The sequence below is a fragment of the Panthera pardus genome, unplaced genomic scaffold (assembly GCF_024362965.1).
Source record: "Panthera pardus isolate Hobbes unplaced genomic scaffold, ASM2436296v1 HiC_scaffold_25, whole genome shotgun sequence".
Classification (NCBI taxonomy): Eukaryota; Metazoa; Chordata; class Mammalia; order Carnivora; family Felidae; genus Panthera; species Panthera pardus.
In genome coordinates this window covers 12730173-13017120 of record NW_026526821.1, presented here as the reverse complement: position 1 = coordinate 13017120, position 286948 = coordinate 12730173, and the positions used below count along the sequence as shown (strand labels likewise).

The 286948-nt window shown below is 52.9% G+C and overlaps 1 protein-coding gene and 1 long non-coding RNA gene across 2 annotated transcripts; one reads left to right on the top strand and one right to left on the bottom strand.

Annotated features, from left to right (window-relative positions):
* The first annotated feature begins 54417 nt into the window (after positions 1–54417).
* Positions 54418–54895, top strand: LOC109272311 (uncharacterized). Its single transcript, XR_002082401.2, has 2 exons — positions 54418–54515; positions 54710–54895. It is a non-coding gene; the product is annotated as an uncharacterized LOC109272311 (long non-coding RNA).
* A 779-nt stretch (positions 54896–55674) lies between these two features.
* On the bottom strand, positions 55675–240595 carry PREX1 (phosphatidylinositol-3,4,5-trisphosphate dependent Rac exchange factor 1). Its single transcript, XM_019458211.2, has 40 exons — positions 240263–240595; positions 159968–160039; positions 155000–155122; positions 148150–148254; positions 142570–142671; positions 133232–133393; positions 126493–126626; positions 119473–119591; positions 118285–118434; positions 116055–116202; positions 107516–107616; positions 106300–106403; positions 106051–106100; positions 104404–104479; positions 95398–95470; positions 90458–90600; positions 88745–88837; positions 87073–87221; positions 85278–85363; positions 83568–83704; positions 82771–82864; positions 79897–80084; positions 79483–79641; positions 78612–78822; positions 77907–78183; positions 75292–75498; positions 73947–74035; positions 72578–72660; positions 72368–72458; positions 69966–70094; positions 68241–68282; positions 66975–67195; positions 64437–64536; positions 62760–62903; positions 62547–62661; positions 60758–60824; positions 59275–59447; positions 57741–57843; positions 57451–57518; positions 55675–56592 (listed from the first exon to the last, which is right to left on the bottom strand). Exons 1-40 carry the CDS (start codon positions 240473–240475, stop codon positions 56550–56552), a joined length of 4944 nt encoding a protein of 1647 aa, XP_019313756.2. The 5' UTR covers positions 240476–240595; the 3' UTR covers positions 55675–56549.
* Positions 240596–286948: the final 46353 nt, after the last annotated feature.

Here is a 286948-nt window from a genome sequence, read left to right as displayed (position 1 = left end):
AGTTGTCAATGGCCTTCCTCAGCGGCTCACAGTCAGGGTCCGCAGGGTCACTTGACCCACCTTAGCATCCGCAGGAGGGGATTTTTTTGGCTAAAAGTTTGCAAAAGCTACTAGTAAACAGAAGTTCAGGAGTGGTTCCCACTCTGGTGAAAATTGGATCACCCACAAAGCTGTTTGTGGCCTGCTCCAGATAGAGATGGCCACTGCACAGAAGATACCCAACCTCTGAATGCAGTGGATCTATTTCAGAGAACAGGGAGCTCTGACGGACTGGGATTCTCAGTACCTTGGAGTCCTGACTGTTTGAATGTGAGTAGAGATTTATACAGCTGCAAAGAGTAAATAATTAATAACGGCTAAAGCCAGTGCCTCCCAAACTTTAATGTGCATGCAAATCCCCTGGGTTCCTTGTTAAACAGCAGCTATGAAATCATTAGGTCTAGGACGATAGCTATAACAACCTCCCAGGTGAAGCCCATGCTTTGGGTCCAGGGACCACACTTTGAGTACCAAGCAATCGCTTGGGACGCTTTAAAAACCCACCAGTGCCTGAGTACTATCCTCAGCAATTTCTGACTTAATTGCTGTGGAGTATGGCATTGGCATATTTTAAATCTCCCCAAGTGCTTCTCATGTTCAGCCAAGATTGAGAACCACAGGCTTAAGAAGAGAGACAGTTCATTACCTCACATAATAATAAATGCAGCAAGGGACATTCCTGGGACTGGAATTACAATGATGTAATTAAGGAGCCAGAATCTTTCCATCCTTCTGCTCAAACATCCCCATTAGACCATAATGCCTAATGGTCTCAAGCCAGCTGCATGGTTCCAGCCATTACATCCTCATCTGGGGCAGAAAGAAATGTCAGGACTCTATACTGTCTCTGTCTTAAGCAAGTATCAGAGTACTTCCTAGAACCTAGCTGCCAGCCCCATCCACATCCCCTTTAGATGTTGCCTTATGTCTCTTCGGCCCATTGTGGGTTATACATAGGGTTGCCAGATTTAGCAAATAAACATATAGGCTGTCTGGAATTTAAAACTAGGACATACGCTAAAAAAATTATTCGCTGTTTATTTCAAATTCAAATTTAACTGACCCCAGTGATACACCCACACATAAACCAATCACAGACAAAGGGAAACAGAGCTCTCACACCTAGTTTAGCCTTCAGCCCCCACACTGACCCATCCCTGTATCCTTTTCTCAGCCTGAGTCCCTCTCTCTAATTGGTCAGATCTGGGTCACATGACTGTCTCTGAGCCAAATGCTGGGCTAGAGGAATGGAAAGCGCTGATTGGTTTAGCCTGGGTCACATGTTCCACTTTACCGACAACTTTTCTAAGGAGAGTAAGGGAGAAGCAGTGCCCCCAAAGCGCCATCACCCAAAGAAGGTTGTACTAGCCATGGCTTTTTTTTTTTATTCTGATGCTCTGCTATCTGGGACCTTGCTGACGCTGGAGGGCCTGCCCCTCCCGGGCTAGCCAGTTCCTAGAGATGTGTTTCAAACACATACAGCCAATCCAGAGCGCACACCCCACCACCTCCTTTTTCAGGCTCTCACCCTCCTGGCCCCCATCCACCTGCCCTAACCACCCGGAGGCAAGGTGTACCAGACAACCAGGGACAGACTCTCCACCCCAGAACCCGGGGAGATCACTCAAACTAGCCAGTCCCCAGCCTGCTTGCCCCACTCTTTTCCCTCCTTTCGAGGTCACAATAAAGATTCTTGCCACAGATCCCCCTCTGCCTCTGCCTCTGCCTCTGTCCCTCCAGGCACTCCCACTACCCCCCCCCCCCCGCCTCCACTCCCCCAGCTACGTGCAGACACCCTGTGCCTTCTGTCCTGTTGGTCTTGCTATACCTCACATTATCTCTTCATACACTACCCTTGAAAACAGAGGGAAAAAAATTTTTTTTCTCATTTAATAAACATAGCTGAACACGTACTGGAGTTCAAATATATTTATCAAAGGCACGATGTTAGGGTTGCACATTCAGCCATGCACAAAGCCCACACGATGCTTTCGAGAGATCCTAATGTGGTAAGATAAATAAACATATAAAACATGTGTCGTGTCAGATAGTGGTAAGTGCTGACAAGGAGGATGGGGGTGGGCAGGGGTGGGAGGAAGGCTACAATTTTGAATCAAGTGGCCACAGAGGGCCTTGCTGAGGAGGGAACTGAAGACGATGAAGGAGGGAGCTGGGCAGACAACTGGGGGAAGAGCAGTGCAGACCCAGGGAACAGCAAGTGCAAAGGCCCTGTGGCCAGCCAGGATTCTAACTGGCTCCTCCTGCTGCTGGGTCAAGAAAAGGACTTCAAGGAAGGAAGGTGACAGTGGTCGTCCAGGCAGGAACCTGCTATTGCCAATGCCTGCTTCCCTGCCCGGTACATATTTGGCCATCAACAAATACTTGTAAAATGAAGGGAGACATGGTGGCGGGGCTCGCTCACCTCCCTGGAAGGGTCCCTGCCTCTGTTGCAGGGTCTCTGGCCCCAGCACGTGGGGCATCTCCACACTCCCCTCCCACTGTAGCAATTTCCTTTCTTACACCTTCATAGAAGCTTCCATGTCAGACCAGCCCACTTGCTCTGTCTTTGACCACTTTTTCCCGCTGCCAAATCCCTTTGCTCCTCGTGTCAGGTTTGGGAATCCTCAGGGCCCTCTGAGCTTTTCCAGCTGGGCCTGAACGAGGTCTCGGGGGTTCCTCCGCAGGGTGGTGTGCAGGGCCCGGCCTCATTGGTCACCGAGAGGCCATTTCTCTCTGCAGATCCACAGAAGTAGCCAGAAGCAAGAGTGATGTGTCTGAACACTCCACACTCACTAGGTAGTTACAGAGACAGCTTCCTGGGCTGGAGGCTGTTGCCAAGACCCACGAGAAGAAGCATGGGGAAGAGAAGACCCCATGAGATGGGGGGTGGGGCCGAGGGGGTGGTCTGCACTACAAACAGAATATCAGGTTGCCTATATCCTGGAGACGTTCTTGGCTCGGCCACTTTAAATCTTTTACTAGAGGGGCATCTGGGTGGCTCAGTCGACTAAGCGTCCAACTTCGGCTCAGGTCATGATCTCACGGTTCATGAGTTCGAGCCCCGCGTCGGGCTCTGGGCTGACAGCTCGGAGCCTGGAGCCTGCTTCCGATTCTGCCTCTCCTTCTCTCCCTCTGCCCCTCCCCCAAACTCTCTCTCTCTCTCTCGAAAATGAATAAACATTAAAAAAAAATTATTTTTTAATCTTTTGCTAGAAAGAAAAACCCGAAACTAGGTGAAAGGGAGCGGACACCCTCCTGTCATCTTTCCCCCACATTTTATTTTGAAAAACTTTTAAACGCATTTTACAAGGAGCGCTCTACACCCCACCACCTAAATTCCACCACTAACGCTTTGCTGTAATTGCTTCCTACTTTATCTAGATGTCCCACGGCCATTCCACGATTCCCTCAGCACCTGGAGAGAATACTGGCCCTCGGCCAGAAGGCGGAGCTGGAAGATTCCCTCGGAAGCCGACTCCTCGAGGGCTCCGTTTGACAGAACATTTCTCTCCTGTTTCTCTCCAGCCGCTGCTCACCCACTAGGAAACCCGGAGAGGGGAACCCAGCTGGCAGGTCGCTAATGTCTGCGAACGTTCTCAGAGGACCAGCTCGGGGGCCAGGGCGCCAGGGACGGGGGGTCACAGTCTCCCTGGCTCCATCCAGCCTGGCCCGGGGCACCAGACGTGGGCTGCAGACCCCAGCCCTCCCTAACCTGGGCATCGGAGACCCCAGAGCTGGAAGGGCCTTTGAAGGTCCCAGACCCATTTTTGTATCTGTTTTTGGCACAAGAGGCTACAGAGGCAGAAGGCTCCCAGGGAAGCTGAGCACTTCTGCGCACACCCCCGGCTGCGTCTACCCGGACGTACAGCGCTCCCCACGCCAGAAGAAGGCTTGGATTCACATCCGCGTGGGCTGGTAAGCGGACGTAGGCCCAGACGCGGGAACTGTGGTCGGATTCGCAAGGGTGAGACTCTCCCTCCTTTCTCTCACGTAAAATTGTTCTCAGATCCCCCCAAAGCCTTCCAAAGAGATGTTAAGACCGAATCATTTCTTCCCGACGAATATCCTCTGAAGACTTCTTTTGCCAGGCGGTATTCCAGGGCCTGGATCTGCAGCCGCGAATACGGCAGACACGATCCCTCCTCTCCGAGGGTGGAGGAGACAGAGAGTCGTGTTAGAAAAATGAACGCGTGCCATCATTTCGAAGACACAAAAGTGCTAAGGAGGAAATGAAGAGAGGGGGTTACGTCAGACGGTGATGGGCGGGGGTGGAGGGGCGGTGCAGGGGGGGAGTCTGGGGAGATTGAACCAGGCCGCAGTGAGGAGTTTAGACCTTATTCTAAACGAACAAAAATGGTCTAGAGGCTTAAAAAGGTGGGAGACATGACCCGACCTAGGCCCCCCCAGGATCTCTGGCTACCTGTGAGGAAAACATCATAGGCGGCGGGAAGGCAGAAGCAGAGACCCCACGTAAGAAGCAGCATCATTTCCACGCAGGAGCTAATGAAGTCTGGGCCAGGCTGTGCAGGGCGGGTGGCAACAAGTGGTCAGACTCCACCTTCTGTATTCGGGGGATTAGCCAAGAAGAGAGCAAGGGCTGCACCTGTCTTTTAACCTTGAACCACCAGGTTGGTGGACTGAGCACCAGCTCCTCTCTCTTGGGAGCAACGAGCACTCAGCGTAGGACCCACGGCTCAAATAGGCTGAATACGAGGCTCTGATTGTATTTTTGCTTCACTGACTCCTGATGAAAACCAACAGAACATCCCGGTATAAGAAAGTGGGGTGAGGGGCACCTGGGTGGCTCAGTCCGTTGAGCGTCCAGCTTTGGCTCCGGTCGTGATCTCACCGTCTGTGGGTTCCGGCCCCGCGTCGGGCTCTGTGCTGACGGCTCGGAGCCTGGAGCCTGAGTCTGTGTCTCTCTCTCTCTCTGCCCCTCCCCTACTCACGCTCTGTCTCTCTGTCTCTGAAAACTGAATAAACCTTAAAAAAGAAAGGAAAGAAAGAAAGAAAGAAAGCAAGCAAGCGGGTGGGAACATCAGGGAGGACAGAGGGAAGCCTTAAAATATACGTACGTGCTTCCCTCCATTATAAAGATGCGAAGACTGAGGCACAAAGAGGTTAAGAAACTTGCTCTCCGTGCTACAGCCGGTAAGTAGGAAAGTCAGCATTTGAACCCAGACTCCGTGCTCTTAGCCACCGCACTATTTAACCGGTGTCCTGGCAGAGGATCCTGAGTTGTTCCTGAAATGTTATTTTTCCCTGCTATAGACACCCGTCTGTGCACCCTCGAGCGAGCATTTTTGAAGATGAATTCAAGGGGTAGATGCAGCGGGTTTGGGGTCCCTCGTGATCTGTGACACCTGCCAGCCCCACCCAACAGCCCTGCACTCGTAGATCAGTGCCTCGAAGTCTTTCCTTCTGTGAAGGAGCAGGCGACCCTCCCCAGTGGCTGAACTGGCATTGGGAGGTGGCTGGGCACCTTGCAGGAGTGGAGGATGGGAAGGGAGGCCGAGTCTTCGGAACCTCTAAATCCAGCCAGGTCAGTGATGCTCATCCCCGGAACCCAACATATGATCCCATAGGCGCTGCGGCCGGCAGGCGGACGGGGCTCCTGAAAACCGTACCCCCTCTTCTCTGCTCGTCTCTGTGGTGCTTCTGACATGTCTCTGGGCTGAAGATTTCTTGGCTAATCCCAGGCTTCCTTCCAGTCCCAGGGTGGAGAGTGCCCGTCCATCCTGATTAGAATCAGTGCCAGACACAACCAGAGGAGGGTCTCATCCTGCTCCATATTTGCAAGGTTGAGGTCTGGGGATTTTATACCATGAACGTCTTTGCCTTTCCCTCCATGAGATGGGCGTGCCTCCTTAAATTGTCACTTGGAAATATCAAAAGCCCAGAGGAACCGGTCCTATGAACTTATGGGTCAATAAGTAGCCTAAATTGTAAGCAAATTGGCAAATAAATTAGGAAAATTCCTATGTATGGGTGATGCTCAAAGACCTTTAGGCTTCTTTCATCAGGAGACTAAGAAGCAGGAGAAAAACGTGGAAGCTGAGACCTTGTTCGCGTGGTGTCCTTTGGTCAGGGAGACGTCACAGCCACGGACCCTGGCCGGGTGTTACTGGCTTAATCGAATGCAGACAAGCCTTGGGTGAGTCTTTTTGGGTGCAGGACTCTGCCAGGCCTTGGGGACACCCAGGTGAGTATGGCCTTCACCTTTAGGAGTGAACTGTCCAGCCCAGGGTCCCCGAACATCAGCTATCCACCTATAACCTCAGGACTTTGCGACATCTGAGGACAAAAGAGTGATTGCTACACTATGCCCACACTCCTGGAGCCCAGGGGGTGTCTGTACAGGCAGGGGTGTGTCTGTGACCAGGAGAAGCAAGAGTCCCTCAGGAGAGCAGGACACAGACTGCTCGGGGACTCCTGGCTCAGGTCACATCTTACTCTGCCTCGGGCAATTGTATGACCTGGGACAAGACATTCTCCATCTTGGGCCTCAGCTTCAGCATCCATGCAGTCAGGAGTGTGGACCAAGGAATCACAAAGGCCGGTGTCCCCTGCCACCATAGCAGGGGGCCCAGCATCCGAGAGATAATAGCCTATGAAGTCGGTCACATTACGGAAAGCCCGTCCAGGTCAGAAAGGCGGTGCAGATGTGTCCCGAGAATGCACCCGTCTTCCTAGCACAGACAGGGAGGTCCGCCTGTGCAGGCAGGTGAATCCTGGTCTCCGAGAACACACTCCAGAGTCCGAGCCCACAGTGACCAAAGGGCTGCTCTGCCTCCATCGGTCAGGTCACTTCCAGAGCGAGGGACCCAGGGGCATTCCTGGGTTTGGGTCCGCTTTTCTCAGGACTGCCTCCACTCAGCCGAGGTGAACAAAGACAGGGAGCCACTGTTTGCTCTGGGAGCAGGAGGAAGGACAGAGAGAGAAAACATAGCTTCCTAGCGTGTGCATGCCCCAGGACTCTCTCAAGAGATCGCGACACCCAGCGTCTCGAAAGTTCGGGTGTCTCGGAGCAGGTCACGAGGCGTTTGGGGGGACGCCTCCCTCAGACTTGAGGAGCTTCCGCAGCTTGGAGGGAAGAGGCTTTCTGGCCTGGCTCGCTGTGCTCTGATGGCCTCTTCTGGAGAAACTGACATATCACCGCTTGAATCCTTCTCCCTTTGGCTCCCCAGCAGTTAGAATTTTCTGTTACAAGGAGCAGAAATCCAAAGCAAGTGAGATTGTGCAAAGACAAGGGAAAGTTTGTCTCACTAAAATCGGAAGTTCAGATGTGGCTTCAGGTGTGGTTGGATCCAGGAGCTCAAAGCTGCATCTCCTGAATCTCTGTCTGTCTGAGCTCAGTGTTCCTCTTCGTGGCTTCACACTCAGACCAACTGCCTGTGTGGTGGCACCTGTACAGCACGCCATCCCGCAAGAATGATGGTTACACGTTCTCATTATGGCGGGAAAACCCCCACTGGGCCTGGCATTGTCTTCAAGCGAGTCGGGAACATAAGAGCGGAAATCTGGCCTGCGAGCTGTCATGTTCAGTATTCACCTACAGGGAGGAGTGAGTCCTTTCCCAGGTGTCTCAAGCAGAACATTCCAAACTATGCCATATATAGTGTCCTTTTCAGGAGGCCCAGACATCTTGGTTATTATCCAGACCTGCTTGTTTTCAGGCATTTTTTCTTTCTTTCCCTCCCCTAGTGATCTTAATTATGTGAGTGATATAATTATAATTTTTTTCGTTTTTTTTTAAGTTTAGTTATTTATTTTGAGAGAGAGAGAGAGCAGGAGAGGGGCAGAGGGAGAGAGAGAGAGAGCATCCCAAGGAGGGACTCTTAACATTGCGGAGCCTGATGTGGAGCTCGAACACACGAACCGTGAGATCATGACCTGAGCCAAAATCAAGAGTCGGACGCTCAACCAACTAAGCCATCAGGTGCCCCTATAATTGTAATTTGAAAAATTCAAAGAAGGCAAAGCAAAAGTAGCCCTCACTCCCCACCCACTTCTCAAACGTGTCACCGTGGGCCAGTATAATATTCAATGTGATGTGTGTAATGCTCTAAGAACACACACACACACACACACACACACACACACACACACGGGATGGGGGGTGGGGGAAGGAGAGAAGAAAAATAAAGAAGAGGGAGGGAGGCAGAGAGCAACAGGGTGCTCTCTCAGATGGCATGACCAGGAGGGCCTCTTGGAGGAGGTAACCACTACAGAAATGAAATAAGAAAATGAGCCAGATAAACACTTGAGGGAAGGGCAGTTCTGGCAGAGGGAAGGGCAGTCCCAGCAAGTGCAAAGGCCCTGAGGCAGGAGCTTTTTCTTTTCTTTTCCTTTCTTGTCTTTTCTTTTCTTTCTTTCTTTTTTTTTTTTTTTTTGTGAGCTCTATGCCCAACATGGGGCTTGAACTCATGACAAGATCAAGAATCACACGCTCCACCGACTGAGCCAGCCAGGTGCCCTGCAGGAGCTTTTTCACTGTGTTTGCAGAACAGCACAGAGAGCCGTGTGGCTAGAGCAAAGTGGGTGAAGCAGGAGAATGGTAGGGGCTGGTTGAAGGGACGATGGGGGTCAGACCACGTAAGGCCTTGTGGGTCATGGTGAAGACTTTGGCTTTGATGCCGAGCAGCGGAAGTCACTGGAGGAGTTTTGAATAATGAAATATGATGATCTGATTTGATGTGTTGGAAAGACCACTCTTCCTGCTGAATGGAGAGCACAGGGTAGGGGCCAAGGTGGACAGGAAGACGAGTTAGGGGTTTCACACGACAGTCCAGGTGAGAAATGGCAGCATTGAGACAGAGCTGGAAGTCGGGGGCCTGGGTTTACAGACTCCAACTTTATTCTTCTCACTGTCCCAACGTACCCCACTCTACCTTTCCAGAAAGTTCCTGCCATCCCATAATCTATTGCTTTGTGTACTTGAAAGACATCACCACATGACTTTTCTATCAGGCACGTGCTCCCGTGTCACCTAAATCAGGGTTCACAGGAAGGAGCTGGTCTGGAGGGGGCGCTGTACATATCTGCTACCCAGGGGAAGCAAGTCTCTGGACTTAGCCATCAAGCCTTAGCCATCAAAATATCTAGCAAATGCCAAGTCCCATTAGGAGGCAGTTGTTTGGACCCAGTCCTTTCGAATACTGAGTTAGTTCAGCATTTCAAAAAGTAGGTGACCTGTAGTGACACTAGATAATTTCACATGTCATGTCTGTAAACGTGACATATTTTTAAGGCAGGTATTTATTATAATGTATATTAGGAAAACCTAGAAAGCCTGGAGACGAGCTCCGTGATTTCACAGCCATAACTGCACGAACGAAGCTGAATTTGAAAAAGTGAGTCCGTTTACAGAAGACGATTGATTAGGAGCGCAGGCGGGGCACGGAGGTGGCCCCAGCGACCGTCGTGAGGGGGTGTGTGAATGGGTGACGCTTGGGACACGCTGAGAATCTGGCAGGTGGGCGATTTGGGCCCGGGGTTTCAAGTCCTATCTGGGGGTGAGGGAGGGGGAGGGGGTGGGCCCTCCCTCCCCAGCCCATCGGAGTCACAGAGAAAGGTGTCAGGGTGACCTCACCCCTGGCCCCGCACGGAGGGAACATTCGGTCATGGAAAGAAATTGGGTCTGTTCTTTTTCCCTACATTACAGGCTAATGTTGGAGAAAACAAATTTTGGTTGGCAGACCTGGCTTCATCTAACCTGTTGAAAACTGGCCTCTTTGGCCCCTTCGTGGCTTGTCTGTCAGGCTCTTGCCTCCCACCCGAGCTGTCTGCCTGCATCAGGGCTGGGCTGCAGAAGGAGTTTAGATCATATGTTTTTGTATAAAAGACGCTGATTTATAGAGCCTCTTCATTATGGTGGTTTTAATGAAGCAGGTTACTGTCCCCAAGGGGAGGCTTAACATAGAGTGCTGTTTATGTGTAGATGCCGCAGCCATTTTAAAGGATTGTTAAAATTGTACTTTAATAGCGAGTTGACATAAATCTTTGGCTGCCTTGTTTGGGCAGCGATGAGTGCATCTAACAAGGCAATGGGCACAGGAGCTCACGGGCAAAAGCACCCAACGGCTAATTGCCTCTGAACTTAGCAGGTTGGAAACATAAGCACTCAAGACCCTGGTCTGTTCGCCCAGCAAAAATAAGAAACGGTTCTGCAGGCCGCCTGCTTTTTTGCCAACACAGCACTTGGAGCCGCTGACTGCAGCAAGTGAATTATTCACCAGGTGGAAGCTTCCCCTGCATTCAGAGAGAAGGGTCTGGCAGGCCTGGGGGGCAGCCAGCTTTTGCGCCTTTTTGCTTCAAAGGCGGTCTCTGGAGACCCGGAGAGGACGCCTTCTCCTTACAAGTGCCTCACCATGGCTTGTGAAGAGCGGGCGAAGGCTTGGTCCTGCCCGGAGTGGCCTGGATTCCTGGGTTCAACAAATAGTTCTTGAGCACCTACCTAGGGCGTGGGACACTGGGCTTGATGGAGTCACTAAGGGGTTTTTAGTGGTGAGAGAACATGGACCGAATAACCCCCCCCCCCCCCCGGGCTGCAGGGTGGTCCCGGGAAGGGAGAGGGGAGAGTGGACACGGCGAGGTGGGGCCGGGGGTTGTGAGTGACGCCTCCCCCAAGGAGAAGGTACCGCTCAGGTCACTTTTGCTGAGCCCCGCCCCATGGGGGAGGCGTGGTTCTAAGCCACCCCCTTAACCCTCACAACCCAAGAGGTGCAGAGCATTACTAGTCCCATTTTATAGGCAAGGAAACGGAATCAGTCACATAGAGGTTGAGTTCATTCAATCCGGTGAGTAAATGGCACAGTTGAAATTTAAACCACAGTCCGTTGAACTTCATAGCCTCTGTTTTAATCACTCTGCCATCTTGCCTCTCCTCCAAGGAGCTGCGGTGGCTAAAAACCAGATCCTGAGCCCTAAAATTCAATACTCGGGACCCTGGCCCGGCTTTGCCAGTCCTGGATGACAGAAAGGAGACAGGAGCTGGTTGCTAAGCAACCTGCGCGTTGTCAATCCTGAGCGGAGCCCGCTCAGTGGAGGCCCGGCTTATCACGTGACGGAGACCCGACCAATCAGAGTGCCCCATTCCCCTGACTGCGCTGATTGGCTCAAGATGTGACCCAAGTTGCTGCAGAGGCAGTGGGACCTGAGACTTCCCAGTGATGGTGGAAGAGTTGTCCTCCACCTGCCGAGTGGCTGAGCTAGGAGGATATTAGTCCGGAGCTGCTAGGGGTCCTGCTGTCCTCAGGGGAAGGTCTGCCTTAGAGCAAAGCCACTATGGAGGTAAAAAGAGTCGAGACTGCATTCTCAGCTTCGGGATTAACCTAAATTTTATGTGAGCCAAGACGGTCCCTTTGTGCCGAAGCCAGTTGAAGTTGGTTTCGCCATCACTTGTAACCAAAAGTGTCACGACAGATACTGTAGGGCAAGGGTTAGTGCTCCCATTTGACAGATGATAAAACTGAGGCTCCGGGCCAAAGACAAGGAAAGGGAAGGATCTAATAGTTATCACTTACCACTTACAGTTAACTGTCCCGTTGCTTTTTTTTTTTTAAGGTGATTAAGTGGGTTGCAAGCCCTAATGTGCCACTAACTCACAGAGAGACTGCAAAGCACATTGTTCCAAGCCTCCGTGTACCCATCCAAGCAATGACTAAGGATCCCAAGGATGTTCCTTGTGGTATTAATAAAGCTCTGCTACAGAAAGTTTCCATAATCAATAGGTTCCAGAAAAGTTGCACCGGCTAGCTTTTTCTTTGGAACGTTAGCATGGCAAAGGTTTTGGAAATCCCAGCAGCCAAGACATAATGTGTGTTCGACCCAGCATTTCCAGGTGTATGAGTTTGATTCCGAATGCATCAAAGGTGTTAAAACATGAGCAGAAAGAAAGAAAAAGACACCCAACGAGTAAAATCCTGCTTTGACATGTCAACAACTGTCACGAGGACCGAAAATTTGACTCAACGTTGGAAAAAAGCTCATTTGGATTCCCTCAAAGGCTGAATAAGTGGGAAGTCATCCAGGCTGCAGCATGTAAGCTGCAGGTTAGACAAAGAGAAGAAATGTCCTACAATCCAAGTCCTGGACATGGAATCAGCTCTTGACGGGGAGATGTCCACCTGCGATAATCCAAGGACTAGAGGAACTTCCCTTGAAACAGAAGGCAGAAAATAAATTTAGACATTTCCTGTTTGGACGGCATAACGCAGAGCACAAAGAGGTGACCTAAAGAAGCCCGTTAATAGTGACTTCCCATTTCTGTCCCTTCCAGTTCTCTGAGGTTTCTCTGTACCATTTCCAGAGTGACTAACCCCAGGCTGGATGGCCAGTGCTCCCAGGGGCAACCCTTTCCTTTGATCCTGGCTGTGCTCCACCGTGTATGAATTTGAACTTTCTACTGCTGGCTGACCTGTGGTTGTGTCTCCAGACAGACCTCATACCAGCAACGGCACAGCCTCTGTCCCTCCCAGCAAATGGCAGCTCTCAGGAGACATGGAGGGGGGAGCGTCAATAAGGAGACCACAGGTTAAGGGACGGTAAGGGCCCCGAGACTGACATCAGAGGGAAGCTGTCCCCAGGCCTGCCGACTTAAGTACGGCCCCACGGCCAGCTAGAGAGTCACCTGACAGGAGCAATGGCTTCAGAAGAGAAACTCGGCCCTTGCCAACCTCTGCGCTTTGCCAAATGGGGGCTGGGGGACAGAAGTTTTTAATTTTGACGAAGTCCGATTTATCTTTCCTTTACTGTCGGCAGTGCATCGGGTGGGCCTGAGGAATATTTGCTTTTCCCAAGATCTTTCACCCCCGTTTTCTTCTAGATGTTTTAGACTTTACGTTTAAGTACATGATTCATTTGAAGTTAATGTTTACGTGGCATCAGTCAGGGGTTGAAGTTCATTTTCCCCCATATAAATATTCATTGACTTCTAAACCATTTGTCAAAAAGGCTTTCTTTTCTTCACTGAATTACTTGGGCACCTCTGTTGAACATCGGTTGAATCTGGATGAGTGATGTGTTTTTGGAGTCTCTCTTCTGTTCCACTGATTTAGGTATTTTTCCTTAAGGCCCTACCACCCCAGCTGGACTTCTATAGCTTGTAGTAAGTCTTGACATCAGTTAGCGTGAGTCTTCCAACTATGTTGTTTAAAATTTTGTTGACTATTCCAGATGCTTTGTATTTTCATGTAATTTTGTGTGTGTGTGTGTGTTCCTTTATTTATTTTGAGAGAGACAGAGAGCGCATGAGTGGAAGAGGGACAGAAGGAGAGAGAGGAAATTTTAAACAGGCTCCATGCCCAACACAAAGTCCAACATGCGGCCCTATTTCACAACCGTGAGATCATGACCTGAGCCAAAATCAAGAGTCAGATGCTTAACCAACTGAGCCGCTCAGACGCCCCTCGTGTAATCTTACGATCAGCTCATCAATTTCTAAAAATGCCTGCTGGAATTCTGATTGGGATTGCATTCAATCTCTAGATCAGTTTAGAGAGAACTACCGTCTTAATGATAATAGTGAGGGGGCTTTTTAAGGTTTTTTTTCTATTCATGTAGGTAATCTCTACACCCAATGTGGGGCTCAAATTCACGACCCCAAGACCAAGATCAAGGGTCGCATGCTGTCCCAACTGAGCCAACCAGGTGCCCCAAAGATTGAGTCTTTTATTCTAGGAACCTGGTGTATCTTTCCATTTATTTCAGAGTTTAATGTCTATCAGCAATGTTTTGTAGCCTTTAGAATACAAATCCTGAGAATGTTTTGTTAAATAAATCCCTAAGTATTTTGAAGTTTTTTTATGCTATTGTAAATGGCATTTTAAAATTTCATTTCCCAATTGTTCAGTGCTAGTATACAGAATTTAAATTGATGTTTTCTATTGATTTCAAGCCTGCAATTTTTCTAACTCTCTTATTACTTCCTGTCAGTTATTTTGTTGATTCTTTAGGACAAATGTCTCTTTTATCCAATCGTGGTCCCCTCCCCAGAAGTAACCATTGTTTTTTAAAAATTTTTTTCATGTTTTTTTTTTATTTATTTTTGAGACAGAGAGAGACAGAGCATGAGCAAGGGAGGGGCAGAGAGAGAGGGAGACACAGAATCCGAAGCAGGCTCCAGGCTGAGCTGTCAGCACAGAGCCCAATGAGGGGCTCGAACTCATGGACCGTGAGATCATGACCTGAGCCAAAGTCAGACGCTTAACCGACTGAGCCACCCAGGTGCCCCAGAAGTAACCATTGTTAAGTGCGTCTTTCTAGATCCTTTTTTTATATATTCTCCCCACGTGCATACGAGCCCACTAAAAAGGCATAATATTGGATCCTATTTCATGAAAATATTATCAAATTGGGTTGTCATTATGCAACTTGCTTTCATTCTTCAACTTACTTTCACCCAATACCATCTCTTGAAGATTTTTCTAAGACACTAATAAAGACCCACATATTTTGTTAAATCACTGGACAGTGTTTTCTAGTTAGGAGAAAATATGGTAGATAGATAGATAGATATAGGTAGAGATAGAGAGAGATAGAGAGAGATGATATAGATTCTGCCGTCTTCTGCTGAAGGACATTCAGGTCAATTCCAGTGTTTTACTATTAGGAGCACTGCCTCAAGGAGCATTCTCAGACATATCTCCTTGCCCGCATGGGTAAAATTGTCCCCAGGACAAACTGTGACTAAGGGTTGATCAACTGGATCATGAGACACATACACCTGACAGCTTCAGAGATGACAAGCCGTCTCTGCCCAGGCTCTTGGGGAAACGCAGACCTGCAGGGCACCGTGTTGAGTCCCCGAAGGAGGGGCCTCTGCTGGGGGGGAGGAGGGCTGTGATTGTGCTCGCACGCACCTTTGGGGACGAGGTATGACTCTGCACGCGGACGTGATGGAGGGGGGTTGCAGCGTCCCCTCTAGAGCTCTAAGGGAAGCGGACGTCCTCCTGGCAGCCTCCCTCCTCTTCCTCGAACACTCCCCCCTCCTCCCCCACCCCTCCCCCCCCCCCCCCCCCCCCCCCGGCTCTCCTCCCCCTGCTGTGTGGACGCAGGTCCTCAGTCAGGGGGGAGGAAGCAGCCTGACGGATGAGTGTGCATTCAGTGCTGCTCACTCGTGGTTTCCAAGCTGGGGGACGCGGCGCTGGGGGGGGGGGGGGGGGGTGTCAGCAGCCCCGGGGACATGCGAGGGTGGGCAGAAGGGCTTCCTGGAGTGGCTCCTACTTCACAGATTGCTTTTCGGGGTGCACATATGAGGCTGCCCTGTCGGGACAAGGGCTGCCGTTCTGGAGAGAGGCCTCCACCCGGGAGCCAGGGCCTCCTGCAGACTTCACTGCTGCCGTGGATGCAAAACACTGGAGACACCACGCCCTCAGGAGCTGCGGGTGAAGCCCGTGCTCAAAACCCTTCTCTGGCCATTTCAGCTCCCTGGCCTTGGCTGAGGCACGTCCCGCCTCCCAGACTCGCTGTCCTGCTCTGGGACGAGGAACCACAGGAGCATCCGTGAGTTCTGTCTCTGCGCGTCCACCCCTGTCCACCTTACATCTCCCACCGTGGACACAGCCTCCTTCACCCTGAGCCATGGCGGGGACTGAGCAGCACTGACCCCAACCCCCAACATCAGCGGTGACCTCGAGACCCAGGTGTGGCCAAGCCCACCTTCCATCCTCCTGGGTGCTCTGGTTGGCTATGGGATGGACATGTGACCCCAAATGGGCCAATGAGAGCCTGTCCTGGGGCTTTGGGTGGATCTGGTGGGGAAAGATTCTGTGCAGGGGTTGGGGGGGTGGGGGTCGAGGGACGTGGCTGCGGGGCTGGTGGGGGGGGAAGCCCGGAGCTGCTGGCCGTCTTCTCGGTCACCCCCATGGACACAACCTGCTAGAGGGTGAACCGAACCCACGGGAAAGCAGAGCCCGGGAGGGAGAGGCTCTACGTCATGACTAAGTTGTTGGAGTCTCTGGATCCAGCTGGGTCGGTCGCCCAACGCCCCTGACTTTCAGTTACATGAGCTACTACATTTCCCTTTTCACTTAAGTCTGTGCGAATTGAGTTTCTGTCGCTTGCAACCGGAAGAATCCCAATTCACGGAGCCCACGGTTTGCCCCCGGGGCCTCCAAGTGGTGGAACCAGGCAGACCGCGGAAGGGGGGCTGCTCCAGGAAGGCTGCGTCCTCGCTCTCCGGGGACCAGGCATGCTGAGGGGGTTTTCCAGGTGGGGCAGGGCTGCGCTGCGTCCCCTCTTCCTCCCCCAGGATGGCCTCGGGGCTCGGCACCCCGCTCACGGTTCCTCTCTCCGAGGCTCGCACGGGTCCTGCCCAGTTGGCTCAGCCAGGCCCAGGCAGGTGGCCCTGGACAAGGAGAGTGAGCAGCTTCCTGAAGAGCATAGAATCTGAGCAGGATGAGAGAAGAGAGATACACAGGACATGTACCACCCTTGAAAAATCGAGTATGTGCATTTATCCAGTGTCAGTCCCCGCACCACCCTGGCCTGGATCACGAGCTCCCTGAGGGAGGGGGGGGCTGTACGGCCACTTCGCCACCAGCAGGGGGCATTGTCTCTCAGGATCTAAGTCAGATTAGGCCCCTCCTCTGCTCAAAGGTTACAGAGGCCCCACCTAACTGAAAGCAAAAGCTGAAGTCCTCCAGATGGCCCTCAAGGCCCAGGTCCCACCCAGCTGCCCCAAGCGACCTCTTACCTCCGGGCCTTTGCACCTCCTTTTCCTTCCCCTGGAAATGCTCTTTTCGAAGGCTGCCACCCGATCCCCCTCTTTCAATTTTTATTCCAACATCGTCTTGGCAGTGAGGCCGTCCCCGGCCACCCGATCCGACATGATGCACCTCGTCCTCCCGTCCTGCTTTGTTTCCTCCACAGCCCCATTGTCTTGATTGGCGCCTCACCGCGGCGTTGATGTTTGTTTTGTCCCTTCCCCCAGACAAGGCCGTAAGTTCCACGATGGAAGTGATCTCAGTCCGCCGTCTCCACCGCACAGCACGCGGCAGAGTGGGCACTTCATAAAAATATGTTAAAGGAGTGGCTGAATCCTCCCTTCTGGGCACAGGGCCCCGATTGTCCTTTGGGAAACCTCTGTCCTCCACGTGAACCTCTGTTCATTTGCTGAGGGGAGTGAACCCCATACCCAACTCCATTTGGCACACGATCCAGACCGGGATCGGTATGTATGCGGGACCACTGACGAGGTCCTGGGCAGGCCGTACCTGCACAGGGGGCTGAAATTGTGCCCACCAAGCCCTCGTCCTGGCATGGGGCTGCCTCTCCAAGAGCAACGGGCACCTGTTGTAACCAACATCAGGGCACCTCAGGGAGCAGCCCTGGCCGTGAGCAAACCCCGTCACCTCGGTCCCAGCGTGTGGGTCAGAGATGGCCACATGAACAGCTTGGGCCAGTGAGCCAAGCGGTCCTGAAACATGTGGCACAGGTACCACCATCCCTCCAGGATTGCTGTGCAGGCAGGTGACATCTAGCCCCCCGCCCCCCCAACCCAAGAGGGTAGAGGAACAGAGCAGTGCTGAAATATTGAGGGGAAAAAAAACTGGCTGAAGCCCCTGGATCCCGCCCTACCTGAGGCCTTCCTCGCCCTTGGGACTTTGCGGTTCTAGGAGCCCATCCGTACAGCCCCCCTCCGCTGAAGTCTGTTGGAGTTGGGTTTTCTGTCACCGACAGCTGCGGGACCCCCATCGGACCTGGGAGGTCGCGTAGTAACCCCCTGCAAGGCCGCTGTATACAGCTAGATGAGACCCTGTCCCCGAAAAGCACTTTGTCGTCCGTAAACACGGTATGGCAACAAAGGGCTGGAGGAGGTCTGGCGGGCCCCTCACCATCCTTCCTCTCCCTCACTCCCCCAGGAGTCCTCCCAGGGCAGCCTCTGCCCCCTCTGCCCACGAGGTGGCAGCTCCTCACCGCCCCTCTCTTCCAAGTAATTTTCTTCTTTCCCATTCTGTCATCTGGAAAGACAGCAAATGCAGGCACTTAATCTTCCTCCTCCAACCCAATTGATGTGAAAGCACGCAGTGCTGGTGAGTGGCAGCAACGGCGAGGCGTTTATATCAACTGGCAAAAATAAACACGAGCTTTGCGCAAGCTCCCAATGGACAGCGCCCTTATTAGAGGCACGAAGCCCAGCAGGGCGGCCCGGGGATTAAGACCACCACCCCCTGCCCCCGGAACCTCTTGGAGGAAGTAGGGATGCGTGAGCACCGCTACAATTGTATCTCAGACCTTCTCTTTCCCACGAGGTCCCAAGGGAACCTTGGGCAAAGCCGGGCAAAGCCTCACTGTTCCCACATTTCAGCTCAGCCAACCTGGAAGACCAAGTCTACCTCCTGTGTCCTCCTTCCACTCACTCTTCTCTACCACCACTGCCTCCTCGGGCCCCATCACACACCGTGGTTCCCCTAGATCCTTGCGACAGCCTCCCGCTGGGCTCCCAGTTTCCACGTGGCCCCCTGCGATCCAGACCCACATTCACTCAACACACACTGCAGTCAAAGGAGCTTTAGAAAGGCAAATCAGATCGTGTCCGACCCTGCTCCAGAAACTTCGATGGCTCCCCATTGCTCTTAGCATGAAATCTGAACTCCCTGTCATGGGCTCTGAGTCCCGCGTGGTCTGGTTACCTCTCAGACCCGTCTCCCCCTCACTCTCCCCCTAGCTCACTCCGCTACAGCCACAAGGACCTCCTCCCTGCTCTTCCAGCTTGCCAAAATCATTCCTGCCCCAGGCCCTTTGCACTTGCCGTTTTCCACGTCTTTTCCTGTTGGTCCTCTTTTAACTTCCATGTCTCAGCTCCAAGGTGACTCTCCCCCCACCCCAGCCAGGCTGTCACTGCTGTTTACCCTCTTCATGTCCATTCATTCTACAAACCTCTGCTAAACACAGGCCCTGGGGATACAGCAATAAACAAGACAGATAAGTCTCCTGCCTAATGGAAGCTATATTCTAGTTAGGGACAGTGGAGGGGGTGGGTAGAAAAACAGCCAACAAGGTAAAGACAGAGAAAAGACCTCAAGTGATGATAAGTGCTATGAGAAAAACGGGGATGGAAAGGGAGTGAGGCTCTAACTGGAAACCGGTGGTCGGAGGGGGCTTCATGGAGAAAGCCACACTTGAGCAAAGACCTAAGGGAGGTGAGGGAGGAAGCCACGTGAGTGTCTGGAAGAAAGTCTTCCAGACAGAGGGAACAGCGAGTGCAAAGGCCCTGGGGCAGGAATGTGGGTGGCGCATTTGAGGAGCACTTTTGAGGAGCAGCGAGGAGGCCAGTGTGCCTGGGGCAGAGTGAATAAGGGAACAGTAGGGGAAACGAGGCGGGGGAGGGGGTAGATCACATAGAACCACAGAGGCTGTGGCCAGGACTCCGGCTTTGGCTCTGAGTGAGGTGGGAGCGGAGATTTAAATGACATCCCTCGGTGAGAGTGGTTTCGAATCTACCCACATGGCCCAGGCGAGCGCTGGATCAGGAACAACGACTGTCCACGGAGCGGGGTCACCGAGGAGGGCTGGTATTCACTCATTCATTCACTCCGGGTTTCATCCATTCATTCGTTCCAGACCCAGCGGAGGCTCTGAATCCAGAAGGTTCCATCTCTGGCTCCACCATTTCCTTGCTGGGAGAGGAAAGGACCTGAACCTCTCTGGGCCTCGGTTTTCTCACCTCCACAGTGGGGTCCAACAGTACGAAACAGCCAGGACACGTGGGCTGCTGGACGCGGGGCCCCGCACAGAGCAAGCCCTCCGCGAGTCCGAGCCTCCTCTCCACCTCCCTTCCTTCCTTCTCTCCTTTCTTCTCATTAGACTGGAAGCTCTCTGAGGCCCTTGACGGTTGTCTGTTATGTTCACCGTCCTATCCCCAGGGCCCAGGACTTTGCTTAGCACAGAGTGACTGATGCATAAATAGTTATCGAATGGGTGAATCCCCCAAGTCCTGGGCAGACAGAAACACCTTGTCAGGGTCAGAGCTGACTGAAGAGGAGACTGGGGGGCGCCTGGGTGGCTCAGTCGGTTAAGCGTCCGACTTCAGCTCAGGTCACGATCTCGCGGCCCGTGAGTTCGAGCCCCGCATCAGGCTCTGGGCTGACGGCTCAGAGCCTGGAGCCTGCTTCTGATTCTGTGTCTCCCTCTCTCTCTGCCCCTTCCCCGTTCATGCTCTGTCTCTCTCTGTCTCAAAAATAAATAAAACGTTAAAAAAAAAAAAAAAAAAAAAAGAGGAGACTGGGGTAAATGCCACAGTCCAGAAACGCAGATCAAAGATGGGGCAGCAGGTAGGTCTACGGGGAACTGGGTCACCCAGCAGAAGGTGACAGGTGTCACCCGACCTTGTTCTACATTCTAAGAGGGCAAACAAATGGGCCTTAGATAAATGTTTGATGTCTGTTCTAGGTCCTGTGCAAGTTGTATGTCGTCCATGGCCCAGAGAACCTTGTATTTTAAAGTGCTATATGTACATGTGCTAGTACGTTGGGGTCTGTTGTGTCATCCATATGTTTTATTGGGGCGCTGGGTGGCCCGGTCCGTTAAGCATCCAGCTTCGGCTCAGGTCATGAATTCATAATCTGTGAGTTCGAGCCCCGTGTCAGGATCTGTGCTGACAGCTCAGAGCCTGTTTCAGATTCTGTGTCTCCCTCTCTCTCTGCCCCTCCCCCACTCATTCATTTTCTCTCTCTCTCTCTGTCTCTCTGTCTCTCAAAAATAAATAAACATTTAAAAAGAGAGAGAGAGAGAGAGATGTTTTATTAAGTCCCAGTGCATAGGTTCATTGTTTATCTGTTGGTGGGTGGAGCAGGGGGTCCCTGCCTGGGGATTCAGCAGAGCCTGGGGTGATGGGGGTGCTACCTCGTGTAGCCAACAATGAAGGCTTCTGGCTGAATGAGCGCATACGACACGCCAGGCCCAGTGTCAGACCATCACGTCTGTGATTTCATTGACTCATCAGAAGCCCATTTCAGGGGAATCGTATTATTATTTCCACTTTACAGATGATGGAACTGAAGGGCAGAGGAGTCCGGCATTTTCCCCGAGGTCACCCAGCTCTTAACCGGCAGAATTGGGGCTTAAACCCAGGTCCCACCCCGACTTATCCAAAGCTAGGGCAATCACCTCGTCCCGGTTTGCCCAGGACTGCCCCAGTTTGAAATCTGCAGGTCCCGTTCTGGAAACCCCTGGAGCTTCAGACCAACCAGGGCTATTGGTCATCCTATCCAGAGCCCGTGCTTTGGCCCGCCACAGTTATATGTCCTCTTTTAGGAAAGCGTAGAGGTGAGGGTTTTCCTGGAGGTATCTACTCAAGAATCTCGGAAAGAGAAGGCAAAACGCGGGAGGAGTGGGAACTAGCCAGATTTCATTACAATTTAGAATTTTTAAATTCTAAAATAACTATAGACTCATAGGAAGCCGCAAATAATATTAGAGCCCTATGTACCCTTCACCCATCTTTCCCCATGGTGACATTTCATACAGCCGTAATTCCATATCAGGGCCAGGAAATTGACCTTGAGACAATACTGTTAACTAGACCCCAGACCTTATTCAGATTCGGCATTATTTACACGCACTCGCGCGTGTGTGTGTGTGCGTGTGTATGAGGAGTGTGTGTGTCACATGCACGTACGTGCATCTAGTCCTATGCAATTTTATCCTATGTGTAGGTTCATGTAACCCCCCCCCCCCCCCAGGCTTCAAGACAGAGGACTGTCCCAGCACCACAAAGGAACTGCCTTGTGCTGCCCTGGATACTTACACCCACTCCGTTCCCAGACCCACCCCCGTCCCCACCGCCTGGCAACCACTGATCTATTCTCCATCTTTATAGTTTTGTCATTTCGAGAAGGGGATATAAGAGAATCACACGGATTCCTTTTCGTTCAGCATAGTGCCCACTGGGGTTGCTCGCACATATCGATAATTCACTCCATTTTATTGCTGAGTCGTGATCCATGGTGTGGATGTACTTGAGTCTAACTTTTCACTCGTGAAGGGCATCTGGGTTCTTTTTCCTTGAATTTCTAAGCTCCAGCAGAGGTGACGGAGAATCTCTTTAAGCCGACTGAGAGGGCGCCAAGTGCCAAGATGGGAAATCAGGACTCGATCGTGCCCACACTGTGCCAGGAGATCAGGGTCTATATGAAGGGGAAGTTGGAGCATGGGGAGCTGTATATTCAGTTATAAATCACAGAAGCCCAAAGCAAGAGGGGTAAAGTCTTGACTCATGGAAACGAAGAGTCCAAGGATAGTACTGCTTCAGGCCAGGCTGGATCCAGGGGGAGTCTGATGACACCATCAGCTCTCTTCTCCTCTCCTCCTCACTTCTTCCTCCTGCTCCTTATTCTTCCTCCTCTCTCTTTCTCCCCTCCTCTTCCTCCTCCTGGCCCTCCTCCTCCCACCCCTGGCTCTATTTTCCTATTGACTGTCCCCCCAGGCCTGCTTTGAGTAGCACCACAGGAAGCTCCCAGCCTCCCTCATACCAGTCCAGCAATCTCAAGGAAGGGAAGTGCTTCTTTCCAGCAGGTTCCAGGAGCTCCTTAACCAGTCACCGAGGCTGGGGGAATGCGCTGCTCTCACTGGCCTCCCCTGGAGCCAGAGTAGGGTCAGCCTGGGAGTGGGGAGGAGAGAGCCTCCAAAGGAAACCTGGGTCACTGTCACCAGAAGACAGAGGAGGGTTGGATTCGTGACGGGCACTACACCAGGTGACCCCTGCAGGGGACTGCTCTGCCCGGAGTTCGGGGTGGGCTGCAGGGGGGAGGTCAGCAGTCGTCCCAGGTGAGTGGAGAGATGAACAAATCAGGGCCAACTTCTCAATTAGGTACAGCGGGAGCAGTGCCCAGGGCTCATGATGCTTTTAGGAGCTAAAAAAATTTTTAATTCCTTTGAAAATCATGAAGTAAAAAACGAATATAACCCATCCTGGGATAATATCCATCTTTGTACCAACAGAGTCATAAACACAATCTTTGTTTGTTTATAAAGAAGGGGCCCAGGAAGATTGGCACAGTACGACTAGGTGCTTGCTTGGACAAGGTAGACAAAGGTGGGCAATTAGGAACGTTCCCGAATTTGGATCCTGGCATCTAAAGGAATGGTTTTGGTCATATTAAGGAAGTGAAGTGAGGAAGAATGAAGTCTATACAGGGCTAAGGTTACCGGTTCTGGGGCTGAGTCCTGGATCAACCTTGGGCAAGGCTCTTTACTCCTCCAACAAGAATTGCCATCTTCTGTGAGTTCTCATGGGGATTAAATGAGACACAGTAGGTGCTTCGCAAAGGAGTCAGCATACAGTAGGTGCCGGATAAATGGGATCAAAGTCTTAGTTTGGGGGAAACCTCAGAATAGAATTTGAGAGACACGTTGGGACCAGAACTGAGATGACACTTGAAACTGAGAGCCAAGAGGGGCTGCCCCAGAAGAGAAGAGCAGGAGACATCATCCTGGGACGTGCTGACATTAGGGGCCAGGAGAAGGGAACAGTCAGCAGAGGTGGTGACAGAAGAAGAAGGCTGGGGCCTTGGAAGCCAAGGGAGTAATGGGCATCAGGAAATTAGAGGTCATGACCAGGGTTGGATCCTGCAAAACAATCCAGAATAAGTGGTAGGGAGAGTATTTTGGAAAAAAGGATGTAATGGATATCTGTGGTTTTGTCCTTTATGTTAATTATTCATTCATTCAACCAATTCCCTGGGCTCATTGGCTGTGTGTTGATCTCAAGGTCACTCAGGCAGTTTCTGCTGTAGAATCATTCTGGAACACTGCTGGCTCCCACCTGTTCTGAGTCTATTTCTCACTTCTCTGATCATCTGGGCATCCTTTTTCTGCACCCAATAAATTCCCAATTGTCTCAGTTAGCCAGATTCAGTCTCTCCTGCTGGAAACCAAATGGATAGCTCACACACTTGGTCCACGTGTTTGAATGAGGACGACTCCCACACCCTGCTCCACAGTGGGCTTGTGACCTAAGCCGGTCCTTCAGCCAGCACGAGTGGTCACACTTTAATCCAATGAGAGTCAGTCCGGGGTATTGCTGGAACGCTCACAAAGGAAAAAGTATGTTTCCACTGGGTTTGCTGAGCTAGAGGGATAGTAGGCTAGAGTTCCATCTAGTGAGGGAAGAGCCCTCCAGGGAATGAAGTCAACATCAAAGAATCAGGGAGGACAGATGAAGACAAATGCTTTACAGATATATCCTGGATCCAGCCCCTCCTGAAACCCCTGGGCTTACCCTTTGCTGTGCCAATAACTTCCCATTTGGGCTTAAGTCACTTTGAATCGGGATTACATCCTCTGTAATCAAAAAGCTTCTATTTGGTACAAAGACTACAACACTACAGTGAATGCCAATCTCCATTTTCCTTCATGGACAAAAGGAGTCACAGACCAATATTGTAGCTAAATGTGAGAACAAAGCACACAGTAGGTCCTTCATCTGTGTTACCCACCTCCGATCGCCCAGGAGCTTGCCAGAAAGAAGAAGAAAAGGAGAACCCACAGGCAATTTTTTCAAATCAACATTCCAAGGAGTTTTACATCCCCCTGCTTGCTAAACTCACACCTTTCTATGTCAGCTTTTTATCACTGTCTTGAGCCACCCAAGTTATTCCAAAATAGACACCCTAAATTCTAAGAAGACAAGCAAAGCTAGTGTTAATGAAATGTTTAATGCTTGTTACAGCTCATATGTTAGTTTTACGTCCAATTTATGGTCCTGAAGAGGTGCATTTATAACGTATGATGTGTATGTTTTTATTACATCGGAGGACCCACATATAATCAACATGGACTGTGGATTTATGGCCACCTTTATAAGACTTGGAGTATAATTTCATTACTTTTAAATATTTACAGAGGTTCAAAGTTGTAGCTTTGCTTTTACGGAGTATTTTGACATAACACGGTCCTGTCTGTGACTTGTTAAGCAAAGCCCTGGGTGAGGAACAACCCCAAGAACCTTGGGCCTTTGGGGGCTGTGAGCAGTGTTCTGACCACGTGGGAGGAGACAGGACAACAAGTGGAAATAAACCCCCAGGGAGCAGGCGGTGGGCGCTGATCGGGGCTCAGAGAAGACCTGTCCCGTGAACCAGGCTCCGCAGAGGAGCAGCGGGGAGGAGGCCGGACTGGCAGGGGACATTACCCATGTGACAACTGCCATTGTGGAAATCCCCCTTCCCACCAAAAATGCTGTGGTTGGTGTCCCCAAGCTCTCAGAAAGTCAGATTTTGTTCTGTCGTTTCTTCCAGACGTCTTCCCCAGACACTGTGGAGAGATGAGAAGGACAGAGCATAAATCCACAGAGGGTTGATTGTCCTCTGCCCAGAGGAGGGAGAGTCTAAATAAATTTCTTCTGGTTCGGTGATCGTCAGCAGGGCCTGCAGGCGGGCCCTGACTACGGACAGAAATCAGTATGTGGCTCCTCTGTGATGTCGTCAGACAGAATGGATCCTCTTAACGGTTTCCAGTGAGGAACTGGAGTGTGTGTGTGTGTGTGTGTGTGTGTGTGTGTGATTTAGCAATTGCTTCAGCTACAAGTGACAGTAAATCTGTTTTAAAAGTGCCTTAGGCAAAACACAAGATTATTTCTCTCTCTGGTAAAGAAAGCCCAGCAGGAAGCAGCCAGGGCTGATGGGAACGCTTCACTCTGATCAAGGATTCAGACTCATTCTAACTTAAATCATTTTGTCAATCACAACACATTTCATGAGGCTTTCAACTCGGGATCCAAGATGGCTGCTTGAGCTCCAGCCATCACACCCACATTTCTGTCAGTAGTGAGGAGGGAGGTACAGAAACATGTTTTCCTCTTCCTTTAAGACACTTTCCAGAAATCACACTCATTCCATTGACAATGACTTCATTACATGGCCGAATCTAAATGTAAGGGATGCTGAGAACTGTAGTCATTGTTTGGGGCAGCTATGTGACAGCTAAATTCTCTCTTCCTTAAGAAGGAAGGAGAAAGCCATACCGAAGGAACAGTTCAACAATCTCTTCCATACTGCGCGTGAGTGTTTGCAGGCGAGGAGGCCCCAGGGTGTATGGTGTGGACGTGTGTGAATATGGCCTTCCCTGGGTTTGCACCAGTGCTCATCATCAGTTATGAAGCGCCCATGCCATAAATACTGTTGAATAAATGAATGAATGAATGAATGAATGAGTACAGCCATGTATGTCTACAGAGATGTGCATATGTATGTGAACAGACAGAGATATAAGCTTGAGTGAGTATGCTCATGTACACATGTGTATTTACTATTATTTATTCAGCTACTATTTATTGAGCACCTACTATGCCTGGGACTGTGCTCCACACTTGGTGAATCAGCAAGTCAACACCGCAGGCAGGTTGATGCCTTCGTGAAATTACAGTCCAATGGAAGACATGGACAAATCCAAGTATACAAATAACCGATAAAATGATGTTATAAGAACATTAGCGTGATGAAGAAAATAAGCAGTATGGTCTTTTAAGGATCAGTGGGGAAAACACGTTCTGCTGGGAAAGCACCGTCCCGTCACAGCTCACCTCTGTGTCCCGCCCCTGCCCTGAGCGTCCGTTAAAACTGGCCATGGCACAGTGAGACTCAACCCATGGCGGGACGGCGGGCCTGGGTCCTCCCCGCAGGGCCACCGAGGCAGGGGCACCAGCTCAGGGCCCGGCCCTGCCCCACAGGAAGGAGACCCGCTGCACGGGGAGGGCAGCAGGCCCCCCCTCCACTTGAATCCCGGGCTCAGACCCCAGCTCCATGCTTGCCAGCCGTGGACCCGGGGGAGTCACCTCCCCTCCCTGGGACTCAGTCTCCCCATCTGTAAAATGAGGCTTTATCGTCAGTGCCAGAGCTCTTCCTGGCAAGCCAGAGAGTCTGCTGCCGCTGGTTTGAGCAGAGAAAGAAGTGGGTTCAACAGCCCACCTGGGGGCAACCCAGCCTTCTGGAATCTTCTTCCCACTCTTGTCCTGAGGAAAGGCCGGGGGGAGATACGGGCAGATCTGGGTTTCAGTACCAAACACACCTGAGTGCGTGATCACCCTCTGCCACTCACTGGCTGTGCCACCCAGGGCACAGTGTGCTGCTCTGTGAAATGGGGATGATGTTAAGAGAGTCAATGTGTGTAAAAAAGCTGAGGACGTGGCAGGGACTTAAAAACAGCGGTATGTCCTGATCCCTCCCTCCTTTCAGGCATAACCACGAAATGCACCTCCTGGTCCACGTCAGGGCTCAGTAATAGGTCACTATTGCCACTATCACCATCACCACCATCATCATCACCATCACCATCTCCATCATCACCATCATCACCATCATCGGTTGCAGAAATGCACGACCGACCAGCTGAACTGGGGAGGTCTGGGGCACTGACCAGACGCACGTTATGTGAAGGAGCCCAAGACCCCGTGGAGGTCAGGGTGGGCTTCCTGGAAGAGGCAGAACTAAAGTGACACCTGAAGTTCACGGGGGACTGGGTTAGATAAGGAATGATGGAGATCACATCTACACAGCTGCTGCTCAGTGATGTGCTCACGGGGGGCCGGTCGGTCCCAGGCGCTTGAGGTGCACCAGCTGGTTGTTACCACGCCGTTTACTGATGAGCTGAGTACCAGAGACGTTAGTAATTCACTCAAGGTCACACAGCAATGAAGTGGCAAAGCAGGGCTTGCAACCCAGGCGGCTGGGTTCTAGAATGCATCCTCTAGACCACTACCTCATGCGGTCTCCATAACTTTATTTTTTTAATGTTTGTTTATTTTTTTGAGAGAGAGAAACAGAGAGAAAGTGAGCAGGGGAGGGGGGGAGAGAGAGAGAATCCCAAGCAGGCTCTGCGCTGTCAACACAGAGCCTGACGTGAGGCTTGAACTCACAAACCGTGAGGTCATGATCTGAGCTGAAATCAAGAGTCGGCCACTTAAGCAACTGAGCCACGCAGGCGCCCCTCCATAACTCTGTGAGATGACAATCACAGTCATAAGATCGGCTCACATGTACCGAGGATTCACGTCCCAGGCACTTTACACGCATCTCCCCATTTTGTCCTTTAGCAATTGCGCTCCAAGGTTCGAGGTTGGGACTACAGACATTCCTTTTTAAGGATGGGAAAACTGAGGCTCAGAGAATGGAGTGGCCTCCGTTTCACTATACGGTCCACAGTGTGGCTGAGTCAAAACCCAGAGACTCATGGGTGAGGCGGCGGGGGGCGGGTGGGGTGTAAGTGAATGAAATAGGCCACGTGTAGGACAACAGGGAGGAGTAGGGAGTGTGGCAAAGTGGGGACCACCAGCTACCTGCGGAGGGGCAGCCCCTGCTCACTTCCCGTGATCTTTGCCAGTGTGACTATATGTTCCCAGAGCTTCCGCTGACTCAAGACAAGTTGGATACGACATTTTTTTTAGTCTCCTAATTTCAAAATTTTGATCGCAACTTTAGTTTTTCAAAACACTGGGTGGCTCATCTCTTGAACCAAGTCAAACATATCTGGGAGAGACAGTCCGTGGCCCAGCAGTTAATGACCTCTGAACTGTGCCCTACACCCTCAAGAAAGGCGCCCCAGCATAGCCGTGTGGGCAAGGGCAGGCAGATAGAAATGAGTCTCCCTCCTGCCTGAAATGGGAGGGGACAGGAGGGTGACACTGATGGAAATCTGGGGGGGGGGGGGGGGGCGGGGACCAGAACTCACAGATGACCCATCCAGATTGTGGATTCCACATTCCCTGTTGGGAGGGATCGGGCACAGGAATTCTCAGCATGGGTGGTTTTGCCCCCAGAAGTGTTTGAGAACTGTGGAGACATTTTTGATCCTCGAAGTAACTGGGGACCCCACTGACAAGCAGTGGAGGAGGCCGGGATGCCAGATATCACGCCCCCAGCATGTAAAAGGGTCCCGCACAACCAAAGCCTTATCCAGGCCAGCCGGGCCTCCCACACCCTCCAGGCATTCATGGAGCCAGACTCTCACTCAGCGGGGATCTCAGTTTGGTCCTCTCAGAAGCAGACCCTGAGTGAAGGATTCGAGGGCCAGTGACTTGTTTGGGGCAGGGCCCCAGGAACACTAGAGTGTTGGAGGGGGGAGGGAGGGAAGGGAGGGCAGGAGACACTGGATATGTCACTGAGCATGTTACCTCCGGGGGTGCCTGGAGTTCAGACCGCTGGGCCCTGGGAAAACAGTACGGGACCAGCGCCAGTCGTGTCCCCATGTGCCCATGGCATCCCTACATGCCCTCAGTGTCCCCACGTGCTGGGAGTGTCCCCTCGAGCCCTGCGGCTCCTGGAGCATTGGCTCCCCGCCCACTCCTTCACGGATTGGAGCTGCCCCCCAGTGCCTGAGTTCCACATGCGCACCAGCTCCGGGGACAGAGAAAGCCTGAGGCTGACAGGTGCCGGGCCTGTGCCCTGGAAAGGAAGGGGCACAGGTACGATAGTATGACCTCAACTGCTTCTCGCTTTATCTTCTGCCTGTGATTTGAAGACTGGCTGGATTTTCTGGAAAGCATCTGTCATTGATGCTGAGGGAACACCATCCATCATGCAGGCTCTCATGGTGTCAGGTCCCCCACGGAGGACGAGTGTCAGTCTGCATTTGTCACCATCATGGTCACCGTCCTCCTGCACCGATGGCCGAACATGACAGCTTCATCCCATGGCAGTCACGCTCAAAGGTCCACATGGGGGAAACACTTCATCAGCTGGTGGAAACTTGACCTCAGCCAATTTGGGGCTGAGCCTTCCCCTTTCCGGAGGATTTGCCGATAGTCCAGGTGACAGGGGACCAACTCTCTGAGACATCCGCCCTTCAGCTTAGATCCTGAGTGTTGGCTCGAGTGGTTGCCATGGAGATGCTCCTTGTGCCTGTCCCTCCTGGTCTATTATTAAGCTCTCGCCTTGGCGCCTGGAGCACAGAGAAATCGCCCCACATCTCCGGCACTAGGATGGACGGTGCTCCCTGCCGTCCTCCGAGACTTGACTGCGCAGGGCAGAGGTTGCAGATGCCTGAGGGGGCAGGCGAGCGGATGGGCGATGAGGGCGCCTAGGAGGGCATTTGCCCCGTGTATAGGGCTGGGTGCTCCCCAGCCCTGCCAGCTGTCGTGTAAGGGAGGCCAGGCCCCCCGTGCGGCTTACGCTTCTGATTTTGAATGATGCCGCCAGGGTTTGGGATGTGAAATAAATTGTAATTTTTTTTAATACAGGCATAAATACAATTTTAAAATGCAGCACATAAAGGCAAGAATAAAAGGCATACGGATTGGGAGAAAAAAAAAAAAAACTTCCCTTATTTGCACTCATCTGATTGCTCCTATAGATAATCCCGAGGAATGCACACCAAATAAACCTTCTAGAAGTTACTAGTGAGGGTGGCAAGGTCAGCACAGGAAAATTAGTCATATTTTATATGACAGGAATGTACAGTAGGAAAAACTATTTTAAATGCCTTTGAAAAAACTCTCCAAAAAATGGAATACTTTGGTATAAATCTAATAAAATTTGAAATTACCAAACGCTGATGAAAGAAATCAGAGAAAACTTAAATAAATCAAAGGACACACCAGGCTTGGGGCACCTGGGTGGCTCAGTCAGTTGAGCATCTGACTTCGGCTCGGGTCATGATCTCACGGTTTGAGGGTTCGAGCCCCGCGTCGGGCTCTGTGCTGACAGCCCGGGGCCTGGAGCCCGCTTCCGATTCTGTGTGTGTGTCTCATGCTGCCTCTCTCTCTGTGTCAAAACTAAATATTAAAAATTTTTTTAAAAAGACACACCAGGCTCATGGACTGCAAGACTTAACATAGTAAAGATGTCCACTCTCCTCAAATTTATTTAGAGACTTAACATGATATCAGTCAAAATACCAGAAAAAAATTTAAGAAATAGATTAGCTCACTGTAAAGTGTAAAGACAAAAGCAAAGGAACTCGAATAGCTAAAACAATTTTGAAAAAGAACAAGGTTTGAAGAGTAGCTACCTCATTTTTTTAATGTTTATTTATTTTGAGAGAGAGAGAGAGAGAGTGCACAAGCAGGGGAGGGGCAGAGAGAGAGGGAGAGAGAGAATCCCAAGCAGGTCCGCACTGGCAGCACAGAGCCCCATGTGGGGCTCGAACTCACGAACCCGAGACCATGACCTGAGCCCAAATCAGGAGTTGGGTGCTTAACTGACTGAGCCACCCAGGCAGGTGCCCCAATCACTAAGAATAACTATGAGGCCATAGCAATCACGGCAGTGTGGCATTGATCAGGAATGGACACTTACATGAGTGAAAAAGAACAGAGAGTCCAGAGCACGTGCACCCAGAGCCAACCGATTTTGCACGAAGAACAAAACAAGTCAGAGCAGAACAAAGACTACACCCAACAAGGGATGCCGGGACAGCTGGTCACGGCCACGAAAAAGCAAAATGCACTCTAAGCTTCACCTCGCAGCTTGTATGAAAATTAACTCAAAATGGATCGAAACGTAAAACAGGAAACTAAAAACTCCGTCACTTGCAGCCGAATGGTGTCTTGGAATAAGAAGCGACGTTGAGGCAGAGACCAGAGCGGGACGGATTTCCTGCCCACCCAACTGGGGTGACAAAGGTTCAGCGCCCAGACTGGCTGATGCTCACGCTTGCAGAACTGGGCGTCGCTGAGGGTGGGGACAGGGTCTGTTTCCTCCCTGGGGCCCCAGCACCCAGCATAGCCCCAGCCTGGGGTGAACATACGCCACCCTGGGTGGCACTTGCGGGGGAGGGCTGCACCCCCCCCCCGGCCCCCCAAGGCAGAAGCTGGGGCACCCCCCCCCCGCCCCCCCCAGCAGCCTGGGGAGCCACAGCTGCCGGCTAATTCCTCAGCCGCAGTCATGTGTCCGCCCAGACCCCACTGTCCCCTGACCTTTGGGGGCTCAAGTGTCACCGGTGCCTGGCCACAGAGGGAGGGAGAGGGAGGGCAGAGTGAGAAAGAGAAGACGAGCACACAGAAGATGCTCGGGGGCCTAGAAAGGGCCCTCCCTCGGCCACTGCCAGGGCCCCGGCTGAGCATCCGGGCGTCACATCCGGCCCTCAGGTGTGCGAGTGGGGCGGAGGGGGTTCAAGGACAGCACTCGGGAGGAAGTGGCCCCTGCCCTGTGGTCCTGCCCTCGCTCGCCCGCAGATCCTGGGACCCTCCCGCTGGCACCGCCCCAGCCCCTGCCAGAGCCGCTAGCGGAGACCCGCGTCCCCCCGGCACGTCCAGGAAGCCAGGTCCCCCATGTCCCTGCCTGTCACAGCCCTGTCTTGAGAGCCCAGTTCCGGGAACCGGTCCCCTGCCAGGAAGCTCCAGCTGACAGAGTATTGATCAGCCTGCGGGTCGATGGGGGCCTTGACCTGCCCGGACTTCCTGCAAGCCCTTGGTGAACCTCAGCTCGATGAGCCCCTCGTCCCGAGGTCCAGCAGAGCATCCTGGGAGCTTCCACAGGGAGCAGGTGGGCCGGGGCCCATGGCGGGGAGGGGGGCCTGGGGAAGTCGAGACCCGGATTCTGCTCTGCCAGCATCTTGGTCGCAAAAGTTGGCGTTCCTACCACTTTCCTTTCCTTCTTTTTCTTAAAGTTGCTGGAGAGAGCTGGGCGAGGGGCAGAGGGAGACAGAGAGAATCCTAACCGGGCTCGACCCTCGTCGCAGAGCCCAACGGATGCCTCAATCCCATGACACTAGGATCATGACCTGAGCCGAAATCAAGCCAGAAGCTCAGCCAGCCGAGCCACCCAGGCGCCCCGGCATTCTTACTTTTCAATCCTTATTTTACGAAATTAATAGGGGCTGCGGCTTACGCTCTGTGATGCACAAACGCCGGAGGCGGGGGCACAGTTACGCCTTGTCCTGGATCTCATGCTGCTGAGGCTGCGGCCCACTGCGGGGTCGCCTCCCTCTGCCCACCAGCGGACACCCACCTCTGCCTGGCGGAGCCACGTGTCCAGCCCAGGGGACCCCAAGGGCCTCAGCCAGTGACGGGATCCACCCCTTGTCTGCCATTGGTGGGCAGTGACCACACCTGACCAATGGGTGTAGGGGGCGTGGCCTGGGGTAACCACCCCGCCCCCACCCCGCCCCTCCCGCTCAGGTCCCTCCTGTCCTGGGACTCCCCCACCCTAGCCCCCTCCCCGGCTCCCATCTCGCTCAGGGTAGAAGCGAACCCCTCACTTGGGCCCGGGGGCGCCGCAGGAATGACCTCGCCCCCCAGACTCCTCTCTGCCCACCCCTGCAGCCCCCCCGACTCTCCAGGGGGTGTTCCCCGGGCCTTTGTCCTGGCTCTGCCCTCTGCCAGGGCCCCCGGCCCCACCCCCACACCCCAGGCCTCTGCTCACAGGCCACCCTCCCCAGGGGTCCCCTCCAGCCGCCCTGCTGACATAGCACAGCTTCCCCGGACATACTCATTCTCCCTGAGATGTATCCCAGTCCAACACTGTGTTGTGTGTGTGACCATTTACTGGATCAGAGTCTGTCTCCTGCCCCTGAAATATAAACTCCAAGACGACAGGATTTTAAGGCTTGTCTCCCCCCAACGGCTGTACAAGGGCTTCTGACACTTAGCAAGCGGTCAGTAGATAATTGTCGAATAAGTGAATGGAAGACAACAGAGAGGGGAGCAGGATGACGGCCGCCTGGCTAACACTCCAAGGAGCCTGTTATGTGCAGTCTCCCCCCCCCCGCCCAAGGCTCTACATCCATTCATTCATTTACTATCTCACCCAGACAAGTCTTTACTGAGCACCTACTGTGTGCCAGCAACTGTCACTGGTTCTAGGAGTACAGCAATGAGCAAAACATCAAAAATCCCTTTTTTCAAGGACTCTAAATTTTCACGGGGGAAGCCAGACAAAGAGCAAGAGGGAGAAGCAGAAACACACGACCTGTGCAATGGTGCTACGTGCCAGGAAGGGATGGGTCCTGGCTGGGTGGAGACTTCAGGCCAGGTGGCCAGGGACGGCCTCGCTCACAAGCGACATAGGAGTCCAGACCTCCAGGAGCTTGTGGCCTCCTCCCAACAACTCAGTGAAAGACAGAGACCATGGTCATCCCTATTTTCCATGTGTGGGCAGTGACGCTCAGAGGGGTTCAGTAACTTGCCTGGGGCCACACAGCTGCTGAACGGTAGAGCCAGCTCCCAGCTCCGCGGTCGTACGTAAACTGCTCCTCCCTGTCTCTCCCAGACCCCTGCGGGTGCTCTGGGTCTGGGGCTGTCCTGGGCTGAGCCTTCCCTTGTCCACCCAGCTCTGGGCTGCTGTGGCATCTACCAAGGAAGGAGCTCTCATGCTTCCTCGTGGGGCCTTCTCTCCCTCCAACCTCGTGATTTTCTAACAAGCAGGAGGAAAGATGTCATATAGCATGGGTAGAAGTCATTTCAATATTAATTCTGGAACCCCATTTTCAGTGGATAATTAAATTACTTCTTAATTACAAACAGAATATCCGTGCATTCCCTCTGAGTGAGCGCGGGCGGGTGTACAAGGGAGAAAAATGAAGACAGCTCGGCAGAAATGGCCAGGCGGGCGTTTCCCTTCCGTTCCCCATTCCCCACACCCCAGAATCCAGATGGGCTGCCCCGCTGGGGCCAGGGAGAACCTTCCCTCCTTTCCTTTCTTACCTCTGGGTCCAGGTGACTCTCCCGCCCGTCACCAAGCAAACCCCCGCGAGCGCCCCAGCCGGTTTTGCCCCACGGGGGCAGCACGTTGTGTCCCCAACAGCCCGCCTCCTCCCCAACCCCTAAAACTGCTCCAAAAGGGGGCACACCAAGTTTCCACTAAAACAAGAAAAAGGAATCACTCTGAGGTCAGCACCGGGAGTTGGGCTGCAGAGAGGCATCTGCAGTGAGAGGGCCTGTGTCCCCCCACAGAGCCCACGTCTGTACACAACGACCACAGGCTTTTCTCCTCTTGGAGGCGTGGGGCTGCAGGGACACTGCCAGAGGACTCTGGGCCTGTGTCCTTCTGTTCCCTGCCTGGAAGAGCCTCCCTGCCTGGCTCATCCTGAGCCGCCCCTGGTTCGAATGTCCAGGTGTCCGGCCCAGGAGAGTCGTCCCAGGGGGGCGACCCCCTGGCTGCCGAACAGGCGTGGCCTGGGGACCGGCCCCCACACTCTGGCCTCCCCGTGACTGAGGCAGGCTGGCCTGGCTGGCAGACCTGGGAGCCAGACGGAGCCGGTTCAGACCCCGGCTCCGCAGCCGGCAGCGAGAAGGGCTGGGCACGGGCTGCACCGAACGGCCTGGCCCTGGGCAGGGAGGGGGACACGTGAGCCCGACTGAGCCCAGAACCGCGTCGGAGGGGATGGCCACAGATGGTGACGGAGCCCGCGACAGCCCCGCCCTTCAGAGCCCGCCCTCCGCGCGAGCCCTTCTGCGAGGCCTTCTTCTCCTTGACCCTCCGCCCCGGCCGGCCTCTCCACCCTCGTCTTGGGACGCCCGGCTCTCAACACGGCGCGCCTCCAGGAGCAGATGGCAGCTGCCTGGCCCCACGTCACGTCCCGCCTGCCTTTCGCATGAAAATGGGGGAGAGACAGCCAGACAGATGTCCACCAGGCTGGCCTGTCCGGGCAGCGTGGACTCCGGGCCACGTCCACGTCGGACAGACAGCCCCTGGACAAACAGCCTCCGGTCGGTGCCCCCCCGGTGCCTCGGTCCCCCCGGAGCCCCGTCCATCCTCTGTCCATAAAAGTCACATCTGCTCTCTCCCTCCCCCACAAGGACTGGATCACGGAGCCGGCCGGACCAGTGGCCCGGCGAGCGGGAGCAGGGCCTCCGTTTAAAGTGACACCCGGCCCCCCAGCCCGTGGTGGAGAGCAGAGGCGGGTGTTGCCTCAGGAACAAGAAGAAACAGCCCGAAGGAAGCGACTCCCCCCCTTCCCCGCGCAGGGCACAGGCCTCCGCCTCTGTGCCCTCACGGAGACCCTGGGGCAGCAGAGAAGGGGGCAGTCGCCCCGCTGTGCATTTGTTCATTCGACAAATGCTAGGGGGCTCCCGCTAAGCATGCAGAGACGACAAAAGTCTCCACCCCCAGGTATTTAGAGAATTAATTCAAATTAATCCTGGGAGCTCCTGGCATGGCCTGGCTCAGGGGGAGGGCCACTAATGTGTCCTCTCAAATGTGGTCTCTCCTAGAAGGTCATCGGATCTCCCTGCCCACCTTCTGTATCTTGTCACTCTCTTTTGTCTCCCAATCGCTCTCTAACATTACCTTACTAATTTGTTGATTTGCTTACTCTCTATTTTCCCACCAGAATGCCAGCCCCAGGAGAGCAGGGACCTTGCCCGTTGGGTCTAATGCTGGATTTCCAGAATCTAGAGAGCAGCAAGTCCTGGCCCACAGTCAGGCTACCAGATAATGTGTTGAATGAATGAATAGATCAGGTAGATGAAGGAATGGATGGATGAACAGGCCTTGTATGACCTTGGCCCTGCTCCTGGTCTGGACCCATCGCCCACCATTCTCCCCCTCCCTCACGACTGCCCAGTGACCCTTGGTCATCCTGCTTCTGGCACACTTCCCCAGATGTATGTCCCGTCTCACCCCTCACCTCCTGCAGGTGTGTGTATAAACGTCACTATCTCGGGCCCTCTCTGACCACCTTGTCTAAAACTGCAAACCACCCCCGCCTCCTGGCATTTCTTACCCCACCCCCACCCCCACCCCCACTTTGGCTTTCTTTTCTCCATAACACTTAGCATTGTCTCTTACAGTAATAACTCCTCCATTTCATTTATTGTCTCTCACTTCCCACCAGAACATCAGCTTCAAGAGGGCAGGGATTTTTGTCTGTTTTATTGGCTGATCTACCCTGTGCTCTTAGGACAGTGAGTTCCTGGCACATAGTATGGTCAGAAATACTTGCCGAATGAGTGAGTGAACTGGAGGTCAAAGGAGCTAGGGTAAGGGGGGCTGGGGTAAGCAGAAAGGACTTCCCGGAAGAGGGGGCTTGACTTGGGACTTATGGGATTAGGAGAGGCATAACATTGGTGGGAGAAAATTCCAGGTAGCATAAAGGATTCAAAACCAAATGCAGCTTCCCAGGGTCTGGAGCCGGAACATCACAGGTACCCTCTTACTTTTTGTTCCCCCCGCAAATACTCAGATCTTATGCTGTCTGACAACGGTTCTTTGAAAATTTATTCAATGTTTTATTCATCCTTAAATTCTTTAAACCTGCAAATCAAACAGTCACTGGGTGCTTTGCTAACCACAGGTTCCAGGCTCCTGTGTTGCAAATAATCCTGCTCTTTTGCATACCAAGCAGACTTCTCTCTGTCCCGGGAAAATGAATTTCTCCCGGTGATCAGTGCTCTAATTGCATCCACAGGCAGAGCAAACATCTCTCCCCGATTTGCATTATGCAAAACCTTAATCTCCACAAGTTTCTAAAGCACCGTGAGTGATTCACAGCCTTCTGACACCAGAAATGCATTGCTTGACCTAGCAGTCCATATAAGTTAGATTTAAGGGGTGGGGGGGGGGGGGATAAAGGATACTATAAACTTTTGGGGGATAATCACCCCTGAGTGTAGATGCCCCATAAATTTCCTTCTTAGAAAAAAAGGAAAAAAAAAGAAATGGGGCAACTGGCCACACACGTATTGCTGGGTTTATGTCCTTCATTCCATTATCAAAATGAAGACGGCAGTGGACTTCTGTCTCAAGCAAACTCCTATGCCATCAAGCTGTCTGGCCCCTAGAAGGTGAGGCAGGAAAACAAGGTGCTCAGCGTTGTAGCGAGAGCACGGTATGAGAGATCTTTGAAGCCCAGCTGTTCACAGTCATTGCTGTGTGACAGCAGTCAGGCTACTTAACCCCTCTGGGCTTTAGTCTTCTGACCTGTCACTGAGAGTAATAAAACCCAACAAACCAGATGGCTGAGGACTAAGTTCAGTTCTGGATGGAGTCTTTGTTGGGCCCATTCTGTGTGCCAGGCCCCGGCCTGTGCTCTGGGGAAACAGTGGAGACCTAGAAGGAAAGGCCCCAGACCTCGGGTGTTTAGAGACAACAGACAGGTGCAGGAACCTGGGTAAGCTCAGACAAGGATAAGACTTGTGAAGCGAGTGAAACAGGGTCTGTGACAGGGACTAGGGAGAGAGTGGGAGAGTCACATCTGCCAGATAACACAGTAGACCTGACTGTGACAGTGAGTGTGGGTGAAAACAGCCCTCTCACAGCTGGCACGAGTGGGTAGAGCCAGAATCATCGATCCATGTAGGTCTGGCCACCAGCAGCCGCCAGCCATGGGCATGCTGCGTTCTGTCGCTGGGCATGAGGACTGGATGCAGCCGCATACATTCATTAGTAATAATAGTAATAGTATTACTATTATTGCTATTTTTGATCATTACCTTTTGCAGGTGAGGAAACAGAGCCTTACCACAGAATCTACAATCGTCTATTTGATACGCACCCTGTCTTCCGTCTAAATTCATTTGCCCGCAGTTGAAGAGGAAAGAAATGCCTCGCTCCCTTTACCAGTCCTTAAACTATTGTCTCTCGGCTGAAAACACCTGCCTCTGTGCTGCCTTGCGAACCTGGGGCAATCTTTGCAAACCACGGTTCAGGGCTTTGCCAATAGGGGGCGCTAGAGGGAGACATCAAGACTGGAGGAGAAGAAAGGGCTTGCTCTTCCCTTCAGCCCCTGTTTTGTTTCTTCTTCCTGTTGGTTTTACTGTTCCTATCAGTGTCACCTTAGCGCCTTCAGACAGAGCAGCATCAACCGGCCAGCGCAGGATGATTTTCAGCCCCACAGTTTTTCAGTCCTGCAAGGTCGCTCTCCCAAGCTTCTGTTTTAATAATTATAACCTAATTCCCCAGTCCCAGGGGGTAGCTGATTCCTGTAGCTGCCACCTCTGTGAACCTTAGTGCAGGAGTCTCAAATGGTTTCTTCAAGGGCCACGTAGAAGATACTTTAGGCTTGCAGGCTGTATGCTCTCTGTTTCAGCTACTCAGCTCAGCCCTTGTAGTGTGAAAGCAGCCACAGTCAACGTGTGGACAAATGGGCCTGGCTGTTGTGCCAATAAAACTTTATTTACAAAGGCAGATAGCCTACCCGTGAGCAGCAATTTGTTCCTCCCTGCCTTAGAGTTCTCTCTTTGCATTTCAATTCCTCAATACTTAGTTAACAAGTACATATATGTGTGTGTATATATATATACACACACACACACACATATACATATATATACACATATATATGTATATGTGTGTGTATATATGTATATGTGTGTGTGTGTATATATATATATATATATACACACACACAGTGTGTGTGGTGTGTATATATATATATATATATATATATATATATACACACCACACACACACACACACACACACACACTATTTTTATTGTTAAAATAAATGTCATGATTTCTGGCTCCTGACCAGACTCTTATACAGAAATTGGAATCAAGATTAGGATTCACATTTGACTTACTAAACGAAGCATTTGATGTACTTGCTACGTTTTGTCCATGGAGTCCAAACAGCAAAATGTCAACCCCATAATGGACCATTGTGATGCTTGGTACAATGACAAGGCGTTCAAGAATCTCTGAAGACTATATGGTGGCAAAAAGCAGGAGCGTTGGCATAGACTTGAGGCAAGACTATGGAATGTGTGGTGTCGGCTCTGAGCCGTAACAGCAAGCTGCTTCTTAACAGCCCTTGTAGATTGGTCTAGAGCAAATAAAGCATCTGCCAGGTCAGTAGCTGTGTTATGAGGTGTCAGGGGGTTGTTGACATGCTTAATCAAAGAGAATTTGTCTGGAACAGCAGCTACAATTGAAGTCACCACCTGATGAGGTTTATAGTAATCCATGGTCATTGTCCAAGCACCATCTGCCCCCATAGAGGCCAGACCGGCAAGTTAAATGGAGATGTCAAGGGCTTCCCCGCCCCCACATCTTTCAAGTCTTCACGGGGGGCACTAATCCCTACAATTCACCAAAAATGCTATCCTTTGGAAAAAAGTTTACTCCAGGGTTTTACTTGGGTCTTCCCTCTCTCATGGATTTTACGCCATGAGTCCATCCAGTTGCCAAGGAGCTTGGGATCTGCAGACCTACTGGGTCCACTGTGATTTGAACTTGAGTCACAACTCCACTTATTACCTGATCTATGTTTTTGAAAAATTAGATAAGAGGCCATTGCTCTTCATTTCGGTAGTTTCTGGCCACCAGGTCTTTTTTATCCCCCCATTACATAAATCAAGTAACATTTTGGTACGCTGCCCATCTATTTCATCTCTAAGGACACCACGATGAATAAACCATGCAAAAGATTACCTGGGACATTCTGATTACCACTTCTTTTCTTCTGGCCAATGTGGTAAGTACGCCCACCTTGCCTGAGGGGGATTAGATGCTGTCACTTATCCTCACCCTCACTGATGGCTGCCATCTGGTATCTCCCTCTGGCATCTCCACCATTATACGTGGCCCACTGAGAACAGCCACACGGAGATTTTCAAGGATGCGGGGCTTCCTCACTAATATATGCCTCCATGCCTCCGTGAACGGAGTGTCTGCCAGACCTTGAGGGCACGTAGGGGTTAGGAGGCATGGTTGTCCGTATCATTCATGACAAAGTCCCTCCAACACCCCATCTCCCTAATCCTTTGGATTTCTTCCCTTGTATTGTACAGGGAGCATTCTGTCATCCCAACCCAGTCAAATAAGGGCCACCACTGAGATCAAGGATGCTGAGCGACCTCCAGCTTCTTGAGCTGACCACAAAATTCAGAATCTCCGAGAAGTGCCCCCATATTTATAAATGTACTTTGATTCAACGTTATATGCTGTTCTCTCTGGTCTAAAACTCTTACAAAATCTATCCCTGCACACAGCCCCCAGGTTTCTGCCAACGGAAATCAGCAACATCCCCGAATCACTTTGGAGTACATGCTATTTCCTCCCGGTCGGACTTTGTGCTTGTCCTTTGGAACATGCTGACACCTGACCCTAGTTTAATAGCAACAGGAGTGATTAAGGTGGGGCTTGAGGCGAATAGGTAGCTCCTTGCCAGGAAACCTTGTAATGACCTTGTAGGGAGGCCCGGGAGGGATGCTGTTTCTACCTGGTTCTACTTAGTTCCTGTTCCTTTTTTTCTATGTCTGTGTGATTTCTGGTGCCCACTATGAGGGCAGGCACTTAGTAGGTACACAACAAATATTTTTGGATGGATTCATAAAAACATTTCAAGGGTAAGGGCCAGGCATTTGACCTTCTGTTTCATTTTTTAATTTGTAATAAAGTGGCTATCAAAATGTAGCTTTTTCCTCTAGTTAAACCTCACCTGATCAGAAGCCCCAACTGTCCAGCTCCTCCGAAGTCCTCCCTGGTTAATCCAGGCCTCCCCTAAAAGGCAGGCTCAGATCTGATGCTTCCCAAACCCTCATATCTGGGAGCATGATTCTTGGTGTCTAATGGACGCTTCTGTGAACATTAGCTGGATGGCTGAATGAACGAAGGTAGGGGACTGCCTTCAGAGGCCTCTTCCAGAACCATCTGTCTCAGTTGGGCATCGATCACACCTCACCCACCCTCTGTATTCTTCAGATTGTGCTCAAAGAGATACACCAATCTTCCATTCCCACCAGCAAATTCTTTCCTGGATGGAAATTGATGCGGTTCTATGACCAGCACCTGGCAGGCCATGTGTAGTGGGTTTCTGGGTCTCAGGGCTAAATGCAAATTCAGCCCTGCCTCAGTGGCCCTCTTGGCACCTTCATTCCTCTCTGTGGAGCTCTTTCCCGGATACCCACCGTGACTCAGTGGCAGCGAAAGGGCAACTGCATGGGCAAGCAGACATCGTGCGTGCCAAGCCAACGGCCACTTCTGGCCTCCACTCAGTTCAATTCTGATGTGGCTCAGGTCCCAGGAAGCCACAAGTTTCAGAACTCAGGCTCTCTTCCCTCCCCAGGATGTGCATCATGATGGATTAGGGGCAGTGGTTCTCAATTCTGGCAGACCCAATGACCTCTCCAAGGAAGAAATGTACTTAATAACCTCTCTACCGCCCTGAAATGGAAGTCATGAATAATTAACCTATAATATCACACGTACTCAAAAAGCCATTATAATGCTCTGAAGTGGATTATAAAAAAGAAATAAAAGGAAAATAATTTGTAATAAAATAAATCACATTTCACTATGTAAATGAGCAGGCACAGACACGTGAGGAGACATGATGAATAGTTAGGAGTTTGGGTGTAAGAGAAGTAAGGTCGGGAGGGCAAAACAATGAAAGAGACACTTGAATGTCAATAGTGTATCCAGTATACATTAAAATCTTGTAAAACTATTTTGTTTTGATATAAAGTGTGACATAGGTTCTATGATTAGGCTATGTTCTTCACATTATTGATTAAAATGGCTTTTCACACATGTGGATGACATTTGTCTCATTTAGACTGCCCTGCACGTTGTAGGACACTCAGTATTCCTGGCCCCACCCTGTAAAGGCCTGAAATGTTACGGATCATTGAGACAAACCAACCACCCCCCCCCCCCCCCATTTCCAACATGGCCCCAGGGAGCAGACCTCTCTGGCGGCCAATCATGATCAGTACGTTTCCTCTGCCAGCAACTGGTCTAGGAATAAGTCTGGGATGCAATTTTGGCTAAAGTTAACACGAAAAAAAAACATGCAGGGAGCTTCTGGGAAAGGCTTCCAGGGTTTTATAAAGAGGCAATAGAAAGAAACATATTTTTTTCTCTTTCTGCCTCGGGGCATTGTTGCCTGAGGATGTGTTACCTGAGCTGTGGAACCTTCCTGCAACAATCAGGGAGAAAGCCAATGAGGGGAAGACAGCACAGCAGGAAGCTGGAAGGAACCAGGTCCTTGATAAGCCGCAGCTGCTGAGCCGGCCAAACCCAGAGTGGCCCAGGGTACCCTCCAGATTCCTTGGCTTATGAAGTAACAAGATGTCCTTATTATTTAGGTCCATTTTGGGGAGTTTTCTGTTTTTTGAAGCCAAAAATATACCATCTGTGACAGGTCGGGACATTTTTGTTCATTACCAGAATCCCTTCTGCTTGGTGAGCAAAAACTTAGAAATTTCCGAAACATCAGAACTACATTCACGTCATCCAAACCTGGCGCTCCTGTGAGGTGTGGGTTATGATCCCCATTTACAGATAGGAACACTGAGGCCGAGGAGGAGGAGGATGCCTTGACCAGCGTCAGACACACGGCTGAGCTGGGAGAGGCCCTGGTCCTGGGCTGAGTCCCCCTGCAGAGCTCCCCCTGCCCCCCCCCATCGCTGCATCCCGGAGGCCTTCTCAATTCTCTGACCCCATGGCTCTCCCGGGCCTGCAAGCCCCACATAGCCACACCCCCTCATGCCATCATTTTACATTCTCATTATTGGGGTAACTTCCTCGGATTAAAAACCTGAGCTTCTCGACATTCCTTATTAAATATGTATATCTCATCTTGAAAGAACTAATACATATTCATTAACACAAATAAGTTCTTCATTAGTTCTCAGATGTGGCAGCCTTTGAAAGATACGGGACATAGGACAGGTGGGGCTTGAACTGAGTCTGCTCATGGTACCAGGATGAGCTCCACCCGTTCGTCTACACTCGTGCGCACGGTGAACACTGGCACATGCATCCACGTGCCACACGCCCTGCGGGGCCTGGACTCACGGCCCTGGGCTCGCCACAGTCCCTGCCTCCATGGAGCTGGCTTCCTCGAGAGGAGACAATCATCACACGAGCGAGAGGGTCGGAGGTCTGATGAACCCCACGAAGGAAACAGTAGGGCGTCACGGAACAGGAAGCGACTTCACAGGAGACAGGCGATCAGGGAGGCTTCCGGGCGGAGGAACTGAGACCAGCTAAAGGCACGGGCCCCCCTCCCACGGCAACGAGGGCCTCCGAGAAGGGCCCCTGGAGCCCCGGGGAGCCTGGCGTGAGGACCGGGTGGCCACAGGTCGGGGGGGAGCCGGGTAATAAGGACGAGACACGAGGCCAGAGCCGAACCCCCCATCTACACTTCCGAGGGCACTTGAGATGTGGGTGCACCGTCAGAGCTGGCCGGAGCACGGGGTAGCCCAGAGCCGGGCCGACCCATCTGTGCCCTGGAATTTTCTGGGCCCGAGCCGGCATTCCCTCCAGAGTTCACTGAGCAGGACTTCCACATCGTCCGCGCGGGCTCCTCGGTCAGGGGAGCCTGTGTTTGTTTAACCACCGCCCTGAGAGCAGGGGCAGTGAGGGGGAGATCGTGCGAGCTTGGGAGGCAGGAGAGTCTCTCACCCACGTACACGTGCGTGCATCCACACATCACACACACAGGCTCACACACCTTTTCATGCACTTACACACATACACAAATACGTCCGTACACACACATACACATCACAGACACACATATATGCGTCCATATACACACATATACACACGCACATACTCGCATCCACATACACACTCGTATACACATATACACACGTACACACACAGCACACACAACCCACGAGCGAGACTATCACGTAAGAAGTGCTGTCATCACAGGCCCTCGGCTCTTTGGGACCTGAGATGTAGACAGAGGCCCGGTTCCCGCAGAGGCAAACAGATCCCCCTTGGGCGTCCCCAGGAGTTGGTCACACGGAAGGGACCGCCCCCGGAAGGAGATCCCAGGGAGAGTCAGCTACAGGCCCGACAGTCTCCCGGGGTTTGCCGGCTCCCGGGGGGCGGGGACAAGCGTGACCCGGCCTCCCGCCACGTGCTCCTTCCAAAGCGCAGGGTCCACCGTCCACGCGGACTGGGTTCCCGGCGACCCTCTGGAAGTCGAGGGAGGACCCCCCCTGCGGGCACCCGCGGAGGCAAGTCCGGGTCCCCGGGGGCTGGGGGCCACGTGACCCGTTCCTGCCAACGGGCTGTGCGCACAGTGACTGCCCATCCCCCGGGGCCGGACCCCCGACCGCCCCTGCCAGGCCCCCTGGCCGAGCTCCCTTCTTCGGGCCCAGGCCCTGGTGACGCAGGGGCGGGGCTGCTCCGTCACCTGGGTCGCAAGGGAGGAGCCCCCCCTCCCCCCCCCCACCCCACCCCCAGCCCAGCTCCCGGCCGCCCCTCCGGGCACCTGCCCTTCGAGCAAGAAGCCCGCCTTCCCGGGAGGCTGCTCGCGGGGCAGCACGACCCAGCCTGTCCCCACTGCGCGTCGGCGTGTTCAGACCCATGCGCCCCCGGAGAGGACCGCCCCGTTCCCTGAGGCCGCCCGGGTGCCAGGCGCTGCGCTCCTCCGTGTCAAGAACGTGCCCTCTGTGATGAACGTGCGCGTGGTCACGGCTGTCCTCCATCAACGGGAGCGAACGGTAGTTACAGCTGGCCTTCCCCGCGCACTTCAAATGCGGCGGGCATTTGCTAAGCACCTAAGGTAACGTCTTTGAGCCTCACCGTTACCCTGGGCGGGAAGCGTTGCTGTCTATTCCCACTTGACAGATGAGGACGCCGAGGCTCAGAGTGGCCACGCACGTCCCTGGGCCCACACAGCCGGTAAATGGCAGAGCTGGCCTTTGAACCAAGGCCCAGCTGACTCCTGATTTGGGGTTCATGCTGCCGTCCCCCTGGGGCGCTGGTGGTGACCCCGAGGGCTGGAGCAGGATGAGCGGGGCAGGTGGCCGGGCTGAGATTCCCCAGGCAGAGGCTCTGGGTGGTTGGCGAAACCCTTGGCCCGCTTTGCATGCAGCCCTGCGGTGCTCAGGCCTTCCTGCCCACGCCTCTCTGTCTGATATGGACCCTCTTTGGAGTAAACCGCATTGATTCTGCCTAATTAGCTCCTCAAATGAAATCGCCAGTTATTTTGGGAGCAGCATCCTCACAAATGAACGTTTCCCTGGAGCATTCAGGTGGAAAATGCAGATAAACACGCCGCTTTGTAAAATAAATGGCCGCGATTGGTCCCCAGAGCCCGGGCTATCGCGGGCCCTGGGCCTCACTTTCACAAAAGGCCTGAATCTTGGCCTTCTGGAGTTCTCTCCAAACGGGGCCCCTCCAGAGCGGAAGAGAAACCCCGGGCTGTGCGCCCGAGCGGCCACGGCAGCGTCCCGAGCAGCCCTGCGGCCCGGCAGAGGGCTCCCCTGCGCTCGGGCGTCGGGCCCCGGCCCCGCCCTGTGAGGAACGCGCTGCCGGGAGCCCCTGCTACCGACGGGGACACTGAGGCACGGGCCCGTCGCTTGGAGGCCGGGAAGTCCGGCCACGGGTGTCGTGCACTTGGTCGCGAGGCCCCGTGCGTTGCCTCCACCACCCCTCCGTGCCCGTCCTCAGGTGTGAGTGCACCCGGAATTGGCACGTTGCTTTTAAATCCACGCGACTCTTGGGTTCTGAGCGGCGCGCTGGTCAAGTATCGGTCCACGTCAGCCGTTCAGCCAGCGCGTGATCTTGGTGACCCTGTGTTCTCCAGTTTTGGGTATCCCCCCCCCCCCCCCCACCGCCTGAGGGGGAAGCCTCGGGGGCTCCCGTCTCTGGCTGACCCGGCCCTCGGCACAAGCATCTCCCATTCCACAGGCAGCTGGCAGGACTGAAGGCTGGGAGTGAGGACCTGGGACCAGGTGTCATGTACTCAAATCCCGGCTCCGATGCCCCTACGTCACGTGACCCTGGGGGACCTCCAATGGGAAGGTGGTGAATACGGTGCCACTCGTAGGGCTGTTGTAGGAGTCAGTGAAGTGACGTGTTCATGTGAACACTGGGCCCGGCACATAGTAGGTGTTCAGTTAACAGTATACATCGTATGGACTCTTCAGTCCCAGATGGGCACTGGGATCCCTCTCATCTGTCAGTTGGGACGAGGGAGGCTAGGTTTCCTTTCATGCCCGTGAGGCAGGGTCACACAGGCTGGCCCTCCACCGTCAAGTTGGACCCAGTCGCAACAGAGGAGGCTTGTGTGGGTGATGGTGCCAGATGTTCCTGGCCCCTTTCTGTAGCCGAGTCTCTGCAAACAGGACCCAAGTCTGGCTCGGCTGCTGACACAGACCTGGCAGACCGTCCTGGGCCCCCCCCCAGGCAATAGTGCCCGGGACCCCCCAGCCAGCTCCCTGACAGCAGGTGCCGCGACGGGCTGAGGGAGCTCTGCCACCCTCACCCACGCCCCTCCCCCCTCCTGACGGGCTGCTCCCCAGCAGCCTGTGGCTCCACTGTCCTCCAATGTTAGCCACACGCCACGGAGACCGGCCCCACCTGCCAGGCCATTCCCGTGTTCTTTTCCAAAGAGCTGTGTGAATAAAGGCCAGAAAAGAGAGCAGCAAGTCCGTGCAGCCCCTGTGAGGCTGCCCTCCTCCAGCCTCGTAGACTGCAGTGTTCCTGTCCCTGGAACAGCTCACTGCCCCCTCCATGGCCATGGTGTCTGAAAAGCCCCCACTTGTCGCCTCCACAGCTCTAGGGGGCTCTGGTGAAGCACAGATAGGTAACTAGGGGAGTGTCTCCCCATTACCCATTGGCTTCTGTGGCACTGTGAGGCACGTGTCCCTCAGCAGGGAGCAGGGCCAGGGGATGGTTAGGTTTTGATTGGAGAGAGGGTGAATGGGCAGGAAGGATCTGGAAAGATCTGGAGGCTGGGCCCAGGGCAGCAGGGAGCGGCTGCATGGGGTGGGGGGTGGCAGGATGCTGGGGCAGCCCTGCACCGGGAACCTGGGCCTGGAAAGTGCCGGAAGGGAAAGAGCAGGGAAAATAGAAGGACAACACGGCAGTGCCCGCCCCACATGCTGGGCCGAGGCTGGCAAAGGCCTGCCCAGGAGGGGGCTGACCTAGGGGACTGGACCTTCTGCTGAAGCCCCCAGAACTTCGGAAAGTCAAAAGAACTGAATGCCGACTGCAGGGGAGGGGGGTGAGAGCAGGGAGACCAGCGAGAACACCAGAATATTCTAGGCAAAAGATGATGGTTTGGATCCAGCTGGCAGCACTAGCTGTAGAGAGAAGTATCCAAGTGGCCAATATCCAAAGCAGGAAGGAACGAGGCATGGGGAGAAAAGAAACGTTCCTCCTGAGCCCTCTCATTTTGGGGAGCAAAGATTTTCCCAGAGTCCCCCCTGAGGTGCAGGGCCCTTGCACCTCATTTCTCAGAAGTGGGTCAACATCTACCAATCACAGGATTGCCCCAAGGGGCAGGATCCCGTGACAGGCTCACAGCCTCAAGAAAACCACCTTCATAATTTGTGGGGACCAGCGCAAAGTAAAAATGTAGAGCCCCTTGGTCAAAAATTATTTAGAATTTCAAAACTGCAACAGCAGAGCCTTTAGCCAATCATGGGACCCTTCTGAGCACTGTGTGACTACAATGGGTCCCACGCGTCCCCGTGAAGGCAGCCCTGTCCTCGCGATTCACCCCCTTGGCTGAGCATGGGGCCACCCAGACAGACTGCAGGAGGGAGGGTGCAGGTGGTGGGGAGAGACCCTGGTGTGGGCACCATCAGAGAGGCGGCTGTCTCCACAGACTAGACAGAAATATAATTGTATATCATGGTAATACTACACGTTTCACGAAACACAATAGGAACAATGCCACATATTCTAGAAATAAAATGTTACAATACCACTTTCACTCTGGAGAGCCCTCTCAGATTCTTTTCAAAAGTGCTCAAATGGGCAGGCCTGGTGGGGGCCTCGAGCTGTAATTGCCGTTTTGCAGATGAGAAAACTCTCCTTCGCTCAAAACCCGCCAGTGGCTTCCTGATTCTAGACATGAAGTGCAAAGCCTTCCAGTCACCTATGTGCCCTGGGCCCTGCCCACTCTGATGTCACACCCTCCCTAGCACTTTCTACCTCTGGGCCTTGCGCCTGCTGTTTCTGCTGCCCGGAATCAGTTATGCCAAGGTCTCTCCTCCTTGGGTCTCCACTCAAGGGTCTGCCCCAGAGAGGCTTTCCCTGACCATTTATTAAACTAGCTCGCACATCTGTCCCTGACCTCCTACCTGCTGGATTTATCTTATTGGCATTCACACCATATGACACACAATGTGTTTATTGGCTTTTTGTCCCCGTCTCTTCCAGCAGAAAATAAACTCCACAAGCACTTTGCTGATGTGACTCTGGGCCTAGAACAGGGCCTGGCACCTAGTAGGGCCTTCATAAATATTTAATAAAGGATGCCGGTGAGGGAATGGGTTACTGAGCAGACCCTGAATCCCATGGGTTTCTGCAGACGCCTTGTGTGCCAGAATGCCAGGTGAAGACACATTCTGGATAGGTGGCTTTGCATCATCAGCTGCGTCCTCCTGCCAAGTCGGACCCAGCACCCAGTGACGCAGATCCAGCCCGATGGAAGAACATCCTCGTGGGGAAGCCCCACCCTGCAGGGGACCTGAGGCCTGGGTGAAACCGAGGGACTCCAGGAAAGTAGGTCCGGACCAGAACTATCACACCCAAGGAAGGAACAGAGACATAATCGTGGACTTTCCAAACCCTGAAGGTTAAATTAGCGTAAATACCTCGTGAGGGGGCGGCTGTCTCTTGATCCAAATGGCCATTCATTCAGTGGTCCATCCAACCAGAGTCAGCGAGTCCTCATCGAGCACCTAGGGTGCTACACTTCTTCCTCCTGTGCTAGGAAGTGGGGATACAGTCGTGAGCAAGGCAGGCTCGGCCCCCACAGAACCTGCGGTCTGCTTGGAGTAGGCCAACAAAACGTGAGCTAAGAAATGCAGACGTAAACTGGATAAAGACTGGATCTTTGGCAGAAGGAAAGAGCACGCTCTGCTAGAGTCAATAAGGGATGGTCAATCCGGAGGGCCTCTTGGAGGCCGTGGCATTCCAACTGAGGCCTGAGTAACGGGGAGGGGCCACCCGTGGGAGTGGCAGACGGCAAGATACTTCCAGTCGGGAAACCGCAGCGGGTGCAAAGTTCCGGAGGTGGGAACGAGGACCGAGATCAGAGCCGGAGGAGCAGAAAGGAGGCCTTGGTGGTTGAAGGGCAGCAAGCCAGAGAGGCAGGGTCCGGGAGGGACTGGAAGGGCCGGGGCTCCCTCAGCGCTGGCCGTTCTGCCCGCCCAGGAGGCCGCAGAGGTGTTCACGCAAGTGGGGAGTTGGGGTCCGACGCGCTCGGTTCTGACTCCAAGTCTTTGTGACCTCAGACAGGTCACTGAACGCTTTCAGACTGTTTTCTCGTCTGTCAAATGGGACTAATAACTCTGTCTTCTCCCAGGCTCCATGAGAGTCGTGAGGATTAGTGGTCAGAATCCTCAGCAGCAGGGATGTGCTGTCCCCCCTGCTGCACCCCTCATTCCCTGATTCTGTCCACTAAAGCCAACTGGTAGTGACTGGACATCTCCAGGAAATGTTAAGAATCTACCGCGACAGGACTCCGATCGCTAAATTCCGCAGCTAACGAGCACCGACAGCACATACTGACCGAGCGCTGTATTAACACGCCCAGGACGGCACCGGGCACAGAGTGGGCGCTCAAGATGTGGCTGCTGGTGGTGTTTGTGGTGGTCCCAACCCCACAGCGGGCACCTTCCTGCCAGACCTCCGGCGGGCTTCCTCTCCCTCCGCCCTGGCGACAGGCACATCCTTCGGGACCCAGGAGGCCACTCTGTCGTGAAAAGGCCTTTCCCACCACATCCCGGTGAACGGGAGTCGCTAACACTTGAGGTGAACAAGAATCCGGGCCCTTGCAGTGCAAGAGACAGGAGAGTGAACGATCCTCTCCGCCAGGTGGTGGTAAGTGCTCAGGAGGAAAATAAAACAGGGTGAGGGGAGACAGGGTGACAGGAAAGAATGCGGGATGATGTGACGTTTGAGCAGACGCGAGGAAAATGAGGGAGCAAAGCATGAGGCCATCTGGGGGAAGAGTGCTCCAGCCATGGGGACATGTGCAAAGACCCTGAGGGAGCACCGGAGGGAGCACCCAAGGCAAGAAGGCCGCAGAGCTCCCTTCTGCTTTCCCAGGACAGCCCGCAGGCCTTTCCTTAGTAAGGGGACCTCTTCAACCCTTCCCCTCCCCCAGCCCCATGTCTGCCAGGTTCTGGGATCAGAGTCAGATTCTCCCATGGTGCACCTGGCCAGCGAGTCCATGAAATCCAGTGGCCACTGTGTTTCCACTTGCTAAATGTAACGCTGCTACCATGGCCCTGAAACTGATCAGGGATCAGTATTTCCGAGCTGTGTGACCATGGGTGAGTCACTTGAAACTAACTAACTGAGCCCATGTCCTCCTCTGTCAAGAGGAGCTTAGCAGTACCTACCTTGAAGGGCGGGTAAGAGGGTTACACCCGATGATGCCTTTATAAAAGCCGACCGGCCGAGAGTCCAAAAGACACTAAGTGCTCAGTCCTGGACACTGCCGTTAATCCACAGAAGTCTGGGAAGGCCAGGCTGGTCAGAGGACAAATCCCTTTTTGAAGAAATGAGTTGTACACCCTCACATCGTAGGTGGGGGAACTGAGGCACAGAGAAGGACAGCTTGGGCTCTGTTGCCCTACAGCCCTCTCCTGACCCTCCAGGAGATGTTACTAAGTGCCCAGAGAAGTCCATTTGGGATAGACCTTCTGACTCACCTCCCCACAAAGCCCCCAAACCCCAGAGCCCTTCAACGGAGCCTCCAGGGGCTCTGGGAGGCTCAGCCAGGACAATCTGGCCCACAGCGCCACCTGGTGGTCAGCGCTTCCAGGCCGGGGTGGGGCGCCCGTTTAGTAATTGGCGGGTTCCTGGTCACAGCCCTCATGAGCACCTCATTTTACAGTTTGCAAGGGTCTTTCACATCCTCATACATCCAGTTGCAAGGGACGAAAGAAGGGAGAGAAGGAAACGCACAAAAGAAAAATAAAAAGGAAAGAATATAGAGTCTAGCTCACAGACGTATGTCGTGGGACAAAGAAAAAACAGAAAATCTAGGTAAGAAAGAAAATGGAGGCGAAAGAGACAAAAATAATCAAGAAGGAGAAATAAAGAAAAATGGAAAAAGAAAAAGATAAAATATCCACACCAAGTCAAGCCAAACCCAGGCCAGATGGCAGGGGACAGTGCCCATCAACCAGACAGTCCCAGCCCGGGCCTCAAGGCTGCCTCTCTCCCAAATGTGGGCACCCAACAGCCAGCATTTGGGCTGGAAGCTGGTAGGCAGGACCTGCCAGGACAAGAGCCCAGGTGAACCGGAACCTCCCGTCACTACACAGTCTCTGGCGCCACCTGCTGGAAGGACGGAGCACCACATTCATCCCCTGGATGTTAAATTTGGCAACCCTGGACCCTGTTGGTTCTCCTGGTCAACAACACAGCCAGGTGGGTAAACCTCTCCATTTCTCAGAGAAGGAAACTGAGGTCCCAAGAGAGGCGGTGACCTCTCAGGAGACGGCACTCAGCAAGTCCAGAACGCTTCCAGGTCCGGGGGGCAGGTGAGGGTATCCGACTTCAAAGGTCTCAGCCCAGATCCTCATGGCCCTCCACAATCCAGCCCAGCCCCAGAACAAAGCCAGGCGCAGAGCATGCGGTCATAGGCACGTGGTTCTCGGCTCGGATAGTCATGATCCTTCTTTTATTTTCGCCATGGTTCACCGATGCCCAGCACTGGGCTGGACACTGGGCACACAGCAGACAGGAGGGGATATGGCTCCTGTTCTCAAGGTGCTCCTACTGGCGGGAAAGGAGGATGGCAAACACCTAAGCAGTTACATTTAGATAAAACCATAAAGTGGCCAACACACCCCATCCCACCTTTGGCTTCCTGAGTGGCTGGCCCCTGACACCATCCACATCAAGGAGCCATATCTGGGCTCCATTGGACAGTTGGAAGAAACTTCCAGAGAGATTCTGGAAGTCCAGCTGGGAGGTTCAAGAGATTGATCAGCTGCAGGGTTTTGCCCGCCCCTTGATGTGCCATCGACCAGCCCAGCAACCCCAGTCACCAGGTCCTCCTTCAGCCGACATCGCCGTGGTGACTCCAGAGCTGAGGATCCGACAGTTAAGAGGCAGCAAGTCCTGCCCGGAGCCAAGGAGGTCAGGTAAAGGAATGTGCCGGGTCAGGTGGGGCTGCGAGGGACGAGAGAGCTGGCGTCTTGCCCGAAGGAGGTGGCCCTCCTCAGCCACAGCTGACACGTGGCATGGCAGAAATGTGGGCCAGTGGGACCAGAACGTCTCAATTTTCAAAAGGAACAAAAAAACCCACAGAATTTGGAAGTGAAATCTGCCACTTCTGGAAGGTCTTGTTCAAAATTATGAAAACATCATGTCTGGGAAAACAAAACCAAAACCCACACCTGTTTCCAAGTTTCAGCCCCTATAAAATGCCCCCTTGCACCTATTCCTTCCATTTTGTGCTGTGAAAAAAAAGGCCTTCCTGAGACCAAAGCAGGTCCTGGGCTTTACACCCCCCCTCCCCCCCCAGTTTGCAGACAAAGCTGGATGGGACTTGGTTAAGGCCACAGAGACCCTACCTCTCAGCTCCAAACCAAAGCTGCCTCTGCCTATCACTACCTGACAATTCCCTTTTCTCATTCCTGGTACCCAGGGTGCAGAACAGGCAGAAATTGGCTGCTTCCTATACAAAGCGCCTGCCTGAAGGAAGCCATTAAATCCTCCTCGTTGACCCCAAATATAGACGGAGGCAACAGCTCTCCCCTCAAAGGGTTTTTCGCTGGATCTAAACACTGGCCTCAAATAATTCCAAATAATCAGTCCGTCGCTGTGCCTAAAATCCTATCGGGATTCATTCCCAACTATTACAGTATGGAGTCTTTTGAAACCTGTCATTGAAAGACACAGGGATCTCTCTCTGGGAAAGACCCAGTCTGGGCCTTGAGAGCATAAGCTCTGAAACGGGTTAGCTTGGAAGGAGTAGACGCTAAAAGAGAAGGCACGCTGGTCTGAAATGACAGAACTGGGTGTGGGCATCGTGGTTCAGGGGGTTCGCAAGGGCAGCTGGCTTCAGGGAGGGTACCTTAAGGGAGCCTTTCATAGATGTCAGTGTTTTCCAAAGTGTGGGAAAGGAGGAAAAGGCAGTAAGGAGGGAAGAGGGAACCATAAGAAGGAGCAGAGGGGAAGGGAAGGAAGAAAGGAGGGAGGGAGGGAGGGAGGGAGGGAGGGAGGGAGAGGGAGGCAGGCATAGGACAAGCCTGGGAAACAGGTCTGCAGCTCAAATCCGGCCCAGGGGTTGAGATTTCTCTGGATGGGCAGACGGGAGCCAGGAAGCTTCATAAGGATGGGCAGGGCACGAGCAGGTGCCATGAACCAGTCACAGCCCGAGACCCAGACAGGTCCACGTGTGCATGCGCAGAGTCTGTGCTGGCATCTATTCTGATTGGCCCGTTTGCGGCAGCCTGGATCCCGATTGGCCGAGAACCAGCCTCTGTGTTGCGTGGACCTCCGACCCCACCCCAGATCCCAGATCCCAGATCCCAGATCCCAGATCCCAGATCCCAGATCTGAGACCGCAATGGGCCTCGCAGGCTGCAGCAGAGGGCAGCTCGGTAGCATCCCTCGCGGGAACCCTGACATGACACAGAGAAGGCAAGGAATGCCTGGGAAAATTGCCACATTTTCCACCATCGCAGCGAAATGGAGCTCGGAATGGAAAATAAAGGTGAACTCAATATAAAAACCCCTATTGCCCCGGCACGGCTGAGGCACAGACCTACTATGCACTCTTGGGTAGCCCTCACCACTCTTCCCCTGCAAGAGAAAACATGTATTGTCCCCGTGTTAGAGGAGGAAATGGGTTCAGGGGGTAACGTCACTGTTGCGTGGGGGGGGGGGGGGGGGAGTCTCTGGCTCAAGGACTCCGACAGGATCGATGGGAACCGTCCCCAGTATGGTCTTCAAAGCACGAGCTCATTCCGCCCGCGACGCTGGCCACCCCGCCCTGCCCCTCACCACCAGAGTCAGCCCCAAAGGAACCCTCCACAGATCAAGATCTTTGTATTATAAACTGACTTTTAATAATAATAAAAAAATCTATCATGACTTTAATGAGAAGATCTGTACATTTTAAAGTAAACCAGTGCACAACGCCCTTGCCCTCAGGGGCCCCTCTCCATTTCCCACCAGGGGGCTAAAGCCGGTCTTCATTTGTGTCCCTGCCACCTGGGTCCAGCAACAAGCCCACGTCTTGCCATCTCGGCCACAGTGGCAAGTGATGGAGGGTGGTCCCTGGAGGCCCAGGGGGCCAAGATGCTGGTGGGGCTTCAAGTCTCAGGGGCAGTGGGCAACCCAGACCTGATCTCACCCACCACACAAGGGTGGAGAATAGATATCCCCTCCCTTCTACCTCGGCTGGGGTTTCTCCCTGCTGGCACACACAAGCTAGAGGGGACAAACTGCTGAGGAGGTCCCAGTGTGGGTCCCTGTGCCCAGGAGGCGGGCAGGGTGACTTCCTGTCTCTCTGGCTGGCTGAGAAATCCCAAGTGCCCTGCTCTGAGCTAACATCAAAAAATAATAATAATAATAAGTTACAGAAGCCACCACCCAGCGTTTCCCAGGGGCCCTCCTACCTGCAGGACAGACACCTGTGCGGGACAGCATCTCAAGTGGGTGCTTCAACCCCCTCCCACCCCCAGCCCTGGTCCACCTGCCTCTCAAACCCTCACAGCCAGGCCGAAAGAGAGCAGAGTAATTCAAGCTAATATTGACCGGCTGCTGGAGAATTGAGGTGGGGGGGGGGGGGAGGGGGGGGAAGGGATCCTAGCCAACACCTGTGAGTGATACCTTAAGACCCTAATATTAAAAAAGATGAAATACTGACATTTGTTGGATTTTCAATAATTTAGTTTTCTCTTTTAGTAGAAGTGGGAAAAGTCATCAACACTACCTTATGTTGGTCCCCTGTTAGACAATATACCTTTCTTTGAGATTTAAAATGTCAAATATATAATTACACAACCCAGAAAAAAAAAAAACCTTGACGACACCAACAACATAAAAACCCCAAAACAAACCATAGAGAGTTCACGCCATATAAATACAGTCGGAGCAAATCTCGCGCCCAGGACTGGTGGCTCGAGTTCCAATGGCGGTGATGTCAGAAGCTGGTGTGGCTCTGGAGTATCCTCTTGGTGACAGGTGGTGTGCCCTGTCCCTCTGTCTTTCCTGGCAGAGGCCCGGCTTCTCCCAGTCCACCGAGCAGGTTAGTACAGGGTTAGGGGTGAACTGGCAGCTAAGGTGAGGAGGAGGAGGAGACACCGTGTGCCCGCCTGGAATGTGGACTTAGAAGGAAACCAGGGGGTTTCAAAAGTGCAGGTTGAACCATCCTGAGGGAGCTGGGTGCGCAGGCCTCCAGCTACAGCACCCGTGACATCCCCCCCTCCGTGTCCCGGGGACTTGTGGGCAGGAGCCCAGGTCCTGGCTGCACCCGTCAGTGAGCTCCGTGGGTCCCCGGCACCCCCCTCGGGCTTCGGGCACAAGCGTGGAGAATGTGCCGGCCCAGGGCCGACCGGCCGGCTCATCGGAGAGCGGGGGGCTCCGCTTGTCCACACAGGAGGTGAAGACGCAGGCTGACGGATCCTGGAGCAGGAAGGAGCGTCGCAGCCGGCTCTGCAGAAGGCCGGCGCGGCCCCCTGTGGCTTCCCAAAGCCCAGCTCCGGGGGGGACGCAGCCGAGCACCCGGCACCTGTCTGCACGTTCAGAGGTCTCCGTCCACCGGAGGCTGGCAGAGGCGGTAAAGCCTGGCGGAGACGGGTGAGGAGCCCCATGAGCAATGGCCCGGCCGCCCATTCTTTTTGAGCACGTAATCCGCGCCCAAGGAACACAGCTCGACGGGTATAAAAAGATGCGGGGTGAAAACCCTCCACGCTGCTCGTGCTCCCCCCCCCCCCCCCCGCTGTCTGGCCCCCTCCGGACCGGCAACGAGTTTGCAGACACAGACGCGTCTGCACACGTGTGTTTGGGGGTGAGGATACGTGTGTGCGCGTCCGTGCACACGGCGGGAGCTTTCCCACGCTGGTGGTGGCAAACTAGCCACAGCGCTCCGCCCTTGGGAGTTTTTTCACAGATGGGGGGACCCTCTGCGGCACCACGCGGGCGGCCCCCCGGGTTCCTTCGTGTCTGCACCGCCAAGGGCCTGGGCTTCACCCTCAAGTAAGAGGGAGGCCACTCGTGGGTCAGATCTGCTGTGGGGAGAATGATGGCAGGGGGACCGGACCGGAGGCCGCTGTGGTGACCCAGGCAGGACAGAGAGGCAAGGCAGCACGGTGGTCAGGAGCTCGGCCCCTAGGCCTCCGCTGCCAGGGCGCAGGGTCCCAGCTCCGCCATTTGCTAGCTGTATGACCTCGGACGAGAGACTTAACCTCTCTGTGCCTCAGTTCCCCCAGCTGCCGGCTGGAGAGAATGCTCACAAGGTTGTTGTTTGGTAAAGAAATAAGAACGCTGCCTGCAGTGGTATTTGTCACCCCCCCAAAGTGCGTCCCCATAAACGAGCAGTGGGGCCCCGCATGAACACCATGGGGGCTTCCCGGGGTGAGGCCAGGAGTTCGGCCAAGCCCGGTCCTGGCCTCCCAGAGGGTTTGGGGGGAGCAGCCACTCACCGTGGTGCACCCTGGGGCATCTGATCCTTGACTCGGAGGTTTTTGGCCAGAATCTCCACCCTGGGTCCCTGGGAAGAAAGAAGGAGGCTTGGGACCTGCCTCGACACAGAGTTCAGGGAGGAAGTGTGTGGGTGCAGGTGGGGTGGGGTAAGGGGAGTAACGGGAGGCCCCAGAAGCTGAGATCCGGGGCCCCGCCAGATGGGGAGAAGGTCCAGGTCTGGGGCCCTTCATGCCACCATGCCCTCAGCCCACGAGACCCCGAGAGTCCCTGGAGGGTGGGGCCACCTCACCTGCTTCCGCATGATGTCTGTGGCCTGCATGATGCACTTGGGCAACAGCCCGTGGCTCCGTGCCAAGATGGCCGCCTGCTCCAGGGAGACACTCAGGGTGCTCCTGCAGGGGAGGGGCGGGAGGGGCCGTCGCTGCCGGGCAGGCCTCATGCCCTGCTCTCTTGCCCTGAGAACTGCCCCACGTGCCCCCAGAAAACTGCTGGACTTGCTCCTTCCTCCTCAGGCGTCTTCTCCCTGAGAGGCCCCCCCAACCCCCCCCGTCCCCTCCCCCATCCACCCCCCCAACACCCGCCCGTCTTTCCCCCCGACAGCCAGCACTCCCGCACACAGTAGGCGTTTTCCTGCTTTACTAAGGCGTCAGCTTCCTTTCGCCTGTTTTGTTCTCTGACACTCCCAACGGCCAGCTCAGAAGAGGACCTTGGTGAATAAACACTTGTTGGGGGAAACAACTGAAGTGATTCCCTTAATCGCTTGGCCTCCCAACTTGTCGACAGGACGTATCCGTTCATCTCTCACGTCTGTTCTGAACAAGTCTAGAACGTGGGCACTGCAGCCAGACCCCCTGCACTCAAAGCTCAGCCACATAATCACTCTGTGGCCTTCAGCAGGTAAGCTGCCTTCTCCAGACCGGCTTCCTCAACCGCGAGACAGGGGCAGACCAGTATCGAGGTACTATTGACCTTCGGACCGGGGGACGTGGGGGGCTGTCCTGCCTCTGACCACTAGACGCCAACAGTGCCCTCCTCGCATCGGGACACGGTGCCAGGTGTCCCCTGGGGGGCAAAACCGCCCTCGACTGAGAACCCCTGGAAGAGGCCATATCACACCAGCTTGCTACAAAGAGGAAATGAGTTAATCCATTGACAACGGTGCTGCCCAGTACACAGCAAGCACTCGCGACGAGCATTTATTGAGCACCTGCTGTGTGCCAGGTGCTGCTCAGTGCCAGGCTAGGGCAGAGAAGCGAGACAAGTTCCTGCCCTCACAGAGCCGGCCGACACTGGGGGGGGGTGACTGGGCGTAAACTGGCACATAAGCCAAGCTCCCAGCGTGTGGGATGGTGGTGGGGCTGCTGAGGGGAGGAGGAGGGGAAGGGGGGTGGGGGGGCAGAGGGTGCGGTTTTAAACTGGGAGGTCAGGGAGTGTCTCAGAGAAGGTGACTCCCACCCCTGGGGACAAGGAGCAGGGACAACGGGCAGAAAGTGGGGGAGTGTCCACGAGGCACGGAGGCCAGCTCCGCCCCAGCGAAGACCAGCGCGTTAATGGCGAACGGATGGTCAGGCAGAACCACCCTGCACAGGTGCTCATTCACACCGAGCACAGAGAACCAGAGCAGGGCACCTAGGACCACGCAGCCCTGCAGTCCCGCTGCCCAGACTGAGGCTGAGAGGGAGGGCCAAGGCTGTGGCTGGGCCCAACAGGCAGGAACAGAACCAGGATTCAGCCCCCCGGCCGCCTGCCTCCTCGCTCCCGGAAGCCCGTCCAGCACCCACCCCCACCCCCGGCCCCCCAACTCCAGGGTCACAGCAGCTCACCTCTGCATGCCTGTGCCACACATGGCGATCTGGCAAGCGCCCAGGCGGTAGCAGAGCTCCGAGGAGATGGGGATGAGGCCAGCGCCCAGGCTCCCACTGGCACCAGGTTTAGGGTGGACGAAGGACTTCATGAGGCGGCAGAGCTCATCCAGGGCATTGATGGGGCGTATCAGCTGTGAGGCACACACACACACACACACACACACACACACACACACACACACCCCAGGGCATTGAGAGGAGGCCCCCACCAGCCTTGCTCCCCATCATTTCCCTCTTGCCCGGCTCTGTTATTGGAGCTGTCCTCCCGGCTCACCTCTCCAGGGGTTACAGCCCGTTTAACCTTCCATGACTCCTGCTCAAGGACCATCTGTGGCTCCCCATTGCCCCGCAAGCTGGTATTCAGTGTTTACACTACATTTCCAGCCTAGCCTTCCTACCTAATTCTTTCCACCTGCCCCAGTGTGCCCCTAACTAAGCCGGAAAGAAGTGCCCTCTCCTGTCCTCTCCCAACAGAGCCTTCCTGGGAAGGACCTTCCCTCCATCACCTGCGCAGGCACAAAATGGTGGTTTGCCAGTTCTCTCTGTGTCATCTTAATATTCTGCCAGCCAGACCACGAACTCCCAGAGGGCCGTGCCCACCAACTTCTCCGGGAGCCCCCAGCCTCCAGTCCCGAGGCCAGTACCCCAAAAGTGCCGTCAAATTCGAGGTCTGCCTGCGCCTGGGACGTGGGCAGAAGGCCTGGAGCACACGCCCTCGGAAGGGCAACTGTGACACGTGGGAATGTGGGCCGCACACAGCCAGATCTCTCCATTTCTCAAGAAAAGCTAGAAGCCTCCATTTCACTGGAAAGCTTTTGATTTTGAAGTGCTGGCAATAGGGGCGCCTGGGTGGCTCAATCGGTTAAGCGTCCGACTTCAGCTCAGGTCATGATCTCACGGTTCGTGGGTTCAAGCCCCGTGTTGGGCTCTGGGCTGACAGCTCAGAGAGCCTGGAGCCTGCCTCAGATTCTGTGTCTCCCTGTCTCTCTGCCCCTCCCCTGCTCATGCTCTGTCTCTCTCTCTCTCTCTCTCTCTGTCTCAAAAATAAATAAACATTAAAAAAAAATTTTAAATGCTGGCAACAAATTTCAATCAAACAAAAAGACCACCACACGGCCACATCTGGTGGGGGCGGCTGCTGCAGAGACATGCTTGGGTAAACAAGGGAGAGAAGACAGGCACAGGTGCACCCATGCCAGCAGGGGGAGAAACATCTAAGGAATTCCGAGGTGGGTGGGGAGGAAGCTGGAACTCCTAGAACAGGGAAGGAGTTCTCCCGGGAGGGATATCCCTGGAGGGGGGACTACAGAGGCCTCAGGGGCTTCTCTGCCAGGATTCGTGCTGGGCTGGGACCCCGGGCCCCATCTGCTGCACCTTGACCCTGACAGCAGCCCGCAGCCCGGCCCAAGCTCCGCAGCAGGGTGAGGGAAGGGGGGCACACCTGGTCTATCTTCACCGCCGTCGTGCTGGCATCCGTAGGCAGGTTAGACCGTTCCAGGTAAAATGCCCTGAGAGAGAAAGATGGGGGTGGCGGTGAGGGCGGGGCCCCTACCCTACTGCGGCCGCTGCCCCTCTGTTCCCCCAAAGACTCACACTGGGAGCGCCTTGCACGGTTCTCGCCGTCCGGCCACCTGCTCCTCCAGCAGTGGGGGGTGGGGACAACAGGGGCCTCCTGCATACTCCGCCCCCCCGCCCCCCGACAGGCACTCCTCAAATGCCACCTCTCCCTGCCTGCTGTCACAATCAGCACCCTGCCTCCCTACCGTCTATCCCCTTGTCCTACTGAGTCTCTCCTCTGAGCACTTCTCATCACTTAGCACATTACAGTGCTCTTCGTTTACTGGTATATTGCCCCTCTCGCCCTCTAGAAACAGGGCTCAGCCAAGTTTTTTCTGTGATGGGTCAGAACAGTAAGTGTTTCAGGCTGTGTGGACCAGACTGTCTCCATCAAGATGCTGCTCAGATCTGCTGCTGTAGCCCAGAAGCAGCCACGGACAGTACAGATGCAAAGGAACGCGGCTGTGTGCTAATAAAACTTTATTGACAACGCAGGGCAACTGCTGCTCTAGAATCTGTGCTCCGTGAAGAACAGGATTTGTTTGGCCACTGCTGTCTCCTGAGGAGGCATCCAGAACAGAGCCTGGCCCACAAAAGCTCTCGATTAACACGTGCTGAATAAAGGAAGGGATGGATATGGGAATGCTCTTGGAGGCAATGTTTCAAATATTCAACAAATGGGGGCGCCTGGGTGGCTCAGTCGTTGGCGTGTCCAACTTGGGCTCAGGTCATGATCTCACAGTTAAGTGGGTTTGAGTCCCGAGTCAGGCTCTGTGCTGACAGCTCGGAGCCTAGAGCCTGCTTCAGATTCTGTGTCTCCCTCTCTCTCTGTCCCTCCTGTGCTTGCACACGCACTCTTTCTCTCTCTCTCAAAAATAAACATTACAAAATATATATATATATATATATATATATTCAACAAACGGCACAAGACGGACTGATGGCATTGACCAATCCAAAGAGACACCAGTTGTAATAATACAGCTGGATGTTTTCCCTGAACAAGCAAACGAAAGCGTCACTCTCCCATCTCCAGATGGTGAAGCTGGGCCCCGAGACAGTAAATCCCGATCTCCTGATTTTCAATCTACCTTCTCCACAGGGGAAGAAGGTGAGGCAGAATTAGGAAGGAGCCGGGCCGGAGGGGTGGTGGTGAGAGCTGCCTCCCTGGGCCGGAAGCTTCCTTCTGGCAGATGTGGCCCCTGCTCTCCTCTTCTCTCTGGGGGTTTCTTTTGAGCAGGACCAAGGCCCTGGGGCTCACCCTCCTTCCTCCCAGACTCAAGAAGGCCAGGACCCCTGTTCCAACTCCCACCCCACACAGAACGGAATACACAGCTCCTCTCAATTGGAAGAATCTGCTTTGAAGGGAAACAGACCCAGTTCAAAGCTCAGCTCAGCCACTGTCTACCAGTGCAACCTTGAGCAAGCTGGGTATGCTCTCGGGGCCTCAGTCTCCTCATCTGTGAAGTGGCTAGAGTGGCCTCCTGTGACTTCTGGGAGAATCTGCACAGCCCGTGTACACAGAGGGCCTAGCAGACAGCAGGTGCTTAAGAAAGGGTGTTTTGTGCGCTCCCACACTGGGGACCCGCCCGGTGCCTTACGTGCTAATGCCTGCCCTGCCACGGCAGTGCCCAGACTCCTGTCCCCAGCACGCAGCCCAGGCAGATACCTACCTGAGCTTACGGTAATACTGCTGAACCTTCTCCAGGGACTGGGCGTTGATCTCCTGCTGCAAATCTTCCACAGCCTGGCTGCCTGGAGGGGGTGGCCCCTCCACATTCTCCAGAGCTATGAAGGAAAAAGCAGAAGAGCAGGTGGCCGGGTCCCGGCGTGCTCAGAGGCCTCGGCTCCCCCCGCCGGGCCCCACCCGGCACCCCACAACTCACCCTTCGTGAACAGCACGGTGTGCAGCCTCAGGCTGCCTCCGCCCTCCAAGCGGGAGGGCAGCTTGGAGAAATGGTAGCTGTCGAGGAAGAAGACGACCTTCAGCGCCTGCCGGCTGCCCTCGATGTGGTGGAAGACGTTGGTGTCTGTGGGAGGGCACAGTGGGACAGGGCGGCTCACTCCCTGGGCCTGGGGGGAGCCCCGCTCTACTTTCGCCGGGCAGAATGGCGTCCCTGCACGTCCCCACTCTTACCACCTCCACGGAGTAGCCTCGGAATCTCCTGGCTCCCACCTTCAGGGAGGCATCCTGGGACCTCCCTGCCTGCCGGCCCTAGAGCACTGGTCAGCCCTCCCTGCCCTCCCTCCAGCGCTGGCCTCGGACAGCCCCGCCCTCCCGCACACAGGAGAGGAGCCTCTTTCTGCCTCCTTCCGCAGGTCCTGGTTTCCACCGCTTCGTTCTTAGACCTGGCGCGGGTTCTGCCCCCCTGGGGAGCGGCCAGGCCCCCGGAGCTTCACCGCACTCCTTGTACCCCTGACCTGGGAGCCCAGGGCCTCTACCTGGCAAGACCTACCCTCGAACAGGACCTGCATCTTATTTACACCCATAAGGAAGAGTTTATGGCAGGAGTGGCAAAATTATGGCATTCACACCCCATCCTGCAAAAATCACTAACCAGTCAACAGTTGCCCCTGAGCCCAACTCTGCCTGTGGACAGGCAGCCACTGCCAGTCAATTCCAGTTGGTACCTCAGAAGACACTTGCTGTCCATCTAGACTCCGGTCTGTGCATTTTGAACAGGATGACATCAGCCCCAAGGAGGTGGAAATTGATTCATGGATGGATGGATGGATGGATGGATGGATGGATGGATGGATGGGTGTGTGGACAAATAGATGGATGGGTGGGTGGGTAGATGGGTGGATTGGGTAGATGGATGGATGGATTGGATGAATGGGTGGATGGATGGGCTGGCTGGCTGGTTGGGTGTGTGAGTGGACAGACAGATGGGAGGATGGGATGGATGGATGGATATGGGTGAATGGATGGATTGGGTGGATGGATGCATGGATTCATCGATGGGTGAATGGATGGATCCACGGATGGGTGGTGGATGGGATGGATGGAAGGATGGATGGATAGGATTGATGGATGGGGGGATGGGATGGATGGATGGGTGGATATGGATGGACAGATGGATAAATTGAATTGATGGATGGGTAAACAGATAAATGGGTGAATGGATTGGATGGATGGATGGATGGATGGATGGATGGATGGATGGATGGGTGGATGGATGGATGGATGGATGTGCAGGTGAAAGAGTAGGTGGGAAGGAGGGAGGGAGAAAGTCAGGGAAAAAATTATGGTATAAACCCTTACGAAATCTTAAGAAGTCTTCACTCCAAAGAAGTATCTCTAGGGCAGAATTTTAATAAGAATTGGGTATTGGCTGTTATTCCGAGAACTGTTGGAGATGACTGGGTTTATACAAAACGAAACCCCTCTTTCCATACATGCCCCAAGGTTCGGCTTTGGGACTCATGTTGGGAGCAAGAGGTTTGAAAGTCCAGATCCGGTTTAACCTTGGGCAGCTGCCCTGGTAGCAGGGTGGCCCCAGAGCAGTCACCTCCATCCCAGAACCCCAACTCTCATAGTAGGGACGTTATGAATCACTCACTGGCCACGTAGTTCTCATCCATCTGTTTAAAGGAAAAGGTGACATTGTCCAGCTCTGACAGGGTCACCCAGATGTCCTCCAGCATGGTCCGTTCCTCCTTCTGTAGAAGGGAGACAGGGTGGAGGGGTCTCAGATGCCACCCCTATCCTGAGATTTCACTTCGAGATTCTGTGATTCAACTCTAGTCAACACACCAGGCTGCGTGCCTACCAGGCACAGGGTCCTGCGCTGGGCTGTCCAGGGCTGGACGTGAAATTGCGTTTGCTCTAGGCTTATCCTGTACCTCCCGTGGTCAGAACCCATCTACGTTCTAATGTGCACCGATCCATCTTAGCCATTTCAAGCGTAACACGCCCAACAAAAGTCCCCATTTTCCTGCCCACCTTCCTCCAACAGGCCCACTTTGGCGAAGCACACCAGCATTGGCCCAGGGGACCAAGCCCCCAACCTTTAAGGACTTCTCAACATCTCTCTCCCCTCACCCTACACAGATCACCAAGCCCCCACCAGCTCAGCCACCAGAACACTCTGCTGGCCCACCCACCGCCCCCCACCCCCCCAATGCCCCCAGTACAAGGACAACACCAACCTCTTTGCAGGTCTCCTTCTGCCACCCTCGCCCCCCAGCACAGGGCATGGATAACCTGGAGAGGCGGGGAGAGCCTCTGAACCCTCTCTCTACTCCCCGAATAGTCCCAAGCCCTACAGACGTGGCCAGCCTGATCTCCCAAACCATACCCAGCCTGCTCAGAGCCTTGGCACATGCTGTTCCCTCTGCCCAGAACACTTCCTCAGACCACCCAGCCCACCACTGTCTCGGTACCCAGGTCTCGGCTCAAACATCCCCTCCCTAGAGAAGCTGGCTCTGACCCCTGAACCCAAAGAAACCCAGTCGCTTCCACAACTTCTGTAGAACTCTCCTCCTTTCCATCTCCCTTCAGTTAGCTTCAGACCCGCAGTACCCAGCCCAGAGCCTGGCACATCATGGTGACTGATGAATTAATGCACTGGGCCCCATGTCCTCATCTGAGAAGAGGAAAGTGAGGGCTGGCTGTCCCAGCTGCCTTTCGGTCCCGCCAGGGGTGCTTTCGGGAACCAAATGTGAGTAGATCTCAGGCCAGGCAGACATTTGCATGCAACACTGGCCAGCAGAGGGCGCGCCTTGGCCACACTTTCCAGCCCAGCCTGGGACAATGCCCAGAGCTGGGCTCAGAGCTGCAGAGGTGGGGGGGGGAGGGGGTGGGGAGCTCAGCCGAGGGCACATGGCGAGGAGAAGCAAACAGCACAGAGCAAGTGCCACTGCGGGCCGCATTGCTGGGGGTGTCAACTCCGGACACCGGCACCCCCAAAGGCTGAGAACTTGGCTCTGCCTCCTTGGGGCTGATTCCGAGCCCTGGCAGTGGACAGACAGGGGAGTCAGGGACAAAAGGGAAGATGCAAAGAAAGCAGGGTGCCCTAGGGGTTAACCGGGCTCAGAGTCAGACTCCCAGAGTTCAAACCTGACTCCCTGGACCTCGGCGTTCTCATCCTTGAGATGCGGATGGTAAAGGCCCCACCTCAGGGCTACCGCAAGGATTAAAGGAGATGCTGTCTGCACCAGGAGATCTCACCCGACTGTTCCAAAAGCAGGCTCTCCGACCTCCCCGTTTCCATTCTTGCCCTTCCATAGTCTCATCCCCACCCAGCAGCATGGGCGATTCATTAAGCGTAGACGTCAGACCCGGGTCCGTCCTCTGCTCAAAACCCTCCCGGGGCTCACAGCCACCCAGGAACAGCCAAAGCCCCTACCACAGCCTGGAAGACCCTGCACAGTCTGTCGCAGTTAATTCTCAGGACCCCCCTCCCCCACCCTCCCCCGGTTCCCTCTGCTCCAGCCATACTGGGCACCCTGTTCCTCAGACACTGCACGCAAGCTCTTGCCTCAGGGCCTTTGCACCTCCTGTTCTTCGCTGCCTGGAAGCTTCCTCCCCATATCCTCATGGCTCACTCCCCCGCCTCCTTCGATTCTTAGTCAGAGGTCACTTTGTCAGTGAGGGCTTCACTGGCCACCTTCCTGCCCCCTTCCGTGTTTTTCTCCTTAGCCTTTATCATCACACGCAGAGGTGGCGCTGCTGACATTTAGGGCCAGGTTATCTGTTGGGGAGGGGCATCCTAAGCACTGTAGAAGGTTTAGCATCATCCCCAAGCCCGGACGCCGGAAGTACCCACCTCTTCCCTCAGTTCTGACAACCTAAAATACCTCCAGACGTCACCAAGTGTCTCCCAGGAGGTACACTTGCCCTGGTTAATTGAGGACCACTGGTCCCTATCGTTCATCTCACTTAGTTACGTCTGCCCCTCCCCCACCAGGATTTAAGATTCTCGACTACAAGGGCACGGTTTTGTTCGCTGCTGGATGCCCAGCGCCCGTAACGGTGGCACACAGTAGGGGCCCAATGAGTGCCGAACGCACGGCGAGGTGCGCGAGAGCCCGGGGCAGCAAGCGAGAGCTCTCCTGTACCAAGTTCCGGAAGGCGCCGCCTCGCCCCCCTCACTCACCACGGCAGCCGGCGACAGCAGGGACTGGCAGTGCAGCAGGACTCCGGTGGCCGCCACCTGCTCCAGCCACTTGCGGCTGGCGTCCCGGCTGCTCTCCTCGTACTCGCCGTTGTTGTTGTAGCGGTAGCTGAGGGCCGCCAGCAGCTGCTCAGAGAAGGTGCACACGGCGGCCACCAGGGCCTGGCAGAAGACGGCGTCCCTGCGCAGCTGCAAATCCGTGTCTGGGGAGAGGGCAGGGCAGGGGCCCCGCTGGGCTGGGCGCTCCCGGGCCATCAGCAGGCTCCCGTCCCAAGGCCCGGGGGCCCAGAACCGACCCCCCCGCCAGCGCCCCCCTCGGGGCCCAGCCTGCCAGAAGTTAATTAATCCCGGCAAAAAACGCCAACGTCACAGAACCCAGTTCTCTGAAGAGCAGGCCAACTGGCCAAAAAACTCAATTAGCTCAATGATCCATCCACCTGTCTCTTCAAAAAAAAAAAAAAAAACACAACTTTTTCTTAAGGCTTTCCCAAAACCCTTACCCCGCGTGTTGGGGATTTCTCTGCCCTGAGAACGACAGTGACACCAAGCATTGCCACCAAGAGCCATGTTTCAAGAAAGGCAGTTGAGCATGTTCTCTGTTTCTGAGCAGAACGCCTTCTTCCTTCCCCCCGCCCCCCACCCTGCCCCCGCTCTGGACATGGTTGGCAGAACTGGCCAGTTTTGATCAACCAGTTGTGCGGGATCCCAAACTTCTGGAAAAGACCCTTTTTGATCACTGGCTTCTGCCAACTGGGTTTCAGTGACCAATTTTTACCTAGACCCCATTGTAGCTGCCCTTTGGCTGAGACTTTCTGGAAAGAAGGGAGGGACAGAGAACACCTCCAACCGGTCCGCCCCCCCAACCAGCCCCCTCCTCCTCCCCACTGTCTGCCGGGTAGGGACTCCCAGGCTGGGGCTGAGGGCGCTACGGACAAGGAGCCTCCCTACTCATCACCCTCCATCCCATGTCCTCATCCAGATCCATCCAGGCCCGGGATATGGCCAGAGACAGGGCTCCCGGCTCCAGGGCCCTGAGGCTTGTCGCCTGGGCGCAAGAAGACGTGAGGTCTCCGTGGTTCTGAGAGGCGCTAGGGGCCACGAAGTTGCTTTTCCCCCGTGCAGGCCCTGACGACCATGGGAAAGCCAACACGGGCCGGCAGAAGAGGCCTCCCTGCGCCAAGGGCAAGATCACTCCTGCCAGGACGGCCTCTCCCGGACACGCAGACGTCGCCCCTCCAAAGCCCTCACCTGTGCACTTCAGCAAGGCCAGGAGCAGCTGGTTTTTCCCATCTGGAAGGAGAGGGCAGAGCAAGGACGGGCTGAGAGGAGTCGGCAGAAGGGCCCTCCCCACAGCCCCGGTGCTCGGACTCTCTGCGGTAAAGCCCTGGGTGCTAAAGAAGCTTGTGTCGAATGGATTCCAGAAACCCCAGACACCCAGGGGACGGAACCCCAACCGGCAGCTGCACCTGTCTACACGTGCCCACCAGAAAGAGGCCGAAACCAGCCCCTCCAACTTGTGGGCCCAGCCCAGGAGCCTGGGACACGCACATGGGCACACAACTCACATGTGTGCCTACACACAGGTGCCTCCTTGGCCACTTAGGCACATTTAGGGCCCTGCACGTGCCCGGACAAAGCTCAGGCCTTCCAGAGACAGAAATAACGTCATCCTCTCTTTCCTTCAGAAAGAGGCTCTCAGGCCCAGAGGGGGCTTACAAGAAAAACCAGAAAGGCCTTCAGAGTTGGCCTCTTAAGATCCCTTCTGTCCTGGGGCACCCGGGTGGCTCAGTCAGTGAAGCGTCCGACTCGGTTTCGGCTCAGGTCACGATCTCACAGTTTTGTGAGTTCAAGTCCCACGTCTACACTAGCAGCTCAGAGCCTGCTTGGGATTCTCTCTCTCTCCCCCTCTCGCTCTGCCCCTCCCCCACTCATGAGGTCTCTGTCTCTCTCAAAATAAGTAAATAAAAACGTTAAAAAAAAAAAAAAGAAGAAGAAGAAAGGTACTTTCTGTCCTGGAGAGGCCCAGGGCACCTGGCTGGTGTGGTGAGAACAGCAGCAGCCACAGAGACATTCATCCCCTGGGGACTCACCGTGCACCTTATCTGTAGTGACACTTAATTCTCAAGACAACACGTGAGGGAGGAGGCACCATGAGCCCATTTTACATGTGAAGGCACTGAGGCACAGAGAAGTCTAAGACTGTGCCGAGACCACAGAGCCCCGAGTGGAGAGCTGGGATTCGGCCATCCCGCTCCAGTGTCCACGCTGCTAACCGATTACAGTTGGGAAAACAGGCCAGCTCGGGGCCAACGCCAACTTCCAACTCAGAGGCTGCTGTTCCTGGGGGTGGTGGCCCTGAGGCCTAACACCTCCCGCCGTCCTGGGGTCCCTCCAATCCAGGAGGCCCAGGCTGAAACGCTGCCGAGGGCCAGAGAGGTGAGGTCCGACGCGTGAGGCAGACACCAGGCCGCAGGGAGTGTGGTGAATGACCCCCTGCGCCCCTCATCTCTAGCCGTGCGTGACTGTGGGACTGCAGGCCTTGACTGCCAGATCTTCTGATGGTGCAAGAGGGAATTCTAGACTTTCATGTGAGATCTCAGATTATGAATGCTGGCAGTAAATTCACATTTTTTAACGCTGTAGCATCTAAACCTACCTGTGGGCCCCTAGCTTGTGACCTCAATAACAAATAAAAGGAAGCCACGCTTTTGGAGGCCGAGAAGAAAACCAGTTCAGCCTTCTCGGCCTCCTAACTGTGCAAGGAAGCCTGGGGCACCCAGGACCCGCAGCTCCCGGGTCAAGTGCGCACGAGGCCCAGTGCCAGGATACTCAGCCGAGAAAGGGGCACCCACTCTTCTCGTTCCCCTGGGCATGGACAGACATGGGACACGGAGACCGACTCACTCCTGACCTTTCTGCGTTCACCACGTTCACAACTGAAGGCCACAAAACAACTTTCCCCACCCAACCAACCTTCCACATATCTCTGAATGTTGTCCACCAGGGTCTTGATGGAGTTGGGGAGGTTCCAGGGGTCCTCCTGGATGCTGATCTGGATCAAGCTCCGGCCGCGAATTGTACACTCTTCTTTCTGTTTGAACTCTGGGGCACGAAAGGGACAGAGGTAGCATTGAAGAACGATGGCACAAAGGCCTCCGTCCCGTCACCAGATTCCAAAGCTCAGAATCCTAAGTCAAGGATGCCGGCAGGACCCTTGGGAATTAACTGGTCCACGGAAGGCAAATCCATGGTGAGTGTGCTACGATTCATAGTGAGTGCTGCACTCGTGGCAGACATCACTAATCCACCTCAGCACTTCTTCCTGCTCATCTGAGCCTGCAGCTCCTCACAGCTGTCACCAATCCAATACAGACATTACAAATCGATCACTGCATCCTTTTCTCCCAAGCCTGGACATAGACACAGAACAATTCTCAGGTACAGGCTCCTTGCAGCCACAGCCAGTCGAGCTGGCACACGAGTTATAACCTGGTCTACCCTTTTCCATACAGAGAGAGGGAAGCCCTCACAGACTGACTTGCCTGGAGTCCCACAGCTGGGTAACGACAGAGATGGGATTTGAACCCGGCCCCAGCAGGGCTATTCAAAGGCCGGGCCTCTGTCCCTTGGCCTCTTCCCTGCTATGAAGTCTCAGATTTCTTGAGATCTTAGTGGTTTCTCTCAATGTGACATTTCTGCTTTTTGAGGCTCATCCCCTGGGAGAGGTGATCATGAGGCAGAAGGAGGGGCAGGGGAGCTAGGGCACTGCCTCACCGCTTCCTACTCTTACTTAGGAGCAACGTCTGCTTCTTTTCCTATGTCCTGCACTCAACCAGGAGCTCCTTCAGGTCAGGGGCACTGTCACATTCATCTCAGGGTCTCGAGCATCCAACGCAAGGTCTGGCACAAGCTGGTTCTTGGGAATTAGCTAGTGGACGCATGGATGGATGGATGGATGGATGGATGGATGGATGGTGAGTAGGGGAGCGGACATGTAGATGAGTGGCTGGCTGGCTAGACAAACGAATGGACAGTGGGTGGGTGGGTATATAGACGAGTGGGTAAGTAGGTACAGAGATGGATGGGTAGGTGAGTAAACAGGAGGAGAGGCTGATGTGAGGACATAAATGTCGAGTCCTTTTCTCTCAATCGTTTCAAGAATAAACTGCCAATTTGGTGCTGGTAAATCCTCACCACTCCTTCAACTCACCGACCCCTCTCACGGAAGAACAAAGAGCTGTGGGCAGGCCTCAGTGACTAATGACAGTTTAATCACATTTTTGGTTGGTGCTTCCATTGGGTTTAGCATTATGGTAATCACTACTTTATGGCATGTTATACTGGTTTTCCACACATAGAGTTTAGGTAAGTTCCTTAAAAATTAAATTAAAAAAAATTTTTTTTTAATGTTTTTATTTATTTTTGAGACAGAGAGAGACAGGGCATGAGCAGGGGAGGGGCAGAGAGAGAGGGAGACACGGAATCCGAAGCAGGCTCCAGGCTCTGAGCTGTCAGCACAGAGCCCGACGCGGGGCTCGAACTCATGGACTGTGAGATCATGACCTGAGCCGAAGTCGGACGCTTAACTGACTGAGCCACCCAGGTGCCCCCAAAATTAAATTTTTAAAAGGGAAATACTTGGGATGCCTGGGTGGCTCAGTAGGTTAAGCACCCGACTCATGATTCCGGCTCAGGTCATGATCTCAGGGTTCGTGAGTTCGAACCCACACCGGGCTCTGTGCCGACAGCACGGATCCTGCTTGCGATTCTCTCCCCCCGTCTGTCCCTCCCCTGCACACTCTCGGTCTCAAAAATAAACAAACATTTTAAAAAATAAATAAAAGGGAAATACTTTTCCAAAAAATGCATGTCAATAATAATAAAGACAGTATGGTGTTTAAACTTGTGAACGTGTAGGTAGGATCTGTGAGCACGGTCTAAGATGATGCAGGTGGGGACTGGGTGCGTGAAGCATGGCAAACTGCACCAGTCCTTCCTCTCATGTTACGAATGGGCAGGTGGAGGCCCAGAGAGGCTCAGGGACCAGCCCAGGGGTCCGCAAACTTTTTCTGCCAAGAGCCAGAAAGGAACCGTTTCAGGCTTTGCGAGGCATACGGCCTCTGTTACACACAGTCTCTGTCTTTATTTTTACAACTCTTCGTTAAAAACAAAACAAAAAGTCATGCGCAGCTCACAAAAACAAAGCAGGCTGTGGTGGATGTGGCCCAGGGGCTGAGCCTGCTGAAGGTTCAGAGCCAGGGGGCAGGAGAGGGACGAAGCGGGGACTCTGACCCAGGTGTCCCGCCCCCGCAGCACGTGGTCTCCCTGTTCGGTGCCAGACACCCTTCCCAGCCCAGGGGCTCCTCTCTGCTCACCTTGCAGGCTGTGGTCCATGGGGAAATGCTTGGTCTCTTCAAAAGCTCTGCTCATGACTGGCCCCTTGAGGAGTGTGTGGATGGAGTCCACCTGGGAGGCAGGAAGTTCCGGGTCAGTCTGGCCCCTGCCCCAGCTCCTGGCTTATCTGTCCTCACTAGGGGTGATGGGAGGAACCCAAGGTCAGGCCAGGGGTGGGACAAAGGTCCTACCTGGTTAAAGAGATGCTCCAGACAACCGTGAAGCTTGTCCTGCTTGTCTGACGGGATCCGCATGTCACAGGGCAGCTCGTCTCCTGGAAGAAGGAAGAAGCCGTGGCCGTCAACCATTCCCGCCCCATCCACACCTTTCCAACCGCTTTCCCAAGAAGGCGGTATAGCAGCAGAGCTCCAAAACCCAAGGCGGGTTTGGAGTCTGATAGACTCAGATCCTGGCTGTGTGGCACTGGGCAACTCACTTGACCTCTCTGAGCCTCAGTTTCTTCATCTGCAAAACAGACAATAGCAACTCAAGTATCAGTATCACACAACGGCAACAAGCCACTGCTGTTATTCTGTTCTGCAGAGAAGGAGACAGGGGGCCAGACCAAAGGAAGTGGATCCCAAGTCCCCAGATTCATCCCCCGGCTGCTTCAGTTAAACCAGCTGCCACATGCAAGCTCCCGCCTAAAACCTCCCCAGGGACACTTTCTGCGGCTAAACATCTCATGTGATGAAACATTTATCTCAAGTTCAGCAATATCGTCAAATTTACTTGAGCTTCTTTTCTTTCTTCTTCTGTTAAGCTGAAGTGTAATTAAAATTAAACTTTTGTGCATAGACCAGCTCTGGAAGAGCACAGAAGACAGCAGGGACAGTGGGAGACTGGGAACCAGGGGCCGGGTGACAAGGACGGGAGAGAGCCTTGTCATCACCCACCCTCTGGTGCCTTCTGAAACAGGAACCAGATGGGTGTGTGACCTGTTCACAAAATAAAAATCGTGAGGGCTAAGATGAACTAAAATAAAAACGACCTTCAGTCTTTCAGCAAAAGCTCTGAGTACAGTCTCATCTAACCTATAAACTATTATTTATGTGTGTGTGTCCATCCGGCCATCCATCCACCTGTCCATGTGTGAAGAAATACGTGCTCACTGATGATCTCCAAATACCATTGATGGTCACTTCTGGGGGGCGGGGGGGGGGGTGCCTCTAACTTACTTCCATGAACTTCTTTTGATGAACTTTTGTGGGTCATTTGAAAGGTTGGTTTGAGCATGTGTCATTTCTATGGAGACCATCAGGTCCCCCTACTTGAGTGACCTCAGAGCGGCCATCATAATCTGTCACTGCATCATGAATGCTTCATGCGTTCTGTGTCTGTGACATTCATGGAGAACGTCTGCTCCAGGGGCACTAGGGTCTTTGTCTTTCCATTCACTGTGGATGTCCCAGAACCCAATAGGTGCTCAATAAACAGACGCTGGCTAAGGGAACGGAAGGAAATACACTACCACGCTATGCAAAATAATATGAAATCTAATAAAATAAAACGAAACAAAATCCCGGCGGAGAGATCGCTCCCCTGGAGCACTGCACTCACCAGACCCCATCTCGTCACTGCCCAGGTAGGAGCTGTTACTTCTCACGCTGGTGTAGGACAGGACAGAGTCCCGGTTGCTGTTACATTCACTGCAGAGGAGCAGAGAGGAAGGGCGGAGTCACCCTCCAGACCACACCTTCTGGTCCCAGCTCCCCGAACCCACTTGCCAGAGTGTAAACAAAACCCTGGGCCCCTCGACCACCGGTGCCAGAGCCGGGGGAAGACCGTTCTGGTGGGTTTTCCGTGTCTGACGGTGGGGAAACACGTGTAGGCCCCAGCACAAAAACATAGCAACAGCAGGAGGACGGGGAATCGTGTCCATCTGTATGCCACGTCTGTCACTCCTCCCGTGGGACAGCCTTGTCCCTGGACACCCCTGCAGGTGCCACACCTGGCCCACGCAGCTCCACGTCCCCTCCCCAGCCCGGCTACAACCTCGCGAGGGCGGAGAGAATCCCAGGAGCTCAGAAGATACCGGGAAATGAAAAAACCACAGTCCTGAATTCTTTCCTTCACCTGTTTGACAACTAAAGGAACAAACCAGAGGACCCAAAAACGTAAGAATGAAAATCCTGGACAACGGACATGAGGCTCCAGGGACACAAAGTGCCCAGTTAGGCAGAAACACAACCAGTGGATCCCTGGAGACGGAAAGAATATGAACGAGGACGGAGGCGAAGGGTTTTCTGGGGAAATCCCACCGGTTCTGTGTCTTCTGAAGCACCTCTAAGATTCCACTTTCCTCGCAACGGCCAATCGTTACACAACCTTTCACTGGAGACCACAGTGCTCATTCGCACGAGGTAAGAAATTCCATTTTCCCGCTGTACGGCTTATGATAGGAAACTAAGTTTGCAGTCTTACTTAATTAACCCTCTAATTAGGACTTCGCTGATCTGGTTATAAGTAACTTCACCAGTAGAAAAACCATTCGGATTCTCTCAGAGTTAGGAGGGGGGAAAAAAAAAAAAACAACTAGTATCTCCCTCCTTGGATCAAGTAAAAATAAACGGTGTTTATTGCAGAAACCATATGTCTCACGTTGAGTTTTAAAACACACCGCAGACTTTGACGTTTTCTTTGCCCACATTTTGTCAACAAGCGCAGAGCAGAACGGAGGCAGAACAGGTGGACGGAGACCCCGGGGGGCCAGGCCCTGAGACGCTGGCCTCGGGGAGGAGAGCCAAAAGGGGTGTCAGGGATGGCCCCCCCCAGAACCGAACGGGTGAGAACCGTGCCCTCTCCCACCGCTTCCTGGCCAATGTCCCGCCGATTCCGACTTCCCACGGATCAGTGCACATCACACCCCACGCGGTCCCCCCACGATGCCCACGGCTGTCCCCACCTGTAGGAGTCGCGGTAGCTCATGGTGTCATGGCCTGAGTCCTCCTGATCTTCCTCAGACACCTTGAAGCAAACCTTCTTGATGCCCCCGTGGTCGGCCCTGTCCATCTCGCTCTCCTCGCTGACCAGCGGGGGGGATGAGGCCTCCTCAGCTACAGGGGGATCACAAGAGCCCCTGGAGGGGGGCTCTGTGATGGTGGACAGCAACCTGTTGGGGCGGAGGATGTAAGCCTAAGGGCGCAGGCCCACGGCCTCACCTGCCTCCACGGAGGCCCCAGGTAAGGCCCTGACCCCTGGCCTCACCTTTGACCCTAAGCACAGACAGCCATCAACTGCTCCCCACCCCTTCCCTGAAAATCTCGCCAGTAACTCTGCAGATACACATCCACTGCCCTGCCTGCAGGGGGCGTGAGATACGGCGGGCGGGGGGCGGTCTTTATTTTCCATGGGGAAGCCAGAGAAGGCTCAAGAGCCCAGAACAGGACTGGGAAACTGAGCATGAAAGGCCCAGAGAGCCAACCTCTTCGACTCAACTCTGCTGCTTTGGTGGGAAAGCGCCACAGACGAGACGCAAACAAATGGGTACGGCTGCATTCCAATAAAACTTTATTCAAAAAAACGAGCAGTGGGGCGCCTGGTGGTTCAGTCGGTGAAGCGTCTAATGTTGGCTCAGCTCGTGATCTCGTGCTCGTGAGTCCGAGCACCACACTGGGCTCTGTGCTGACAGCTCGGAGCCTGGAGCCTGCCTCAAGATTCCCTCTCTCTCTCAAAACTAAATCAACATTTAAATGAATAAATAAATAAATAAATAAATAAATAAATAACAAGGAGTGGGCTGGGCTAGATTTGGCCCACAGGCCATAGTCTGTCAGTCTCTGGCACAGAATATAATGGCTAAGAGTATACAGTTTTAAATCAGGCTCCAGGACCATTTCCTAGCTCAGAGACCTAAGGCGACTATTTCACCTGTCTGAGACTCAATTTCCTCATCTGTAGAATGGAGTAATGTCAGTATCTATGTGCTAGGCTGCTGTAAAGATTAAGGGACTTAAAATATGTAACATGCTTAGAAAAGCCTCTGGCACCTTACAAGTGATCATTAAACCCTGGCTGATATAATCCTACTCCAAGTCAATTAAGGCCAGTATTATGAATAGCCCCATGTTACAGGTGAGGAAACCGAGGTTCAGAGAGGTTAAGTGACTAAGTCACACGGCTATTAAGTGACGGGGCCAGGATTCAAACCCGTGCCCCCTATCTCCAGACCCTACGCTCTTTTTCCTTTATCATGGACGATTTCCAACATACACAAAAGCCGGAGGAACAGTACGATAAACCCAGGTACCCAGCGGCTAGCCATGACAATGGCAACTCAGGGGCCACCTTTGTTTCCTCAGTCTTTCCCACGGCTTTTGCTTTCGCTGGAGTATTTAAAGTAAATCTAAGGTGTCATATAATTTCCCCCATAAATACTTCCATATGCGTCTCTAACACAGAAGGACTTTCTTTTAAAGCAACGTTCTCAACTACCCCCCACCCCTCGGAAACATGTAACAATTTGGCATACTTCCTGAAGGGCAAACATTTAGCAATGTCCAGAAACATTTCTATTTGTCACAAGTGAAGTGGGGGACAAGGGTGGGGGCACTATTGGCCTCCAATGCGTACAGAGCAGAGATGCCCCTAAATATTTTACAGCACACGGAACAGCCCCACGAAAAGAATAATCTGGCCCGAGATGTGAACAGTGTCAAGGCTGAGAAACCCTTTTCTAAGCACAACCAGACTATCATCGAACCTAACAGAATTTCTAATTCCTTAACACCATCTAGTACCATCCACATTCAAATGTCCCCAATAGCGTCTCTTCACAGGTGGTGTGCTAAAAACAGAATCCCGACCGGGTCCAGACGCTGTCTGGCTGACGTGTGTCTCAAGTCTCTCCTCCTCTTCCTCCCTGTACCCGCTCCCCCCCACCGCCACCATTTATGTGTTAAAGACACTGGGTCACTTGTCTAGAATCACCCACCCTATGGATCTGGCCACCCGCATCTCCAAAACACCACCCCACCATCCTCTATCCCCCACGTCCTGTCACTGAGTAGTGAGATCTAGATGTCGATGGGACGACAGTGCATTTCCATGGGGTGTCCTGGGGCATTAACGCCAGAAGAGGCGCCTCCAGCTATCTCTCTTTCTGCCGTGTCAAAAGTATAAAGTTCCCCCAAAGCCTTTCTCCAAATAGTGCCAGCCTCTACTAACGACTGCTGCCCACATCCATTATTTTATTAGAGCAGCGGCTCTCAATGGCGGGGCGGGGCGGGGGGGACCAAGGCGGCAACTGGTGGGGCAGAAGTCCAGGCCACACAGGGTGGGTAGGGAGGTCTGCCCCCCAAGGGGCATTTGGCAACGTCTGAGAACACGTTTGGTTGTCACAGCCGTGAAACAGGCGTGCCGTGAGCATCTTCGTGAACAGAGACCAGGGGCATTGCCGAATAGCCTGTAACGTCCCCCACCGCCCCCCGCTACGGTTCTCTCGCCCACAACGTCGATGCTGCTGAGCCGGCGAACCCTGACTCCAGGCTCCCTGCCCTCTTCCCTCGGGGCCGGGCTCACCTGTTGATCTGGGTGACATACTGCTTCATTTCCTTCAGTGCTACGTCCAGTTTGGTAAAGAGCTGCAGGTACGCATCCTGGGTCTCCCGGTCCTCCTGCTTCAGTAAGAAGCTCAGGCCCCGGTCCTCCTGGACCGGGGTTCCGTCGGCTGGCCCGAAGCCGCTGTCGTTGAGAACCTGGTGTTGGGGGTCCCCATCCACAGCAGGCAGGCACTTCCAGGATGGGGCAGCCATGGTGGTGATACAGTGTTGGGTGTAGGACATGGGGTTCAGGTGGCCTACGGTGGAGGGAGGGAGGGCTCACTTGGAAAGAGCCTCCAGGCACCCGTAAACCCCTCTGACAGAGACACACAAACCTATTTCAAGAATCCCAATGAGGGAGAAAAATTTCCTGCTAAATATTCCTTTAATCCATCAGATCACTTGGAGAAGAAAGTTTCAGTTTGGTGCTAATATGCTTTTAAGTACCAGGATACTTTTCCTGACTGGAATTACAGACGTGATGGCTGGTACTCCAGCAGCTACTTTATAACATAAGGCATCCTTCAGGATGGAAACCACATGTACAGATGGTGGGGTAGAAGGAACTTGGGTCCCTGATGACTGTGGAGCCACCATCGCAGTCCCAGACTGCTGGCCTCCAGACGGGTTTCTGTTTATGTGTCTATAGATCTGAACACAACCCCTAACAGAGACGTGAGGTTACCTTGCTCTGGGTCAAGGCCGATGAGGGAGGGTTTACGACCAAAACGGATACTGAAGGACCTGCCAACTGAGGGAGTGGTCTTGGGGTAGGACACTTCCATGAGGTTGACATGGCAATTGGTGGGGCAGAAGTCCAGGCCACACAGTGGATGGGGTTCCAGGGGAGCCTGCTTGAAGGGTGGGCTGACCCTGTTCTTCAGCTGGGCTGCAAACTGAGAAAGGTGGGGGGTACAGGGTCATGATTCAGGGGCCTGGGAATTCCGGCCCACCCCCAGCACCCACTCGATCCTAGCCCGGCCCAGACATTCAGAAACTGGACAAAACGCCAACAGCTTCAAGTGGAAAAGCAGATTCCCTTACACTGCCTTTCACTGCATCCAGATGTCAAGGAAGGTGTGGAGAAATCTGAGGCCTTCGCATACCTACCCACATTCATTCCTTCATTTTAGCTGCCCTGAGCTACCCTTGAGGAACCATCTCCCCCCAGTCCACAGTCTGTGAGGGGCAGATAAGGCTTCCCGTCCCTGAAGTGGTTGGTACAGGGGTAGACAAGGGACCCAAGCCAAGCCAGTAAGAGTTCCCATCGAGTTCCTTTTCTACTGGGGTGGCTGAGGTGAGAGCTCCTGGGGACCGTTTTGCCACCACGCGAGAAGGGCCTGCCCCGAGGGTGAAGCCAACACGGGAAAGTAAAGGCACGAGGAGAGAGGCCACACTCTTGTGACGGTGCGGTATCTGTCTGAGCGCCGGGAAACAACCTTGCCTGAAATTCACCTCCGGCCTTTTCAGCGAGTAACAGAAACCGATAGATGCTCCTGTTCGCTTAGTCTGAGCTGGGTTACAGCCCAGGCTGAGACCCTGCGGGGCGCAGGTACCTCCTGGTAGCAGGCGATCCTCTGGCCGATGCTCTCCAGCTTGGTGTCACAGATGTTGCGGAACTCGTAGTGGGACATGGTCTTAATGTTGCTCAGGGCCACGAGCCGCCCGCAGTTCTGCACAAAGACACTGTCATCTTCAGCGAAGGCCTTGAGGATCTGCACAAACACGAACCACTGAGCACTCAGCGTGCAAGCACTTGCCTTGTCATAGCCCTGGGAGACGGAGTCTTTTACTCGCCCACTTTGCAGACGAGTAAGCTAACTCAAGAGGGAAGAACCACTCTCCTAAGTCCCACAGCTACCAGGCGGGGGAGCAGAGACGACAATGCGGGGCCCCAGGCGAACTTGGAGGAAAGGGGAATGAGGCGCTCCGCCCCGCCCCCCGGGGCAGGGCAGCGCGCCCAGCGAGACCTTGGCAGTGAGCCCGAAGCAGCCGCGGGGCTCCACGATCTTCTCCAGCACGTGGCACTTGATGCCTGCAGTGCTCACGTACTCATACACCACGCCATGCTCCAGGTATCCGTTATCCACCGTCAGGCTGACCACAGGGCTGTCCTCATGCAGGCTCAGCTGGGGACCCAGGGACAGCAGGGGGAAGGCTGGAAGCCAAAGGGACCGGTGACCCTGAGGAGGGGGAACCACCCCCAGCCAGCCCTCCCCCGACCCCGCACCACAAACGTTTGTCATCGTCGGACACACGGGACGATGAAGCCCGAGCTGCTGCTCTGCTCACTCTCGCCAGCCTGCTGCCGTTCACCCCTTGTCCTAGGAACCCGCCTTTGTGCCCCACTCCCAGTCTACGTGGCTCAGGAGAGGGAAGCCCTAACCACACCCTTCCTCCCACGCACAGGCCTGGGCGATCAGCGATTCAACGTCCCCTACTCGTAAGGGTTGGTTCAGGAATGAGCATGTGACCCAAGCTAGGCCAATGAAAGTCAAATCTGGGACTTTGGTCGGATCTACAAAGAGAAGGGAACATCCTCTTTTTCGACTGGATTCCAAGCTGCCAGAACCATCGCACGCAGAAAACAGCAAGTAAAAGAGAAACCAACACAGAGGGAGCGCAGCTGAGAACTGGACAAAAACAGAGAGACTGTTCATGAGACTGTACGTAAAACTGGATCGAGCCGGACCTGAAGCTTCCTTGACCCTACTCCCTTCTCAGTTTGCTGAGCCAATGTTTTTGGGTAGACCGGTTTCAGTCCTGATTGACGTGGGCCCGGAGAGTCTAAGTGATTCTTCAGAGGCCACACAGTTAGGTAGTGACATATCTAGACAAGGAAGCAGGCACAAATGGACAGGACTGCTTTCCTTTCCACCCGCTCCAAAGAGCACCTCTCAACACATGTGTCTTACCCCCTCACACTCGTATTATGGCACCGCCCGTCAGTTTTTCTGTCCCCCGTCTGTTTCCCCTCGTGTCAGCACCACGAGGACAGAAACCCGGCCCACCTTGCTCACTCGTGTGTCCCCAGCTCCCAGAACCGGGTATGGCATGTAGCAGGTGCTCCTGCTTGTTGAAAAGGAGAGGAGACATGGTCAGCTCCCCTCGGCACGCGTTGCCGTCATTATCAGGGATCCCCCACACGCTGGGGAAGAAAGCCCACAGCCCTTTCCTCTCAGAGGGCATACACCGGGCTGGGAGCTGCCAGCTGGCCTCTCCTCCCTCCCCGTCAGCCTGTCCCCTCTAGGATCCCTCTGCCAGGCTGTGTGTGCTTCAGCAGTAGGGGGATGGCTCCCCGAACGACCCCATAAACCCTGGTTCTTTGTTGTCCCTGAAGGTACCAGCAGGGAGCCCACAGCCGTCAGACACAGAGGCATCCAAACCCCCTACTCTTCCCACAGCCTCTGCCCCCAGCCCAGCAGAAGTACAGGGCAGAGTCCAAAGAAGCAACTTGAGAGAATGCGTTATTATTCAAACTAAATATTCGTAGGGTGCCTACTATGTGCCAGGCACAGTTCTAGGCTCGGAGGATACGGCAAGGCAGAAAATAAACAAAACCCCTGCCCTCGTGGATCTTCTGCTCTCTAGTAGTGAAAACACCAGACACCCCCTGAGGAGGTGACATGTGAGCCGAGTTGAGAGAGGTGAAGAGCATGAGGTAAGAAGTACCTCTGGAGGAGAGCATTCTATAGCCAGGGAGAACCACAAGTGCAAAGGCCCTGGGGCAGGAGTACATTTGGTATTTAAGAGCAAGAAGCTGGCATGAATGGAGTAGAGAGGGCAAGAGGCAAAGTGCCAAGAGGCCCAGCTGGAAGGCCAGGCTGGAGCTGGAGGAAGAACTTGATCTTTGGAAGGAGCCTCTGGAAGGTTCTGTTCTGTTTTTTGAGAAGAGCCCGCAGGAGGAGAAGTAAGGGAGGACAGGGAGAAGAGCAAGCAGGCTACTGCGGGAGTCCTGGTGAGAAACCATGGTGGCTTATGCCCGGCAGCGATGGAGACAGTCGGAAGCAGTCAGATTCTCGATGCATGAAGAAGGTAGGGCAACAAATCAAGGCGGAGGGAGGGAGGAGAAAGAAAAGAGTCAGGGCGTACTCCAAAGTTTGGGGCCTTAGAATCTGGAAGGCTGGGGTAGGACGCTTAGGGGAGAACCAGGCTTCAGGGGAAGGGTGGCCCATGCTAAGGGCACAGTGCCTGATGGGCATCCCAGGGACAGCTGGCAGAAAGACAGGTCTGGAGTCCAGGGCTGAGGCTGGGCTAGAGAGATAAAGATGGGAACCTGGGGCAGACAGAATACTGGCCCCTGAAAGATGCCCGTGTCCTAACCCCCGGAGCCCGGAGGTATGCTGTTACATGGCAAGGGGGGCCACGGCTGCAGATGGAATTAAGTTTGCTAAACAACTGACTTTACCATAAGGCAAAATCCAGATGATCCCCTGTGACCACAAGGCCCCTAAGTGGATATGGAGGCAGAAAAGTCAGAATTACAGAGAGGGCAGAGTGAGGGGGACTCAGACCAACATCGCCGGCTCTGAAGATAGAGGAAAGGACCACGTGCCAAGGCTTGCAGGCAGCTTCTAGAAACTGAAAGAGGCGAGTAAATGAATTCCCCCGCCCAGAGCCCCAGAAAGGAACACAGCTCTGCTGACACCTGACAGATGGCCCGGCGAGACTCACTTTGGACCTCTGGCCTCCAGTAACTGAAATGACAAACGCATGTTCTAAGCCACAGGTTTGTGGTACTTTGTGAAAGCTGCAATCAGAATGTGATACGAGCCAATGGCACCAGAAGAGGACCGGTCGGTCCCCTCCGGGGTCTCTACCACACTGCCCGCCCGTCCCGTTACCTGAGTCGGGCTGGGGGTCCTCGCCGGGGGCCTCCTGGCTGTCTCGGGCCTCCTGGGCATCCTCGTGGGTGTGATAGACCCACTGGTACAGACCCTGCCAGGAGAGCAGAGTAAGAGGGAGGCCACGACACCAGGAGCCCAAGGAGGAAGGGACGGGGCGAAGGGCAAACCATTCCCCGACTCCAAAGCCCAGGCTTCTAGACTGCCGGTGACGTCACCTGTGGAAAGTCCTCTAAGACTTTGCTCTGTAACCTTCCTGAGGGGAGCTCCACTCATGCTCGACCCCCACCCTCTAGAGTCTGTGCTCCCTACAGAAGCCAGGGGAGGAGGGAGCCTTTGAAAATGTAGGTCAGACCCATGGGAGCAGAAACCTTGTCTCTCCTGCAGCCCCAGGGCCTACAAACATGCCAGGCACATCGTGCGGTCAATACACCCTTACTGGATGAACCAGTGAATGAACACCCTCCCCGGGACCCCGGCCTCCAACCCAACTATAGCATCAACTTTTCCCATCAACTCTTTGCCCAACATGCCTATGCAGTGAGAAGAGAGGGTCTGATCACACCCATGGGTGGAAACCGAGACCCCGAGTTGTCAGGGCCCAGCCCCCCGGGTTCAGGGAGACAGAGCAGGCACAGGGCCCACACCCAGGTCAGCCTTGCAAGGCAGGCAGCCCCCTCCCCCACCCAAAACGCTGTGGTGCCTTCAGGCCTCTCCCCACAGAAGGCAGGAGGCCCGCAGCCCCCGACCCCGCTGAGCAGGGCTTCCCTGATCCCCTTGGCTGCTGGATGCCTCACCAGAGCCTCTTCCCCGCGGCCCCGGAACGCCTGGAAGTGCTCCAGGACCTCCAGCGCACTGTCGTTCAGCACGTTGTTGCCGTTGACCTTCAGGATGCACTGGCCGGCACAGAGCCCTGCGGCCGCAGCCTCGGAGCCTAAGGGGACAGGAGTGTTTGTGGCACACCCTAGGCGGAGAGAGCCCGGGGCGGCGGCAGGCAAGGGCAAGTGACCCGAGGAACACCGTCCCCCACCCCGCCCACCACCCCAACCCCCCAAACACATCCCCAGACATTCCAGCCCCGGCCCTCCACCCTAGAGCCACTCTCCAACCCAGTCCAGGAGGCAGGACAGGGACCGGCACTCCCGTTTCGCAGAAGAAACTGAGGCTCAGAGAAGTAGCAGCTAGCCCAAGCTCACACGGCAAGGAAGGCTGGATTGGAACCCAGGTACGTTTCCCTCAGAGCTTCATCTCCTTCAGAATCCCTCTATGACCTGTGATACTATGACGGGATCAGCCCCATTGCGCAGACAGGAAACAAAAGGCTCAGAGAGGCAGAGTCACTTTCTCAAGGTCCCTTGGCTAGGAGAAGCCAGGATTCGAACCCAGGTTTACCAGACTTCAAGGGCATGTTTTCTCGGCTATACCCATGACTCCCAAACTACAGCTCTCGGCCCCCAGGGTTTTGTGTGGTTAATAAGAAGAGTCTTGCGCCCGGGTGGCTCAGCTGGTTGAGCATCCGACTTCAGCTCAGGTCATGATCTCAGTTTGTGGGTTCGAACCCTGCGTCAGGTTCTGTGCTGAGAGCTCAGAGCCTGGAGTCTGCTTTGGATTCTGTGTCTCCCTTGCTGCTCCTTCCCTACTCATGCTCTGTCTCTCTCTGTCTCTCAAAAAGTAAAATAAAAACGTTAAAAAAAAAATAAAAGTGGAGTCCTTAGGTGCAAAAAGGGTTAGGAGTCCAGAACCTCAGACCTATCTGGTTTCATCTCCAAGAGAGAGCAACCCCTTAAACTGCATGTAAGGAGAAGGCAACGTGAAGCAGGGGTCTCTAACTGTCAGCCCACGGGCTGGATCTGGTCACAGGGGTCTCTAACTGGGCTGGGTCTGGCTACAGGTGTCTCTAATTGGGCTAGATTTGGCCACAGGGGTCTCTAACTGTTGGCCCACGGGCTGGATCTGGCCACAGAAGTGTGGCCAAACTTCACATTTCTGGCTTCCCTTAAAAACTCAAGTCTGGCAAGAATGGCCCCACATTCCTCCATGGCAATAATGAGCCTGAGCTGAGGAAAAACTGCCCCCTTTTAAAGTGAGCATGTCTCGGGGCACCTGGGTGGCTCAGTCGGTTAAGCGTCCGACTTCGGCTCAGGTCATGATCTCACAGCTCATGAGTTTGAGCCCCGCGTCGGGCTCTGTGCTGACAGCTCAGGACCCTGTTTCGGATTCTGTGTCCCCCTCTCTCCCTGACCCTCCTCCGCTCATGCTCTGCCTCTCTCCGTCTCAAAAATAAATATAGTGAGCATTTCTGTCTTCACCTTGCCACAGTCCCCCCCCCACCCCACCCCCATTGCCTATGCCTTCCTCTCAGTTAGTTATCCACCTGTGCCCCCCTGAACCCCATGCCGTAAGTGCTGGTGAGGCACAGGCCTCGTGGTAACGGTTTGGAGGCCTCAATTCCTGCCACACACACAGACCAGGCCCCCAAAGCCCCCTTCTCTGTCTGTGAGGCTCACCTCTGCCCACGGCATAGACATACGGCGGGGCGGCTCCACGGATCTGGAAGCACAGAGCCTCTGGGTGGTCGGGAACTTTGATGATCCTGCACCAGGCAGCAGCAGCCATAAGGAAAAGCAGTATTACTCCCAACAGCCCAGGGGACCACGCTGGGAGACCTCTGCCTCCCAGACTTTTGGGAAATCCAGCCCAAAGTAGTAGCAATGCCAGGCTGTCAGCAACCGAAGATAAAGAAAAACCTCACTGAACCACAGCCCGTGTCTCCAGGGTCTCCGGTTCCTCAGAACCACCTGGCCCGCCCTTAGAGATTCAATCCACGCACAGAAATTCCAGAGCGCCCTCCTACACCTTCTCTGTCACTCTCTCAGTGAGAGGAGGCTTCTCGGTGGTGATCAGACCAGCACCACAGGCAGCGAATATTTTGTTCAGCAGATGGGAGGGTGAGAAGGGACCCAGAAGATCTTGGTGCCGACTCTAGAAAAATGCCCACACGTGTCCCCTAGGGAACAGTTTGAAAGGCCAGGTCTTGGCCATTCCGCAGGTGGAACATCAGAGAAGAGCGAGTGGCACCTGCCCAGGGCTGCACGAGGGATGACATTAATCCAGCGGCTTCGAGGCAGCTGTCTGCTTCTCCGTCAAGGGCATGTCTCCAACAATGGGCCTCAGGATCCTCCTCCCATCCCCCACCCCACACCACCTGCCGGAGAAAAAACCATCTAGGGAGCCGGTTCTCAAACCCCAGGCATTTCCAGAACTTTAAGCAGGCACGTTCCCCTGGGTGATTTCTGCCACTTTCACATACCAAACTATCAATCATTTTCCCTAAACTGGCTTGCCTTCTCACTGAAATAATCTTATTTAAAACTTTCCATCACTCCCGTCAATAGGAAACCGGGAGCATTTGCCTTAAATAGAAGAGAGAAATGAAAACCAAGAGCACAATTTTTAAAATAGAAAATGCTTCTCCCTGCACCTATATCTGGCATCCAACCACTGCCACGCTGGGCCGGGCTGGGCCATCAGCCTCCTTGCCTCTGCCCTGCTTCCGCCTTTACCGCTGACCATCTAGTCTCCACCTCCAGAACCTATGTCCCGTCATGCCTTGCCTCTGCTCAGAACCTTCCAGTGGCTCCTTGGTCCTTACCATGGGCACAAGGTCCTACAAGGCCTGGCTTCCACGGTCTGGTGGATCTCACCACCCACCCCTCCCTCCCACTCACTCTGCTCCACCCCATCAGCTTCTTCGCTGCTCCTCAAAGACACAAGCCACAGTTCCACCGCAGGACCTTGGCACTGGCTATCTCCTCTGCCCGGAACCCTCCTCCTCCAGAAGTTCTCTTGACTCCCTCCCTTACCTCCTCGGGTCTGCCCTCAGCTCACGGTGGCATCTCTCTGACCACCACCTTCCACACAGCCGTCGCCTTTCCCAGCTGTATAGACTGGCCCAAACTTACTACCACCTGGTTCAGGAGGTCTCTCGCTTTTCTTTTGTTTGGTCGTCTGTCTCCTGCTCCACCCTCCAACTAGACTGAGACCTACGAAGGGTATTAACGTGTCCATCTAGACATGGCTGGAGCCCCAGAGCCTGAAACGCCACTCGGTACACAGTGGGCGCTCGAGAACATCTGTTGGACGGATTAAAGCAGCAACGTCGTGAGACACGCCTGTGGAATGAGCCCCATCCTCGGGGAACCAGGACGGCTCACCCCCCTCCACCGCCACCCCTGGCAGGCAGTCAGTGCCCCAGCCTCAGAGGGAGACTGGCCCCGCACACCCCACCGCGAGGACACTCACTCTTTGGCCTTGGTGGCCACCAGGAGGCGCAGCGGGCGGCGGGAGCAGAAAGACTGGTTGAGGATGGACTCCACCTCGGCAAAGGGCCTCAGGAACACCAGGTCCTCGTTGATGGAGTAGATCTTCCGCCCCACCTGCAGGCCGGCCATCTAGGCGGGGGGAGACACCCACACCAGGTCACCAGCCTCCTCCCCGGCCAAGGAACCCTGACTGCGTGCGGGCAGCACAGAGCCAGGCCCGGGGACCCAGCGGGACCCGACTGAGCCCACCGGGGCAGCCCCGCTCCCCGCTGTGGCAAGCAGGTCGGCGGCCGGTGAGACGAGGTCCCGGCCAACGAGCTCTGAAGGGAAGGCTGCCGCAGGCACCACAGGAAAGACATCTTTCCTTGAGGAGAAACCGCGGTGGCCGGTCCCCTGCTTCCCACCTGCCGTGTGGGGACACAGGGCATCGAACTGGGGCAGCCACCCACCCTGTGCCGGGAAACTCAGAGGTGTTGACCCCGAACCAAGACCCCCAGTCACCTCCTTCTAACCGTTACGTCAGGGCTCCCTGTAACCAGAAACGCTCCCCAGGGGTTCAAGGACACAAGCGCAGCGCCTGGGTGACACGTGCCTCTCCCCACCCACCTCCACACGCCCCGGAACGGCTCAGGGGACGGGGGCCGAATCCCTGGCCTGCCAGACTCTCTCCCCTCCCTCCTCTACATGTCGCGGACATGGCAGAGCCACCGACGTGCCCTGGGCAAGCCACTGATCGTTAGTTTGTCCATCATCACAGCTGACGCGGAAAACTACCTGATTCAGAAAGCTGCTCTTCTCGTGCACCTCTGCACAAGGCCATGATGGGAGCTGGGGGCGTGCATGCTAGGGATCGGAAGGAGGGAGGGAGAATGGGTAGGTGGATGAGTGGGTGGATGGATGGATGGATGGATGGGAAGGAGGAGGGAGAATGGGTAGGTGGGTGAGTGGGTGGATGGATGGATGGATGGGAAGGAGGAGGGAGAATGGGTAGGTGGGTGAGTGGGTGGATGGATGGACGGATGGATGGGAAGGAGGAGGGAGAATGGGTAGGTGGGTGAGTGGATGGATGGATGGATGGATGGACGGATGGATGGGAAGGAGGGAGGGAGAATGGGTGGGTGGATGGATGGATGGATGGATGGACGGACGGATGGATGGACGGATGGATGGGAAGGAGGGAGGGAGAATGGGTGGGTGCGTGGGTGGGTGGATGGATGGATGAATGGATGGGAACGAGGGAGGGAGAATGGGTAGGTGGATGCATGGATGGACAGATGGATGGGAAGGAGGGAGGGAGAATGGGTGGGTGGGTGGATGGATGGATGGATGGATGGATGGGAAGGAGGGAGGGAGAATGGGTAGGTAGATGGATGGATGGACAGATGGATGGATGGGAAGGAGGGAGTGAGAACGGGTGGGTGGGTGGGTGGGTGGATGGATGGGAGGGAGGAAGAAAGACAGATGGGTAGATGTATGGGTGGGAAGGAGGGAGGGAGGGAGAATGGGTAGGTGGATGGATGGATGGAGCAGGGGGCTCTATCGCGGCTCCCCCAGAGACCGCAGGTAAGCCCGCCCCGGACTCAGTTTCCCCACACAGCAATGAGCAAGGAGGAAGCATCGACACGGCAGGTGGCCCCTCTGAGAAGCCTCACCTCAGCCAGCGAGCCCCTCTGGACCGACTTCACCACCACGGCCTTGTTCTTCTCCTCGATGTCAAAGCCGTAATCTTCCTCCTGGGGCAGGATCTGAGGGCCCAAGGCGAGAGAGACCCAGTGAGGCAGTGGGGGGAGGAGGGGGCTTGCAGCCAGCCCTGCCGTGGCCCCAAGACCAAGGCCCCAGGACCGTGATCCTGCCGGCTCCTTGTGCCCCAGATCTACACGGAGTAGGGGTGCACGGCAGGACAAAGCTATGAACAGCACCCAGTACATGGCAGGTGCCCAACACGTATCTGTCAAGTGAAGACACCATCTGGCTCCCACGTCAGGCTGCTGCATATGTTTTTACTTTTCACTGCCTGGCGCCCCTGTCTCCTCCCAACCTGCAGACCGAGTCCCCTCAGTTATACACCGCCGTCTCCCCATCTGCTGGCAGACTGACATGCTCGGTAAAAATCTGCTGGCTTAACGAATAAAACAGATCCAAAGTTGTCCAGCCACTGAGGACCTGGGGACAGGCCAGGAGTTTAGGGAGGAGCAGTCCCATTGCAGGACGGCAGGAGGTTCGGGAGGTTCGAGGATTCGGTGGTGGTGCGGATGCAGAGAAACGCATTTGTGTGTTCAACAAATACTTGCTGAGCTGCTGCCTATGACATGACCAAGGTACGTTACCGGGCACTAGAAACAGTGTTGAACAAGACAGTTCCTGCCCTGCTGCAGCCGACTGTCTAGTGGGGAAGAAAGACTACAAACAAGTAAGCAAAGAAATACAGAATGCGATGCAGACGGTGTGTGCAGTCTGAATGAAAATAAAGCACTTAAAGTGATAAAAACGTGGCATGGCGGGGGGGAGGGGGCGGAGGAGAGGCTATCTGAGCTGAGACCTGAATGAAATGAGGGACAGAACTTTATGAAGAGTGGAAAAAGTGTTCCAGGCAGAGGGCACAGCATGTGCAAAGGCCCTGAATCAGGCCCACAGGACTAGAGCATAAGAAAGGAGATCAGAGGGAGGGGAGAACACAGGAGATGAAGCTGGAAAGGCAGAGAGAGTCTTGTGAACTGTGAGGAGAGAGTGTGATGGGGAGCACTGGCAGGCTTTATGGTGGGAGAAACGGGAGTTCCCATATTTATGGGGCCCCTGTAAGTACGAAAGGAGAGAAGTTAGGACTTCTCTCTTGTATTAGGCAGACTTCAGCCCCATCTCTGGCTGTGGCAGGAGACCTAATCTGCTGAGCACCTCTCTTGATTGCCTCCTGTGGACCAAGCATGAAGACAGAGGCCGCTAGTTATCAACAGGCAAAAAAGCAGGATTTGGTGGGCGAGGCTGGTGAAAGATCTGAATAGGCTGATAAACGTCCTCCCTCAACTACCAGGATATTTACAGCAAATGCACATGGACAGGGCACCAGCCCAGAAGACCTAAGGCCTCGGATGAGCCATTTCAGGAGGCCAACCTCTCTGCACAATGCTAAGCTGGGACGTGGGGTGGGCAAGGGAATAAGGAAGGAAAAGAAAGGGAGCCAGCAAGCCCAAACTCTTTCTAAAGAAGGTCGTCTTGGCCAGAGAAGTGTCACCAGCCACCACCAAGAATCCCCACATTGGGTGCTCAGAGTTGAGCCCAACTTCTCTAGCCATAATCGGAAGGTCACCCGGCTCCCAGTCTGCAGCCGGGTCTGGGAAGGCTGATGCACACTTGGGCTCTCCTCCTACCAGCAGGCGCTTGGCCAGAATGTTCTCCACCAGCTTGAAGTCATTGCGCAGCTGTTTGTTCTTGCTGCTGGTTCCCTCCATCTCCTCGTCTGCGTGGAAGCGGAAATACTGGGACTCGTCCTTGAACTCACTCTTCTCCAGCACTGCAAACCCACAGACACACAGCACATGGTCAGGCTCACAAGGGAAGGTTTCAGCAACACTTGCCAACTGGCCACTGCGGGCTGGAACCAACCCTTGGGCAAGTTTTCTTTGGCTAGCACAGTGTTTCATTCAACAGAAGCATGTGCCAACACTAACGTATTAGGATATTTCACATAATAGTCTTGCTTTCTGACTTCTCTTGAAAAATCTGAACTTGTCCCATCTGCTGTGAAGACAATATTACAAAGCCATAGTAACAAAAATAGCGTGGAATTATAGCTGAAACAGATAAAGAACCAGCGGAAGAAAACAGAAATCACATAAGAGGATCATGTGTTCATGGAAACTTAGTATATGATAATGATGATCACGTGGAGTATTCCACAGATGATATAGGGGAAAAACTGACTCACAGGGAAAAATAAAAGCAGATCCCTACCTCACACCATATACAACAAAAAACTCCTGATGGATTAAAGACCTAAAAATAAGAACAAGAAAACTAAAGCTCACCAAACAAAATGTAAAATATCTTTGTCCTAGGGTAGAAAGAGTTCACACACAAGACCTCCCAAAAAAGCAATATAATAAAATTAAGAACTTCGGTTCAATAACAAGACCATAGGCAAATGACAGATTCAAAAGTAACATAATGTCTAAAACCAAAAAGGAATAAATATCTACAATATAAAAGAAACCACCAAATCAACCAGAGAAAGCTGTAAAACATAGATAAAAATGGGAAAAGAATATGAACAGGCAACTACCAGATGGGGAAACCCAAGCGGGCAGCAAGTAGATGAAAAGGAGTCCAGCCTCACTAACAATCAGAAACAGACCACGATGAGACATTTTAGACTGCAGATTAGCAAACCCTAAAGGCCAAATGTGGCCCGCTATCTCTTTTTATAAATAAAGTTTTATTGGGACACAACCACATCCATTCATTTACGTATGTTATAGGGCTGCTTTTATGTCACAGTGACAGAGCTGAATAACTGCAAAAGGCTGTATGGCCTACAAAGCCTAAAATTTATACTATCCGGCCTATGCAGAAGAAGTTTCCCGATCTCTGCTCTAAAAGACAGAAAATGAATAAAAACAACTGGTAACAACCAGCATGGGATCTGATCCCTGTGGGTTACAGTTGAACTAAGTTACCAGGGCCAGGCACACTTGGATTCATTTACTCCCGGGACAAGGAAGGATCTGCTGCACTCCTCTTACAGGTGGGGGCACTAAGGCCCAGAGAAGGTAACTAAACTGCCCAAGGTCACACAGCAGGTAGGCTCCCCCTTTTCACCACACTGCCCAGCCTGCCCTTTCAGAAAGGGGGAGATCCAGGCTCGGTCTGGTGAAAGCAATTGTCCGAAGTCAGCAGGCCCCCGGAAGAAGGAAAACCGGCTGCCTGAGCTTCACGATGTCCCCGCCATCCCTGAAGGCAGAGGCTGTGTCCCGATTTGGTGGCTACGTGAAAAGCAGCAGAAGGCAATCCTTTCCTTCTCCCTCTTTCCCAGGACATCTAGCTGTTTGTGTCTTTCTCCGGCCACCCCTATTACCTCTTTGGAGAAAGCAGACACACAAATTGCTGCTTTGCCCAGAGCCGGGGGGTAGCCAGGCCCCGGGGGGCCGGCTGGCTTCACCTCCACTGTAAACACGAAGCGGAAAGACTCTGGGAGGTAGGAGGAAGAAGCGTGTTGTGTCTTGGGAGAAATGTTTGGGGAAACAGCTGGAATCTCAGAGTCCAGGAGCTCAGCCAGGTGAGGTCCCCCACTCGCAGATCCAGGTTTCGGTCAAGGCCTCTGGCCGGGTTCGAACCCCTGCTCGGCCCCTGCCCAACTTCACGTCCCCTTAGCCTCTGTGAACCTCTGCTTCCTCATCTATGGGCATCATAACACCACCAGCTTCCAGGGAGTGGGGAATTAGGTGGTGAGCCTCAGTTTCCCTGTATGTGCCTAAGTGAAAGGCTGGACCATCAGCCTCTCAGGGCCCTCCCTGAGGACACCTCAGGGCCCGGGAGCTCAGGGCAGACGCCTCGGGAGGCGCCACATGGGCTGTACCTACACCCTCCGCTCTGCACCCTAACCTGCATTTTGCAGCAGCCACAGCCCTAGGATCTGGCCCCTTCCTATTTTAGCTCATTTCTGAGTTCGTGGCAGGGAACAGGGGAGCAGGGGCCACGCCCTGCAATTTCTCTCCCTGAGGGTGTTGGCATTGCCTGGGAGTCACCCCCCGCAGAATGTCCTCGGCCAGCGGCCTTCCCAGAATAGCAGCTGGGGTGGACCCCTAATTACTCTCACCCACAAATGAGAGGTTCTGCCCAGCTGATTGGTGGGAAGGACGGAGCTGTCAGAGGGCGCCGCGGGGAACAGAGCGGCTTCTGGGAATGAGGGACCTTGGTGACAGGAGCCGATGGACGGGAATGACCCTGGCTGGGCCCAACCTGCCCAGCTCAGCCGGGGAAACAGGCAGCTGGGAGTGTGTCCTAACCCCTAACTGCACAGAGCCATGGGCATGTTGAGCTCAGAGGAGGAGGGGACGACAAGGCCTCCAGGGGAAAGCTGGGGAAACTGAGGCACAGAGAAGGCCAGAGGTTTATTGGGAGTCAGCTGAGTCAGGGCTGGAACCAGGCCTGCTGGCTACAAGACAGGGGAGGCACCTGACGACCTGCCGTCCCACTGGCACATTTCTCATCCTGCCGAAGGGACAGCAAATCCAGCAGCTAGACCAGGAGTGGAAAACTGTGGCCCACTGCCTGTTTCTCTAAATAAAGTTTACTGGCACATAGCCACGCCCACTTAGTTAAGTATTACCTGTAGCTGCTTTAATGCTACACTAGCTGTTAACAGAGGCTCCACGGCCTGCAAAGCCTGAAATATTTACTGTCTGGTCCTTTGCACAGAGAGTTCTCTGACCTCTGAGTTAGAGCATAAAGCAGAAGCTGGAAGGAGGAATGGACAGAAGACCCACCCGAGGCTCACCCCTCCAACTGCAGCGGGCCGCAAGCCACATCATCCCTCCCCTGGAGTATCAGAGTCGCTTGGGCACTGGCCTCTCTCCTTCCGCCCTCAACCCCGCGGGCGCTCTCCACCGCCCTGCAGAGGGATCAAGCACGTGCCTCCCCTGCTCAGAACCCTGCCAGGACTGCCACTGCACTGGAGTCAGAGTCAAAGTGCTCCTCACATGCCCGTGCTGTTCCAGAACACGGACTCCTGTCATTGTTTGATTCACGCACCCGCACCTGCTCATGCACACTAGGCTGTGATCCTAGCAAGGTGCCTGCACCAGCTGGAAAACAGCAGCATGAACAAAACCCAGGGAAGAGGGGAATATTAGTCTAACAGGGAGAGAACAGCCCCATGAAGAAGAGTGAATGAGCTAAGCACCCAGCGAGGAAGGAGAGGAGCCATCCAGGCGGGATGTCTGGGGAAGCCTGGGGAGGTGTGAACCCAGCAGAAACACTGAGTAAGTTGGGGGCTGGGGGGATGAGGCAGGTCGGGCACCCCAGGCAAGGGAAACTGTGAGAGCCAAAGCCACAGGGAGAGTTCTAGAAGTGGGGGTTCTTTGGTGGGAGTTAAAAGTCTACCTGTCCTCCTGAGAGCGTAGGAGCCTCAGGGCTCCCCCGGGGCCAGGAGGAGGGAAGGTCACAGACCCCAGTGGCTGAGCGTGTGGCCTGTAAACCCCGTCCACCTCGGTTCCAATCCCAGCTCTGACTTGCTATGTGACCTTGAGCAAGATTCTTAACTGTCTGGGCTTCCATTTCCTCACTTATAAATAGGGACGATACTAATACCAACATCAAAGGATCATTACAGGATTAGACTAATTAATACATGGGGAGTGCTCAGAAGGAGGCCAGGCACACGAAGTATTAACTTCTGTTTAAATTTGAAATGGAGTCAACAGGACCAATCCCTCCCTCCTTCTCCCCACCTTCCCACCTCAGGATCATCTCAGGACTGCCCGCCCCTCTCCCCGCTTTACGTGCTTCTCCTGTGGAAAGAACAGTGACTTACCTAAGGGGTCAGGCCAGGAAGAGGGGTGCAAATGTCCCGGCTCAGCTCCCTTCCCCTCACACACACTTACAACCTGCCTGTCCTCTGTCCCCACAGACCCCCGTCCTCTCCTCCCCGTGGAAGCCCGTGGGCCAGGCCTGAACGATCCGGCCTCACTGCCCACCCGGAGGCCGCATCCCTTCTAGGAGAGCATAGGAAGCCCACAGTTTTGACCTCAGATCCAATCCATTTTCCAGTCAAGCATTACCAGCCAACCACCCTGGTCCCTACTGAAGCCCTGAGGTGATCTCTCAATCAGGGCAGAAGTGGGAGGGGGAAGGAGGGGGCTTCCTGAGACACCCCAAACCCCCGGCAGCCTCCAGGCCCACACCCAGCATCCAGCCTGGGCTCACCGTGGGCAGGCTGGACAGTCTCCAGCCCACCATGTGCTCTCTCTGGACCTCAGCTCCCCACCCTTCCATAAAACACACCAGGGACCAGAGTCCCTACTAGGTTTTCTATCCCAGGACACACACCCCAGGGGACACCCAGGTGGCTCAGTCGGCTGAGCATCCAACTCTTGGTTTCAGCTCAGGTCACGATCTCAGGGTCGTGGGATCCAGCCCCACATCAGGCTCTGCACCGACAGCATGGAGCCTGCTTGAGATTCTCTCTCTCTCTCCCTCTGCCCCTCTCCCCCCGCCCTCTCTCTCCCTCTGAAATTAAAAAGAAAAAAAAAATCATTTAGCAGGGCAGACCCCCGCCCCCAGGAGGCCGGGCTGAAGGGAGGGGACAGATTACCGTGGTGCATGAAGCCGTTGTTACACAGGCCCACACCGAGCGTCACCGCCTCCTCGCGCGTCTGGCAATCACCCTGGAGCGGAACGAGAAGGGAGGGTGTTAGGTGAACCTTCACTTGAGGGGCTGAGCGAGGCTGCTGAGAAGCCCAACACCACCCTCAGAACGCAGGCTGTACAAGGGCAGGGACTCGTGTCTGTTTTCTGTAAGGGAGCATCACCCAAACAAGTTCGTGGCTACTGTTAATAGTGAAACAAGAAAATTCAGAGTAGCTGGGATAAATACATTGTGTCTTGTGCCACAAACACCACAAGGGAGAGACGGAGATCTCGCGTGTGGCAGACCCTGTCGGTTGCCTAGCAGCAACCCTCTCCCCAACCCCACACTAGTACCGAAACCCTCACGACCGAAGCCGGCCACGCGGCCGTGAACACCCTTGCTCCCCTGCAGCTAGACGTGGCCAGTGAGACAGAAGCAGAGGCTGTTGGTAGAAAGCTCTGGCAAAAACCCTCGGTCCCTGGCCTTCCATTTTCTTCTTCCTGCTTGGAACAAAGAGGGGACGGCTGGAGCTCCTGCAGTCCTCCTAGGCCACAATAGGACTTGGAGGACCAAAACACGCCAAGCATGGCAGGGCAGGAAGAAACACAGAGTGTGGTCCCCAAAGGTCTCGTGAGGCCACCCTGGCAGCTCCAGACCACCCGGCTCTGGGCTCCTCTCACAGCAAAGGAAAATAAACCGCTAGTTTGTATCAGCCTCTGTAGCCGGGATCGACACTAGCCCCAAAGCCCCGTTCCTAACTGAACCAGCTGCAGCCAGGGAGACACCAGGGGATTCTGGAAAATACCTCCCTCCCTGATAAAAGGGAACCATCCCTCCCGTGCCCGGGACACAGTCACGAGAGGGAGCAACGCGTAGGGCTACGGAGCCGACCCGTGGACACTGCTGAGGACGGCGGAACGAAGGACGGAAGGTTCCCGGCAGGTGGCATGGCTGCTACGAGGCACGGTTATCTGCTCGGGCCACCGTCCGGCTGGGTTGTCTGTTCTTGCAAATGAAAACGCTCCTGACTGGCACAGTCCAAGTCTGACTCATCTCAGGGCTTTCCCAAGGAGGGGACGTCCAAGCCCAAATAAGCAGGAACAGACTGTGGCCTCGTGGGCACCACCTCGGGGGCCAACTCTCCCATGTGGAACATCGTCTTGCTGGGACAGCCCCACGAGGTCTTGCACCCACCCCCCCACCACCACCCCCCGCCGACCCAGGCCAGATCGAGGACACAGCGTCCGTGCAAAGCGAGAGTGATGCTCCCACCGGCCGCAGGAACATGACCCGTAGGCGGAGGAGCCCAAGGAGAGGGAACAGCTGGTGTGGAGTCTTCCCAAGAGCTGTGCCCCGAAGACGGTGCCCGCCGCTCCTGCTCCCTAGAAGCCGGGGACTTCCGGGTGTCAGTTCTTTCTAAGGCCGGCTCCCAGGTCTCCCCCGGACTTTGTGGATGCTCTTTAACCTTCTAAGAGGCCCCTCTCCTCCCGCCCCGGCCCCGTCCTGGAGTTCGCCAGAATCTGTTTCTGGTTCTCGCAAAGCAAACAATCCCGGTTCGTCAGGCGAATCGTGAGTTGTGTGGCCCGTGGGGACAAGGGAAGGGGCAAGCGGTTGGGTGACGGGCAGAGAAAACAGCACGGACGAAGGTCCAGAGGCGGGATGAAGCTTGTAGCACAAAAGGCAGCCTGGCCAACAGGGAGGGGGTGCGTGAGGTCAGCTGCATCAGGGCAAAGACATGTTGCGTTCCCTGCCGAATCCTAAGTGCTCAGGGAAGTAAGGCCTGGCATACAGGAGGCGCTCGATAAATGTTCAGTGATTGAAGAGAGGTGCTGTCAGCAGGAGCCAAATCACGCAGAGGCCTGTAGCCAGGTCAGTGAGCTTCAACTACGTTCAGATGGCCACAGGACCCGACCACCTCTCACTTCAACGACTTCTAAAGTAAGAAGCTGTTTCGAGAGATGCTCGCCTCCACAGTCCCCTACGCCCTCCACCAGCAGCTGAGGGGCCAGCGAGGGAGTCTCCCAGCCCAAGGAGAAATGAGTGCCAGAGGCTGCGGCTCAGACTCAGAGCCCAGGGCCCGGGGGAGGCACTGGCCTCCGTGTTTCAGTGCACGGGCTGCCCTGGACCGGCTGGAGGAAGAGAAATCTCTCCTGTGGGGACCGCAGGCCTGCGGCTGGGGAGGGCCGTGTGCACAGAGCCCGGCCAAGGGAGGTGGGCATCCCCGAGGGAGGCTGTATCCGGAGCAGCCGCCCCCCTGGCTGTGAGGGGCCAGCAGGGGAGGCCCAGCCGGGGCCCAGGTGGCAAGCAGGCCCAGATCTGCAGCCTGGGCGGCCCCGGCAGGCGTCTGGAGCCCACCTGGCTTTCCGAAGCGCTCACAATCTGGGCTCCCAGCCCATCCCTGCCCCCTTCCCACAGGGCCCTGGGGTGACACACAGGGAGGTTCCTAAAGCTAGAACAACAGCAGGATTCTGACGCCAACCCCCCCGGACACCTGAAAAGAAAGCCCCTTACCCCACATGCCGCCAACTGTGGGAAAACCTCAAGTCGCCGCTTTCTCCCCTCCCAGAGGAAGGCGCAGGCACACACAGGCCTGGGCCACTGCACCGCCATGCCGCCCTCGTCTCCCCCACCTGCCCACTAGCCCCCGTGCTGGGGCTCCAGCGACACTGGCCTCCCCGCTAGTCCTTCACAAACTACACGTGCCCCCACCCCAGGGCCTTTGCACTGGCTCCGTCCGCCCCCCGGCATGCCCTGCCCCGGCTTTTTAGGTCTCAGCGCCCCAGTCATCTCCTCAGAGTGGTCGTCCTGTTCCTCAGAGGACCCCCTAAAGTAGTTCCCCACCCTCCACCACCCATTCTCTCAACAAATATTCATCCTGTTACACGCTCATGACCTTGTAGCACACCTGTGCTGCACCTGTCACCATGGGAAACAAACATCCCTTCAGGGCACTGCTCTCGGGGGAGAGTCAGCACCCACTGTCCCCTGTCCTTGGGCTTCTCCAAATAAGTGAACGTGGTTTAAGGTCTGTCTCTCACTAGAACGTCAGCTACACGTGAGAGCAACAGTGCTCGTCAGGGCTGCCCATCTCCCCCACGGCACCTAGCACTTAGTGGGCCACAAGCAATCTCTATCGAAAGGAAGGGGAGGGGAGGGGAGGGAAGGGAGGGAAGGGAGGGGGGAGAGGGAGGGGCGGGGGAGGGGCGGGGAGGGGCGGGGAGGGGCGGGGCGGGGAGGGAAAGGAAAGGAAAGGAAAGGAAAGGAAAGGAAAGGAAAGGAAAGGAAAGGAAAGGAAAGGAAAGACATGGAAACTGATCCCGAACTCCCCTCCACCTGCCTCAGTTTCTGTATCTCTAAAATGGGGGGAAACAGTAGTGTCCGCACCTCACAGAGTTCTTATAAGAATTAAATGAGATGCTTCATGTGACACTCAGGACCCAACACCCGGCATGCAGGGGGCAGTTGATAAACGTTAGCTATTCTTGCTCGGTGATCTCCCATCGGAGAGCCACCTGCGATGAAGGGGGCAGAGCAGGGCCGGGAGAAGGGACGCTGGGCGCAACTTACACAGGGCTTCGGAAGGCTCCTTGCCCGTGAACCGTGAAACCCCATGACAATGCCCGAGGATGCTTCTCACTGACCCACAGCGTGCCAGGCACTGCACGGTCTCACTCCATCTTGACTGTCAACCCAGAGGCAATCACTGTTGTCATGAATCCCATTTAACAGATGAAGAGATTGAGGCACGGCCGGGCTTGTACTTGTCCTAGGTTACACCATGAGAAAGAAATCTTCTCAGAGCTGGACCCTCCCCCCGCCGTCACGTTACAGATAAGAAAACTGAGGCTCTAAGAGGACAAGTTAGTAGTTGCCCAGGGTTGTGGCCAGGGGCTCCTGTCACGTCCCCATCTATGCTTTTTTTTCCCCTCTGCCGGTACCTCGAGCCACCGGCCTGGCCCCTTTCCCCTCCCTGCTGAAAACCCTACACCATCAGCACTCACCATCTGCCTGATTGTGGGGGTGAATGTGGCGGGCGCTCCATGGAACACACTTGTGCCCTCCTGCACCTGGCTCCTGGCCCTTCTGCCCTAGCCCACTGACCCCCTTCCCTCCACCTGACGGCCGCAGCCCGGGGCATCCTCGAGCCCAGGCAGCAGAGACCGAAAACCATGCAGCAGAGAGGTGCAGAGTACAAGATCTGGACCTGCTTTCCCAGGTTTACCTCCCTACGTGGCCCTGGCCGTGACCACGGGAAGCTTCACTTCGTCACTGGCATTTTTTAATTCTCAGATTTGCCCTCGGTTTTCCAAGGCCTCTGCCACCCCTGGGCGGTGCTCCCAGCACAGACTGCCCAGTATACACTATAATCAATACAGAAGCCTATTCCTACCATTATTTTCATTATTACCTATTATCTAGTATCAAGGCATCATAACAGCCACACACACACACACACACACACACAATTCTATAAGAGTGATACACTTCTGTGTGTCCTGGGGCAAGTTACATAGCTTAAGCCTCAGTTTCCTCATCAGTAAAATGGGAATAATAACTGTTTTCTCAGGCTGTTCTGAGGATTAAATGAGATAATGCCCAGAGATGATTGGAACGGACACAGGGCCCAGCTTGTCTACTGAAGGGCTAATAACCCCCTTACCTTCAGACTTCAAAGAACTGACTTGTCCCAGCAGTGGGTAGGGGGCCCCTCTCCCAGCCCCAAAGAATGAATTCTGAGGAATTCTAAGCCACTCTCACCAATCCCTGTCCTCCTCCCCAGGGAATGGTTTAGGGGTACACATAGGTCCCATCTGGCCAAAGAGACCTAAGAGGAAGACGATGGGGGAGAGCTGGGGACTGGGGGAAGTGTCCTCAAACAAACAGTGTGAGAACCCTCTCCCCAACTGCTCCTGCCGCCTGCCTTTGGCCGCAGGTCTACACAGATGTGATGCCTGGAGCTATGGCAGCCATCGTAGGATTAGGGGGCAACTGGCAAGAAGACAGGAAAACAGAAAGACAGGAGGAGCCTGAGTGCAAATGGCATTTCGAGCTCTAGGACCGTGAACCCGGGACGCCTCATTCTGTGAGAGGAAAAGGTGTTTACTGTCTACATCAGAGTTCCTATTATATGCAGTCAAAAGCTTTTCTGGCTGATCCAATAGGTTGCCATGAACATTTTGTTTCAAGGAGCAGAATGATCTAAAAGTTCGAAATGAAGATGTGTTCAAAGCAAAATTACCCTCCTGAGCTACACAATTACGGGTTTCCTCCTTGAATTTCCTGCAAAGGTACAAGGTAGGAATAACTCTTGAAATCAAGGCTCGCGGTAACTAGTCCTCAAGGTCACATCCTTATCACCAACCTCTCCCCCACAGCCACCCACACACATGCCCTCCTGCCCCTTTCCCGAGGCCACATGCCCGCTGCCTTTCAGTCGGCCTCCTGCGTCAGCTCTGTGTCCCCAGACCAGGCCGAGCCACGGGAGGTCTGCTGAAGTAGACAGACACGTTTACGGTCAACTGAGACCCTCATTCCAACATCCTTCTCCTGCCTCCACGTCCAACAAGACGCTGGTTGGGGGGCGGGGTGGGGGGGCGTGAAGGTCCCCAGGACCAACTAGCAATGACTCAGGCTACTCCAGGGCACCTTGGGCCAGGACCACGGCCTCTCTGACAGCACTGGCCGTGAGCACAACCTCCCCGTGCCTGATGCCAAGCTGGTCCTTCTCCAGGCCAGAGTGCTCTGGGATGCCGTCCTGAGCCTCCCCCGCTCGGCCTAGGACCTGGGGGTCTGGGAGACTCCTCTCTGTCTCTCGCCTCCTGCACCCCATCCACCCATCGGCAAACTCTCTTAGGTCTACTTCCAAAAACTCTAGAATCTGATGTCTCCCACCTTTCCCGCGGCCACCCAGCTCTCAGCCACCCTGTCCCCCGCCTGGAGTCCTGAAGCCGCCTTCTCCCCAGGCTCCCTTCTGCCGGCCTCGGCCCCCTCACGGCCCATGCTCCACAGAGGGATCTTACCCCCGCCAAAGTCAGTGCTATCCCTTCTGTGCTCAGAGCCCGAAGTGGTGGGAACCCTCCCAGAGCCCTCCCCAGCACCCCCCGTGCCTTCCGTCCACGCCCCCCACCGCCCTCAGACACACCAAGCTCACCCCGCTTGGAGCCTCCGAGCTGCTGTCCTCCCCAGAAGGCTCCACCCCCAGGCGTCCCCCTGGCTTGTTCCCCACCCCCCTCAGGTCTCTGTTCAAATGTCCCTACTCAACACAGCCTTCTAGGTCCACCACGAAAACTGTACTGCCCCCACCCATGTGAAGAGTAAATGCCCCCCACCACGGCCCCCACACACTCTACCCCCCAGCCCCCAGCTGACACAGATGTATTTTATTCTCGTTTTATTGATCAACTGTCTGCCCTAGCCCTCACCAGAATTTGAGACCCATGAGGCCAGCGACTTTTGTCTATCGCTGCTGTGTCCCCAGAACCCAAACCGGTGCCTGGCACCCAGTAGGTGCTCAAAAGAGAAAAGAGATGAACTAATGAGCACTCTCGTTGAATTTCTCTACACCCTCTCCTGACTTCTCATTTTAAATCCTGCCAAAGCGGACAAGGGACAGAGTAACTGCAGTGCAGAGGCCAGCTGAGCGCCTGGCATGCCAGGTCGGCCCCTTCATCCACCTGCCCCCGCTGGGAAGTCCTGTGGGCACCCCAAAGGCGGCGCCTTCCCTCTCCAGAGAACGCTCCGTTTTCCCAGGCACGCAGGGGTTCCTCTGCCTGATTCGCATCACTGCACATGGTGCTTCCAGCCACCGACGTGCCGGAGCCCCAGGACGCATCCCTGCTTCTCATCCTACCCCTCATCAGTGCGTCCTGCGCGCCCCATCTCCAGACGTTTCTCAGACCCGCTGACCTGTCACCATCTCGGTGACCCGCCTCCCTCCCAACCCGGGCCTGGGCTCCGCCGCTCAGGGCAAAGTCCACATCATGCTTGGAAACCAACACTCAGCCGTGGGCCCCCGTGGAGCTCGGGAAACAGGAGGGCCCAGAAACGGCCAAGGCGGTGAGAAGCGGCTGTTTCAGAGAACCCGAACCCAGGCGGGTCTGCAAGCAAAGGGCTTAAACCACAAAAGAAACCGCCCCGGTGGGGGCCCCACGGACCTGCCCGTCCCCCTCCCCTCCTCGCTGGCTGTTTCCTGATCTTATCGTTCCTGCGCCCCCAAATCCCTCCGCAATTTCCTCAGCCTTCCACACCGCACGTAATTTGGAGCCTCCTTGAATCCCCTGTGCAGGAGAGGAGTAGTGATAGTAAGAGTCACATTTACTGAGCAGTTAACTCTGGGCCAGGGGCCATTCTAAGCGCTTGACATGATTAACTCACTGAATCCTCAAAATTACCTGAAGCGGGAGGTACTGTTTTTTGCTTCACTTTACAGGTGTGGAGAGTGAGGCGCAGAGAGGCGAAGAGCCTTGTCCGAGACCACTCAGCGAGGCAGACGCCAAGCTGGCATCTTCCCCAGGTCCGTCTGGCTCTAACTGAAGCACGTGCCGGTCTCGCGGGGTCCCGAGGGAGGGGAGTGTGACACAAGGGTGAGGTGCCCTGCCCTCTCCAGATGTGCAAAACCGAATTCAGATCCAGGGCTGTTTCACGACCTCCCGGGTCTTAGAGTCCCACACCACGGCGAACATGTTAAAACGCACCCACCTCCTGCATTAAATATGCCGTTCTGGCCTGAAAACATTTTTTCAAGGATTTTTCCTAAACTCGCTTTTGAGGTTATTTGGGGCCAAGAAACATTTACTTTACAGACTGGCTACGATCTCCAGGCAATCATCAGGGATTGTGTGACATGAGAAAATCCCGCCAGCACATTATTTCCAAATGCAATGAGGTTTTTCCGAATGCTAAATTTAACAATTAGGGAGGCTGACAGAGAGCTGCGCTCTGTACGCGTTTAAACATTTATCCGTTTTGATTTCACACTTGTCTCCTCATCTTCAGAGCCAACGCGTTCTGTCTCCACAGATCCCAAGTGAACATTCCCGCGAGCTCCCTGAAAAGTTAGCAGGACCGAGGTCCGACAAGCGGGGTCAGGCAGGCGCATCCCAGTCCCAGCTCTGCCGCGACCTTGAACCAAGTGCTTGGCCTCCCCGGGGCCTAGTTCCCCCGTCTGTACGTGGGCTGGAAGACCCAAGGGGAAAGTGCACACAGCCCGGCCAGAGCCTGGCCCAGAGGGAGCGCCCCTGTCCCTGCAAGAGCCAGAAGGCACAGGAGGCGGCCAGAAGGAAGTGTCTGTGGCAGCTCGGTGGGGCCAACGCCTCTGGGAAGTTGAGGGACGCTGCTGTGTGGATTCTCCAAGCCTCTGCCCAGCCCCCGCCCGCCTGGGAACTTGTGTCAAAGGAGCAACTCGGCAGGTTCCACATGGAGGCTCCGATTTGGTGCTTCAGCAGGAGACCAGCCTGCCCCAGCTCACCCGGGACGGTCCCGCACAGCAGAATGGAATATTGTTCGGCCCTTGCGAAGGAAGGAGATGCCGAGGCGGCGAGCCCGAGGGCGTTACGCACAGTGCGATAGGTCAGCGGCGGGAGGTGGAAGGCTGTGTGATGCCAACCACACGGGGCACGAGGTGCCACCTCCCAGAGAAAGCAGAAGTGTGCCTGCCGGGGGCTGCGGGGAGTGGGGCGCTGCTGTTAACCGGGGGACAGAGTTTCATTTCTGCAGGATGAAAAGAGCTCAGGAGGGGGAGGGGGTGACGGTGCAGCGAGGTCAGTGGACTTCACGTCACGCGTCGTGCACCGAAACACGGTTAAGATCGCAAGCGTTACGCGGATTTTTACCAAGAGTGAAAAATATTGGAAATTTGTTTAAAAAAAAAAAAAAAAAAAGCCCCAAAACCTGAGAGACCCATATCCCGGTCAGCCCCCCAGTCCCGGGCAGAGCGAGAAGGCTGCTCGCACAGGCCGGGGGGCCTCTCACCTGAGCCAGCAGCCAGTCGACCAGCTTGCTCCCCGGCAGCACCGACTTGTACGTCTTCAGGTGGTAATCGCGGTCTCTGCGGGGGGAGGAAGGGCACGTGAGCAGATGGGGGCAGGGCGGCGGGCACAGAGGTGGGCATCAGGTTGCCCGGTTCTCTCCCAAAGCAAATGCTCTGACCTGTGTGGCATCTAAATTCCTGCCGAGTCCTGGAACCAAGGGCTGCGCTAACCTTGCAGTCAGACCGGTGATTTCTCAGACTTCAAAGCTGGCAGACCGGAGCTCATGTGGCCAGCCATGCTGAGGCTGATGAGAGTCTGGCTGGGGAGTTTCTCTCGGACTTTTAGGAACTGGGGAGCCCAGCAGGCCACACGCACAGTAAGTGCTGGCCCCGCCCCTTCCTTCTCTGGGGGCTGATGGACGGAGCGGGGGCTTGTGCTGGCCGAGGCTGGGCCAAGGAGGCAGGGGCAGGTCTACAGAGGCAAGCGGTTCCCAGGGCCTGACCCCCAAAGAGGCCAGCAAATGCTGGATCTTCTTTGCTCCTCTAAGAGCAGACAAGAGCCGTCAGGACAGGGGGCAGAGGAATCTGCAGCTGGGGAAGAGCCAGGTCACCCTCTCTGTCCCTTCATCCATAACCATAAGCCTCACAATAAAGAAAATAACCAATGGCTGGCACTTATACGGCCCTCACTATGTGCAGCCACCATTCAAGTTTAATCCTTGTAGCAACTCAAGGGGTGTGAGCCGTTCTTATGCCCATTTCACAGAGGGCAAAATCAGAGGCCAAAGAGGTTAATTACCTTTCAATATTCACTTGACGCACATTTACAGAGTGTTACTTTGCCCCTGACCTGCACTCTCCAATATGCAGCCACTTGCCAACCAATGCATATTAAATCAAACTTAAAATTATATTCCTCCACCTAAAGGGTTTGAAAGCCACATGGGACTCACGGCCACAGTATTGGACAGCGCAGACCTAGAGCACGGCTATCTTTGTGGAAAGGGCTACAGGACAGCACTGCTCTAGGCGCTGGTCTGGGGACACAGCAGTGAGCAAACTCCCTGCCCTTGGTGAATTTACAATCCAGTGGGGAAGAAAGCAAACTGATAAAATGAATAACATAATACGTCAACTACTAACGAGTTTCAAGAAGAAAACCAACGTGAAGTCAGGAGGACAGTGCATGCCAGAGATGCTTTAGAAAGAAAGGTGGGCAGGGAAGGCCCCTCCGATTTGGACACCTTGGAAGGAAGTGAGGAAGTCGATATGCAAATAGGTAAGGGAAGAGCATTCCAGGCAAAGGGAACAGCAAGTGCAAAGGCTGAGGTGAATCTATTATCCCCATTCCACAGAGGAGAAAGTTGAGGCACCGAAAGGTTAAGGACCTCCGCCCAAAGTCACACAACTGAAAACTAGCAGCTGAGATTCAAACTCACTCCAGAACTGACACCCTTCGCCACCACCCTGCAGCGTCTCCCACAAATTGACTCACTTAACCCTAAGGACGAATGTATAGGGTAGATGCAATTATTAGCCCTATTTGATGGAGAAGGAGACTGACGCTCAGAGAGGTTAAGTTATCAGCCCAAAGGCACGGAGCTCAGAAGAGGCAGACGTGCCACTGGGGTTTGGAGAGAGTAACTTACTTGATCACGGGGGCGTAGAGGCTGTGAAGGCGGCAGTAAAGCCTCACACCCTGAAAGAGAAAAGGGGGGTGGGGGGGTCTGGGATCAGGCCACATCCCGCAGGGGCCTCCAAACCCAGGCTACTTGGAGAGATGGCTCCCAGGACAGAGCAGGCAGGTGGGGGAGGGGGGAAAGCACAGGCCACTGGGGCCCACGCCTGCTCGGCAGTGACCGTGGGGTCGGGGTCATGGGGTGGGGCAGAGTCCCTACCTTGGACATGATGTCCTCCAGTTCACTCCGGGCCTTGTAGGTGCCGTCATCATAGCGGAAGCGGTACATCACCTGCTCGTTCTTGAACTGGTGCTTGTCAGAGACTGGAGGGACCCAAAGGGCCAGTGAGGTCGGACCCAGGGCCCACCCTCATCACCCAACGCCACCGCCACCCTCACTCGGCAAGGCTCTGTGCCACGTCAATTTCACTGAGCCCCTGCCCTCACTCTTCCGTGAAAACCAGGTTCCCTTGCTCCGTTTGGGGCCCTGCTGGCCGACCCTGCCGCCCGGGGCCAGGGCAGCCGCGGGTCTCCTGAGAGGCCCCGAAATGCCCTAGATCCAGCCCGTGTTGGGACCATCTGGCCCAGCACCTCCTGGGTGGAGGTCGCCAAAGCAGGCATTGGGACAGAGGGTGCCGGGGTGCGAGACCACAGTCAGGCCTTATGACCCCCTCTCTATGCAATGGCCTCAGGTCACCCTTGATGCTTCTGTCACTCCCCACTCTTGGGGGCTCTTCCTTCAAAGCATGAACAGTCTGACTCCTCACTCCACCCTGGTCCAAGCCACTGTCATCTCCCGTCTGAGCATCACGGCCCCTCGCTGGGCGCCCTGCCGCCGTTCCAGGCACACAGCAGACAGGAGGGTCCTGCTCCGCTCAGCACTGGCTGCTCCCCCGGCCTAGAACCCCGACGCCACCCGGCCCCGTGCTCTCCCAGGGCACCTTCGCAGAGAGACCTTCCAAACCCCTATTGAGAACGGAACACCACCCCTTCTCTCTCTCCCCCGACCCGGCACTGATCGCCGTCTGTACACGCACACTTCCCCCTCTGACTAGAATGCCAGCCCCATGAAGACGAGAGTTTTCATCTGTCCTGTTCGCTGCTATGTGGACAGTGCCCGGCACATGACGGGCACTCAATAAATATTTGCTGAACGACTAAAGCATAAACGGCTCTTGCCTGTTTTGAAGGGACAAACAGACAATTCTTCCCTGCCCTTAATTTTTCAAAGTGTCCCTGCTTTGCTGGTGTCCTAGGTAAGTGCAAGGCTTTCTGCCCCATGGGCAGATCTGTAAGGGCATCTATGTTCTGAGGCTACCATGCGCCCAGGAAACAGGGCGATTGCACAGAGGGGGAGCAGTAGCCGCTGAGTTAGGGGAAGCGCAGCACTGACCTATGCCCACCCCTGGGCCCGCCAGGCCCCAGCCCCCACTCACCATGGTGGATTATACCATTCTCCAACAGGGCCTGGCCCAAGTTGACTCCTTCTTCCGTCTTGCTGATTTCACCAATTTCCAGAAGCCAGGCCACAAACTCACTGCCGGGAATATAAGAAGCAGTTGAGAGAACTTCCCTAGTCTTGGGAACACGGGAACCAGCGCTGAATGGGCCTGGCCCCACCCACTCCCAGGAATGACAGCCAGAACGCCCCACAGGAAAGCAAAGCCCGGGAGCCTACAGCTCCGGGGGCTGTGCTGAGGCCTTGTGCTTCTCCCCAGGACCAATGGCAGAGTGGTGGGTGTGACCAGACCCCAGGCCCTGACTCAGGTGCACTGGGTGAATGGGGGGAAGGGTGGATGAGTGGATGGGCAGGAGGGAGGGAGGGAAGTGGGATGGGAGGGTGGGTGGATGGATGGATGGACAGATGGACACAAGGGAAGGAAGAAGGTGGATGGATGGATGGATGGATGGGTGGGAAGGAGGCAAGGAGGGAGGGAAGGAGGAAGGGAGGGATGAAGGGAGGAAAGATGGATGGATGGGAAGGAGGGAGGGAGAGTGGGTGGGTGGATGGATGGATGGATGGATGAGAAGGAGGGAAGGAGAATGGGTAGGTGGGTGAGTGGATGGATGGATGGATGGCGGGTGGATGGGAAGGAGGGAGGGAGGGAGAATGAGTGCGTGGATGGATGGATGGATGGATGGGAAGGAGGGAGGGAGAATGGGTGGGTGGATGGGAAGGAGGGAGGGAGAATGGGTAGGTGGGTGAGTGGATGGATGGATGGATGGATGGGAAGGAGGGAGGGAGAATGGGCAGGTGGGCGAGTGGATGGATGGATGGATGGATGTATGGACAGATGGATGGGAAGGAGGGAGAGAGAATGAGTGGGTGGATGGATGGATGGGAAAGAGGGAGGGAGAATGGGTGGGTGGATGGATGGATAGACAGATGGACAAAAGGGAAGGAAGAAGGTGGGTGGATGGATGGATGGGAGGGAGGAAGGAAGATAGATGGGTGGATGGATGGGTGGGAAGGAGGCAAGAAGGGAGGGAAGGAGGAAGGGAGGGAGGAAGGGAGGAAAGATGGATGGATGGGAAGGAGGGAGGGAGAGTGGGTGGGTGGATGGATGGATGGATGGGAAGGAGGGAGGAAGAATGGGTAGGTGGGTGAGCGGATGGATGGATGGATGGATGGATGGGAAGGAGGGAGGGAGAATGAGTGGGTGGATGGATAGATGGATGGATGGGAAAGAGGGAGGGAGAATGGGTGGGTGGATGGGAAGGAGGGAGGGAGAATGGGTAGGTGGGTGAGTGGATGGATGGATGGATGGATGGCGGATGGATGGGAAAGAGGGAGGGAGAATGGGTGGGTGGATGGGAAGGAGGGAGGGAGAATGGGTAGGTGGATGCATGGATGGATGGATGGAAAGGAGGGAGGGAGAATAGGTGGGTGGATGGATGGATGGATGGATGGGAAGGAGGGAGGAAGAATGGGTAGGTGGGTGAGTGGATGGATGGATGGATGGATGGTTGGGAAGGAGGGAGGGAGAATGGGCAGGTGGGCGAGTGGCTAGATGGATGGATGGACAGATGGATGGGAAGGAGGGAGAGAGAATGAGTGGGTGGATGGATGGGAAAGAGGGAGGGAGGATGGGTAGGTGGATGGATGGATGGGAAGGAGGGAGGGAGAGTGGGTAGGTGGGTGAGTGGATGGATGGATGGATGGATGGATAGACGGATGGATGGATGGGAAGGAGGGAGGGAGAATGGGTGGGTGGATGGGCGGATGGACACAAAAGTGGGGAGGCAAATGATGGAAAATGAGCAGATGAATGGATGATCTGACAAACCAATCAGCAGGTGGCTGGAAACACCAGTGGGCAGGTAGGTAGTGGGGAGCATGAGGGAATGGACAGATGCTAAGTGGAGACAGAACCAGGCAGACGGGTGAGGGAATGGATGATGGATGTCAACAAGGATGGATAAGCAGAAGGAACGAAGAAACAAAGAGGAAGAAATAAGAGCCCAGAAAGACGACTGTGGAGAGTCAAGAGAGCTCATGGCGATCAGATCATGTCATTCTCCTGGTCAAACCCTCCAGTGGGCTTCCCCATTGCTCTCAGAAAAATATCCAAACTCTGCCTGCACGATGACAGGGCCCCACGTGAACCGCTCGTCCTCCTGGTCTCCTCTCCTATACCTTTCACTTATGTTTCAGCCACACCCACCATCTTCTGCTTCTTAGATCAGACTCCTGCCTACCTCGGGGCCTTTGCACTTACTGTTCCCTCGGCCTGGAAATGCCCTCCCCCAGCTCTTCGTGTTAAGTCCTTCCTTCTCACCACAAGCAGTTCCTCACACAATCCTCACGGCTCTCAGTTTTGCTTCCTCTTTAGCACTTATCCTTGTCTGGAGTCGTACTGTTACAGATTTACATACACGTGTTACCGGCCGTCTCCCCCACCAGAAGGTAATCCCCACATTGTCAGGGATTTTTGATGGTCTTATTCACAGCCCTACCCCCAGACCTAGAGGAGGGTCTATAGCACAGTAGAGCCCAATAATCATTTCCTGAACAAACGAAGGAATGAACCATCAAACAAGAAGGAATGTCCTGGGATCGGCAGGAAGGTCTCGGGGAGAGAAAGTGCTCAGAAGCCAGAGGAAATCAAGCAGATCCAACGTGACTGCCCGGTGGGCCAGAGGCTCAGCTGGACCCCAGGGCCTGGCTCTCGGGGGTGTGCTCAGGCTCAGTGCAGAGCTCAACCCACCAGAGTCAGCAGGAAAAGGGAGAGCCGGCCACGGGGCCGTTTCCACTGGAGCAATCTGTGTTCAATGAGAGCAGGTGGCAGCTGGCCAGAGCGCAGCGATCTCCTGCTTATCGAAACCAGCTGTCCCGCCTCCAATTACAGGGCCAGAGGGGGCAGGACTATTTTTAGCCTCCCGGTGTTTGGCTGAGTGAAGCCTGCCTGTGTGTAGGCAGTGGTGAGTGCTGAGGCATTCAGAGAGCCCCGGGTGCAGGCCAAGGTGAGGGAACACAGAAGAAATGGACCTATTCCGTGGGGCGGGAGCCCCAGGTGGGGAAGAGACTGTTCTGGGCCCTCCACCCCCAGTTCCGCTCTCAAGGCCCCAAAAATCAGCGACAGGGAGAAAGCTGCCAGCAGCTGAGGGAGGCGAGCAGATGTTGAGTGCCCACTCTCGGAAGCTGGGGACTCGGCACCCGGCTGCCTACCAGCTGTCCCATCGGGGGCCGCCTCTGGCACCGACCGGCAGCCCTGCGGCCAGACGGGGGACAGGATGCGGCCCAGCGTCTTCTGCCAGGGCGGAGGAAGGCGGCCCAGAGAAGAACAACCGTGACCCACGTCTCTGCCCCGCGCGGAGTCTTACCCCTTTGAGAGCATCAGGGAAGGTTCACAGCTTGCTGGGCCAATTTGGGCGAGCCACTGTTCCTCTGTGGGCCTCAGTAGGGTCTATCGGGGCCTCTAGGGCAAGTGGGTCACTCAGGGCCCTTCTGGATTCAACAGGTCAACTGTCACATCATATGAAACGTCAAGCTGGGACCCAGTGTGCACAACCACATAAAACTCCTCTCTAGCACAGGAACCTCAAGCTCTTGGAAATGCACAGAAGGGGCCAGGGTGTGGCAACGCTAAACCAGCCGGCACTCCTGAAGACACCAGCCGCCCCTCAGTGCAGCTGACCGTGGCCACATGGGAAGACTGGAGTATCTTACTTTTCCAAAAGAAGCTGGGAATGCGGCATTTCCTGTGAAATCTCCCAACTGTTAAGTGTTGATTTACAATCCAAAATTTCCTGAAAGCACCACGTGGCCCATGTAAAACACATGCACCGACTGCGCTGGGTCAGTGGGGAGCCACCTGCCTCCAGTGAGGTGCAAGGAAAGGTGTTCTAGGCAGGGAGGGGATCAGCATAGAGAAAAGCCCCGAGTGAGAAGGTCAGGAAACCAGCGATCTGCCAGTTGCTGGAAGTTGGGTACAAAGAGCGGCAAGTTCCAGCCTTTCAGGAAGATGTTACTCGGGGCACTGAGCTGGGGACACAGAGAGCAGGTCAGCCTAGGCTGGTGGGGAGTCCGGGATCCGGGCAATGGGCACTAGCTGCGTTAGCGTGTACCCAGCCTCACCGCTCCTTCCTGGCCCCCAGAATCACCACCACGCGTCAAGCCCAATGCGAGGCACAGGGATCCACAGTTGTGTCTCTGCCGTCTCCCTGGGACAGTCCCCAGTACAGCAATCCCCTTGTTCTCTCCGGTCTCCTCCATGAGGGCAGGGACTGGCGGGGTGGGGGAGGGCGTTATATTCAGCCCCGTGACTCTGCTGCCTGAAGGAGCTTCCTGCAGCCATGTCTGTTGCCCACAGCTACCCTGCACCTGTGCATCCAGGTTAGGCGAGACAATGAGGCCTCTCCCACCGCAGAGCTTCTATTCCAGCAGACATCAATGAATGAATGATACCTAACCTCTGACAAGAGGGAAACCAAAGGCATTCTTCTTGCAGGAAGCCTTCCCTGACTGCGTCTACCAAATACACCATTACTCTTGTCCCCGGAGCTCTTAGAGCTCTGACAGTGCCCTCATCCAGAGCCTGTGTGATGAGCTCATTCTTCATCCCACTCTTCTGCTTAGGCTCTTTGAAAATGGCTTCCCAGAGCACCTAGAACAAACCCTGAGCCCCCATCCCCCCTTACCTGCCTAATACGGCCCCTGCCAACCCCTGCGGCCTCATCTCCTGCTCCTCAGCCACCCACTGCTTCTAGCCACACTGGCCTGGCAGATCCTCAATTACCCAAGGCTCACTCCAGCCTTGGGGCTTCTGCACCTGCTGTTCCCTCTGCCAAGAAGGCTGTTCCCCGAGATCACCTCATGACTGGCTCTTGCTTGACATCTAGAGCTTGGTTAAAATGTCTACTCCCCTAAGAGGCTTTTCCTGACCACCCTGGCTGAAACAGTACCCCATTTCCTCACCTCCTTACATCAGCCTACTCATTTCTTACAGTACCCATCAACTAGGGGCACCTGTGTGCCTCAGTCGGTTGAGCGTCCAACTCTTGATTTCAGCTCAGGTCATGATCTCAGGGTTTGTGGGATCGAGCCCCGAGCTGGGCTCTGCACTGACAGCGTGGAGCCTGCTTGGGATTCTCTCTCTCTACCCCTCCCCGATTCACACATGTGCTCCCTCTCAATCACTCTCTCAAAATAAACTTTTAAATTAAAAAAATCCATCAATTCGCTGAGATCCCTTCTTTACTGGTGTTTGTCTACTTGTCTATTTTCTGATCTCCCCACTGGACAGTCATTTCCACGAAGGCAGGGGTCTGTCTGTCCTGTTCACTATTGGCACATAGTAAGGGCTCAGTAAACACTGAACGAATGGCAGGAACAAATGAATGAACCGATTCGGTCGGCCCAACTGACCTGAGGCTCCTAGAGGGCAAATCATGTTCCTCCCATGATGCCTCCACACAAATATACAGAGTTTCTTCCTTGATTTTCATCATGAGTTTTGTCTCTTGCAGGGCAGAAACAGGCCACTCCAATACCCTTAGCAGCACAATTATGAGATGCCACATGCATTTTCTCACTGCAGCCTCTGACGATGCTATGAGGCATATTTTATTATTTCTCATCAACGAATCATCAACTGAAGCTCAGAGAGGTTAAGAGACTTGCCCAAAGTCACAAAGCTAGAAGGTGGGGGAACCAGGGCTTAAGTCCAAGTCTGACTCAGAGCCCAACCCTCAGAGGTTATAAAGATAAATCGGACCCTTTTTGTATTCATGGATTCCCCATCTAAGTAGTACAGATGGATATGGAGAGAGTAGCTACAAGGAAAAATGAAATGTGCCGACCAGAGGTAAAAATGGATACGTGCAGCAGAACGCGGTGGGAGAGAGTCCTGGGTTCAAATCCCAGCCCCCAACTTGTGCAGGACCTCTTCCCTCTCTGTGCCTCAATTCTCTTACCCTTAAAATGGGGATAATGGTAGTGTCCTGCCTCATAGTGTTGTATGCGTTTGAATAATTATGTCTCTGTGGCTATAGGTTCCTTCCACCCGAGGGGACCCAGGACGCTCCTGCAGGAGAAGACTTGGGAGCTGAGCCCTGGTGGGAAAGGAGGAAGGTCACGAGCCCTGGCGCTGGGCACAGAGCAAAGCTCTGCGGGGAGAAGAGTTTCATTAGAAAAGTCTCCTGCAGGAAGTCTGGTCCTTAAGGTCCCGGTGATTATAGAACAAGCCTCAATCCTGGCCCTGTTTCAAATGGGCGGTAAAAGAAATCTCCCCTAATCCTTCCTGAGGAGACAGAACAGTCCGCTGAAGCTCTAATCACAGGCAGGTTATCCCATCCGGCTGGACTAAGCTCCCCAAGGGGTTTGGCAGGAGGCGGAGAGGTCCTCTGACCCAGGGGGGGCCAGAAGCAGGCCCCCCCACCACCACCAGAGAGAAAAACCTCCTTTCTGCCCAGGGATTAAACACTAGCTGACAAAAGGGCGCCGGGACGCCCCTTCCCTGCTTCCCACACGGCTGGGGCCCACACACTCCTCTCCACACACCCTCCCAACCCTGGGGTTGCTGCAACAGGGCAGCTCCAGTCCAGGACATCCCCCAGCTACCCCTCCGGAGCCCAACCACCCCCCCAAACCTCCTGCCTGCCGCCCCTTCAACCACAAGCCTCAGGCCGTGACAGATGTGCTCCGCCCCAGCTCCACATTGGTCTCCAAAGGCCTGACCAGCATCGGTACTTGAACGTCCACTGGGCTTTTCAACCTTAACGCGTCCAAACCTGGCTGCCACTGCGCCCTGTCTCTGCATCTTTTCCACCGGCTTCTAGGGCGGCACCCTTGCCCCGAGGGCCTCCCACCTCTCTGCCCACTCCCTCTTCGGGTCCCCTGCCAGCTGGCGGCCCCACGGCCCCAGCCGTCTCTCCCTGCATGACCCCTCGCAGATTTCAGTCCCACGGCTTGAAAAACCATCGAAAGGCCCACACCCACTGCATTTACTTCTCCAACCCAGTCTTCTCTCCCCAAGTCAAGATCTATATCCGACTAACAAGCCAACATCTCCACCCGGGTGTCTCGGAATCTCAAGGTAACCTGTCCAAAAGGACCCTCTGAGCTCCACTCCCATCCACCCTCCCCCGCAAAACCTGCTCCTCTGTCCACCTCCTTCCTCTTTTCAGCAAGCGGCAACTCCAGCCTTCCAAGGCCTCACAATCCTCAACTCTCTTCTTTCTCATCCGACCAGCAAACGCTGTCACCCTCAAAGTGACCCAGAATGCAACCACTTCCCCCGTCTTTACTGTGTGACTCCCTTGGTCCAAATCACCTTTCCCCTGGTCCACGGCAATATAATAATACAGTCGCTTTTATCCAAGGCCTCCTCAAAAGCCTTTGGGTGAGCTGTAAGTCAATAAATTCTAAATAAAGTCCCTGCCTCAAAGGCTAACTTCCCTCCGCTGCTGGACCACAAGCTTTGTGAGTTCGGCACCCTAGGTGTTCTGTACCCTCTCCCGTGTCCCACGTGGAGGGCACAGCAGGGCTGGCACACGGCGGTTTTACGGGGACTGTATTTCTACTGCCCCTCTCCATCCCCAGCCGCCCCCACCAGGTGAATGAGATGTAACTCTGGGTTTAAGATACACCTGTGCCCTGACCCCTTTGATCCTGGGTTACAAATTGGGGGCAGGGGTTGTAAAACGTTTCATTATTAGGAAAGAATGGAGGAAGAGACTGGAGGCTCTCAAATACTGGAAGCTTCCAGGAGCCTCCCCTTCCCCCTCATGTGTAACTCAAGAAGGGAGTCCTCATGAGACACAGGCCCTGCCCACACCCTGATCTCAGGCTGCCAGCCCCCAGGACTGTGACAAGTAAGCTTCTGTTTCAGCCGGTTGGTCTGCGGTCCACGGAGACGGCAGCCTGTGCGGACTGATGCAAGGGCCCACGTGCGCTCCTCCGGCAACTTTGAAATCAACTCCTGGTGTTAACTGCCTCTTCCCTTGAAAGATCTACGGTAGATTCTCCTCCCGAGTGTGAGGGCAGTGATTTTCAATCCATGGCGGGCAAACCATTGGTAGTTTGTGAAATCAATTGCAGGGGTCTTCCTTAGCACGAGAACAAATGAAAAAATGAACAGCATACAAAGGACAGGACAGAATGGAATAGAAAAGAAACAGAACGGGAACGGAAACAGAACCAGTATTTTCAGAGTGCATCGGGCGCGGTAAGTTTTGTGAAACAGGCTTCAGTCATATATCACATGGATGTATGCACCAGGTCACGACATAAAATTCATGTTTTGCAGTGAGTTGTGGTAGGAATCATTCGAAAGACCTGATATGGGGACTCCACTATCCTCCTGGACCTCCGAGGTCTGTTACTCAAGGATTCGGGGGGGCTTTAGTGGGTCTGCCCAGCAGGGCTTCTGGGGAAGGGGCAGGGCCAGGAGGAGCCCGGTGGATACAGTCTGCCCTACCTGCCGCCTGGAATCAGCCCAGGGACCCCACGGAGGCCTGGGTGGGGCCACTCACTTGCCGAGGAAGCACTTGGGGACGGTGCTCAGCTTTCTCCGGCGGTCCTTGATCAGGTTCACCTTCTTGTTCATCATCATGTGGTAAAGCTTCTCCCCCTTCTCCGCAATCATGACGTAGGCGTCCCGCTCCATGCCCAGCTTCAGGCCTACAGAGGGGGCATGGTCAGCACTTGGGGGAGCACCAGCACTGGGGAGCAGAGGGGACAGGCCTGTGGCTCCTGGAAGCCTGCCTCCCCCAGCTGTCCCCACTACTGCCCCTGCCCAGGACGTCTATAGAGCACTCACTGCATGTCAGTCCCTGTTCTAGGCATCTGCCACTGGCTCCCCGCACAACCTTGTAGGGGAGGGTGGTGAATCTCCCCCATTTTACAGATGGCAAAGCTGAGGCCCAGAGAGGTTAAGTCCCAGAGTAATAAGCAGTCAGGCTGATTCAACCCTTCAACCTGAGCATGCATTTCCAAATTCAGAGGTTATCAGAAAGTTTACTGAGATCTTCCTTCCAGCCAGGAATAAAAATTTGCCCGTTTCTCTAGACAATACATACAGAACCCTGACCAGATCCCTGCCCCACATTTTCTAGTTGGACCCTGTCCACTCCTGACAAATATTAAGAGACAATGCTATAAGCACCTAGTCCTCAAGAAACCCAGAGGGCAAAATTATCCTCATTTTACAAATGAAGAAACTGAGGCCCAGAGAAAGTACCCTGTCTATCCCAGGTTACCCAACTAGATAGTGGTGCAACCAGGATATAGACCCAGGAAGTTCGTCTCCAGATCTGTGCTCAGGATCACAGAATGTCCCACCCCTGAGGTCAAGGTTGGGACAACGCCCTGATTCTAATGACTGAGGCCCACTGAGGCCACACCCTACACATAATCGCAAATACCCAGCACTGACCACAGCTCTCCATTCTAACCACAGACACTGATGGGCCACACAGGCCAGGCCATACCCCTCAACCCCACCCCCAGTCCTGAGCACACACCCATCTCTGATCAGTTTCGGAACTCACAAGCTTTCTCAACCAGAAGCCAGGCTCAACAGCTTATCTGGCTTAATGCTGTTTGAATAAATTTTGACGCAATATTTAAAATCAAGAAATGTCACCTGAAAACTTAAAATCTAGCTTCTCTAGGAAAAAACAAAACAAAGCAACAGATCTAGCCACGCTGGGCCTAATTCCTGAGAGAGGATGGTGACTTATAAGAGTGTGGAAGAACAGAACAGAGAGACGAAGGCGACGTGGGAAAGAAACTTCATCTATTGAATTTGGGGAGTGGGCGGAAATCAGGGATGGCACCAAGAGTTTGAATCTGAGCCCCCAGGCGAATGGAGGAACCGTGTACTGAGATGGGGAACCTACAGGTTTGGGGCAGAAGACGGGGTGGAAATTAGGACTTGGCAAGTGTGAGATGTCTATGACACATCCAAGTGGCAGGTGACAGATATGGAGAAAACTATGCCTCAGTTTCCTCCTTTGCAAAGGTGGGAGGGGGATAGGAAGTATGGTCAAATCCAAACCTCATTTAGTGGCATTACAACCCGCTTTTATCCCCTCTTATCGGAAGAGATCACTGAGTAACACAGCACAGCTCCCCTTTCCCAGCCCGGTGATCTCTGCAGAACCATCCAGTGCCTGGTCCCAACCCCACCCAATTACCACACCCAGCCCTGTATTAAGTTTACGCAAGCTTCCTCCAGGGAGCCTGGGCCCAGAGAAATCTGTGACCACAATTAATGAGCAGCCCCCAAGGACCCCCATCCCCGATGTGGACTCTGAGTCTCCAGCACAAAGAACCCCAGTTGAAGATGACAGAACCATGGGGCAGGGCAGGGACAGAGGCATGCAGGGAGCATCTTGGGGCTACCAGCCCTCAAGGGGGAAGGGTGCCAACAATCCCAGAACAACCAACCGTATCGACAAGGTGTTAGTCCCTTCCACTGGGCCTCAGTTTCACCATCTGTTGAATGGGCTCTAACAAATGACCTCAGGTGATCCAAGATACCACTGACTTATAACACTTATAACTTATATAACTTATATAACTTATATAACTTATAACACAGTCCTAGAGCTCCCTGGCCCCTGAGTGACCTGCTTCCAGAACACAGTCCTCACCCCACAGAAGTGACCAGCCTAGGGGAAGCCATACACACACCCCAGGATCCCAGGAAAGTGCCCCGAAACTACCACTCTTCGGGGGGACATGAGAGGGCCCACTCACTCTCACGCTGCTCCCTCTCGCGGATAATGGCATCCAGCCACTTCTGCTTCTCCTCCGCCGTCTTGGCCATGCAGACAAACCACTTGTTCTTGGCCGTGTTGTGGATCTTCCAGCCGTTGGTGACAGTGTAGCCATTGCTGTGGTAATCCGCTGGCAGGGGCAGAAGGCAAAGGTGGGTCAGCGCAGACTCAGTCATACAACTCGGAACACTCCCCACCACACGCGTGCAAGTAAGGTCACGGGACCAGCGCATCTCCGCTCCGGAAAGACTGGGTGGCAGGGGCATCGACAGGATCAGGACCTAAGAGGTGAACTCACAACGCTTCAAATGCTCACTCCCTCTTGTCTGCCAACAACGACTCCTCCCGCCCCTCAATTACAGTCTGTATACAAATGCAAGAGCCCCAAAGCCTGGCAATGTGTCCCAGCCTCCCTGCCCATCTCACTGGGGCACTTGGGCTACTTAAAACCTAGTGCAAGCCCGACGGTGCCCTTGACTGCCTGGGATGGGAAGTGGCCAACCTCTTTGAAAACAGGCAGGTCCCCCGTTTTCCGGGGGAGTTGAAGCCGGCCACGCCCTAAATCTGAGGAGGGGTCCACAGATTTTGTGACACCACAAAGGAGTCAGTGTCTCAAAACCAATTAAGAACTCCTGCCCTAGCCAAGTTCAAAGACACACACACAAAAAGAGGTTTACACAAGACTGCTCACAGAATCAATGTTCATAATAGCAAACGGCAGAAATGACCCAAATATCTACCACCAAAGGAATGAATGAGCTACGGACTATCCATGCAAGAGAATATTACACAGCAGTGGAAACCAACAACGTACAGACAGCCACATGCAGAAACACAAAGCAAGAGCAAAAGAATATATAATTTTATGACCCTTTAAACAGATATATAAAACTGTATCTATATAATTACATGTATATGTTTGAAGCCATTCAAGTGCGTATAATGACATAACCATTCAAGTCAAGTTTTGAAACAAATTTTCATTAGGCAGTGTTTTACTTTTTAGCTTGAATAGTGACTACCCAAGTGTTCACTTGATGTGCATGTGTTTTAGGCACTGTTCTTAGGTAGGTTACCTTTCAAATAAAAGGAAAAAACTGAAACAGAGATTGTGCCACAGAGCAGGTGGGGCTGGGGCTCAGGCGGGCCTTGGGGTTGGGGTCTCTACCTGTCCCGTCTTCCACATTCTCCACCTCCATGACTTCAGTGTTGATTCGACCCCGGAAGATGTAGAGGGAGCCATTGATGGACTTGGTCCTCTTGGTGGATTTCTTGCCCCCGGTGACCCTGAAAGACAACAGGAAGTCAATAACGCCCATGTCTCAGAGCAGAGATACAGAAGGGCGCCCAGAGATGGGAGGCACTGCACTGAGCCCAGGAGCACGGGTTTTCAGCTGGTGGCTGGGTGACTTGAACAAGTCACTTACTTCTCCACCCCCAGCCACAGTTTCCCCAGCTGGAAAACAGGCTAGCCTTGTCGGCCTCACAGAGCTGGCTACTTTTCCGCTAATAGGAGACATTGATGAGAAACTAACCAGAAGCGGCAGAAACCCATTCCTCTTGGCCAGAAAGTAGGCAGGGGCTCTCAGAGAGTCTAGCAAAGGGAAACTTCCTGAAATCAGACCAGAGAGGAAGGGTGCCTGGAGTAGGCAGTCAACCCAATCATCCACATCCACCTACCCACCATTCATTCCCTCACTCAGCAAAATGTGCCACTCAGTCACTCAGCAAACATCTGAGTAGTGCTTCCTATGGAGACAATGCCAAGTTGGGGCCAAGGGAAGACACTCACCCATGCATTCAACAAGCACTCAGAGAACACCTGCTGGGTGCCAGGCACTCCTCCAGGTGCTGGGGCTGCAGGAGTGGATAAAACAAAGTCTCATCCTCCCATACAAGGAGGCCGGGGACACAGAGACAGATGCCAAGCAGAGAAGTTGAACACGTGTTATGTCAGGAGTGCCGAACGTTTATTTTAACCAATAAAGTGGAGAATGAACTCTCAGGGCTGGAAGGCCAGTCTGTGGTACACACAGGCCCCTCTGCTCCACTAGGTGAGTGATGCTCCCAAATCTATTTGCCCAACGTGCACCTGTTACTGTATGGATTGCGTTAAGTGAGGACATATGCATGTGGAAAGAGACTTGTCTCTCCGAAAATTACGCTGACTGCTTTGGAAAGATCTGATAAAGGTAAGTTGTTTTTATGTTCAGAGCGAACTTCTGCTCAAAGAAGAGACCTTGACTCTATATGAAAAGAATGTTTAATGAATGCAATGTGTATGTTTTTAATTAAAATAAAACACTTGAGGTTTGTAAAAAGGAGGAGGAGGAGGAGGAGAGAGCAAGAAGATGGTTAGGGAGGGTGGGGGGGGGCAGGATTTCAGCTGGGACAGAGGAGGGAGAGGTGGTCAGGGGAGGCCTCACTGAAGAGGCTTTGGAGCAAAGCCCTAGGGAAGGTGAGGGAGGAACCTAGGAGGGTATCTGGAGAAGAGATTCCAGGCATGTTGCAAGAAGCAGCGAGCTGGCTGGTGGCTGAAGCTGAGTGGGCGAGGGCGAGTGTGGGGAAAGGGGTCTGAGCGGCCACACGGGCCAGGTCCTGCGGGGTCCTGTGGGCAGGCATGAAGATCGGCTCCTCCTGTCAGTGTGAGACGGGGGCCGGCCGTGGAGAGCCTGAGCAGAGGAATAACATGATCTAAGTTATAAAGGACACTCCTGCCTGGCAACCTGCGGAGAAGGGACTGCAGGTGGGGTCAGGAGGGCACGGAGAGCACATTGGTTTGTGGGCGTCCTCTCTGTATCTATACATACCTATACGTGTGTGCACACATACATGTCTCTATAAACTTTTTATTAAATTATAAAGTCCAGGGACGCCTGAGCAACTCAGTTGGTTAAGCGTCTGACTTTGGCTCAGGTCATGATCTTGCGGTCCGTGAGTTCAAGCCCCGCGTCGGGCTCTGTGCTGACAGCTTGGAGCCTGGAGCCTGCTTCCGATTCTGTGTCTCCCTTGCTCTCTGCCCCTCCCCCACGTGTGCTCTGTCTCTCTCTTAAAAATAAATAAATGTTGAGAAAAATTTAATTATAAAATCCATACAGGAAAAAATGCCCAAAGAACTATGTGGCTCCTTTCACTTTTACAGAGTGACCACGCCTCTATTATCATTTTAAACGACCCCAGAGCCCTCCGAGGCGCCCTCTCCCGGACACTTCCCCCTGCAAGGGTAACCAGCATTCTGACCTATGACCCTGTGGTTTCGCTTGGCCTGTTTAGAAGTCGCCATATATGGAATCACAAAGGGTGATAGTGACAGGTATCTGGGTTGCTTCCAAGTTGGTGCTGCTGTGACTGTTGGTGCACATCCCTGCGGGTTATCTACATAGGGATCGAACTGCTGAGCCGCAAGAAGGGCACACGAGCGGCTTCACGAGAGGATGCCAAGCTGTTTTCCAAAACAGCTGCACCAATTCTCCCCGCCTCAGTAGACTGGGAACATTCCAGTGACTCCACATCCTCTGTATTTAACTTCCATTGTGGCCGTCCTGGTGGGCATGTAGTAGTGGCTCATTAAACCATTTCACTTGTACTTGCCCAATGAGTAATGAGGCTGAGCAAATTCAAGTTTATTGACCATGCGGTCCTGTGGGCCAGGGGCTTTTGTGACACAACTATCCCCTGAGTATTTTTCTGTTGGGTTCTCTTCTTGTTAATGATTTAGAGCAGGACTTGGCAAACTTTTTCTGAAAAGGGGCAGGTAGACAGTAAATATTTTCAGTTTTGTGAGCCACAAGGTCTATGTCAACTATTCAACTCTGCCCTTGCAGCATGAAAGCATCCACAGAGAATACCAAAACAAATGGGCATGGCCGTGTGCCAATAAAACTTTATTTGTAAAAATAGGCAGAGAGTCGAATTTGCTTTACAGGACTTCTCACTATATCTGGGGTGTGAGTCCCTTGTCAGTTTATATGGCAAAGATCCCTAGTCTATAGCTTATCTTTTTACTCTCCTCATGGTGTTTTTTGATGAGCAATTCTTAATTTTAACATCATCTGTTGAAACTACTTTTCCTTTAGAATTACACTTTTTGTCCTATTTAAAAAATCTTTGCTTACTGCCATATCACAAAGATAGTGTCTATTCCTTCTTCTGGAAACCTCATGGTTTTACCCTGCACATCTGAATCTGTGATCCATATGAAGTTGACTTTTTGTATATTGTGTGAGCTAAGAGTCAAGACCCAACCCTCACCCCCGCCCCCTCACCACTCCCCCCCCCCCCCCCCCGTTGGATATCAAACTGACCAAGCATCACTTATTGAACTGCACTGGCTTTTTCTGTTGACATTCAAATGAGCACATCCACAGGGTTTTTGCTCCTGGACTCACCATTCCATTCCACCAAACTATTTACTTTTACACAATCCTACACTGTCTTTTGTTTTTTTTAATTATTTTTTATTTTTGAGAGAGAAAGAGAGAGACAGAGTGTGAGCAGGGGAGGGGCAGAGAGAGAGGGAGACACAGAATCCGAAGCAGGCTCCAGGCTCTGAGCTGTCAGCACAGAGCCCGAGGCGGGCCTCGAACTCATGAACCATGAGATCCAGAGCCGAAGTCAACACTTAACCGACCAAGCCACCCAGGCGCCCCCAATGCTACACTGTCTTAATTACTGCGGCTATAGAGTAAGCCCGGCTATCAGTAGTACAAGTCCCCTGGCTTTGTCCATTTTCAAAGCTGTCATAGTTATTTTTGTGTTTCCATGTAAATTTTCAGTCATCTAGGGGCACCCAGGTGACTCAGTAGGTTGAGCGTCTGACTCTTGCTGATGATGTGGGTGTGGGGTGAGGCAGGCCAGCACCAAGATCAACTAAGATCCTGCCCTGGGCTCCTGGGCAACTGGTAGTGCCATTTACTCAGAATGAGGAAGACGTCAGCAGGAAAGGGTCTGGGGCAGGAGTTGTGATGAAAATGAACAGCCTGCGTTAGACACAGTTTAAACGTGAGCCGTGTCCCGGAGGGACACCTGGATGAAGACAGACTGGGATCTCTTCTCCTTTACATACATAAGCCAGGCGTTACGTGTTTTCTCTTACTTCATCTACAAAAACAGTCCCATCAGATGGGGGCTACTTTTGGCCCCATTTCACAGATGGGAAAACAGAGGCACAAAGAGCTGACATAACTTGCCCGAGGCCACGCGACTACTAAGTGGCAGGGCCTCTGTGTCCTTAAGCACTACATGCTGCTGCCATCTCTGAGACACTAGATAAGCTTTTGAGATGTTGGAGATTTAGCTCTCCTCCTCCCGGGCTCTCGGTTTCCCGTGCTGAAGAATGGGGAAGTGGGCTCTTTGAACACTCCTGGTGTTTCTGACACCCAGGGAGCCTCTGCTTTTGAATCAGGCCAGAAGCACTCCGAGTCGGAGACCTTCCCTGACCCGAGTCCCGGACGGGCGGTGCCCCGCATGACCCAGGCGGAGACAAAACAGTCGGCAGACACCTGGCAGCAGGAGGCGCTTCCTGTGGCCACGTCAGTGGGGCCGAGGGTTCCATCCACCCCTGCCCGATCCCTCGGGGACGACTTGGAGCCCGGCCCTCTGGCTCCCCATCCAGAGGCAGGAATGCTGGCCGCCTGCCACCTTCTCCCAGGAGACAGATGTGCCCTTTCCCCCCCGGCCAGCCTGGCTCGCTCCAGAACTGAGGCAGGGAACGGCCCTAAAAGAGCTCATCTCACACCCGCCACAGGGCTGGCCCTAGAAGGCCCACTGGGGATCCAGCACCAGCAGAATCGGCTGCTATTGCTCTGACAGGTGTGGCCATGCCCACAGGGGAAGGGCCTCACTCGGGCAGCCGAAGGCCGAGCAAACTCAGCCAAAGCCAGAGCGGGTCACACGGGCCTGAGGGGACATTGTGTTTTCTAAACCCCAGCGTTCTGGGAAAAGTGCCTGCTTCGGACAGCCTGGGGCAGCTGGCAGGGAGGGTGGAGGACTCTCGGGATGGCCCTGGTGAGGACAGGAGGGAAGCAAAGAGGAAGGAAATGGGGGCGTTAATGGGGGGCGGGGGGCAGACACAGACAGACCTGACAGAGCGGGCAGAATAAAACATCAAATAAGAAAGACACGGGAGAGGGTGAGAGAGGGAGACCAAGGCCTTTAACCAGAAGGACCAAACCCAGCACGGGGAGGAAGGGTGGGAGGGGAAGGGGCCTGTGGCGAAGAACCTTCCACTGCCTGGTGCTGCACCTGTGAGTGGACAGGAAGCCAACACACATGGAGGTAAGTGAACAGTAACCCCCATTTTGTGCACTTACTAAACACACCTGCTCTTACAATGGCTCTTGGAGATACATACGATAAGTCACCCTATTTTACACATGAGGGAACTGAGGCAGACAGAGGCAGAGTCATAGAGCTACAGAAATGTGAACAGGAATTCAAATGTAAGGAGCATGGCTCTAAACCAAACACTACTGTAAGAAGGGGGTTTATCATCCCCATTCTACGGAAGAGAAAACTGAGGCTCAGAGAGGTCAGGCTGGAGGAGAAAGAGAAGCCCACACACACGCATGGGACGCCATCATTCATCCTATGGAAAGGTTCCTCGCCACAATCTTAGGAGGCCAGCGGAAACAGACAAGGAAAATGAGGCTCAGGGACAGTAAGTGACGTGCCTAGAACCACAAAGAAAGGGAGAGGCAAGGCTGACAGTAGGGCCCAGGGTCTGGACCTCCCCTCAGCCTGAGCTTCTACTAAAGGAGAAAGAAGCCTCTGGAAAGTCACTGTTTCATCCCTAAAACAAAGTAACAGGTAGGAGGATTCAAAAGGGCTGGGTTGAGCCAGTCTTCAAAAAACCTGAAAGACAGCCTCTCAGTCCACCCATCTACCCAGCCAGCCAGCCAGCCAGCCAGCCAGCCACTCATGCCCCACACCCCTCTATCTCCCAACTCTTCCTCTCTCCAACCATCCACCCACCCATCCACCCACTCGGTCATCCAATTACCCAACCCTCCATCTCAAAATCCAACCACCCCAGCAACTCAACCAACCATCCATCCATCCATCCTTCCATCCACCTACCTGACCATCTCCCATTTGATGACCATCCCTCCATCTACCCACCCGCTTAACTCGTACACGAAGGCCTCAACTCACCATTCATCTGAACACACCTCTGTCAACTCATCATGTCTTCATATCCACGTCTCCAACTACCCAGCTTTCTGTCCATCTCTCTCCATCCAGCCTTCCCCTTACACCTCCAACCACTCACCTCCTTCATTGCTCCTTCATCTACTCACGTATCCATCCACAAATCAATTCACACATCCATCCACAATCCTTCCCACCTTCCTTCAACCACCATCCACTCATCCTCCAAACCCCCCACCTGTGCACCTATCCCTCCTCCCATTGGCTCACACGTGCCATCATTCACATTTGCGATCATACATTCATCTGTATGTGTCTATACCACTCACCCACCCATCCATTCACTCCAGTGAAAGATACAGGATGCAAAAGTACTACCCTTTCCCTCAAAAAGCTTAACAGTACAAGAGCCTTCTGCCCTTGAATCTCCCACCTCTGGGTCTCAGAATCACAGGGTGTTAGCGTCACAAAGAATCTCCAAATTTCTACCACCATCTAGACCCACACTGTCCAATATGGCAGCCACAAGCCACATGGGGCAACTGAGCACTTGAAACAAGGCTAGGACAAATCGAGACATGCTGTAAATTTAAGATATGCACAGGGGGACAGGAAGCCAACACACATGGAGGTAAGTGAACAGTAACCCCCTTAATGTACAAAAAAAAAAAAAAAAAAAGGATGCAAAATACCTCTATAATTTCCAAAAACTGATTACATGTTGGTTATATACATGAAAATGATAATATTTAGAGATATGTTGGGAAAAACAAAATACATTATTTAAATTCATTTTGCCCGTTCCTTTTTGCTTTTTTTAACGTGGCTACTAGAAAATTTTAATTAACACATGTGGCTCACCTTGTATTTCTATTAGACAGTGCTCATCGAGAACAAACCCCTCAGCTGAGAAAAGGGATGCCAGGAGAGGAAAGTGACAAGCCTAAGGTGTCACCTTGAGAAAGTGTCAGGGTCCCACCCAATCCCTGCCTCCAGGCCCACCTGGGCAGCCCCACCCCCAACCTCCCCAGCAGCTCACCTGGATTTCCTCTTGCAATAGACGAGGAGGTTGTCAAAGAGGAAGAAGGCCCTCTCCTGGATGTTGCCCGCAGAGATTTTTAACAAGGTGCCTTGTAGGAGGAGCTGGGTACAGATGTCCGTGAGGTTAGAGCCCTGGGAGGGTGACAAGGGGCACAGGGAATGAGCTGGCCAATCCAGGAGAACACCCTTCCTTCCCAGAGACAGAGCCTACCATGTCCGTCACACCCCAAACTCTAAGTGAACCATTGCAGGCAAATCTGTCAGCGGACAGAAAATCTGGTCCGATAGATGGCTTCTATCTGTTGAGCACGCTGAGAACAATACCAGGAAAAGCATCTCAAGATGCCCATTTCACAGAAGAGAGTCCTGGGCTCAGGGAGGGGAAATGACCCATCCAGCCCCAGTTGGCATCTGGTTTTATTTCGGTTCAGTTCTTGTTTGGGGTTTGGGCGGGGGGGGGGGGGGGGGTGGGGAAGGGGGGCGGGTTGTTTGTTGTTTTATTTTTGCCTATCCCTTCCTCATTAGGTCTTGACTTGTTATTGTATTCCCCCCACTAGAATGCCACTTCTATAAGGACGGAAAGCATTACCAACATTACCAAGCATTTGCCGCTGGTTCCCAAGCACCCGTAACACTCTCGGGCACACGGCAGGTGCTCAAGAAATGCCTGTAGAACATCGTGGGGCAGGATTCTTACAGCATTTACTTTAGCTGCAGACATGACGACAGATGGAGACAGTTCCCAACCTCTACGCTAAGTGACGGGGAGGCTAAGACACTAAGTGTGCGTGAGGTTCACTGAACCTCTGTGAGGTTCCAGGCGGTGGCGTCAGGAAAGGAACTGGGGGGACGACACAGGTTTGTCGGGAGCTCGGGGAGGCCCAAGGACCGTGGCACGGAGCTCTCAAAGTGCTGAACGAGAGGAAGCTGGAAACACACCTGGGAGGGCACAGGATGCCAGGTGTCCATGCTCCTCGTCGAGCAAGCACAGGAGTGGAGTTTAGCCGACACTGACTAACAGATTCCATTTCGGCCACAGACTCCATTTCCCAGCATCCCTTGTTCCAGCTGTGGTCATGTGACTAAATCATGGCCGGTGTGCCCCACTTTTACACTACTCCCTTGAAAGGAGACAGCTTCCTCTCCTCTTCTTCCCTTCGCTCTTGCCACGGCTGGCACACAGCCATGGCGGTGGGAGTGCGCCGTAGCAGACGGCAGAGCAAGACGCTGGAAGGAACCTGGGTCCACGCGGAGCAGAGCCGCCCCCAGCCTGCTCTGCTACAGAGGAAGAATCTTCTCCCTCACTCATGCCATTATCTCTCCTTTCAGCAGCCAGCCCTGTACTAGAACCAGTACGTTAAGGTAAGGACCAGGCCCCGTTGATAGGCTGGCAACAGCAATGACACAGAGGCCTGAGGGCTACCACACAAGAGTGGGGTTCAGGGAGGTTCGTCTGACAAGACCTGCGGATTGCAGTGACGGGAGACTGAGACGTGACGCCGTCTCCGCCCAGAGATGAACTGGAGAAAGAAAGGGGGAGAATGGTTCACAAAGTCGCCTTCCCCAAACACTCAACACCCAGAACCAAGGAGCTCGTACCCCGGTGAGATGCGCTTACTCAGTTATTTCCAAGACCCAGTAAAGGGAACTGGTTCCAGAAACTCAGACATCGGGCTTTCTGCTCACCGCCCACCGCAGTCTCTCCTGCTCCGTGCCCGCAGCCCGGCTGGGCACAGCAAACTCACCAGCCTGAAGTGCCAGAGACCCCTGTGGGGCCCCCTTGGGGTTCTGGAAAACCACCTTCCCGTGGTCAAGAGCTGGGCAGCCTAGGGCAGGAGCGAGCACCCGTTCACAGAAGTCACAGCACAGACGCCTACACACTGCAGGCAGATAATCGGACTCCACACACAGCCACCCAGCGAGGTCGTGAGCCTGCCCCACCAGGCTCAGGGCTCCCGTGACGAGGAACCTTCTGGACCCCCAGTATCCTCGCAAACAGGGTGAGCGTGACTCCGGGGTGATGAGGCTCCGTCAATGGCCTGCTGGGGGCACACAGCAGTTCAGGAGTTCCCGGAGACCACACGCCTCCCCGCCTCCCCTCACCTCACTCAGGCCCACCCACCAGCCCTTCCAGACTCCAAAGGCGGATTTTATCTGCTTGTGTGTGACTCTGGGAACTGGCCCGACTGCAGGGCCCAGAAGCCCGACGTCACGCAGGCCTAGACCTGACCTCTCTGTCAACATCCAGGGACCACGGGGAGTCACTGAACCCAGCCTGGGAAGCTGCCGCCCCCTCCAGCCTTGACCAAAGACCACCTAGCAAATATACCTGAAATGCCAGGGACACTAGAGGGGGATGCCCCCTTCCTCCCTAGCTTTGCCGAGAAGCCCAGCTGGCCCTCGGTCTCCCCAGGTCAGCTGGCCCTGACGCTCTCCTTGAATCTGGGTCAGGGGTGGTGCTGAAAATCAGGAAGAAGCCTACACACCAAGGTGTCCACCGGCCAGGGCTAGGGATCTGCACAGTACAGACCCCACCGACAGAAGCACTGACACGTAGAGACGGGCAAAGCTCACCACGAGCCCACGACCATTCCGAGTGTTTTATACAAACCCAGTGAATCCTCAAGAAACTCTCGCGTTACAGAGGAGGAAAGGGACACATGGCTGGTCGGCGAGCGAGCTGGGATCTGAACCAGACACGCTGGCCTGACTCTCCCACCCACCAGCCTCTACTACCCAGGGCAGGCGTCTGCCTCTTAGAAGGTAACCTGATAACCTGAAGGGCTTTCTACGCAACCGTTGCTCTAGAACAGGAGTCTCCAAAGGGGAGAGACCACAGCCCCTGGAGCACAAGGCATCCCAGGAAGGGTGAGAAGAACACAAGAGAACCTCTGGTTATGGTCTTTTTCTTTTCTTTTCTTTAATAATAATTCCATGTTTCCTCACTCCTGTTTCCTTCTGTCCCCTCATGGGTGACACGTTTCCAGAGCCAGGAAGCTGAGCGTGCCCAGTTTCTTTCTTATTAAGAACATGCATTTCTTTTTATTACCGTGAGCTTTACACAAAAGTCCGTGGGGGCGTGCATCCAGAGTGTCCCCCTGCGGGAGGGTCAGCCCACACCGGGTATGAGCTGCAGCTAAAGTTGCAGGATGCTTTTTCATCTGAAGAAGAAGAAGAAGAAGAAGAAGAAGAAGAAGAAGAAGAAGAAGAAGAAGAAGGAGGAGGAGGAGGAGAAGAAGAAGAAGGAGAATGAAATCCAGCTTTGCTGCCACAGCTCCTCTGGACGCTTACGGAGCATGTGCTCTGAGCCAAGGAAAAAGCACTGTTCTGGGCGCCGTGCACGTATCCACTCCCAAATCCTCAAGCGACCCGAGACGGGGGGACCACCACTATCCAGACTCTTCAGATGAGGAAACTGAGGACAAGGAACCCCCTCCCTGCAGTGAGCTGGCTCATTCACTGACTTCCGCATCACAACATACTCCCATTTCCACATCCTTAGTAAAACGGATTTATGGATTAACTTATCTGGTTTTAAGTAAACCAGTCTTGGACTTTTGAAAAGGACAAAGGATGGGGGGGGGGGGGGGGCGCGGGGTGGAACCGCTTCGGGAGATCAAACTGATGATGCAAGCCCAAACACACAGCAAGAAAGTAGCCAAGGAGAGATTCTCCCTCCTCCCAAAATGAGTCCCTTGCCAGCCAAATTCCCAGAGCTAAATGGCAGCCGTCTAACCAGATTGGCAAGAGGTCAGACAGAAAGATCAGTAATAATCAGGAAGATTATCAGAAGTAAAGATCTGTAACCACTGCCATTCACCGGCCCCTGAGGCTGTGACTACAGAGAGCAGGAAGCCTTTGCAGGTAGCCTCACTGTTACACATGATTTTTTCTAGCTATGACATATTTTTTTATATCGCCTAAGGATCAAACTGCATTTAAAAAACCATCCTACCGGGCTGACTCCATCAGAAGAGCATGTGACTCTTGATCTCAGGGTCATGAGTTCAAGCCCCACATTGGGTATAGAGATTACTTAAATAAATGTTAAAACAACAACAACTTTCTACTACTGCACAGAAACCATGTTACTTTTTCTAAAGAGCATTCATATTCCGCATTTCACTCTAGCCTCAGGATGACACCAGGCGGTACCTTCAGAGACATTATTACTAAAATTAGGCAATCGGGGGCAAATAAGGTCGGGAGAGCACCACAAAGTCGCCTGAGGCAGGACAAAGTTACAGAGCTGGGCTTCCAAATCAAGTCCCCATGCCTCAGTTTATCTGTCCAATGGCAATAATCATACCACCTCCCCTTAGTGTCGGAAACATGTAACAAGGGCTCAATAATTGCCACTAATTATTCATTCCAGCTCACTTTATTTCCTACTGTGCCAAGAAACAGCGATCAAAATAAGGACCACTCTCAAATTGTAGATTTTTCAGGGTCTAGAAGGGCCCCAAAGACCCTTAGTTCTTATTTCCCGAGGCCCTGACCAGAAGCCGACATCTAGAAATCACTTCTGCTCTGGCTGCCAAAATGCTTGCTCAATACTCCTCTCCACAGGGACGCATGTGAGAAATGTCTTTTTCAGCTGGTTTCCAGGAAACTCTCTGCCTCCCAGAAGAACTGCTATCTTCCTTTTTTGAAAATAAATATTGAGTAACTTATGTCTCCTGCTCTCTTCACCTTGGCCGTCAGGAAGCTCAAAGCCCAAAGAGGCTTAAGCACATCCTCTCTATCTGCTCTGTAGCTTAGCATATTTGCTGACAGCGGCCACGTGACCTACTGGTCAAGGAGACGAAAGGAGAAGTCTCTTCGGGGCTTCTGGGAAAGGCTTCCCTCCACTGAGGAGAAGAGCTCCCTCTCACTGCCCCGGCCACGCCCCCGTCTCCTCCTGCTTTGAAACAGGAGCTCCTGGAGCTACTGCTCTCCTGGAACCAGGAGGGGAAGGCAAGAGACAGAACGGGAGCTCTGGCATCATGGGGCCGAAACAAGGCCTAAGACAACACACCCTAACTGGCACAACTGTCTGGCAATTTGCAGTTGTAGGAAATAGAAACCAAGCTACATATTTTTGTTAACGTTTATTCGTTTTTGAGAGTTGGGGGGGAGGGGCAGAGAGAGAGGGAGACACAGAATCCGAAGCAGGCTCCAGGCTCTGAGCTGTCAGCACAGAGCCCGACGCGGGGCTCAAACTCACGAACTGCGAGATCGTGACCTGAGCCGAAGTCGGACGCTCAACCGACTGAGCCACCCAGGCGCCCCTAGGCTACATACTTTAAGCAGAAAGAGATAAGGGGCTTCCTCAATCTTCAGATGGTCTGCAGGAAGCAGGAATCCAAACCGGGGCTCCCAGAAAACCAACAACACTGCACAGCCGGCCTCTGCCCCAGCTGGGAGAAGGGAGGTCACACACCATGTGCCTGAGCTCGTACCACAGGAGAACACCACCCTGCTGCGTCCAGGCCTCGGGAGCTGCTGCTCAACTGTCGGCTGCAAAGCCATCCCCTGCCTGCTGGACGTGCACCACCGCCAGCCCGCGGATGTCCCGAGCCTCCTGACACCCAGGAAGCTGCGACCCGGCCCCTCTGCTAATATGCTAATGCAGAAAGCCCAGCCCCACCACAGCTGGGCTCTGCGGCAAAGACAGCACAGGGGTGGCTTCTGTCCCACCCCAGCTTCTCAATCTCAAGCGGCTGGATCCGATTTTGGCCACTCACGTCGCAAACCCAACCTACAAGGGGGACTGGGAAACGCAGCCCTTCGTTCTCTGGCTTCGGCGGGAAAGGAAGGCCCAGCGGAAGGGGGATGGGCGGCCAGCGCTGATCCACGATACCCGCCTCCTCCCCGAACCGTCTCTCCACAGCCAGACTCTCACATTCGGGATTCCCGACCACAGGGAAAAGAAGCGGAAAAATCCCAAACGTAGCAAGTGCCAGGAAACCCGCAGGGTGTGAGGCACACGATCCAGAGAACAATCTAGAAGTATTTCATCTTTGCTTTTGATCTTCGGTTCCAGCTGTATTTACTCTGATATTTTTTATGTATCCAGCTTTTTCCATGTCCTTCGACAGATTTGTAGGAAATCTCTAATAATCCAAGGGAGACACAGAGGCTTAAGTGAATAAATTAGGCACCATGAGAAGGTTTCAAGAACCCCATGCCCTCGTCGGCGTGACGGGAGTATTAGCAACACCCACCCTGTACGGAGTGCCTGTCACGTGCCAGGAACAGATGAGGAAACTGAAGTTCGGAGGACTTAAGCCATTCGCCTGAAGTCACCCAGCAGGGGAGGGTCAAAGCCAGAATTCTGTCCTGGAGCAGAGCCTTAAACACTACCTTGCACCTTGGCACCAAAAGCCCCGAGGCCTATGGACACCGGGCGGGCACGGCAACAAGTGAAGGAGAGAGACTGGGGAGCAATGGGGAGAGGGGGGGACTGAGGAAAACTGGAGCTTCTAGAGGCTGCTGTCGTGGAAGACGGGGGTCCGGTGCTGCCGTGTTTCAAAAGAAACTTGAAATCGAGGCTCTTACGGGGGCTCAACCGGAAAACAATTAAACTTTTTGTTTTTCTTCTCAACAAACACCGTGTAAGCCCAACAGCACGCGCCCTCCAGGCTGAGCGTGGTGTCCACCCGCCGTCTATACCCGCAGCTGTGCGCAGCCCCCCCCGCCCCCACCGCCGCCTCGGGCCCCACTGGAGCCCAGGAGGCCACCTGCCCCGGACACACCTCCCAGCCTTCGATGTGGGACTGCAGCTGCTCCAAAGCCTCCAGCTTTTCCATCTGCCGCTTGGTCTCGTTGATGTTAGAGCAGACGGTCTTCATGGCCTGCAGGGCGCTCTGGACCGCGGGGTGGTCGGGGTGCTTGCCGGGGGTCCTCTTGGCGAGCTCCTGGGGGGGAGGTGGGGACAGGGATGAGGCACACCAACCCGCAGGGGACCAAACACGGCGTCCACGTCACCTGGCCCTGAGCCAAATCCCAGCAACGCTCGGTACAAACCGGGTATCCTGGGGCCGGGGAACATCATTCATTCATTCATTGACTCATTCATTCATTCATTCATTCATTCAATGTCCCCTGAGCGCCTTCTTCATTTGTCACCAAACAGAGGAAAATTCCTCACCTGGCAGGTAGTACATTCTAGTAGAGGAGATGAGCCCAAATGAAGAGAAATGACATGTACAAAACACTGTCAGGTGGTGATAAATACCAAGAAGGCAAATCCGAATGACAGGCTAGAAGGTCTGGGGAAGGCAAGTGTTCTTTCAAATGGGGAGATCAGGGCAGGCCTCTCAGAGGAGGTGACATCTGAACAGAGACTCCGGATCAAGCAAGGGAGGGAGTCCTGCCAAACTCCTGGGGAAGACCGTGCGACACAGAGGGTACAGCTAACGCAAAGGATCTGAGGTCTGAGCCTACGGGACACGTCATGAGGAAGAGTGAGGAGGGCACGTGGCTGGAGGAGAGTAAATGAGAAAGAAAGGAAAAGAGAGAGAAAAAAAAACAGACAAGACAGAGATCAGGAGGTCAGAGAGGCAGCCACACATACTGACCCCACCGAGCCCCAGTTTTCTCAGCTGTAGAATAATATAAAAAACATCCCACCCAGGGCACCTGGGTGGCTCAGTCACTTAAGCGTCTGACTCTTGGTTTCAGCTCAGGTCATGATCCCACGGTTTGTGGGATCGAGCCCCACGTAGGGCCCTGCACTGAGCCTGGAGCCTGCTTGGGGTTCTCTCTCTCTGTCTCTCTCTCTCTCTCTACCCCTCCCCAACTCATATGCTCTCTCTCTCTCAAAAATAAAGAAACTTAGGGGCGCCTGGGTGGCTCTGTCAGTTAAGCATCCGACTTCAGCTCAGGTCACGATCTCGCGGTCCGTGAGTTCGAGCCCCGTGTCGGGCTCTGTGCTGACAGCTCGGGAGCCTGGAGCCTGCTTCCGATTCTGTGTCTCCTCTCTCTCTGCCGCTCCCCTGCTCACACTCTGTCTCTCTATGTCTCTCTCTCTCTCTCTCAAAAATAAATAATAAACATTAAAAAAATTAAAAAATAAATAAAGAAAATAAAGAAACTTAAAAAAAAAAAAAAACCTTCACAAGGACCAGACCGTGTAAAGGGCCCCTCTCCCATGCCCCCCCCCCACCACTGCCCACCCCGGCCACAAGCACAGGCTGGGACATGCTGAAGGTCAGCCTCACTGTCATGGAAGGGCTTCAGCCACATGGTGAGCGTGACGAGAGAGAAAGTGGGGAGGGAGGTCCTGTAGGACCTCAAGTCCGCAGGGAGGGTTTACCAGCGGGGTCACTCAACCAGCAGGATCACTCAACCTGGCAGAGAGAGGTTTTCCTTCATCACTCGACCCAGACATGCCCAATGGTTCCAGTATCTCCCCATCTCTCCGCTGCCTTGAAATCACAGGTGTGATGCTTTGGCATGCCACACGTGGGTGCCAGGGCTGGCTCCGCCCCTCGGAGAGGTCACCAGCTGGGTGACCTTGGGCCAGTCGCCCTCCGTGCTGAAGAGCAGTGATAAGGGGGGTGGCAGCAGTGAAGGCCCACTCAGCCTCTGCTCTGTGCTTGCGAGCAGGGGCTGTTACTGTCCCCTTTAACAGATAAGGAGGTCGAGGCACAGCAGTACAGCCCACGACCTCCCAAAACTAAAAGGACGACGCAGACCTGTCCGTCTGGGTCCGTTCGTGGTCATGGCGAATCGGAGACCCCAGGGAAAGGGCCTCCGTGGTGAAGTGCGTAGCTGGCAGGCATTCAGTCCGTGCTGGCCGCCATCAGTCTGTCGCTGACAACACGTGCTGTGACAGCAAGCAGCAATCTGGCCCCTGCCAGCCTGTCGTTCGGAGCACTCCCAGCAGAAGACCCACCTCCGAAACATCCCTTCTCCACTCACGTCGTTTCTGCCCCTGCCTGAAGATGAGCGGCCCCTTGTCTGGAGCACAGGTTCTCACGGGCCTGAGGCCCACATGTTCTGCAACATCAGGACCCTGAGGGTTTTACTGAGCACCTGCCATGTGCCAGGGACACGCCCCAGGGGGATCAAGGAAGGGGCAGATGGAACCGTCTCTCTGGCAAAAGGCGCTCCCACGGGGGAAGGGGGACCAGACGACAGCCCTGAGTGGTGAACACAGCAGAGATAAGTCGGACCAGAGGAAGGACGGTGTGTGACCCGAGGCTGTGAAATAAAGGGGTGAAAGCAGGTGTCCCGCCCCGGGGGAGGGGCGCTCCCCGAGGCTGCCGCTGCTCACTGCGCAGGAAAGAACCTGAACCGGCCTGGGAGGCAGAGCTCAGCCCAGAGGCAGGGTGGAGGGCGGGCGCCGCGAGGGGGGCAGCACGGGAGCTGGGGCAGCGGGAGCCATGGTGGGGAGAATTCTGACTTCCGGTGTCTTCTCGCAGGATCCCTGGCGGATAAGGAGCTCATTTCCTAACATCAGAGTCAGAGGAGGACTCCAAGGGACTATCCCAAAGTATCCTGAATGATACACAAAGAACTACGGTGCATCAGCACAAAAGATAATTATCCAACAGAAAATGAGCAAAGGATATGAAGAGGCAACTGTCATAAAATGAACCCATCACCACCGTCCTGGTCCAGCCAGCTGCCACCTGAACCGCCAAAGTCAAACTCGGCCCCCACTCCCCACTCACGGTCCATTCTCCACACACAGCCAGAGGGATCCTGTCACAACGACGTGAGACCCTGTCCCTCCCCTGCTCAGAACCTTCCTAAGGCACCCACAGCACTCAGAGAAGACAAAAACCCTGCAGTGGCCCACAAGGCCCTGCCTATCTGGCCCCATCGCCTCTCTGACCTCACTCCCCTGCTCTCTCCCTCAGATCCTCCTCTGGCCTCCTCACTGTTCCTCAGACACAGTCCTGCCACAGGGCCTTTGCACTAGCTATGCCCTCTATCTGGCAGACTCTTTTCCCCACTCACTACCTATATGGCCCCCTTCCTCACCTTCTCCCGGTCTTTGCTCAAAGGTCACCCTCGCAGCCCATCACCTGGTCCTTACCAACCATCTTGGCCTGAAATATTTCTCCTCCACAGCAACACGAAAACTCTACAAACACGTTCATTTCCTATTCGTCCACTGACTATCTCCCCCAGCAGAGTGGCAGTCCCACAGAGGTAGGGCTCTGGGCCGTTTTGTCCACTGTGCACCTAGCGCCAGGATGAAGGCTTCCACGTAACAGGGACTCCACAGCAGTTGGGGAATGAATAAATGGCCTTCAAACCCTCCGATGGTGCGGCACCACCCAGAACCCTCTCCTGGAGGGAATCGGGAAGACTCCCAGGAATTTGCCAAGAGAAGAACATGCTCACTGTGGGGTTCGCTGGTTTCCAGGGCTGCCCGCCTCCTCCCCCCACCGCTCGCCGCCCATAAAGGTTCTTCACGTGCCAGCTCTGAGCGGTACGTGTCCCAACTCCGGGAAACACGCCAGCCCCCGGCCATCGGGGCACTGAGGGAACGGCAACAAACAAAACAGGCCTAAACCCCTGCCCTGGCCAAGCCGACGTCCTAATGAGGAGTCAGAAAAAATCAATCCGGGGGCGCCTGGGTGGCTCAGTCGGTTCAGCGTCCGACTTCGGCTCAGGTCATGATCTCGTGGTCCGTGAGTTCAAGCCCCGTGTCGGGCTCTGTGCTGACAGCTCAGAGCCTGGAGCCTGTTTCAGATTCTGTGTCTCCCTCTCTCTGACCCTCCCCTGTTCATGCTCTGTCTGTCCCTGTCTCAAAAATAAATAAACGCTAAAAAAAAAAATTAAAAAAAAAAAATCAATCTGTACACCAGGAGTCATAGAACAGAATGTGAGCTAGGGAGAGGGACTGTGAAGAAAAATTAAAACAGGGTGAAGGGACAGAGAATGGCAGAGGTGCTTCTTCTGCTCTAGCTGGGGTGGTCAGACAAGGCCTCTCCACAGAGGGGACAAGTGAGCAACAGAGCCCTGACGAGATTAGAGAGCGAGCCTCAGGATATCTAAGGTAATGATGTCCCAGAGGAAATTGCAAGTGCAAAGGCCCTGGGGCAGGAACCTGTTGTGTTCAGAGGGTGGCAAGGGGACAGATGTGGCTGGAGCAGAGTGAGAGGGATGGGAGAAGAAGCAGAGGGGGTCAGAGAGAAATACAGATTAACTGCGTAACACCTTCCAGGTGTCAGTGAGGAGGAATCTGGATTTAAATGTGAGTGACAGGGAGCTGCTAGAGGGTTTTGAGGGAAAATGACGTGAACTGGCTCAGACTTACCTCTGAGTTGAGAAGAGACAGTGGGGCACAAGAGCAGGGGCGGGAAGACCCAGTGGGGGCTGTGGCAGGGGCCCAGGGAGCGAGGTGTCGTGAAGGAGCTCGAAGGGCTGAACTCAAGAAAGAGTCCAAAGGCAGAGCCAATGGGGCCTCCTAATAGACTGGATGTAGGGTGAGCCAGAGACAGCTTGGGTTTGGCCTGAGCAACCAGAAAAAAGAGGCCATTTATGGAAATGGGGACAAGGGGGTGGCAGGGCAGGGAGACCAGTCTGGGGGAAGGGGAGAGCCAAGCATTTCGTTTTGGGCACGTCAGATAGGAGACGCCTGTCTGACATCCAAGTAGGGGAGCTGAGTGGGCAGGAGAGCAGGTCTGGAATTTGGCCGACAGGTCCAGGCTGCAAGTTGGACACAGAGATGGGGTTTAAAGCCCTGGGAATGTCCACAAAATACTTGTACATGGATGTTCACGGCAGCTTTGTTCATAGCGGCCAGAAAGTGCAAACGACCCAAATGTTCGTTAGTGAATGAATGGATAAAATGTGGTTCTATACAGCGGAATGTTATTCATCCAAAAAGGGAACGAAGTTATGATTCAGGCTGCAGTGTGGGTGAGCCTGGAAAGCACTGTGCTAAGGAAGAGAAGCCAGACACAAGAGGCTGCATATTCTAGGATTCCATCGAAAAGAAAGGTCCAGAGCAGGCAAATCCACAGAGACCGGAAGTAGATGAGTGGTTGCCAGGGGCTGAGGGAAAGCGGAGTGACTGCTAATGGGTCTGGAGTTTCTTTGGAGGGTGATGAAAATAGTCTAAAATTACCATGATGAAGGTTACACAAATTTTGAATACATTTTTTTTTTTCTTTAAAGGCCACAAAGTGGATGAGGCCACTCCGGGAGCTAGTCTAGAGAGAGAAAAGGCCCAAAGACCGAGCCCTGGGCCCACTTGTGATTGGAGGTCCTAAAGGTAAGTCACCAGCTAAGGAAGTGGAGGGGAAAGGGCCAAGGACATAGGAGGCAAAGGAGAAGGGGGGGGGGGGGGGGGGCTGGAGTGGCAGCTGTCCCCTTTTGGGCTGAAGGGCCCGTCCAGCTTGCCCTGCACCTGCCTTGACCCGTCTCCATTATGCACCGGGCCCAGTCTGACTGAAGATGGGCAGGGACACGTTCACCACTGGGGGTCCTGAGCCACGCCAGCAGCTGGTGCACAGTGGCCCAGTGAGATCTGTGCATCACCAGGAAACAACCGAAAGGGGCAGTGACAGTCAGCCTCCCCTCAGGCACCTGTCATTTGAGCACTAGGGGCATTACCCCAAACCTGAATCATTTCCCTGGAAACACTGATGGAAAACTCAACAAAGCCTAAAAATGCCAACTGTCTATCCTGAGCCTGGGCTGGAGGCTGAGATAGAATGTTCCGGCTATTCTTAGGCAATGTTCAACTTCAGCCTTTTTCGGGCTGCTCCCAATGAGGCTTTCAATCTCGCCTCTTCTGTCTTCCCACCGGGCTCCTTGACCCTGTCTGCCTACTGGCTTCGGAGTTCAGCTCAAACAAGGGGGCTCAGAGGGCCACAGGGACATCTGTGAGGGCGTCAGCGTTGCAGGGGCCGGAGGAGGAAGCTTGAGGGTTTGGGCTCATGGTATCGTCTTTTAAAATCCGCTGGAAAATGTGACAGGAAGGAGGGACTCAGGAGGGGTATGAAGAGTTGTCCACAATCCCAGCTGTTCTCTGATGCAAACGTTCCAGCTGTGGGTGCCAGAGGCCAGGGCACAGAGCAATTCTGTCAGGCGGGGAGCATGGCACGTCCCCACAGGAATCCAAGGGCCTGCTGGCTGGTCCCCGGTGCTATCTGCACTCCCGGTAAACACAGCTGGAGACCGAGGAAACGGGGCGAGTAAACAGCCACTTGGTCAGGACAGCAAAGCCACAGCCAGGCTGCATCATCATTTCCTGTGGGCAGTTACTCTAGTTCTGTTCTTCTCCGTCTGCTCTCCTGGGAATCCAGAGCCCATAGATTCCACCAGACCAAACTGTGGCCCCTGGGGCCTCAGAAACGCCTGGGCCCCCCATTGAGAGCTTAGAGTCCGCCCCCATACATAGGTCTAGCTCCACTGCTTGTTAAAATACGTTATGGAAACAGCCACTCCCCACACCCACCGAGACCCCAGACTTTTCCAAGGTCCAGAAAGCAAAGGGTTAACACCTAGGAAGCCTTGGTTGGGCTGTGGGGCTAGAGTCGGCCTTTGCTCTAATGGGTCAGATGTTCAAGGTTTTAAAACCCAGGAAAGAAGGAACAGAGCAGCCACTGAGCCACAAAACACAAGGCCACCGACGTTCCCAGACCCCTGCTTAGGGAACTGAGAAGGTCAGCATCCCCAGAACCCAAGCACTCTGGCAGCTTAATTCCCCAAAGTGCTTAACAGGCAGTGTAGCCTCATGGTTGGAGGGCGGACCTCTAGAGAAGGGCTCAAATCATGAGCCCTACAGCTCCCCTACTATGTGGCCTGGAACTGGCCACTTCCTTCCTCTGTGCCTCAGTCTCCCAAGTGGGGCTAACTGCAGGGCCTCCCTCATCGAGTTGTTCTAGGAATTAAGTGAATAGATATCTGATCATCTGTATGAATAACAGCCGTATCTGTGTTAGTACAAACCGCGTATTACACGTGAGTAAACTGAGGCCCAGAGAAGTGACGTGCACCAAGTCAGGCAGCGAGTAAATGGTGGAACTAGAATTGAAATCCCAGCAGCCTATGGCTGCAAAGCCTGGCTCTACCCCAGGGGTCAGCAGACTTTTTCTGCAAAGGGCCAGATAGTAAATATTTTAGGCTTTGTTGGCCACATCCGGCCTCTGTGACACAGTCTTCTTTGTTTGTTTTTTGGGTCTGTTTTTTTTTTTTTTTTACAACCCTTTAAAAAAATGTAAACATCATTCTTAGCTCCTGTGTTGTACAAAAACAGGCCATGGGCTAGGTCTGGCTCACAGGCCACATTGGCAACCCCTTGCCCTAAACTGCTACGGAGCCCTGCCTCTTAAATGCAGGCATCCGGGGCAAGTTTGGAAAACACCACCAGACAGACCTAATGAAGCACACCTGTAGGTCCAGTTCAAGCCACAGGCTACCAGTTTGCAAGTTCCACCTGGAGCTCCTTCTGCACCAAGGTGAAGAGCTAGAGACACACGGCATTTCAAACACGTGTTTACGGGTCAAGAGCAGCGGCGAGAACAACCACAGAAGGTCCTTTTGAGATCCCTGGGACAGACAAACAGCAGGAGGCCATTGGAGGTACAGAGAGTACTGTGTCCCCCAGCCATGGCTGCACAGGTTAGGGGCCTCTGTTCACAGACCCCAGAAAGGGTCTGGTCCAGCTCAGAGACTCAAGGGTCCCCCACCATCTCCAGCAGAAAGCCAAGTTCAGGTTGGCCCTAGTAATCTTCCCCTCCGCTCTGCCTTCCAGTTGATGGAGGAAGGATGCATGTGGCCTCAATGACAGGTGCATGAATGAGGCACCAGCAGCCAAATTAATCCACCAGCAGGGACCCCCAAGGAACGGCCGTCAGATGCCAGGCCTTCGGGATGGAGCCAGGGCAGGCTTGGGCCAACGGCCACCGTTTCCAAGGGTCGAAAACCCTGGGCGGAGAGCAGCGGACGGTGGCAGGGCCATCCACCCAGCTGGGGATCCACCCAGAAGCCAACTCTGAAGCTGAGAATTAAGATTTCTGGGGCGCCTGGGTGGATCAGTCGGTTAAGCATCTGACTCTTGATTTTGGCTCCGGTCATGATCTCGGGGTCATGGGATCGAGGCCCTTATTGGGCTCTACACTAGGCATGGGGCCTGCTTGAGATTCTCTCTCCCTCTCCCTCTGCCCCTCCCCTGCACACAGCACACTCTCTCTCTCTCTCTCTCTCTCTCTCTCTCTCTCTCTCACACACACACACACACACAATAAATAAAAAATTAAAAAATAATAATAATTAAAAAAAAAATTCTTGGGTCACCACCCAAGCAGCAAATCTTCCCTGGCCCGCCCTACCAATGCTAAATCAAAGGTGGCTAAACAGTGAAGAAGACAGCAGGTGTGTGGTTTGAGCTCAGTGCACCCAGCATCACCCGTATCCTCTTCTGCAAACAGCCAGGACAGTGACGAGGAGCTCCCGCGTCCCCCACCCACCGGCTTGTGGCCTGTGGGATCGTGTGATTGGTTGGAGGTTGGAGCACATGACATAACTCTGCACCAATTAGAGCTCGTTTGCTCAGAGTGACTGGGTCAGGTGTGGAGCACCTGATCCTGATATCAGCCAATGAAAACAGAGCGCTGCCCAGCTCACGGTCACTGGACCACGTCTCAACCAATCAGAGCCCAACACTGCCCAGCTCGTAGCCACTGGGGTAAAGTGTAAGCTCAAGTGCCTGGGAGAAGAATAAAGGGCACAAGCAAAGATTTCATGTCATTGGCTCACATTAAACCACATGACTCAGGCCCAAACCACTCAGAACATCACATTCTTCCGGCCACAGGTGGCCAAAGCCTGAGGGACTCTGGGAACTTAGGTCAGAGCTACTAAAAGAAAGGTTCCCTCTTTCCCACTATCCTTGAACTTTGGGAGGTGTGAGGCCAGGGTACCACGACCACCTGGTACCACACGGAAAACAGAGCTGAACAGTGAAAAGCAGAAGGTCGCGGAGGGATCCGGCCCGGCCCAGAGCCAGCACCACCCCTATACGTCTCAGCTACTTGGACTCACAAGTGTTTTGATTAAGCCAGTCAGAGCTGGGTTTTCTGTCACTTCTATTGCAGAGAGAGGAGATGGGGGAACATCTCACCTTGAGGAGAAGGGGGTACTTGCAAATCCTCTGAATTGGAGACAGCAGGTAGCCCTCCAGAGGGATGTCTGTGGTCTTCCGGCCTCCCAGAAGCATGCAACTCTGCAAAAGGACATAAGACCTTCATTAAAACTCACCAGGGATGGCAAAGGGATTTGGCCACCTTCAAAGAACCATGGGGAGCACTCTTAAAACACCGCGACAGACTTTGGAAGCAATTTAGCAACACCCAGGGGAGATGAAAATGAAAATATGCATCTCTTCAAGCCAGCACAAAGCCCAGATCAGGGGCTGGCAATCGACGGCCCGTGGGCCAAATCCTGCCCACTGCCTGTCTTGGTAACCAAGGATTTCCTGCAACAGAGCCACATCTATTTGCTTTCGTGCCATATCTGGTTGCTTCCAAGCCACCACGGCAGAGCTGAGTAGTTGCAACAGAGACCATGCAGTCACAAAACCTGAAATGTTTACTGTCTGGCCTTTTACGGAAAAGTTTGCTAAGTCCTGATCTATAGGAACTATCGGAGCTTCGAGACACACACCAGACGCAGGAGCATGGACGTTCAAAACTGCCTCGTGTGGAATAGCAAACAACGGAAAGCGAGGTAAAGAGCCATCAACTGCTCGCGTTTTGTGAGTTCGAGCCCCACACTAGGCTCTGTGCTGACAGGGTACAGCCCGCTCAGATCCTCTGTCCCGCTCTTCTTGCCCCTCCCCAGCTTGCTCTCGCGTGCTCTCTCTCAAAAATAAACAGTAAAAATAATTAAAAATAATCTCTAAAAAAAATAATAAAAATAACCATCAACTGAAGACTGGGAAACTATGCCTATGGTAGACTGACACAATTGCCACACTAAATGGCGGTAAAAACGGGGGACCTGACAGTACGCAGAGGGACACAGATGGACCCCAAACACCAGAGGATGTGCATGGTATGAACCCATCTACAGAAAGCTTTTAAAAACACACAACACAGGGGCGCCTGGCTGGCTCAGTCGGTTAAGCATCTGACTTCAGCTCAGGTCACGATCTCTGGGTTCATGGGCTCGAGCCCCGCATCGGGCTCTCTGCTGTCAGCACAGAGCCTGCTTCGGATCCTCCATCCCCCCACCCCCCCCGCCTCTCCCGTGCGTGATCTCTCTCTCTCTCTCCCAAAAATAAATATCTAAAGAAAATAAAATAAAAACGCACAAAACCAGGCATTGCTTATGGAGAACACATCTGTAGTGAAACACAAAAACATGGGTGGAAAAAAAATAATAAACCAAATTCTAATGGGGGGAGAAGTTACCTCTGTAGAGGGAGGGTAACAGGATTTGGAAAGTGAACTGGGTCCCTCCCCATGCCCCTCACAGTCCTGTCCCTGGGGCTTACTATGTGCCCAATATATGCATGCATGCACGAATGAATGAATGAATGGACAAACGAATGACACAAAGGATGAACAAACTGTCAGCACATCCCACAATCTGCGCCTTCCTCCTCAACACCATGCTGGCAGACTGCAAACGAAACAGGAACTCTCGGGAAAAAGAATTCTCATTCATTCATTCATTTATTCCTTCATTCATTCCACGAATTTACACTGTGTGCTTGCTATGTGCTGGGCACAGTTCCAAGCACGAGGAAACCTGCCCAGCAAAGCAGACAAATTCCCTGCTTATACTGCAGTGAAAATGAGACCAGGGAACATTTACCGTGCACTTACCACGTGCTAGGCTCTGTGCCTCGTGCTCTGCCTCTATGTAAAGTTCATCGTCGCGGCCCCCGCAAAAGCAGGGGTACTACCCCCCCCCCATGACAACTGGCACAGAAAACTGAAACAGCAAGTCCAAGACTCAGGGGTGCTGCCTTCCAGGGATCTCAAGGGGCCCTCTCCTTGGAGAAGCAAGACCCCAGGGCCCCCAGGGCCCCCAGGGCCCCGGCTCTGACAGGAGCTGCGTGGCCCCCGCACCTCCCCCAGGCACAGATGGGGAATCGGAGCTGTGGCAGCTGGGAGATGCCAGGCCCCACACTGTTCACACTCGGGCCTTTGTCCTCTGAGCCAGTGCTCAGCACAAGCTGCCCTGGTGATGTCAGCTCCGGGCAGAGAGAGGGGAGCCTGGGGGTAGCGGAGTGCTTTCCAGAAGCCCCCAGGACCTGGCGGGAGAAGGGCCGGCCTCTTTGTCCGGGATCAAGGGGTTTTCACAGAACTGTCAAAGCTGCCAACCGCACTTCTCCCCCAAACACTCCAAATTCCTGTTTCGCTTTATTTTCATTTAAGAGAAAAAAAGAGAAGCAAACACGCACTGAGTTGCCATTCACTATTCCAGCAAGATCACACTCCAGGCACAATGGGAAGAACTTCAGCGAATTCTCTCTCTAAATTCTCCTCCTTCACAGAACCGATTCGGGTGAGTGCATTTACTACATGTACGCTGCGATAAAAAAGCTTTTTACAAACCTCAGATCCCTCCCATTATCCAAATGCTCCTTCATTATCTAGCCCTTTCCCTCCTTCTGATCTCACTTCCTCCCATACTCTCCATTCCAGCTACCCTGGCTTCTAGCTCTATCTCAAACAGGCTCCTACCTCAGGGCCTTGGGACTTACAATTCCTCTACCTGGAATGCTTTCCTCCCAGATACTCCTTGCCGCTCTCTCTTTCTAACTCCCTCAAAACATCCTGTCATCCTTAATGGGGGACTATTTCTTCCGGGGGATTTCATACCACATGACATATCACGTAAGTTTCTCCTACTAGAATATAGCTGTTCCACGAGAGGGAGGACTTTTCTTGCCTTGGTCACTGCTATTCCCCAGCACTTAGCATGAATGAGTAAGCGAACACATTACCCCCATTTTACCGACAAGAAAACTGAGTCACAGAATGATGCAGTCGCCATTCTATCTCTCAGCTAGCACACAGCACGTCATGAGCGGAAAGCCAGAGCCTGTCTATTCGCGACGTTAACACTCCATCAGAGACTCAAGACAGCTCTCCTGCAGGTGGCCAAAAGCTGGGAGACACCAGCAAAAAGGGGGAAAGATGACGAGCTTGCTGGCACTCCATGTGTCCTCCCCCTGCCCGATCGGGCCCAGCCCAGCTGTCGCTAGGAAAACGGCAGCCTGGTGCACCAGGAAGACTGCAGGAGACAGAGAGGAAGGAAGGAAAGAAAGAGCGAGGCCCTTCCCTTCCCACGCCCTTGCAAACACCATCCTGGCCTCTTCCTGCTTCTCAAGACACGGCTGAGCCCAAGAGGACACCCCCAGAAAGAGGGACCCTCAGCCAGGCCTAGATAGAGCCCGGGCAGCGGGGACTGTGGGACTAAGGTCAGCAGGTGGGTCACCGAAACAGGGTCGCGTGTGTGGTCTTGTGCTATGCGACTTCAGCTCTGCTTTTGGCCCAGACTCTTGAATGAATATAAGTACAAAACTGGAAACGTAAAGATACAGATGGCAGTAACAAACGGCATCGGTCCCGAATGCTAAGGCACTTGAGACAAAAGGAAATCCATTGACCCATCTGCCTTTCCTCAGATGCTCACTGCAACTGGACCACAAGCATCAGGAGCTCACTAGTGAAGGAAACATACATTTTGAATCAAAATTCTGGGAACACTCTGTCAGAGACTGTGCATCAGGGAGAAGTACAGGTAAGAATTTTATCATGCAGGTTGGCTCTCTGGGCGCGTGGTTAACACTCCTTACGCTGTGGCCCGAAGCCACTCTACTCTTGTGTGCTCTATTCTCTACGTGCCCTTGGGAAATAAAACAGTACTTGGGGGCGGGAGTGTTGGTCTTTGACTGAATGAGCAGGGGATTTAGAAGTGAAGGATCGAGGGGCGCCTAGGTGGCTCAGTTGGTTAAGTCATGATCTCACAGTCTGTGAGTTCGAGCCCCGCATCGGGCTCTGGGCTGACAGCTCAGAGCCTGGAGCCTGCTTCGGATTCTGTGTCTCCCTTTCTCTCTGCCCCTTCCCTGATTGTGTGCACTCTCTCTCTTGCTCTCAAAAATAAATAAACATTTTAAAAAATTTAAAAAAACAAAAGAAAGATCAGGATTTGAACCCACGAGAACATCAATCACTTTTCACGTACTCTTAGGAAGTCGCTGAAGATTTGAGATTCATCACAATCACCTGTGGCAAAGGCTATGCGGTGTCCCCCAAGGTATTCTTCCACGGCAACATTATTGCCGTCTGGGCACACAGCTACATGCCCCAGCCTTCCCCGCAGCTGGGTGTAGCCGTGTGACTAGGTCCCGGATGTGAGTAGAAGAGATGTGTGCAACTATGCCTTTAAGAGGAGAAGGGCAGGCCCTCCTTCCCGCCCTTCTGCATCCCACTACCTGGAACGTGGAAGTGGTGAGAAGTCGACTTACACCCTGCTGATGAGGGTGCACACTAGGGCACTGGCTCCTGACACAAGGGCCCCTATACCAGCCCCAGACTGTCTATATCCGCACTGCTAACATGAAAGAGAAACATTTATCTCGTTGAAACCGCTGTGATTTGGCATGTCTGCAGAGCAGAAAAATGTATATCTTAGTTCATACACAACAGATAGTGGCTGGTAAAGCCCCAAGGAAGTCACAAATGAGAACCTTCATCCACAAGCCAAGCTCTCTGCAACTACAGAGCCTGTAGAGCGAAGGCCGACACGGATGTCTGGGGTGTGGCCCGACCCATATCTAGTCCCAGCTTACTTCCACAAGCGCAAGCCAACGCCCTCTCGGGCTCCACCCCACCCTTAGGGCCGGTGGTTTGGGTAGAGTTGACTCTACCCTCCAGCTCCAGAAGTAGCCAATCAGCAACAACCAACCCCTCCATCCAGAACAACTGGTTCAGGGATAGGGTCTTGAGCCAAGCTGAGCCAATGAGCATCAGACCCAGGATTCTTGCTGTTACTACTGATGAGCCAAGGGGAGCTCTCTTATCCTAAAGCTGCTCAGTTATCAGAGGTATGAGCACAAAGCTGCTGGAGGCCACGTTGGCAACCCCAAGGAGACAGCCTCCCTGAGAATGGAACCAAGGCGCGGCAACGCAGAACCAAGAAACATGTCCCTGATGACATATTTACACACCTAGATTCTTCAGTGCCTGAAGCCCTCCGGGGTCTTAAACTTCCCAGAAAAACGAACCCATGCATTTTTTTTTTTTTTTTTTTGGCTTAAGCCAATTTTAACTGGGCTTTCTTTCACTCATAACTAAATAATCCCAATAATACAATTATTACTACCATTGACACCACTCTTTTCAGGATCACGACTTTAGACCAGAAATTGGCAAACTTGGCCCGAGGGCCGGATCCACCCCTCCACCTGTTTAGTAAATAAACTTTCCTGGAACACAGCCACGCTCACGCCTTTATATATTATTTATGGCGGCTTCCATGCTACCAGGGCAGAACTGAGTCACTGTGACAGAGAGCGCATGATGCAGAAAGGCAAACATGTGGCCCTTTCCAGAGAACGTTCGGCGATCCCAGCGTTACCCCAGCTGTCATGCCCAGCCGACCCGGGCAGCACGGGTCAGCGCGAAGCTCTCTCGCGCCCAGGGATTCGCAAGGCCGAAGCCGAGTGGAAGACAAGTAAACTCACCAAGAGGAAGGCACGGACAGTGGGGATCTTGTTGAGCTCCACAAGCAGCCGCAGGGCCTTCTCGTGGTTGCTGCAATATTCCTCGTACACGCAGAACTTGTCCTTCTGCAAGACAAGGACAGAGCCTGTGGGAGACAGCCCGAGGCAGGAGAGCAGGTGCTCTGAGATGTGCTGACAGCTGGGCCAGCCTGGGAGGAAGGACTAGCCCAGAGCCTGAGCGACCACACAGCAGGAGGGGTTTCAGGTAAGGTGGCTCCCACTCGCTGCCGGCCTCGCAGCCTCCACTCCTGTCCCCATTCTTCACCCAGCGGCCTGAGTAACCTTTCAGGAAGCAGCACAGCCCAGGGTCAAGTGCACGGACTCAAGCCAGCAGCCTGGGATTGAATCCCGGCTCTGCATTTACAAGCGTGAACCTGGGCAAGGTACCTGACCGCTCCGTATCTCAGTTTCCTCATCAGTGGAGTTATTGATAGGCCTTAACTCATGGGGTTGTTATAAGAATTAAATGAGTTAAAACATAAGGTTTCAGCATATAGTAGGAGCTCAAGAAGTGTCCACCCTTAGTATTAAAGCACAAGTCAGACTGTGTCACACCCCTGCTTAAAACCCCCCAGTGGTGGGGCACCTGGGTGGCTCAGCCAGTTGAGCATCCGACTTCGGCTCAGGTCATGATCTCACAGTTGATGAGTTCGAGGCCCGAGTCGGGCTCTGTGCTGACAGCTCAGAGCCCAGAGCCTGTTTCAGATTCTGTGTCTCCCTCTCTCTCTGCCCCTCCCCAGCTCATGCTCTGTCTCTCTGTCTCAAACATTTAAAACAAAAATTAAAAAAAAAAACAAAACAAAAACCCAGTGGTATTCTATTACACTACAAATGAAATCCAACACTTGATTATGAATTTCAAGGGCCAGATACATGACCCTGTCTTTCTCTGACGTCATCTCACTGGCGTTCTATCTACTCCTTGACTTTGCCAGCCTATTCCTACCTCAGGGCCTTTGCACTTGCCATTTCCTCTACCCAGAACACTATGCCCCCAGGCCTGACTACTCTCCAACTCAAATTCCACCTCCTCAAAGGCCACCTGGATTATCCTAAAGCAGCCATCCAGGTATAATCTGGAATTATTCAGATTATTTGTTTACCTGTCTTTTCTGCAGGGTAGTCCATTCCCTGAAGGCAGTGGACCACATCCATCTTGCTCACTGAGGTATTCCCAGACCCTGGCACAATGCCTGGCATACAGTAGGCCCCTCGATGAACACTTGCTAAATAACTGAACTTAAACACCTACCACGTGCAATGCCCTGTATATACGAACGTAAAGAATCTAGATAAAGCTCAGGAATGTGGGGGAGAAAATAGATCCCTGGTCTCTGCCACATAGCAGCGATAGCCTTGAGGCAAGGGGATACCTCTGTTGACCACCAAATGCCCCCTAAGCCCCAAGTCGGACTCTTTCCAATCTAGAGGTCATCTGTGGGTCACCAGGTCTGTAACCATCCATCAGGGCTTCTGGGACCAACAGGAAGCTTTGCACTGAACATTCTTGGTTCCAAAAGGCTCACACAATACTGCTTCCCAGCCCGCCAAACCCTAAACAAGGATGTCCTGGGTAAAGCCACTGGACAGGAAGGGCTGAAGGGCCTTGACCTTGCACTGGGGGTTGGGCAGGAGACCCCAAGAAGCTAAGGAAGGAAGAGGTGGGTCTACAAAGCAAGTAACTCATCTTGTTTCTAAACAAACCCCCCAGTCATCCTGCCGACGGGCGGCTACAGGAAGCAGAAAACCAGAGAGGAGAGAGGATGGGTTTCAGAATCAGTAAGCCGCCCCCACCCGCCCGGGCTCGCCTCTGGGGGCTCTGTGTGCACCCTCTGAGCAGACGCCTTGAACAGCAAAGGGCCCACAGCCGGAGCCACTGGCCGACACGGAGCGCTACTCTCTTGGAAAGAGGGTGAACCCATTCGGTCCTCGCAGGAACCTGCCAGGCGGTTACTGGATCCGCCCCACTCACACGTGGGAAAGCCAAGGCCAAGTCCCGAGCCCGGGGTCTCACAGCCTCTCTCAACTCCCCCTTGCTGCCATGAAGCTCCGGGGCCTGACCGAAGATGGGGATGGGAGCGGGAGGCAACAGGGGGACAAAACCCAAGCCACAACACCACAAACAAAGCTCAGACGGGACTGCAGAGAATGATGAAAAAGTTACTCGAGAACCAGACCACCTGGGTAGGAAACCCAGCCCCGGGCTCCCTAAGTAGCGGGTGTGACCCTGGACAACCTGCTTCACCTCTTTATGCCTTGGTTTCTTCATCCGCCAAACAGACATGATAACAGCCCCTCACCGCTTGCGCTGCTGGTGGGGTAAATAACTTAATATTTAATATAACTGGGACACGATGAACTCTATATAATATTTCAAAATTCCTCGAAAAGTATTAGCTACAAACACAATGGACAAACATGAATATTAGAGAAAAACACCAAAACAGACAACGTTAGGATCATCCGGGAGAAACGGCCCTGACGCCTACCTCCAAGGAGCGGCCACAAATGACCTGAAATGTTACAAGACACAAGCCACATGTTCCAAACACTACCACCAACGTCTGCATGCACACGGAAACACACAGAGTCCCCGACCATCTCCCTCACCCAGTGTCTGCAGAAGCGCAAGAGCAGGGAAGGGGAAAAGGGGACCCCAGCATCCCCGCCCCCGCCCCCCACACACACACTGCCCGAGCGGACGCTTTCCATTTCCACTGGTCTCCAGTGAGCCCATGGGACCATCAAGGCCCGTGGAGACTGGTCAGGAGGTCTGCACCACAGGGGTTCACCCAAGCAAGGACAAAAGATGTGAGGGAGGCCTCTAGACACAGGTGGAGCCAGGCCTCAGCTGCGGACCACGGGGAGGCGGGCTGCAGAGAAGAGAGAAAGGGCCTTTCTGGTTGAAGGTGACAGGAAGTGGCCCGCCTGAGGCCTGCTCCTGCAGAGAAGGCCCGCAGGGCTCTATTATGGGGGGGCTGGGCTCTGAATGCAAGCACATGAAGGACAGCAGGAGGTCCCAACCATATGTAAGGAGCTCTAGCGACTGGGGGGGCCCCTACTAGTGCTGTTCAGAGATAAGACACCAGAGCCCCTGAGACCATAGCGGCATCAACCTCAACCTCATACGTGCAATCGCAAGTTCTCCAGCCAAGTTCACGGTCTGGCTTCCCAGGTTGCCAGCTCTGCGGCCTTGGACAAGGCATGTCATGTTTCAGAGCCTCTGCGTTCTTGTCCGTAAATTGTAGACAATAACGGCTTCCCCACCAAGAGGCGGTTTGGCAAGATTATCAGGTAAACACATTGTAAGTGCTTAGAATGGTCCAGAGCAAGGACTCACTAAGTCTTGGCTGGTATTAGTGTTGCTGTCATTGAGGCTGCTCTCACTACCATCGTCAGGACCTCGGGTGAACAGGTCTGTGAACAGGGTGGGGCACTGGGTGGGTAGGTTCTGATGGTGAAAAGAAGAGACTCGAAGTGGGGAGGAAGGGAGCTGAGTGGGTTCACAGGTTTAGAAAAGGCCGGCAGGGAAAGGCACCAGGCAGAATCCGGGAAAGGCAGTAGGCCTTGACCTCAGGTACGTCTCCCTTCTCGGCTGTGCAGCGTCCACCTCCCCCCATCCACCCCTGCCCTGTGAGCCCCGTGGGGGCGGGGCTTGCATCAGCTGGGGTCACTGCTGTAGTGCCAGTGGGGACTGGAGTCGCCAGCAGGGAGCAGGCATCGTGAGGACTTGATGAATGGAGGCAAGGAAGCAGGAGGAATTAAGAGGAGCCCAACAGACCTCAAACCAGCTCCCGCTCCTTCTAAAGGACCCTGGTCCACTGCAGCCGCGGCCTCGGCTCTTTGCTGGGACGTGCCTGGTTTTACCCACCCGCCACCCATTCCCCCTTGTTCGTTCTGGTCATGGCCCCCAACTTTTCCCCTGGGAACCACCTCCTCCACTGAGCCCACTGACCCCACCCCACTCCCAGGCACCGCAAGTGAGCACACGACCCAGGCCAAATCAATCAAAGAGTCCCCTGTCCTGGCAACGGTGGCCATGTGCCCCAAGCTGGGCCAAGGACAGCCCTCAGTGACTCATGCTGGAATTACTGTGGAGAGAGGCTCTCTTTGAACTGTCACTGCCGAGCTGGCAGACTGTCAGCCTGAAGCTGCTAAAGGCCACGTCTGCCACCCTGTGAGGCATTCGGCCCCCCACCCCTCGAGAATGAAGCCAACACAGAGGAAATCAGAGCCTAAAGAGAAAGACCGAGTCCTGGAAACACCATATGGGGCCCTGGATCCAGCTATGCCTAAATCCCGCTCACTGGAATATTTCGTTTGTATGAGCCATAAAGTCTTTTTTGTTGGCTTAAGCCTACTTGAATTGGTGTTTTCATCACTCGCAATGAAGACAGTCCTAATAAATGCACGCTCTGAAAGGCGGGAGAAAATGAAAAACTGGACCCAAGCCTGGTGAGGTGACAGGGTCTCCCTGTCCACCTCCATCTGTACCCTGAAAAGACTGGGCCAGAAAGCAGAGGCAGATCTGTTTATTCTCACGCGCTAACCCCAATCAAAGAGTGGCACTGGCTGGAACTGGTGAGAAGGAGTCTCAAGCCCCACCCCCACCCCAGGGAGCCCGAGGCAGAATGCTGTGATTGATTAGCGATGTCTGCCGTGGCTGCAGTGAGGGGAGGCACCCCCGAGCCCCTCTTCCGCTCTGTCATCCTCTCCTTCAGCTTGTGAAAACGGCAGGGGACCAGGACTTGAGGCTTGGAGAAGTTAAATTTAGCAAATGGAGACACCCCCTCCTCAAAACCATGCCCGGCTCCATCACTCCCCTGTCCCTGCCTGGAGCCTAATCCCAGCTGTGTCTCGGGGCCCCAGACCCTGCAGATATGGAAATGCTGCTTTTGACGGCTCAGAGCCCAAGTGTTCAATTTCCTCCCAGGGGCCCCACATGGGGCTTTGATTGTTGTGCCAAGAAGAAAGGGACAAGCAGTTGTGCACACACAGATGTGGTGGGCGGGGAGCCTGTGGCTGCGGGGTTGGGACGTGAAGGAGGAGAAGTGGACAGATGCCAGCTGGGACAGCTGGGGGAGAGGGTCGAGCCCCCGGGGAGGCTTCACGGATCGTCAGAGGTGACGGCTGCCGCCCGCAACGGCCCGGGAGCCTCGCTGCCTCCACGGACACCATCTGCTCCAGACCACTCGCTTTACACCCAAAAAGACCGAGGCTCAGGCGGAGGCTGGCCACGTGGACGCCTCCCCCATCGCAGAGGGAAGCGTGAGATCCCGGCCTGACTTTTGCGAGGGTTTCCCCAACGTATTATCCGCTTATCTGCACAGCTACAGGGAGGGGGCGAGAGCCACTCACACCGCACGACCCTGCTAAAAACCTGCAATTCTTAGGGGGAGATCTCTATGGGATCTGCCCCCACGGCATCCCTGCACCCCCTCCATCACTGACTCTGCACCGGCCACACCAGCCTGCCTGCCTTCCCCTCCGTGGACACCTGGTCCAGGGCCTCTGCCCTCGCGAGGGTCTCCCTCTGGAACGTCCCGCCCCCCACCCCCACCCCCCCTCCCGCCAAGATCATCCCACTTTACCATGCTCCAGAGGCCTGCCCTGAGGCAGTCGGGGTTGCCAGATAAAACACGGGACACCCAGACGAGAAACACGGGACACCCAGATGAGTCTGAATTTCAGAGGAACAACAAATCATTTCTTACTGGAAGTGTGTCCCAAACAGTGCATGAGACATACTCACACTAAAGAATTATCTTTCATTTGCCAATTTGCTCAGATGTCATGGGTGTTTTTGTTTGCTCCGTCTAGCAATCCTGTCCCTGACTTCCCAATTTCAAGCAACTTCGAGCACTGTCACTCCTCGCACATCTGTATTTTATATCCTTCATAACCCGGGTCACCATCTGCACTGGGGCCCTCCGTCTCTGCAGCCTACGAGCCTCACGGTGGCGACAATAAATCTGTCTTATTTAGGGCGGCATTCCTCAGGGCCAAGTACAGCGCCTGGCACACAGTAGGTGTTTAGGATGTGTTTCAGGAAACTTAGCGTGTAAGGTGATGAAAAACATAAGCCCTGGGGCCAAATTACAATGGCCCAAGTCCCGGCTCCCGCATTCCCTGGCCGTGTGAGCTTGAATCATGATCTACCCTCTCTGGGCCTCCGTCCCCCTGTTTGTAAAGTGAGTACAATAACGATGCACGCCGTCGAAGGCTGTTGTGAAGTTTTAATCAATTAAAATACGTGAAGCACTTAGAACAGCACCCGGCACAAAGAGAACATCTGTGCTAGTTTGCCATCAACTCAGTAGGTGGTGGTCAGGTTTCAGGGTGCCCACCCCCTCCTCCCGCCAACCATTCTCTCACTATTCCAAGCAACTCGGGAATCCTGCAGGAAGAGACAGACTATTGTGAAAAGCCATCGGCCTCTCCGACCAGCAGCTGAGTGGGAACCCAAGACACCCTCGTGGGTCGGGGGGTGGCCAAGCTGGGACTCGCACCCAGCTCTGTCTGGCCCAGGTCCACCCTCTTGGCACTGGCTACCCTGTTGGTCATTCTGCGGCAGAAGGGTCCTGCCAGGCCAGGAGGTCACGGGAACCCCAGGACATGGTCGTTCCACAAGGAGCCCAAATAGCACTAATCTGCAGGGACCGAACGGCTTCCCCCTGTTCCTGTGGGCAGAGGCTGGGCCTGCCTGCCACCTGCCTCTCCGTGTCCCAGACAGGCCTGCAGAGGAGGCTGGGGAAGAAGCCCACTCCCCCAAAGCTACAGGCTCCCACAGGGGCTGGGGCACCGTACTCACGAATTTTAAAAAAACGTTCCCAAGTTCATGCTGAGACTGAGGCTCAGGATGTAAACAATACTCCAAGGCAGCCAAGAAATCCTTGTGAACTTCCAAGATGTCTTCGATGTTCGAGAACAGGATCTGTGAGGAAAAGCGAGGCCCGAGGATAGAGTCAATCAAGGCACAGAGGGAGCGCAAAATCAAGCATAAAAACACGCATAACCCCCAGTGTAGACGAGAATATGATGCAACAGGCACACTGATACACTGCAGCCAGTTTAGCCACTAACGAAAATAACTAGAACAAAATACTGCCAACATTTATTCATGCCTAATCCTGTGCTACGCACTTTACATGCATTTACGGCATCGAACTTTCTGTGTAACTCCATGAGGCAGAAACTACCGTCATCCCCCACTTATAGATGAAGAACGGGGACCCAAAATAAATTAATATTCTCAAGGTCACGCAGTCCACTAAGCAGCAGAAGGGAGGTTCACACTCAGCATGCAGGGAACTAGATATTAAGACATTCATCACAATTTTCATCATGGTCGACAACGAGCATGTTGGATCAGAAGACTTGATTTTTAAAACGATGAGGGTCCTTCCATGCACCCATCATGTGATGTGGCCAAAGAAAGTACAATAGGGAAGGATGTTCAAAATATGCATAGGAGTGCCTGTGTGGCTCAGTCAGTTAAGCGTCCGGCTTCGGCTCAGGTCATGATCTCACAGTCCGTGGGTTTGAGCCCCGCGTCGGGCTCCGTGCCGACAGCTCAGAGCCTGGAGCCTGCTTCGGATTCTGTGTCTCCCTCTCTCTCTGCCCCTCCCCCCCACCGCTCTCTCTCAAAAATAAACATTAAAAAAAATCTTTTTTCAATATGCTGTCTAAACTTTCACAAACAATACATAAGGCTGCCTTTTCCCCTGAATGAATCTACAGAGTTTGAAATGCACATACAACCTGACCCAACAATTCTACATTTTAGGATTTAACTGGCAACCAGTTGTCTCCGACCAGGGACAATTTGGCCCCCCAGGGGACATTTGTGGGACAATGTCCCAATGTCTAGGGACATTTGTGGTCATCACAAACTGTGGGGAAGGGATGTTACCAGCATCTCATAGGTACAAGCTAGGGATGCTATTAAACACAATACACAGGAAAAGCCCATCACAGCAAAGAATTATCCGGCCCAAAGTGTTAATAACACCAAGGTGAAGAGCCTGGTGGAGAGCCAAGGACACACTGCAGCCTTGTCGGCAATGGCAAAAATCTGGGGAAAAGGCAAATGGCCAAAGGGGGGACTCATCAGATAGCTGGATCAACTGGCCTGATTATAATTAAGTAAATTCTACATAGTGAAATACTATGCAGTCTGTAAGAAGAATCTGCAGATCTGTATATACAGACATGCAATCCTGGAATGACCCTTAATATATATTGTTAAGTTGGGGGGGTGGGGGAGGGGGGAATCATAGTGGCAAACAAGACTCCAGCATGGGCCCGTCTGTGTTTCAAAAGAAAAAAAAAAAGCCATTCCTCTCCAGAGGAAAGAAAGCAGAGCCTATCTGAGTGAAGAGTCAGGCTGGTCACTGCAGGGACCTCTGGGAAGGAGAACTAAGAATTAAGAAGACTTTCATCTACTTAAGGTCCTTTTGAACTGCATAAATCCTCTTTCCCTTTAAAAAAAAAAAAAAAGAGGTGAGGGGGCCTGGGTGGCTCAGTCGGTTGAGCGTCCGACTTCAGCTCAGGTCATGATCTTGCAGTTTATGAGTTTGAGCCCCGCGTCAGGCTCTGTGCTGACGGCTCGGAGCCTGGAGCCGGCTTTGGATTCTCTGTCTCCCCTCTCTCTGCCCCTCCCCTGCTCATGCTCTGTCTCTTTCTCCCTCTCTCTCTCTCTCTCTGTGAAAAATAAACATTAAAAAAAATTTTTTTTGAAAAGAGGTACATTTTTTTTTTATTTAATTTTGAAGAAGGTCCTCAGATGTTTCAAAAACTAAAGCACAGTAAAATGAATCCAGCTTCTGAGAAGTCCCTCCTCCCAGCCATCCTACTGGGGCCCACAGGAGGGGTAACCAGTGTTACGACTGGTTTGTGGTTCCCTCTGGGATTTTTATTCATTCATTCAGCAAATACTGACTGACTGAGCACCTACTGTGTGCCAGGCACTGTTAGAGGCCCTCGGGGATACGGCAGGGAACAGACATGTGCCTGCCTTCATGGAGGTGACATTCTAATGGAAGGGGACAGGCCACAAACAAAGAACCAAAACAAGTGTTTGTTTTTTAATGTTTTTTTTTTTTTTTTTTTTTTTTTTTTCAGAGAGAGAGACAGCATGAGCGGAGGAAGGGCAAAGAGAGCGGAGACAAAGGATCTGAAGGGAGCTCTGTGGTGACAGCAGAAAGCCCAACGAGGGGCTCAAACTCACAAACCGTGAGATCATGACCTGAGCAGAAGTCGGATGCTTAACCGTCCAGGGGGTACCTGGGTGGCTCAGTTGGTTAAGCGTCCAACTCCTTTTTTTTTTCCTAATGTTTATTTATTTTTGAGAGAGAGAGAAATAGAGTGTGAGTGGGGGAGGGGCAGAGAGAGAGGGAGACACAGAACCTGAAACAGGCTCCAGGCTCTGAGCTGTCAGCACGGAGCCAGACGCGGGGCTCGAACTCACGGACCGCGAGATCGTAACCTGAGCCGAAGTGGCCGTCCAACTGAGCCACCCAGGCGCCCCAAGCGTCCAACTCTTGATCTCAGCTCAGGTCTTGATCTCAAGGTCTTGAGTTCAAGCTCTACGTTGGGCTCCATGCTGGGCGTGAAGCCTATTTAAAAAACAAAACAAAAACAAAAAAACAGAGTTTTCTAGGGGGTAAGAAGCACTAAGGACAAAAGGAAAACAGGAAGAGAGTCCCCGGGTGGGACAGAGGGCCATGGACAGCCCTGCTGAGAAGGGGACAGGTGAGTCCAGACCTCCAGGAATGAAGACCAAGCCCATGGACCTTTGGAATGTACCAGAAAGTCTACAGAGGGACATGGCCTGAAGGTGGGCAGGGAAGGCTGGGCTGCAGACCACTCCTCAGTCTCTGCCCTTCCTCCTCCGCCAGCCCTGGAGGACACACTCACCCTGGAGGTGGCTGGAAGAATCACCCGCACTATTTGCTTGGTTTTCTCCCTTCATCTTGCCCAGTGCACACGGTTGGATCTGCTTACGTTGAGGACAGATATGATAGATACACATCACACTATGTACTACACTCACCTCAAGGGATGGCTGTAAATTTCAAAATGAACATCTGTCTCCCAAGCGTGTACCCAAAAGAAATGACAGCCTGTGTGGTCATAAAAGCCCGAAACTGGAAATAAGTCAAATATCCATCCACAGGGGAACGGATGGTAAATTATGGGACACTCGCACTATGGATTACTACCCAGCAATGAAAAAGACCGGATCGTAGCTACGCATGACAACATGGGCAAACCTCACACACGTAACAGTGAGAAAAGATACCAGACGTGAAAAAGCTCACTTTTGCATAAAAGTGCAAAACTAATCAATAACTGGGGCACCTGGTGGCTCAGTCCGTTGAGCATCCGACTTCGGCTCAGGTCATGATCTCACAGTTAGTAAGTTCGAGCCCCATGTCGGGCTCAGTGCTGTCAGGGATTCTCGCTCCCTGTCTCTCTCCGCCCCTCCCCCGCTCACGCTCTCCTCTCTCTCTCAAAAATAAATAAAACATTTTAAAAAAAAACCAATTGAGGGGCGCTCGGGTGGCTCAGCGGGTTAAGCGTCTGACTTCGGCTCAGGTCATGATCTCACGGTTTGTGGGTTCGAGCCCCGCGTCAGGCTCTGTGCTGACAGCTCAGAGCCTGGAGCCTGTTCCGGATTCTGTGTCTCCCTCTCTCTCTGCCCCTCCCCTGCTCATGCTCTGTCTCTCTCTGTCTCTCAAAACTGAATAAATGTGAAAAAAAAAATTTTTTTAATAAAAAAAATTAAAAAAAGACAAAACTAATCAACGGTTACCTTTGGGGAGTGGGCATTTACTGGGAGGGGGACACAGGAGCCTGCTGGGGCAGGAAATGCTGTCTTCATTTGGATCATGGCTACATAGACATGTTCATATGTGAAACTGCATCACGTCCGACACAGAGGATGCACCCTTTACTGTATGTGAGTTATATATCTCACAAAAAAAGTAATCTTTTAAAGACTGAAATAAGTTACAATTTAAAATTATCATAATTTTTGAATCGCAATAAAGAAACAGACTGTGATAAATACATGTGATAAACAAACAGCAGGTCCTCAGCAAATATTTGCTGAATGAAGGAGTGAATAAATGAATGAACGCACGCATGCATAAAATGCCGAAATCCCAGCACCATCGGGGACCGGCCATGCAGTGACCCTGAACATCTCTTTGCATCTAAAGCCTCAGCTTTTTACCCGAAACACTGAGCTCAGAATTATCAACTGCAAGGCTGCTGTCCAGACTAGCCGGCACATGTGGGGAGAACATCCTGTCTGACCAAGTCCCTCACGTGCTACCCAGGTCGGCCGCCTCTGACACCCACCCCACGCTGTCTCCCCTCTCCCCCGGACCAGGACCCTGGAGCCCCAAGAACTAAAGGCAGCCTCCCAGAGGGTGAGGTCACACTGGAAAGCCGGGCCTGGCGAGTGCGGGGGCCTCTGCCATGCACACAGAGGGCCTATTGACGTCCTCCCGAAACTCCCCAGAGCCGCAGCCAAGACGAAGGCCGGACCCAATTGCTCAGCCGCTCTGCCTCGACACTCAATGTCCGGTGCAGGGGCACGGGCCAGGGCCGCCGGGAGGGCAGCTGGAGGGGCCAGGCTCCCAGGGGCGCTCGGGAAGGGATTTTCCACTGGCTCCACGCCAGGAGGCCTGGCACAGAGAAGACTGGAAGACAGGATGGCTGTGGTGAGCAAGGCACACAGCGGCAGAGGGGCTGGCCCAGCGATCCACACCTTGACATTCTCTTCCGTGAGGCCCTTCTCCACGGAGTCTGCCACGTTCTGCCGGATGCGATGCAGGAATGCCTGGGGGAAGAGAAGCAGGGAGAGGTGAGCAGCCAGGCCTCTGATCTCCCCGGGGTGGCCTGAAAGGAGGGTGACACGTTCAAACGCCACCTAGGACACGGGAGGTACCACGGTCCGGGAACTTGGGTGGGGAGTAAGGAAAAACCTCCCCGGCTTCTGCGTTAAAAAACACACGGGAACATGCCTCACCCCCATTCGGTCCATAAACGTTTACTGAGCATCTCGCACACCAGGCCCTGTGCAGACACACCCGCAAAGCCTTGCCCTCAGGGAGACGAGCCCCCATCTGCTTCCTTACCCATTGCTCTCCCTCTAAAACTATAATTCATTTCCCTTTCTCTTTTTTCCCCTTTCTCAAAAATTTAACTTCCAGGGGCTCCTGGGTGGCTCAGTCAGTTACGCCTCTGACTCTTGATTTCGGCTCAGGTCACGATCTCACAGGTTCATGAAGTCGAGCCCCACGTCGGGCTCTGCGCTCACAGTGTGGAGCCTGCTTGGGATTCTCTCTCCACCCCCCACCTTCTCTCTCTGCCCCTCCCACTCTCTCCCTCTCCTTCTCTCTCTCTCTCTCACAAAATAAATAAACTTAAAAAAAATTTAACTTCTAAATCATAACACATTCACATGGTTCGAGAGTCGAAAATATAAAAAGTCAAAAATACAAGTCTCTTCTCCTACACACTGAGCCCTAAGGCATCGAGTTCCTCTCCATCCCCCGCACGGGAACCAGAACTACAAGTGTCTTCCATAACCTTCCGGAGAATCTTTATGCAAAAGTAACAAACACAAATACTCACATATACACACATGTATTCTTTTTTTTTTTTAATGTTTATTTATTTCTGAGAGACAGAGAGACAGAGCATGAGCAGGGGAGGGACAGAGAGAGAGGGAGACACAGAAGCCGAAGCAGGCTCCAGGCTCTGAGCTGTCAGCACAGAGCCCGATGCTGGGCTCGAACCCATGAACCGTGAGATCATGACCTGAGCCAAAGTCGGACGCTTAACCGACTGAGCCACCCAGGCGCCCCACCCATACACGTATTCTGACTTTTCTCCTTTTTTCACACCAAAACACAGCAGCATCCCTAGGACGTGCTGCACCTGCTTTTCCACTTAGTACTGTCCAGAGATCCTTCATACCCCTACACGGACAGCATCCTCGTTCTCTTCTACAGCTGCCCGGAACCCTGATGTTTGGACGGAGCACAGCCATTCTGCCACTTTTCTCAGGGGCTCAGAATAGAGAAATCACTTCTCTCCCCTGTGATGTGACAGACGACGAAGGCAGGGGAGCGTCGGGGACTGTGGGGAGCTGGCAAGCACGTCCCATCGGAGGGGACAGCCGCGTCTCCCTTCCAAGCGTGGTCAGGTGGGAAGGCGCGGGCCCAGCACCGCCAGGTGTTCTGGGATCTGTTTTCAACAGAAGCCAGAAAGTAAGATTTTTAAGGCAAAGTCTCTCCGTTTTTAAATCTCGGCAAAATATCGGTGGCTTTCGTGGGGAACCGGGTTTTAGGAGTCAAACGCGAAAGTGGGGGCACCAGAACGGAGGGGCGCAGCCATGCCGATGAGAAATGACAGCAGCCTGGCCCCGGTGTGGGTGGGGTGGCGGGGGACGGACCTGAAGGAGGGGAGGGGGGTGGCCGACACACCCGGGGATACCGAGGCCAGTCCCCTCACGGCAAACTCTGCCCGGTCAGCCCCACTCTGGGACTTGGACCCAGGCTGACCCGGCAACAGCCATGTGACATCCCCTGAGGAAATGACTTCACGGTGCTGTCACGGCCACAGGGCCACGATGAGCTGGGGTGGCCTGCCAGCTGCCCTTCCTGCCACAGCTGATTACAGAGTGGCGACTCTGCGAGTGAGGCCTGGGTGAGGGCACCGTGTCCCCACCGCAGAAGCCGGCTGAGGGTTAATCAAGAGTGCGTGTCGCGTGACCATGCTTGTCTGGGGAGGGCTCCGAGCGGCGGGAGATGGAAGGGACACCCAGGATAGAGGACAGCAGGGCACAGGGGAGGCTGGCCTTCCACAGACGGCTGTGAGACCCGTTTCCATCACCTGAGGGACATCAGTGGCTGTCGCAGGGCCCTGGCCACCGGCAGGCTCGGGTCTCCCGGGAGGTGGTGCACTGGTGGCTCACACAGCCGGTCACGGAGAGGAAAGTCGGGGACACACAGCAAGGCAGCCTCACCCAGTCCTCCCAGCACGTTTACATCCCCAGCCTGGACTCCCCTGAAGACTGGACAGCTCGGCCTGGGTGCCTGGGGGCATCTGGAACCTAATTCCCAAGCCCCCCTCCAAACCCACACCACCCAAGCTCTCTTCCCAGCCTGATCAACAGCACCTGTGCCTGCCAAGGGCTCCAGTCAAAACCCCCCAATTGTCCCAGTCACCCTCGACCCCTCTCTTTCCCTGGGACCCCCCCCCCACCTTCTGTCCATCGGCAAATGCCTTCAGCTTCACCTTCCACAGGCACTAAAAAATCCAAGCTCTTCTCCCCACATCCATCACCTCCTCCCTGTTCCCCCTCACTGTCCCCAAAGTCCTTTCTCCACACACGGCCGGAGGGATCCTATTAAATAGGTAAATCAGATGTCAATCCGCAGCTTAAAATTCTCCCTGGCTTCCCGCTACACTTTAAAACAAATGTCCTGGGGCGCCTGGGTGGCGCAGTCGGTTGAGCGTCCGACTTCAGCTCAGGTCACGATCTCGCGATCCGTGAGTTCGAGCCCCGCGTCGGGCTCTGGGCTGACGGCTCAGAGCCTGGAACCTGCTTCCGATTCTGTGTCTCCCTCTCTCTCTGCCCCTCCCCCGTTCATGCTCTGTCTCTCTCTGTCTCAAAAATAAATAAACGTTAAAAAAAAAATTTAAAACAAATGTCCTTCCGCAGCCCATAAAGCCCCCATGATCTCGTCCTAGTTAATCTCTCTGACCACACCTTCCAGCACTCCATCACCCCACACCTAGATAATCTTCAGCCCCACTACCATTCTGTTTGTTCCACCCGCCAGGAGACATTCCTGCCTCAGGACCTTTACACATACAGTTCCTGCTACCAGGATCTTCTCTCCAGCTCTGCCATGGGCCAGCTCCTTCTCATCCATCAGGCCTTAGGCCAAATGTCACCTCCTCTAAGAAGCCCTCCTGTCTTCATACACTTCCCACCTTTCCATCTTACATTAAAAGCCCATATGACAGATGAAAAGAGTGAGGTGAGGTCATCTACACCAGCTCCTAAGGCAAGGGCCAAGATCAGAAAGGACTATGGCTGGGATGAAACCTTTACCGCAATCCAACAATGGAGGTCAGGCTTGGAAACTGACAGTTTGGGTTTAAACCTTCCTGCTGGGAGTACTGATGCATAGGGGCACTTGTACCCCAATGTTTATAGCAGCAATCTCAACAATAGCCAAATTATGGAAAGAGCCTAATTGTCCATCAGTTGATAAATGGATAAAGAAGTTGTGGTTTATATACACAATGGAGTACTACGTGGCAATGAGAAAGAATGAAATATGGCCCTTTGTAGCAACGTGGATGGAACTGGAGAGTGTGATGCTAAGTGAAATAAGCCATACAGAGAAAGACAGATACCATATGGTTTCACTCTTATGTGGATCCTGAGAAACTTAACAGAAACCCATGGGGGAGGGGAAGGAAAAAAAAAAGAGGTTAGAGTGGGAGAGAGCCAAAGCATAAGAGACTCTTAAAAACTGAGAACAAACTGAGGGTTGATGGGGGGTGGGAGGGAAGGGAGGGTGGGTGATGGATATTGAGGAGGGCACCTTATGGGATGAGCACTGGGTGTTGTATGGAAACCAATTTGACGATAAATTTCATATATTGAAAAAAAAAAAAAAAAACAAACCTTCCTGCCGTGTAACCTCAGGAAAATGCATTACCCTCTCTGAGTCTCAGTTTACTACTGGGGATCATAGCAATACTGTCCTACCTTTTAGAATATAATAGGATTAAGTGAGCTGCCCTCAGGGAGCTTGCCTCTCTCTCTCTCTTTCTCTCTCTCTCTCTCTTTTCTAATTCAATGTTTACTTATTTTGAGAGAGAGGGAGACACAGAGCATGAGCAGGGGAGGGGCGGAGAAAGAGGGAGACACAGAATCCCAAGCAGGCTCCAGGCTCTGAGCTGTCAGCACAGAGCCCGACGCGGGGCTCATACTCTCGAGCGGTGAGATCATGATCTAAGCCGAAGTCGGACGCTCAACCCACTGAGCCACCCAGGCGCCCCGGGAGCTTGCCTCTCTTGACCCAGCTGTATCTCAGGGGCTGAGAGGAGAGCCTGGCACACAGCAAGCACTCAAAAATCAAAGGAAGGGATGGAGTGTGTCTGACACACAGCAGGAGCCTCAACTCAAGCCACTTGGTAGGCTGTTAGAAGCCTGTTGGCCTTCCCTTTTAAAGGACAACAGGGACAGGGGACAGGAGCTCCTAGGGGATATTTCATCAGGGCAACGCCGCTGCTGGGAAGGCCAGCCTCCAGCCTCCTGAGACTGGAGGGAGACAAAGGCATGCTGGCCCAGCACAGCCGGGGGACAGCAGGAAGCTGGGAGCGCTGGCCTAGATCGGGCTTCCTGTCCTGGTTTCTTCACACAAGCAAAGCCACCACCATTGTGCTGGGACAATGAGAGGCTTGGGCCACCCACAGAGTTGCCGCAAACAGGCCCGTGTGAGGGGCACAATGGGCAGCTGGTGACCCGGAAAGAATGGGTGGGCAGGGGCTCCGGGCCCAGCCCTTGCTGCCCAAGGCACGATCGGCTTTTCCAGGCCGTGCCAATGCCCTCTGTGGCAGGCTGGGTGGTTACAGGGGACCCTCGGGGGCGACTCCTTGTCCAAGCCTCGACAGTTCTGGAAATGCAGCCAAAAGCAGCCATGTCTTGGGAACCTCCCTTAGGGACAAGGCCATTCTCAGGATTCCCAGGGCAGCCTGAGCCTCTGCTCTGGCCCCGGGACCTTTGTCCATGCTACACCCATGCCACACTGCTGCCCAGGCTCCTGCCCCCATGTCTAACCAAACACCCCTCTGCTTTTTTGATGACGATGACGATGATGGTATCTAGAGGTTGTAGAAAAAGACCGGAGAAAGATACTAACCAATAGCCACAAACCCAGATTTGGCAAATCTTAGCATTATCCCAAACTTCCTTTAGGCCTTTTTTTTTTTAATTTTTTTTTAACGTTTATTTATTTTTGAGACAGAGAGAGACAGAGCATGAGCGGGGAAGGAGCAGAGAGAGAGGGAGACGCAGAATCCACAGCAGGCTCCAGGCTCTGAGCCATCAGCCCAGAGCCTGACGTGGGGCTCGAACTCACGGACCGCGAGATCGTGACCTGAGATGAAGTCGGCCGCTTAACCGACTGAGCCACCCAGGCGCCCCAGTGCAGGCTTTAAAGTAATAACACATCTCCACATGAAAATGAAAAGAATCTATTAAATGAGTTAATATTATGAACAATATTTGTTGCATGGTAAATAGTATTATCCGTTATTATCAATAACAGTTTTAGAAGGTGTAGGTATAACTATCAGATCTAGAGTGAAGTTGAGCTACCTATGATAAAATCCATTGATGCTGAAAAATCCCATTGGTGCTGTATATGTTTCATCACTGACTTTTCAAATTACATTGTCAGGGTGCCAGGGTGGCTAAGTCAATTACGTGTCTGACTTTTTTTTTAATTTTTTTTTTATAATTTTTCTTAAGCGTTTATTTATTTTTGAGACAGAGAGAGACAGAGCATGAACGGGGGAGGGTCAGAGAGAGAGGGAGACACAGAATCAGAAGCAGGCTCCAGGCTCTGAGCCATCAGCCCAGAGCCCGACGCGGGGCTCAAACTCACGGACCGCGAGATCGTGACCTGAGCCGAAGTCGGATGCTCAACCGACCGAGCCGCCCAGGCGCCCCTCTTTAAGCCATTTTCTAAAAGAAATGCATCAAGTCTGGGAAAGGGGCAGACTGGCAAGGGGCACGAGGGAGTCCTGGGAGGTGCTGGAAAGCTTCTACTTCTTGATCTGAAAGGCGGCTTCACAGGCCAGCGCGTGTACACGAAGCCGCATCGGCGTGTCCTCAACATTCGTGCGCCGTATCCGTGTGCCGTGTGAGTATCACACATGGAAGCGGGAAGAGATGAAGCATCACGGAGAGAGGTGAGCCACTGTGCGCCTGCCCTCGCCGCCAGGCACCGCCCGCCCCCGTCCTGGATCCGGGCTCCTCGTTCCCTCGCGTGCCCCCTGCCCGCCGACCACGCACACGTGGACGGACGAGCCATGGAGAACGGGGCTCTGCGTGCGTTTACGACATTTCCATAAAGGACGTGCTTGCAGCAACTTGCTCTCTCCACGTCACATCTTCCGCGCTCATCCACGCGGAGACGGGCGCCTGGCAGCACCTGCCGCCCGGACCCCACCCACATCCCTGGGTCCTCGCCCCCGGGGCGCACGGCGGCACCTCCTCTAGCTGCCAGCACCCGCGTCTCGTAGCCCGAGGGCCCTCTCTCTGGCGCAGGGCAGGCCCGAGCTGTCGTGCAGAGACGGATGAGGAAACCGAGGCACGGGGTCCAGGCCGCCTCCCCGGCGGCCCCCAGGGGCAACCTCCTTGCTGGCTCAGCTTTCCTGGCCACCTTCCCTCCCCTCCCGCAATCCTTCACTTGGCTTGTGCTGGCTCCTCAGTGCTTTCTCCAAGTAAACTCTTCGCCCTGGATTCCGCCGCTGGATCCGCTTCTGGAGCCCCCCCCCCCTCCCCACGAAGGCCTCACGTTGTTCATTTTGTCACTTAAAGTGATAGGGGCCGCTATGCAGCACCGGGGTGGCTCAGCGGGTTGGGCGTCCGACTTCGGCTCAGGTCACGATCTCGCGGTCCGTGGGTTCGAGCCCCGCGTCGGGCTCTGTGCTGACAGCTCAGAGCCTGGAGCCTGTTTCGGATTCTGTGTCTCCCTCTCTCTCTGCCCCTCCCCCTGCTCACACTCCATCTCTCTCTCTCAAAATAAACTTTAATAGTAAAAGACAAAATGTTTTTAATGACAGGACCTACTATCATGAGGCAGAAGTCGGAGATGCCAGGTGTCCTCCCATGTCCTCCCGTCAACAATGCTCCAATGAACAGGTCCACGGGGCCCAGGTGTCCCAGACCCTCCAGGTGTTTACCCAGGTGTGGAAAGGCTGGCCAGAGGTCAGACATGCCCAACGTCCCCCCAACGCGACTGCACCCACATACGCTCCAACCAGCAGATGAGAGTCCCCCCGACTCCACACCCAGAACGAGGTTCACGTGCTCGCATTCTTTCGTGCCACAAACGTGCTGAGACACACACAGTCCCATCATAAGTTCATTTCGGGCCCCACCATCGGCTTTCGAGGCAGGCCTTTTGGTCCCATTCTACAGATGAGAAAAACTAAGGCCCAGAGGATGAGTAAGCTCACAGAGGTCATCTAGCCAGAAGTCAACAGGGCCGAACCTGAGCCCAGGACTTGCTGCTCAGAGGGGACCAGAGAGACTGCTCACCAGGCCCAAGTGTCTCCGTGGCCCCCAGAGCTCGGGGCTGAGCAGGAAGACGCAGCATGATTGACTAGTGACGTCCGCCACAGCTGTAGAAATGGCCGGGGTGGCGGGGCTGTGTGTTTGCCCTCTCCAGCAAGCTCCCGCTGAACCGAGGAAACCGGGCAGCAGGAGAGATGCTGGTCTGAGGTCCAACAAAAAGTTGCTGATAAAACACAGATCAGAACCAGGGGTCCTGATGCCAGGCCGGCCTCGCCCCTGCCCCACCTGGCCTTAGAGCAGCGGCTCCCGACTCAGAAGTGATTCTGCCCTCCAGAAGAGATGACGACGTCTGCAGGTTTCTGGGGTTGTCACAAGTGGGGATGGGAGCGCTCTGGGCACAGATCAACCCTACACCGCCACCGGGATGGATCTGGCCCCAAACATCAGTAGTGCCGAGGACCACAGACCCTGCCTTAGAAGAGGCTCTTACTAAAACCCGGAAAGGCAAGACGCTGTAGGATGAGGGTTCCTCCCACCCCCTCACTCAGCTGCTGCGAACTGGTCTCCTTTTGTCCCTTGAATGCCCGCCTAGCGCCTGTCTGCGTCCAGGCCTCTGTGGTGGCTGCTCTCTGCCTAGAGAGCTTTCTTCCCAGTCAGTAAACTAGCAAGGGAGCCCCCCCCCGCCCCGCCCTCAGAGAGGTCTCCTCTTAGACCTGTAGAAAGGAGGGGCTTGCCACACTCCCTGAACCCGGTCACCCTTCCCGGAACCCATCACTGTTGGCTGTGGTCTTGTCGATGGGGTTACGTATGGACCTCACTGTCTGGGTATCATCTTTCGCGCAGAGCGTGAGCGGACTCAGGGCCGGAGGCGGTTTCATTCACCGCTGTCTCCTTCGCACAGAGCAGGTGCTCAAGAAGGTGTGGAGGAAAGGCGGGAGACAGGGAGAGAAACTGCGGAAGTGGGTCCGGAAGAGGCTCCAGAAGTAACCGGTACAGAATTGGGAGTATTTCAATAAAAACAGCAGTAATAACCATAACAATATATTTGCTATTTTTTACTCTTACCATCCCTTACAACTTTGGGCCCAATTACGTGCCAGGTCCTGCGCTAAGTGTTTCAATCCTCCAGCAATTGTAGGAGGTAAGTGCTATTATTACTGTGCCCATTTTACAGAGGAGGGAAACTGAGGCCCAGGGCAATAAACAGCTTATCCAAAGCCACGCAGCTGGCAAGTAGCAGAGCCGGGCCTCAAACCCAGGCAGTGTGGGCTGGCGATGAGTCCCAGCACATATCATCAGGGAGTAACTACAGACGACAAACCACAGAAGCACAAAACAGGTAGCAGCTGCCCCTCTGGTGCCTCTGGGGAGCTGCCGTCTGTCTGCAACCTGCAGCCACAGCCCGGGGAGGATAAATCTCTCCCTGGAGATAAAAAGGACAGAAAGAGGCCTCCAAGTCGCTCTCTGAGACTGATGCCAGCAATCTGATCAGAGAGGGGAGGGGGCCCGGCTGCCCCCAGGGACATCCCTGCCTTGGCCAGGGTGACCTCACCAGACATATGGTGAAACATGAGAGGGCCAGGGGACCTGCCAGAAGTGCGGGCAGGTGGGGGGTGGGGCAGCCCCCGGGCTATAGCAAGGACAGAGGAGAGGGGGACCCACCCCCCCCCACATGATCTGGGTGGCCAGGGTCCAGGGAAGCAGAGTGTCGCAGAAGAGCAGGGCCTTGACTCCAAGCAATGGTAATAAGACAGTAATAACAACGGAGGAGTGGGGGTTGCATGGCCTGTTCCAAGCAGCCCCACACAGGCCAGAGTCTGGGGACACCCCTCAAATGCCCACCGATTTCTTCCAATGCCCAAATCCTGTGCTCCATCCATTCAAGTTCTGGGCATTTATGAAAAATGGGCATTTATGAAAAATGAATCTCACACATGACATTGAGATTTAACTTCAGTAGCTGATTTAGAATTCTATCACTTGGGGTTTTAGTTAAATAAATTGTCCATCTCAACAAAGGACGACCATGCTAGAAATGGTTTTCAGAAGTCCGTTTAATGGTAGGGATAAAGGCTATTGATGTAACCCTAACTGTGGGGGAAGAGGGGGCCAAGTTACAGAATACATAAAATACAATCTCATTTTCAGCTACATAAATCAACTCTCCATAAGCATAGACAAAAGCAGCGTGGAAGGGAAGGCCCTAAACTGTGTGAGAATATGGCCAAGATTACTAACTGTCCTCTAGTATCTGGTCTCTCCTTTTCCTTTAGAAATACAATTCAAGATTTTAGTTAAATAAAGACTGTATTTCCCAGCTTCCCTTACCACTAGGGACTAAGTTTGGACTAGTGGGCTAGAAGTGGGTGTATTATGTATAACATCTTGACGGTATCCTTGGGGATGAGAAGGACAGGCAGGGATTCTTTTCTATTTCTCCTTCCTACTGATCAGATAGCCAATGTGATGCCTGGGGGTCAAGCAGCCACGTTGTACCATGAAGCAAAAACCGTACTAAAGAAAATGGAGTAGCAACAGAGAAGCTCATGTCCCTAACGACAGAGGAGCCAATGTATGTGCCCTGGGCTGCCTATAACTCAGTAAGGAAGAAACTTCCATCTCATCTAAGGCACTCTTATTTGGGTTTTACCGCTGGCCGTGGAACTTAATTCTGAGAGTGGAATTATAAGTGATTTTAATTTTCTTCTTTCTTCATTTCTGTTTCTTTCCCAATTTCCAAAATGAGCATGCTAATTTCAAATCAAGTCATTCTGTAACACAAACGTATGTTTTTTCTTTTCTTTTTTCCTTTATTTGGGGGGGGGGGGGGTGGGGGTGGGCAGGAGAGGCTGCTAACAAACCAGGCCCTCTTGCCTACCCAAATGATCAGTTCTTCAACATCGAGGAGGCTAGTCTGCATTCTCCTCTAGGAAGGCATGTGCCTTCACACGGACAGGGCAGTGCCTGCCGGCCGAGAGCAGGAGCCAAGCAAATATGACATGAGAAGGCTTTCCTTCTTCAGTGGGGCCTCTGAGCTGTCCACCCTCCTTCTCTGTGTTGACTCTGGAAACCACAAGGCGCCCCGGGAAGGTGCCCATCTCGGCCGGCCCCCTGTGAGCTGGCCTGGGGAGCCTAGGGTGGAACACGAGACCTTGCCCCACCCACAGCCCCTGCTACCACCCAGGTTTCTCAGCAAGCACCCCCTTTCATGGGGCTCATGCCAGAAGCAGAAAGCCACTGGCCAGAACTATTTTCCCAAAACACCCGAGTTTCAGATCTGAGACATTATCTTCAAGGAAGGTTACATATTCAATCACAGATCTACCAGACAGAATTGAGAGACAATAACATCCTTTTTACAGCTTTACACTTACCCCTCTGTGTCACATCTCATACAGCACCTTATGAATTACACATATGTATTTAAAATTCACATCACTATATAAAATAGCACGAATAATGTTGCATTGGGTTGTATCTTTAACAGAGAAATACCTTCTTGCAAGCACTAAAAATAAGCCGCAGTTGAGGCCTCCATACTGTTCCATGAACACACCAAGCACCATCCCACCTCAGGACCTTTGCACTTGCTGCTTTGTCTGGAAGACACTCTCCAGGTATCCACAGGCCCCTACCTCTCTCATTTCGTTCCCATCTGGAATCAAATGTCCCTTCCTAGAGGCCTTCTCCCATCACCCCACTTAAAGCGGCCCAGACACTTTCAATTCCGTGTTAAACAAGCATAGGCCCTTCCCACTGGCCTCTTTGGCATATGAGGCACTGATTCTCAGATCGTCAGAAACACTTGGAGACCTTCAAACAATCTGAGTCTTAGCTCCAAATACAAAAAGAAAACCGTGTAGTTAAATGAATAAATCTTGATCCAAAGGTCTACAAAGCATAGCCTTCATCACCACATCAGGTACCAACGAGCTGTATGCACAGCTACATATACAGACAGCACAGCGAGTGTGGACTGTGGGCATATCCCAACGGGCTGGCCGTGACGGGAGTCTGAGTCTGGGCCCTAGAAGACACGGGTTTGAGGGTTTGAGTGCAAGTAGTGAGTCTGGGTGGTGGTCCAGCAAATGCAGGCAGGGGAGGGGAGAGGTGGGCCTGGGAAGAGAGGGCAGCCAGCACAGGGCATGAGACCAAGCAAGCGGCCAGGGTAGGAGACGGGGGCTCGATCCCTCTGAGGCCCCTTGAGAGCCAGTGTAGAACATGTTGTCTCCGAGCGATCCGGGGCAGGGAGGCAGCAAGGGAGCCAGGGCATTTATACACCAATCCTTCCTAGAATGCAGCGGGGACGGGGCGTTAATTCCCTGGCACTTCCGGTCGGCCTTCTAAGGGCCAAAGCTGCTCTGGTGGCCAGACAGAGCCACCAGGCACAGAGCTGCAGGGGCTGGCAGCGGGAAGTCTGGCTGGGGTGCCCCGGAGGGGCTGGAGCGACTGCAGCCACACCACAGCCTCCAAAAGAAAGAGGGTCTAGGCCCTTGGGGGGGGGGGGGGGGAGGGAACACCCAGAACGGCCGTGTCTGTTCCAAGGCAGGAGGGAAGGCTTTGAAGACTGAAGGAGTGCTGCCTGGGTAACAGAGGCCCTCCTGGGACAGACTGACATTCCCCGGCTGCACCAGGACGGTCTTCCTGGTTGCTGAAGCACCGAAATACTTCAGTGATGGGCAAAATCTCCAAGTGGGGGCAGGGAAGGGGCTGAGTCGAGGACGCGGCTGAGGAACCACAGACAGGCCCCAGTCAGACCCGGAGGCGGCTTCGTACTGGGGCTGCATGGGGGCCGGGCACCCGCCCACACTCCTCTGGGAGGCCACAGACACAGCAGCGTCCCACGTTACCTCCGGCCACACCCCCACCCCTTTTGAAAGCCTTCTCTGCTCTTCGAAACTCTCCCTCCTCAAATGCTAGAAGGGTCCGCATCTCCTAGGGAAGCAGTGCATGAAAGTGGCTGAGGCCCCGGGGCTGGAACCAGCTGCCCGATTCATGACTCAGACCCTGCCTTTGCCAGCCACTGCCGTGTGACCTACGCCAGTGACTGCACCTCTCTGTGCCTCGTCAGTAACACGAATGGGAATAACAAAACTATTGACATCATAGGCCACGATGGGGCTAAAATGAAATTCTGCCGTCAACGCGCTTAGGTCAGTTGGCTCAAATCTCAGCTCTGCCACTTACAAGCTGTGCAACCTTGAGCAAACTTCTTATCCTCTCTCCGCCTCAGTTTCCCCCCTATGAAATGGGGACAAAACGAATACAGAGGATATAATCCTATAATTAGGATTATAGACGCTAACATAAAGAACAAGCACTTTGAATGAGGCCTGGTACACGGTAAACACTCAGTGAGGGTATCTTCTGAGAACCCAAGCCCTGGTTCTGTGGACAGACAGGAACCCACTGTGCCTCCCACGGAAACTTCTGGAAGCAGATCAACCCCAACGATAGAGCTCCAGGAACTTTTACACTTGTCCTACATCGTATCCACTCATGAGAGTTGTTTGTGGGGTTTTTTCCATCCTAGAAGCAGTTCTGTTCTGGACCGCCTGCTTCCAAGTGGGAGTGAAAGAGGGGAGAGGCTTTGTCAACATGCTCGTCCGCACCAGCACACCTTGCCACCCTGTCCTTCGACTGCCAACCGCACGACCTCAGTGCGTCACGGCACTTCTCCACTTCCTCGTCCGAAAAAGAGTGCAGCTCGCGTTTAAGTGAGCCGATGCAGGTAGAAACTCTGTAAGTACAAAGACTTCCTGGAAGAAGTGGCCGGGGGGGCGGGGGGCGGGGGGTGCTGGGCTACGTAAGGAGACAGGAAATCGCTTATGGTTATATTTTCGGGGGAGACAGCCATCGCCAAGTGTTACCCGTGCCAACAAGTGCTACCTGGGGCCTAGGTGCTCCAGGCACAGAGCTGGGCGTTGGAGACTCACAGGGACAGTCATTCGTTCCTGCACTCACCCATTTATTCAACACTTACTGTATACCCACTATGTACCAGGCAGGAACTGTGCTAGGAGCCAATGACGTATCCATGACCGAATGAAGCAGACCGTTCTCTGCCCCCCTGGAGCAGACTCCACTTTGGTTTTAAAATGGAATGGCAGCTCGGGATGAGTGCTTTGAACAAAAATAAAGCCGCACAAGGAAACACACAGGGATACAGAGGGGGAGCTGTCCCACAGACATGCTCAGGGGAAGCCTTTCTGATGAGATGGCATTTGAGGAGATACTCGGGGGCTGGGGTGAGGTGGCAGCTTGGCAGACATCTGAAGGAAAGGCATTCTAGGCAGAGGGACCTGTCAGTGCAAAGGCCCTGAGGCACATTCAGTCCTCCCAAGGCGATCCTTACTAAAATGTCTGTCCCTACTCCTGCCGTGTTTTCTCCACGACACCTGTCACTGTGGACATCACGCATGTCCATTTATCAGCCTATCGCCCATCTAGCATACCAGACGGTCAGTTCCAGGGGGGCCGTGATGTCTGTCTGTCTAGGTACCACTGTATCCCCAGAGCCTAGGACTGGGCCTGTCACATGGCACATCCCGTGTGTCTAGTTGATTAATCATCAATCATCTAGAAAAGACTCCCCCTACCCCCAGCCTCGTTTCTAGGCCCTGAAAAAAGGCGCCCAGCTCTCACCCAGCCTCACCGCATCCCCCACCACAGAGGAAGCTGAAGTTGAAGCAACCTTCTGTGAAGGAATGGGGGAAGGGGGGCCACAGAGGGAAAGCCACCACTTTTCCCCCACACAGACCCCCACCCCAGGGGCTGGGGCCCAGCCTGCAATTTTCCCTGAACTCACAGACGACCTGCTTTACTTTCAACAGAGACTCATTAGTGCCTCCTACACGCTATCAGGCTAAAACTCACTCTCAAACTGGTGGCCCACAGGCCCGTTCCACGAGAGCGGCAGCGGGCCTTGAGAAAATTCGGGCCTAGATTTGAATATCAGATTTCCCATGAAAATCCCAGCTCCCAGCTTCTTCTGAAAAAGCTGACCACGGGTCTCCAGTCACCACAGGGCCTGTGCTGGCTGCAGCGGCCTGACGGCTCCCATCTTTACCCAGAGCAGGTGCTGTTCTGTTCTCCGCTACCCAAGCTGCTACTTCCACTGGCAAGTTAGAGCCGACTGTCCCCACACCCTCGCCCAGGGCAGGCATCGCTGGTGGAACACGGATCCCTTTCCCGCTGAGTCTTTTCTACAGTCTTGGGAATCTCTCTTCCCTTGTTCTTGTCCCCTGTCCCTACAACATGGTCTGAGATCCTTCCCACTCTCACCCGACCTTCTCCGCCTTCTTTGGGCCCCTCAGCTTTTTTGCCTGAAGAGTGGGCTCGTCAGAGTAGGATTATAGCAGAACTTCTCGAGCTTGGTACCACTGATACTCGAGCAGAGAATTCTTTGTTGTGGAGGCATCCTGCGTAGGGTAGGAGGTCAACCAGCATCCCTGGCCTCTCCCTACGAGATATCATGACAAGCCCCACCCTCAGCTGTGAGGACGAGAAATGTCCTCAAACAGTGCCCCAAATCCCCCAGGGGATAAAATGTCTCCCGGGTGACAGCCACGGCATTACATCATGGTTAAGAAAATGGGTACAGTCCCGGCTCTGTCATTTACGAGCCACAGGACCCTGGGCAGCCTCTCTGGGTCTCAGTTTCTTTCTCTGCAAAATGGGGACACAAAAATAGTGACTGACTGTTGACGGGTATGGAGTTTCCTTTTGCGGTGCTGAAAATGTCCTTACATTAGACGGTGGTGACGGCTGCACTGTGCTGTAGCCTTTAAGTGGGTGAGTTTTACGGTACGTGAGTTGCATATCAATAAGCTGTCACACGCACACACGCACGCGAGGTACCCACCTGGATGGGCTGAGATGCAGTGCCTTAGAGAACGCGACATGAGCCTCAGCCCTCATTACCACACCAGCCCACGCTGCTCGGGGGCCCGCATGGGCCGGCAGCTGCAAGGAAGAGCCCCAAGTGACCAAGATGTGGTGGCTGGGAACAGACTCCGCTCTGGGTGGTATTTCCCGCTGGAATGTCCCAGACAAAGCAAACCAAGCCACTCCGGGCCCCAGGATGCAGGGCGGGGCTGCGGGGATGTCCTGGGGTCCCTGTGCCCGTCTGTGGCAGGACAATGGGTGGAATGCGGTCTCCTCTCCACGGGGGCTGACACTTGACATCTCAAGACAATGACTTTCAAGAGGTTTTGTTTTTTCCTCAGCTGCGGCCTTTTTTTCCCTCTCCCCAGACAATTGTTCATGGGGCTGGGGAGGGAGTCCCCCTCTCCCCCCCCCACCCCCCAGCTTGTGAAGGATTGTGTTTGGAGAGTCAGGGAACAATGCACAAAAGTGAAAGAGTGTAAAAATAGCAGTACTCGGGGACCGGCCAGGGGACGGGGGCTCAGCGCGGAGGCTTCCTCTGGTTTATTTTTCCCAGCGCCCCGCTCAGACGCCAGGGGAGGAGCTCAGGTGCAGGGACAGCAGAGCGAATCTCAAGGGCACAGACGTTGGCAACTCACACGCGGTTCGGGGTTTTCAATCGAGGGAGCGTCAGCTGCGTTCCCACTGCTTCCCACGCACTGCCTCATCCCAGACAACTTCACCCCGATTTACAGAAGAGGAGACCGAGGTTCTCAGCGGATGAAGTGCCAGCCCCACCACACGCAGCCAGGTGGAGAGAGCTGGGATCTGGCCTCTGGGCCATCAGAGTCCAGACGCTGACCTGCTGCATCCACTCTGACCTGGTCTTGTGCTCTCTGTTTCCCAGGCTCCCCACCCACAGCCACACTTCGCTGAAGCTGTCCCCGTCCGTCTGCACCCTGCTCTACAAGGGCAGACACCGCCCTCCACGTGGTCCAGCATAGTTTCTAGCCTTCCAAGCCCAGGAGGGGAAGGAGGAGAGACCTTGCAAAGGGAGCCTGCAAATGGCATAGAACAGAGAAGCCCCACCCGCCCTTGACCGCTGTGGTCAACCGAATAACGGTCCCCCAAAGACCTCCGCGTCTTAATCCCCAAACCTGTGAACATGTGACCTTGCACGGTGAAACGGATTTTGCAGACGTGATTAAGCTAACAATCTTGAGATGGGGAAGTTATCCCAGATTCTCCACGTGTAATCACAGGGCCCCTCGTGGAAAGACGGAGGCAGGACAGACGGCGTCAAGAGTGCTACAGCGTGAGAAAGATCCCACCTGCTAACTGCTGGCCTTGAGGATGGAAAGGAGCCAGGAACCACGGGATGCACACAGCCTCTAGAAACCCGAAGGGCAAGTCCGTGGATCTTTCCCTAGAGCTTCCGCGGGGACACAGCCCTGCCAAAAACTTGACGTCGGCCCTGTAAGTTCCACTTCAGACTTCGGACCTCCAGAAATCTGAGGTCAAAAATCTACGTCGTTTTGAGCCGCCATGCTTGTGGACACTTTGTTACAGCAGCAAAAGGAAACAAACATAACCACTTAGCCGGAAAGAAAACTAAACCTGCATGCATCGCCGGTAACAGCTGACCCAATCCTAACGCCTCATTGCTAATGATTAGGAATACACGAGAGATACTATTATACAATATATTTCACACGTTATTTACTAGTCTTATAATTAGCAAGCTGTGAATTGTCTTCTTTCTCCACCATTCAGTCTCTATCAGCAAATATTAAGGACAGATGGTCGGATAACAATAATTATTATTATAATTATAGTAATACAAACTATCCTTAACTACCCAACTGTATTCAGTTCCTGAGTTTAGAAAGCAAGAAGCCATTTGGTAAGATCAGATAAGGGAACCCTCAGAGGCTTGTGCTTCCAATGCAGCAGGGACCCAAGAACAAGATGCCACATGTATCGAGTGCTTACTGTATACCAACATCAAGGGTCCATGTGGACGTAACTGCTGTAACCCTGTTTCACAGACAAGGAAACGCCCTAACGGAGTAGTACGGTCATTTGCTCAAGGGCACGCAGGGAGGAAAGGCCAGAGCCCTTCCAGGCTCCAGAATCAAGTCTTTCCCAGGGGACTCTTTTGCCTCTAGAGTTCGGAAGTTGGGAGAATTTGACTGCGTGGGGGAGTAGTGTGGCCTGGTGGGATGACCGGGAATTGGGAAACCATTTAAACATCCCTGGCTGAAATTATGAACAGAGCCCAAATGTCCATCAACCGACGAGTGGATTAACAAGATCCAGGATAAAGGGGCGCCTGGGTGGCTCAGTTGGTTGAGCGTCCGCCTTCGGCTCAGGCCATGATCTCACGGTCCGTGAGTTCGAGCCCCGCATCGGGCTCTGTGCTGACACAGAGCCTGCTTCGGATTCTGTGTCTCCCTCTCTCTCTGCCCCTCCCCTGCTTTAGATTCTGTGTCTCCCTCTCTCTCTCTCTCTCTCTGCCCCTCCCCTGCTCATGCTCTGTGTCTCAAAAATAATAAATAAACATTTTAAAAACTTATAAAATAGGGGCACCTGGGTACCTCAGTCGGTTGAGCGTCCGCCTTCAGCTCAGGTCATGATCTCACGGTAGGTGAGTTCGAGCCCCACATCAGACTCTGTGCTGACGGCTCGGAGCCTGGATGAAGCCTGCTTCGGATTCTGTGTCTCCCTGTCTCTCTGCCCCTCCCCTGCTTCAGATTTTGTGTCTCCCTCTCTCTCTCTGCCCCCTCCCCTGCTCTCTCGCTCTCTCTCTCAAAAATAAATAAACATTAAAAAAATGTTTTTAAGATGTACATATATACAATGGAATACTACTCAGCAATGAAAAAGAATGAAATCTTGCCGTTTGCAACAATGTGGATGGAACTGGAGGGCATTCTGCTAAGCAAAATAAGTCAAAGACAGATATCACATGATTTCACTCATGTGGAATTTGAGAAACTTAACAGATGATCATAGGGGCAGAGAAGGAAAAATAAGATATAAACAGAGAGGGAGGCAAACCATAAGAGACTCTAAAATACAGGGAACAAACAGGGTTGATGGGGGTGTGGGAAATGAGTGATGGGCATTAAGGAGGGCACTTTTTGGGATGAGCACTAGGTGGCATATGTAAGTGATGAATCACTGGGTTCTAATCCTGACCAGAGTATGCTGCAGCCAGCCCAACCTTCAGGCTCTTCAGGTTGTTCTGAAAATATACCAAGCTTGCTCCTGCCCCTGGGCCTTTGCACATGCTGTTCCCTCCAACCTCCAACAACCAACTCCTTCCGGTCACCTGTTAACAACGCACCTCCTCTGACCCCTACCGTCCCCACCCCCGAAGAGGTCACAGCCCACAGAGGCTCCAATAGCTCCCTCTACCCTTCTTAGCCACCACCACAGCTGTCACTTAACCTTGACTTTGAGATTATTCAATTAATGACTGTCTTCCTCACTGAACGGAGAGCTCCCAGAGGTCTTACATAGACACAGTTTTATTCCTGTTTCACTCACGGTTTTAGGCCCAGGACTTAGCACCACAGTGCTAAGTACCCTTTTGCTGAATGAATGAGTAGATACATAAACGAAATGTCCCTTTCCCCGGAGCTCCGTTTGCTCATCTGTAAAACAACAGGATAGGAGTGCCGACTTTAAGGATCACTATGAGTTCTTCGAGAAATGAGGCACGCTAGCTATGATCTGGAGAGACTGACTCCTCTTAGGGCCTCACTTGCCCCCTCTGCACGATGGGTACAACATGGTGTCCACTGCTCAGGACCTGCGGGCTTAGTTTCCAAACGCAGCACGGCTACCAACTCGATGTATGACTCTGGGCAAGCCACTCCCACACTGTGTCCTCTGTTCCCTCTTCTGTGAAACAGGGGTGGCAGGGGTCACACAACAGGACCCCTGGCTCCAGAGCCGTGGGGTCAGGTCCGCTCCCTCCAGCCACTCCCACCCCCCACCGCCATCCGGCCAGACCAGTGGCAACCGGCCCCCCCCCCCCTACAGAGTGACAGGTCACCAGAGAGGCTACGCCTGAGTCTCTCCACAGCTCCCTCCCTGGGGGACTCAACCTCGACCCAGGGGCCCCCAGGAGGGAGGGGAAGGGAAGGCTCTGGTCCCAGTCCCCACCTACCAGCTGGGGAAGCGCAAGAGTGTAAACCTCAGTTTCCTCTCCTGTAAACGGAGATTCAAACACCCACCTCAGAAGATAAAACCGATAACGAGCCTGAGCCTGAGCCTCGGTGTCCTAGCAGAATGAGGTCTTACTGAAAGGCCATCATTTGCTGTTACCATCGCTGATACTGTATCTATCGGTGAGTGCGCTGTGATCAAAGAAAACCTTACCCCCAACCTACGGACCACACCGTGTGTCTGACATTCCCCCGAAAGTGAGCGTCTCACTCCCCTCCAGCCAAACCGGCGAGTCTGCCCTCTCCTAGGACAAAATCCTTAAACCGACAAAACGCATCTTCGATAATGAAGTTACAAAAGCCGCTCCTTTTCTAACCCCAAAACCAAAAGTCGCTACTTCTTCCTGCCAGCGACAGACTGCCAAGGGGCCCGAGGGGACCTCCGGGGTCCGTAAATGTTCTAGATCTTTGCCTGGTGGTGACACACAGGTGGAGTCAGGGAAATGCACACTTAAGACCTGTGCACCTTTACCAGGGGCACCTGGGGGGCTCAGGCGGTCAAGCGTCCGACTGGGGCTCAGGTCATGATCTCTTACTTTGTGAGTTTGAGCCCCACGTCGGGCTCTGTGCTGACGGCTCGGAGCCTGGGGTCTGCTTCGGATCCTGTGTCTCCCTCTCTCTCTGCCCCTCCCCTGCTCACGCTCTGTCTCTCTCTCTCAAAAATAAACTCTAAAAATTTTTTAAAATAAAAAATAAAAGCAATAGAAATAAGCATGTGTTTATTTAACTTTAATATAAAGAATAAAGAAATCCAGAGGCTCCTGGGTGGCTCAGTCAGTTGTGTGTCTGACTTCAGCTCAGGTCATGATCTTGAGGTTCATGGGTTCAAGCCCCACATCAGGCTCTGTGCTGACAACTCAGAGCCTGGAACCTGCTTTGGATTCTGTCTCCCTCTCTCTCTGCCCCTTCCCCCACTTGTGCTCTATTTCTCTCTCAAAAATAAATAAACATAAAAAAACAAAAACAAAAAACAGCGGTGCCTGGGTGGCTCAGTCAGTTGAGCATCCAACTTTGGCTCAGGTCACGATCTTGCAGTTCATGAATTTGAGCCCCATGCCAGGCTCTGTGCTGACAGCTCGGAGCCTGGACCTTGCTTCGGATCCTGTGTCTCCCTCTCTCTCTCTGCCCCTCCCCTGCTCACACTCTGTCTCTCTCTCTCTCACACACCAAAAAATACACATTAAAAAAAAACTAAGGAAAAAAAAAAAGACTCCTGCACCTTACTGTATATAATTGCACTGCAATAAAAATTCCTCCAAAAGTTATTTTCAGCCAAGTGATGGCAGGGGGATTGCTCCCACCCAGCTGGGTTCATCCACTTGCCCACACACGGGTCTCCCAGGCCCTGACAGCAAATGCGCCCTCCGTCTTTGGGCAGACCCCGTGGCCTCTCACCACCCGCACGGCCCTGGTTTCTGTGGGGCCCATTGCCAAAGAGACGAACCGCCCTCCACACACACACACACACACCCTCCACCACTGCCCCCCGGCCCAGCTTCTGAGAAGATGCCAGAACAGGAAGTCTGCTCTGAGGTTCTGAAGCAAAAAGGTCAAGGGTGGTGGTGCAGGGGAGGGGAAGGCAGGGGGGCCTCCCCACTGAATGAGACGTGTCTTGAACACTGTAGGAGATGCTATCTGGGTGTTTGACGGGTGTCCCCCCACGCACCAGAGGCACAAGGACATCCACAAACACCGGCTCGACGACTGATGGGAGCCTCGAGGAGCCGCAGCACTGGTCATGCCCTGTACGTCACAGGCCATCACATCCCACTGTTGCCGCCCTGCTTAAACCCCTCCAAGAGCAGCTACCACCCTCAAGACAAAACCACACTCCCTACTGCAGCTTTCAAGGCCTTCCATGTCTAGCTCCTATCCCCTCTGGCTCCCCTCCCTCTCCTCGCCTCCCACACCAGCCCCTTTAACCTTCCAAGGACACCCCCAGCAGGCTCCTGCCACAGGACCTTTGTACTGGCTCTTACCTCTACCTGGATACTTGTTCCCTGGTATCCACACAACTCATTTCCTCCCCTCCTTCAGGTCTTTACTCAAACATCACCTCCTCAGTGAGGCCCACCCTGACCACCCTGCTGAAAACTGCCACACCCTTCCCAGTACACCATCACGTTGCCTTGTTTTTTTCCCCCATAGCACTTAGCATCCACTAACACTATAAGCTTTTCTAATTTAATATCTTCCTTGTGTATCTTTGTTGTAAACCTAAGGGGGGTGAGGGCTTTTGTCTGTCTTGTGCACTTACTGTATTCCCAGCATCTGGTACATAGTAGGTGCTCAATAAATTAGTTGTGGAAGGTAAACCAGAGGCTTAGCATAGGATTCACTTTCTTATAATTTTTTGCATTGTTCCAATTCTCTGTCACAAGTAATGTCTTAACTTCACAACTGAAAAGGAGGCACAGCAGCACCTGGGTGGCTCAGTCAGTTGAGTGACCGACTCTTGACTTGAGCTCAGGTCATGATCTCATCAGGATCACGGGATGGAGCCCCGCATCAGGCTCCGTGCTAAGCGTGAGGCCTATTTGCGATTCCCTCTTTCTCTCCCTCTGCCCCTCTCCCCCGTTTGTGCATTCCCGCTCTCTCCCCCTGCCCTCTCTCTCACAACTAAAACAAAAATTAAAATAAAAATGAAATAAAAAATAATTAATGAATAATGATAGGAAGAATTTTAAAAATAATAAAAAATCAAAAGGCACAATTAGGAATCCAGTCTTAAATGTTTTGTTTTGGGGGGTTTGTTTGGTTTTTAGAGAGAGAGAGAGAGAGAGAGCATGCGAGCAGGGGAGAGGGGCAGAGGGAGGAGGGAAGAGAGGGGAGAGAGAAAGAGAGAGAGAGAGAGAGAGAGAGAGAGAGTGAGTCTCAAGCAGGCTCCACACTCAGCACAGAGCCTGACACAGGGCTCAACCCCACAACCCTGGAATCACAACCTGAACCAAAATCAACAGTCAGACGCTCAACCAACTGAGTCACCCAGGCACCTCAGAAATCCGATTTTAAAAGTCAGGTGAAAGCCATCCCTAGGTCACTGGGACTGATGTCCAAAAGGTGGGTATAAAAATTACCTGAGGGGCTTTTCAAAAGACACATTTGGGGGCACCTGGGTGGCTCGCTGGGTTAAGTGTCCAACTCCTGATTCGGGTTCGGGTTATGGTCTCACGGTTCATGAGTTCAAGCCCCATGTCAGGCTCTGTGCTGACAGCACGGAGCCTGCTTGGAATTCTCTCTCTCTCTGTATCTTTCTCTGTCTCCCTCTGCCCCTCCCTGGCTCATGTGCGCGCGCTCTCTCTCAAAATAGATAAACTTAAAAAAAAATTTTTTTTAAAGACACATTTGCCCAGGAGGTTCACTAGGAAGTTCTAGTCTGATTCAAGAAGCCTAGGGAAAGCCAGGGAACCTGTGCCTTGGTTAAAGCTCCAGGACTACCCTGAAGGCCTGGGGAACTTGGGTTCAGGGCAGGTAGTCAGGGAGGGCTGCTCAGAGGAGGAGGACACAGAGGATCCTGGCAAACAGCCAAGATCAGGCTAAAAGCCAATTCCTGGGCCCTGCTATTCAGAGGTCTCCAATTCAGTAGGATGGAAGGGGCTTGGGCAACTGCATTTTTTAGATATTTATTTATTTTGAGAGAGAGAGCACGAGCAGGAAGGGGGGGCGGGCAGAGGATCTAAAGCGGGCTTTGCACTGACAGCAGCGAACTGGATGTAGGGCTTGAACTCGTGAGCCGTGAGGTCATGACCTGAGCCAAAGTCACTCAACCCACTACACCACCCAGGCCCCCGGCATCTGCATTTTTAAATATGCTTTATATACACTGTGATGAGCCCTGAGGTTTAGGAAGGACTGGCTGAGTCTGATCTTCTGGTTCAGATGTATTAACCACCTTCCGTCAAGAGAACTGAGACCATCACGAGAAAACGAAATCAGGCATCCCAGCAGCACCCACCGCGAGTATTTCAACTTGTCCCCATCAGGATTTGCTCCTGCGCCATTCTGAAGGTGCAGCTGTCATCACAGGCTGTGCATGGCTTGGCGTGTCCCCCTTCCCCGGGTCTGCAGGGGCAAAGTGGCCGTGGCTCGTTTATCTCACCAGTTCCCCATCCGGGGACCTTCAGCTTGTTTCAGGGTCGGGTTCTCACATGCTGTGCTCCGAACACCTTGGGACACAAGGATCTGCCCCCTGCCCCCAACACACACACACTGAGGATTTTTCTAGACTCCATTTTCAAGCGCAGGGTCTCGCAGTCCCGGTGGGGGGGTTGGGGGGGGGGCGCATCGTGTCTGGGAGGGTTCTGCTAAGTCTGCTACATGATTCACCAAAGGATGTGTCCCAGTTCGCTGCCCCCATATGGCACCAAAGGCATCCAGGTTGCAGCCCCGCGAGCACATGGGGAGGAGGAACCGAGGCCCTGAGAGTGAAACATTCAAGGCTGAGGCTCCTTGAGAACTGACTTGACCCTGGACATGGTCCTGACTGCTCCTGTTATCATGGACGCATGTGATCCTCAGAGGGCCCTGTGCTCTGTACACTGAGCACTCAGCAAGCGGGTTTCGTTGTTGCTATTACCTGCGTCTGATCTTCCTAGAGATTTGTCCAACCACAGCCCTGAACAAAAATCAGGGTTCCGGAAAGCTGGGCCAAGTTTTTCAGACAGCACAGGAATGGCCTGGCAGAGCGCCCACACCCCTAAGACGGGACAAGAGGGGCCATCGGTCCACACCCTGTGGGAGGGCCGCTCCTGGAGCTCAGGCCAGCCCTCGCCCCTGTGACACCGGTGACAGGCACACATCCCAGTGTCACGGCTGGACCTTGCCTGCTGGACAGATGCCCCAGGCCATGGCCCAGGGCTGGAGCCAAACCCCTGGGAAAATGCCAGGGAACCAATGACCGAATGAAGGTATGAGTCTGCCGACACATCGGTGGGCGAGATGTGCCACAGGAGGACGGCGCCCCGGTGCCCCAAATCTCGCCTCGGTCACCAGCCACAAGACGACCCAGAATCCTCTACTCGGCTCCGAACAGAAGTGGCTGTTCCCTTTTTCTCTTTGCAGAACTTCCCACCACATCAAGCTGAAAAGGAAGTCGGCAACCGGGCAGGAGGAACGGTGACAGAGACGCAAATCATTTCACGTCAGCTGAGGAAAGAGGAACAGGCAGCCTGGGCTCGACGGGGACCTCCGTGCCCTGCTGCTGGGCGGCCCGGGGAGCCACGTGGCACCGCACCACGGCGGACGGAGGCGTCGTCCGGGGAAGTCAAACAAGTCAACTCAGCGACTGTGTCCATGGGCAAGTCCCTACTGCCGCTGGCCTCAGCGTCACTCATCTGGAAAATGGGCAAAATAGCACCTTCCTTGAGGGCTACTATGATGGTAGTAAATTTAAATAAGGGAAGATCCACAGAGCGGTTACTGGGACAGGGCCCAGCACGCAGCGTGCACCCCATAAATGTCCGTAACGATTATGAAGTTCAAGCTTTTCACCCTGGCATCTGGCTACCACATCCTGCCAGAGCCTCCTCTGGCCGGGCCGAGGCCCTGCCCCCTGGCCTCCAAGTGCCCCGCACAAACTCCTTTCCTGACCACCACTAACCATGTAAGGCAGCAGCATGTGCCAGGCACAGAGAGGAGAATTAGCCTTCTTGGGACAGAATCTCTTGTGCATTCATTCGGAGAGACTTTACGGAGGCCTAGGGACTGACACCTCCATTGGGGGGGAGAGGCCAGGAGACCACCTGGCGCAGGGAATGGACACGGGGAGCCCTGCGGGGAGGCTCCTGCAACAGCACAGGTCAGGGACAATGGCGGACTCACCCAGGGTGGGGGGTGGGGGGGCAGCGGGAGACACAGTCCGATCCTGGATGCACTGTGAAGACAGAGCCCATGGGCTCTCCTGATGGATGGGACGTTTGCGGGGGGGCGGGAGAGAGGAGTGAAGGCCGACCCCCTGGTATCTGGCCTGTGACACAGGCAGGAGGGAGGTGACTTATTGCTGAGACAGGAGAGACTGTGGTTTGGGGGTTGGGGGTAGCGCGAGAATTCATGTGGGGACATTTTAAGTCTCCGCCTCCATGCGAGCCAGTCCGGCAAGGAAGACAGACTGGCAGGGAGTCACTGCACAATGTGGACTCAAATGCAATCGTACTGAGCACTAGGAGGCAGGACTGGGCAAGGGGACCCAGGCGAGGGCGTTCAGGGAAGGCTGCCTGGAGGAGGCACATCAGAGCTGAGGCCAAGAGGCAGAGGAGCTTGAGAAGAGCCAGGGAGGTGAGGGAAAGGGGCACCTCCGTGCATTTTCCACTTTTCTCAGGGCTTCCCTCGCCCTTCACATCCGGCAGGGACACAGCCCAGGAAATACAGGCAGTGAGGCTTCCGTGGTTGAACTGTGGGGTCAGACAGAGAGAGGTTCAAGTCCCGGACCCGCCTCTTTCCTGTGTGGCCTTCAGCTGGTGACTTAACCCCTCTACACCTCAGTCTCCTCATCTATAAAAGGGGGTGACTGTGCCAACCTTCTGGGGTGCTGTGAACCTCTTGAAACCCAGAGGGAGATGCCACCCCCCCCGCCCAATGTGGCATGCCTCCCCTGAGCCCCAGTGAAAGCTGCTTTGTCTGGGAGGCTGGAAAAAGACGGGCAGGGAGCTGCTGGGCCCGCGGAGCAAAAACCACAGGCCTGGAACACCGGCCCCGGGCGAGCCTCCTGCCCCCCGCCGCCCTGGACATCCCTGCTGGGATTTTCCACTGGTTCAAAGTGGGAACTGTGAAAATGCACAGCCTCCCAGTGTGCCACAGGGCGAGGGTGTTTTTCCACAGTGAGGCCGAATTCGGTCTTCAACAGCTGTGCGGGCCAGCAGGGGCTTCCAGAAAGAGGACAGGGGACTGGCTGGCAGGCAACCAGAAGCCAGCTTCTCCTCGGCTTTGGGGAGAAAGGGCACCTGCTGGCCCGCTTCTCTACAAACCAGTCACCACACTGTCGCTCACGCTGTTTCTAGTTCACAGCTCCCGGAACATACGAATTCATTCGTTCACCCACTCCACAAAGTACATGGTTAGCACCTACAAAGGCCCAGGCACTGTTCTAGGCCCTGGGGACAGACAGCGAACAGAAGACACAAAGCTCCTGACCTTACAGAGCTGTTGGGTGAGACACAGGCGATGAACAAAAATACACTGGATATAAACATAACAAAGAAAACCAAGCGGGTGACGGAGGTGTGAAGGGGAAGCCCTCGCTGATAAAGGGACGATCAGTCGAGATCCAGAAGAAATGAAGGAGTGAGCCATGGAATACCAGGGGAGAACACAGCCCAAGCAAGTACAAAGGCCCTGGGGCAGGGGCCTGCTTCCGGTGTCTAGGCAGTGGGGAGACCACAGTGGCTGAAGCAGAGCAAACAGGTGAGTGGAAGGACGGGGCAAGGTGACCCAGGAGGCAGAAAGGCACACAGGCTGAGGAGATGGGACTCTGTCTTTTAAATTTTTTTTTTAATGTTTTATTTATTTTTGACAGAGAGAGAGACAGACAGAGCATGAGCGGGGGAGGCGCAGAGAGAGAGGGAGACACAGGATCAGAAGCAGGCTCCAGGCTCCGAGCTGTCAGCCCAGAGCCCGACATGGGGCTCAAACCCACAAACCACGAGATCGTGACCTGAGCCGAAGTCGGAAGTTCAACTGACCGAGCCACCCAGGCGCCCCGATAGGACTCTGTTCTAAGCAGGGCGGGCAAGTCTCTGACAAACAAGGGAAAAATCCGAGTCCTCAGGGCTGGAGGGGGATCGCAGCCCCGTTTCCCCCCGGGCAGTGCAGAGGACTCTAAGGCCTGACACCAACTCCCACGTCCCCCATCGGACCCTCCCCTGGGCTCCCTGGGCCTCATTTGTCCCCATCTGCAAAATGGAGACGCAAGCCCTGCCCAGCCTCCTGTGGGGGTCCCACGAGGAACATGCTGAGGCTCTGAAAGGGGAGGCCAGGGCGTCCCAGAGCCCCGCCTCGGTGCCGCTCTGAACCCTCTGCCCCTGAGAACGGAGCCCCCCGGCCCCGGTGTCGGCTGGGCCCCCGGGGACCCGGCCCCCCTCAGACAGCCTGAAACAGGCACTCTGGAAGCTAAGGTGTCTGAGGAGGTGGTGCCCGGCAACCAGAAGCCTGCCTGGCAACGGTGGGGCGGGATGGCGGCCGGGTTCCATGGCAACCGGCAGCTGGGGCCGGGGAGGGCGGGGAGGCCGGGCACTGCTTCAGAGGGGGGGGTCAGGGCAGGGGCTTCCCAGGCTCCTCTCTAAAGCAGCGGGACTCGTGGCCCCTCAGAAAGTCCAGCACCGCCTGCAGGATTGGAGGCCCAGGCCTCCCCGCCCTGCCCTGCCCTGGATCCCCGACTGGTTCACTTGGCTTCTCCGGGCACCCCGCGCCCTCTCCCGAAGGGGGGCCACGCCTGCCGTGTAGGGACACACGAGAAGCCAAAAACAAGGACAGCGAGCATTCACGGAGAACGCCGTGTGCCCCGCTCAGTGCTATGTGTTCTATGTGCCACGATCTCACTGAATTCTCCTGGGGCAGATGTGATGATGTACTAATCCCATTTCACAGATGACAAAACTGAGGCACCGAGAAGTAAAGCCTCACACGCAGTGAGGGGCAGAGTCAGAGAGGCTGACCTCCAGGCCGGGCCTCCTGACCACGCCATCGCCCCGTGTCTGCTGTAAAAAGGGCCTGGGGTTGGTCCGGTCAGCAAATATTTCTACAGTGTTAATAACAGCGGTAATGACAGCTGCCGATGTTTCCTGAGCGCGTTGTAAGGACCAGGCACTCGGCAGCACTGGCTCGCCTAGTTCCTCGCAACCTTGTGAGGCGGCCGCTGTGAACGGCCCGTTTTACAAAGCAGCAACTGAGGCGCAGGGAGGTGAAGCGGCTTGCCCGGAAGGGAGTCTGAAAGTGCAGTTTCTGTCGCCAAAGCCCACCACACCAGACAGGCCACTTGGTAGGAGTCTGATCATCCCAATCCGGGTCTGCCTTTGGAAAAGCCGCCGGGTCCCCACTGCGACGCTCCAGCCTCAAGCCCGTGGTCCAGGGACCCCCCTCCCCCGCCCTCCCAGAGACACACACACACTCCATTCCCCTGGGGGTGTGTCGGCTTTCACTGGGATCCCACCCCAGGCAGCCACGGCCAAAGCTGTTAACCCGTGTCCCTCGGGGCTGGCCACTCAGCTGGACGTTCCCCCCACCCCCACCCCCTGGAATTATCTAGAGAGCCTGTGAGGAAATAAACGGCTTCTTAATGCCACACATCACAAACGTCTGAGGACGGACCTTGAGAGCAAAGAGCCGGGCGGGGCGGTGGAGAAGCTGAATGGTGGCAGGGTCTCTGCCCCCAGTCTGCAGGCAGCCAGAACCACATACCATACATTCTGCTGTAACGCAGGCCTTGGGCCTACAGCGTCACCTCTCTGAGGCTCAGCTTCCTCATCTGCAAAATGGGCGGAACGAAGTCGTGCCCCGTAGCAGCAAAGATCTAAGGGAAGACCGTGGATAAGAATCGAGGCTGAGAAATCGTGCCAACAGCACAGCTCTGACGGGACGACGGCCCCATCTTCATTGTCACCATCAGAATCATCAGTATTTCAGACCCCACAGCCAGGGACGCCCCAAGAAGCCTCCACAGGGACTGCCACGCCCAGTGCAGTGCCCACGGGAGCCACGCGGGTAGGGCGAATGAGTGCGGCCAGCCAGGTGTGGCTCAAAAGGGAGACACTGGGGACTGTGGCAGCTCCCGTCAGCTGTCAGCAGGCAGAAACGCAGCCACATCTCTGCTGCCCGAGGGAAACCGGGGATCTAGATCTGTGTGGTCACTTTTTCCACTTTCCAAACCCCGTGCTAGCCCATTCTAGAATGCACGCGGAAAGGCAAAGACACCAGGAGAGCCAACACAATTTTGGGAAGAACAACGTCGGAGGAGTCACGCTGCCTAATTTTGAGAATTACTCTAAAGTTACAGTAATCAAGACACGATGTTGCTGGAGAAGACGTCAGACGCTAGATCAAAGGAATGGAGGGAGGAGCCCAGAAACAGACTCGTACAAATATGGCCATTTGATTTCTGACAAAGACACAAAGGCAATTCAACGGAGAAAGGACAGTCTTCTCGACAGATGGTGCCAGAACCACTGACGTCAGATGCAAGTTAATGACCCTCAACCTAAACTACACACTTTCTACAAAAGTCAGCTCGAAATGGATCATAGATCTGAACGTAAGACTAGAAAACTCTTAGGGGAAAAAAAAAAAAAAAAAACAGAGGAGAAAATCTTTGCGACCTGATGTTCAACAAAAAAAGTTCTCAGGACATCGAAAGGAAGCTCCATGAGAGAAAATACGTGATGAATTAAAATTTTAAACGGCCGCTCTGCAGAAGACACTGTTAAGAGAATGAACAGAGGACCTACAGACTGGGAGAAATATTTGTGAAAGACGTGATGGGAGAGCTGCATGTAGAATAGAGCTCTAAATTCAACAGGAAGATGGGGCGCCTGGGGGCTCAGTCAGGTAAGCCTCCGACTTCGGCTCAGGTCATGATCTCATGGTCCGCGAGTCCGAGCCCTGCGTCAGGCTCTGTGCTGACGGCTCAGAGCCTGGAGCCTGTTTCAGATTCTGCGTCTCCCTCTCTCTCTATCCCTTCCCTGCTTGCACTCTGTCTCTCTCCCGAAAATAAATAAAAACATTTAAAAAAAGTTTTTTTCTTAAATAATAAATTCAATAGAAAGAAAACAATTAAAAAGCGGGTACAAGGCCTGAATATACACTTCACCAAAAAGGATATATGGATGGAAAATATGCACGTTGAAAGATATCCCACATCATCAGACATTCAGGAATGTAAACCACAATGACATCACTGTGCTTCGATGGGAATGGCTTTAAAAAAAACCCGATGATATCAAGTGCCCACAAGGATGCGAACCACAGGGTCTCTCGTATGTTGCCGCTGGGAACACAAACGGGTACGGCCACTTTGGAAAACAGTCTGGCAACTTCTGGTGAAGTTACCTATCTACTTCCGGGCATTGACTCTAGAGGAACGAACGTGTCTATTCACACGAAAACCTGTACACGACTGTTTACAGCCACCCTATTCATAATTGCCCAAAAGTGGAAACAACTGGTCTGTCCTTCAACAGGCGAGTGGATGAAAACAACCAGCCTATCCACGCGATGGAACACCGAAGGAACAAACCATAGATCATGCACTGACACAGGTGGATCTCAAAGGCCTCAGGCTGAATGGGCTGCATGCCGTATGATTCCACGGACGTGGTGCATTTGTGTTCTGGAAAAGGCAACACTACAGAGGCAGAATCCACATGAGTGGCTGTCAGGGGTTACGCCTATGGTGCGACCCCTCAGTGGCACGCTAGAGAGCTTTTTGGGGGGTCTAGATCTGGACCACAGTGTAGGAACGTGACTCCATACGTGTGTTAAAACTCATAAAACTCTACACCCCCCCCAAAAAAAAAAGTCAGTTTTATTATACATGAATTTTAAAAATTAAATGTTTAAAAGATCTCACACTGGGTACCAATACGAACTCAGGGTTTGTTTGGGTTTTGTCTGTTTGTTTTAATATTTATTTATTTATTTTTGCGAAGTGGGGAGAGCAGGCAGAGGGAGACAGAGAATCCCAAGCAGACTCCGCACTGTCCATGCAGAGCCCGATGCGGGGCTCAGACTCACAAACCTGAGATCATGACCTGAGCCGAAATCAAGAGTCGGACGCTCAACCAACCCAGCTACCCAGGCACAGGATTTTTAAAGACATATTCAGAAAGAATGCTACAGAATATAGATGTGTGTGCATGCATGGATTAATATGTAGCCACGTGTCCCCTAGCGCTTTCCCAGAGAGCCCAGGAGCAGTGACACACAGTAGCAACAAACAGACTGAGGCTTCTAAATACCACCCTCCCAAACCAAAAGAACCAGAGTTGCGTGGAAAACTGGACACGTAAAATACAAGATGAGCTGAAATGCTATGTGCTGTGAGCAAGTAGAAAAGTCCCCCAAAGAAAAAGAAGTATTTTTTTTAGAAGGACGGAGGCATATCAAAAGGGCACAGGGTCCAAGTGGAAAGAGTTCCCCATGGCCACAGTTGGAACCACTTGAACAAAATAAATAATGACAGGACTGGGGCGCCTAGGTGGCTCAGTCGGTTGGCCGTCCGACTTCGGCTCAGGTCACCATCTCACGGTCTGTGGGTTCGAGTCCCGCGTCGGGCTCTGTGCTGACAGCTCGGAGCCTGGATGGAGCCTGCTTCGGATCATGTGTCTCCTTCTCTCTCTGCCCCAACCCACTCGCATTCTGTCTCTCTCTCTCTCTCTCAAAAATAAATGAACATTAAAAAAAAATTTTTTTTTTAAATAATAATAATGACAGCACTGATTCGAGTCCATCCTGATATAAATGACTGAATGAATAAATAAGTAAATAGGGGCGAATTCTCCCTTACAGGAAAGTTCCAATTAATAAAAATAGAAGGAGTGAAGAAATAGAAATTCGCCATTAGAACACCATAGTAAGAACTGCCATAGGCAAGATTTAAAATAAGTGGGTGAAAATTTAAGCCAAAGCAAGATATTTCCAGTCTCCAAGAATCTCCCCGCCCCCCAAATATCTGGTAATTATAAAGGGAAAAAAGCGTAACCTTCCCATGGAGAATCCTGGCTTTTGCCATCTTAGCTGTGTGGTCAAGATGAACATCACCATTATCGACACCAAGGGTCCCTGATACAATGCGCTGAGAAGGACACATCACCCCTGACCTATCCCTCCCAATAATGCAGAACCTCAAACCCAAATGAGGGACAACCTATAAAATACTTAACCAGTTCTCTTCAAAAGTGTCAAGGTTGTGAGAGGCAAGGAAAGACCGAGGAATCACCAAACACTGGAACAGACTAAGGAGATTCGACATCTACAGGCATATCCTGGATGGCAACCCGGGAAGAAGAGAGATGTGAGTGGAAAACTCCATGCAACCCAAGGAAATTCTGTAGTATAGTGAACACCATTGTGTCAAGACGAGTTTCTTCATTTTGATCATTGTACTACATTTCTAGAAAATGCTAACTTAACGGGAAGTTGGATGAAGGATGTACCGGAACTCTGTACTATTTTTGCAAGTTTTCTGTAAGTCTAAAATTATCTCAAAGTCAGAAACCCTGTGCTGGCCAAGCTAACTCATCTACTGGTCAAACAACACACATCTGCACAACAAATGTGGCCCACGAGCCACAGGTCCACACTCGTGGCTATTATGGACTTAATGTTTGTATCTGACCCCCAAGTTCCTATGCTCAAGTCCTAGCCCCCAACATGACAGCATCTAAAGGTGGGGCATTTGAGAGGTAATTAGGTTTAGACGAGGTCACGAGGGTGGCGTTCCCAACACAGGATTAGCGTCCTTATAAAAAGAGGAACAGACACCGATGTTCTCTCTTGGCCGTGTGAGGACACAGCCTGAAAGCAGCTGTCTACACACCAGGAAGAAAGTCCTCACCAAGAACTGAGTCTGCCCACACCTTGATCTTGGACTTCCCAGACTCCAGACTGTAAGCAAACAAATGTCTCGGTTAAGCCAGCCAGCCTATGAGGTTTTGTTACAGCGCCCCGAGCAGACGAATACACTGCTCTACAGCTGACACCCCCATTCTTCCAGGGAGGCCCAAGGGAAAAAAACTCTCTGAACTTGGGCGTAGAAGACTCCCCAGGTCAGACACCCCCAGCGACACCCTCCTGATCAGCTCTACGGCCACACGTAGGCTAGAGTCTGCGGCAAAAAAAAAGAGCACAGGGCTATAAATAGAGCTGGGTTCAAACCCAGGCCCTGCTACTAATTCATTGTGGGAGGACAGGTGACGGAGTCCTCCTCTTCTTCTGAAATGGGGCAAGAGTCAACCTTCGGGGGTTATCATGAAGCTCTGACCAGCGATGAGCGAGCCTTGCTACAAAGTTGCTAGAAAGCTACATGAGCTAACCTTAGGTGTTACTATTTTCTCACTGCAGCAACGCCCGGGGGCTGAAGGGCAGAGACATTACATCTACAATGTACCAAGGGGAAAGGAAATTCAAGCTGAACATGGCTGCACCCGGCTCTGTCTATAGCACTATGAGCCCCAGGACTCTGTGAGGCAAGCAGGCAGGGGAGGAAAATGACCCTCTGCTTACGGATAAAAGGCTCCCCTGCTAGGAACATCTGCATACACAGGACATCATCCTACACAGGCACAGAAACACCGCTACAAGAACATTGACTGCAGAACCGTTTGCTGGTTTTTTTTTAATTTTTTTAATGTTTTTATTTATTTTTGAGACAGAGAGAGAGAGACAGAGACAGAGCATGAGCATGAGCAGGGGAGGGGCAGAGAGAGACAGAGAGACAGGGAGACACAGAATCCGAAGCAGGCTCCAGGCTCTGAGCCATCAGCACAGAGCCCGACGCGGGGCTCTCGAACTCGTGAATCGCGAGATCATGACCTGAGCCAAAGTTGGTCATTTAATGGAATGAGCCACCCAGGCGCCCCTCTGCAGGACTGTTTAGACAATTCTAAACAAATCAGGATCCATTTAAGGTATGAAAAACAATGCAGCTATGCAAAAGAGCCTCCAGAACTTCCCCTCCTCCAGCACCCATGCACCAGGAGACTTTTCAACAAGGTTCATAGCAACATTGCTCAAAAGAGTTGTGTGATCAGCAGCCTCTGCGATGAGCCCCAGTGAACCCCACCTCCTGGTACTCACAACCTCTGGTACACGTATAGGTCCTGCCACGCTCCATCAGGGTTGTGACCAAGAGACTACAGCTGAGGAAATCAGACGGTATGGCACATCCAAGACTAGGTCAGAACAGCTATTGTGGCTTTTACCTATGGCTCTTGGGACCACACCTGGGGAAAGCCACATGTCATGTCTACCTACGGAGAGAACCACATGGCGAGGAGCTGAGGCTTCCAGCCAACAGCCAGGTGCGGGCGCCATCTTGAAGCAGGTCCTCTGGCCCCAGTCAAACCTTCAGATCAGACTGCAGACCTGGCCAGCAGCTTCTCTGCAACCTCATGAGAGACCCTGAGCCAGGAGAACTTCCCAGCTATGCTGCTCCCAAGTACCTGACCCACACAAACCACGTGAGATACGAATGTTTATTACCTGAAGCCTTTAACTTTTTAGGGCAACAGATATGGCTAACTTGACTCTGTGCCTCTCATGAGGTTACAGACCAACTGCCCTGGGACTCCAGTTATCTGGGGCCCAGAGGATCCACTGACACAGTGTTGGGCTGGAGGCTTCTGTTATCTCCTTACCATGGGGGCCTCTCCACGCAGCTGTCTCTCAACATGGCAGCTAACTGGCCCTACAGAAAGAGAACGCCCACCACAATCCTTTTATGACTGAGAGTCTAAGTCACTGTCCCCTCCCCCTTATTCCATTCATCAGAAGTGAGGCACACACTCACGGGGAGAGAAAGTAGAGGGTGTGAATAATAGGAGATGGGGATTTGGGGGCTATCTTGAAGGCTGCTTATCACACAGACCAAATCCCCAAAGAACAATGAGTTTGTTTTAACAACAGCAGCAACAACAACAACAACACTGGCTAATATTCATTGGCTACTCACCACGTTCTCACAAGCATGAACACACTTGATCCCTAAAACAAACGTGGGTGCGACAACTAGACTCCCAGACTCCACCACTTCTTGCAGACTCGCTCTGTAACCTCAGCTGGCTTTTCTAGCCTTTAGGGAAAGCTAAGACCCAGCGATAAGTCAAGGCCAAGCTCTTAGACCTCTTGGGCTCCGACCTCAAAGATGAGAAGGAAAACAGACAGGGGACAATCTCAGGGAAAACATTCCAGCAGAGGGAACAGCAGGTGCAAAGGCCCTGAGACGGGAGTGAGTGCTGTTCTTTGGAGGGCTAAAGAAGGCCCACAGGCTGGGGAGGAGCCAGGAAGGAGAGGTGGTGAGGAAAGGCAGGCAGTGGACACACAGGCTACATTGAGGAGTTCAATTTCCTAAACGGCATAAGGAGTCAAGATACTTGGCTTGCAGGGAGTAAGAGGCAGAGAGGCTCAGATTCAACCCGGGAGAAATACACCTCCTGAGCTCTGGACACCTGGGAAACCTCCAAGGGCAAGAGGGACCTGGTCCTAAGGCTTCCAAGGGCACCAGAGGAAGACAAGGCTGGGAACCCATGGTCTGTATTGACAGAACCCCCCACCTCCCCACAAGCAGGTCTTTTGGAACGACCCTGCATCCTTTGCCAGGGCTATGTCTACTCGCATACCCCAGCCACACGTCCACGAAGTCTCTCCCCAACTTCCCACATTCCTGATGCTAGAAACCCAACCACTCGCCAGGAGGCCCCAGCTCCCAGGATCCTTCTAATTTGAGGTTAGCTTCAAAAGGGGAAAGACGTCCGGCTCAGTCTCCCACGAAGACCGAGCAGCCTATGGGTGGTCTGCCTGCAGGGCTGGGGCTGGGGCTGCTCACTGCTCTGCTCCAGAACCCTGCAACTGCCACAGGCCAGGGAGCTTCCAAGGCACTCAGTTTCCCCATCTGCGAAATGGGAATGACCACATCCACACCGGACTTCTCAAAGGGAAATCCTGAAGATTAGAATGTGTCCCGAGGGGCGCCTGGGTGGTTCGCTCGGCTGAACATCCAACTCTTGATTCTGGCTCAAGTCATGATCCCACGGTTCGCGAGATCGAGCACCGTGTCGGGCTCCGCACTGACAGCACAGAGACTGCTTGGGATTCTCTCTCTCCCTGTCTCTCTCTCAAAATAAATAAACTTAAAAAAAAAAAAAAAAAAAGGAAAAGGGACACCTGGGTGGCTCAGTCAGTTAAGCGTCCGACTTCGACTCAGGTCATGATCTCACGGTTCGTGGGTTTGAGCCCCGCGTCGGGCTCTCTGCTGTCAGCACGGAGCCTGCTTCAGAGCCTCTGTCCCCGTCTCTCTCTATCCCTCCCCCAGTCACACGCTCTCTCCCTCTCAAAAATAAGAAACATTAAAAAAAAGGAAAAAAAAAATTTTAACGTGCCCCAAATAGTTCAAGATGCACATATGAGGCTAGCCTAGTAATAAAAATGATGACAGTAATAACAACCTAACATGTACTGAGGAGTTATTACGTGCTATATAATAACATATGTTAATATATTAATGAAAATATAATAAGTTAATAAATAATAGGTTATCTATAATAATAAATATATGTAATATATGGATGCTCTACAGAAATTCCTGCATACAGTCCTGTCCACAATGCTACGACGAGCCCCTTTTTATACATGAGGACACTGAAGCCCGGAGAAGTTGAAGTAACTGAGCCAAGATCATGGAGCCAACAGGTAACAGACACAGCTGGAGCAGAGGCTGTGAGTTTTACATGGACAAACACACCTACAGGCAAGGGAGCTGAAAACAGGCCCCCATGTCTTCGCAAAAACAACTTTATCCTCATACTCTTTTTAAATTTTTTTAAATGTTTATGGAAACCAATTTGACAGTAAATTTCATATATTAAAAAAATAAAAAATAAAAAATAAAAATAAAACATATACAGAAAAAAATAAATAAATAAATAAATAAATAAATAAATAAAAATAAATTTTTGTAAATGTTTATTTACTTTTGAGAGAGACAGAACACAAGCGTGGAAGGGGCAGAGAGAGAGGGAGACACAGAATCCGAAGCAGGCTCCAGGCTTGGAGCCGTCAGCACAGAGCCCGACGTGGGGCTCAAACTCACGAACTGTGAGATCATGACCTGAGCTGATGTCGGACGCTTAACTGACTGAGCCACCCAGGAGTCCCCTAACATTTTTTTTTTTTTTTAATGTTTTATTTATTTTTGAGACAGAGACAGAGCATGAGCAGGCGAGGGGCAGAGAGAGGGGGAGGCACAGAATCCGAAGCAGGTTCCAGGCTCTGAGCTGTCAGCACAGAGCCCCCCATGCGGGGCTCGAACTCATTGATCAGGAGATCATGACCTGAACCAAAGAGTGACACCCAACGAACTGAGCCACCCAGGCGCCCCTGTCTTCATACTCTTTATCATCACCCTGCAAAGGGCAACCTTACATGAATGACATCATATCATGCAATCATTTCTTTTTATCAAAAAACTTACACATCCCCCAATGGAAAAAAATAATCAACACTGATTCCCTCTTTGTTGATTCTAAGAATTCATGCTGAGTTGCTCCAGAATCCTAAATACTATACCCCAATTAATGAAAATGAGATTCAGCTTACTTTCAGGCCTGATTTTCTTTTCAAAGGTGAAGCCCCCATCCAGCCAACACCCACAATATTGCTATATTAGGACCCATTTTCAATGGATTCTCAGCTGCACACCTTTCTCCGACGCCAGTCATTCTGTGATAGCCAGGTTGTCCGCGATCTACAGGTTGCCGGGTCCACCTTCCAGAAAGGCATCCCTGCCTTCACCGGGAAAAACCTCTTCATGGCAGACAAGAAGCTGATTTGCCCACAGGAACCACAAACCCACCAGAAGAGAAAGCCAAGGGGACTGCTGGCCACGAAGCCTTGAGCAGGGAGTGTGCCCAGTGCCTCCCCCGAGCCCACTGACCCCACAGTGGCCACTTCCCACCCCACCAGCCAAGCAGGAAGCAGCTATCGGCTCCCCTGCCTACGCAGTGGACCCACCCTTGTGGTTCAATGGGTACATTTTATATTATGTGATCAGCACCTCAAGACAGTTTATATTTGTAAGAAGTGCTGATCTGCCTGTGGGGACCCCCTGCCTGGGGGCCCCTCTAACAGGCCAGCTGGGGCATGGCCAACAGCAGGGAGCCCAGCCCCCACCAGTCATACACAGGTAACAGCCAACACCAGGTCAGAGAGCACCATTAGGGCTCACTCATAAAAAAATGCACAGGACACTAAGAGCCACCAGTGTCCTGCTGGGGTCCACTCTGCCCCAAGGAACTGGCTCCAGGGCTCCTCCCTCAGTGGTGCTCAGCCTTGGCTTCAGCCACAATACCAGCCCAGTGCTCCCCAAACCCCTTCTGGGGCGCCTGGCTCCGGGGCGGCACTGTTGTCCCAGCAGGTTCCAAGCTCAGGAATCAAACACGGGGCTCCTCCTCTCACCCCACGGGCGTGACCCTGAGCCCCTCAGCAGCCACAGGGACACATCTCAACCGGCCGCCCTCTTGGTTTTTATAGCCAACCATCAAAATTTTACCTCCCCTGATGATCAGGCCCCAGCCAGCGGCCCCTCTTCTATCCTTCCTTTAAGGTACACTTCCAGGTTTTGGATTCGGAACCTCCGACGCCCCAGCAAGAGAAAAAGAAGTGAGCGCATCCCCCAAAATCCATTTCACAAACATTTAGGAGCCCCCTTCCATGGGCCAGGCAATGGAGACGCAGGGCACAGGAGAAACCTGGCATTTACGTCTAGTGAAGGAAGGCAGATTATCAAAAGCAGACAAGTACAACTGACCAGCAAGAGGGGAAAGCTGTTACAGGAAGAATCAAGCTGGGCAGGCATGGCGTTTTTTCAGACAGGGCGGCCACGGAAGGCTCCCAGGAGGAAGGATAGTTGAGGGGAAAGAGGCCTAACATGGGGGGGGGAGGGGGCAGGTTAGCAGGTTAGGAGGCAGGAAGGAGCCTGGGGTGTCTGAGGACCTGCAGGGGGGCCTCCAGACAGATGAAGGGGGCAGGTGGGAGGCAGCAGACCCGGAAATGTCGGTTTGTACAGAGCTCCCTGGGAAGGGGACCTCGTGCCACGCTGGAGGTGGGAGGGCAAATGGTAAGACACCCCCCCACACACACAGGACCCCTTTGCCAGACAAATGAGGAACAACTACCAAAACCTACGATCCACGTGTCCTCAGAGGAAGCAAACCAGTGCCCTTCTGGATTCGACCCTGCAGAGTCACCAGCACCCGTGGCCCAAGACACTACATGCAAAGCCAGCAGAGAGGGAAGCGGTGGAGAGTGGGGATTCTCCCGAAGAGTGCCCAGGAGGGAGGGGAGAGTGGTGGAGGGAAGAGAAGGGAAGGGAGTGGGGAGGCAGTGAAGGGAAGAGGGGCGGGAACAGGTCCCTGGAACAGGTGGGAGCATCTCTGCAGTGACCCATGACCCGCCCAGTCCCCACCCCCCACCCTACACTCGAGAACCTCTAGAAGCCCCACGGAGAACCACATGCTTCTTACCCTCTGGGGACCCACTCCCTGGGCCTCACTGGTGGCTGTCAAGTCCAGCAAAGCTGAGCGGCCGGCCATGTGGGATGCCCTCCTTCCCCACCATGGTCATGGGTGATGGGTGCCCATCATCCCCTTAGCCCTGGGCCCTCGCTGAGGAAGGACAGAGAGAATTCTTTTAACCCTGGAAATACCAACACCTGTGTCTGCTTGCCCGGACCACAGGCCCACACGACATCTCCGAATGTATCAATCTTATAATCAGGTAAATGTCGGTCCCAACTCTCCAATGAGTTCTGTTAAAAGTCATCATAAAGGTCCTTTATATATTAAAAAAAAAAAGGACTGATTCCAAAACACGACACAGACACACACAACAAGTGCCTGAAGGAACAGGCTGCTGGCCAACCAGGGTCCATGAGAGAATGTTTCAAAGGCCTGAGCCACACTTTTCTAGCTCATTTCCTCTTTCTGCTGCTCATGACATTATAGATTCACATCAAGAACAAAAACAAACAAACAAAAACCTCTTGCAAAAAAAGAAAAACCTACTTTTGCAAGGAATTTTATAAGCAGATCTGGAGGGAAGGGGAAGAACGAAGGAAACTCCTGAAGGAGCTGATTGCAAAACGTGCTTAAAAGAAAGAAAAAAAAAACTTTTAACATAGAAACACCCAACGATACATATTTCTTTTTAGTCTAATTTTGAAAAATGATCAAAACACATTGTTTTTTTTCCCCCAAACATCCCAAATGACAAGTGGCCACCAGATGCTGGGGTCTGGAAATACGACTGTGGTTTTCTTTTATTTCCTTTGTTTTTAAGAAACCTAAAAATTAGGGAAGTCACAAGTACCCAGGGAAAGAAAAACCAGGAAAACTGCCGATGTGGTGACTTAACGTGTGGACTGCCAGAGGCTTTGTGATGAACGCCCCCAGAAACCGAACGTGTACCCAGAGGGGGACCGCAAGAGACGCGCCCAAACCCAAAAGGAACCTGTAATTCTCCTGATGTGCTTCAAACCCGTGGGGAGTGTTCTGTAAGCCTCGGACACTTTCCTGGTGAGAGAGCATCCACCATGGAACCCCGTTCTCTACCCCCTAAGGAACAGGCAGGCAGTGTTCTAGTTCTAGAGCCTTTTGCAGGACGGAGGGCAGATGTCCGGGGATATGATGTAACCTGGGTGAAGTGAATTCATCCAAGAATGAGTCATGGAAACAGCCCTCAAATGTCCTTCAGAAATTTCAACTGCAGGATACAGGACTGAGACCCGAAGGCCCACCACCCTCGACCTCAAAGAGAAGCCTCCCCTCTCTGAAATAAGCTTTGCCCCCTGCTACAGAGGCAGGCGTCCTATCTTCTGCGGCCAACTTCTGTTTCCCCTTTTTGTAGTAAAGCACCCCAGTGCCGCTTGAGGGGTGTTTCCCATCTTCCACCTCAGCCACATGGGGCAGGGGAACGCAGCCAATGGAAAGGGTGATGGAGCTGAGAGATGGACACAGAACCCCTAGATCAAACAGTACCTGAAGGTGATGTTTTAGCTTCATGAGTAAGTACATGACATTAAGTCAGTTTGGTTTGGGTTTTGAGTCACTGACATAAAGAGCCCACCACCCAAGGAATAAACGAAACTCTGACTTCAGCGAGGAGCTGCGACGTCCAGCTATACCCATCCCTTCCAAACCACCACCAGTTTAGAATGGAACACGTCCTTTAGGTGTCATGGGTGAGAGCGAATTACAGGCATCCAGCTTCACCCAACCTCGCAGTGCAACCTGGCATCTGCCTCCTCAATGTCTCCACTCACCTCTGTCGCCAGGACGACAAAGGGAGCCTCACGCCCCGGCCCTGGTCCTCACCAGACTCTGTTCAAACCACCGTCTCTGGAAAGCCATCCTTACTCAGCCTATCGGAGAAGAGCAACCTATCCCACCCCTGCCCTACTTCCTGCCACCCCTGCCGTATTTTTCTTCCTGATGTTCATCACCAACTGGTACACCGTGTATTTACTTGTTTACTTGTTCACTGTCTGTCCCCCCGCCCCAACCTGTCACGTCCCCTGCCTCTTTCACACAGGATCTGTCGCAGTAAGAAAACTCTTGTCTAGAGAGAAAAAAGAGCCACATCGATCGTTAGTCTGCAGAGCAGTGGGGGAGCTGGCCCCCACGCAGGCCCGTCTATGTACAGCTCAAAGCAGGGCGGGGATCCCAGGGCCGCTGTGAGGACCCCCAGAGCTTCGTGGGGCCCCTCTCACTGACTCTGCCTGCAAGAACTCTTCTCCCTCCTGAAGACTCCCCGCTCAGGTGCTCAAGCCAAAGCCCCTAGTCATCCTCAGCCGCAGGGCGGGAGGGCTCCCCTCAGGGTCCGGCAAGTTCCTTGCCCCAGGCCCCCTCAACTCCTGTCTCCCCCTCCCCCCTCCCCTGCCCCCCCCCCCCGCACCCCAGAGCCAACCATCAGCAAATCCCATCAGCCCCACCTTCTAAATACCTCTCTTCCCTGCCTCCTCCCTGCTCAGGGCCACCATCACCCCCACCTGGACTGCCGCAGTGCCTCCTCGCTGGTCTGCCTCCTGCCCCTCCTGCCCCAATCTACCCAGCAGCAGAGGGATCTTTTGAAAATAAAACCCACTCATGTTCCTCCCCTGTCCCCAACCCACCAATGGCTGGCTGCCCACGTACCTAAGAAAAAATCCCAGCTCCTCACCTCACCAGGAAAGATCTGGCCCCAGCTGTCCCCTCACTTGCTCACTGCTCCTCACGCCTACCGCATACCCCAGGCCCTTTGCACTTGTTATTCCTTTGGCCCAAAGAACTCTAAATGCTGTTCCTTCCCACGGCTCAGTGACAACGCCACCTCCTTGGCCAGACGTTCCCTGCCCGTGCTGGCTAACACAGCTCACTGAACCCCACCCCTATTGCTACCCACTCCACCCCTGCTTTCCAGCCTTCACAGCCCCGACCACCGTCTGAGTGATCCATGATCAATGGGACGTCCCCCAGTTCCTATCTATCTCCAAACCCAAGTACCCTTGAACGCGAGCCCTACGAGGTCAGGACCAACTCTCCCATTTGCCCCATCTGTCCAGCACCCACCCAGACCAGGACCTCAAAACATCCTTGACGAATCAAAAAACAAAACCCTATGCTGGGTTCCTGCTCAAATGTCACCTCTCCCTGACTCTCTGGCCGGAGGTGATCTCTGGTGACCTCCCAGACTTCTTTAACACAGGTCTCCCCACAGAGCACTAGGAGCAGCTTTCCCCGCTGCAGGCCAGCTGACAGGCCTCTGTCTGACCTTCCCCATTACGGTCAAAGCTACTGGTGGGAAACCCAGGTCTAAGACACCCCAGCCACCCCAGGCCACAACAGGCTTCCCTCGGCCTTCCCCGCAATGCTGGGTGGAGGTAACATAGGGGCAGCACTCGTGAATATTTCTTTTGTTTCCCATTTTTGTTTAAATTCTAGTTAGTTAACACACAGTGTGATATTCCTTTCAGGGGTAGAATTCCTCGATTCATCACCTACATACAACACCCAGTGCTCACCCTGGCCAGAGCCCTCCCTAAGGCCCGTCACCCAACCAGCCCATCCCTCCACCCTCCTCCCCTCCAGCAACCCTCAGTTTGTTCTCTACGGTTAAGAGTCTCCTATGGTCTGCTTCCCTCTCTCTTTATTTTTCCTTCCCATATGCTCATCTGTTTTGTTTCTTAAATTCCACACACGAGTGAAATCATATGGTGTTTTAGCATCATACGCTCTGGCTCCTTCCACGTCATTGCAAAAGGCAAGATCTCATTCTTTTTGACGGCTGAGTAATATTCCACAGCGTGTATGTAGCACCTCTTGTTTGTCTATTCATCGCCGATGGACGTTTGGGCTCTTTCCATAGTTTCGCTATTGCTGATGATGCTGCTATAAACATCAGGGTGCCTGTGCCCCTTCGAATCTGTCCTTTTGTATCCTTTGGGAAAATACCTAGCAGTGCGGTTGCTGGATCATAGGGTGGCTCTGTTTTTAGTTTTTTGAGGAACCTCCCTACCGTTCTCCAGAGTGGTTGCACCAGTTTGCGTTCCCACCAGCAGAGCAAACGGGTTCCCCTTTCTCCACATCCTCGCCGCTCGTGAACATTTCTTATTTTGATATTAATAACTCTGGCCATCGTATCAAATCCATGACTCACGAACATTATTGCTTAAGATAAGACTAAGGTTTTCAAAAGGGGCGGAGGGTCAGATGAAGTAAAAATGTCAGAGAAATAACGTTGCCACTTATATACGAATACAACAGAAATCAGGAGACCAGTACTGGGTGACTAGCTTTCAGCAAACACTGGCTGGCTGGCTGGCTGGCTAGATGGATGGATGGACAAGAGAGAAGTAGAAAGGAATGAGGTGAGGGGGAGGAAAGAAGGAGAAAACTGGGCCTAGCACATAGTAGGTGCTCAGGAAACTCCATGACTTGACCCGTTCGGGGGGAAGTGGTACAGCGCTGTGGTGAAGAGGCTGGGCCCTGGAACCACACTGCTGATTCACATCCTGCTTTGGCCTTTCCTCACTGTGGGACCTGGGGCACGTGACGTGACCTCCCTGGGCCTCACTTTCCCCATCTGTAAAACTAGATAATAAGAATACCTCCATCAGGGCTGTTGGAAGGATCAAGTGGGTCCTCGTGTGTAGAATGCTTAAGACACAGTTCGATGTATCCTAAGTGCCTGATACATGTCAGCTATAGGATGATGGATAGTTATGGACTCCGTCCTAGGAACAGGACAGGAAAAGGATCCAAGATCTATCCATCTATCTTTTGTAAGCAGCCCCAAAGCTCTACCGGCCCCTCCAGAAGGTCTTCCAGGAACACAAGAGAAAAGAGGGGAGAAGGCGCTACTCCCCACAGGCTCAAAGGAGAAAGGAGGCCAGTGGGCTGCAGGGTAATCTGAGAAGTTGAACAGGGGTGGGGGGGGGGGGGGGCGGGGAGAACATGAGTGGGGAGAAAAAAAAAAAATAAATTCAGTGGCCTAGCCTGCCTCTCCAGATAGCTACATTCCGTTGGGCTAATTCTGCACGCTTCGGCTTTTCTCAGCCTCCAAGGAGCGTTTGCCTAAATTAGTGCCTGCAATATGCCGGGTGGAGAAAGGGAAGGTGAGGACAAACAGAGAAAAGCTTGGGCCCACTGGGCCTTCCGCCCCAACCGGTGCCCAACACCAGAAGGGTGAGCGTCTCCCCCCAGCCGTGGCCAGCAGTCGTGACGGTGTCCCCGACATTCTCCCTGCCACATCCCAACCCCCCCCCCCCAGCAGCTCTGCCCTTCCCTGCACCCAGCACCTGTGCCCGCCTGCCCGCCTCCGCCAGCTCCCACCCTCCCCACTCAACTGGGACACTGCTGGCTGCCCTGGTGACTGCGTTCACTGCCTGAAAACCCAGCGCAAATTTATTTCTGGGGATTTTCCAGAGAGAGAGAGAGAGAGCACACACGCACACATAACGTAGACACTCTATTAATGCAGGGCGATACATATGCAGAAAACAGCACCCCAGCTAGCTGGCTCAGGACCGTGCAGATTCGTGCAAGCACATGCATTAACACCGCTCCCTGCGGTAAACACACAGATACGCACCCAGAAATAGTCACCTTGGCGCTGTTTCTGCCAGATGGCACAGCCTCGGCAATTGCTGCGTCTGCACGTCTGTGCGTTTGTTTGTATGTATTAATAGTGACAGGTGACGTTACTGAGTCCTCACCGCACCAGGCACCGTCCCACATGCTACATCAACCCCCTGACGGAGGTGGCACTGTTACCCCTGGATGGCAGATGAAGAAACTGAGGCACAGAGGTCAAGTCGCTTGCCCCAAGGTCACACTGCCGCTGAGTGGCAAAGCTGGGATTCGAACCCAGGCAGTCTGGCTTCTGAGACAGTAGCCTCTGTCGCCATTTTATACCTGCTGCGATCGACGGCTAGCTAAGCAGGATGCGAGGCTCCACATGCACGCTGATCGCAATTTATGTATTAACCCCTGAAATAATGTATCCGTCCCACTCTGCAGGTGCACAGGGAGGTTAAATACCTCCCCCAAGATCACAGCTCAGAAGTGGCAGGGCTGGAATAACTAGACCCCAGGCTCTGATGTACCAGGTAAGACGGCAGTTAACTCCCAAAGGCAAAGGCAACAGCTATCCTTTGAGCATCCAGTATGGGCAGGCTGTGGCTTTAAGACCTTGGGGTTGAAAAGGAGGTATCCCAAAGTGACCAGGTGCCCCTAGGGCCTTCAACAAACCCACTGTGCCAGTCGGGGTCCAGATTTAAACAGGACTGGCACAGACAAAAAGCAGAAACCCCCAGTGAAGGCGGGCACCCGAGGTCCAGGGATACATGCAGTTGAGGTCCGGGCCCAGATGTGTCCCCTCCCCCACCGACATCGCCCTAGGGGCAGAGTGTACAAACTGGCCCACAGACGTGTTTTATTTGGCCAACGCAGTGTTTGTTAAAAACGTGACGGAGTTGCCAACTTTTAAAAATCGAATGATTTCATACCAAAAACTCTACATTTCCGGCTGTTGGGAAACATCCTTAAAAAGTCAGGAGATCTGGCAACACTGGGCTTGTGTTCCCACATGAGGACTGCTGCCCGGGCCTGAGAACCCCAAGCCTCCTTTACACTGGACTTGGGACACAGGATACGGACACGTGCTCTCTCCCATCCTTCAGAAGGCAGGGGTCAGTGGCCCGGGTTCTGGAGCCAGACCACGAGGGCCGGCTCATACCTGGGCTCTGATCTCCTTGCTGTGTGATCGCGGGCAAATTAATGCTTCTGTGCCTCAGTTTCCTCCTCTGTAGAAGAGCAGCCACTCCACGAGACTGGTGCCTGGTACCCGGTAAGCACTCAATAATGATTCCATGGCCTTGCTGTCTGCCCCCCCAATACCAAGCCCAAGGGCTCAAAGCATTGTTTTGTAACAATAAAGAGCTAGCACGTATCTAGCACCTGCCACTGCCTGGCACTGTCCTACGAATTGCCCTCTCATGGATTTATCCGATCTTCCCAAGAAGCATGGAAAACCACTCCTAGGCATATGCTCCAGAGAAATGAAAACCTATGTCCATACAAAAACCTGTGCACCAGTGTTCATAACAGCGTTGTTCATAATGGCCAAGCAGTGGGAAACAAGCCAGTGTCTGTCGACTGATGAATGGACAAAACAGATGTGATGCGATGATAGTAGAATATTATTCGGCCCCAAAGAGGAATGAAATTCCAACACCTGTTGCAACATGGACAAACCTCAGGAACATGATGTTCAGTGAAAGAAGACAGACACGAAGGGCCACAGACCTTTCCATTCATTCCATTTATGTGAAATGTCCAAACCTACAGACACAGAAAGTAGGTCAGCGGCTGCCAGGGGTCGGGATGGGGGGCGGGGAGAACGGGAGTGAGCTCTAATGGGCTCGGAATTCCTTTCTGGGGTGATGATAACGTTCTGGAACTAGAAAGCCGTGATGGGCCTCAACCTTGGGAATACGCTAAAAGCCACTGGAGTGGACACTTTAACAGGGTGAATTTTACGGTGCATGAATTCTAGCTCGATTTTTAAATTTTTTAAAAGAAGAAACATCTGGGGCACCTGGGTGGCTTGGTCGGTTGAGCGTCCGACTTCGGCTCAGGTCACGATCTCGCAGTCCGTGAGTTTGGGCCCTGCGTCCGGCTCTGTGCTGACAGCTCAGAGCCTGGAGCCTGCTTCTGATTCTGTGTTTCCCTCTCTCTCTGCCCCTCCCCTGCTCGTGCTCTGTCTCTCTCTGTCTCAAAAATAAATAAACGTTAAAAAAAAAAAAAAAAGGAGAAACATCTACGAGACGGACGGTATCATCTCCACTTTATAGATGAAGAAACCCAGGCTGAGAGAGATTAGAGAAAATTCTCTAGACCCATTTGATATGCACAGTAGAGAAAGTAACGACGCAGCTGGGGAGGGTGATGTGCTCTTTCTTGCACCTGTGGCTGCTTTGCGTGGCAGAGTCGTGGGCATCTCGGTTTGCAGCCCTCGCCCAGGCAAATCATTTCCTGTCTCTGGGCTCCAGCCAAAGGCCAGACGGGGATGACTCCTCATCTAGATCCCTCCAAGGCCCTCAAGGACCCTACAAGTCCAGGGCATTGTAGTGAAGCATTATTTATTCATATCTATGAGGACAGCTGGGGCCATTAATAAGTGATGATGCTAACGACCCCACAGTGGGAACTGGCCCTCTCCCAGGTGCACGGGAAGAAAACATTCTGGGGTTTCCAAGCCCAAGCCCTTCACGTGGCTGGCTCGGATGTCAGAGCAGGGGGCTCAGCAGCCCACGTCCTCCTAAGAAGGTCTCACCAGAAGACCACCCCATTAGGTGGGAGGATCCCTTACTCACCAGATGGAAAGATTACCTCATCAGGCCAGAGGAATCCCTCGCTCACTAGGAAGAGCCCCAATGCGATAACAGAACCCCATCCCTCCTGGACTCCTCTCCCCTGCCCTGGAGAAGCAGGACCTCACTGGGCTGCTCGGGGCTGGGGCTGCAGCTTTCTGCAAATGAGCCCCTGTAAAGCATGGCCCTGTCTCTGAGCATGGAAGGGTCCTCAAGGGTGTCCTGCAATAGGGCAGCTCCACACCAGCCCCATTCTCAGACACAGGACCAACCTGTAAATGATGCATTAGAAGCCAGACAGAGAGAGGGAGAGACAGAGGCACACACAAAGAATCGGACAGGCAGAAAACACAGAGAGAAGGGAAGGCCAGGAGGAGACTCAGGTTGACAAAGAGCCCCAGAAGGAGGCCGGAGGCAGAGCTGGGAAAGAAGGCCCTGAAAGAAAGGAAGAACGAAAGGTGAATGAGAACAAGGAGTGCCTCAAACCAGAAGCAGAGAGGCCGCGAAAAAGAGAGGAGACCCAGCAGGGGCCTTCCTTTGGGGTCCTTCATCAGTGGGAGGTGGGGGTGGCTTCCCCTGCCAGGCAGGACATGCCAGGGAAGTCTCAGCAGAGGAAGCCGGCTGGTCAGGCTGGGGGCTGGGCCTGGGAGTGCCTAGCGGCCAGCCAAGTTGCCATGGCCACCGAGACAAAGAGAGGAGCTGATGAGATGCCCGGGATGGTTCCCCAAGAGGGGCCCCAGCCACCTACAGCCCCGGAGAAGCCCAGCCTCTCTCCAGGACCTGCTCAGCCAGGGCTCCGAGGTGCTGGCCAACCACGCCCCTGGGGGAGGCCTTCAGGTTGGGGCCTATCCAGCTGCCTGGGCTGAAGAGGGGCAGTGAAAGTCACGGCCCAGGCAGGGGCAGTGAAGAGAAGGCCCCCAGCAATCCAGACCCCGCCAGCTGAGCCTAAGTCCTCAACCTGCCTCGGCCTCAACTTTTTCATCCATTAAATGGGGAGAAGATCCCTCAGCTTGTCCTCGAGCTGTCAGGGGCAAGGAGCTTGAATGGAGAGAACCAAGTGTCAGAGTAACAGATTGACAATAAAGCTCACATTTACTGCGAACCAGTGTCTCTTCTGGGCACTCGCCCCAACCTCACACAGCACATTGCCCCCCCACCCCCCCACATTGGGAAGAGCCATTTTTCCCTCGAATCCAGTTGAGACTTACGTTTTTGTAAGATGCAAGAAAAATGAATTGTTTGAAAAACGAAAAGACTACGAGCCTAATTTTTTTTAGTTTTGGGCTCAACTGGCATAAAATCACCCTGCACGACTGCTATAAAAGTGTAAATGCTTACTCCCAGTTTCCGTCTGGATCTTTGCACAAACCACACCGAGTTGCCCTGTCAGCCCAGGTGACCGCCCCCCCGCCCCCGCCACAAGCACCCAGCAAGCAGGTGCTAGCACGGACATGAGGGCAGGGCTCAGAGTACGAAGGACCTCACCCCTCTGTGCCTGGGTTTCTCCACTGCCCTATGGGGAAAACACTAATGGTGTCTCAAGGGGGTTTGGGGAGAGGATCCGGCATCCGAATCATGGTGAAACTCTTTCATTTCTGTAACTGACGCACTGAAACCCTCACTACTCGCTAGTTATTTCTGCAAAATATCACCAAATGCCAGCTGGCATTGTTGTAAGTCGTTATCTCGTCACCCTCACCGACCAACCTCCACCTGATGCGTCAAGCACCCATCTGATGGCCGGAGTCCTGCCTGTTGCTCTATGAGCATGCTACGTCTAGGAGGGCAGGGGCTCAGGCCTGCTCTCCCACCCACCAGACACCCAGCTCGGCCCAGAACTGTGCCTGGCACTTGGAGGGCACCCCCCAAAACGGGAAGAAGCATGAGCTCAAATCCTGGCTCTGCCATGTCTTTGCTGTGTGAACTCAAGCAAATGACTTGACCTCTCTGGGCCTCCATTTCCTTATCTGTGTAGTGGGAACACAATAATGATGACCTCGCCCAAGTGCACAGGGAGCCCGACAAGGGCGCCTCCTGTACCACTTCTCAGCAGCACATCTGCCAATGTCTGCAGGCATCTTCAGCTGTCACACTGGGGAGAGAGGCGCTATCGGCCTCTAGCGGGTAGAGGCCAGGGGTTCCGCTAAGCGCCCCAGCCTGCACGGGGCAGCCCCCCACATCAAAGAATGATGAGGCCCCAAATGTCAATGGTGCTGAAGCTGAGAATTCCTGATACAGAAGAGAAAGAACTACCTGGATGCCCAGGAAGAGGGGAATAGATACAAACTCCGGTATAGCTGCCCTATAACCCAGTAGGCAGAAGTTAGAAGGAATGGGCTGGAACTATGGAATGAGAAAGCATGAGAAAGATCACCCAGACACATGCATTCGGTGAACAAAGCCAGCCGCAGGATGCTAGGTAATCACAGCGGATTACCCTCAGGGAGCAGGCGAGCGATGGGGCTAGAAGTGCGACCCAGGAGCCTGGCTCCAGAGCCCACAGCTTTAACGCCTGCTACACAGCCTCAGTCTGACGCCTTTTATTCAATCAAATGCACACACGGAAAGGCTGCCCTGTCGTTCGCGCGTTTCGCCTTTACGTATGCCAACGACTCGAACACAGGGAAAGAATCTGGAAGGCTGCAGAGCAGACTAGTCACAAGGGAAAGTGGAGGTGGGGGCCACCAGGAAGAGGAAGGTGAGTGTTACCTCACCTGTAAGGGTTTAGTTTTCTGCACAGGTTGCGTTCACATCTGTCACGTAACTAAAGATGAACGAGACACTGTAAGTGCATATACCCTTTCACCCAGAAATTTCATCCCCCCAAAAATCTACAAACCTACGGCTATGAAGGGGCCCGTGTCGGCCGTACATCATTTGTAATGGCAAAAGGCGGGAATGACCCCAGTGTCCATCAAAAGGGGACTAGCATTAAAAAACAAAAAATAGGGGCGCCTGGGTGGCTTGGTCGGTTAAGCGTCCGACTTCGGCTCAGGTCACGATCTCACCGTCTGTGAGTTTGAGCCCCGCGTCGGGCTCTGTGCTGGCAGGTGGGAGCCTGGAGCCTGCTTCGGATTCTGTGTCTCCCTCTCTCTCTGCCCCTCCCCTGTTCATGCTCTGTCTCTCTCTGTGTCAAAAATAAATAAAGGTTAAAAAAAAACTTTTTTTTTAAATAGTAATAATAATTAAAAAAATAAAAAAAATAACACCAGCACAACCATCCAGCAGGATTCCCTGTCCTATTATGGAACTACCTCCCCGACACAGGATGGAAACGGGGACAAAGCCAAGTGCAGAAACGTGAGGACAATGAGCCACCACTTGTGTAACAAAAGGGGCAGGTCTTACACTATCTGAAGGACCTAGGTGAAACCAGAGCCAGCGGCCGGCTTTGATTTTTTTTCAGTCTGTTTCTTTAGAGCAGTTTTAGGTTCCCAGCAAAACAGAGCAGAAGACACAGAAATTTCCCCTATACCCTCCGCCCCCACACAGGCACAGCCTCCCCCGTTATCGGTGTCCCCCACCAGAGTGGGACATTTGGTGCGATCCATGAACCTGCACTGACGTACTGCGAGCAGAGTCCACAGTTCGCACGAGGGCTCACTGTGCATGTTCCGTGGGTTTGGGCAAATGCGGACTGATGTGCCCCCATCATCGTGCTATCATACTGAGTAGTTTCGCTGCCCTAAAAATCCGCCTTTTCACCTCCTCCCCACCCCAAACCCCCAACCCCTGGCAACCACTGGTCTTTTTACTGGCTCCATAGCTTTGGGAGGCTGACTTTTCACTCTGCATTATTTATGCCTTCTTAATTTGGACCATGGGGATGGTTACATATACTATATGCTAAAAAAAAAAAAAAAAAAAAAACACACACAGTATTCATACAACATACATATGTAGCTTTTACATACATACATACAGTCATGTAAACATGTATTGTTATAACATTTTTAATTAAAAGATACAAAAAACAGCATACACTGCATCATTCTACTTTACATAAAGTTCAAAAACAAGCAAAACTGGGGCGCCTGGGTGGCGCAGTCGGTTAAGCGTCCGACTTCAGCCAGGTCACGATCTCGCGGTCCGTGAGTTCGAGCCCCGCGTCAGGCTCTGGGCTGATGGCTCGGAGCCTGGAGCCTGTTTCCGATTCTGTGTCTCCCTCTCTCTCTGCCCCTCCCCCGTTCATGCTCTGTCTCTCTCTGTCCCCAAAATAAATAAAAAACGTTGAAAAAAAAAAAATTAAAAAAAAAAAAAAAAAAAAAAAACAAGCAAAACTAATCTTGATGATAGCAATCAGGACAGTGGGGTTGCCTGGGTGGCTCAGTCGGTTAAGCGGCCAACTCTTGACTTCAGCTCAAGTCATGATCTCACGGTTCAGGGGATCGAGCCCTGCATCGGGCTGTGAGCTGACAGTGCGGGGCCTGCTTGGGATTCTTTCTCTCCCTCTCTCTGCCCTCCCCCACTCACGCTCTCTCTCTCTCTCAAATAAATAAACATAAAAATAAAAAAAGAAATCAGGGGCACCCGGGTGGCTCACCTGGTTGAGCGTCTGACTTCAGCTCAGTTCATGATCTCACGGTTCACGAGTTCGAGCCCCGCGTCGGGCTCTGTGCTGACGGCTCGGAGCCTGCAGCCTGCTCTGGATTCTGTGTCTCCCTCGCTCTCTGCCCCTCCCCCACTTGTGCTCTGTCTCTCTCTCTCTCTCAGAAATAAACATTAAAAAAAAATTTTTTTAAAAAAAGAAATCAGAAGAGTGGACACTTTAGGGGATACTGACTGAGACGAACACTCCCTGGGGTACAGGCAGTATTTGCTATCCAATGTGGCTGTTGGTTATACGGGTAAATCATATGTAAAAATTTATCAAGCCCTACATTTAATATTGTGTATTTTGCATGTAAAATATGCCTTAAAATTTTTTAATTAAAATTTTTCGTGGAAAAAAGAAACAGTTCAGTCATGGTGAGAAGGGGATTTCTAGAGAGCCCCCAAATTCTATCATCCCCATTCCCAGAGGGAACTCTTTGCCTGAGGCCCTGGGAGGGGACCAAGCGGGGGTCTAGGCCCCCCCTTCTCCACCGCCCCCCCCCCAAAGAAGCCGAATGGGAATCAAGCTTGCCTTTGTGGCTGGGTCCAGCAGAGTAGGACAAAGGGCCAAATGACGGCCCCCTGCTCCCCCCAGGCCCCCCAGGACACTGAAGCCCATTCATGCTGGAGGCTGGCCATGTCCCCAGGGCTCCAGCCGGAGCTGGGAACAATATCCCCTTTTACCGCCCCCTTGTCTCCCACTTCCGCATTTAATTGCAAGTTCATGGGTATTAAGTGGCCCATACAGCTGACCTAGCTCCGGCTCCCCACCCCACCCCCAAAATGAGGCCCACAGCGCTGTCTCTGTTCACTGCCCCTCTGTGTGCCCGCTCCTCAATGATCTCCCCAGAGGGAAAAGAGAAAGAGCCCCCCAGGCCCCTCCTTGTCGCCTTCCTCAAACAGCTCTGTTCTCACCCAGAAAGCGCCACTTTGCAAACCAAACTGCTCTTTTTGGCCCTGGCACAGGGGCCTCAGGCCCTGGAATGGCACCCTCCGTTCCAGCGTGCCAGGCCGCTGGCACGCTCTCTTCGTACCTCGCTGTGACCCCACTCGACACCTGAGGAAACTGAGGCCCAAGGAGGGTCACGACCTCGGTCTGGCCAGGGCCAGCGCTGAGAGCCTTAAGACTCCTCTGCCTGGATATCCTGACTTTCCTTAGGCTCACTTCTTGCCCCCCACTCAAGCGGGTGGCCCAAACCTTTGACCCTTAACCTCTCCTCTACTGTCAAAGCCCCAGGGACAACTGAGCTCATTCAGTGACCTTCGAGGGTTGGAAAGAGGTTACATAAGCCAACCTCCTGCCCCTCACGTGAACTCGCTTTTGCCCTCGCTCATTGCATCCCTACCTCCAGAACACCCAAGCCTGTCCCTCCTGTCCTGAAAGTCTCCACCTCCTCCAGGAAGCCTTCCAGGTCAGACCGGTCAAGGCTGAACACCCCCTCCACTGAAAAGCCACACCACCCACACTCCTCCAACCCCTACGTCAAGACTGAGCCAGCTCCATCACCACCCTAAACCTGTCATCTTCTCTCTGTGCCACCTCCTGACCCAAGCCACCACCATCTTTGGTCCCCCACTGCCACCTAAGCAGTGGGACACCGCTGCTCCTGGGGCAGCCCAGCCTCCACACTCTGACCAGAGCAACCCCTTTTAAAACATAAGTCAGACCACTCTGCTGCCCTGCCTCCAGCCCTCCGTGGCCGCCCGCTGAACCAGGAGGAGCTCTCGGCTCCTCACCTTTACCTGCCGGGCCCTGTACCAGGTGCCCACCACCCTCCGCGCCTCCCGGCCTGGCCTCCCTCCACACCAGCACCTCTTCAAACTCACCAAGTTCTGGCCCATCTCCAGGCTTCACCGGCACTTTCCTCCTCCTCCTCCTCCTCCTCCTCCTCCTCGAGCCCTTACCCCAGACTGTCACACACAGGCTCCTGCCCATTATCCATGGCTTGGCTTCTAGATCAAGGCCTTTCCCGAGCACCCGATCGCAGACAGAACCTCCTCCCCTCCTCAGGAAAGATCAGAGACCTGATTCATTCATGAAAAATTGTTCCTATGCGTCTTGAATTATATCCAATTCAGGAGCTAGCCCATCTCCTGCTTCACTAAGCAGGTGCTATGACCAGCTTTTGGGCTACTGGCTGAGATCTCCCTGCTCCCCCTCCGACTCCCCAGCAGGACAAGAATGGGTCCCGCACACCTCCCGAGGCTGGAGCAGAGAGCAAGGGCCTCCCACCAGGTGCTGGGCAGGGACACAGAACGGGCAGCACTCTGGGACCAGGCAGGCCCGCTCCCCTGCTGGCGAAGGCTGCCTCCTCTCTGAAGGTGCAACTCGACCAGGTGCCATGGCGGCCGACCCCACCCCAGTCGGAACCACCCGCTCCTTTTCCATGTTCTCAGCTGGCCAATCACTGGCTGGTACAACACGACAGCCAAGAACAGGGCTGTGGGGCCGGGCAGCCTGGCTTTGAGTCCTGGCTGCCTCTTAACACACTCTTCTATAAACTCTACCAACTGCGTGAGCCTCTCTGTGCCTCAGTTTCCTCTTTTTTAAGAAGGAGCCCCCTACCTCCCAGGGTGGTGGTATAGGGACTGAAGGGGTGAATGACACCCAAACCAACATTTGTGCAGGCTGCTTGTGATTCGCCAGCACAAGCAGACCGAAAAAGCAGAGCTGGGGCAGGCCGGGGCTGCCCTGTCCACACTGCTGGCCCCTGGAGCACACCCGGAGGGCGGCAAGGACCCAAAGGGCACACAGCAGGTGCTCAATGAAATTTACCTACTACGGTGATTATCATCTGACTACATTCGATTATAGAGAGCCATGTATCTGTCCCTCCTTACTGGGAATAAGTTGAAATATTTTCAGCTCTGTGCGAGACCCTGACTTAAACCTGGAAACAGAAACACATACAATTTTCATTTCAATTTAAAAGAATCAGCAGCTACCACCTCTTGAGTGCCCACATATTTTCTCCCGCTTAATGCTCAATACCCGCCCCCAGCATGCTGGGCTGGGCATGGCAGGGGCTGTCTGCACAGAGACCTCTCAGAACGGCCAGGCGAGCTGCCCCCCTCCCCCCGAAGGACATGAAGACAGGACCGAAAGCGGAAGAAGTTCGAAATGCCCTTGTGAAGCCCTGCCCACCTGAGCACGCTGTCTGTAGCATCCTGGGAGTAAAGAGCAAGCTCCACGAAACCTGTGTGCGTCTAAGCAGCATCATCGAGGGATCTGGTTCCGTCTTACACGCATTTTGTTAATACGGCCCCCACTGGAGGGTCCTAGAGGCCCTAGGAGGCCCCCTTGAGAGAGGCCGACCAGCCTGTTGGGGTCCCACTGGAGGAGCTTTGATGTGGTGGGGGACGGAGCCAGCTGGACTCAGAAGCCAGCTGTGGGGGAGGGGAGGCCGTGCAAGGCCCTGGATCCAGCTTTCAAAACATCTCAGTTTCTTCCCAGTGCACTTGGGCCCCCGGACAATTTCGATACAGCTACCGCGCCGAACCCTTTATGGTCACGATCTCGCTTAAACTTCACAGAAACCCTCTGAGGCGCGTACTACAATCACTCCCCAAGGAGCAGAGAGGGAAACCGAGGCAGAGGGAGGCCAAGCGACCTGCCCAAGATCACACAGTGGGAAGCGGCAGGGCTGAATTCAAATCTCAGCTTAGCTGACACCAGGGTCCTAGACTTACCTAGAAGCACTTTATCAAGGAGGGTGGCCGACTGTCCCAGTTACCAAGGACCGAGGGGTTTCCCGGGATGTGGGACTTTTCGTTTTGAACCCAGGACAGTCCGAAACAAACCAGGGCAGCTGGCCACTCTGTTTACCACTCCGCCCGTCACAAGGACAAAGACAACAAGAGTGACAGTAACAGCAGTGAACAACCACCGAGCCCTGACACGTGCCAGGCCCCCGTGCAAACCCCCAAGCACGCTCTTCGCCGAAGGCTCACAGCACCGGCCCTCCCCCGCTTCACAGACAAGGAAACGGAGGACCGTGGAGGCTGGAGAACGTGCCCACGGTCAGCACCAAGCACAGGGAGCCCAGGCCCTCAGACGGCAGAAGGGGCCCGGCTCCCCACGTCCTAAGGCTCTCAACGCCAAACGAGGGCCCCGAGGACCACAGTGCACGCCGAACATTCAACTTCATGAGACGCACGCCTTTAACATGGGTGACCTGGAACCAAACTGCTGTGGATGCAACTGGTTACGGGATTTTTTTTTTAAGTTTATTTATTTTGAGAAAGAGGGAGCGAGTGAGCACGAGCAGAGGAGGGGCGGGGGGGCGGGGAGACAGAGAGAGAGAAAGAGAGAGAGAGAGAGATAGAGAGAGAGAGAATCCAAAGCAGGCTCCACACCATCAGCACAGAGCCCGATGCAGGGCTCGAACTCACAAACCAGGAGATCCTGACCTGAGCCGAGAACAAGGGTCGGATGCTTGATCGGCTGAGCCACCCAGGCGCCCCGCAGGGGATTTCTGAAAGTATTTTCCCGTCTGCCATTTACTAACAGGGTGGTGTCTGGGCAGGCTGCTGCACTTCTCTGGGCTCAGGTCTCTCAACCGTGCAAAGGAGCTAACCAGGCACTCTCTTGCGACTTTATGGTGAGCATCTCGCGAAGTCCCCCAACTAACTTCAGGGCTGGGGACGCAGTCTCGCTCGTACAAAGGAAACGCTCCATAAGCATCAGCCACTGTTCGCACCGGCTGCAGCAGTCACGGTGTTGAGTGTTTATTAGTATCAAGAGCAGTGCAGTCTTTCCTAGGAACCGTGGAAGCAGGGCAAGGCACACCCGCTCTGTCAGCAGCCCCGCCTGCCTGTACGGGGGGGTGATGTCGAAGGTCAGCCTGGCCCGTGCGGTTCTCCCACAGTCGCTGACAAGCTCTGAGAAGGGGGACCTCCCCCCTCCCGACCTGCACCCCCAGCATCAGCCACTTCCTTAGAAGCAAACCCAGACCCGCCACGAGGCAGCACCCAGCAGGGTCCTAAAGCCATCCTTTAGTGGAGCCCAGTGGAGTGTGGCCCCGAAGCAAGTGATGGCCAAGGCCATGCTCTCAGCTCCATGGAAACCGGCTTTTTGCTCAAACCCTGAACCTGCCACGCTTCCCTCCTTCTCCCCACCTGAGACTGCTTTCCTCACAGCAGTCAGAGGGACCCTCCTTTCTTCTTTTTTTATTTGAGACAGAGAGAGAGATTGAATCTCAAGCAGGCTCCACACTCAGCATTGACCCCCATACGGGGCTCAAACCCACAACCCTGGGATCATGACCTGAGCTGAAGTCAAGAGTCAGACACTCACAATGAACTGAGCCACCCAGGGGCCCTCAGAGGGGACTCTTCTAAAAGATAAGTGGCAGGGCACCTGGATGGCCCGGTCTGTTAAGCATTCAACTCGCTTTTTTTTAAACGTTTATTTATTTTTAAGAAAGCGTGCAAGGAGGGGAGGGGCAGAGAGAAAGGGGGACAGAGGATCCAAAGCAGGCTCTGTGCTGTCAGCAGTGAGCCCAATGTGGGGGCTCAAATTCATGAACTGTGAGATCATCACCTGAGCCGAAGTCAGATGCTCAAACAAATGAGCCACCCGGGTGCCCCTTGTCTGACTCCTGATTTCAGCCCAGGTCATGATCTCACAGTTCAGGAGTTAAAGCCCTGCATCGGGGCTCTGTGCTGACAGCTCAGAGCCTGCTTGGGATTCTCTCTCTGCCCCTCCCCTCCTCTCTCTCTCTCTCAAAAATAAATAAATAACCTTAAAAAAATTTAAACATAAGTCACTCACTATGGACTCCCTGGCCTTGAAAACCTCCACTGTTCTTACAACAGAAGGCCAGCCCCTCACCTTGGCCCTGTGTGATACGGCTCCCACCGTGCTGCTCAGATACCCTCTCCCATTCACTCTCCCTTCACTCACTCCATCCCAGCCATGCTGGCCTCCTGGCTCATCCTGAAACTGGCCCAACCCATCCCTGCCTCAGGGCCTTTGCACAGGCCATTCCTGCTGCCTGGAACATGGCGCCTCCTGCCTTTCTTCTCATGGGTGACTTCTCAACGTGCAGGTCTTATCTCAAGTCACCTACCTCCTCAGACAGGCCTGCCCTGATCATCAAATCCAAGATAGCCCCCAACACTCCAGTTCGTATCCCTGTATTGCCATCGTCCTGGGGCTTGTCACTGCAGGGTTGTTCTTACTTGTTTATTGTCCATCTCCTCCCACTCAAATGTCAGGTCTACGACAGCAGGAATTTGTCTTTTTTTTTCCCCCCCACTGCTGCTTCCCCAGTGCCTGGCCGGGGTAAGAGTAAGACCTTAAATGATTCTTGCTGCCAGTATGAAGAGACCAGAAAACAAGATTCCCGGAGCTTAGAGTGTATCTAACACAGTGTGAATCACCCATTCCCTCTGTGACGAGGGCTCTGATAAAAGAGGCAAGCCTGAGAGCTAGCCGGGGGGGGTCTGACCCAGACTGGGGCGCGGGGAGGGGGCGGGCCAAGGAGGGCTTTCCTGAGAAGGCGCTGTAAACCACTGCCACTCAGAGTGTGGTACCCGGGCCAGCAGCACGGGTCTCCCATCTGCCGGGAGCTCATTAGAAATGCAGCTTCTCAGCACCCCCAGCCCCCCAGGCGTCCTGATCCAGAATCTGTGCTTTACTTAAGGCTCCAGGTGGTTCAGACCCCGGGATGGGTGGGTCACAGCAGGCCAGGCTGGTTCAGGGCATCTCTGGGAACCAAAAGGCCAAAGGAGGTCTGTGAAGCCACTCGTGTGTAAAACATGGCTTCCCAGCACCGTGGGCTAGAAAGAGCCCCAGGCCCACGCAGGGACCCTGAGCATCCTTCCTCCCTCAGGCCTGAAATAAGGATCTGAGAAGCCCACAGCCAGCATATGTGGGAGGGGTGGGCGAGGGGGGGTAGGAACCTGACAGATTTGCGTGGCAGACTCCCCAAGAGCCACACCATCTGGAGCCCCTTTGTGATACAGGCAAGGGAGGACGGTGGAAAGGCGGAGAGCCAGGAGTATTTATAAAGTGTGGGGCGATGGGGCAAAGGAGGTGTGTGCGGGGAGAGACAGGGGACCACCTGTCACCAGGAAACCTGCAGCACCCCCACTCCATCTCCCAGCCGCCCGCAACACACAGGGCCACTCACCCCAAAACCCACTGAGAATACGCAGGCAATCCACCTTTTCAGCAGCTCCCGAAAATGCGACCCCCTGAAAGCCAAGTCCTGAGTCCCGATCTTGGTATATGTGGTTATGGAGGAGCTGAGCCTCTCCTCCATCTACAATGGCAAACATGACCCAGGCCTGACCAGTCAGAATTCTGGGCCCCTGGATGGGCGATCCTCGGTTCATGGATGGGTATACGCCCAAGGGTGAGCCAGGGAGTTCCTGGATCCAGCTATGCCTGAAGTTATTACTCCTAAATGAACCCCTAAAAGTATTTGTTTGTTTTTTTTCACTTGAGACTCTTCGAGTTGGGGGTTCTGTCATTTATAATCCAAAGAGTCCTGACTGATATATCTTGATATATCTGTTAAAACACTTACCACTCTGCAGCGTCATGACTTATGTGTCCATTCTCTCCCCTGGACTGGAGCTCCTTGAGGCCACACACCACTGTTTGGTTTAGCTCTGTCCTTGGTGTCCATAATTTATATACCAAAGTCCTGATCTATAACATAATCTCAGGAGGTAAGTGACAACGAATGAATGTTCTTCCTTCCTTCCCTCTACAAATATTTACCGAGTACCCACTTGGTGTTGGGCACTGTTTTAGGTCTGGGAACAGCAGGGAACAGGAGAGAGAAAAAAATCCCTGCCCTCCAGGAGCTCAAATTCTAGTGAGTGGAGACTAGACGATAACCAAACAAGGGGGTAAAACATAAATGCAACAGAGAAGGGAAAGAGGGAGCACGAGGGTGAGGTGCGATTTTTAGATGAGGCGGTCGGGGAAGGCTGCACTGATGAAGTGAGACATCTGAGCAGAGACCTACAGAGATAACGAACTACACGGATACCTGCAGAGTGCTCTCTACCCAGCAGACACAAGTGCAAAGGCCCTGCGGCTGGAATATGTTGGGTACATTTGGAGACAAGGTCAAAGAGGTAAACGTGGGGAGTGGAAAGACCGACACTGAAGGGCTATTTAGGTCACTTTCAGGGCTGTGGCTTTTATACTGACTGAGGTGGGAGCCACGGGAGGGTTCTGAGCTGAGGAGGCATGTGATGTGACTCACAAAGGATGTGTGTGGAAAACCACCTGTCAGGGGGCAATGGCAGAAGGGACCAGGGAGTAGGTGACTGCACCAGTCCCAGCAGGAGACAATGGTGGCAGAAACCATGGTGGCAGCTGTGGAGAGGTGAGGGGTGGCCAGATTCTGGGTTGTTGTTGAAGGCAGAGCTAATGGGGTTTGCTGATCTAGGGTGTAAGACGAAGAGTAAAATCGATATGGCTCCATGGATGAGCCTGATAAGCGTGAGGACGGAGGGGCCACTGACTGGACGGGAGGGGGGCCTGAACAGGCTAAGCTGGGGAAAGCGCAGAGGCTGTGATGCCCACCAGACCCCCAAGCAGAACGTCATCTGGATATAGATGCCTGGAGGTCAGGGCAGAGGTCAGTGCAGGAAACAGAAACCCGAGAAATGTCAGCAAAGGGATTACTATGAGCCTTTACGAAGCCTCCCTACGAAGGGATCGTCCCCGGCTCCTCGCCGCTGGGCTCCGACTCCTGCCAGCCTCCCGACCACGAGCTGGGCAAAGGGGGTGCTCCACAACGGCTCCTTCTAAACTAACTACTGTGCACAGAGGAGTTCCGCATCCATCACCCGCCCTGCTCCCGGGAGAGGGCAGGCGGCCAGGAATTAGCACTCCCCAGCCGGCTCCTTTGCCCAGCTGAGACACTGAGGCTCAGGGAGGGACAAAGGCGAAGCGAGGTGATCTGGCTGAGCCGCCCGACCCAAGCCCTTTCTCATGAGCTGAAATTAAGCGACCCCCTCCCCCCACCCCACCTTCCACGGCTGCCAGCATGATGTGACAACGCCCTGACACGTGGGGAGGGGGCTGAGAACACGTCTTGGCCCGAGCATCACAGTGAATGGCAGACGAGGAGGACGGGGCTGGCGCCAGGCTGAGAGGCGGGAGGGGCAGCCGGCACCAAGCTCTGGGCCTCCAGAGTCTCCCCAGGGTCAGGGCCTTCCCTCTTCATGGACGGGCAGAGCAGCCCCGAGCCCAGGCACCGGCCATCCTGCTCGCACCTCACTGGTGATGCCTCCCCAGGCCTCAACTGCCCTGTCTGTAAGATGGGTGGCCAATACAGAGACACTGAGGTCATCAGGGCATCAGATCGGCTAGTATCTGCTGAGCTCTTACTCGGGGCCAGACGCAGAGTCGACCATGGCACCGCTGGCATCCAGGGGCAGGCGACCGTCGTGAGGGCCGCCCTAGGCCCTGCAGGATAGTGAGCAACAACCCTGGCTTGTACCCCCTAGAGGCCAGCAACATCCTGCCTCCCCAGTCATGACAGCCAAGAAAAGCTGTAGACGTTCTAGGCACAGTCCTAGGCCAACAGGATGTCAGCTCCGTAAAGGGAAAGATCTTTGTCCGTTGGTCAAATCTGGATTCACTTACTTAAGGAGGCTGGTTTCAGAATCTTGCTCAATCGCTCTGCTATCCTGATTCTCAAAGCACCGTAAGAGGATGTACATGACCCAGTATTATATACAGTCCTGCCACATAGTGAGTGAGAAGCCAGTCATTATCTTTTCTTTTCCTTTTTTTTTTTTTTTTTTTTTTTGAGAGACAGAGCGCGAGCAGCAGAGGGGCAGAGAGAGAATCTTAAGCAGGCGCGGAGCCTGACACGGGGCTCGATCTCACGACCATGAGCTGGAATCAAGAGTTGGATGCTTAACCGAATGAGCCACCCAGGCACCCTGGGTTTATCTTAATTTGAGAAATAAGGTGTTCATTAGAGCTGGTGAAGCAATGCAAAAAAAACAAAAGAAAAAATACAAGGATAAATAAAATATCTTCTCCGCACCCCTCCTCATTGTCAGCCTGAGACCAACGATGTAGATATTCTGGTGTGCGTCCTACGGAGCCCTTCTCAACGTTCATGAACTGAGAGACTGTCGTTACCTTTTCCCACAAAATTGGGATCACGCTCTACGTTTGACTCGCAACTTTTCTTGCTTAACAGTATACGGCGTGTGCAACCCTTCACATCAAGGGAAGAGATCAAGCTCATTCTTCTATACAGCTGCCTGACAGCCCAATGCATCGACACACAACAGTCTTGGTCAGAATTTCCTCTGTTACTGTGACTTCCCCTGCCCCCCGCTTTTTTGGCCATTTATAAACAAAACTGAAACAAATGTCTTTGTAAACTTAAGTCGTTACATACCTTTTTTTCTGGGTTCTATAGGGGAGATTCCCAAATGAAATGAACTAAAGGGCATTGTGATTGGTTTGTTGTTGTTGTTGTTGTTGTTTTTAATATTTTTTTAATTTTATTTCTGAGAGACAGAGTGTGGGCAGGGGAGGGGCAGAGAGAGAAGGAGACGTAAAATCCAAAGCAGGCTCCAGGCTCTGAGCTGTTAGCACAGAGCCCGACGCAGGGCTCAAACTCACAAACCATGAGATCATGACCTGAGCTGAAGTCAGATGCTTAACAGACTGCACCACCCAGGCATCCTGGTTTTTTTTTTTATATCTAAAGACACTCCTAGACTATTTTTCCCGAAAGACGCCAGTCATCAACACTCCCACCAGCATCCTATGGAACTACCTGTTTGCCAGCAGCCACACCAGCACTGTGTATTATCACTTTGCGTGTGTGAGGTAAGACAGTGGTAATGCTATCGAAGGTAATGTTGACCGATGTGGTCACTCAGCAGGAATGGCCACATAGTTCTCATTCCACAAAATAATACCAAGTCCAGAGCATTCTGGACCCAAATGAGGGCAGAGGGTTGTCAGGACGCAGGCTGTCCATCTACTGAGCCCTGAAATGCCTTCCTCCCAAGACCCTCCCCATCCTCACAAGCTGACTCCTGAGCCTGCACTATCCTCATTTCTGAAATGGATTTCACACCCAGACATAACAAAGATGCCTTTGTTACCAGGAAAGAGGGAGCGACTGTTGCCAGAACATTCTGGGTTCTGTTCATTCAAATCTCCGTGTGGGGAGGAGAGTAAGGGGCGGGGGGGGGGGGGGGGGGGCGCGTACAGGATGCTTCCCACTCTGGGGCTGATCTTAGAGGTAGATGCTTCGGGCAGACTGGTGCAGCCCACCTCCCCATCCTTCACTCACTGGTTTATTCCACAAATATTTGCTGGGCACTTATGGCTGGAATGTTCTTCCCCCAGATACAGAGGGTAAGTCACTTTCTTAGGGAGACAATACCTAGAAGGGGCACAGCCTGGATTCGAACCCAGGCACTCCAGCAATTATCACCTCATATAATTCATCCCACAGCCTGTTAAGAGAGGCAACATCATTGACCCCATTTTACAGATGAGAAAACTGAGGCTCAATCAGATAAAGCCAAGACCCAAGGTCACACAACTAATAAGTAACACAGGAGCACAAAGAGGCAATTAACGAACTTCTAACCACCCACAGAACACCCCAGGCCCCAGCTGCCATGGTGTTCTATCTGGGCTACCCCGGCAGCCTCCTCTGCCTCCACCCTACCCCTCCACAGTGCATTCTCCACTGGCGGCCAGAGGGGTCCTGTGAAAACTAAGTCAGATTCGGGGTGCCTGAGTGGCTCAGTCGGTTGGGCATCCGACTTCACCTCAGGTCATGATCTCGCAGTCTGTGAGTTCGAGCCCCGCGTCGGGCTCTGCGGTGACAGCTGGAGCCTGGAGCCTGCTTCGGATTCTGTGTCTCCCTCTCTCTCTGACCCTCCCCCACTCACGCTCTGTCTCTCCTTCAAAAATAAACATTTTTAAAAATTTTAAAAAAAAACCTAAATCAGATTCGGTCCCTCCTCCATTCAAAAGTTCCAAGGGCCCCCACCTCACTCAGTGAAATGCAAAATCCTTACCATGGCCCACAAGGCCCTGCACAATCCAGCTACCAGCCGTCCCCCCAGTCCTACTGTTACCTCCTTGACTTCACTCTCCACCTGGCTCATTCTGCTCCAGCCACCCTGGCCTCTTTCCTGAAATATGTTCCTGCCTCAGGGCCTTTGTACTTGCTGTTCCCTGTGCCTGGAATGTTCTTCCCCCAGATACAGAGGGTAAGTCACTTTCCTAGGGAGACAATACCTAGAAGGGGCACAGCCTAGATTCAAACCCAGGCTGTGTGGCCTCAGACAAGACAAAATGTACACAGCGGGGTCTGCAGTAAGAGAAAAGGATGCTCTGTGACTGTGGACAGGTTGCTGAACCTTTTTAACCTCTGTTTCCCCACGTATAAAACAGGCAACATAGGTAACCTTCCCCATCAGGCTCCTGGGAGGCCACACTGCTTGAGACACGTCCACTGACCACAACACCTCATACATATTAGATCCACGGAAAGAGCCAGAACGGTCAAGGAAGACCTCCTAAGGAAGCAGGATATGAACAAGGCTTTGAAGGTAGGAAGTGGAAAAGCCATGAGGTGGTCCAGGCAGGCCAGGTGACAAGAGGGTTCACCCGGAACCCAAGACTCAGGAGAAGGCAAAGGCTTCCCATCTGGGATGGAGACACGAGCAGACAAGAGAAGAGATGCTCCCACCCCGTACCTCCCTTCTTCCCGTCCCAGGACCTTCGTCCTTCCCAGAACGACTGCTCCCTCACCACCACATGGCACAGGTGGGTCCCTCACCCAACCTAGCCACATGACCCAAGGCAGCCAATCAGAACTCACTCCAGGCCCTGGACAGACCCTTCCCGGACATGAGCCAAGGGAGTCCCATTTTTGCTAAGGCATTTTGAGCTGGACCTCCTGTCACTTGCAACCAAGGACTTCTGACAATCGGCACTGGCTGTTCTCATCAGCAACAGCAGTGCTGTTATCATTGTTCTTGTCATTGTCGTTATTCTCTCAAAACTGAGATGTGGGAGAAAGGAAGCAGGGGAGAGCACTCCTCTGGGCTCCTCTCTGGGCTGCACACGCGCAGTTAAGACGCTGAGCCTGACCGGGGGTGGTAGCAGGGGCCCCACACGACAGCTGAGGGTCCCTCTCACACCTTTGCAGGAACCCACTGCTTTCTCTCTGAGGTCTGCACCCCAGGACCTCCCAAAGGAGCATAAGTACAGAACAAGATTCAGGAAGTAGGACAGACGGATGTGGGGATCTCGGCCCCACAGGCCCCAGGAGGCAGAAGCTGGGGATCGTGGAGTCACCCTAAGGGAGAACGTCCTTCTCCCCCTCTACTCACCTCGCAGACCCAGAGGGAGCAGCCACACACTGGAACACGCATCTCGGGCTCAACTGCCCACAGGGCCGGCAGGTGAGGCAGTGCAGCTAGCCAGGCGGCCTTCGGGATGCCAATGAGGGTGGCATCCTCTTAACAGAAGAGCCCGTTTTTGCCTATTTTTCCTTATTAAACACATCTTTCTTCCAAAGAGAAATGTGCCGCCTCCTACTTTTCTTAAAACACATGATCCTCTTGGGGCGCCTGAGCAGCTCAGCCAGTTAAGCGTCTAAGGTCGGCTCAGATCATGATCTATCAGTGGGGAGCCTGCTTGGGATTCTCTCTCTCTTTCTGCCCTTCCTTCACTCATGCTTTGTCTCTCTCTCTTAGAAATAAATAAGTCTTAAAAAAAAAAACCACACACGTAACCCTCTTTGGCTTTCAGTTTTCCATTTGATAGAAACAAAGGTGAGAAGAAATGTTCCATTGCCCCTCTTAACTCTACATTTAAAATACAAATAAAAAGAAAAAGAAAAAGAAAAGAAAAGAAAAGAAAAGAAAAGAAAAGAAAAGAAAAGAAAAGAAAAGAAAAGAAAAGAAAAAGAAAAACCAGCAGGGCAAGAGTAATGATACATGGCAACCACCGTTAAGTTTCAACCTGAGGGATATCAGGGAAGAGTGAGGTCTGTGGCAAAGTCCCATCTGAAGGGAGGGGCTGCTCTTTAGCTCCAGCCAAGCACTGCCTGTAGGCATAGGAGCTTGGTGTGCATACATTTTCTATGGACCACGGACCACAAATGATAGTAACAAGGTCTGTTTTAATCAGCTCTGTGTCCTCAGCAGCTAGCACTGGACCTGGGCTCACAGCAAGAGCCCCCCGCCCACCCCACAACCCCGACACACACACATACACACACTTATGACCACTAAGGTCAGAGAATCTGAGAGCAACGTTTCCCAGAAACACAGGAATCCTGGGGGCACACAGGACAATCGCCGGACAGGAGTCAGGAAACCTGCATTCAAACTCCGTCTCAGCCACAATCTCACTTGGTAAGCCTGGGCCAAGTCAGGCTTGGAACAGCTCTGAGCCTCAGTTTCCCCTTCTGGAAGAATGAGAAAAATGAGACGTGATGTCGTGGTCTCTTCCAGCCCTTCCAACCCGATTCTAGGATTCTAGCTGCCAAGGATTTATTTGGGGTAGTAAAAACCAAAAGGTCTAAACCAAGGTTTCTTCAGCCCTCAGTTACTGAATCAACACAGGAACTGGCGGCTTGAACAAAGACGATGTGCGTGGTCTGTCGCTTTGGAAAACTGAAAACCATGTAAACACGCAATCTAAGACGGATGTTTAAGTAATAATAATTGTATTAACATGATGTTGTTGCATTAGGAGGATCACTGGAATTGTAGCCAATACACGGGAAGCACCTACCACGTGCAGGGCAGTGGTTTGTGAGCTTCACGGATTTGTGAACTCATCTAACTCTCCCACTGATCTAGGAGATGCGCTATTTCCGGAAAGAGGACACCAAGGCGAACACAGGTGAAGCAGACGGCCTGCATGACACAGCCACGAAGCACCTAGGACCCGACCCGGGCGGCGGGGAGCCGGCGCCCCCGTGTTTCGTCATGAAGCCCTCAAAGGCTCAGTGATGAAGAGGGCTTAGTGGAAACCTGGGAGGAACCCCACAGAAGGGGCCAGAGAAGCAGGGGCCACACGATATCGCGTGTGCACTACGGTCGCCCCCAGGCTAAAACAACAGCGAAGAACACGGAGGGAGGGTCACGGGGACACTGCCTATTTGGAAGGGTCCTGATTTTCTCCACGTGCCACAGTGAGTGCGGTGACAGCAGAGATGGCCAGTGCGTGGCGTGTGTCCCTGGAAACTGACACCACGCCAGCGAATCCTTCCTCCTCGGCGGCCACGGGAGAGGAAGCCCCCCGGGGGCCCACGTGCTTGCCTGCCCTGGACTGCGGAACCCCCAGCATCGACAACGGGGCCAGAAACCCCGCAGGCGCTCGATAACACGTGCGGCGGAATCCCGCAAGCCTATCGGGTAGGAACAGAGATTTGCCCATCTTACAGCTAAGTAAACTAAGGCCCAAGAGTCAGCTGCCCAAGGTCACGGAGCTGGGGAGCGGTGGCTGAGGACAAGCACGGGCAGAGCCACGTCTCAGTGAAGAGTCTCTACCGCCTGCACACAGGGTCAAAATCACACACAAAATCACCCAGGAGACATGATCCACGACTGGACCCCATACTAGGGATGGGAGGGGAGGGGGACCAGATGTGCCAAGGGATCGTGTAGGCATGCGGGAGCCCTCGCTCGGACTCATATGGACACGACTCAAACGTCCCCCCGTCCTCCCAAGTTGTCTTGGTGGCTAGATATAACAACGTTTTGGGGGAAAGGGGTGAAATATGAATTTAGATTGTAGAAGTGTATAAACCCGTATTGATGTTAAATGTCCTGATTTTGTTCAGTGCACTGCAGTGACACAACACTGTCCACGTTCTTAGGAGACACATGCTGAGTTATTTAGGGACACCACACCCGCAACTACTCTCAAGTAGATCAACGCGATAATAATAACGTGAATGTGTGTGTGCATGCGTGCGTGTCTCTATGGGGCTGGGGGAGACAGGTGGGAGAGCAGAAAGAGGAGAGTTAAAAGCAAATGTGGGGTGCCTCGGTGGCTCAGGTAAGTGTCCGACTCCTGATTTTGGCTCAGGTCATGATCTCACGGTCATGATATCAAGCCCTGCATCAGGCTCTGCGCTGAGCCTGCTTGGTATTCTCTCTCCCTCGCTGCCCCTCCCCTGCTCACATGCACACGCTCTCTCTTTCTCTCCCTCTCTCAAAATAAAAAATTAAATAAAAGCACATGTAGTCAACAACTGCCAACTGGTGAATCTGGATGAAGGTTATACAGGGGTACTCTATTCTTGACATGTCAAAATAAAAAGTTACCAGAAAACTAACTTTAAGAAAATGTATTAAATTGGGGCGCCTGGGTGGCTCAGTCGGTTAAGCATCCGACTTCAGCTTAGGTCATGATCAGGTCAGTGAGTTTGAGCCCCACGTCGGGCTCTGTGCTGACAGCTCAGAGCCTGGAGCCTGCTTTGGATTCTGTGTCTCCCTCCCTCTCTGCCCCCCTCCCACTCATGCTCTGTCTTTCTCTCTCTCAAAATAAATAAAGAAGCTTAAAAAAAAAAAAAATAGAGAGGCACCTGGATGGCTCAGTCGGTTAAGCGTCCGACTTTGGCTCAGGTCATGATCTTGCAGTCCCTGAGTTCGAGCCCCGCGTTGGGCTCTGTGCTGACAGCTCGGAGCCTGGAGCCTGTTTCAGATTCTGTGTCTCCTTCTCTCTCTGCCCCTCCCCGGCTTGCACTCTATTCTCCCTCTCTCTCTCAAAATAAACATTAAAAAAAACTTTAAAAATGTGTTAAATTACTCATAAATAGGGCATACTACAGTTTTGTGTCTAGACCCCTGTACATATGCAGAAATACATGATAGGTACAGCCAGGCATATTCACAAACCATTTCACCATATTTGCCTCCATAAAAGAGTGCTTATAGCTGAACAGACACAGACATAAGGGAATGTGCTTTTGACACAGACACCACCACCATATTTATCGCCTTTGTGACCAAGGGGAAATAAATCTGAAAAACCACCTAACAACAGTCTGGCCAGCCATCGGCTGGTGGCTGGGACCATACAGAGCTCCCTCGGCCCTCCTGGTGTGGTAAGGGCAGCAGGCCAAGGACACCAGTCTGTAGCCACTCCCCACACTGGGGTGCACCCTCCCAAATCAAGCCAAGGCCACTCGTTAAGAAAGCAGCAGGAGAGGTGCCCAGGTGGCTCAGTCAGTTAGGCGTCAGACCCAATGTCGGCTCGGGTTGTGATCTCGCAGTTGGTGAGTTCGAGCCCCGCATCAGGCTCTGCGCTGACAGTGCGGAGCCTGCTTGGGATTCTCTCTCTCCCTCCGTCTCTGCCCCTCCCCTGTTTGCACGCACAGGCTCTCTAAATAAACGGAACAAACAAACATTAAAAAAAAAAAAGGAGCAGGAACCAGACAGTGCCTCCTCCAACTTTCACTCAACCACTCCCTTGACCAAAGCTCACGAGAGCTGGGTGGTGGGGGTTTATCAGTGAACACAGCAGTCCAGGCAGCCCACACCCACCTTTGGCCCTCAAACTATCTTAGCCCCAGGCCCCCAAAAGTCTGCACAGAAGTGTTTAGCAGTTGCATCGGTCACGATAATCCTATTCTATAAAACATAAACATGGGTACAAAGCAAAAGCCATTTTTTTCATTCCAAAAATATTTAATGAGCACCTACCACAGGCCAGGCACGGTTCTCAGTGTCTAACAGACAAAGTGAGTGGAACAGACAGAAACGCCCTATCCTCTTGGAGCTGACATTGGCGTGAGCGAGACAAACAATAAACAGTAAGTGAGTCAGCCATCTAGTGTGTCAAGTGGTGGAGAAGACTCCCGCATGGAAGGGGCACGGAAGGGGAAAGATAGGAAGTGTGCAGGTGGGGGTGGAGGACAGGTTTGAAAGGGGGAGGGAGACCTCCTCAGGAACATGCCAGAGTGAGCCCTAGGGATACCGGGGAAGAACATTCCAAACAGAAGAGGCGAGAATACCCTGAGGCAGGAGAAAGGGCACACGTGGCTTGGGGCAGGAGGGAGTAGGAGCAAAAGGAGATTCTGGAATTAGAGAGCAGTGATAATTGCACAACTTGGCGAATATCCTCAAAAGCACCGAATCATACGCTCTGCAAGGGTGAGATTTATGGTGTGTGAATCGCGTCTCAATTAAAAGAACCGTACGTGGGGGCGCTCAGGTGACTCACTCAGTTAAGTGTCTTGATTTCAGCTCAGGTCATGATCTCACAATTCACGAGTTCAAGCCCCGCATCAGTCTCTGCACTGACAGTGAGAAGCCTGCATGGGATTCTAAGAATCTCTCTCTCTGCCCCCTGCCCTCCCCTACTCTCTCTCTCTCTCTCTCTCTCTCTCTCTCAAAATAAATAAACTAAAAAACAAAACCAAAAATCTGCAGGAGAAAGAAGAGAAGCAGGAGAGGGGACCTGAAAGGAAACAGGGATAGATCTCACAGGACCTTCCAGGCCATCCTGAGACCTTCACTTCTACTCAGAGGGAAGCGGGAGTCTCGGGAGGGCTCTGAGCAGGGCAGTGGTATGAAGTGACTTAAGTTCTAACTGGCCCCCTCCGGCTCTGTGTCTGGAGGACAGAACGGGGCAGGCCCGGGTGTCCTTGGACAAGCCACTTGACCTTCTGTGCCTCAGTTTTCCTCACCTGCAAAGTGGGTCTGAAAAATACACACACACACACACACACACACACACACACACACACACACTCACACCGCCCAGGGCAGAGGTGAGAGCTACAGAGGAAAACGTTGTTAAGATGGTATTATGAGCGGAGGTAGTTTTTAATCATGCAAATTAGTTTCCTGAACAGAAAACAGGGGGTGCCTTCCTCTCTCACAGGAAGCAGAGACCCGTCGTGTATCAACAGCCATCTCCCCAGCGGCCACCAGCACAGCCTACTGACACCCTGGCCATGAACAGGGACCCAAACTCCTCTTTGGGTGTGGTCAGCTCAGACACAGTACTCACACGGAGGCTGAGACCTACACAGGGGACAGAAATGGCCCTGATTCACACAACAGCCTTCCCAGACAGAGGGTCTGGGGATCTGCCTGGCAAGCGGAAAGTGTGGTCCTCCCTCCTGGGTGAGCGTCCAGGCCAGAGACAGGAGGTGGCTGCTGCGATCTTGGGAAGGCCCTTGCACAGTAAGACTTTCAGATCATCAATCAGACAAAGCCACACCCCAGCTGAAAACCCTCCAGGGGCTCCTCACCCACTAATAAAGTGCATGAGTCTCATGCCACACCGACTTCCTCTCCCCAGCTCCACCAACCTGGCCTCTTGCTGTTCCTCAAACAAGCTAAGCATAGTCCTGCCTCAGGGCCTTTGCACATGCTGCCCCCTCTACCTGGAACACACTTCTCTCAACTACAGCTGGCTCCTTCTCGGCCCCAGGACTCAGCTCAAAAGCCACCTCTTCAGAGAGGCCTTCCTTGGCCACCCCATCACAAGCAGATGCTGCTACCCCTATCACCAACACACCCTCATTTTACTTCCCTTCTTGGCACATCCACTCGCCAGCTGAGTAGACCTAAGCAAATCACTCTCTCTGGGCCTTAGTTTCCCCATATGCAAAACAGATATATGAGAGAACCCCCTACAAGGGAGGGTTGTTGCAAAGGCTCAAAGAGATAATCCATACAAAGCACTCAGCACAGGACTCAGCACACAGTAAGGCCTCAGCAGATACTATTATTCCATCTGTTGCCACCTTCTCAAGTGACCTCTTTGTATTGTCTGAAGATTCCACGAGGGCAGGAACCTTGTCCATCTTGTCCTGGCCATGTGCCAGCACCTAGCCCAGTGTTTGGCACACAGTAGGCATTCAATGTGCGTTTATTGAATGACTAAGTGAACCAGTGAACGAAACCACGGACTGCCCACAGCCCGCTCTGGGCCTGGCCCCGCTCCGTGCAGAAGCTTCCCACCACCCCCCTGCAAGGGCGAAAGCACAAGACCCCGGATCCTGGTGGCTCATGGCCACCCCACCTGCTTCCACCAGACTTTGGTGGCCCTAGTCCCGCCAGCCTGAAATAGCCTGGCCTCCCCTGGCCCAGAAACAAGGGATCGTCTGTCAGTCCCACCCTGGGGAAGGAACCAGGCGGGTAAACACAGATTGAGCGTCCGACCACAAGACAAAAGAGGCAAACTCCTCTGGTCCTCAAGGAGCCGGGAAAATAAAAATAAACTGAAAAATCTACATAGGGCTGGGAGGCTGGAGGACTTCCCTTCTTTCTCAGGGCTTCCTTTCGGATAACAGGAGAACCTGTGGCAGGTAGTGGGGCGGCCGTGACCTTGGCTCAGCACTCCGCTCTGCAGGCACTCCCCGTGGATGATGGGGAAACCAGGACTCAGAGACGCAAAAGGACTTGCCCAAGGTCACACGGGGGCAGAGCTGAGATTTGAACCCAGGCCGTTGGGTGTCTAGAATCCATGCTTTTTCTTTGTTTGTTTGTTTGTTTCTTTTTTGAGAGAGAGAGAGCGAGCAGAAGAGGGGCAAAGAGGGAAGGAGAGAGACAATCCCAAGCAGGCTCAGCATCGTCAGTGTGGAGTCCGACGCAGGGCTCGAACTCACAGACCGCGAGATCATGACCTAGGCTGGAATCAAGGGTCGAAGGTTTAACCAACTGAGCCACCCAGGCGCCCCTAGATTCGACGCTCCTAACCGTGAACCTGAGACAGACCGCTGGGTGAAAAGAGCAACCCTATCACACCACTCAGGTAAGCACGTACACATGCATACAGTCACGGAGACGGCACAGATTTCTCATGCTCCGAGATGTGTGCGTAAAGGCCCCAGAATACGGTGCAAAAGCAGAACTGGGGGTCAAAGATTGGCAGCCAGTCCCCCTGGGGGCCATGGGCAATATCTGGAGACCTTTTTCAATGGTCCCAACTGACGGAAGGGCACTGGTGGTATCTAGGGGGCAGAGGCCAGTGCTGCTGTGAAGCATCCTACAATTCACAGGACAGTCGCCACAAGGGAAGATGATCCCGCCCCCACCTTCCAGTGGGGCCAAGGGTTAAAATACGGACGATTCACCACAGACCAGCTGCTAGGGCTGAAATGCCCCCTGAGGAGCCTCTTTAAGGGGGACCCTTGAGCCAGGCTAAAACTCAAATCCTGGGAAAAGGGTGAGGGCCACCCCAGCCTTCTCCCAGAAGTCTCCGGATGGAACACTGACCGGCCGCAGGGCCGCCACCCTTGACCAGAGCGCACCTCCCTCTGGGGGCCACGACTTCTAAGGGAGTCCCTCTGGGGCTTCACAGGCAAAACAAGGAGATTCAGACCCCTGCCCTCTCCCCCCAGCTTACTCTCAAGTTCTATGTCTCCACAACTCTGGGGCAAGGACCAGCTCTGGCCTCGCCCTGTGCCCCGGGGGAGCAAGGCACGCTGGTTTGAGGACCTGTCCACCCTGCCTACCCGCCACCTGCCACGATTCCAGCCAGAGACCTGGTGGCCGTTGGAAAAAAAAAAGGATGAGAAATCACAAAAATCTGAGAGGTCAAGTTCTTCTGCAGCCAGGCATGACCTGCTTCAGAGACAATTCTTGCACAGGCTGGGGCGGGGGGGGAGGCTTGGGAGGGGGCACCGTGAAGCAAAGAGAATGTGGGTTTGTCGATCTGAGGGAGTGGCCAGAGCTCAAGAGGCCTTCTGCTCAGTGGACTCAGGGGGACACCCTCTAGGAAAGGGGTGCCCGGAAGCCTCCAAAGGCCAAGGACACCGATCCCATCCACCTGCTTTTTTAAGTGACAGATAAACGGTTATAAGGGAGAACACCCAATCATGGTGAATGGGCTCTAGGATGCTGATCTGGAGAACACCCTCGCTCAAATGCACGAGATGCAGCATCTCTGATGGGTCAGCCTTCTCCAAAGGCCAAGGGCCACATGTGCCCTGTTGACAGCTGCATTTTCCTGGCCCAGAACACTGCCTAGAATATACTGCAGGTGCTCAGCCCAGATTTCTGCGTTTGCCTGTGTGAAGCTCTGTTCGCCCCACACAAAAGGTGCCCCCTCCCAACCCGGCTGACATTTAGGTTTTTGTCATCAAAAGACTTTCACTGACTCCCTAATGATGTTGTGGCCTAATACAAAGTGGCCTGGCCCAGGTTCTCCGGCATCCCAAAAAGCTCTGATAATTTGGACCTTCGCGAGGCTTAATTCTTCGCCCACATGGGCAGCTGGAGGTCTCACAAAGGCCGTTAATTTTGGTCACGAACACAGCATCATTTTGGGTAGTTCAGGAGAACGGGAAAGAATGAGGGTTCTGCAGCCAGACTACCTGGGTCTGAGTCCCAGCCCTGTCAGGCTGTGTGACCTTGCAAAACTGACTTGGCCTCTCTGTGCCTTGGGTTTCATCTGTAAAAATGGGAAGCACAATAAATACCTAGCACTTTTGAGTTGATACACAGAGAATGCTCTACACAGGGCTGGTAAACATTTAGAACTTTATTATAAGTGTTAGCAAATTATCATTACTGAGGTTACACTAGGCTGATAACCATGCAGGAATGCAATTCTCTCTGTCAGAATTTTGTAACATATATGCTCATACACATGTGCCTGGTTTGATATGAGAAGAGTATTATACATGAGATTTGTGAGTGCATTTTTCCTTTCATTATCTTCCTGCTTGCTTTTCTCCACAAGAAACACATCCTTGTGTCCTTTTCCCTAAGCTCCTGTATTGTGACATATACAACGGACATGTGTATATTATGACTTCTGTTTATTTTCCCAAAGCAGAATTGTGTCACATACGCGTCTCAGCATCCTACCTTTTGCAACACACCCTCGTGAACATCCCGGAAGTCACCGACCAGGTAGGTCATTCTGTTTCGGTGACTGCAGAATTTAAAATGTGTCCCTCACCTCCACCCCCTGGCATTTCTCTCTAGTGAGAGACTGGAAGCAAAGAATCTTAAAAAAAAAAAAAAAAAAAAAGCAGTGACAACACAAAACCACAGTTTCTTCTTTTGGCAAGCAGAGCTCCAAAGAGAGGAAAAGCTCTAGTCTCCAACCCCCCAAAAAAGCAGAACCACAGAAAGCATTCTGGGAGCTTTCAGCCCACACCCCCTGATCGTCCAGGACCATCCCCCAGCTGGTGGAGGAGACCCCCTGGGAATGACAGGTGTCTGTCCTCCATCAAGGGAGCCCTACGGGGTCCTGCTGACCAACCCTTACCCAGGGGTCTCTCTACGCATCCACCCAGGCTCCCCCTCTCTTCCCACGTTGGCACTTACCCCAGAGTCTCCTCACTTGCAGGCAGGAACCCAAAACCAAAATCCAACCAAGAAACCGGTGAGCCCAAGGCGCACCTGTCCTCCTCTTTAAGCGGGGGAGCCCCGCAAACCCCAAACAGACAACCCTCTCCGCCCCCCACTGCTGTACGTCAGCAAAACAGCCACCGTAGCATCTGAATACCAACTGCGCGTCTGGCACCCTTCAAACAGCTTCGGCGTCAGGCTCATCGAAGCTTCATAACACCCCTAGGACACAGGTGCTACACTGTTCCCATTGTGCAGATGGGAAAACTGAGGCACTGAACAGGCTGCTGGCATGCCCAGGGCCACGCACAGTCATTGTGGGGTAAAGCCAGGATGCGAACACCAGCAGCCTGGCTCCAGAGCTCCACACTCAACACTCCCTTCACAAACAGCCGTGGAGCACGGAGGAGGAATCTGGCCGCCTGCCATTTCTATTCTTCTATAGTTCTGCCCATTCTGCGGAAGAGACAATGGGAGCCACGGAGGGGAGTAACCAGGGAAAGCGCAGGCAGAGGGTCAGGATATCACAGAGACCCGGGTTCGAATCCCCGTTTCGCCACCTTAATAAATCATGGGCCGAGGCCTTTCTGAGGCAGAGGCAGTCTGTGAGGCGTCTAGGGACATGAGCTCTGGGGTGGCCAGCCTGGGATCAGATTCTGGCACGGCTGTCTGCGTGACCCAGCTCACTGAAACTGTCTTCGCCACAATTTCCTCATGTGTCAATGGGGCAACAGCAGCACTTTCTTCATGGGGGTATTGGAAAGATCAAATAAGTTGATACATGTGAAGCGCCCAGAGCAGTAAATTATGAATCAGTGTCAGCTCCTACCCACTAACGACTGTAATTGTTATTATCATTATTGACACTGACCAAGAGCACACAGGGAGCACCCAACACGGTCAGGGCTTCTAAATGTTGAAATCCCAGGCTCTGAGTCAAAACCCAGGGCACTTTCTCCCACCATCTTTGCGGGGTCCTCCAAGAAAGACCCAGCATCTCTACAAGAGGGCTCTCCTTGCATTTCCATGACCCTTAAATAAACACACACAAAACAAGGCACCAAGGCTATCAGTCCCCCTTGGAGATGGGGAAGGGGTGCAATCCAGTTCCTGAAGGAGGTGAGGAAAGATGGGGAGATTCTGGAGGAACCACAGAGCCCCAGAACCGGAACCAAAGAAAACCACTGGTTCCGGAGTTTAGATGGTCAAAAGGAAATTCGCTCAGGCTCCCTGTCCTCTTTTCGGTGCTGACTCAGACCTCACTTCCTCCAGGGAGCCCTCCCTGACTACTCCTGCTCACTTGATGCTGAAATCCTAGAACCCTAATCATCTATATTATTTAATTACCATATAACAAAATAAGTAATGATGATACTAACATTTATATGCCTTACTACCTACGAGGCAGTGTTCTAAGTGCTTTATATATATTTATATAACTGACTTACACTCTTAAAAACCCTGTAAGATAAGATCTATTATCAGCTCCTACTCCACAGATGAGAAAACTGAGGCCCAGAAAGGTTAAGCCAGTTGCCCTAAGGTTATACAGCCCCAGGACTCAATCCCAAGCAGTCTAGCTCCAGAGCCCAGCCTCATACTTGGATTTCTGTAAACATCCACTTTGCCACCATGGACTAGACTGTCCCCTCCTTGAGGGCAGGAACCCACCAGAGCTGGCCTTTCTGCATCTCCCACAATTCACAGTCAACCACAAAGCCTTCATTTCTACTGACAACAGAGCCTTGAAACTAGGGACCCAGGGAGGCCAGGGAAGCTCTGCCCCATGGAATTAAAAGCCGGGAGGGATTACCAAGCATTCTTCCCTTACCAAGTATAAAGGCTCAGAGGAGCGAGTGGGAAGACAGAAGAGACCACGCAGGCTGCCAGCCTGGATGCGTGGAAAGCCTTGGTAATTAGCAGTCCCCGAAGCGAAGCCCTGGGTTTTCCAAACCGAAAGGCCTTGGGTGCTTTAGGGGGCATTTCTGATGGAGCAAAACAAGAGAGGCCTCCTGTGGCTCACAAACGAGGTATGTATGGCTGGTCAGGTTACACAATCAGTCCATTTCTGGCAACAGCTTGGGGACACCCAAAAGGACAAGGCAGAGAAGACGCCTGGATTCTCCTCCCCTTGGTTTACAGGTGGGCAAACTGAGGCCAGGGCAGGTATAGCAGGACTGGTCCAAGAACCAGCTCATCGCAGAACCGACAGGTCAATCGAAACAAAAACTGATGACCTCAATAATGTGGAAAATACAGAAACCTTTTTTTTCTTGTTTCTTTAATAATAAGAGCCATTGATTCCAATCAATTTCCATTATTCCAGCAACCTCGGACTCTACAAGTGGACAATTTAAAACCACAGTTAACCCTAACACGATCTGTATCTGCTCTGAAATGCACCACACCATCTAGGCAAGGGCGTGGGAGGGAGAGATATATTTTCTTACCCATTAATATAAAAATTGGTTTGTCTTTCCTCTTTCCTTTCCTGACTGAGGAGCAGGGAGTGGCTCAGAAGGAGAAGTGAGGAGTTCCCTAGAATTTGACATTGCCCAGAGATAGAAACTACCAGCTTCAAACTGAACAGATTCCTTTATTTATTTATTTATTTATTTATTTATTTATTTATTTATTTAAACTATGAGAGAGGGAGAGAGGCAAAAAGAAACACCAACCCTCTCACAGGCCTTTCTAGAAGGGTCCTTTAGCCAAATGGTTTTCAATGCCACCACACAACTCCCCAACCCCTCCCAACACACACACACACACACACACACACACACACACACACACACACGAACACACCTCTTTTCACAGAGAGAAGGGCTCTCTCCTCCCCGAGTTAGAACTCGGACCTCACACAGCCTTAGCTGTACCTCCAAGCCAATGGGGACCCCAGAGGATGCCAGAGTCTCCCTCTTTCCCTTGGCAATTGGGAGCTGCACAGCCTGGCTCTGGGGTCTCTGAAGGAACAACCACCGCCCCCACCAGCCCTTCCTTAACCAGGATTAAAAGACTTCCTAGAGCCAAGAAGGGAGTAAATGAGGTCCCAGCAGGAGGCAAGGAGATTAAAGCCCTCGGAGTCTCCTAACTTCCACCCAGGCTTGGCCCCAGGCCCACCCCCTCCGCCCCCTGGCCACTTTTCTCACTTCCCAGGAGAGTAGGGAAGTGGCCCCTTCCTCCCGCTCACAGGAGAAAAGAAAGATAGAAAGAAAGGAAAAGAAGAAAAAAGAATAGAAAAGGAAATGCAGCACAGGAGTTTAGAACCCAGTATCCCCAATTAACCAGCTGTGTGATTCTGAGCAAGTTACTCAACCTCGCTGGAGCTAAACTCTCCCATCTAAAACATGGGGTAAATACTCGTCCCCACTTCATGGGCCACTCGGAAGGTTAAACCGCCTGATGACACATGTGGGCGCCTGCCACAGAGTAAGCGCTGGGCTGTTTATTTTAGAGAGTCTGATGCTGTGGTTTTGCCACTTAGAAATAGGCGTGGGACCTGGACTGCCAAGTCGAGAGTTCGAAACCCACTCTCCCCAAGCTCCAACAAAAACGCGTGCACTGGGGAAAAGGGTCCTACCCCGAGGTTTTGTGGGTTTGTGGGATCTCCGTCCCTCTTCCGGGCACTGGGTTGTATCCTACTCTCGGAGGGACGCTGGGCTCTAGGATGTCTAGGAGGTGTCCCGGAGTACTCGGCGGTGCACTAGGCGGCGAAGAAATCCCCGGGAAAAAAAAAGCAGGAGCGAAAGCTCCCGGCGCCTGGGTCCCAGAGCCCCTGCCTCGCGGATGCAACTAATTTTAAAACTATTTGAAAGGCGGGGAGGGGAAAAGAAAAAGACAAAAGGGCAGCGTGCAGGGGAGGGGGGGAACGGAGTGCGGGAGATCCCGAGTCGGGACTCGGACCGCCGGCCGGCCAGGGAAGCGACAGCCCGGCTCCGGGGGAGCCCGCATCTCCCCACCTCTCCGCGCGCCCCGCGAGGCGCCCCTGAGGCGACTCTCGCGACCCCCAGGGACCGCGGCCACAGGTAGTGGCGACCGCCCGGCACTGGAGGCCCCCGCGCTCCACAGCGGGGCTGGCGGCCCGGGCAGAGGCTGTCCCCGCGCGCCCCGGGCGACACTCACCGACTGCAAGAAGCGCAAGGTGCCCACGTAGTCCCTCTCGGTGCCCAAGATCTCGTTGAGGACGCAGAGGCGGAGGCGCAGCTGGCGCTCGGACTCCCGGGCGGCCGCGCACGGGCCAGAGCTGGGCGCAGGGGCGCCGGGGACCCGGGGGTCCGGGTGGGCACCGTCCCCAGCCCCGTCGCCGCGGGGATCGCTGCCGCCGGGTCCCTCCATTCTAGCGCGGCCGCGCGGCGCCGACTGCTTCCCCCGCGCGAAGGTCGCGCCGAACGGCGACTCAGGCGTCCAGGCGCCCCATCCCGGACGGGGCGCGCCGGCGGGCCGGGCTCAGCGGCGGGCCCGGCGCCTGGCGCGGCGGGCGGGCGGGACTGGGGGCGGGCGGCCCGGGCCGGGGGCGGAGGCAGCGCGCGGAGGCTGGACAAGGGGCGGGAGGGGGCCGGCCCTCGGGGCTCCCAGACGGCGGGCCCCGCCGCCGCCGCCGCCGCCGCCGCCGCCGCCGCCGCCCCCACCGCCCAGGGAGCGTCTGCCAAGTGCCACGCCGTGCTCGGGCCGCAGAGGCGCTCCGCGCGCGCACCGGGCCCCCTGGAACCGCGCCGCGGCGCTCGGCGGCTACGTCGGAAGCTCAGCGCGGTCGGAGCGGGGGCGCCCGGGGCGCTCGGGCGGGAACTCCCCGGAAGGGGCGCCGCGGAGGCCGCGGGGCCCGAGGCGGCACGCAAGCCGCCGCCCGCGCGCCAACTCCGCGCCGGGACGCGTGGCCCCCTCCCCCGCCGCGGGCTACGCCGCTCCTCCCCCACCCCCGCCACGCGCGACACCCCCCGCGCGCAGGCACACGCACGCAGGTCCGGCCGCCGCGGCCGCCCGCTGCCGCCGCTCGAGCTGAGCGAACCCCCGGCTGGAAAAGCTCTCGGCGGGAGCCGCTCGGGGGAGCCAGCCCGCCCGGGCCCTCGCGACCCCGCCGGCCCCGCGGAGGAGGAGGGGGCGGCCCCTGCCCGGCCGGTGCCAGCCTCTGGGACACGTAGCCCTGTGGGTGCCCTCGGGCGCTGCCGCGACCTTGGGGAGGAAGACGCGCGCCTCTCCGGGTCCCTCCCTCTCTCTTGCCCTCTCCGTCCTTCCGTTTTTATCCCTTTTTTTCTGAAGTTCTTTGCCCCCAGGAGACGACCCTGCTCTTTCCACCTTTCCCAGAAGAAATTACGATCTGCTCTCGAATTACTAATCAAGGAGCAGCTGCTCTGCCCGCGGCCCCCTCCCCACCCACCACCGGGGATAAGGCCTTGGGAAACCCGGCCGCTAGTGCAGGCTGCTCTGTGTGACCTTGACAAGCAGCGGGACCGCTTGACAAATGTCCTCACCTGCCTCACAGGAAGGTATGGAGAGGTGACCGAGCGCTGAGGCCTGGAGTAAGCTGCTCAGATTCGAATCCCATCTCCCTCGCTCGCTAGTGGGTGACCTTCGGCTGGTTTCCTTGCCTCAAGAGCCTTAGTGTGCTCGTCGATACAATGGAAATAATCCTCGCACCTGGCTCATAGGGGCCCGCACAGGGTTATGTGTTAGTCCACAGGGCATACTTGGAACAGTGCCAGTACCTAGAAAGTTCTCTATTTTTGTCCTTTATTACTATCATTGCGTGTGTAAACTGCCTTCTTGGCCGGCCCTACTCTCTAAATTGTCCACACAACTCTTAATGTTCCCCTGTCACACACCAGGGATTGTATTGCCTCTGCAGTGGATTAGCTGATTCATATAATATGCCCCCTCTAGACCGTAATCACCCTCTAGCAAAGAACATGACTGTTTATTTATCTTCTGTTCGAAACACCCAAGACTGTTCTCATAATGGCCTGGGTAAATGCTGCAAGTTCCTCAGGACACAGGGAGAGAGTGGAGTGGCTTCTGCCCTCTAGGAGACGTTTCTTTGGGATCGGGGACAAGGTGGCATTTGATCTGGGCCTTGAGCGAGTGAAATCTGGGCGGGTGGGAAGGGGGATGGGGGAGGTGAGTCTGGCAGGTGCAAGTGGTGGAGTCACTTATGTCCAGAAGATGGCTGACTCCTGAGGTTCTCAGAAAATTGCAGATGTCCCTGAGTAGCTCTGCTGTGTGACCTTAGACTAGTCACAGCACCTCTCTGAGCCTCAGTTGCCTAGTCTATCAAACGGGAGTCTTTGTAAGAGGGAAAAACAACGAAAAACATGTACGTAAAGCAGGATTTCTCAACCTCAGGCTATGGACACGTAGAGCCAGAGAAGTATTAGTTCTGGAGAGCTGTCCTGGGCGTTGTAGGCCGGTTCAGCGGCACACTGTACCCCCCAGATGCCAGGAGCACTCCCTCCCCACCGGCAGTTGTGACAACCACAAATGTCTCCAGGTAGTGCCAGATGTCCCCTGAGAGACAGAATCTCCCCCAGTTGAGAACCACTGATGAAAGTTCCTGACACAGGTAGCTGGCACACAGTAGGTGCTCAAGCAGTGTTAGCCTCCTTCCCAGCTGTGACCACCGAAGATTAGCTTCCACTTCAGATATTTGTCTCACACGCAGACACAGATCCCATGTTATATCCAAGAATTGGCCCACACTGCCAAAAGGACCCCAAACATTTCCTCATTTGTGGATGGCGCCCACCCCTGGCCCACCCCCATCTCTGATTCTGATTCCTCTGGGACATTTTATCCCCAATGAAAGATACAACATTTAATGTATCCCTTAAGCTCTCTGTGCCTCCTTGGTCTCTTCCGTGGACTGAGGATAACAGCTGCACCTACCCGGTAAGGTTGTTGCAATGATTTCTGAGTTAACACGTGGAAACTACTTGGGGCAGATAGTAAGCACTCAGTAAGTGAAGGCTTTTATTTGGACTGAGTGCTGAATCCATTCAGATGCCTTTGGCCACAAGAAGAAGAATGGGCTACTGGTGGGTTCAAACATAAGGACAGTATTTATTTAACAAGAGGTCCAGAGGAGATTGGTTCTTCAGGCTGGTTCGGGACTCACAATGTCATCGAGGACCAAGGTACCTTCAGCCCTGCTATCCTCATCGTGGTGGCTTGTCTCCCAAGCTCTGGGACCCCAGAGTGACGAGATGGCTATTGCAATGGCAACATTACCTGCCGACACAAGTCCAAGGCAGATTTTCTCTTACACTTCGCGGGCCAGACCGGGTCACGTAACCATCCTTAAGTAACCCGTGACCAAGAGCAGAGTCGTCACTATCAATATGGAGCAGCCCTGCTCCATCTGCTGGGACATGGCTGCCTGGACAACTTGGGGTTCTGTTGTCAAGAGACGAGTGTCGGCCACAAGCACCTACTGTGTGCTGGGCATCGGGTGAGGTGCTAGGACCAAAGTGCGCGAGACCAGTGATGTTCGGCACTGACATTCCTCCCGCAGGGGAGAAGCAGACAAGGATGAATGAGACATAGGAAGACAGCGAGTTTTGTCAGTCACTGAGCGTTTCTGGAGGGATACAGAGTAACACAGCAGCTAAGGGTCCTGCCCTCTTGGTGCTTTTAGTCCAGAGCAGGGGAAGAAGGAAAATAACCAAATTAACAATCAAGTAATCAATCAACAAACAAATGAGATCTTTTCAGCTTCTCCAGAGTTAGTTGGTGGCACCTCCAGGCCTCTGCCTCAGGTCACTGTCCACCCCAGGTCTTATGACTCAGACAGGGAGCTCAGCATTCGTGTGATCAGTGGGGACTCCCTTGGTCCAGGGCCTGGCTGCCTCCCAGCTAATCCTGGCACAGAGCGACTCACCGAACCAAACATGACTAAGCAACCACAAACGGGAGATTTCTTTTCCTAGCCTTGTTGTAGCCTTGACCTCTCCTACCTTCTTCCCCATCACCTCCACCCACACTCTCCAGGATCTCCAGTGGGGAGCCCTTAGATCCCGTATGTCTCCAGGACAGGGCCCAAAACAGGCTATAGCTGGGAAACATTCACCAAAAGAACAGAGAGAGAGAAGAAAAAAAGAAAAAAAAAAAAACAACTTTCAATTGAGATGGGGGAGTAATGATAATGTTAGGGAAATTCTCTTCCATGGGGACAATTTTAGAGTTTCTGTTGCCATGTACTTGGCAAATCGTGGGAAATACCGTTTTGTTTCTGCTGCACACATTTCACAGTTGCAGGGAAGAAGCTAATGCTGCTTGGGAACATCAGACAGATAGTTCCTTATTTCCTGACGAGCCTCTCAGGTTCTGCAGGCTCAGGATTCAAAGGCTGCCTTCCCCAGCTCTGCTCAAAAGAAAAAATAATGAAGATAAAGCAAGGAAAAACAAGGGGTGGGCTTTGCCCATCCCAAGTTGAACACACCAGTGAGAAATGAGTTAAAGACTGCCCAGGATTGCAATCATTTCCCAAATGCAAATGAGTTCTCAGTAACTCAGGCCGGCTGCCCAGAGTCTTTTCCCCATTCTGAGTACCAAGAGCAGCTTTCTGAGAAGAGGAGAGACATCTCCACCCTTGGCACTGCCCAGAAGGGCTGGGCAACAGAATTCAATGTGGGCCACGCAAGCCAGGGTTCATTTCTTCAGACCAAAATATTATAGTCCTGGGTGAGCCACCCCCCCCCCCCCCCACCATTGGTCCAAGTCAAACTTCCCCAAAGGAACCCTTTGCGGTTAGAAGCAGATCTCAGCAGAGGACCCTGGTTCAAGGTCTGATTTGAACATAATGGATATCAGAATAAGTCAGGGCTCCAGAGCTTTGCCAAATCATGTTCCTGCCACGAAAGCACTGGAAACACAGCCTGGAGGAAACAAAGAGGGAAATGGTTAGGACCCCTGGTTTGAATCCCAGCTCTGCCACTGACATACGTGCCTTCATTTTCCCCAGCCTTTGGACGTTGTCGTAACCCTAGGGATCAGCTGTGTGGGTTCAATTCCCAGCCCCACCAACTTCCCACTTCCTAATGCAACCACTCAATGGACTGAGGCACCCAGGTGCCCCCTGCCTCTGGGCTCCTTGTCTTGAAAAATAATAGGGAGGGGCGCCTGGGTGGCTCAGTCATTTAAGCGTCTGACTTCGGCTCAGGTCATGATCTCACAGCTTGTGAGTTCAAGCCCCATGTTGGGCTCTGTGCTGGCGGCTCAGAGCCTGGAGCCTGCTTTGGATTCTGCTTCGGATCCCTCTCTGCTTCTAATCCACTCGCATTCTGTCTCTGTCTCTCTCAAAAATAAATAAACATTAAAAAAAATTAAAAAAAAAAAAAGAAAGAAAGAAAAATAATAGGGACACCCGGGTGGCTCAGTCGGTTGAGCGTCCCATTCTCAGTTTCAGCTCAAGTTATGGTCTCCCATTTGTGAGATGGAGTCCCACATCGGGCTCTGCACTGAGCGTGCAGAGACTGCTTGGGATTCGCCCTCTCTTTCTCTCTCTGCCCCTCCCCCACTTACACATGCTCTCTGAAAATAAATAAACCTTTTAAAAAAGATAATAAAATTTCCTTATTGTTTAAGCCAGTTGAATCACACTTCCTTTATTTGCAGCCAAAGGCATCCCAACTGATAGGCCTCCCCGTCCCCAGATTTCTCCCCACTCAGATGAACTGATTCCTCTACTGAAAGGAAGAGCAAACATCCAGTTTGCACAGGACAATCCCAGTTTGTGTCTGTTGTCCCAAAATAATTATTAGTAACATCCCACTTCGAATGATTATGATCACCCTATCCTTTGAAATAATCGCCATGCTCTTTCCAATTCTCTGTTAAAATGTTGATGCCCCAGGGGCACCTGGGTGGCTCAGTTGGTTGAGCATCCGACTTTGGCTCAGATCATGATCTCGCAGTCTGTGGGGTCGAGCCCCACGTCGGGATCTGTGCTGACGGCTTGGAGCCTGGAGCCCGTTTCAGATTCTGTGTCTCCCTCTCTCTCTGCCCCTCCTCCACTCATGCTCTCCCTCTCTCTCTCTCTCAAAAAATAAATAAACATTAAATTTTTTTTTTTAATTTTAAAAAATGCAGAAGAGCTACCGCTCTCCACCACATTTCTTTCCCAAGGAAACAAAGACCTTCGTTTGTAAGAGGAAGCCTGGATTGGAGGTAAAAGTTAAGGGGAAAAAAGAGGTTCAGGGGCTCCTGGCTGGCTCAGTCAGTGCAGCTTGTGACTCATGATCTCTGGGTTGTGAGTTCGAGCCCCATATTGGGTGTAGAGATTACTTAAAAATAAAATCTCTTTTAAAAAAAAAATTCCATTAGAAGATTGATGCATAAAAGATAAATTCTACAGTTTAGTCGAGACCAGAGATTGACCTGGATGGTTTATCTTGAAATTCTGCGGCCGGAGATGCCAGATGGTTTCAACAGACATACTGGACACACATTTATATGTCTGGGTTTTTTTTTTTTTTTCTTTTTTTCCTTTTTCAGTTTGTTTCCTGGCCTGAAAGCTCAAACATAGGGCTGCCCGGTCCAAATCCAGACACCTGGCAATCCCAGTGGCAATTTTGACCGAAAGCTGACGGTTTCTGCTTTAGCCAGCAGAAACACAAACAGCCACACCCTCTCCAAACGCCTTGTATGCTGCTGCAGCCATCCTTCCAAATTTCCTAGGCAAATTCCCCTCCTGGAGCCTTGCTGAAGGGGGCGGGGAGGGGGGAGCTCTAATACCAACGGTTACCATTTCTGGGTTCTCACCGTGCACCAGGCATTAGTAACGTTCGGCCTCAGATCCTCACAACTGCCCTTCCTGGCAATTATTACTATATTGTTGTCCCTTTTTCATCGATGAGAAACCCGCGAGGCTCAGAGAGGAACCCAATCGAGGTCACTGTGTTAGTTAAGATAAAGACAACCGCTGGGACAAGACCCAAATAGGAATACGTTTTTCTAAACAGGGTTTATTTCTCTCCCATGTGACTGTCCAGGCGGAAAACACCCAGCGGTGTGGGGGCCCAGGCTCCTTCCCACGTGTGGCCCCCACCATCCCTGACGTGGGGTGTTCCCTGAGGGGTCCAAGGTGGCTGCTCCAGTGCCACGTCTCAACGGGCAGAAAGACCCAGGGGGACAGGAAGGAAACGCCTGGTCCTTTTCAGAGCCCAGATTGGAAGTTTCACACGTCACTTCCCCTCCCCCGCAGTTGGCCAGAGCCTCACCACCCAGGGGTGTCTGACCCTAAATCCACACCAAGCCACCTGCCAGGTGTTGCCAGTGAACGGTAAACTGTGAGCATCTCATTTCCGTCATCACAGGATGGTGCCAGGCACGCCTAAATATTAATTGAATGTATGAGTATCTCCAGCGCTCGCTTTGGACTCCAGGTTGGGAGTTGGGAGAAACCTCACTGTGAATGCCGGGCACCGCTCCAGTCACTGAGGATAGTGAGCGACACGGGCAAGGGTCCTTTCCTTCCCGGAGCTGACAGGCTAGTGGCAGAAGACATGGGGAATAAGGACCCCCAGGAAGTCAGCCACAAAGTCTGCCGGGTGGTGAGAAGGGCTACGGGGGACACAGGGAGGACGGCAGGGAGGCCTGGGCCAGCACAGCCCCAGAGGGTGAGAGAAAAGAGGTGACATTTTAGCACAGAAGTGAAAGAGGTGAGGGAGCAGACCCCACAGGGGTTCCAGGAAGAGCAAAGAGCAAGTGCCGGGGCTTGGAGGCAGGAAGAGCAGCAGTGGAGAAGCAAGGGGAGGGAAGGGTAGGTGTGGGAGACGCACTGAGGCCGGAGAGGGAAGCTGGTTGGGTGAGCTGCGTAGGTGGCTGTAAGGATGTTGGCGTTTTCTCTGGGTAAGTGGGAGCCTTGGCAGGTTCTGAGCAGAGGAGACGTAAGATCCGACAGGTTCCAAGAGGATCGCTCTGACCGCTCTGCGGGAGGAGAGCGCAAGGGGGTGAGGTCAGAAGCAGTGAGACCTGTAAGGAGGATACTGCACCAGTCCAGGCGAGAGATGTTGATGGCTTGCACCAGGCTGACCCCAGGGGCGATGAGGGCAAATGTTCTGTTCTGGAAACATCCTAAAGCCAGAACCTGCAGGATCTGTCGAAATGCTGGGGGTGACAGAAAGAGTTAAACACGACTCCAAGGTTTGGGGGCTGGGCAGTTGCCCAGGATGGGGAGGCCTGTGAGAGGGGCAGGTGTGGGGGAGAAGGTGAAGAAGTTGGCTTCGGCTGTGTTAGATGTCAAAGCCAATAGCCATGGGGCGCCTGGGTGGCTCGGTTGGGTAGCATCTGACTCTTGATTTCAGCTCAGCTCATGATCTCATGGTTTGTGAGTTCGAGTCCCGCATTGGGCTCTGCACTCAGTGCAGAGCCTGCTTGTGATTCTCTCCCTCTCTCTCTGCCCCTCTCCTGCTCACCTTCTCTGTCTCTGTCTCTCAATCTCTCTCTCTCTCTCTCTCCCTCCCCCTCTCCCTCTCAATAAACACATACATAAATAAACTTTAAAAAAATAATAAAGCCAATGGCCGAGTGGGCAGATTCACAAGTCCAGGGTTCAGGGGGAGGCCAGCCTGGAGATAAGAATGTAGGAAACTGTCAGGGTCTAGTGACACTTAAAGCCACGGGATTGGGCGAGACTGCCCAGGGAGGGCACTCGGGTGGAGGAGAGACAAGGACAGAGGCCTGGGCCGCACGGATGTTTAGAGCTGGAGCAGCCAGCGAGTGGGCTCCAGAGCAGAATTTCCTGAGTTTCCCTGGCTTCCTTAAGAAGGCCGGACGCAGCCATGGAGTCCTGCATGACCTCGCTCCCCTCATGAAACGGGGCCCAGGGCAAAGTCCCCAGTCTTGTTCACTCGTTTCCTTCATGGGCCTGAGCTTCAGTTTCCCAATCTGTTAAATGGGAACATTAAGAATCCCGCTCTGCCAGCTCTCCGATGGAATGTGAGGACACGACGAAATCTTACAGACCCCAAAATACTTGAAAACGTGCAGAGCCCGGCAATGAAACGAATTTCTTCCCCTCCTGCCTACCTTGAGGGGCTCAGAAATGTGAAACCAAAGCAAACAAACAAACAAACAAAAAATCTTACACCAGTTCAGAGAAAACAAAAGTTATGACGGAGCAAAGAACTACCCAGATCTCCACACGACGTGGATAAATTTTTTGAAACATAGCATTGAGCCGACGAAGCCAGGCAGAGGAGAGCACAGGATGTGTGATTCCATTTATACGGTGCTCAAAAGCAGACAATGGTAAACTACAGCTCTCAGAGGCTCACGCTCGGATGGTAAAGCTATAAAGAGAAGAGAACCTTCCAAGTCAAGACAATGGTTTCCTCCTGAGCCGAGGAAGAGGGATCCCGGGATTTGGATGAGTCATACAGGTGTTTCAGGGGGCTGGCAGTGTTCCGTTTCTTATCCATGGTGGCGATTTCACAGAGGTTAATGTATTATGCATTACATCATGTAATAATGTATTATGATTTACATTTATGTCTTATGCCCTTTCCTCTCCGTGTTCTCTATTTACCAACTTAAAATGTATCAGGGGGTGGGACACCTGGGAGCCTCAGTCGGTTAAGCGTTTGACTCTTGGTTTCGGCCCAGGTCTTGATCTCACGGTGCGTGAACTTGAGCCCCGCCTCTGGCTCCACACCGAGAGAGGAGCCTGCTTGCGATCCTCTCTCTCCCTCTTTCTCTGCCCCTCCACCTCCCACGTCTCTCTCTCTCAAAATATATTTTTTAACTGTATCAAAAGCCTTAAAAATAAATATACACTTTGACCGAGTGCTTCTCATTTGGGGAGTCTAAACTAGGAAACAATCACACACACAGACAAATTTTGATGCGCAAGGATATCCCCTGCACTGATACTTAGCCCCATGATGGAAAGGACCAAAATTGTTCACTAGGGTCTTTGGTGTTTGCTTTATACCTACGTTTCCCAAATTTCCTACAGTAGATGTATATTACTTTTATTCTTTAATATGTTGTTTTCCAAACTCCCCCACCCACCCACCACTTCCTTTAATTTGGACCTCAGATGCACCAAATTAATCACTCTCCTCAGGCCAGGCACACCACCAGTGGCACACGAGTGTGGTCTCTACGTTGTTTTATTTCCCCTTATTTTTGCCTTCGCCACCCATCTCCACTCCTCCTCTTTTCCTCTCCCCCACGGACACCCACTTGAGTGTATCTGAAGTATGTTCTTTCCACCCATCTGCCGTATGTGTGTTTGGATATATGTGTATCCAAATAGACACAGTGAAAAAGACATAAAGAGATCGAGATAAGGTGTCATTTTATGATTATTTTAAAATCGCTACATAAATGGTACTGGGCTATGCTTCTGATGCTACCTTACCTTTTTCACTCAACATCATGTGTTTGACATGGCTCCTGGTTGCGGTTTGTAAACGTAACTCACTATTTGCAACTTCGGCTTAGCATTGCACCGTGCGCGCCACGTGTCACCGTGGTAGGCCACGTATCGGGATCGTCGCGGCAGAGACGCTTCGCTTCGCTTCGCTGTTCCCCAATGCAGTTCCTCTTCCTCCAGGACACACTGAAGGACTACATTTCCCAATCCCCCTTGCGGGTGGGTGGAGCCACAGAGCTGAGTTTTAACCCATGGATGCCAGCAGATGAGTGTGCATTGCCTCCATCCTGGCCTCTGAAGCTCTTCGCGTCCTCTCCTCCCTGCTTATTTCCCTTCTATGCTGATGACGACCCCCGAGTGACCTTGGAAGCCATGGGGAGACAGTGACAGAGCCACCCTCTGCCTGGATCTGAGTGCCTACGTGGAGGGGAGCCAGACCACGGACGAGTAGCATTCACTTTGGACTATTATATGAACAAAAAACAACACTTCTGAGTTTGGGACTGAGACTTTACATACTTTAGGGTCTATTTATTATAACAGCTAACATTAGCCGTAACCAGTAAAACCATCGTCTACTTATCCATTTCCTAGTGCTAGACGCTGTTGCTGGAACCCCTTGAAGCAACGCCATGATAAACATCCTCATACATATTTCCATGCATCTGGGAGCAAATTTTTTTAGGTTGTCTACAAGAAATGGAATTGCTAGTCTATAGGGTCTGTATGTATTTGGCTTACCTGAACAGAGCAGTGGCAGAGGCATCCAACTTCGGGGGACAGTGACAGCAGAAGTTTTGGTAATCAGTCACTCAGAGCTGGCACTGCCAGCTGGAGTACCTGTGCTCAGTTGGGGCCATCCCTGGAGCTATCCCACAGAATGGTTTGGGCCATTGTTCTTGGGGACACGACCTCTAGGACTGGCTTCCTGGGCACCCTTGAGATTCTGTGAGCCCCCCCCCCCCATAGCCATTAATAAAATTACTAATGTGGATTCTGTTGTTTACCACTGCAAACCCCTGATTTATGCTAGACCAGGGTTTGGCAAACCTATGTAAAGGGCCAGATGGTATATACTTTAGTCTTTATGGGTCATACAGTCTCTGTCACAACTCTTCAATTCTGCGCTCATAGCCCTGATGGCAGCAACCATGGATAATATGTAAATGAATAGGTGTCGCTACATGCCAATAAAACTTTATTCGTAAAAACAATAGCCTGAGGGCCACAGTTTGCCAATTCCTGAGCTAGACAAAAAAAAAAAAAAAAAAAAAGAGAGAGAGAGAGAGATCTCTCCTTAACCTAAATCTCTATGTAGACATTGTTATGTTTTCTGGTCTTAGCTCTTTGATAAGCCCCTTTCTCAGTCTATTTTGGGGTCCAACACAGAGCCTCACACATGACCTCACCTGCCGTAGACTGACTGAATGAGTAACTGAGTTGGTGAATGAATGAATGCATGGCTTTAATTTAGAGGCGGTCCCATTGAACAGCCCAGGCAAAGACCAATCGGGACAGGAGCCAGCTGCAGACAACCTGTGCAACTGAACCCTTGTACCAGTCCTGCATCATCGAGCCCATCCTCTGCCCACCAAGCCCCACACCCACCCATCCAGGCTTCATCCCACATACCTGGCGGGCATCAGTTTTGGGGTTTGGTTTCCAAACTTCAGAAAGTAATGAGGAACAAGGGCAACGGGGGGGGGGAGGGGACTCAGTTCTCAAAAGCAAACCATGTTCCAGTGACTAATCCGTCTTTCGCTCCTAGTATTTTTATTCTTCTAGCAGAGATGTGTGTGAGTCACAGCTCCTGTTGGAGTTTTTTGGTTTTTTTTTTTTAGTGCATCATTGTGTGTATATCTCTGGCCTGCAGACCTGCAGGGTCTGGGCACTGTTGGCAGGGGGCTAATGATTTCAGCAGCAGCAACAAAAGCTGTCGTCACTAACCAGGACTCCTTTCCCCAGTCTCCTCAGCCTCTAACAAAAAAAAAAAAGGGAAGAAAAAAATAATTGATTCAGCGTCTGATTGAGGATGTGGCACATGGCATGATTAGGCAACCACAGACTTATACATTCTCCTACCTTTCTCTTAAGACCTTGCCAAAAGCACCTTTCCTTGCAGAAAGCCAGCTTGATTAATCTGCTCTCAAAGACCTTCTTCTCTGAAACCACTACGATTTGCAAATCAAATTTCACCCCGTTCTGATCACATTCCTACCCTGCAGTGGATTCCTGCAGCCTCTGTGTAGAAAATTCCTATTCCACTTCCATCAACCAATTTGTGGCGTTCTTTCTGGAGCGTGAAGTCATTTCCACGTGGGTGTGTTCCCTCTCTCTCCTGCCCAGTGGGGTGGACAGAGCCCATTTGGAAATTATAAAGAGATGAAGTCAGATCCCCCCCTCGGCCCCTCACTGCCTGCGTGACGTCACGTCTTGCGACCTCAGTTTCTGCATCTATAAATGGGGATGACGCCGATAATCATAATAACAGAATAAATGTAGCTAATGTTCCCCCAGCCACTGCTTAGAGAGGTAAGGGCTCTTATCTACTTTGCCCACTGCTGATTCTCCACAGTCTAGTAAAGAGCCTGGCACTGTGCAAGGTACTCGACAAATGGGTAGAGAAAATGAATGAATGGTTTCCCACACGTGTGCAATCTTCAGAAGCCCCACCATTCTCCAGAGTCAACCTTGACACTCCCTTTGTCCGCATCCAGAACTCTCGGCTCTCAAATCCCTTGGTTACTTTACTATTCAAGGAGTCTTAAGATGCAAATGGCAAAAATCCAACTCAAACCAGTTCAAGGGGCTGTATTGACTTACGTAAGTAAAAAAGTCTACACTAGCTTGACTAGGCATAGCTGGATCCAGGCGCTCAAAGAAAGAGAGAGAGAGAGAGAGACTCCAGCCCCCCACCCCCCTACCCCCTAGGAAAAAAAAAGCCTATCTTGCAGAGCTGTGTGATTGGCCAGAAATGGGTCATAGGTCCGATCACTGACTCTGACCAGTCAGGCCTGGCTCAGGTGTAAGTCATTCCTTTTCTCAAGTACCTCCGCTGATGTCATTCTAATCTGCTCTGATTGGCATGGAAAGACCTCCGCAACAGGGGCCCGGGTCTTCCCCAGTCTGAGGGATCAGTGGGGAAGCTGTTGCAAAACATCCAGGAAAGCATACAAAGCATGGAGTTGGGAAGCAAAAGTCAGGATGCAGCCATGGATTGCAGAGACATCCATCGAAACTGCTCTCGTCAAGGTCACCAATTTGGACCTCCAGTCCAAATCTAGCAGCCATTTCTTCATCCTTATGGTATTCAATTATTCAGTAGCACTCAGCACTGATTTCTCCCTCCTTTTTTTTTTTTTAATTTTTTTAATGTTTTATTTATTTTTGAGAGAGAGGGAGGGAGGGAGGGAGACACAGAATCCAAAGCAGGCTCCAGGCTCTGAGCTGTCAGCACAAAGCCCCACATGGGGCTCAAACTCACCAACTGTGAGATCACAACCTGAGCCAAAGTCAGATGTTTAACCAACGGAGCCACCCAGGCACCCCTCTCCCTCCTTCTTAAAATATCCGTTTTGCTGGTAAATGCTGGGGGTGCCCTGTGACTGCCCCTGCTCCCGGCCATTCTCTTCATTCTCTTGCATTGCCTCTTTCTGATGGCTTTCTCAGGCTTTTTCTTCTATACCCACTGAAGATACCATTGGTTGCAAACTCAACAACCATTCCCCCCTCTTTCTTTCAAAACTCCCATCTTTGGCTGCCATATGCTTCTGGGGAGAATGAACCCCTTCTATCCCCAACGGGTAAATCTTTCTTGTTAATTTTATTTATTTTTTAATGTTTCTTTATTTTGAGAGAGCAAGTGTGTGTACGCCCACAAGAGCGGAGGGGCAGAGAGAGAGGGAGAGAGATTCTCAAGCAGACTTCATGCTGTCAGTGCAGAGCCCGACACAGGGCTCAATCCCACAAACTGTAAGATCATGACCTGAGCTGAAATCGGGAGCTGGACACTTAACTCACTGAGCCCCTAAAGGTTTTTATTGTTTTAAGTGATCTCTACACCCAATGTGGGGCTCAAACTCACAACCCCAAGATCAAGAGTTGCACACTCTACCAACTGAACCCACCAGGTGCTCCCTCCCCCCGCACCACAATGAGTAAATCTTAAAGAGTCATAGTCAGTCATGGGGAACAGGCATGTGACACATTTTTAGCCAATAAGACTTGATGGAAGTCCCCTGGGTGCTTCAAGTATTCATCCCTCTTAAAATAGGACACAAAGAAGAAAAGTGACCTCTTCTATTCTCTTCCCTGTGGATGTTGGATGAAGACTCAATGTCTGGATCCATGGCAGCCACGTAGGGACCACAAGAAAAGACTGTGCCATCATGGCGGATGGAAAGATGGAAAGAATCTGGATCCCTGATGCTTCTAGTAAACAACTGAATTAACCAGTCCTGGACCACCGTTGTTTAAACCACATTGAGCTGGGTCTTGGTTTACTTGTAGAAAAAATTATCCTGATGAATATACCCCACGAATGGTGAAACTTCAGAAACAGCTCTAGCCATGGCCTTCTTCCTCAGATGGCTCCAGACCCATGTAGGGTGCAGAGTGGACATCTTTCCAAGAAGTCCTACAGTCACCTCAAAAACATGTCCCAGGATCGGGGGATGGTTGAAATAAAGGGGATCGAGGGTACACTTATCTTGGTGGGCACTGAGAAATGTACAGAATGGTTGAATCATATTGTACACCAGAAACTAATATAATACTGTATGTTAATTAACTTTCAATTAAAAAGAAAAGAAAGGGAAAAAAAGTCCCAATTTGAACCAGTTATCTCCACATTCCCCAAAAGACCTTAATCACTGCTCCACTGGATGGGTGGCATTAGCATCTACAATCTCTTTCATGAGTTGTTTTTGTTTTTTTTTTTTCAGAGAACATGAGCAGGGGGAAGGGGCAGAGGGAGAGAATCTTAAGAAGGCTCCACACTTAGAGCAGAGCCCAATGTGGGGATCCATCCAAAGACCTGGGATCATGACCTGAGCCGAAACCCAGAGTCAAACACCCAACCAACTGAGCCACCCAGGCTCCCCTTTCACTCTAATTCTAGAGTGATTTTCTCATTCCTTCATTCTTTCTTTTAACCAACTCATATTTATTGAGCACCTAATATGTACTAGGCATTACACTAGATGTAGGAGAAAAAAACAGTGAATAAGACAAAGTTCAATCTTTGATGAAGCCTATATTCTATTTGGGGGAGAGCAATATTAAACAAACAAACGCATAACCAATGACAACTAAGGAATATACAAGGTGTTTTCACAGAGAAATACAGGAAGGCATACACCTGGATAGGGTGATCCAGGAAGGCTCCCCTACAAAGGGAATAAGTAAGCTGAGATCTCAGTGAGGGAGACAGAATCAGAAGCAGGCTCCAGGCTCTGAGCAGTCAGCACAGAGCCCGATGCAGGGCTCGAAGCCACGAACCGTGAGATCATGACCTGAGCCCAAGTAAGATGGGTAACCGACTGAGCCACTCAGGCACCCTGGGCCAGGCACTGTTCTAAAAAATTTCTGTATTTTCTGCGTGCCTGGGTGGCTCAGTTAACTGTCAGATGTTGGCTCAGGTCATGATCTCTCATTTGTGAGTTCCAGCCCTGCGTGGGGCTCTGTGCTGACAGCTCAGAGCCTGGAGCCTGTTTCGGATTCTGTGTCTCCCTCTCTCTCTGCCCCTCCCCCGCTCACGTTCTGTGTCTCTCTCAAAAATAAATAAATAATAATAAAAAAAAAACTTTCTGTATTTTCAAGGTCACTTGGCTGGGTCAGTCATAGAGCATGTGACTATTGATCTCAGGGTAGTAAATTCAAACACCACATTGGGCTTAGAGCTTACTTTAAAAAATAAATAAAAACTTCCTGTATTTCCATCAGAAATACAAGGATATATTTCTCATTAAATCCTGATAACAATGAGAATGAGTATGGTGCCACTATAATCATGACCATTTTATAGATGAAGGAAACTGAGGCACAGAGAGGTGAAGTAACTTGCCCAGGGTCACACAGCGAGGAAATGAGAGCCAGAATTGTAGGAAACAGGGAGACTAGCTAGAGGCTATTGTATATGGTGCGGGGTGGGGGTGGGGGGGGTGCTGAGGCCGACATAAGGGGGTTAGAAGAGTCCAGATGGAGAAAGGCCTGAATCTGGGATACAACCTCAAGGCAGAAAGGAAAGACCTTGCTGGTGGTGTGAACAGGATCCCTTCTGTGCCTTCTGATTTCCTTCTCCAGGAAGACTTTGGACGGGGCTCTGGCTGAAAGCTTCTGGCGGCCTCCCTGCTCACTTTATGAATGGAGGATCCCGCCCCGCCACCCCTTCATCCTGCAGCCTGGCATCTTGTTCATTTCACACGCCCACCATCCCCGGAGCAAAGCCCGATGTCTACAACCGTCTCCCACCCTGCTCTTGCCCTGCCCCTCCACACCTTCGCCTGGATCCAAAGATAAAAAGCCGCCAAAACGCCGGGGCCCAGGGCCTCGCTCTCGGAGGAGGGCACTTTGTAGACGCTCCCTGAGCCTCTTCGAGCAAAAACTTCTATTGTGTTGCTGGAGACAGAAAACAATGCGAGTGGCCCAGTTGCTCCCGGGCCAAACCTTGCGGGGGCAAACACACTCTCTCCCAGCCCCCAGGCTGGGGCGCCTAAGCTCCAGGGCAGGCCAGAGGGGCAGGAGGGGAGCCAGAAGTGCGCTGAACACTTCGGCCGGGTCGCAGCCCCCACCCATGCACACGTCTCCTTCTAGGCCAAGAAAACCAGGAAAGGGGAGAAGGCAGGCCAGAGATGGCCAGCCTGACCTTTCCAAGGGGAGGCAGGAGTTTCTAACAAAGCCTCTGGGACTCCCCGAAGCCTCTGTTCCCACCCCCAAAGGCTGAGAGGTCGCCCTCTCGGTTCCTCATCGATCTGGGATGGTTTCAGTGTAGGGTGAAAGTGTGAAAAGCTAGGGACCTACCCACACCCCAGGGCCTGCTTTGGGGCTTTCTAAAAAATTAAGAACACCGAGCCTGGGCAGAGAACTCACCTCAAGCAAAGCACGGCGCCAGGCTCTGGGGGATTCAGAGAAAGGAAAGCACTGTGCCCTCACAGGGCAAAGTGGGGGTAAGGTGAGTTCTGTGTGCAGAGGCAGAGGGTTGACGAAGAAATCAAGGAAGGCTTCATAAAGGAGGGGGCCTTTTTCAAGAACTCTGTAGAGACTAAGGATTCCTCACGAGCTCAGTACAATTGTAAGCTTCTTGAGTGCAGAATCTGTTGCCTGGAATTATTGTCATTTTCCAGCACTATCACTGCTTCCCAGTGAATATTTGTTGAAAAGAAAAGAAAATGACAGGATTCCTTTTCTCGCCTTCTTCCCTCTTCCTTTCCTTCTTAAAAACAAAAACAAAAAACCCTCAAAATGGCTAAACAAATAAAAGTGGCTCAACAGAGCCATATTTTCTTCTTCTTTTTTTTTTTTTTATAAATACACAGGCCTTGTAATTTTTTTTAACTTTTCTTTTTCTGATCACTAAAGGAATATATGCGTCGCTGAAACCTTGGAAAAACCCAGATGAGCATATAGGAGAACATGAAAATCACCTATATTTCCTCCACCATTTAGAACTAAACACTCCTAACATGTCAGAATGTAGTCCTCTCCAAGCTCTGGTGGTTATTTTATTATTATTATTAAGGTAGAAATTACGGACAGTGAAATGCACAGATCTGAAGTATATGATTCAATGAATTTTGACAAATGCCTCCACCATGGGTATACCCCTCCAATCAAGATCTGGAACATTTCCATCCTCCCAGAAAAATTCCCTCGGGGTCCCTTCCAATCAACCCACAACCCCCATCCGCAACAATCCTTCTGTTTCTATCAGCAGAGATTAATTTTGCCTGTCACGTAATTGGAATCAGATGGTATGTGATTTTTGTGACTGGCTTCTTCCACTCAGCAAATGGATGTGCCAGGGCCTTGCTCCTTTTCATGGCTGAGTAGTGCTCTAGTGTGTGAAGATACAATGTGTTCTCCTAGTCGCCCTGTGGTAGTGTTTTAGGTTGTCTCCCTGGATAAAGCCACTGTAAACATCGGTGGACAGCTGTGCAGACGTAGGTGTTCGTTTTCCTCAAGCAAACCCCTTATAAGGGGGATGGCTGAATCACACGTTGTTATGAGAAATTGCCAACAGTTTCCAAAGTGGTTGTGCCATTTTAGAATCCCACCAGCACTGTGTGAGGGATCCAGCCGCTTCACTACTCTGAACTTGCCATTACACAGGTAATGCAGGGGTCTATACCGTCCGGCATCCACCATTCCCCTCCTCCGGAATAACACTGTCAGCAGTTTTGGGGTGCTTCCATGCAGACCTTTTCCCATGCTTTTATATACATAAATAAATACCCAGAGAAAACACATAGTATTGTTTTGTGGCAGTCCTTTTTTTAAAAATGCGAAAACATCTCCCATTATATATTTCTCTATTGTACTTAGCAACCCCGACATACCATTTATTCTCTGCCTTTACCCTTCCCCTAGGTAGGACAGTAGCTAGGGTAGGGAGTTTGTTTGTTCACTGCTGGGTTCCCAGTGCCTAGAACAGTGTCAGGCATAGAGCGATGTGAAATGCAAATCTTTAATGCATAAATATCTGTGAACTGCAGAAATAATGCATGTATTGTCCTGCGAGTTGCTTCTCCCCCCTCCGTAATATGCCATAGATCTTTCCACCCCAATGCTTATAGATCTGTGGGCTTCTGCAACCTGCTGCATAGTATTCTGTAATAGGAATACACAAAATTCCTTTCTCATTCCCCTATCGTTGGACAGTTAGGTTGTTTCCGATTTTTTTTTTATTATTATTATTATTATCAGAAGCACTGCTGTTGTGAACATCTGGGCTTGCCCCCCTTGAACACAATATTTCTTTACAACAGGAGAAGGAAATGGCTGGAGCAGAGGGTCTGCACATTGTAAATTTTAACAAAATCAGCCAAAGTAGGGTTTCTGCTACCAGATACTGCATGGAGATCAACACACGGTCCACTTGAGACACAGTGGCGGGGGGTGGGGGGAATCAATGGTAAACGGATAGAATTTGTATGATTTGGCGAAAGGAGGGTGGTGGGGAGGAGGTGCCATCAAAGTTGTAGTGGATTGTGATTACGTTTACGTTCAGATACCCTGGGGCCAGACCCCCTGGGTTCAAATTATGGCTCTGCCGCTGAAAAGTTGTATGACCGCAGGCTAGTTACCCAACCTCTCTGTGCCTCAGTTTCCCATCTGGAAAACGGGAACAATGACGGTAGCCACTTCGGACAGTTATTAGGAGAATTCACACATGGGCAAAGTGCTTAGAGCAAGAATGGACACTTGTTAAATATTCAGTGTCATCTACCGTTCTCATTTAACAAGCAAAGTGTGTTTGTGTCTCAAGAACACATTCAGATCACTTGGATCACAGAACCACAGACCTTGGCTCTTCCATCATCTGACCTAGGACATTTATTTGGGAGAAAGGAGAGGTGGGGGAGGAGCGGGAGGTCTGAGGGGGAGGGGACCCAGAGAGAGCTGAGTTTCCAGAAGCAAGAGACTTTCGTTGAATAGGAACAAAAGCCCCAGACCTGAGCGCAGTGAAGAGCTAGGAAAGACATGCAGCGAGGGACCTCTGGGAGGGACACAGGGGCAGAAACAGCTGCAGAGGGACAGGGACAGAGCCCAAACCCCGGGGGCGGAGGAGTTGGTCAGGAGTTGGTCAGTGCTCTTCTGAGAAATCTGGCCAGACTGGACTGGACCTGAAAGGGGGGGAAAACGTGGTTTGTTTGAGCTCAGGTTGAGGGGGAAATTTTTTTCAAGAGCCACGACTACAGAGTCTGAAAGGGTGGGAGCCAGGACTGAGATATGCAGGGCCTGACTCTCTTAGGACATTCATGACACAGTTAGATGTTGCACAAATTACTATCGAACGGTTAACCATGGGAAGGGAAAAGCCCCGTCACCCGCCCACCCCACGCTCACTCATTTCACTGTGAGATACCAAGAAATAACAAGGTCGGTCACCGCCCCTCATTCAGGGTGGATTCCAGCCTCATTTGGAAAAAGGACAGAGGAACAAGAAAAAGGTAAAGTCATAATGAAAAAGCTAAAACACAGGAGACAGTCGTGGCTCGAAAGAGGCTGCAAACTGGCAGCCTACAGAAGGTTCTCATGGCCCACAGGCAGACGTTTTCAAATTCGACTTGGTTGCCACCAGCAGCAACTAGGAAGTTTTCACAGTAAAATCTCCATCTCTCACACCCCACAACCCACGTCAGCAAATCCTATGGCTCCACCTTCGAAAGGCAGGTATCCAAAGTCCCACGACTCCTTCCCACCTCCACTCTCACTTGCCTACTGTCCACTCTCCACATGCAGCCAGAGGGATATCATGAGGCCCTAAGTCAGGCCGTCTCCCTCCTCTGCTCAGAACCCTCCATAGCTCCCACCTACTCGGAGCAGAAGTCCTCACAATGGCCCACAAAGTCCCGTGTGGTCTGTTCACATTACCTCTCCGCCCTTAGTTCCTTCTGGTTTCCCCCTCGCACCCTCTGCTCCAGCCACACAGGCCCCTTGCTGTTTCTAGAACATTCCAGACAGTCTCCTCCCTTGGGACTTTGCATTTGTTTCCCCTTCTGCCTGGACTGCTCTTCTCCTGGGGAAAGGGTACCCCACAGCTCATTCTGTGAATCTTTCCAACCTTTACCCAAAGGCCCCACCTCACTGAGGTTTCCCCAGACCCTAATCTGAAAGTTCACACCGCATCCCGACTCGTCCACCCCCTGCCAGGACTTCTGTTTCTCCACAGCGCTTATCAACGCCTCACATGCTACATAGTCTATCTGTTCTGTTCACATCTGTCCCACATCCGTTTGTAAGCAGTGTCTTTGGTCTGTTTCCACCACCACCCCACCCCCCCGACCCCGGACTCTCCTGTGCCTGCAACAGTCCTGGCACATGGTAAGCACATTTGAGCAATGAGCACATGTCCACCTTCCCTTGGACCATCAGAAGAACTGGGCGACACTGGGCGGGAGCTAGAAAAGGAGGGGCCGCCCCCACCCCCGTTCACCGTAGTCCCCAACCTGGGCAGGTGACAGCATTGCCTTGGAAGCCCAAAGCCCAGCACTTCGACCCCAACTTGCCTGTGGAATCCTTTTCTCCCTGCCATCTCCCTGCCCCTGCACCTGCCACCCTCGGTGCCTGGAACACCCTTCTCCCATCTGCCTGGCAAACTCCTCCTCATCTTCTAAATCAGGGGTCGGCAAACTCCACCCGCCAGCCAGATCCAGCCCACCGCCTGTTTTCCTACAGCTTGTGAGCTAAGAATGGTTTTTACATTTTTAAGTGGCTGGAGGGAGAAAAGTCAAAAGGAGACGATCTCATGACACGTGAAACCTACGTAAAATTCAAATTCGAGTGTCCATATTTTATTGGCACATAGCCTCCCCTGTCCGCCCGCCTCCCATTTGTTTACCTGTTCCCTGTGGCAGCTTTCGCCGCTGGAACGGTCGCGATGTGGGGTTGCGACAGAGGCTGTGCGTCCTGCAAAGTCTAAAATATTTGCTATCTGGCCTTGACAGGAAACGTTTGAATCCCTCTTTGAGATGTACAAAAACCAAAAACCACCAACGTCCTTCTCAGCCTTAGCTCCTCTGTGAAACCCTCCCTGGTTCTGGAACCCACTTTGGAGCCAGGATCAACCCCTACTGCACACTGTACCCTCAGTGGCTGCTACTTGCCGACTATGTGTTTGTCCCCTCCCCCTCCACAAGGACCTGAATCTTATTGTGCAGGCTGAAATCCCCCAGCATGGAGCATAATATCTGAGCGTCCATAAATACTGAATAAACTTTTCTGCAGGGACCCGGCCCACCCCTTCTATGCCTGGGCCCGGTTTTCTCCTCTGTAAGGTGGGGGCCTCGATCCCTGAGATCCCCAACACTGCATGAAGGAAGGATACCTGAATCCTTGCGAGGCAATATGAGATTTGACCGAAACAGATTTTTGGTTTTTTAAAGGCATCATGCAGGGGGCACCCCGGTGGCTCAGTGGGTTAAGCCTCTGACATCAGCTCAGGTCATTATCTCACCTTTGGTGAGCTGGAGCCCCACGTCGGGCTCTCTGCTGTCAGTGTGGAGCCAGCTTCAGATCCTCTGTCTCCCTCTCTCTCTGCCCCTCTGCTGCTCTCTTTCTCTCTCAAGAATAAATAAACATTAAAAAAAAAAAAAAAAAAAGGCATCATGAGGGCACCAAAAGTCACAAACTCAAGGATTGGGGACCAATTTCAACCCACATGTGTTTTGCTTGGTTTGCACCTTTTCTAACTTTCTTCTATTTTTCTTTTAGGTTTATTTATTTATTTGAGAGAGAGAGAGAAGAACCAGGGGCGGGGCAGAAAGAGAGAGAATTCCAAGCAAGAGAGAATTCCAAGGCTCTGTGCTGTCAGTGCAGAGCCCGTGGTGGGGCTCAATCCCACGAACCGTGAGATCATGCCCTAAACTGAAATCTAGAGTTGGATGCTTAACTAACTGAACCATTCGGGCGCCCCTCTAATTTCCCTTTTTACTTTGATGTCCTAGAAATCTAACCTAGCCCACTCCAGTCACAAGTACTAACCCTGGATGGAGGCTTAAAGACCAGTATAGCCCTCCTGCCCAGGAGCCCTTTAAAGATGCCTGTGCAAAGAGTAGGGATGTATTTTTTTTTTTATTTTTTTTAACGTTTATTTATTTAAAAATTTTTTTTTCCAACGTTTTTTATTTAATTTTGGGACAGAGAGAGACAGAGCATGAACGGGGGAGGGGCAGAGAGAGAGGGAGACACAGAATCGGAAGCAGGCTCCAGGCTCTGAGCCATCAGCCCAGAGCCCGACGCGGGGCTCGAACTCACGGACTGCGAGATCGTGACCTGAGCCGAAGTCGGACGCCCAACCGACTGAGCCACCCAGGCGCCCCAGTAAGGATGTATTTAGACCAGTTCTCAAACCTAGTTGACCCAGAATTAAGCAGGGAGTGTAGGAAATACAGATTCCAGGCCCACCCCGGCCCCACTGAATCCTCCTCTCCATAGTCTGTGTGGCCCTGGATATGGATCCTTTTTCAAGATTCTATCCAAATGCGTACACGTCACAGGTGAGACTATGTATTGAATCGAGCTCCACAGATGTGAACTTGGCTGTCCCTGTCAAAATTACTAATGCACCTCTCTCCTGACCCAGCATTCCACTCCTGGGAAATCTGTCTCCCAGAGCAGCGCTTCTGAAACTTTAATGTGCGTAATACAAACTGCCTAATACAAATGTTTTTAAAACACTGGTCCCAATCCGGCAGGTCTGAGTGGGGGGGATTACGTGATGCTACAGTTCTGATGAAGCTCCCACCTGATGCCCAGCTGCTAGTTTGGGGACATTTTGAGTAGCAAGGTGCTATATCCCGCCCACATACACATACCCAGTGATGCATATACAGAATGATCCTTTGTACCATAGTCTGTCGTGACAAGTGGTGGAGATAACCTAAATGTCCGTCGACAGGGATGCAGTCCGATAAGTGCCTCCCTACCATGGAGCATGACAGAGCCATGAAAAGTATCGAAGCTGCTCTTTATGTACTGCTATGGAATGATCTCTGGGACATACATATTAAACAAGAAAAGCAAGGAGCAAACAGCGAGTGGAGTGTATGGAGTGTTTGGGGAGGGGTGGGTATTTAAGTTCATATCGACCTGTAGACGCACAGGACAGCCTGGCAGGGGAAAGTGATAACCAAGTGCCTCTGGAGAGGGGAGCTGAGCGGATGCATCCGGGGGGGGAGGGGAACGCTCTACCGTACCGATGTGGATTTTGACCTCTGTGAATGTAATACGTGTCCAAAAAATAAGTTAAACATTTAAATCATAAGGATACCTAAATAAAAGGACTCACCACGTACTTCGAACAGCTCACACATAAACTCGGACCGTCAGAAAGGCTGAACCGCCCGTTCCAGGGCCAGCCATCTCCTTTCTTGGCACACCGAATAATATTTGTGCACACACAACACACACACACTTGCATACAGTCTGTGCAGCGTGGTGGCCAGCACCCTGGGCTTAAACTCTGTAAACTTCAGTTGGATCCCAGTTCCGTGGGCGCAGTGACACAGAGCAAGACATTCAGCGCCAGCGAGCCCCGTGCCATGGAGACGATCAAAATAATGCTGGCGCCCTGGGGACCTTCAGGGGTGGGAAGACACCTCCCAAACTGTCAAGGGCACACACGAGAAGACTGACTATAGCAAGAAGCCTGGGGGTGAGCAGGGCTGAGACGAACCCCAGCCTGGTCCCTGCGAGGTCTCGTGCCTGTGTCCCAGGGCCCCACGCGAGGTGGAAACCCAACACCCTGACCTTTGCAGTTGGGCAGGTGCTCTGAACAACCCCTGCCAGAACCCCTCTCCGACTGTCCCACCATCTGGTCCAGCTACCAGGCTGAGGCACACGCAGGCAGAGGGACTGGCACATGCCCTGTGTGTGGGGCTGGCCTGAGTGCAGGGGTGGGGGAGGGTGGGAAAGGCTGCAGGGGGCTGGCATTCCCCTCTCAGTGGGAGATTTCCTGCCAGAGGAGGAGATCCAAGCCTGACTCTGGCTCCGGAACTCAGCTGGCTGCCGGGCTGACTGGCAGAACTTCTCCTCCAGGAAGCCCACCAGGTATTTGCGTGTGTGTGCGTGCCTGTGTGTAAACTGTGACAGAGAGAGAAGAAAAGTGTACGAGGAAATGATAACACAAATAACTAACAACTACTGGGGACATACTTTGCATGGTCTCTAGTCACGTCACAGTGAATTTTCATTGACATGGGCAGCAGCAGCAGAGTCCCATCTTCCAGATGGGGAGACTGAGGTACAGGGCAGCTAATTAAATCGCCCAAGGTCAGACATCCCACGGCGGGGAGAGGCAGTCTGATTCCAGATCCCCAGCCCCGAACGTTTCATCTCTTGAGGGGGTTTTTCAGATGTCACTGACATCGGCGTGTGGCCGAGCCCCGGTTTCCTCACCGGTGACAGGAGGATCATCACAGCATTACTCACCTCTCAGGGCTGTTCTGGGGCTTAGTAATGAAGCACTGAAAGTCCGGCACATGGGGCCTTGCACATAACATTAGCCTTCGCGAGGATCATCGTGTTAATAAGATGATCACGTTCACCCTCATCCAGTGGATGTACTATCGAATGGAGCACAGAAACCCTCAGTCCCGTGCGAGAAAGAATCAAGTCTCTCTTTTTTTTTTTAATTTTTTTTTAACGTTTATTTATTTTTGAGACAGAGAGAGACAGAGCATGAACGGGGAAGGGTCAGAGAGAGAGGAAGACACAGAATCTGAAACAGGCTCCAGGCTCTGAGCGGTCAGCACAGAGCCCGACGCGGGGCTCGAACCCATGGACCACGAGATCATGACCTGAGCCGAAGTCGGACGCTTAACCGACTAAGCCACCCAGGCGCCCCTCAAATCTCTCTTTTTAGCAGTTTGCCCGTATCATTCATCTGTAAATATCTTGCCTTTTTTCCTGTTTCTGTCAACCTCGGTGAGAAAGCAACACGGGGCTAGCAAAGAAAGTGTGCAGATCTTGGTCGTGATCAAAACCACTGTATTTTTTAAAGATGTCAAGAATCTTGATTGCTGCTGAGAGATTCTCACGGAATAGACACACCCACGCAGGCCCCTGAGTCCAGCTTGGTGGCAGGGGGACAGATGAAATTTATCTTTCAAGGTCACTTCCACCTCTGCATCCCCAGGAGGTTAATTCAATTCAACAGTTATTTAGTAAACGTTCACACAGTTCCAGGCCTCTGCTGGGGATTGGGAAGACGGCACTGAACAAGACAGATAGAAATCTCCATCTCACGCAGCTAACATTCTAGGGGAGGAGACAGACAGTTAAAAAATAGAGACATCATTCTAATGTCAAGTGTTGAGAAATTACCTAAAGAAAAATAAAACAGAGAGTAATAGGTGTGGGAGGGCTGTTAATTTAAAAAAAATTTTTTTTAACTTTTTTTAATGTTTATTTATTATTGGGAGACAGAGAGAGGCAGAGCGTGAGCAGGGGAGGGGCAGAGAGAGAGGGAGACACAGAATCTGAAGCAGGTTCCAGGCTCTGAGCTGTCAGCACAGAGACCGACGCGGGGCTCGAACTCACAAACCATGAGATCATGCGCTGAGTCAGACACTTAACTGACTGAGCCACCCAGGTGCTCCAGGAGGGCTGTTATTTTAAACAAGGTGATCAGGGAAGGCCTCCTGCAGACATTTAAGTTCAGAGCTAGTGAAGTGAGGGTAGCTGGGGAAAAAATATTCCAGAATGAAGAATGAGTGGCATGCACAAAGGCCCTGAGGCACAACCAGGGTGGAGAATGGTAGGAATTGAGTTTGGAGAGGCAGGTAAGGCCTTGCTTCTCTCCTTTTTTCTCTACCAAAGTGGAATAAAGACAACAGCCTGATGCCCCACCTCCATCCCAGCTAATGGATGGCAAAGTGCTTTGAGAGGGAGACCAGCGATGATCAGTGTTACTAATGGACATGTTGGACAAGACCCATCCCAGGGGCATTTGGGGTCAGCGTGGTTTCTTCTCCCTCCTGGCGAGTCTGTGATACCCTAAATACTAGTGCTGGGAAAGCCCAAGTTTCAAACATTTCCATTCTCTCATTCGAGGGATGGAAAAGGTAGGGCCCAGAGAGGGGAGGAGGCCTGCCCAAGGTCACACAGCAAGCTCCTGCTAGAGGCCTAGTTTTCAAGATTTGGCAAGAGTGCAACAAGCAGCGAACCATCCCACCCACAGGTGCAGATGAGAGTAAATAAAATCAATATTCTTATCTCCTTAAGAAGTTGTTACTTCCCCAAGGGTAAGAAGAAGGTGAGACTGTTTGCTTGAGGGTTGGCTGTGACGAGTAACACTTTGCAAAGCAAATTCAATGTGTTAAATGAGCAATTTCTCCCCTAGACCATTCTCTCTCTGCTCTCAGCAAGTGACTTCTCATTTGTGCTTTTCAAAACATTCCCCTAATTTTCTTAGGTTTTCACAACCAGCGCTGACAAAGGGTTAGAGAAGACTGGGCTTTTTGTCACTTTTCCACAAAACCAAGGCCCAGAGTAGTGAAATAGCTCATCGGAGGCCGAACAGCAGGTTTATCTGTTCAGTCAGCAGATACGCATGATGGTGGACCTGGGAAACGGCCGGGAACAGGCCACGTAGAAAATAATGTAACATACAAGATAATTTCAGAGAATACCAAAAGAATACCAAAAGCAATAAACAAAGGAACTGGCAGAACTAATCTAGGGTGATCAGAGAAGGGCCCCAGGGGAGGTGACAGATGAGCAGGACCAGTAGCTGAGATGCAACCAGCCAAGTCCGGAGCCAGGCAAAAGAGGGTTCCCGACCAAAGGATGGCGAATGCAAAGTCCCTGTGGTAGGAACAAGTTTGGTGCTGGCAGAACAGAAAGGAGAGGCCACTATGGAGGGAGCAAAGCAGACCAAGGGGAGGGGAGGGAGAGATGAGATCAGAGGGGTGGGAGAGGGCCCTGCAGGCCACTGCAAGGAATGCCAATTCAGTCCCAAATCCAGGGCTCTATGGTTCGCAGCAGAGCTGGGCATTAAGACTCAGGCCTCCTTTGGGGCGCCCGGGTGGCTCAGTCGGTTAAGCGTCTGGCTTCGGCTCAGGTCATGACCTCGGGTTGGTGGGTTCAAGCCCCGTGTCGGGCTGTGCTGACAGTGCAGAGCCTGGAGCCTGCTTCGGATTTGGTGTCTCCCTTTCTCTCTGCTTCTCTCTCTCTCAAAAATAAATAAACATTAAAAAAAAAAAAAAAAGACTCAGGTCTCCTTCTTCAGACCCAAGACTCCCTCTTCTATGACTCCCTTTGGCCTTGTTCACATCCCAGTTCCTCTTCAGCCTGACTCTGAAAGCTTCTGGTTGTCCTCCCAGAGCGTGTCTCTTTCTTGCCCTCCTCAGCCCTGATTTCCCACAAACTCACTCAGCACCCACCGCCTTTCTGTCTCTGTCTGTGTCTGTCTCTCTGTCTCTCTCTATCTCACACACACATGCACGTGGCAGACCTTGACCTTGGTTTCTCAAGTTCACACTCTCTGGGAGCCTCTCAGCAGCAGACAAATTTGCATCTCCCCTGCCCCCAAGGCAACAGGAATTGGGGATGGGGCAGGGGGTGGGGGGGTGGGGAGAAAACAGCAGAGAAGGCCTCCAGGAGAGAATCTGCCTGCAGACTAGATGGGACACAGGCCAGGTCTGGTGGAGGGTTAATCAGCCCTGTCCTGGGTGACAGGCTCCCAGGGGCAAGGGCTGCCTCTCTTCCTTACTCCCGGTGCTAGGAGGTGCCAGACAGGATCCCAGAATGAGGCTGGCCTAAAACTAGCCAAGCAGCAGGGACAGCCTCCAGGGAACCCTGGGGGTGGGGGTGGGGGTGGGGAAGGGGTCGTAGCCACCCCCCCCCCCCCCCCAGCAAATCACCATCAAACCTCCACAGCCCCTCCTTGGGGTTATCTTTCTTGATGTAGGCAGCTGAAGTCTTTTTTTTTCTTTGTAACTGAGATATACCTAACATATAACATTATATTGGTTTCCAGCGTGCAATATGATTTGATATCTGTAAATGTTACAAAATAACCACCACCGTAAGTTAACATCCATCACCACACGTAGTTACAAGTTTTTTCCTCCTGATCAGAACTTCTAAGATCTATCCTCTTAGCAACTTTCAAATATGTAACATAGCATTATCAACTATAGCGACTATGCTGTACGTCACATCTTCGTGACTTTTTTTATTTTCTATCCGGAAGTATATACCTTTGGACCCCCTTCAACTATTTCATCCACTTCCCTACCTTCTGCCTCTAGGTCACATTTATTGAGCACTTACTGTCTGCTAGGCACTGTACTATCTACAGTTTTAACTCACAAAAACACTTATGTTTTATGGAAATAAAAAGATTCTTAGAAAGCCTAGTGATCGTTAATAAGTTTTAACAGGCCCACTAAATCAAAACAGCTGCAACAACAAAACCAAGGTATTCTGCTGACACTGAGCACGAATCTGGTCATCTAACCACCCTTCCAGACACAAACCAAGGTGTCCTGCCTCACCAAACACCCATTAGGTTTGGCTGCCATCAAAATAACAGAAAATAACAAGTGTCGGTGATAACGTGCAGAAATGGGAACCCTTCGGGGTTTTGTGGGTGGGGGTGTAAAATGATGCAGCCACTGGAAAACAGTATGGTGGTTCCTCAAAAAATTAAAAATAGAATTAGCATGTGACCCAGAAATTCCTCTTCTGGGTATGTACCCAAAAGAATTAAAGGCGGGGACTTAAAACCGATGTTTATACACCCACGTTCATGGCATTATTCACAGTAGCCGAAAGGCAGAAGTGACCCAAGGGTCCATCAGTGCATGAATCGATAAGCAAATTGTGGTCTATTCATACAACAGAATATCATCCTGCCTTTAAAAGGGAGGGAATTCTGACACAGGTTACAACACGGATGAATCTTGAGGATCTTATGTCGAGTGGAGCAAGGCCGTCACAAAAGGACAAACACTGACTCCACTTCTGTGAGGTCCTTAGGAGAGCCAAGTTCATGGAGACGGAAAGTGGAATGGAGGGCACCAGGGGCCAGGCAGAGGGGGGCCTGGGGAGTCATGGCTTCATGGAGACAGAGTTCCAGCTCTGCCGGATGAAAAGAGTTCTGGAGATGGGTGGTTGGGATGTTTGCCCAACAACGTGTGTCCTTAATACCCCTAAACCAAATGCTTAAATAGAGTTACGATGGGGGCACCTGGGTGGCCCAGTCGGTTCAGTGTCGGACTCTTGATTTCAGCTCGGATCATGATCTCATGGTTCATGGGTTGGAGCCCCACGTTGGGCTCTGTGCTAACAGCACAGAGCCTGCTTGGGATTCTCTCTCTCCCTTTCTCTCTGCCACTCCCCTGCTCAGGCAGTTGCACGTGAATGCTCTCTCTCTCTCTCTCTCTCTCTCAAAATAAATAAACATTAAAAATTAATCAATTAATTAATTAATTAATTAAAGCTTCAAAAAATGGTTACTGTGGGGCGCCTGGGTGGCTCGGTCTGACTTCGGCTCAGGTCATGATCTCACGGTCCGTAGGCTCGAGCCCCGCGTCGGGCTCTGTGCTGACATCTCAGAGCCTGGAGCCTGTTTCAGATTCTGTGTCTCCCTCTTTCTCTGACCCTCCCCCGTTCATGCTCTGTCTCTCTCTGTCTCAAAAACAAATAAATGTTAAAAAAAAAATTTTTTTAAATGGTTACTGTGGTAAACTTTATATTAGGTGTATTTTGCCACAATTAAAACAAATTTTTTTAAAGAAAAAGATGTCTCTGCCTCTTCACTGAGGCCCAGAGAGGAGGTCTCATTTTCCGACAGGAAGGGTGGGGTTTGACTTATACCTCCAGCAGCCCTGTGGCCCCATCTAGCTTAGTCTGTACATTCAGAGGCTGGGACACGCCTCTGTGACCCTAAGAGAAACCATCACAGACTTTAGGTAACACCCTTTGGCCCCAGAACAGCACAGCAGTGAAAGCAGGCTGAAAAAAATGGGGTTTTCATATTAGCTTTGGGGGACCTTAAGCAAGTTGTTCTACCTCCTTGGGCCTCAGTTTCCCCATCTTTCCCAGTGACAGGTTGGACTTCAGAAGTTGCCCAGGAACCGTACCTGGGCCCCAGACATTTCTTATTTGTCTCACGCAAGCTTTAAAATTGAGTGGTCACCACCATCTAGAGGTGGCACCCTTGGATGGAGCCAGTGCGCCCCAGTTCACTGCCGGTCCCCCTGGGCCTGAACTTTCCCTGCCAGGGCCCTGTAGGTGGTTGAGTTTGCAAAGCCTGGACAAGATGACACCCCAGAGACCTCTGACTTCAATAACAGTTTGATTAGAGTTTCTTGGGTGAAGGTCAGTCACAGCCCTGGGGTTTCTGATCAGGGGACACACTGTCCCCACCTGACAGTGTTTCACAGAGACATGTCGTGTACGAAGAAATCCTACAGTGGGCTGTGGGCTTTGCTCAAGGGCCTTTCAGACAATAACCTCCTTCCCACCCTCCATCGCAAAGTTATAGAAAGTAAAAAAAACAAAAAAACTAAAAACAAAATATACCCTTATACCTTAAGGTGGGGATGTAAACAGATGCAGGCATTCTACCCTGACAATTCAAACAGGAAGAATAGGAACTAACATCCTCCCCTTCCTCCTTACCATAAATGAACACTAATAATAATGATGCCTGACTTTAACTGAGCATGTGCTATGTACCAGGCTTTTTCCGAAGCGCTTGCATATAGTTTCATTTATACCCGACAACAATCAGGGGAGGTGGATGCTCTTATAACCCATATTACAGAGGACGTACCTGAGACAGAGCCCACACAGTGGTGGAGAGCGGACCTGGGAAAGATTTCACCTCTCTCTCCTCTCATGACAAGTCACTTCCTCTCTCCAGGCCTCACTTTTCTCATCTGTGAAATCTCCAAGTTGTACGATGCCATCATTACGGTCTAAACGTTTTGTTAGGTCTTGAACACATTTCCTAAAACTCGAAGCACATCCAGAAAGAATGAATTGGAAACTATCCCTGCCTGTGTAAGGCGTGTGTGTGCATACGTGTGTGTGTGTGTGTGTGTGTGTGTGTGTGCGTGCACATGCATGCATGTGTGTGATTGCCAAGCCAGTGAATCAACATTCCACTCTGTTCTTCCTTTCCAACCTGGGCCAGGCAGAATGGCTCCCGCAAAGAAGGATGGTTACAAGAAGGCCATCCTGCCATCAAGGAGGTGGTGACCAGAGAACATATCATCAGCGTTCCCAAGCACATCCAAGGAACAGGCTTCAAAAAGTGCACTCTTGGGAACCTCAAAGAGATCCGGAAATTTGCCTTGAAAGAGATGGGCACCCCAGATGTGCGCATTGACCCAGGCCAGAGGAATAAGGAATGCCCCCTACTGTGTCCGTAGGCAGTTGTCCAGAAAATGTAATGACAGGAGGAAGGTTCATCGAACAAGCTCTGTACTTGGGTCACCTGCATCCCTGTTCCCACTTCCAAAAATCTTTATTCAATGTGGATGAGAACCACTGATGGCCAAATAGTTATAAATCCAAGCAAACAAAAAAAGTGAATTAAAGTTTTAAAACTGAACCTATACTTTTTAAAAAATTAATAGCCATTTAAATTTTTTTTATCTTTTTTTGAAGTTTTTTAATTTATATTTTGAGAGTGGGTCGGGGGAGCAGAGAGAGAGGGAGAATCCCAAGCAGGTTCTGCACTGTCAGCACGGAACCCCATGTGGGGTTCGAACTCACGAACCATGAGATCATGACCCAAGCTGAAATCAAGAGTCAGACCTCAGGGGCACCGGGGTGGCTCAGGTTAAGCGTCCGACTTCAGCTCAGGTCAGGATCTCACCGTTCGTGGGTTCGAGCCCCGCGTCAGGCTCTGGGCTGACAGCTCAGAGCCTGGAGCCTGCTTCTGATCCTGTGTCTCCCTCTCTCTCTGCCCCTCCCCGACTCATGCTTGCTCTCTCTCTCTCAAATAAATAAACATTAAAAAAAATTCTTAAAAAAAAAAGTTGGACATTCAACCAACTGAGCCACCCAGGTGCCCCTAATTAATAGACTTTTTTTTTAGAGGAATTTTAGGTTTACAGAAAAATTGAGGGGAAAGTACAGAGAGTTCCCCTATAACCCTCTCACCCCCCGCTAAGTTCCCCCTATTACTAACATCTTGCATTAGCGTGGCACATTAGTTAATGCCAACAGCCAACATTAGAGCCATATTGGTACATCGTTATTAACTAAGCCCATGGTTTACAGTAGGGTTCATTCTGTGTTGCATATTCTACGGGTTTGGACAAATGTATAATAACACATAATTTCCCATTTCAGTATCATACAGAATGGTTTCACTGCCCCCAAAATCCTGTGCTTTGCCTAGTGATCCCTTCCTTCCCTCCCCACAAACCCTTGGCAACCACTGCTCTTCTCGTGGCCACCATAATTTTGCCTTTTCCAGGACGTCACACACTTGGAATCATACCATATGTAGACTTTTCAGACTGGCTTGTTTCACTTAGTTATATGCTTTTAAGATTCCACCATGTCTTTTCCGGCTTAATAGCTTATATACTAGAGCTGAATAATATTCCATTGTCTGGATGGACCACAATTTGTCTATCCACTCACCGATCAAAGGTTGCCTTCAAGTTTCAGCACTTTATGGGTAAGGGTTTATCCATTTTTTAGTAATTTTTTCTTACGGGGGCACCTGGGTGGCTCAATCAATTGAGCGTCCCACTTCAGCTCAGGTCATGATCTCATGGTTCGTGGGTTTGAGCCCCACGTTGGGTTCTACACTGACAGCTCAGAGCCTCCCTGAGGATTCTGTGCCTCCCTCTCTCTCTCTGCCCCTCCCCCACGTGCCTTCTGTCTCTGCCTCTCAAAAACAAATAAACATTAAAAAAAGTTTTTTAATAATAATTTTTTCTTCCAATTGCAAAAAGAAACGATACACGATCACCACAGATTTGGAAAACATAGATGAGCACAGAGAACAGAATAAAAGTCTCGCATTTACAAAGAAGAAAACCGACGGTCAAGGAGAGGGAGAAAAGTGTCCATTCATTCATTTCTCCAGTGACTGTTTGCAGAGGACCTACTACGTGCAGGCACTGTGCTGGGGCAGGGGACACCTCTGGGAATAAGGAGTTGAGGTCTCTGCCCTCCTGCAGTTGACAAACAATAATCAAGGAAGGAAGTAAATCCGAACGAAAGAATGGCTAATATTTATCACGTACTTTCTTTGTGCCAGATGTTGTTCCAGAATCTTTGTGTACATCAAGGCAATTAGTTCTCACGACCACGCTGTCTGTCATTATCCCGATTTTGCAGATGGGAAAACGGGTACAGAGTTTAAATCACTAACGTAAGATGGAATGATGGCGTAGCTCAAACATGGAGAAGGCCGGATGCGGACCCAGGTCTTGGGGCTCCTGAGTCTGGGCTTACCACCACTCTGCAGTAAGGGGAGGTCATTTAGAGGGAGGGGTGGTGGCAGAGCCCAGGCTGAACCCTGATCTTCAGCTTCTAGACGCCTTTGTGCCAGGGGCCCCTCTGCCGTTCGGGGTCCTGAGAAGCCAAACTTCATTATTCTTTTGTGACTTCTTCCAGTTTCTGAGCTGTGGTCCCTGGGGGTGAGGGGAAAGGGCTCGGAGCTACTGCCAGGGCTCCTGAGTGCAATCCGATCCCCTTTATTTTTAAGCCATTAAATCCCCGATGACAAATGCCGCTCTACGGACAAGCAGGCTGACCTGACCGCTAGAACAGAGTCACTGGATACGGAAAATGATCTCAAAGCCACACACCTCAGCTGTGTTTTTGACCATCAGACGGAGAAGGCTGGCCTCTCTGCTCAAACTCAGCAGCAGAAAAGCCAAAAGTTTATAAAACAATGTAGGTGAGACTCTGGGGTGAGAGGCACTTGCTGTAGGTGTTTTGGGAAACAAGTGATACTGATATCACCCACCCAAACTTAAAGGAACGCAGCCTTTGACACACCCATTCTAGGCCCAAGAGTTTATCCTACAAAAACCCTCACACTTGTGTGAAACCGTGTATCTGCAGACCTGTGGTTCCTTACAGGGGTTAGTAGTGAAAGAACCGAAATGACGCACCCTTCGCCCATCCCCCAGAGAGGTCCCTGGTGAAACCAGTAAGGTCCGTACTTGCACAGAAATTCTATGCTGTTGGTCGAAAGAAAAGGGCAGCTCTCCGTGTACTGTGGTTGAGCTGTCTCCAAGATAAATTGGAAAGGGGGGAAAGCAAGGTTCAGAACATTATATGCTGTCTTAGCTATAACAAAAGTGGGGCGGGGGAGGGGGCAAGTCTACAGAGGCGTTGAATCCTGAGAAAGGGCCAGGACCTGGGGCCGAGGCAAACCAATTCTGGCCCTCCTTTGCTGTGTAAAGAGGAGCAAAATGCTCAACCTCTCTGTGCTTCAGTTTCCTCACCTGTAAAATTGTGTCCTCCTTGCTGGGCTTGTTGGAGAGATTAAATTAAGTAATCTACCTAAAGAGCTCCGCTCAGTGCCAAGGACACAGGAACCGGTCAATAAAGAATAGCTATGCTGGGGCGCCTAGGTGGCTGATTTGGTTAAGTGTCCTACTCTTGATTCTGGCTCGCGTCCTGATCTCGAGGTTTGTGGGTTCGAGCCTCCCATCGGGCTCCACAATGACGGCATAGAGCCTGCTCGGGATTCTCTCTCTCCCTGTCTCTGTCCCTCCCCTGCTCATGCTCTCTCTCTCTCTCAAAATAAATAAATATTTAAAAAGACTTAATGGGGGGGCAAGGCAAATTCAAAATGAGAAGGAGCAGGTGAATGATTTTCGGGTGACTTTCCAGCTGGATTTTGAGCTAACAGCCTCCTGGGCACGGCCCTTCAAGACATCACAGGGGATATTGGTAGAACAGCCACCCTCGGCCCCGCCCCAGACCTGCTGAGCCAGAATCTGCAACTTAATAAGGGTTCCTGGAACCACACAAGTTTGAGTGTGCAAGTTTGAGGGGGTACTGAATTTCAGACTGCGGCCCTAGCGGCTGCCAGAGGCCAGAAGACAAGTGGTTCTCAGTTTTGTGACTCAGCAGAGCAGAGGATGAATGGAATGGGTTGCCCCTCCCTCGGGATGGGGGAGGGGGTAGAGAACAGTAAGAACTAGAATTCTGCTCACTCTCTCCCCAGAAGACGTTGTAGCACATGAGATCTGAGGCATGTGGCGTTTAGCAGCTCCCCACTTAGGTTTAAAATAACTTTCTGGCTACAAAGAAAAAGAAAGAAAGAAAAGGGAGCCTCCCACTGCAGCCCACACATCCCCAACACAAAAGGAAAGCCTCTGCTCCCTGCTTCCCCACCACAGCCCGTTTGATCCTTCTGTGGAGACGGTGACGGGAGGATTGCTCAAGGACAAACCAAGTCAGAGATTCTAAGGACTGAAGAGCCTCTGAGAGGACCCACTTCAAGCTTCTCATTTCACAGATGCGGAAGTAGAGGCCCCAAGAGGGAAGTGATTTGTCCACGGTCACACAGCATGTTGGGGACAGAAGCGTTTTAGGAATCCTAGAGGCAGGAGAGAACTGGAAACCACTCTTTTCAGAGTAGCACACTCGAGGGGGCCACACGGGCAGTGTCTGTAAGAGAAGCAGGTTGGCTTTTCCATCCCACAGGCCACAGAGCTGGCACAGGGGCCAAGCTGGGCTCATGATAATTGGTTCTGGAACTTTCCTTGGTACTGAGAACCATCTATGCCTTGACATGCAGGTATAGAACCTGCCACATTTTCTTTTTAAACAGTGGTAAAATATATGCAACATGAAATTTACCATCTGAACCACATTTTTAAAAGTTTACTTATTTTAAGGAGCACCTGGGTGGCTCAGTGGGTAAAGCATGTGACTTCAGCTCAGGTCATGATCTTGCAGTCTGTGAGTTCAAGCCCCGTGTGGGGCTCTGTGCTGACAGCTCAGAGCCTGAAGCCTGCTTTGGATTCTGTGTCTCCCTCTCTCTGTGCCCTTCCCAGCTCTCTCTCTCTCTCTCTCTCTCTCAAAAATAAGTAAACATTTATTAAATTTTATTTATTTTTGAGAGAGACAGAGAGAGAGAGGGAGCCAGGGAGGGGCAGAGAGAGAGGGAGAGAGAGAATTCCAAGCAGGCTCCACACTGTCATCATGGAGCCTGATGGGGGGCTCGAATTCACGAACTGTGAGATCATGACCTGAGCATAAATCAGGAGTCAGACGCTTAACTGACTGAGCCACCCAGGTGCCCCCATCTTAACCATTTTTGAGTGTCAATGTAGTGTAGTGATTTAGTATATTCACATTGTTGTGCAAAAGCCTGCCGCCTTTGATAAAGGCCTGGGTGTAAGAAGTGCTTGGCTTTTCTCTCAGTTCTCTAAGAAAATGAGAGGAAAATGACAGATGGCAACAGACCGCAGGTCTCGGGGTCAGGGAGACAACAGGGAGTGGTGGGGAGTATGGCAAATCGGAGAGCACACAGCCCATCTAAGAGGTAGACTTACCACCCAGCTCTGCACTGACCCTTACCTGCAGGGCGGGTAGGTCCTGTAGATATGAAAACATCGATGTTTTAAACTCTTTTTTTTTCCCAAAATTCAAAACATTTTGAAAAGGTAAACAAAAAAGTCTCCCTCCCACTCCAGTCTCCTACTCCCAAAGGTAACAGTTACTGACTTTTCTTGAATATTTAAGACTTCTTTAGAATTATGCAAGCAAATAGTAACATAGGCATACACATTTTTTTTTCCTTCAGACAAAAGAAAGCATAATGAGCACTTTGTTTGACACCTGGCTTTTTTACTTAACAGTATATCCTAGAGAACTTTCCTTATCAGTACCTAAGAAGCGCCCTTGGCCTTTTTTCTAGCCACATAGTATTTCAATGTGTGGATGATCCATATTGGATCTAAACCATCTCCTCTGGGTAGGCACTGGGCTATTTTTCAGAACTGTTAACATTACAAACGATGCTGCCTGCTTGACCTCCAATGTATAGCATTCTTCACATGTGCAAGTGTATTTGTGGACGACGTTCCAAAAAGCAGAACCTCTCTGTGTGTGTTTGTTTAAAGTAGGCTTCATGCCCAGCGCAGAGCCCAACGTGGGGGTTGAACTCCCCATGCTGAGATCAAGACCTGAGCTGAGATCAAGAGTCGGATGCATAACTGAGCCACCCAGGCGCCCCCGTGGGTGCATTTTTAACACGTAATCAAGTGGCCAAATTGTTCCTTTCCAGTGGTTGTACCAAGATCCACTCCCGCCAATTATGTATCAGTGACTACTTCCTCACAAATACCTTATTGTTTTAATGTTGTCAAATAAACTGAAATGAATCAAAACAAAACCATGTGCCATCCACATAAACATGCCTGTGGGCCATGCAGGCCCCAGCATCACCAGCTCCAACCCTTCAAGGCCCAGAAACATTGATTGACTTTCCTCAAATTGCACAGCAAGTGAACTGCAAAGTCATCATTCGAATCTCAACTGCCTGATGCCTATGCCTGTCCTGGACCCACTTCCTGGCTGACAACCAGCTTGGGGGAGCACTCAGCTTTGGTGGTAAGAGACTAGGGCTTCTGCAGAGTTACCTGGAGCCTCTGTCAGCTCGGTGCGTGGAAGAAGTCCTATTTCCGTGCAGGTGGTAAATGTGCATGGAGCTGTCCTCAGACCCAGCAGGTGCCCACCTCTCCGATGTATTGGCGGCTCCTGATGTGTAACAAATAACCTCACTTATCTGTTCATCTAACCTAAAGCCCTTCACTAAGTGCTTGTGGAGGTCTCTTACTGCAGAAGGTCGTCTACAGCTAGAACCCAGGATGCAGCTTTGGATCCCGACAGCCTGAACCCCAATCCTGACCCAATCTCCCTTACAAGCTATATATGACTTTGGGAAATTGTCCCTTTTCAGCTTCTGTTTCTGCAACTATAATACAGGGATAATAACAGACCCCACTTTGAATTACACTTGGTAACCACAGCTCACACAAAATAAGTACCTTAAACATTAGAATCAGGCCCAGCTTAGGGGCGCCTGGGTGGCTCAGTCGGTTAAGCGTCCAGCTTCGGCCAGGTCACAATCTCATGAAGAAAGGCAACCCAGTCAAACGTAGACCTGGAAGGTCTTCTGGAGTCTTCTGAACCAGCGCTTGAAGGGGGATTTTAGGAGATGAAAGAGGGTCCAGCTATTTGCTCGGCATTCGGTTTCCTGATTTCATTTTTTTTCTATTTAGTTTCTCCCCCTCTCTTTTAAAAATAACACAAGTGTATGGGGCACCCGGGGGACTCAGTCAGTTAAGTGTCCGACTTCAGCTCAGGTCATGATCTCACGGTTCATGGGTTCAATCCCTGCATCAGGCTCTGTGCTGACAGCTCAGAGCCTGGAGCCTGCTTCGGATTCTGCGTCTCCCTCTCTCTCTGCCCCTCCCCTGCTTATGCTCTCTCTCTGCCTCTCAAAAAATGAATAAATGTTAAAAAAATTTTTTTTTAAATAACACAAGTGTATCAGTCGGCTTTTGCTGCGAAATATACTCCCGTTTGCGTCTCATGCATGTATTTTCTGAGGAGGTGCTATTGGTCTTGTGATCTCAACTGGGCCTCTGGGCAGTGGGTTTGGTTCGGGGTGCTTCTAAGTCACTCATCTGGGGGAGCTAGTGGGCCACCCAGGGCATGTTCTTCTCGTGTTGAAAGCCAGGAACACAGGGGAGAGGCCCCATTCCACCAGTACATTCCAAGCCTTGGTTTATATCATGTCCGCTAATATCCCATTGGCCAAAGCCAGTCACATGGCCATGGCCAACGATGAGGGCCAGAGAAGTGCACCCCTTCCACGAAAGTGGAGGGGGAGAAGGTAAATACTTGCTCAATGACAACCTGATCTACAGCAGCTTGTATCGCATGTGAATGTGGTCTCATTAAATATCCAAGCAGGAAAATATAAAACCATAGCAAAGGAGAAGAATACTTTATCACCCTCCTGCCCCACCCTCTCCAAACACAAACACTCCACCAGTGCGGGACGCGTCCCCTCAGATTTTTCCCACGCTTTCACACACACGGAAGGTTTTCATTTTACACAATGAGATCACACTACATGTATTCTCACATGACAGTTATAAGTATCTAATCATTTAACTATTACAGTGACCCTATGATTAGGCAGGTTGAGTTTCTATTTTACAAATGAGGAATCTGAGGTTAGGGTGCTTACCCAAGATCACTCACCTCTTCAGTAGCTGGACTCCCATTTGAACCCAGGACTTTCCACAAGTCCTTTCAATTACGGGAAAGCTGCCTCTCCAAACGGGGGTTCGAGTTGTGCCTCCAGACTCATCGTCACCAGCTCACTACGCCTGTGCTGTGGACGCACAGGCATCGTGTGTGTGCGTGTTGTGCTGGGGGCGCGAGTTTTAGGAAAAGGAAAGGGGCATGTTTACCGTGACCAGACTTGTGTTGGGGGCTTTCCCAGACACGAGGTGGAGGACAATGACCCTCACCTTCAGGTCGCTTGGGACTAAGCCGAGGAAACAAGGAGGCTCTTGAGGCAGTTTAACAGCACGACAGGATGTGCTAGCTGGGTGTCGGGCACCTACGGGAAGTTTTTTTTTTTTATCTGTCCTTCTAAGAACTGAATGCTGAAAGCGAGCTGAGCCACAGGCTGGTATCTCTGCTCGGCCCTGGGGATGACACAAGCCTTAACGAGCTAACTCGAAAATAAGTGAATAAATAAATAAATAAGTAACTGGTAGCATTTAGAGAAAGTTGAAGGAACTTTTGCACGGATTGTGAAGAGTAACGATTGTTACACTGCCCGCTGTAGTGCTGCCCATGCGATATGAGGGTGTCACCAGGGGGTTTAATTTAGACTGGGGGTCAGGGAAGGCTTCTCGAACAGGTAACATCCGAGCAGAAACCTGCAGGCTGAGTGGGAATTAGGCAAAGACTAAGGGAACAGCGAGTGGGGACGCCTTGACTGAAGCTGGAGAGGGCTTGGCATCCGAGAAAGAGGAGGGACCCGGGGCGGTGAGGCGAAAAGGGTAAGGGTAGAGTGGGGGGAAGGTGGGAGATAAGGCTGGGTGGCTGCCGGGGGCCGGGGTGTGCAGGGACTAGGACTGAGCCGCCCTGGGAAGGTGGACGGGGGGGGCAGAGGCCATGGCATGAGCACGAGCTGGTGCCCGAGGAGGGTGGTGCGCTTACGTGAGCGTGCAAAGAGCGGCTGCCTGAGCATAGACGAGAGCAAGGCCGGGGCAGCCCGCGGTTCAGAGACCCGGCCAGGGTAGCTACTGTATACACAGTGAGATGACCCCGGTTACAATTTCATCCATTCAGGTCTGTAGCTACAAATTCAAGTTTTCAAAAGGGTGCCTGGCATAGCAGAACCTGACAAGGGGCTTGAGCAAAGCACCAACGAGACAAACTCTGATGTGTTTGTGGTGCGGAGCTCGGGGAGGAGGTGGAGGAGGGAGCGATTGGGGTTTGGAAGGTGTCACGGGAGCCGCCTGAGCCAGGCCCTGAGGAAGGAGTGGGAGATCACCAGGCTAGGTTGGTAGGGAAGACAGACAGGCAGAGAGCAGAGCAGAGGCGAAGGCAGGGTGTTCTGAAGGGGCCCAGTGGGTACAGAGAGCAGGCTGGGAAGGGTACGAGCTTGGGTTCCTGGAGGAGAGAGGGCACGAGGGAATACTGGGCAGCTGAGCTGGGGACAGGCTGTGCAGAGCCGCCCAGCCACGGGAGCTGAGAACAGGATCACATGTCTCGTAATAATATATTGGGCTCGCCTCCCTGCTCTCTCACCCCAAGGGGAGTAGAGCGAGGCATTTGGGGCCCTTCCCCCTCTTCCTCACACAAAGACGCACCTTTTGGGGAGGGCGAGGTGGCAGATATGGGTGACAGATCCTGTAACCGTATCCGCAGTCCCTGGGTCAAGAAGCTCTTTCCCCAGCGGGGTCCAGCCCAGGTCTGCTGTTGAGACAGAGGGCAGAAAACTGTTTTTCTCATCCACCTGGCCTCAGGTGGATGGGATGGGAGCCCAACAGAGTCCTCTGGAGACAGCTCTGGCTGCGGGATCGGCCCTTAGAGGGTGCAAATGAAATCCAATATGACATGAAAGATGGCAGGAGGTGGCCAAGTGCTGATTTTATCAGGCAAACTCCTCCTTGGAATCAAAGAAAGGGAATAAAACTTTTCTTGTTGTCTCTCCTTTTCCGTCCCGGTTAGCTGTGAGCCAGGGGTCTGCGGGGGACTCTTGGACCTGTAATCTGGCTTGGGAGCCAGGCAGGTTGCCCGGGCACCCTGGATTATTCCCAGTTTTTGGTGTTGTTGGGAGTCACATCCTCAAGCAAACTGTTGGGGCACATTTAAGGAGCAGCCACCAAAGGCTCTACAAAGGGCTAAATAAATGCTCTTGGGAGTGACGTAAAAGGCAAAAGCCTGTCTTTGCACAAAAGGAGTCTATGATCTAGACGGAGACGGGAAGTGAGGCACAGGTTCTTTATCTCCATCAACCGTGAACTTGTTAGGAGCGAGGCACTAGTCAAAACCATCCTGGCACAAAGTGGGGCTCAGCGTACATGGCATCTCACCAAGGATTCTTCCAATTGTAAGTATTAGAAACCCGGCTCAGGGCGCTTGGGTGACTCAGTCAGTTGAGCATCCGACTTCGGCTCAGGTCATGATCTCACAGTTCGTGGGTTCGAGCCCCGCGTGGGCCTCTGTGCTGACAGCTTGGAGCCTGGAGCCTGCTTCAGATTCTGTGTCTCCCTCTCTCCCTGTTCCTCCTCTGCTCGTGCTTTGTCTCTCCCTCTCTCTCCCTCTCTCTCTCTCTCAAAAGTAAATGAAAGATTTAAAAATTTTTAAAAAGGAAAGAAAAGAAACCCAGCTCAAAATGGCTTCAGAGAAAAGTGGAATATATTGGCTCACAGAACTGAGAAGCCCAGAATGATGTCAGGTTTGGCTGGATCTAAGGGTCAGCCAGTGTCATCAAGGTTAGACTTTCTTCCTCCCCATCACTTGTCCCTTGTTCTTTGTGTTGGCCTCCTTCTCAGGTGGAGTCTTACTGTATGGTGGGCCTCAGTGGCCAGACTTCTATCTTTAGCAACATCGTGGAAAGAGCCTTTTCTCTAGGTCATTGGACTAGATCATGCAGACCCCACATGGGTCACATGCCCATCTCTGATACAATCACCTAGCAGGGAAGTGGAATGTGGTGATTGACCCTGCCTGGGCCCCACGTTGATTTCACATTTGTTACATGAATAAACATGAAAGGCTAGAGAAAGAAATACAATAGTCTACATTTGCACCCCAGAGCAACTAGAGTGATTCTTTCCAAAGCCTCTATGGGATCACTTCACTCCTCTGCTGGGAGCCTTCCTTCCCCCTCAGAGCAAAAGCCCAAGTCCTTCCAATGACCTCTAAGGCCCAGTGCGATCTGCTCCCCTGCCCTGGCTGACTCCTCTCCCATTCATCTCCCTTTGCTCACTGTGTTCCAACCAGCTGTCCTCCTTGCTGATCCACAAACAATTAGGCTTCGGTTTCTTTGTTACTAAAACGCGGACACTTGTAGCAGACGCCTGACACTCTGTCTGTTCAGTATTCCCCTTTTCCTTGCAACTCAGTGACATCCCCTCACCCTCCGGAAGTGTTGACCCCATCCCAGATCCAAAGGTGTGCTTGTGGCTGGCCAATCGGAGTGTTCTAGTGGTGTTCTGGAACCAATCACAGAGGGTGGCTCAGGGATGGGCATGGGATCCAAGTCAGTCTACTGAGATTCAATCCTGAAACCTTAATTAGGGTTGTTGGAAATAGAAAGCTCTCTTTATACTGATGTTGTTGGAAGGATAATATAGGCATTGAACCATCAGAGCTACCACATGGAAAGAGAGTCTACTTGAGAAACACCAGGGAACGGAGGGCAAGGATGGAGGGAGAGGAACACTGAGTTCTGGTGATATCTTTGAGCCCCTGGATTCAGCCACACCTGAATCCCACCAGACTTTTTAGTTACACACCTTAGAAGCTTCCCGTCTTTGCTCAAGCCAACAGGAATTGGATTTCAGTCACTTGTAAGCAAAAGACCACATTTCAGGGCCGCAGTTGTAAGGGTTAAATGAGATTGTGAATTATAACATGTTTCGCACAATAAGTGCTCAAAAGGTAGGAATTGTTATCAGGAGTATTTTATGATTCCATCTTCTACACACATATTTAAATATGTTTTCATTTTTAAAACTTTCGCTGAAGAAACAAATATTTAGGGGTGCCTGGGTGGCTCAGTCAGTTAAGAGTCTGACTTCAGCTCAGGTCATGATCTCACAGTTGGTGAGTTCAAGCCCCGCATAGGGCTCTCTGCTGTCAGCACAGAGCCTGCTTCAGATCCTCTGTCCCCCCCCTCTTCTGTCCCTCCCCCCCACTTGCTCACACACTCTCTCTTTCTCTCTCTCAAAAATAAATAAACATTTTAAAAAAAGAAACAAATACTTAAACGTCTGTAAAATCAGAGCTCTTATTTACTTGGTACCAGTGCAACCACACAAGTTGTTAAAATACTGAAATACTTTCTGTGATGGTTGATAAACAGCACCACTCTCAGTCTCCTGGCTCTCCAGGATGCACTCACCTCCTCTCTTGCGACCCTCCAGCCCATCTTACAATCTAGCACCTGACAGGTGAACACCAGGCTGCTCTCTAAGGCTTCCTCCATGCTCCGTATTTTTTACATCACCTCTGGGTATACCTATTAACTCTTCAATATGCACGCATTAAATGGAAACACTGAATTATCAACAGCTCCATGAAATAAGGGCCCCACCCTCCATTCCTCGAATCACCGGTGATCCTTAACTGTGTAAACTCCTCTGATCCTAAAGATACCAGAGACATGATTTTGCACAGTGGTGACTAAGCAGGCATGGGTGCAGGGCGAGTGCTGTCTTTCTCCCTGCCTGCTACCTCGTGGGGCGCCTTCCCTGATTTCCACATCACGGTCCTTTTTGCCGTTCACTGTGGCAATCTGATATTCCTTTGTCTTAGCACACACCATGGACCGCCTCACCCTTCCTCCACGGTGGGACATATGGTCCGGTTTTGTTCAGCTTTTCAAATTTTAAAAACTCTCTCTGTGGGAAATTGATTTTCCATGTGGTGCCCATCTTTCTGGTAATAAGCAACGGATTTCCTTCCTGATTCAAAACTTCAGTTTTGCGAATCACAAGACACAGTTTAACTTTTTGTCTGCAAATGGTTCTTGTTGCTCTTTGAAGTAAGAACCCATGTGCTCGATTGTGTAATGCTGCCCATTTAATAAATTATTTATTTTGATTCTAAGTCCATAAAGGATTCAAAGTGGTTTTATAAAAATACGTGCAAGATGAAATCAATAGAGGAGGGAATCGGGGAGAAGAGAAAATAAGGAGCAGTCCATCTGATAAGTATTGTGCCCAGCTGGTGGTAAGACCAGAAATAACAGTGGCTTAAACAACATAGATGTTTATTTTTCTCTTATGTAAATAAAATCTGGGGGAAGGAAGTCTGGAAGTGGTGCGGTAGCTCCACAGATTGAGAACACAGTCCCTTCTATCACCCTACTTTATTATCCTCACAATGTGGCTTCCGTCCTGAAGGCCACCTCACGGTGCAAGATGACTACAGGAACTCCAGCAATTACGACCGCATTCCAGGCAGCAAGAAGAATGGAGGGAGAAAAGCTTGCAATCTCAGCTTTCTTTAAGGAGCCTCTTCGGAAGTCCTAGTCCCAAACATCTATTTGTAAATTACTAGGTAGGACTTAGCCCTAACTATATGGGAAACTGAGAAGTGCTGTCGTTTAGCTCTGTCCAATGTCACCCCCAATGAAATCAGGGCTCTTTCCTACTAGGAAAGAAGGGAGAATAGGTAACAGATAGACCACTAGCAATTTCTGCTGCAGGTGAGAAAATGAGGTAAAGCCTGGAGTTCATGGGGTCCACAAAACTACCTGCCACAAAGACCTTTCCAGGTGCCTGGCTACCAAATTGTCTCTGAGCATCCTAATGCCAATAGAAGAAAGGAATCCATGACTGAATACAAAGTATATTATCTTATTATCCTAGCAAAGAAGGCAAACCCACTCCTCAGGAAAAAACAAACAAACAAACAAACTCCTGATACAAGGGTGAAAAAGAAAGTCTATGCACCAGTCTTCGTGAGGTGGACAATATCCTTAACAATATTCCTGCACTAATGGAACAGCTCCATTCTGGGATTTGTTTCAAAACTTGGGGGCGAGGGGGTGGGTGGGAGTATAGCTAAAACCAGATGGGCCATGAGTTGATAATTGCTTGACTAGGTGATACACACATGAAAGTTTTCATATGTTTCCCTTTACTTTGCTGTATGTTCAAAATTTTTCCATACTAAAAAAAGAATTCAAAATCTGCAGTAAATCCTTTCCTACAATTGCTTTTTTAAATGTTCCCTTAATAAATGTGCTTTTTAAGGTTCATTGACAGACAGCTTCTATCAAAACTACATTCTCCATTTTTTGGCCTTTTTATCTCCTTTCCATATTTATGAACTGATTCTTGAACGGCTCTACTGAGATGTAATTCGCACACCATACAGTTGACCCCCCTTAAAGTGTACAATTCACTGGTTTCTCACGGAGTTATACTATCATCACCACAATCTATTTTAGAATACCTTCATCGCCCCCAGAAGAAACACGGTAAGTATTTCTTACCGTGGTCACA

Excerpts from the sequence above, each read along its gene's own strand:
- PREX1 (XM_019458211.2), bottom strand. The coding sequence starts at position 240,475 with ATGGAGGGACCCGGCGGCAGCGATCCCCGCGGCGACGGGGCTGGGGAC. Across the intron at positions 118,435-119,472 it reads GAATGTGGAAGACGGGACAG|CGGATTACCACAGCAATGGC; the intron begins GTAGAGACCCCA and ends TGCCCCTGCCAG. Across the intron at positions 95,471-104,403 it reads TCGACTGGCTGCTGGCTCAG|GGTGATTGCCAGACGCGCGA; the intron begins GTGAGAGGCCCC and ends GTTCCGCTCCAG.